The sequence below is a fragment of the Peromyscus californicus genome, unplaced genomic scaffold (genome assembly GCF_007827085.1).
Source record: "Peromyscus californicus insignis strain IS unplaced genomic scaffold, ASM782708v3 Scaffold_6__1_contigs__length_162567912, whole genome shotgun sequence".
NCBI classification, from domain to species: Eukaryota; Metazoa; Chordata; class Mammalia; order Rodentia; family Cricetidae; genus Peromyscus; species Peromyscus californicus.
Genome location: NW_026294584.1, coordinates 3,464,699 through 3,753,056, shown reverse-complemented (window position 1 = coordinate 3,753,056; position 288,358 = coordinate 3,464,699). Strand labels below are relative to the sequence as shown.

The 288,358-nt window shown below is 40.3% G+C and overlaps 4 protein-coding genes and 1 long non-coding RNA gene across 9 annotated transcripts; 2 read left to right on the top strand and 3 right to left on the bottom strand.

The window, feature by feature from the left end:
• Window positions 1–57,611: 57,611 nt before the first annotated feature.
• On the bottom strand, window positions 57,612–173,155 carry Phtf2 (putative homeodomain transcription factor 2). Of its 4 annotated transcripts, XM_052719457.1 has the most exons (18): window positions 173,035–173,155; window positions 140,645–140,724; window positions 107,732–107,788; window positions 101,295–101,364; window positions 99,966–100,124; window positions 97,155–97,320; window positions 95,663–95,827; window positions 87,290–87,476; window positions 82,083–82,238; window positions 80,177–80,395; window positions 72,420–72,548; window positions 69,151–69,423; window positions 68,819–68,950; window positions 66,960–67,046; window positions 64,366–64,521; window positions 62,766–62,861; window positions 60,536–60,661; window positions 57,612–59,953 (listed from the first exon to the last, which is right to left on the bottom strand). In XM_052719457.1, exons 2-18 carry the CDS (start codon window positions 140,687–140,689, stop codon window positions 59,933–59,935), a joined length of 2,244 nt encoding a protein of 747 aa, XP_052575417.1. In that variant the 5' UTR covers window positions 140,690–140,724; window positions 173,035–173,155; the 3' UTR covers window positions 57,612–59,932. The 4 variants fall into 4 exon arrangements, with proteins under 4 accessions (XP_052575417.1, XP_052575419.1, XP_052575420.1 ...); XM_052719459.1 differs by lacking the exon at window positions 66,960–67,046; XM_052719460.1 differs by lacking the exons at window positions 57,612–59,953; window positions 60,536–60,661; window positions 62,766–62,861; ... (3 more) ...; window positions 69,151–69,423; window positions 72,420–72,548 and adding an exon at window positions 79,119–79,243.
• Window positions 173,156–173,473: 318 nt separating this feature from the next.
• Window positions 173,474–177,680, top strand: Tmem60 (transmembrane protein 60). The gene is made up of 2 exons (XM_052722311.1): window positions 173,474–173,662; window positions 177,010–177,680. Exon 2 carries the CDS (start codon window positions 177,060–177,062, stop codon window positions 177,459–177,461), a length of 402 nt encoding a protein of 133 aa, XP_052578271.1. The 5' UTR covers window positions 173,474–173,662; window positions 177,010–177,059; the 3' UTR covers window positions 177,462–177,680.
• Window positions 177,681–183,880: 6,200 nt separating this feature from the next.
• Window positions 183,881–246,307, bottom strand: Rsbn1l (round spermatid basic protein 1 like). Of its 2 annotated transcripts, XM_052722308.1 has the most exons (8): window positions 245,749–246,307; window positions 220,183–220,293; window positions 209,227–209,867; window positions 196,507–196,644; window positions 194,671–194,813; window positions 188,567–188,734; window positions 187,667–187,775; window positions 183,881–187,576 (listed from the first exon to the last, which is right to left on the bottom strand). In XM_052722308.1, exons 1-8 carry the CDS (start codon window positions 246,305–246,307, stop codon window positions 186,935–186,937), a joined length of 2,511 nt encoding a protein of 836 aa, XP_052578268.1. In that variant the 3' UTR covers window positions 183,881–186,934. The 2 variants fall into 2 exon arrangements, with proteins under 2 accessions (XP_052578268.1, XP_052578269.1); XM_052722309.1 differs by lacking the exon at window positions 220,183–220,293.
• A 180-nt stretch (window positions 246,308–246,487) lies between these two features.
• LOC128100158 (uncharacterized) lies at window positions 246,488–249,152 on the top strand. Its single transcript, XR_008214684.1, has 3 exons — window positions 246,488–246,602; window positions 248,244–248,323; window positions 248,750–249,152. It is a non-coding gene; the product is annotated as an uncharacterized LOC128100158 (long non-coding RNA).
• A 5,963-nt stretch (window positions 249,153–255,115) lies between these two features.
• On the bottom strand, window positions 255,116–257,145 carry LOC128100156 (nucleoside diphosphate kinase A-like). The gene has a single exon (XM_052722310.1). It carries the CDS (start codon window positions 255,739–255,741, stop codon window positions 255,286–255,288), a length of 456 nt encoding a protein of 151 aa, XP_052578270.1. The 5' UTR covers window positions 255,742–257,145; the 3' UTR covers window positions 255,116–255,285.
• Between the last annotated feature and the right edge of the window lie 31,213 nt (window positions 257,146–288,358).

Sequence of the window (288,358 nt, the reverse complement as noted above, 5' to 3'; positions counted from 1 at the left end):
TTGGGGCGGGGAGGAGGAAGAATACTTCAGTTCTTGCTTCTGCAACTGGACTTCCAACTCCAAGATGCCCTTAAAGTACCTTGTAGCAACTGAGCAAATGAAGCTGCTGTAAGACAAGGGTGAGAGCATGCAAATGGACTCTCACACCTGTACACACAAAAGAGACTTGTATGAACAGACATGCAGGTCAGTATGCACATATCCAGGGACTCCACTTTTAATATTCATGACTAACTAGCAGATATACCAAAACACATCAAATACTCAGTTTACTCACTTTAAAAGCAGGTGCATGTACAGCCTCTTTCAGGCTGAGACCAGTTGAGGGTAATTTAGTTGAACCTGGTGGAGTAAATATCTCACAGGTATATTTACCAATACTAGTGTTACAAATGGAAAAGCATATAAAAACTGGCAGTAGCACCCAGGAATGCCCACAATGTTCCTAGGCATTACACATCTGTGGGGACTGAAACTCCAGCAGTGAACTACACCAGCAGGGAGCCAAGAGACAAAGACAAGACACATGGCGAGAGGAGGGGGTGGCGTGCACCAGGTGGGAAAAGGTGTCAGGGAAAGCTCCTCAGGAGAAATTTGGGCCCCTGTTAAAAGTGGGGATGCCAAGGAGTCCCACAGCACCCCCATAGTAGAAAGGCCTGCAGAGTCCAGGCTTGAAGCCAGGGTAGTCAAAGACTGTCTTAAAGATCTAGACCTGGCGCACGCCTTTAATCCCAGCACTCGGGAGGCAGAGCCAGGCGGATCTCTGTGAGTTCGAGGCCAGCCTGGACTACCAAGTGAGTTCCAGGAAAGGCGCAAAGCTACACAGAGAAACCCTGTCTCGAAAAACCAAAAAAAAAAAAAGATCTAGACCTGAGTATTCAGGTTTCAAACTGAATGCTATGGTCTGGCAAATGTTTCAACCCCAGGCAAAGCAGATGGGTTAGTCTCCTGGCCTAGAGGGAAGAGACAGAGCCAGGAAAGCACAGCTCAGGGCCACTGACAGAAGCCAGTCACCCAGGATGCAAAGGATCAGAGAAAGTGTGCTAGCAGGAAGCTGAGAGCCAAAGAGCATAGATCACACAGAGAATAACAGGCCTTGTCCAAGACTTGAGCTACATTCAGAAGGCAACAGAAGCTGCTGACATGTGTGGGCAATGCTAAAGGGGGAAAGAAGTCTGGGGTCAATTCAGAGGTTATTGATAGGCAGGATTAGTGTACTACACTTATATAGATATAGAAGGAAGCTGTGAGACGACGCTGATCCAGCTGCCACTGCCTCTTCATCCGCAAGCAAGATGAGAAACAAACTTCCAGCCAAGCTTCTCAGTGGCTCACGGCCAGCTCTGCCCAGACCAAGAGAGAGAGCACTCCCCCCAATCCTGTCATGTCTTTCCAGAGAAGACCACACACATTGGGCCAAGCCATCCTTTACTATAGACCTGCATCATAATGCCGGCAACATTTCTCCCCTTTTTGTCTAGTTAAGAAGGAAGGTTCTAATCCTAACATAATAAAAACAATATGCAATAAGAACTATTATCAAGTATTGTCTAGAAGAAGGAAAAGGTAATAATCAAAAAATGAAACTACATAAAAAAGAACAATTATCAAGTAAGAAACACATTCTAGATGTCCAGACCATAGGTAACTGGCAATTTTATAGAGATTACCTCAACAGCTGTCCTTTCCTGAATAATTTAGGCATGTACCTGATATGTCTTTAGATAAAATTTGGGAGGGTCATAACTGGTAGCTGTCTAGTCTTCAATCCCATCAATGACCTGAGAAGGGAAATAATAGTACCCGAGTAAGCAGGAAGCACAAGCAAATGACTTCCAAAAAATACAAGAAATAACAGAAACACCTGACTGCCTAGACAATCACTCAAGGTTTATCTGCAACGTTGAGGCATCCTACTTTGGCTTACAGGCCTAGAATATCTGACAGACTTTTTTCAGAAGCAGGAAAATTTGTCCTACCCTGTTTTGGCACAGTTCAGCAGTCACTTTTCTTGGTGTCCTGCTTGCCCAGACTGGACAGCATGCTTACTGTCAGCAGTTGAGGCAAGGGCAGCTTCTTGTCCAGTAGGCCAGTTTTGCCAAAAAGAAAGCAAACCCCATATGGAGTGTCTTCAGTGCCCATCATCCTCTCAGGAGTAGATCGGTGATGCCAAGAGCAGACATGTCTCATGTCAAAAGAATTCTAAGCTTTTAAAACATTTTAAATGCCATATTCTGTAGGTATTTGAAGTGTCTGAAGAACACCTATCTATTTGGAACACATCTCTGCAGGCCTAGAAAACCTAACTAACATGACTATCAGTTTGACAAACATGGGTGTAATTCTTATTAACCTATATAGCTTAAGACTAAAGCTTCACATTATATAAATAAACAAGCTGTAGAGATAGTACCTTGTGCAAAAATAGAAACAGATGTACAGTATAAGAACAATAAACTTGAAATTGTAACAATATAAAAAATATCTTAACCAGGGGTAGAAATGTATATATAACATGACAAAAATAACCTTAATTTGTATCAATATAAAAAAATATCCTAAACAGAGGTAGAAACATATATATAATAGAAGAAAAATAAATTTACACTTGTATCAATATACAAAAGTCTCTTAACAGAACTAGGAATGTATATATAACAAAAATAATTTTGAATTTGTATCAACATACAAAAACCCATACTGATATAAATTATTTAAAACTGATAACCTACCTTTTAATCCTATCATATCTATCCCCATTTTTTCTATTCCAAACAAGATCCCTGAGTCTAATCTCTATTGTTCCACCTCCAACACTATAATAACCTATTACCAACCTCCTACAGATGACAATTATCCATAACCCTGAGAAAAACTAAAAACCACCCACCCCTCCTATTGGGAAAATGGGCATCATGTTTCTACAATTATTTCTTGCTGTCTGGGGGGTGATCGTATCTCTATGGGACCCTGTAAAAATTAAAACAATGGTTAAGTCTTAGGTGGACTAGCTGCAACATTTGTAGCCAGTCTCTGAGTGAAGCTTATCTGAAGTTCTGGCTGGAGTGGTGCAAGAGGGTGGACCATGTCAGCCAGCCACCTTGGAATTGTCCTGAGAAATTTGTAGTCCAAAGCTGATCTTTGGGTGGTGTCTCTTGGCTAACGGCATTAATACAATCCAGGTAGAATTGCTGTTGTGGGGCCCATCATTGCTGTGGAATGTCGTTCTGTATGCTGTGAATATGTGTTGCTCTGACTGGTTGATAAATAAAATGCTGATTGGCCAGTAGTCAGGCAGGAAGTATAGGTGGAACAAGCAGTTGAGGAGAATTCTGGGAAGAGGAAGGGCTGAGTCGGGAGTCACCAGTCAGACATAGAGGAAGCAAGATATCAAGGCAGAACTGAGAAAAGGTGCCAAGTCATGTAGCTACCCATAGATGAGAGTTATGGGCTAATTTAAGTGTAAGAGTTAGTTAGTAATAAGTCTGAGCTAATGGTCGAGCAGTTATAATTAATGTAAGCCTCTGTGTGTTTACTTGGGCGACGTGAATGGGAGAGATTTGTCCCAACCATTGGCTGGCAGGGACACAGGAAAACTTCTAACTACACATCATCCTTTTGAAAACATCAGAGATCGCTGTTAGGAAAGTATTTGTTCACTGTGGAAAACCTAAACATTATTAATATCAAAACAGAAAGTTTACATTTTAAGATAGCATTATACATAAAGAAAAGTTCTGAAGAATCAAAATAAGTTTGAGGGGAAAGAGATTGGTAACAACAATAGTCCCTAGATTTTGGTTTTCTTCTGTCCCAACTAGGTGACCCTTCTGGTATGAGACACAGACTCTGAATTTTCTTTTAACAACACACATGGGTTTAAAGAAGGAGAAAGCCACACTCCAACTCCAAAACCAGCTTTAGTTTTTAACAGAGTTGGGACTACAAATATTTCAAGAGGTAAAGAGAGTTTACCCTGTAGAAACTAATTATACCATCATGACAGATTGTTTCTTTTCTTGGTAATTTTTTTCCAGACAGTTCTCCCTTCTTCTTTAGATGTCTATCTGTCCAAAGGTCCTTGATATCCTTAAGATGGATATTTTTATTCTCCTGTAAAGACAAAAACAGAACTCTGCCCTGACCCTAATTTGGTGAGGGCTTTTTTTTCTGACATGTTGAATCTTCACATTGGTTAATGAACAATCCTTTCTCCTAATTAAAAGGCCTCTCCTATTGAAATCAAATCTTCATTAATTTTGATTGTATTCATAGCTTTTCTGCTCCTGTAGAAACAAAAGCAAAACCCCTTCCCTATTGTAACACATATCCTGGCTTCCATTCTGAGGTTAGCACATCTTTAAAGTATGCAGGCTGATTTAATTCAGTAGTTTTTTCTACTGTCCAATGTCTCTCCACAGCTGTCATTCCTTTCTCATTAGCATTTAGAAAATTTAAAGTTAGTAAGGCATTATGCAATCTATCTCGGGGGGGGGGGTGTCTTTATTATCCCTTTCTGTTTATTTAGCATCTTTTAAAGTGTAATTAGATCTTTCTATAACCACTTGTCCTGTTTGATTGTGTGGTATGCCTGAAATATGCTTTATATTATAATATTAAAAAACTGTTTCATTTTACTAGAGACATATGCTAGAGCATTGTCAGTCTTAATTTGTACAGGTATACCCATGATGGTCATAACTTCTAGCAAGTGTGTAATTAAAGAATCAACCTTTTAGAACTCAAAGCAGTTGCCCATTGAAATCCTGAATAGGTATCAATGGTATGGTGTACCTATTTCAATTTTCTAAATTCCACAAAGTGAAACACATCCATTTGCCAAATTTCATTTCTTTGAGTACCCTTTGGGTTACTTCCTGCAGGTAGTGGAGTTTGATTAAAAAGGAACAAGTAGGACATTTCCTTGGTTTGTTGCACTGGGTCTTTTAATTGTTCTGGGGAGGAGTTCCCCCATGATGACAGGGAATGACTGAACCAAGTTTGACATGGGGCCTGCAAAAGTCACCCAATGTGTTTCCCAATGGTAAAGGGTTTCCTTGCCTGTCCCTTGTTGATCTGCATTCATTGGTTCAATGCTATCATTTGCCACATCTTCTGCATACTCCAGAAGGTTGAGCCTTAGGTTCAGGTTATCTCTAGAAGAGACATTGTTTCTAGGAACACCCTGCCTACAATTTCTTCTTAGATGACCTTGTTTACCACAATTAAAACATTTGACATCTTGATTTTTCCTTAAGCCTTTGCAAATCACCTCTCCTATCCAAATATCATCATAGTTAAGAGACTCAATATTGACTCTGTGTTGGATGCGTTCTTCCATGGATGATGATCTCATCTTTAAGTTATCTTTTTATATTATAAATTATCATTTTCAAAAGCCAAAGATTGAATTAGTACTCATCTAACTTCTGGATCTGAAACCATTCTATTTACAGCTGAAGTCAATCCTTGTAAAAATTCAGTGAAGAGTTCTTTTAGAGCTTGTATCACTGTAGTTGTGGAGACCCACAGAGGTTTTCTAGTGAGAACTTATTCAGGGTCAAAGAATCTGAGCTTGCTTTACCCAGGAGGGCTGTGAAAAGGAGATGATTTGACCAGGGGTGTGGTTACCAGGTGTTTGGAAGGATCTATACTTGCATGTACAGTGTGCTTTGATCTTGTAAGGGGGAAGGTCTTTTGTCTCACCCCTTGGCATTATTATAAAAAGCCCTTTTGAATAAATGAAGTGGCTGTTGGGTATTTACCCAAGCCCTCCCAAAGCTATCCTGTGTTTCTGTCTTTCTTCTCATTGGTTAGGTCTCTCTTTCTATGTGATATTTCCTCATTCCTCTCTCCTCCATCTAAGAACCCTTCAAAAGGTGGGATCAGGCTCCCACAGATGGCATCAGAATGTGGAACTTAGGTACAGAGGATAAAGAGAAGGAACATCATGGAGCAGAGGGTATGCCCAGTAATGAATTAAAGGAGGCAGTGATATTCTAATCTTTGGGAGTAAAAGTGTAAATATAAAGCAGAGTAGTCAAAGTTAGGCTGCAGCAAGTATCTCTTTTTGTTTTTATCTATTTACTATGTTAAGTTTAAAGTTATAAAAAAGTTTTGGTGAAGGTAGAGAATATAGGCTTTAGGTCTAGGAATATGGTGAAGGTTTAATATAAAGTAATTTACAGTAGAGTAGTTTTTCCCCAAGCATGGACGGGACTTGGAATGTAGAAAGCAGCACCTGGGACCTAGCAGGCACTGTGAACTTAGCCGTCCAAGCAGCTTCAGAGGCTCCAGAAGCCTCCAACAATGGTGGATGCAGACAGCCAGTGCAGGCAGAGGGATTCTACACACTTTCTGCCATGGCTGAGTCACAGTGAGGAGAATGTGATCAGTCAGCCAGAGAGACATGGTTTGAGGCTACGTACAACCTTGACATGCCACACAGAGGCACCGCACAGTGAGAAAGGTGAAGAAACTTCAAGCCCCAGCAGCGAGAGCAGATCTGTCACCTGGAGCCAGGGTCCCTGAGGTCAGAGCTCAGCAAGGGATGCCCCAGGAGAGTGTGGGTAGAGAACCACATAGGCAGCTGGAGAGTGAGAGTGCAGGGTGATGTGGCAGCTGTGTGAGAGACAAAACCTTCAGAGAAAGATTCCTGCAGGACATACATCAGGCAGGGCAGGGAACAGGTGCCTTTGAGTCTGCATGTGTGCATTTGGGGACACCAAGGTAGGCCTGACTACCTTGAGCAGCAGTGAGTGGGGGAAGCCCTGTGGAGGCCAGATGACATCCCTAAGGGCAGAACCACAGCTGAGTTGGTGTGGGACCTGGGGGAAAAACTGCTGGCTGATAGTAAGCCCGGGTGACATGAGCCACGGTATGGAGAGAGCAGTGGAGGTTTTGAAATCCTCCCTGCAATGAAATGTACAGGGTCTGAGTCCCTAGAAGCAGCATGCAGCAGCAGCGGTCAGGCTGAATGGCTAAGACACACTGAAACCCAGGCTAGCCTGAACTCCCAGCAACAGAGTAAGGTGGAGATGCCCTGAGGGTGGCAATCAGCTCTGCAAGCAGGGTAGCCCACAGAGGCTACTCAGACTCTGAATGCTGCTTGCAGGGCCACTGGTGGAGCAGGTAATTGGAGTCAATGAGGTCACAGCTCATAATGGCCAGGTTTCCTCCCTTGAGCTCCTGTGGCATGAAGCAGTTGACAGCCCTCGGGCCTCAGGTCTGGGGCTGTAAAAAACCCATGTAGCACCAGGCAGTGGTGGTGTACACCTTTAACCCCAGAACTTGAGAGGCAGAGCCAGGAGGATTTCTGTGAGTCAAGGCCAGCCTGGTCTACAGAGCGAAATCCAGGACAGGCACCAAAACAACACAAATAAACTCTGTCTTGAAAAAAAACAAACAAAAAGAAATGAAAGAAAAGAAAAGAAAAAGAAAGCCATGTATTTTCTGTTTGCTGGCTGCACAGAGATCTTTTTTGAAGAGTTCTGCAGCATCTCAGTTAATGTGATAGCCACCTTCATCCAAGGCAGAGTTCCTAGGGTAAGACCACCATAAAATGCTGTTATAACTGAAAGCAAAGTTTCAGAGACTGGTGTTTGAACTGAATTGTTGCATTCAGGGGAACTGCAAAAAAGTTTTTGTTATGGGCCTCCTCATATTTGTAGCTGTTTGCTTCAGGGTCATTACAGCTTGTACAGTTATGTAAGGACTTCAGGGCAGCTGATAAGTCAGGCCCTGATTTTGAGTGCTCAGATGGACTTTAAGACTGGTACCAGAACTGTCTTTTTGAACTTTTCAGACTTAGGAAATGGGATGGACATGAGTGATTCAATTGCAATGGGACCATTTTGAATTTACTTTCATATATAGACTCTATCAACTTGATGACTCATAAAATATATACATTATCAACTGTGATAACTTATGAATTGCTTTGTGTATGCATATTTGCTTTGTTAACTGTGGTGACTCATGAACTTTGTGTAGAAATAGAACTGTTTATGAAACTATTATATAGGAACTGTGGAACTGATTTTGTGTAGAGATGGAGAAATTTGTTTTTTCTAACCAGGCTCAAGATGCAGCTTAAAAAATTACAAAGAAAAGGGAGAGTTAATATTCCTCAGTCTCTTTAATTTAAAAATATTTTCTTGTTCTTTGACTGGATTAATGTTACTCTGTATTAATGTACCCTATATTATGTTAGTAGAAAATGTAAATAGTTCTATTAAGAAATTGCTTTTGGGTGTTTGCAAAGTGAAAGTAGTTCTATTGAGAGTTTGCTTTTGAATGTAAGTTTATAAGAATTGTAATTATGTAAAGTAATACTCATGTTAGAATTATGTTAACCTGTTAATGTTAATGTTAATGGTGATGCTAAGGAGTCTTTAGATTTGATGTAGTTGCATCAGGAGTTTACTGATTTATTTGATGCAGTTGCATCAAGAGTTTATTGATTTAAAAAAGGGCTTGGTGCAGCTAAGACTGCTATACACCCATTCAAAAAGGCCATTCTATCATTATCATCCTCTACTCCTTTACTGGGAGGTGTGGCAGCCATGGGGATCAGGAGTATTGCTGGGATTGTTTCAGTTACTTGCAAGCTCTTAGTGGGAACCTGATCCAGAGTTGTATAGAGTTAGGCTCTGTACTTTCCTCTACCAGAGTCTGGTAGTCAGAGACGAGTAAGTCCTTCTTGCTAGCTGCCAACCTAAGACAGAGTACACTTGGCGGAAAGTGTATTTCAATGACTGGAAAGGTTGTCTAGCAGTAGAAGGTCACCTAAGACAGGCACAGTCCATCTGAGGGGCCTGAGGGGCCCTTTAAAATATTAAGAAGGGGCAGCTGTGGATACCCACAGAGGTTTTCTAGTGAGAACTTATTCAGGGTCAGAGAATCTGAGCTTGCTTTACCCAGGAGGGCTGTGAAAAGGAGATGATTTTACCAGGGATGTGGTTACCAGGTGTTTAGAAGGGTCTTCACTTGGCTGTGTGGTATGCTTTGGATCTTGCAAGGAGGAGGTCTTTTGTCTCACCCCTTGGCATTTTTTATAAAAAGCCCTTTTGAATAAATGAAGTGGCTGGTGGGTATTGATCCAGGCCCTCTTGAAGCTATCCTGTGTTTCTGTCTTTCTTCCCATTGGCTAGGTCTCTCTATCTGATATTTCCTCATTCCTCTCTCCTCCATCTAAGAACCCTTCAAAAGGTGGGAGCAGGCTCCCATCTTTAGTACATGGTTCAGTTCTCTTTCCTGATTCTTGAATCTTATCCCAAGCATTTAAGGCTGCTGAATGGCATAAGGACAAAGTGTGTTCATCAAATGTAGCCTGACTATCCACATCAGCATAACATCCCTCACCAAGTATTTGATCTTGGGAAATCTCAAAATCTCTAGCCTTACCTTGCTGTTAAAGGGTCTTAGCTTCTTCTCTCAATCAGCTGCTCCATTCTAACTGAGGACCAAATTCTAATACTGTTGTGACTGTTTCCAGTTGTTTGGAGTAATTTTGTTCTGAGTGAACCATGTATTTAACATCTGCCTCACATAAGCTGAATGCATGCCATAGGAAACTGTTGCTTACTTAATATTCTTTAAGTCTAACACTTGTATAGGATCCCATTTATATTCTGTATATCCTTGGGGATACATGTCATTTGATGGCCTTTCATAAACAGTAACAGGGTAAATCATGGTTGGTGTTTTAACAGCCTTAGGCCACTCTTCTCTAATTCCATAAGGTAATTGTGAGTTTGGTTCTCCTCTGAATTCTTCTGTCTGTGTCTGAATGCTTTTATTATCAGTTCTAATAAATTTTTCTAAGGCTTAGAACTTACCGGTAGGGCTTTATCTCCTGAGAAGTAAGCTGTTCTAAACTCCATTTTATCAGTTACTTTTTTGTTTTCCTCAATCGTAAATACCTCCAAAGTTTTTATCTTATCAGTCAAAGCTGTCTTATCCTCCTTAGTGACTACTGTAAGGTTTGCATATTATCTTCCAAGGCCTATATCTTTACAGTCAATTTCTCATTACCTTGTTCCAGGCCTGTATCTTTACAGTCAATTTCTCATTACCATGTTCCAGGCCTGTATCTTTATAGTCAATTTCTCATTACCATGTTCCAGGCCTATATTTTTACAGTCAGTCTCACATTACCATGTTCCAGGCCTGTATCTTTACAGTCAATCTCATATTACCATGTTCCAGGCCTGTATCTTTACAGTCAATCTCTCATTACCATATTCTGAGGCCTGTATCTTTACAGTCAGCTTCTCATTTTTGGCACTGTTATCAAATAATTTTTAAGGATAAGATATGAATTGCCAGACAATTCATATAACAATTACGACCAAAATTGTTTGATCCCAGCTAGGTTGCTATCTCTTCAGTATTTTTCTAGCATCCCGTCCATAGCAGCAGTGGGCAGGGTCCTAATTCCCTGCATTGTGATATTTGCAGCCGTTGACCTGGGAAAGATTTTAAGATTGTCCTTTCCCATTATCCTTTTACACCCCCTTTTAATTGTTTATTTGTTTAGTAATTTAGTTGTTTACCTTTTAAAAGTTGTCAATTGACTTACTGCAGGTCAGATGGTTGGATAGATGTAATATTGATGTTTGACCAGCATGTCGAGCAGGTGTGGTGTCAAAGTAGGTCAGGCTCTTCACTCAGATAGGCCCATCGCTCCTACGCAATGAGCAGAACCAGTTCAGGAAGACACCGGACATCAGTATGCATCCAGACCACTGATCAAGCCAGGGAGCTCCTGCACTGGGTGGGGGGCATGCTCAGGTATTGGGTGTCTGGTACAGGATGACAAAAGCCGAGCACCAGGGTAGTGCAAACAGCATAAAAGGAAAGGCTAAGGGCCTGGAGGTTGCCAAGGGAAGCAGTGTCTGTGTGCACCAAGCAGAACCTATCTGGGATGACAGCAGCAGAGTCTCTCCTTGGGGAGGCAGAAACGCAAGGTGGGAGATTACACTAGACTGTAGGGTAGTTGTGCCTAATTGGGGCATTTCTGCGTGTACTGGCTACAATCGCCCAGATCGCGAAGCATACGGAGCTACAGAATCTGCTCTGCTCGGACAGCTCTGTGCCCCAGAGTGGGAATTTTAAAAGTTAGGAGTTGGGCAAGCAGTGTGCTTGCCCTGGGGTGGCAACCACATAGGTGGGCCCACATTGGCGTCAGGAAAAGAGAGAAAGAAGTCTGGGGTCAGGTCAGAGTTTATTGATAGACGAGATTAGTACACTACACTTACAATTCAGAGAGAAGCTGTGACTCCACCGCTGATCCAGCTGCCGTTACCTCTTTGTTCCCAAGGGAGATGGAGATTGAACTGCCAACCACGCTTCTCCATGGCTAGCTGCTGGCTCTACCCAGCCCAAGAGAGAGAGCGCCTCTCCCATACCAACTAGCGTCACAATTCCAGCAACAGTGTGCATGTGTGTGTGTGTGTGTGTGTGTGTGTGTGTTTGCAAGTGTGTGTGTATGTCCCTCCATGTGTGTATGTGAATATGTCCATGTGCGTATGCATGCATGTATGTATGAGTGCCTGTGTGTGCATGTGTGTGCATATGTGTCCATTCATGCATGTGTCCATCCGTGTGTGTGTGTGTGTGTGTGTGTGTGTGTGTGTGTGTGCGCGTGTGTGCATGCTCACACTCCATGAGATGAAAAGAGAATGTCAGACACTAGACTAAGATGGCTGGCCAGGGACCCCAGGAACTTGACTGTCTCTGCTTCCCAGACTCTGGGATTATAAGTGGATGCCACCACACCTAGTTTCACTGACAGATTTTAATTAGGCAGAAAGACCTACTGTGATACACATTTCTTGTAAATAACATTCCAGCCACCAAGTGGAGGCATCAGGGACTGACCATGTTATGCTGTCTCCTACTCCTGGCCCTTTGCCTTCAGTCTCAATCCCTCCTCTGTTCGTCTCCAGCCACCGGCCTCTGCTCCCTAGCAGAACTCAGCCCTCACTGACCCTGAGTGCAGCCATCTTGAATTGTTTCTCTGGAGAGGCTCAGATGGACTTTCCATGCCTCACATGGGAGCATAAACTCTCTTAGCCAAGTGTTGAGTTAGCACAGTGGCTTATTCTTACTTCTCCAAGGCAAGATGTGACGAGTCCTGTGTTTCTGGTACTGGCAATGCCTACCACAAAATAGACACTCAGTGAATATTTGCTGAAGACTGGATGTCTTTTTAACTGAACTCCCCTCTAATCCAATGAAGCTGCCCTTGGGTGTGGATGGATTCTTTATATTAGTGGCTCTCACTGGTGAGAGTGACAGATTGTCATTTTTTCTCCAGTTTGCAGCTGTGTCTACAAAACTCTGGCACAGGGACCTGGCATTCTCTGATCACCACTTGAGATGAAAGCTGGTTCCTGGGGCACATCCAGGGGCTTCTTCCAAAGCAAGCCCCACAGTTATCTCCACTGGATTTTTCTTGCTTGTGTGCAGGCTTGCTTTCATCCTTGGAGCCAAGAGGACAGACCCCAACAGACTTGATCCCAACTCTATTTCAAGAAGACAAAGTCAGGACCAGAGTCATGGTGACAGTCCTTATTCTAGCCTTCCTTGCTCGAGCTCCAGAGAGAGAGAGAGAGAGAGAGAGAGAGAGAGAGAGAGAGAGAGAGAGAGAGAGAACTTTCCGTTAATATCCTTGGCTAAATTCTAGCACATTAAGTCCAGCTGGTCAGGATCCTTAAATGAGCTTGGCCAACCCACTGTCAATGTTTGCTGGAAGTGTGCAATAGTATCCTGCCAGTTTAGAGCCTATATTAGAGCTGAGTTCCTCTTCTTCTCTGTTGCAACTGCCTTTCTTCCAGAATGCATACATTACACACACACACACACACACACACACACACACACACACACACACACACACACCTCATTTGATTTTCTGCCCGTGTTCCTACAACTTGTGTCAACAGCCTTTGACTGGAAACACTTTAGGGTGAGCCATTCTAGCCAGCTTCAGCCCTGCAGCCCATACCAAAACCTGATACTCAGCCCTTTGGCTGAGTGACTCAAGCTTCATGTATGATCCTCAAGACTCAAGACCTTTATGACCTGCTCTCTCCTGACTCTCCCATCAGAAAAAAAAACACATTACTCATGACACAGCCCTCAGACAAAAATTCACTCTTTTAAATGGTTTTGCTACTCTTGTTAAATACCCTTTTAAAGAGATTTGTACCTGGTATGGTGGCACATGCCTTTAATCCCAAGACTTAAGAAGTAGAGGCAGGTGGAGCTCTGTAAGTTCAAGGGCAGCCTGATCTACACAGTGAGTTTCAAGCCAGCCAGGATTACAGAGTGTGATTCTGTCTTTAAAATTGTTTTTTTTAAGTGTGTGCATCTGTATATGCATCATGTCTGTGTGTGAATGGGTGTAGATGCTCACTCCTGTGCACACACACAGAGACCAAGAGAGGATGCCAAAGGCTTTCTCTCCTCTATGACTTTTCACTCCCTGAATCTAGGCCTCATGTTTTCTCAGCAAGGCTGGAAACCAGCAAGTGCCTCTGCAATACTCAGATCTGCAGTGAGGAGGGCACAAGAAAGCCCTCCTTGCTGCCCAGGTGCTGGGGCTCCAAACCCTGGTTGTTGTGATGATGTGGCAGCCATCTCCCCAGCCTCTTGTTTTAATCTTGAGTCAACAAAAGACTGAGACTGTTTTCCCCTAAGCAATGCCATCATCAAGGCGCCTGGATAAAGGCTGGGTGAGGTTTAGGGTATAATTAGGTTCAGGTCTTTTGAAACATAAAGCAGTGACCCACAACTCAGGCACACACATTAAGGGGTGGAGGGACATTAGAGAATAATTCTGCCTTTAGTCACCTGGTCATGATGCTTAAGAAATAACAGTGAGGTATCTGAATAATTATCTTGTGACAAGAGTCCCACCCACCTCCCACCTCTCAAGCTTATTTCTCACCCAGGTTCCTCCATCTGGTGAGTTAGTCTCACATTCCCTTCTTTCTCCAGTGCCTCCCCTCCTTCTGGAAGAATAGCCTGAGCACCAGCATGTAGTTGTTTTTAATCTTTACTCTTTTGGCTTTTGGGGGGCCTCCACCCAGCTCCCGAATAAATACAGAGGCTTATTCTTACTTATGGATGCCTGGCCTTAGCTTAGCTTATTTCTTGCCAGCTTTTCTTAACTTAAGTTATCCCATCTACCTTTTGCCTCTGGGCTTTTCCTTTTCTAATTCCTGTATACCTTTTTTTACTTGTTACTCTGTGGCTTGCTGTGTAGCTGGATGGCTGGCCTCTGGAGTCCTCCTGCTCCTCTGGCTCCTAGATCTCTTCTCCCAGATTCTCCTTCACTTTTTCTCTCTGCCTGCCAGCCCTGCCTATCCTTTCTCCTGCCTTGCTATCGATGGCTCAGCTCTTTATTGACCAATCAGGTGTTTTAGACAGGCACAGTAGCACAGTTTCACAGAGTTAAACAAATGCAACATAAAAAAATGCAACACATCTTTGCATCATTAAACAAATGCTCTACAGCATAAACAAATGTAACACATCTTAACATAATATTCCACAACACCAGCAGCCCCGTTACCCACTAGGAGCTTGTTAAGAGTGAGGGTATCCAGGTCTCACCCACACCTGCTAGATCAGAGCTGCATCTTGAGAGAATCCCCAGGACAGTGACTCAAGTCCACAAAGCTTTGGAAGGCAGTGCGCCAGAGCCTGAGTTCATGGCCACCAGAGAGCCGATGGGTTTGGAGTCCCAACCTGCAAGTTACAGATCACTGCTATTCATATTCCATTGAAAACTAGTCACGTTGATCGAATGAGACCTTGGGAGAGCTTGGAAATGTAGTTAGGCAACCGTCTGGTAGCTACCACTCCATACTACAGAACTGGAGGACAGGCTTTGACAGACAAATGGGCGTATCTGACCCAACTGATGGACAAAAAGACATCTCTGACTCAAGAATACTCCCCATTTTTCCATTAGGAGAAAGAATACTTCCTCATTTTCTCTGGAAACTGCCTCAGAGGGAAGGCATTATGGGGATTTTCCCAGCTCCCCTTGTAAAGTTGCTGTTAAATATCCTGACATTCTGACCTGCCAATGTTATCCCACAATGCATCATCTCCATCCAGTACCTGCTTCTCACTTCTCCCTACTCCCCAATAACCTCAACTTCAGAACAAACCAAGACATTCAACCATGTATCAACAAACCTTCTCTGTAAAATATGAGGTCATAAATATGGCTCTTCAGGCCACGTTGCCTCTTTCATTAGTTCTACCATGTAGCATGAAAACAGCCATAGGTGAAATGTAGCTGAGCTCACGTTATACAAATGCAGTATGAAAAGACTCTTCCTTAAGCATTTATGAGCTCCTTAATGTCTGGCCCCAATGAAAACAGAAGCTCCACAAGGGCAGGAATCATTACTATCTCGTTCCTTGCGCTGGTCTTTGAACACACCACCACTAACTGGTGCACTTGTAAAATGAAAGAATGTTACATGAATGTCACGTAAGGGGAGATGCAGAGACTGGAAGAGGGCCATTCCAGCAGGGGACCCACAGGGTCAGTGGGGCTGTGACCAGCCTGAGGCAAGAGAATGTAATGCACAAGTCATTAACCTTCGTAATTTGGCCCAGGAAAAGTCCTCACTGACAAGAAACTGAAGGCCTGTCTCCAGTGAGCAGGCGACCTCATGGGAAACACTCCTTCAAAAGCAGATGGCAGTTCTATAGGGAGAGGAAAACTGTGTGTACAGAGGCCACACAAGCAGGAACCACTGAAGAGGATTCTCAAAGCCCCAACTCTAACATGGAGGCCCTGAGTCAGTGCAGAAGCCACACTGAAGGTTGAAAAAGGCAGAAAGCTTAGTCAACATCAAAAGCAGTAAGAAACACTGTAGACATTAGCATTTCATTGGCATGAGCTGAGTGCCCACCACATGTTCATATGCTGCCATGTTTCCTCCTCAAAGCCCTGTCATGACACTCTCCTCCATCTCTAAAACTGCTTTTGTGACCATCAGGCCTTGCTCCGAGATTTACTGTGAAGGGCTTTCTTAGCTTCAGTACTGCTGGGGTTTGGAATGAGGCAAATTGTTCTTAGGGGGACAGCCTGTCCTGTGCCTGAAAGGATGCTCAGCGACATCACTGACCTCCAGCCAAAATGTCTTCAGATGTGGTGGAGGAGGAACAGGCATAACTGCTGTAAGGACAGACAGAAGGACAGAGAAGTGACAGACATATAGACAATAGCACAGAACAGAGTCTAGAAATACAGTCAGACGTAGATGGTCAACAGCTTCTCAGCAAAGACGCAATAGCAGTTCATGGAGGAAGTGGAGACTGTCAACAGTTGAGAACTAGGTGTGAGAAAAAATTCACCTTCACTCACATCTCACACTGTACACAACATTTAACGTAAAATGGATCATACGGAGAGTTAGGTGGTCTGCAGGTAAAGGCAATTGTCACTAATCCTCACTACTGGAGTTCCAGCCCTGGGACACACAGGTGGAAGACAAGAAGTGATTCAGGTACACTACCCTCTGACCTCCACACTTGCACACTGTGGTGGTTTAAGTGGGAATGGCCCCCATAGGCTCATATATTCGAATGCTTGGTGCCGTGGCTTTGTTGGGTTAAGTGTATCACTGGAGGTGAGCTTGGGTATTTCAAAAGACTCATACCATTTCTAGTCTCTCTCTCCCCCTTTCTTCCCATCTCTCCATGTCTCTCTGTCTCTGTCTCTTCCTCCTCTCTTCCCTCTCTCCCCCCTCTTCTCCCTTCTCTCCCCTTTCTCCCCATCTCTCTCTCTGTCTCTCTGTCTCTCTGTGTGTCTCTCTATGTGTCTCTCTTCCTGCTCTCTCTCTCCCCATCTCTTCCAATCTCTCTCTTCCCCCTCCTCTCTCTCTTCCCATCTCTCTCTGTGTGTCTCTCTGTCTCTATTTCTTGGTCTCTGCCTCTCCGAGTGTCTCTCTCTGTGTCTCTGTCTCTCTCTCTTACATTTGTGTATCAGGCCAGCTCTCAGCCAGCTCAGTGCCACGCCTGCTTGCCCACTGCCATGCTCCCACAATGATGGTCATGGACTAACCCTCTGAAACTGAAAGCCCCCAATAGATCTTTCTTCTGTAAGTTCCCTTGATCATGGTAGCTTAGTACAGCAATGAAAAAGTGAACTGAGACACCCACACTCAAACACACAAAAACAGTAAATGTAATTTTAAAGATGTTTAAATGGATTATTGATCAAAATGTAAAACCTAAATATTTGATTGTTGAACTTAAAATTTTATGTCTCTGATCTTCAAAAGACAATAGAAAGAAAAAAAACAAATTGGGAAAAAATACAAACAACTGATAAAAGCCTTATATCCAAATGCAATTTTTAGTTTAAAAATTTAGTAACAAAAGCAACTCCATTTTTAAAAGAAATGGGGAAAGGTACTTAAGAAGGCAACTGAGTGTGTGAAGAGATATTAGTAATCAGAGAAAATCAAGGCCAAACAAAGAGAGCTATCATTTTTTGTCATCTAGAATGGTTCCACTTTTCAAGTTGACATGAGCTACTGATCAAAATGCAGCATGACACAACCAGCTAGGGAGACGGTTTGGCAGCTTCTTACAGAGCTGGAGCACATGGCAATCCTACGGGAGGTGGCAGCCTGAGAGAAACGGACACCTTACATCCATATGAAAACCTGCATATGGATATTTTTCTTGACTCTATTGCCATCTTCCAAGAACTGGAAATGATTCTAATATCCTTCAACTCGTGAATTCACATCCAACCCATGGAAAGTCTGTATATTCGATACAACTGACCAAGAAAAAGGAACACATTTATACTCAAGTGACATGGTTTCTTAGTTACTTTTCCATTTCTGTGAGAAGACACCATGGCCAAGGCAACTTATAATAGAAAGCATTTAGTTAACGACTTGCTTACAGTTTCAAAGAGTCCATGACTGTCATGGTGGGACATGTGGCAGCAGGCATGAAGGCATGGCGCTGGAGCAGTAGCTGAGGGCTTACATCTGCTCCATAAGCACAAGGCAGAAAGCTAACTGGGAATCATACGGCCTTTTTAAACCTCAAAGCCCACCCCCAGTGACACACCTTCTCCAAGAAGGTCACACATTCTAATCCTTCCCAAACAGTTCCACCAACTGGTAATCAAACATTCAAATATATGAGACTAAGGAGCCATTCTTATTCAAACCCCCACACATGGATTAATATCAACTCCATTTACACTAAGTTAAAGACTCCAGGATAAAGGCTACATGGTATAATTCCATTTATATGATACACTATAGATATAAAAGGGGGAAAAAACTAAAGAAAAAGTAAAAAAATAAAAAATGATGGCCTAAGACTGCAGCTAGGAAAATGGCTAGAGCTTCTTGGGCATCATAATTGGCTTCTATCTTGACTGTGGTGGTGGTTAAATGGCTTTCTGTTTGTCAGAATACATAGAACTATAAACTTATAAAGATGAATTATACTTCAAGCAACTATATAGAAAGAAGATTTCAGAAAGAAAGTGATCATTTATTATTACAATTCTACGATTATAACAAATTGACATTCCCATGTCATGCCCCCCCACTCATTCTCTGCATACACTACTTATCTCCTTACACACACACACACACACACACACACACACATATGCACATACACACACACACGGACACACACACAAACACGCACACACACACACACACACACACACACACACACACATACACACACACGCACAGTTTCACCCCACAGTTTCACCTTTCCCCTTGCCTCCACTACACCCCAGCTACATTCATCTTCTAGGGGTATTTTCCTTTTCTTTGTACATAATACCCTTTACCTGCCTAGCTCTCTCTTTTCCTCTTTTCCTCTGGCTTATTGCTGTAGGATTATTTCCAGCAATAGACTCATACTCATGCACACTCTAACATCTCTGGTTTTATTGCAGAAGGAAATAAGCAAGCTGATGCATTAATGTGACTTAATTTTACTTCTCCAGAAGAAAATTGGGGAGGGGTATGCATCTGTCATTGCAGATGGATCCACTGAAACATATGGACTCCTCTTTGGCTCCTCCAGCCCCAGCTCCTCAAGGACACCTGCTGAGGGCAAGGAGACAGTGAAAGTCACCAGAAAGATAGCAAACCTCCAGCTAAAGGGCAAAAGGAGATATCAACCACATCATCAGAAGTCAAGGCTGCCTACCTAGGCCAAGTTCAGGCCCTGTGCACCAAGACAGAAGTTACTTGACTGATGATTCTGTGTTTATGAATGGGCCTGAGACAGTAATAAACTCATTCATCCATGTGAAGAGGGATTGCATTTAATTTTTCCTTGGGATTTAAATAACTAACCATTTGCATAGGACATTATAACACTTGTATTTCTATTAAAGGAAATCCTATTATGTTATACAAGATACTAGAACTACCATTCATATGAGTCTCTTTTGCTGTGGAATATCTTTCTGCATGCTGTGAATATGTGTTGCTCTGATTGGTTAATAAAGCTTCATTGGCGTATAGCAGAGCAGGATAGAGCCAGAACAGCTTCAAGGCTACTGGCTCAGAGAATGCAGTGTCACAGACTATTCCGGTCAGGACTTGACCATAATTCTTAATTTTCTCAGGATCCCCATAAGATTGCCAGCACCCCCATCCAGCCAGAAGTAGTATGAGAAGCTATGCCCAAATTCCCAAAATTGTGTTTATAAATGTTTATTTTTATTTAAAGGGGTTGATTATAAATACAATCTCCTTCTAAAGAAGAAAAGGGGATAATATAGATATGATATGATACAAGGGTAGATTATTGAACCTACTTTTAAAGAGCAATAACTTGTTTAAAATGTTTTACATTGCTATGGATTTTAGTTTATTTATACAAATTTAAAGTTAATTTTGTTGTACTGTATATACATTTCTACTCTTGTTTAAGGTATTACGTTTGTGCGGCTCATTTGAAATTGTAATGGATAATTAAGAAATATAGATTAATAACTAGTCTTCTATGATAATCAAACTTATAATCATGTTAGTTAAGATTTTTAGGTATATAAAGGTGTATTTCAATTAGGTAGGTGATCTTCAAACTCTTCAGAGAGCTACAGACTATGGCATTTAAAATGTTTTAAGAACTTAGACTTTTCTGGACAATAAGACATGTCTGCTCCTGGCAGCACCAATTTACTCCAAAAAGGAAGATGGGCATTGAAGACACTCTGTATGGAGTTTATCTTCTTCTTGGCAAAAATAGCCGTTTTTGCAAGAAACTGTTCTTGCCTGGACTGCTTGACAAAATATTGTATAAACTGGACATGCAGGACCCATAGGAAGGGGATCACTGAACTTTGCAAGGCAAGATGGTCCTTCAGATTCCTGCTTCACGAAGAAACTGCCAGACATTCTACAGGACACAGAGAGATGTGATTGAGAGAATCTAGACCTATGGGCTGAAAATGGATGCCCCAACATTGCAGAGGAACTTTAGATGACTGTCCAGGCAGACAGCTGTCTCTGTCATTCTAGATTTTTGGAAGTTACTTACAATACTTTTCCTGTTTACTTAATTAGTATTGTATCCTTCTGAGGTCTTTGATGTAGTTGAAGACTAAATAGTTATAATTATGGTTTTCCTTGGTTATGATAAAAGATAAGGTAGAGATGAAACCTTGGACTCACAAATATAGGATAAAGAAAATATTTTCTTTGAATTTGCCAAATGTAAGTAGACTGGATATTGTAACTGTAATTCTTGCTTTATAACTGTTTTGTTTTATATATAATTTTACTATGTTGACATTAAAGCCTTCCTTTTTTATTAGATAGAAAAGGGGAAATGCTGTGGAATGTCTTTCTGTATACTGTGAACATGTGTTGCTCTGATTGGTTGATAAATAAAGCTTCATTGGCCTATGGCAGGGCAGGATGGAGCCAGGTGGGAAAATCCAAGAGAGACAGTGAAAGGAGAAAGGAGAGAGAAGCAGATGCTTTGAGACACCCCCAAGAGAAGCAAGATGTAAAGTACCAGTAAGCCACAAGCCACATGGCAAGGTATAGATTTATAAAAATAGGTTAATTTAAGATATAAGAGCTAGCTAGCAAGAAGCCTGCCATGGCCATAGTTTAAAAATAGTATAAGCCTCTGTGTGTTTATTTGGGTCTGAGCAGCTGTGGGACTGGGCAGGACATAGAAAAACTTTCAATTACACTCTTTTCAAGCTATTCTCTAGATTTTTCTGACCAATATAAGAATGCAACCATTAGTACTGGACATAGTTTGGATGTCTGTTCTTGGTGGCAGAGTATTGCACATAATAACTTCACTGTTTTAATATTATAATTTGCTTGCTCATAGGATATTTATGCAACACATGACAATTAGATTTATCTACAACATCTCAACTCAAAACCACTCTGGACATCCTGCTCTTAAAAATTAAAAGGGGGTGGGTAGGGAGATGTTAGAACACAGTCTAAGAATGAAGTCATGTGAGAATTCTGAGTGCTTGTGAGAAAACTCCAAGAAAAACAGATAAGAGTCTTGTGACCTCAGTTTCTTCAAAACACAGAATTGTTCTTGGAATGTGTTTCCATGCTCCTCCCAGGGGTAGTGGATAGGAATAAGTTTACTTCAGCTGTTGTTATTCATGTGCCTCTATGGAAAAGCATATTTGGTCACATGTGGCTCATCCTTGTGATTGTATACTTTACTCATTTGATCCTTCTTAACTTTTAAAGTATAAATTGCTGGTACTCTGAATAAAGTTGGCTATTGCATGAGACTTTAGTCTGCCTCATTTTTAGACTCCATTCTCCTGGGTTCATGCCACCAACTACAGCAGTGAATGTCTTATCACTCATCTCTTACAATAAAAATTGTAAAAAAAAAAAAAATTGTCAAAGATAACAACATGTTATTTTCTTGATGGGCTACATTTTATGGCCAGGCAATGACACTCTTGAAATGATGTTGCATGGTGTGAGACTGTCTTGGTAGACCAGAGCATGAGTTATCCTTGCTGGCTTGAGCAGTAGGTGGCCATGTCCTGAGAGGGTCAATGGAACTGCAAGACCAATAGGATCTGAGGGTAGTCTCCACAGGGCACAGCTTTCCAAAAAATCCTTAGTCACACAATCATAGGAACTAAACTCTGCCAGCAGTGGATGCTCTTGGAGAAGAGCCACTCCAAACAAGTCTCCAAGTGAGGATCTTGCTGGCAGACACTTTGCCTGCATCCTGTGAGAACCTGAACAGGGGGCACAGATGAACAAACAGTCCAAACTCCTGACCCCATAGGAACTGTGAGATAGTAAATGCACTTGTTACTTTAACTTACTAAGTGTGTAGTGATTTCTTCTAAGGAAATAGAACACAGATCGCCCCTTACTCTCAAAGGGTACACCATCATCCTCTTTCACCTGCTCTTTGAGACAGGATCTCACTATATGACCCAGGCTGGACTTAAACCACCAATCCTCCTGCCTCAACTTCCTGAATGCTAGAATTATAGGTCTATACCACCATGCCCAGTTCATTTTCTAATTATTTTCCTTAGCATTTACAACCATTACATTTTGTTTTAAATTTTTATTACATTTTATGTTTTTACTTATCTGTGTACGTATATGTGCACATGCCACAACATCTGTGTGGAGGTCAGAGGACAACTCACAGAAATCAATTTTCTCCTTCCACCATGTCCTGGAAACCAAATTTAGGTTGTCAAGTTTGGTGTCAAACATCTTTGCCCTCTAAGCCATCTCGCCAGCCCATTTAGCATATCTTCTGTTGTATTCGTCTACCGGGCTCGTTAGACTATGCTTCCCCTATGACTCCCAAATCAAATCTCCACTAAGAAGGGGATTTTGGTCTTTGTTGGAGTCCAGCTCCAACATGTTGAAGGGTTCTTAAAGGGAGAAGAGAGGAATGAGGAAGTATTAGATAGAAATATAGACAGAGACAATGAGAAAGACCTGTGCTTTGGGAGGGCCCTCAGTCAATACCCAGTTGCCTCGACTTTGTTTATAATAGGCTTTTTATACATCAGCAAGAGGAGGGGCCAAAGAACTCCCCCTTTGAAGGTCAAGGTATAAAGTATCAACAAGTGTAGACCCTTCAAAACACCTGGTAACTATGCCCTTGGCCTAATCATCCCATTATGCAGCCCTGCTGGGTAAAGCAAGCTCAGACTTTCTGACCTTGAGTAAGGCCTTACTAGGGAATCTCTTTGGGCCCCCACAGGTCTTTCTCCCCTACCATTATTCCCAGTGCCTTCAAATGTCTCAATAAATATCTGGTTTGTCAAGGAACGAAGGCATACTGCTAACTCCATTACTTCAGTAGAAGAATTTGCTCTGCTCACATCTCTTGGGGAAGTAAGATGTCACAAAGGAATGATTGACCTTTGCCAGCTTTATCGAGGGACTACTTCAGCACTGGTCGACAAGCTTGCCTGAGTCTCAGCATCTTAGACATCTGCAGTATTCGAGGGGCAAATGATAATCTCTCAGAGTGAAGTTCTTGTGGGCCTCTGACTTGACTCATGCTTTAAAGTTTCTTTTAATTATGTATACATATGTGTGTTCATGTGTATATACGCATGAGTTTACATGTACCATGTGTATGCAGAGGCCAGAAAATGGGGGCATATTTGTACCATATGGGTGCTGGGAACTGAACCCAGGTCTTCTTCATAATCAGTGAACACTCTTAACCATGGGGGCCACCTCTGTCCCCTTGACTAGCACTTTAAAAACACATTTCATGCCATGTCTGCATACACACCACTGCATACATGACTGAGAGCTCCCCAATATTGTACTTATTCCTTGATAAAACACCTGCTTCCTGCAGTTGTATTTAAGTTTTGAAATTTGTCTGGGACCATTGTTCAAATCAAGAAAACACCCCAGCTACTCCCCCATGAAGACCAAGCTTTTTGGTTGGCAAGCTTTTCCTAGGGTCAGGTGACTGTGGATTTGACATTCTTCCTGGTGAGTAAGATGTCCCGCCTTCTCTGAGCTATGCAGAAAGCAGAACCACCTGTCTTAGCAGCTACAAGCGAGGGCAGTGAGTCAGCCTGAAGAGACAGTGACCCACTCTGCTGGTGCAGGGCACCAAGGCATGAGGCCTTTCGTCATGGCTGTGTATATGTGCTCCTCCATTTCAAAGACTATTTACAACTAATCTTTAATCATGGGTATGTCTCAGGGGCCTAAACAGACTCTGAGTCATCAGCATTTGGCCCTTGAATCTCTGATCATAAAGAGTTAAAAAAAATAATTAAGACATTAGCCACCTTATGTGCCTCCAAATGACATAACTTGTGAAGCTAATGAAAAATTATGGTAAAGCAGATTCTCATAGAGTGCAAACTAATGAGGAAGCACAGACAAGCTGATGTTGATGAAGTGCCATTAACTTGCGGCATAAAATGCTGCCTGCGGGGAAATCTGGGTCTGATTGCTCTGCCAGTAGTTCTCTGTGTATTTGATGTGCAATGACTCCTAAGGTGGCAGAGAGGAAGATGCTGTGCCTTCATTGCAGGTGTGGTCCAAAGTGCTGCTGTCCTTCCTTTAAGCAGTAGTTCAAGAGCACTTGTCAGGTTCCCTCTAAAGTTTCATCTCCACGAAGCCAGAGGGAACACGGTCTGGAACCTTGCTCCATGTCTACCTCACCCGGAGTTAAGACGCCAGGGTGTCAGACGAAGAAGTCAGAAGCGTATGGAGGTCTGTAATGTTTCTTCCTGCTTCTTTGACTCTCAGCTTCATGTTTTTTGCACCCCATTTAATCTTCCATGTAGACTCTGCTCCTTTCTATTCTGACTCTTTTCCTTGGTCGTATAACTTCACCTCTTTCTTTTAGTGTCTGTTAAAGTCTCCCCACCCTGTGCCACTCTGGTAGAACATTCAGTGCATTTCTCTGCTAAGGTAGCAATGTCCAGTCACCGTGTGGGAGCAACAGAAAAATTCCCAGGTGGGAAACCTGCAGAGCAACTGGCCTCGGGGAGGGGGTACTGCTGTAAAATGAAAGAGGGAAGGCACACTTGAATTAGATTCCGTCTTACAGCAGACGCTAAAGTGTAGTGAATCCCCATTTTACATCATCCCACTTCAACCTTTCCAAATGTTTCCTTTTCTTTAACTATCCACACCACCAGATGTGTGTGCGTGTGCATGTGTGTGTGTGGTTTCAGAATACAGCTACAATCTGAATGTGTCCTCTGGAATTTATCGGTTAGAAACTTAATTCTGAATGCAACAAGGTGGATCTAGCGGGATAGGTTTGTCGTAAGGGCTGAGCCTCCAAGAACGGGTTGATACCATTGTCAGCATTTGCAGGGCTGGAGGGTGTAGCTCAGTGGTATAGAGCTTGCCTAACATGCGCAAAGATCCTGGGTTCAAACCCTAGCACAGATGGGAGGAGGGAGACAGGAAGAAAGTGGGTTTTCTTGTTTCCCCTTTTCACCCTTCTGCTTGGGAGGAAGCAGTGTATTCACCTCTTGCCTCTGCCTTCTGCCCTGTGAGGACACAGGAGGAACTCAAGCTGCACCTCCTAGCCTCCAGGCCTGCAAGATAGTGTTTCTGTAGTTTACACATTACCCAGCATGGCAGCTCCAAACGACTAAGGTACTGCAGTTTAAAGCAAATCCTACAGTTGAAATGATTTTTACCCATAAATACTTCAAATGTGTTCTCACATAAATAACTCTGTCAAGACATTTCCATCCTTGGAAAATAGGCTTCCCAGGGTACACTCGCAAGACTCTTCATGAGGACCTGCTCTGAAGACATTACTCAAGTGTATTACTGTTAAAGATTAAAAAGAAAGAGAATGAAGTTAAGAAAATGAGCTAACCCAAGATTACCCTTCAGAAAAGCGTTAGGAGATGGTGCCCTGCAGGGGGCAGGCCTTCAGACCCTGCATTAGGAAGGACAGCTGTCGTTAGGGCAGACAGCACCTGAAGAACAAGCCTTTGGATCCCCTGAACAAAGCCAATTTGTAAAGTTTCCAGAGGGGCTGGCTGGAAGGTTCACACCACGTGATTTAGCCTGGCCTAGGCTAGTCTGGGGACCTGGAGCCAGGCACTAGGTGAAGCCATAAGCTTGTCCTGTGGTCACAAGGAGGAGGGAGGGGCTGGGTTACGTCTTCTGCAGAGAATTGACTGCACCATCAGGCTGGGTTGGGGTGGCCTGGCCCTTCTTTGTTCTAAGGGGATGTGGCCTGATTTCTGGGAGAGAGAAAAAGGCAGCCAGAGGGTCTGTGACCTAGCAATTACAGTGCACTGTCCCTTTATACAGACTCACAATGAAATTCCTTTACAGTGTCACCACACATGAAAACTGAATTTTTTCTCAGCTTTTTCTTTGAATGGGATATGCAAGGGTCTTTAGGGGTGAGTCTGTGGCAACTCTTGTCCAAGTCAATGACATGAAGTTTTGTATTCATGCTATTTCTGATTCTAACACGCCACACTCTTTGTTCCTTCTTCTCATCTTTTCAAAATTTTTTAGTTGTCATATTGTATTTTTATATTTGTGAAGGCAGAAGTGTACTGGTGAATGTTTTACAACTAATTCTCTGAAAATTACATGTATAAATTTGGTAGCTATAAATATACAGTCCACAATAATAGTAAGAGATAACAGTAAAATATGCATTTTTAACCATAAAGTACCATAATATTATCACAAAGGTGATCCCTGATCATTGTGACAGGCTTATCAATAGGTTTTTTGATTGCAAGTTCATAGACACTAGGGCCTCCAAACAATTTGGATTTGTAGCAACTGCACAACTATAATCCCAGAGCACAGGAGAAGATGGCAGGAAAACCATAAGTCTGAGGCTAGCCTGGGCTAAATAATTAGACCCTGTCTTAAAACAAACAGAAAGCTTGGTAGACTCAAGCAGGCCTTTCTCACTTGAAAATGGCCAACACTTAAGTGAGAAAGTATTCAGTGTCAGAAATCAGAAAAATGCAAATCAAAGTCACATCACAACAGCTGAAATAATAAAAAGACTTAAGATTAGAGGCAGCACACACCTATAATTCCAGCTCAGGCCAGAGAACTGAGAGTGTTAGGTCACCGTTTCAGAAAGTCAAAATGATGACACCACTGTGGTCTGGCACCTCCCACATCAATCACTAATCACAAAAATGCCGCACAAACACGACCACAGGCCACACTGATGGAGGCAGTTCCTCGGCTGAGGGTCCCTCTTCCTAAGTGACTGCAGTTTGTGTGGTTGACAAAACTGACGAGCACAACTGACCCACTGTCAGCTTGACACACAAATGCATCACTATTAAAACAAAATCTTTTCTTTCTTGCTTATCCTCAAGATTTCATGTCACAATATAAAATATAGTAAAACTTTAAAACTCCCACAGTTTTTAAAAAATTCAAACACTTTGAAAGCTCAAAGTCTCACTATGTTTTTAAAAAAAAAAGTTCTTGTTTTTTTTTTTAAAGGAGAAATACATTCTTACTCCAAAAGGGAAAACCAGGGCATAAAAACAATCTCACTGAGGCAAAACCAAAGTCCAACAGTGTAAACAGCTCAGTGTCTGATGTCTGGGACTCATTTATCAGATTCTGGACTCCAAAGGATTTGTATAACCCCACCTCTGCACTCTGCCATCCACAGCACACACAGCTTGTCTAGTAGGCCCCACACCTGCCACTGTCCTTGGCATCTCTAATATGCTGTGGTGTCCATGGCATTTTAGCCAACAGTTTCTCCTGGCCCCTCATAGTCCCAAACTTCAGCTGCCCTCTATGATCCCTCAATCCTTCAAAACCATTGCCATGTGGGAGACTCTTACGTAAGTACCAAGGTTGACTTCCAGCTTGAGAGGAAGCTATGGCCCTCTCTGGACCACAGCTTCTGTGTGGTGACCCTGAGGAAATACCTCCCTGGAGACCTACATGATGCTGCTCTCTTATTAATCACAGCTGGATTTTCAGCCCAACTAGCCAGCATTTATTGTCCTGGTAAAGCGAAGGTTTCATTTCAGTGGCGCTGGTCTCAGACCCACCTGCCCCAAAACCATAGATTCTTCATCCAAAGTATCACTCCAATGGCCCTAACAGTCTTCACGGGACTCTCAAACTTCCCTCAGAAGTTTGACAAGCCAGGCCTCCACTGCCTGCCTGCAATGCTTTCAGCATTCTATTCCAAGCTCCCATAACAGTTCATTAGGCCTTGAGCACTTGGAGCTCCAAAGTTCTCCACATCCTCTCACAGAATGTTCCAAGGCAAAAAAGCCACATGATGAGGTCCATCACAATAAGATCTCATGTTCCTGGTAACAGTGTCTGTTCTAGTCTGTTTCTCTGTTGCTATGATTAAATACTGGCAGGGAAGGATTGGTTTTGATTACAGGTTAGAGCCCTTTGTCTAGGGAAGCCAGCACAGGAGCTCAATGCCAGAGCCTAGAGGCAGGAACTGGAGCAGGAACCATGGACAAATGATGATTACTCACCTGCTTTCCATGGCTTGCTCAGCCACCTTTCTTACATAACCAGGACCACTTGTTCAGGGGTTGTACCACCCAGAGTGAGCTGGGTCTTCCCATATCAACCACTAATCAAGAAAAAGCCCCCACAGATACACCCTCAGGCCAATCTGATGGAGGCAATTCATCAGCTGAGGTTCCTTCTTTCCAAGGTGACTCTAGTTTATGGCAAGTTGAGAAAAACTAACCAGCACACAGCCACATTAACTGATAAGATAAAGAAAATGTGGCACATTACAAAATAGGATATTATGTCATTATTAAAAGGTTGGAATCCCATCATATGCTGCAACAGGGGTACAAAGCACTGTGTTAAGTGAAATAAACCAAGAAGCAAAAGACAAGTACTTCATGATCTCACACGTGGACACACACACACACACACACACACACACATGATGGAGAGAGAGACAGAGACACACGGAGTAGCTTTCATAGAAGAGACAAGTAGAACGGAGGCAGGGAGAACAGCAGGGTGGGAGATTGATCAGCAGAGTTATATGGGGAAAAGGTTCTTGTCTGCTCTTGAACAGTCACCTGATTGTTCACAATTACATCATGTTGCAGAATATTGTTTTAACTAGGCAAAGATGTGGTATATTCATTTGTGCTGGAGAATATTACTTTAACTGTGTAAAGGTGTGTTTCTTTTGTTTATGCTGCATTTGTTTAATGATGTAAGTTTGTGTGTTTAATTATGTAAAGATGTGTTGCATCTGTTTCACTTCGCTATAAAGAGCTGAACAGCTTATAGCTGGGCAGAGAAAGAATAGGTGGGGCTGCAGAAACAATAAATAGGAAGAGAAATCTGGGCTCAAGAAGAGAGAAGAAAAGAGCAAGAGACTGAGGCAAGAAGCCTGGCAGACACCAGACAGACATAGAGAAGCAGTGAAAGTAAGATGTACAGATGTAAGAAAGTGAATAAGCCCCGAGGTGATAGGCAGATAAAGAGAAACAGGTTAATTGGAGTTAAAAGAGCTAAGCTAAGGCCGAGCATTCAAAACTAATAATAAGTCTCTGTGTCATGATATGGGAGCTGGTTGGTGGCCTAAAAGAAAAAGCCTACAACAATGTCGTGTATATTTGAAAAAGCTGGACGTATTTGGGATGTTCTCATGATAATGAAATAGTTTTGAGGAGACACATGTGCTTACCCTGATTAAACATGACACAATATATGAAAACTTTACATGATATCCTATAAACATGCTTAAGTTTTGTATCAGTAAGAATCATTTTCATAATCAAGAACAAATTTAACAATTTTATCTATCAGCAAAATAATTGTATCAGAGTATTTTTCACCTGTCAGTAAAAAGCACATTGAAAAGAACAAATAATATGACTTATTGTAAGATCAGAAAGATGGGAGGCTGGAGAGATGGTGACTCGGTCAGTAAAGTGCTTGCTGTGCTAAGTCTGGTTTCTAGCACCGACATAAAAAGCTGGATGGTGTAGCACGCAGCTGCAACCCTATCGATGCACAGGGAAGTGTGGAGACAGGCTGACCAGACACACTGCTGAGCTCCAGGTTCAGTGAGACACCCTATCTCCAAAAGTAACAAGGCGGAGAGTGAAAGACAGCCACTTCAAGCTGACTTCTGGCCTCCACATGTGTGTGCACAGATTGCACACTTACACACATGCACACATGAGGAGGGAGGAAAAGGAGGAAGAGGAGGTGACAAAGATGAGGGAAGAAGCTGTGTGTACAGACACTGAGAGTGACAATTAATAAATGGGACCTCCTGAAACTGAGAAGCTTTTGTAGGGCAAAGGACACGGTCAATGAGACAAAATGACAGCCTACAGAATGGGAAAGATCTTCACCAACCCCACATCTGACAGAGGGCTGATCTCCAGAATAGATAAAGAACTCAAGAAACTAGACATCAAAATATCAAACAATCCAATTAAAAAATGGGCTACAGAGCTAAACAGAGAATTCTCAACAGAAGAATCTCAAATTTCTGAAAGACATTTAAGGAATTGCTCAACATCCTTAGTCATCAGGGAACTGCAAATCAAAACAACACTGAGATATCATCTTACACCTGTCAGAATGGCTAAGATAAAAAAACACTGAAGACACCTTATGCTGGAGAGGATGTGGAGCAAGTGGAACACTCCTCCACTGTTGGTGGGAGTGCAAACTTGTATAGCCACTGTGGAAATCAGTATGGCGGTTTCTCAGAAAATTGAGAATCAATCTCCCTCAAGACCCACCTGTACCACTCTTGGGCATATACCCAAGGAATACTCAATCATACCACAAGGACACATGCTTAACTATGTTCATAGATGCATTATTTGTAATAGTCAGAATTTGGAAACAACCTAGATGCCCCTCAACCGAAGAATGGATTAAGAAAATGTGGTACATATACACAATGGAGTATTACTCAGCAGTGAAAACAGTGACATCATAAAATTTGCAGGTAAATGGATGGAACTAGAAAACATCATCCTGAGTGAGGCAACCCAGACTCAGAAGGACAAACATGGTGTGTAACCACTCATAAGTGGATATTAGATATAAAGCAAAGGATAACCAGACTACAACCCACAGCTCCAGAGAAACTAGCAAACAAGGAGGACCCAAATAGGGACTCATTGCTTGCCCTAGGAAGGGGAAATAGATGAGATCTCCATGAGTAGACTGGGGATGAGGGATGAGCAATGGAGGGTAGGGGGTTAGGGGATGAGAACATAAGGGAATGGGATGGCCGAACTGGAACAGGGATGGAATGGGAAAGCAATGAAAGAGATACCATGGAGACATCATGGGGATAGGGAGAAACTTGGTGCTAGGGAAGTTCCCAGGAATCCCCAAGGATGACCCCAACTTAGACTACTACCAATAGCGGAGAGGGTGCCTGAACTGAACTGGCTTACCCCAGTAATCAGATCGGTGAATACCCTAACTGTCATCATAGAGCCTTTCTCCAGTAACTGATGTAAGCAGATGTAGAGATCCACAGCCAGATACCAGACCTAGCTCCAGGAGTTCAGTCAAAGATAGAGAGGAGGGATTCTATGAGCAAGGGCATCAAGATCATGAAGGAGAAACCTACAGAGACAACCAAACCAAACTAGTGGAAACTCATGAAATTTAGATCAACAGCTGTGGAGCCTTCCTGGGACTGGACTAGGCCCTCTGCATAGTGAGACAGTTGTGTAGCTTGATCTGCTTAGGGGGCCTCCTGGCAGTAGGATCAGAATCCATCCCTGGTGCATGAGCAGCCCTTTTGGAGCCCACTACCTATGAAGGGACACCTCACACAGCCTTGAGGCAGGGGGAGGGTTTGGACCTGTCTCTACTAAATGTACCTCCCCATGAGAGGCCTTACCTTCTTCTAAAAGGGAATAGGGAGTGGGTTGGGAGGGGGAGGCTGGAGGGACAGGAGAAGAAAAGAGGGGGAATCTTTGATTGGTATGTAATATGAATAAAAAAATTTTCTTAATAATAAAAAGAAGCTGTGTATAAATAGTAGGGTAAGGCAAGCTTCCCAGAGGCTGGTGCTTTTGGGGTTGGCTTTCTGTTGCTGCAAATGAGTATCACAGAGTGAATGATTTATAAAGATAGGAAGTTAATTTGACCTGTGGTCCCAGAAGTCACAGAGCATGGTAGTGACATCTGCCTAGCACTGGATGCGAGATCTGCGGCTGGTCACAGTGTGACAGAGAACACCACATGGCAAGCAGCACAAAGGGGAACAGGTTGGCTTCTCAAACACTGTTGAGAGCTGCACCAGTTCTCAGAGCCCTGACAAAAGGACAACAGGACCCTAGTTCTGCGTCCTTGCTCAGGACCGGACTTGGCAAGGCCAGTCTGGGGCTGAGACTTGAAGGAGTTGAGGTGTTGGTTCCTGGGAACTTGGCTTTTCCTCCAGAAGAGACCGGAGCTCTCAGTCCCAAGGCTGCCATGGGCTTGGTCTGCAATGCTCTTGAGAAGCCTGGGTCCCTCTGCAACAACATTGCCTGATCAGCTTCCTGCTGACTGTGTCCCATTGTGTGATGCTGCTGCTTACTCTGTCCCACTCTCCCCGGAAGTACTTCGTAATAGGCTTGCTTGGTGTAAGACCTAGCTTGTGCAAGACCTCCCGATCCCAAACTTCATTTTCTCTGTCTGTCTTCTTACCTTCTGCTCTCCTGGTTCTCTCTCTGGAGAATGACAAACCACTCCTTGATATCCCATCAGTCTACACCAAATCCACCCACAGACCTCAATCTTTCCTCATCCGTCCTTATCACCTCTTAACTCACCTAGCCCCGTATCTTACTACCTACTTCACAGTGAGGGTAAGATGTAACACGACTTTTTTTTTTTTTTTGGTTTTTTCGAGACAGGGTTTCTCTGTGTAGCTTTGCGCCTTTCCTGGATCTCGCTCTGTAGACCAGGCTGGCCTCGAACTCACAGAGATCCGCCTGCCTCTGCCTCCCGAGTGCTGGGATTAAAGGCGTGCGCCACCACCGCCCGGCTGTAACACGACTTTTAAAAATTACATTTTTTATTTTTTGACATTGTAAAATATCATTTCCCTCATTCCCTTTCCTCCCCCTACTCCCTCCCATGTACCCACCCTTGCTCTCTCTCAGATTCATGACTCTCTTTTCTTTAATTGTTCTCCTATTTATTTATTTCTAAATAAATAAATACAACCTCCTCAGTCATCTAGTCTTACATGTATGATTTCAGGGCTGACCATTTTGTATCAGATAACCAGCTGGTGCCCTCGTCCCTGGGGAAGACTGCTTCTGCTCCCAGAGTTCCTTAGTTTCCTGTAGTTCCTTGTTTAGAGGTGAAGCCTCGTGAGCTTCCCCCTTCCATGTTAGTATGTCTATTGGTGCCATCTTTGTTCAGGTCATATTTAGACAGCCATGTTAGTGAGACTTCATGGGTGTAGCTTCTCTGACATTCCTAGGAGACAATCTCATAGCAAACTTCCTTTTTCTGTGGCTATACCTGGTACTGTAAATTTAGCCAACCCCTGGTGGCTAATATAGTCATGGATCCTGGAGAAGAACCTATAACCACTACTTAACTAAACCAGCATAAATCCTAACTACATTCTAAATATGTATCCTTATACCTCACCCCTCACCAAAGAAACTTCTCTTTGCAAGAAATGGATACCATTCCAGAAAATCACAGCTGATCAAAATGCAGAGCTGTGAAGTCCGTCCCCAACTGATACACCTACAACCCAACTTCTCTAAGGCTCACGGATCACTATGGAGCAGATGGAAAGACTAAGAACCAGAGGAATAGGAAGTCAATGTGACTTTTGGTGGAGATTTTTGGAGTATTCAAAGTAGGAGCATCTATCTCCCCCATGATTTATACCTACCCACCCCAAGTACCCTTAAGCTGTCCACAGCTCAGTAGATGGGCAGATGGATGGGCCAGACACTAGCCCAAGTTCAGGTCACCTCCGAGAGAAGAGAGAGACTGTTCTGCAGGTTCCTGACCCATGGCCTGTCGGGGTCTTCCGACAACGTGACTCAGTCCATTCCCTCCTTCACCCCAAGGGCTTTGATAAGTTTGATTAGTACCATGAAATTCACATGTGTGGCCAGGGAAGGTCCCTGCAGCAGGACAGCAGTGACGAGAATGGGCAGAGACCCAGATGACAAAGTGCTCCACCCATAGGCTGCAGGAACTCCAGACACATCTCTGTGTTTATTTTCCTCATCTGGGCAAATGAGCAGGTTGAGCCAGATAATTGTCAGGGCCTTTATAGCCCTAATATCCCTGGATTTGCGCTTCATGAAGTGTGCATCAGATGCATTCAGTGCTAAGTTGTATCTTCTGATAATACTCCACTCTGCTCTTGTGTGCACAGCCCTTACAACTTGCCGCACATACAATCTGTTCATTTACTTACAAAACACAGTAGCAATATCTGCTCTAATACACTTGGATTCCTTTAGTTCCCTCTTAAAACTTCTCACATGACCAGATCCTGAAGGAAAAAAAAGTAAGGCCTCCTGCCTTTTGCTTTGGGGTTTAGCCCTCTTGCCTTGTCCAGCATATTCAGGTGTTTTGGGTCTAGGAGCTGTCTCAGATCTTACGACCTCTGCTCTGGGAACCAAGTAGACCTTTATCTGTGTGGGTCTAGAAGCCAACCCCTACTGACAGTACACTAGTAAGAGCCCAAATGACCTTTTAAAAGCCAAATTAAATGGTCGCTGTCACCACAATTCTACCTGATTTAAGGGATATTTTGGGATGTGACTAATGACAGCACAGTACTTCCCTAACTGTCTATACTCAAGTTCCAAGGATCTGTGCACCAGTTCGTGGTGGTGTATTCCCATGCACGCTGTCCTCTTGACAGGTTTAGTGCCCATCATTTTCATGCAGAAGGCACCCGAGGCCTAATGCTCCCATTTATTCTCCTTATTGCCTCTCTGGCACAAACTCAGCCACCTATTTTGCTAGAATGGCAATTGAGAAACAGAGTCAGCCCCTCTGACTGGCTCCACATTCCTTTCCCAGCCCTCAGCCATGTAGGGCACAGTAGTCAAGCAGATGCCCAGGTGCTTGAACATCTGAAGTCGAAGGCCAGGATGCCTGCTACCTATCCCACTGTCCCAGATGTTTTCTCTAGACCTGCCTGGCACCTCACTTCTTGGTCACATTTACAGAGTTCTCAACTACTGGCCACTGACATCTTTTGTAATTATCTACAAAACACTGGACCTCTGCACCCCAAACATCAGTATAACCGGAGCCACTGCAGGTACAGGGCCAAGAACAGCTCATTTAACTCTCAAGAGGCCTGATGTTCAGCTGATTGACTAATAAGTCCCAGTGAGTGATTTTCAATGGCCTAGAGTGGAGACATCATTTACTATAAACAAGGAGACCAATGCTGTGGAATATTCCTTCTGTACATTGCGAAAATGTGTTGCTCTCATTGTTAATAAAAAGCTGATTGGCTGATAGCTAGGCAGGATTTTCAGGGCAGAGAGAATGCTGGGAAGAAGAAGGGCGGAGTCTGAGGAGTCTCCAGCCAGACACAGAGGAAGCAGGAGATGAGCATGCCATACTGAGAAAATGTACTGCCATGTGGCAGAGAGTAGATAAGAAATATGGGTTAGTTTAAGTTGTAAGAGCTAGTTAGTAACAAGCCTAAGCTTTTTACTAACTAAAAGCCAATCATTTATAATTAATATTAAGTTTCTGTATGGATATTTGGGAGTGGGCTGGTGGGACAGAAAAGTCTGTCTACCAAGGCTCTGAGTTTTGTGGGAAGAAGGTAGGGCATGAGACAACTATCTGCATGTGCATGTGACAGAGGCAGGCAGTTCTGGAACCCGAGAGATCCAAAGCTTCCAGTTATGGTAGAGTGAGCAGCTTTCCCCAGCAGCCTGGAAGATTATTCCTAGAAGCCTGGCTTAGAGACCATTTCTTCTAATTCTCCTAAGTTATTTAACCACTTCCCTTAAGTGTTTCTGTACATGAAGTAATTATTATGAATTCCTTTATCTGTAACTAAGAAACCTGGCCAGCACCTACTGCCACTTGTCAGAAGAAAGTGGGGCCAGCATTAGAGGGCGGCAAAGGAGGTGGTGAAAAGTCGGGGTGGCATGAATGTTATAGGATCCTCTTTCTGATTGGACTGAATGCCTGCTCCATAGGAGGAAACATGTATCTGGACTATAAAGCTAAAGCCATGACTAGGAAGCTCATGGGTGCCGGGGTGAACTTACTACTATCATTTTGCTAAATGAACATAGTATAGAACTGAATTAAATTAGTATCTCTGTACCCATAGACTAGTGTAAGTCTCAGATCTCATCAGAGAAGCTTCTTTGTGCAGTGGATGGTGATTAATGCAGGAAACTGGTTCAAGTGCAGAAAATAAGTGTATGTGGAGTGCTCAGCCATAACTGAGACAACTGTATCACACCCTTCCCCACAAGGTTCAGGGAGTATCGCAGAAAGATTCTAAGAGCCAGAGGTTTGGGAAGTCGGGGATAAGACAATGTCTTCTGGTCATGGCCGGCCTGCCACACTCATGAACACCAGCTATGACTACCTGCACAAGACCATGCAAGAGGAAGCCAGGCAGCATTCCAGAGTGGGGGGGATCACCAGCACCCAGTCCCATTTAAGGAACTATTGACAGCTGGTCACTTCTGGGGGAGGGGGAATCAGTTTTCTTTAAGAATGGGCCCCCTGGCAGACAACCGTGCTCCAGCTGACGGCTGCACACCCGAGTCTGGGCATCACAGACTGACCTCAGTGCGTTATAAAACAACAACGACAACAACAACCCAGGAACAAGAGGAGAGGGGACAGGGCAGAGGAGATGGAGGATGAGTTTGAGAAGAGTTGGAGCTGGAAGGGTGTATACGATCAAAACACATTGTAAGCATATATAAGATCATCTAAACATTTAAAAATGTAGTAGTTTAAAAAATGAAAGCAGGGGAGGTAGCATCATCAGGGGAAATTGGACTGAAGCCTAAGAAACCAGCTGATTTGGTTCTACCAATAACAGGAAACAAAACTAAAATAATGACAAAATATTCTGAGGCCATGGGGGAAAATACCATTTAAAGTAATGTTCTCTGACACATGGAGTATACTAGCTGTATGAATATGAAGGACCTGTCCTTCTCAGTGTGACAGTTCATCAACCTCATTCACATACTTCTCAGACTGTGTGATCTTCAGTTTGGTACCCAGAAACTGTTTTTTCCTTTTTGTATTTCCACATCTTCACCTGCAAGTGTTGTGTGATCGGCACTTAGTGTCTGTGACTAGTGAGTGACAGAATCTACCGCACTGTCCTTCATAGACCAGTTAGTCAATGTTGTTACAAATGGAGGACTCTTGCGGCTACCTCCTCTATGCACCTAAGAGCCCCTCTGTCCTAGTTAGGGTTACTGTTGCTGCGATGAAACACTATGGCCAAAGCAACTTGGGAAGGGGTTCACTTGGCTTACACTTCCACACTGTAGCCCATCACTGAAGGAAGTTAGGACAGAAACTCACACAGGACAGGAGCCTGGAGGCAGAAGCCGATGCAGAGGCCTTGGAGGGTGCTGTTTACTGCCTTGTGGTTTGCTCACCTGCTTTCTTATAGAACCCAGGACCACCAGCCCAGGGATGGCACCACCACCATGGGCTGGGCCCTCCCTGTCAATCACTAAATAAGAAAATGACTTACTTACAGCCTGATCTTATGGAGGCATAAGTCTGAGGTTCTTTCCTTTCCCATGCCTCTAAGCTTGTGTCAAGCTGACATAAAACTACCCAGCACACCATCTTAACTCAGGGTTCTGTGCTCTCCCACAGACACACTTGGCTCACATTCTGTTTCAGAGGCTCCAGTCACAATTCCTTGCTGTTCCCCCTCCCACCCCTGCTCTCCTGTGAGTGAATGGATAACAGACCTGTTCCTGTCTAAGTGTTATTCACATGTATTTGAATTTCAAGACGGCAACAGCCATGTCATGCCTGGAGGGCGCTGTGCTACACCTGCCTCGGGAGACTGTTTCAAAGAAAAGAAATTCTAAGAATTGTCTAAATTTCACAACATGAAACCCTGACAGGAAAAGATTAGTTTCTTCCCTCTGACCACACTCCCTCATCCACAACCCTGCCTGGGTACACCCTTTGCTGACAGGCAGCCAGTGAGCTAAACCTTCAGAAATAAAACCGTTTCAGCAGATTTGGTTCAGACAAATTTAACTCTTGGACATCAAGCAAGATCAGGGTTCTCCAGCATTTTCCTTGGGATATGACTATGTAAAGTTTCTGGTTCCTGGCAATTTCCTGATTGGCTCAGTCCCTTTTCTGTGGGCTAAATTTTTTCAGGGCCACTGGAAGGAAGAGAACTGGGGGCTATGGATGGTTGAGCATAAAGCACTGCTAAAAGTTGCCTGCCTCGAGTCATCTGTGTGGCATCACAGCGAGAAAGCTTTTCAAGGGCATCGAGAACTGATGGAGTGCGCACATGCGGCACAAAGTACCAGAATTTGGAGCTTTAGTAGTGTCTTGTGCCTGACCTTACCTGACCTACTCGAGCTAATAGAGCCCTTCAAATGTCACTCCATCAGCCCTCCCCTGATGCCTACTGCCTTTAATCATACAGGAGTACTAGGAGACTTGATGATCAAAGTCATGACCAAGGTGAGGGAGCTGAAGCAGCAGAGAATTATGGCCTCTAAAATGACTTGAGACTTTAAACCTGGCTATTTAAACAACTGCTCAAACTTTTAAAGATCAAGCAATTCAAAGAAAAAGAAAGGGATGTGATTTTCCCCATTAGCCAGGGGAGCCCAGGAAACGGTAGCCTCCTGACCCATAAGCATGTCAAATGAGCCAGGCCTGACATGTTTGGTGGGGGCTCCCCATCAGAATGACAGAGGTAGGCTTGTTTTAAGCATCACACAAAGGCATCTCAAACATGAGTAAGTCCACCTTCCTCCTTTTATGGCACAGTTGGAGATATCATCAACCCTTGGTTCATGCTTCTTTCTGCATCATCTCTTCCATAGATGACCTATATTAAAGGGCAACCAGGCATATGTCAGCAACCTGTGCTCAAGGAATCCCTAGAACCTCAGACTTGCCAGGGGGCAGGTTACCATGATGAGAGTCACTAGAGGGGACAGAGGGGCAGGGAGGGTGGGTGAACTTAACAGCAAACCCTCCCATTGTTCATAAGCCAGGTCTACCTTCAGGAGCAGAACACACTTATATTCAAGGACAGAAAAGAAACCAGGGTTCTCTGCCCAGAGCTTCACAACAACAACAACAACTCTAGGGTCTCCACTGTGTTGTGGCTCTAACTCATCTCATCCTACTCCATTAGTCAGTCAGTCTCTGTCTCTCTGTCTGTCTCTCTCTCTCCCTCTTTTATAGTTGCTGATATTTTTACTCTTTGACTCTTTGGGGGGCTGCCACCCAGCTCCCAAATAAATACACGGAGGCTTATTATTACTTATGAATGCCTGGCCTTAGCTTGGCTTATTTCTAGCCAGCTTTTCTTAACTTAAATTATCCCATATACCTTTTGCCTCTGGGTTTTTATCTTTATCCTATATCCCATTCTTTACTTCTTACTCTGTGGTTTGCTGTGTAGCTAGGTAGATGGCCCCTGGAGTCCTCCTCCTCTTGCTCCTAGATCTCTTCTCCCAGGTTTCTCCTCTTATTTATTCTTTCTACCTGCCAGCCCCACCTATCCTTTATCCTGCCTTGCTATTGGCCATTCAGGTCTATATTAGATGAATCAAATGTTTCAGACAGGCAAAGTAGCACATCTTCACAGAGTTAAACAAATGTGACATAAAAGACTGCTGTTGTAGAATAGTATTTTAAAGTGTGTTACTTTTGTTTATGTTGCACTTGTTTAACTCTGTGAACCTGTGTTACTTTGCCTGTCTAAAACACCTGACTGATCTAATAAAAAGCTGAATGGCCAATAGCAAGGCAGAAGAAAGGATAGGCAGGGCTGGCAGGCAGAGAGAATATATAGAGGGAGAAATCTGGGAGGAAAGAGAAAGAAGTAGCCAGAGAAGGGGGAGGACTCCAGGGGCCAGCCACCCAGCTACACAGCAAGCCACCGAGTAAGAGTAGGATTTACAGAAATAAGAGAATGGGAAAAGCCCAGAGGCAAAAGATAGAAGGAGCTGCTGAACTACCTTCAGGCACAAAAGACTACCACTACTAACAGCCCTCTCCGTTCCTCGCACAGAGAAATGAGAGTTCATAACAAATGAGCAAACATCGAAAAGCTGGACCTTCACATTCCATCTTCTTAGCCTGGATGACTATAAAGCTCCTTAGTGAGAGACAGCTCTTTGGAGGTAATGAGATGGCTTTGCAGGTAAAGGGACTTGCATACAAGCCTGATGACCCACACGGTGACAGAGCGAACCAGCTCCTTAGAGTTGTCCTCTGACCTCCATATGCTTGTCAGGGCACCCTCACACCTACACTGAGCACACAGGTAAAAGACTGTTAGAAAGAAATACCTCTTTGTTTCATTGAGACAAGGTCTTGCTATGCAGCCCAGAATGACCTCAAATTCTTCATCCTCCTGCCTAAGCCTCCAGAGTACTTGAATCCCTGGCTAGAGATACATCTTCATAATGACAACAGTAGCCTAGGTGCAGATTGGCCGTGATGCTGACAGACTAGAGGAGGGCATCAAAAATGTGAAGAACGTTGGTGCTCCACTCTGAACACAACTAACTTCATTACTTCTCTTCTTTCTCCCTTTCTTTTCAATGATGAAGTAAGCCCCAGTCCAGCAAGTGGCAAAGTTCTGTTTTTAAAATGCTCTTCGAGTTTATTAATTCACTTTCTTATACATAATTCAAAAGAGGATTTTATTTCAGTGCTTTATTGTGCCTCCTAGTTATTATTCCTTCCAGAAATAGCCCTTTGTATATATTAGGTCTCAAGCTCCATTAAAGGGTTGTGTGTGTGTGTGTGTGTGTGTGTGTGTGTGTGTGTGTGTGTGTGTAACCTCATTTTCTTCAGACTGCTATGTGAGAATTAGTCTGAGTGATTACCCTGTAGTATGTTCAATTTATAAGATAAGGTGGACTCTAGTGAGAAGTCAGGGGTGGAATGAGGGATGAAATATAAATCCCAGAAAGCAGGCTTGTCTTGGAAAAGATCTTGCTTCAGCCCCAGGTCCTGGTAGCAGAGGAAGTGGCTGATTCTGAACCTATGGACATGGACATCAGGATCTACAGTCCCAGTGCCCCCCAAAAATCTAATGTTTTGAAAAGAAAGAAACCCATTTTACCCCAGCCATGTGATGTGGGACATTGTTGGTGCTAGGGCCTGATGGGAATCTCACTTATTTTCAGATTAAGTTCCAACGCTCCTGATAGGCAGGCCACCAAGAGAGTTGGCCCCACTTTTCTCAGAACTTCCTGGTTACCTCCTACCAAGTTTGGATTAATAATTAATAGTTGTGTGGCCAGGAGTTTCCTGCGCTTCTGTGGATGTAACACAGAGATAAGATTTGTCTTGTAAGAAGCATCTAATTGCATCAGTAATGATTCACGGGCAGATGGGAAGCAGAGTGAGCAAGGAAGGTGGGTCTGACTAGGAGAACGTGGGCTGCCAATCAGAGAGCATGGCTCCTCTTGGAGTGCCTTCTGGACCATTAGACCCAACAAGGCCAGTCTGGGCCTCCTCCCATTCCACCTGACCCAACAGCACTGACAGCCCAAACAACTCCGGCCCCACTCTGCAAAGCCTAGGGCTTTAGGCTTACATCCTGTGCCAGTCTGAAGCCCGAAACCCTTGGCACCATGACACATTTACAGTCTACACTTCCTCCACAGGCTACCCTTGTAAGCTTAGCTGTGACCTCTGGCTAGGCCACTGCCACCGTCTCCTAGAATGAAGGCAGCAGACTTCCTAAGATCAAGCTACCCCATGATGCTGACAAAAGGAGTCAAGTCAGGCTCTTCTCAGAGGGAAGCTGCAGCCTCAGGCTCCTACTTGCATGGTCACTGGCTAGGAATCCATCTGACCATGACTATATTAAAACATAATGGCCTTCCTATCCTGAAAATAGAAACCCAGCTATTCCCCTGGCAGTTTCTGTCTACCATGCTCTTTACCACAGGTTTCCCTTGGCTTCTACTGGGAAAACTTTTTTGCTAAAACAACTCTGCCTGTTATACTCCTGAAGAATATTCCATAACTGCCTGGGGTGAGCACGTAAGTACTACTTTAAATGCAGAGCCCTTCTGTGATGAGCTCTAATAGAACATAAGATAAATCCTATGTCATCCCTCAGATTCATCAAGAACAAGAGCTCAAACGGGAAGGGGTAGAACAAAGTGGTACCTGATCTTCCCATGGCTGTAAGACCAGGAGGGTCCACTTGCTAAGGCTCTGCTTGACCTGCTGAATGGGTGAGACTAGCTTCACTTCATTACTGCTAAAAATGAAAATGCGGTAAGATGAGGGTGTTCAGCAATGAACGGCTGCATTTGTGTTGCCTAAAGTGGAGTCTATCTCAACTGTGAGCTCAACTAACAGCTCTAAATATGCATGGGAAGGCGGAGCATGAGGACATTAAAGTGGACTGATCCGATGGAGAACATGCCATCCTCCACCAGTTACCACACTCCATCTCAAACACGCCATCTCTCAGTCAACAGCAATGCTCTTTCTCAGGAGAACATTCAACAATAATAATAACATTCAACAACAATAATAATAATGAAATTATTCAACAGTAATTTATAATAACAGCATCTCAGATGCAATCAAAGACCAAGTTGTAAGCTACTTGTTCATATGAAGTTGGATGATTTCTGACTAGAGGGTGGAATAAGCTGCATCCATTTCCTCATTTTAATTTTGCATAAGACTGAGAGGCAGAACACGTGGCTGGCATGCTGGAGATCTTGAGTTCAATCTCTGCATGTGGAACATAGGAAGATTATCCATGTTTATGATAAAATTAAAAAATCATGAGGACTTCGTTTTCTTTTGGGTCGCTCGCTCCATGGCAGCCCACTGTACATTGAGTTTCTGATAACCTCGGGTGTACCTAGGCTTCTGTTTTCTCAAGCATGTGCTTTAGTACAGAAACAGGAAGTGACTATCTTCCTCAAATGTGGTTTTACTGATCAAAGAAAAATGTAGCAGCCAAGCCCATAAGAGAGAAACCATGCTATAGAATTGGTAGGTTCCATAGGGTTCCCCTTCCTCCTCCAGAAAAAGCACCCCAGAACATTTGAATGTCAAAACTCATGATGCTGATGCATCATGCATCATTTTGTTAGCACTTCCTGTGACTAAGTGCATTTAAGTTTCCCAAGGTGATGGAGTCATTAAGAGATGATGGTGCCAGCTGGCTTTAGCTGGCATGCTATACTTTCAAGACAATGTTCTGGGATGACCAATAGTTAACAGCCCAATGAGGACCTAACAAACAGGATTTGAGTCTGCTACAAATATCTATGAAGTATTAAACTTACTTTGTACAGGTCACTTAATGATGAGGACCTATTCTGACACCACATCATCAGACTATGTTGTCATTGTCAGACATCATAACTATGGGCTTACATGAATTACGGCAGCTGGGAGAGCTGGACATGGTGGCGTATGTCTGTAATCCTAGCACTTAGAAGGCTTGGGTGGTAGGCTGAGGGGTTTGAGACCAGCCTGAGCTACACAGTGAGATCCTATCTCAAAAGCAAAAAGTGAACTATGGTTTGAAATACAAAATAAAATCTTATGAAGCCACACTGGCCATATTCACAGGTGGCTCATCACAGATAAAATGCCATTATGTGACAGCTGATTACGTGACTTAGGCCATAACTATAATAACTGTCATTCATTAAGCAATCTCTACTGCTAAACTTCTATCTACCCACATTTACTATCTTGGTAAGTCTTCTAATAAGATCCCCCACTTTAATGCTATGAGAAAATGAAACCTTGGGGCAGAAAAGTGGCTTCTGTTAAGAGTTCAAGGGTCTGGGGCCAGCATGGGTGAGCAGAACTTTTAGCAAGTTTCTGCTCATGACTGTTCTAGAATAAGAAGGCTCTGAGTCACAAACAGCAGTTCCCAGGGCCTGAGGCAGAGAAGACAACTTCTGCTGACAGCCCTGTTCTCACAAGAACCCACCCACAGGGTCTTCCTCTTAGTGGACCCCAAGCCAAATCTGGCATCTGAGCCTGCAGCTGCCAGGGAGTGAGTTCTGTTGGCCTTGGTGAGCACAGCCTAGGCAGGGGCTTGGTGATAAAGAGTTGGCTTCCAAGTCAGGGGTATGAACAATGAGTTCATGGCTCTCTCTCTCTCCACTCTCACTCAGGATATGCCTCTCCCTCACTCCCAGAAGTTGGGTGAGAGACTTCATTTGGATTCATTCTAAACCCTTGGAAATCAAAGACCTAAACTTAAAGTTCTGTAATGGCCCTGGGCTCCTCTTCAGAGCCTCAGAGCATTCATGCACAAATCACCCTACAGGAACCTTTTCTGCCCAGTCAGGACAGAACCGATTCAAGCCAAGGCCTTCCCTGCAGGTCAGCCAGTCCTATTCAGTCGGTATAACTTTTCTGAGCACATTTGATACATGCCAAGAACTTTTACAAGTCAGTGTTGACGTAACATTTAAAAATTCTTATTCTGATTTATTAATTGACAGAGAGCTTCCCTGTGTAAACCAGGCTGGCCTCAGAATTGTGGTGGTCTTGCCTTTACCATCTGAGAGCTAAGGTTACAGCTGACATAATGTTCACATTAAAAATTATTTTCATGGTGAAAGGAGGGCGTGCTTAGTGCAGAGGACCGGAGCAGTGGAGTGGAGAACAAAGGCGGGTAAACACGCTCTGGGCTCGGGAGTCAACTGCCAACTTTCTGTTGTCTTTCTCCCCTGCAGCCTACCCACTCATTGGCACATGATGAATGAAAACTACAGTCTCTCCTTGCTGAACTATGACCTCCCTCTGGATCTCTAGGAGGTGCAGAGCCTCACAATTTAATTCTAAATGCAAATCCCTTGGCTTGAATATTCCAGAGCATAATAGCTACTTGGCATGTTGCTTTTCGCTCTGTTAATACTGATTTAAACCCAACATCCAGGTGACACGCTGCTTTCTGAAATGAGGACTGAAATGACAATGAAGATTACTTTTCTGCATCAACAGATTCAGACTCTGCATTTGTAGTCTGTACTTTCGGAAGAGACCCTCAAATGAATTAGTGGAGCGAGCTTTTTAGAAGGTTGCTACTTCTGAAAGAGCAGGACGTGCCTTGCATGCTCAATATTTCCAGCTCAGTGAATAAATCCTTCACCTATTCTTCACTTCACTCTGTACTCCCAAGGAGGCTGGATATGATTACTCAACTAAAGATTAAATCCAACGAAGATTTCACATCAAGAGATCCCCTTCGCTTTTCTAGCGATTTGTAGTTTTGTTTTGTTTTGTTTTGTTTTATATCAACTCTGATTCCACATCTCTGTTTTACCTCAGGGTTACAGAGAAGTCAGGCAGGAAAGATTTAGAATTGAAGAGAGGCATGGCTGGAAACGCTGGAGGGAGCGCCATCGGTTCAGCTGGCTCTGCTCTGTCTGTTCCTGCCATAACCAAAGCTGGTGAGAGACTGAGGGAAAATGAGACTCTGAACAGCGCTGTAGTAGCCTGGGGGTTGTGCCTTCAAAATCTCAAATGTGTCACAGGCAGAGTTTGCTTGTGTTATGACTTCTACAGGGTACAGGGCACAGTCCTCAGGGTGCCACCCTTTTGTCCTTCAGTGTGCCTTGTTCCTCTCCCTCCAGTTCTGATGGGACAGTACGTGCCAGTGCGAAGGGCCGGCACGTGATGTTCTCTGGCCACCCTTGGCATTTTCTGACCATGGAGAATAAACAGAGGAACTAAGTAAAACCAATAGGAGTCTTTTAAAAAAATTTTATTTTGAGTCAGAAACTTATATTGCTCAGCCTTAGACATTGGTTTAAGCCCAGACTGTCCTCAAACTTGTAGTAATTCCCCTGCTTCAGCCTCACTTACAGGCACAAGCTACCATGCCTGGCTCCAGTGAGAGTCTTGAAGGGATTGGAGCCGAGAGGGCCAGGAGAATTCCTATTCCACGTGGCTCTGAGCTTATGAGCTCAAATGGCCACATGAATTTGGGGTCTGTTTTATTTGTGGGGAAGGGGACATGTTTCCCATGTGAACGGAAAACACTTGGCTGAGAACAAAGCAGAGCTCCTGACTGGAGCAGACAGAAGGCGGAAATTAAAGAGAAGGAAAACAGAGGCCACACTCTGCATCCAATTACAGCAGAGCCAGTGCTAGCCTGGACTGGCTTTCCAGCAAGTGAGTCAACGAGCATGCTCCATGCTCAGGTAATGAGACACAGGTTCCTTTTACTTAGAAGCAAAGACCTGGAAAGCTTTGTGATGCCCATTTTATAAAGGTGGGGAAACTAAATCCCAGAGGGGTGCTGGCCCAGATTAAATATTGATGCAAGAGGAAGTCCAGGTTCTTCAAACACTGTGTCACTAAAACAACCAGGATAATGAAAATAACCACAGAAAACAAGGCTAGAGATCTCTTTGCTGAGCTGCCCAGACCTGTAGCCTTGTAGAGCAGCTTTCACGTCCTATACACGGCCAGCCTTGCACAGAGCTTCAGGTCTCCAGACTCCCGAATTATCTCCTGCTCAGTCTCACCGTGCCTAAATTTTTCATTTTGGTTACTTTTTTCTTAAATAAAACACTTTTAGTATTACCTCAAAGATCCCAAAAGTAAGGAGTTATAACTATACCTCATTAATATCTAATTAATATAATATTTATATGTTAAATGATATATAACATACATAATTATATAACATGTTCTATGTTGTGTGATGTATGTGATATGTTAAATATCATATATATGATATATAATGGTGTAATTATAATATTCTAATTAATATAATTATATGTAAAATTGTAAACTAATAACTATAACTATGTCTCATTAATATCATATCTCAAGAGGCAATGGCTGCTTAGCTTTTGCTGTATCTGTATGTCTTCCTCCTCTCTGGCTATGTGTCTTACTTTTGATATTTGTGGGTGTTTTCAACACCAAGGTTACCCAACCTTTCAGTTCAAGTAGCCAAACAGGAGATCAGTTGTTCTCAGAGTCTTGGTCTCCAGACACTTTTCCACTTAAAAAAATAATGTATGTAGGGGGCAGTACACATGAAGGCCAGACAGGGGGATGTTGGGTATCTTCCTTAATCACTTCTCTAGTTCTTGAGACACAGTCGCTCACTGATTGGCTAGTTGGTTGGCCAGAAAGCTCCATCAATCCATCTGTCTTTGCTACTTAGGCTGAAATTACAAGTGTGGGGTAGCTCATCTGTTTACGTGGGTGCCAGGGACCCGAACACGGGTGGGTCCTCATGCTTATGTGGCTAGTAATTTGAGAACTGAGCCATCCCCCCAGCTCACAAAAATTGACAAGGAACCCAAAGAGCTTGTAAAAGCTATTTTTAATCAATATTTACTATATTTAAAATTAATATGAGAAAATATTTAAAGATTTAGTTATACTGATAAGAGAAACCAGCAACATGTTTATATAAACATTTTAATGAAAACTAGTGTCTTAGTCAGGGTTTCTATTGCTGTGAAGAGACACCATGACCTCAGCAACTCTTATAAAGGAATACATTTAGCTGTGGTGGCTAATTTACAGTTCAGAGGTTTAGTCCATTATCATCATGTTGGGGAGCATGGTGATGTGCAGGCAGACATGGTGCTGGCTACATCTTGATCAGAAGGCAACAGGAAGTGGACTCATACAATGGGCAGTATCTTGAGCATTGGAAACCTCAAAGCTCACCCCCACAGGGACACACTTTCTCCAACAAGGCCACACCTACTCCAAAAAAGCAACACCTCCCTGTGAACTTATGGGAGCCAATTACATTCAAACTAACACAACTATGTTTTCCAGAACCGAAAAGAAAAGAAATGTAAAATGGCTTGAGTGGAATTTTAAACTTTTGCAACATTGTAAATATGTTGCTCAGTAGAAGCTGGTAGGGATTTCTGCTTCTGAGTAATGAACACTTCATATGTGTTGTTAACATAGGCACAGTTACATCAAGGGAGCCTACAGTCTTGGGCTGAGAGGGATGTCAAAGCCTTCCTCGGAACTGAGTGTGAGTGTTGACAGTGTGTGCATTCTCCCTCTGGATATTTACTGCCTGCAGACTGCTCCCTTACAGAGATGGCTCCTGCTGAAATTAACTACATCTGCCTCCTTGATCCAGCTGTATATCATCAACCCTGCTCCTTGTTTATCTGCATGTAATAACCCAGCCTCTCTGTTAACTCAGTATGATAAGCACTGTGAGCGTCTAGGCTGCTCTGGTTGTTCTCCAGCTGATTCCAGCTTTCCGTGTGCCTGTCTGTCATTTCTTCATTCCCTCACAACTCTAGTCAGGTCCAAGTCCCTGAAGCCATGCAAAGGACGCAGCAGGTGTCAGTGGGTGTTTTTAAAGTTTCTGGGTCATTCTTATAAACAGGCTTAGAGTCCATCCATCATGAACAGGTCAGAGTCTACAAAAACAGATCTTGGTTCCTGTTATCCACCCTCCAGTGAGCATCTCTGTTAAATACCCACACTGTATGTTTCAGTGCATACAGACCTGGGCTGACACAAACAGCAGTTTATGACCTAGTTCCATTAATGCTCGATACGATTAGAGAGAGCATGGACATGGGTTTAAATTACAAGCAGACCTAGAGTTTTGCGAGATGTTTAAAGATGATAAAGTAAGTTAGAAACAAAGGGTCAAATGAAACAATCTACAAATCGTCAAGTGCAAAAGTGTTGTCATTGTCTGGGATGGCGGCCTCCAGTTTTCTTCCTGCTAGGAACTGGAGCACCAAGGGAAGGTTGAGGGGTGAGCAGTCCAGGATCCCATCAGCCAGCCTGGGGGGTCACTGCTCAGAAGGAGGCAAGCTTGCAAGCAATCGAGAGACAGTCACATTCACAGCATACAGAGCAATATCCACAGCAAACTCTAGTGGTTGTAGTTGTGTGACTGTCTCTGGGTCCCCCATCGCATCCCTCCAGTCTCTGCCTACCTGTGCTGTTTTGCTACTCCAGCTCTATAGTAAAACTTGAAGTCAGGTATCAGGAAAGCCCAGCACTGTTCTTTTTGCTCATGATTGTTTTGGCTACTTGGACTCTTCTTTGCTTCCACTTGAGTTTTAGGATTTTTAAAAATTTCCATGAAAAATGTGGGATTCAGATGGAGATTGTACATAATCCACAAGTCATGTTTGTTACTGGAGCCATTTAGCAGGCTATTCTTTCCATGAGCCTGGAAGGGCTTTGGGGCTTCTGCTCTCTTCAGTTCTTTCTTCAGTGTTGTGAAGTTGTTACGCACATTCTTAGGCACTTGTGAAGCTGCTGTGAACAGGACAAAGCAGATCTCTAGCACTAATCCAATAGTAGAACATGAACTGCAGGTGCACTCACAGCTGGTGCTTGCTACAAAAAGCCAATGGAGTACACAACAAGGTTAGTATTGTGTATACTAAGATATTGGCTACTAGGGCTAGGAATGCCAAGAAATATGCAGTCTACCAGACTCCCAAATTGATGCTTGCCTGTGGTGATGTCTTCAGGGGTTTATATTTCTCTTTTCAGCCAAGCTCCCCCAAAGGCAATATGACACTCAGAGGGGAGATAGTGAGTCATAAAATAGAACCAAACAACCAGCTCTTTGAAACTATGGTTGGAAAGACCCATTCCGTTGAGTCTTTTCCAGTAGCAGAAATCCCAAATTCTTCCGCCATTCAATTCTGTGTACGGTTCTATCTTGGCCTCCAAGTTAAAGGAAAGAAGGGACTTCATTTTAACTTCTATTATCTCTAGCACCTAGCTCAGTGGCTAACATATTAGAAAAGTATCCACAGAATGTATGAAAAGCTGTAAAACCGTACATTCCAACTGGCTTGATCTCTCATCTGCCTGAGCTCTTCTCAGGTTAAATTCCTTCACTTAGTCTAGGCAACAAGGGTATGCAGACTGTAAGGATAAGTGGATACATCTGGTATAGGATACAGGTCAAGGCTACAGCAACCTAAGATGAGCTCTAAGGCAGCACAGCCTTCCGGCAACCTCCCATCCACCCTGGCTGCTCTGACAGACAACCTCCCGTCCACCCTGGCTGCTCTGACAACCTCCCGTCCACCCTGGCTGCTCTGACAACCTCCCATCCACCCTGGCTGCTCTGACAACCTCCCATCCACCCTGGCTGCTCTGACAACCTCCCATCCACCCTGGCTGCTCTGACAACCTCCCATCCACCCTGGCTGCTCTGACAACCTCCCATCCACCCTGGCTGCTCTGACAGACAACCTCCCATCCACCCTGGCTGCTCTGACAACCTCCCATCCACCCTGGCTGCTCTGACAACCTCCCGTCCACCCTGGCTGCTCTGACAGACAACCTCCCGTCCACCCTCACTGCTCCACAACCTTCCATCTGCCCTCACTGCTCCACAACATTTGTCCACCCTCACTGCTCCACAACCTTCCATCTGCCCTCACTGCTCCACAACATTTGTCCACCCTCACTGCTCCACAACCTTCTGTCCACTCTCACTGCTCTGCAACTTAGGGTAGTTTGTGGCTTTTCTCTCTTCTCTCACTACCTCCTCCCTTCTGCTTTATGGTTTGCCTTAACTCATGGCTTCCATGGCCTTTGCTTTCCTAGCCTCTATCCCAGTTGACACTGCTCTAACTCAGCGCTGTAGTAAGAGCAACTGCTTTGTCTGCAAATCACCATCAAGGACAAGAGGCCTCAACTGGGTGAAGTGTTCATGCTGGCAAGTCCCATAGCATATGCAACAGTCCACAGAAAGGTGGGCTGCTTGAGGGTAGGCACCAATCTCCCACTATCCAGCTAAGACAGAGGAAATCAGCAGAGGCAGGCAAAGCTTGGTAACTACAGAAAAAAAGTTCCTTCCCGACATGAGCAGAGGGTGGCAAGCTCAAGTCACCCAACCCTCACATCCAACTGCTCTATCACACTCCAGACTCACAAGAGGAGGAAGTTTGAGCTGCATTGTAGAGGCGAGCAGGGACAGAGTTGGTTTTGCAGAGCAATGTCTCAGGCAGCTGAAGCAGAAAGAGAATGACAGGACTACTTTTTGCGAGGTATCTCCATTTTCCAGGAAAGCTACAGGGGAAATGCCAGTAGTGAAGGGCTGACAGAGAAGCGTGAAGGTGGTGAGGAGGGTTGGAAGAGCCATTTTGGGGAGCCTGTACATGGGCATGAAACTGATGGGAAGAAACAGCATTGCCAAGTGTGAGACTCAGGTCCCAGCGACACCTTGATCAGCATGATGGGTACGCAGTCAAGCGCTGTGTGCAGAGTGAGCAATATGACGTGGAAGACTGGAAGCAGGCAGGAGGTAAGATAGCAGTTCTCAACCTGGGGGTCAACCGAGTCACAGGAGTCACCCAAGACCATCGGAAAACAGATAGTTACACCACAATTCATAACAGCAGCAAAATTATAGTTATGAAGTAGCAATAAAAATAACTTGATGGCTGGAGTCCCCACAACACGAAGTGTCGCAGCATTAGGAAGCTTGGGAACCACTGTGCCAGGGTGTTGGTACAGTTGGTGCAGGAGACAGAGCTAACAATGAGGGGATATGGACGGAGCACGCACCCCAGAATCCGGTAGAAGCATCTGCAAACTGGCAGTTATGCACAGACTCACTAGGATCCAAAGAGATGAAGCCTGTATCGTTTTTTTAATTACATTTATTTAGTGTCACACACACACACACACACACACCCCAGAGGACAACTTGTGGAAGACCCCCACCAGGACCCCAGGGATTGGTAGCAAGTGCCTTAACCTAATGAACCATCCATCTCACCAGCCCAGGGTAACTTTTTCCCTATTTTAAAAAATTAATTTTAGTTGGCAAAGAAATGGGTTTCATGTGATGTGTTCTTGCTCACCCTGCCCTCCTCACTGCCTCCACCTGCCCCCTCTTGCTGTTTCTCCTCCACAGTATTCTCTTCTGCTCTCCGGAGCTATAATCTCCCTACTTTAATTTCCTCATATGTTCTCACTGTGCCCTTTCTACTTCCATGTCCTATAATGTATACTAAATGTAAAAGCACATGTATTTAAACCCAAATTTCACAAGAGACAAAGTATGCAATATGTGAGTTATTTTGCTTAACATAATTTCAAGTCCCATCATTAGAAAGAAAAGTAATCAAATCATGGTTTCTTGTAAAAGACCTCATCTCCATCATTTAGATGAGGCACAACTTTTAATTGGCAGGGGGTATTTGACATTTTAACACAAATGGTTTATCTTGAAATTTTTGTCAGTTCACCCAGGCCACTACTTATTTGTCTTGTTGAGAAAGGTGAAGGGTGAGTCTCTCTATACCACCACTTTATCAGCTCTTCTGCAAAGTGTCCAGCCTGTGTCCTCAGACCTTCTCATAGCCCCAAAGAGAGGTATTACCACCCACAGCCTACAGCTGAGAAAAGCAGAGCTTGGGGAGTGCAGTGAAGGAGGAATGAACTAAAGTATGATATATGTATGTATGAAAATGCCACAATGGCGGATCTCTGTGAGTTCAAGGCCAGCCTGGTGTACAAGGTGACCAGGACAGCAAAGGCTACAAAAAGAAACCTTGTCTCCAAAATCCAAAAAAGAAAATGCCATAATGAAATCCATTACATGCTTAAAAATTAAAAAGAAAGCCCAAGATGAGACTGAAGACTGTGAAACAATGTTCTTTAAGGAGGGCACACAATCAAATCAACCTAGAGAGGCCATGGCAAGGTCAATTATGACTCTTTTCCTGCTGAGGTTGGTTAGTTTACACACAAGTTCACAAGGAATACAGGCAGGTAATTTTTCAGTTTGTTTGTCCCAGAGTATTTTTTTATGACTAAATATTAGCCTTAAGTTAAGAAGAGAGTGATGTTACAGACACCAGACAGATTAACAGCTGCAAGAGAACCTGGAACGTGTGAGTTCTGTCCTTACCTATGCAACCTTGGACAAGCTTCACCTATTTTTGTGGCCTGTTTATCTGTCCACTGGGGCCTTTGTATGTGGTAGCATGTAAGGGACTTGGACTCAAGTCATTCATCTACTCCTTAGAAAGACCAAGCCATATTATAAACAAGCTTAGAGCTTTCAACCCCATTTCATGTTCTGTGTTCATAGAGGTAAGGAGCCGGAAAGGAACTAACAGAGCACACCATGTAGTTCTGTGATAATGCTCCCATAGTTTCTAATTGCAGAATTCAGAGAATTTCCTGATGTCGGAAGAGGTGGAGGGTGCTTGAGGTGGCCCCAGAGAGGGCCACCGCTCTTTGCCCTTGGTCCCTCTTCCATCTTCACTCTTTCTAATGTCCTTTTTGGAAAACCTTCCCTGAAGTTTAGGAACTGCTTAGGCAAACTAAGTAAACCACAGGAACACGTTTCTGGACCCGTTTCTCAGAAGCAGACATCCCACTACTGAGCTCGGCTTGGCTCTCAATGACAGGAATCTTGTAGGGCTGTGCTCCAACCTGTGGAATCTCATGCTGTTTTGGGTGGAGTGTTGAACTGAATTAGTGACACTCTTGGTTGGTATCTGATAGAATGTGTGGGGTGCTATGGTGAGGGCTTTCTTACTCCCAGAAGCCTCCTAGATTCCCCAGAAAGTAAATACTTTGTGGGGGAATGCTGCACAGTGATACAGGATAAGCATTTGTGCTATTTTTGTAGGATGGCAGGAGAAAGTTGGGACCAGGTGAATGAAAGAAGTGCTAGCCATATTGCTATTCCTAAAGTCTCAGACTCCTTTCTTTTTTTTTTTTTTTAACATTTTTATTTTATAATTAAATTTTACATATCAGCCACGGATTCCCCTGTCCTCCCTCCTCCCACCCCCAAGGCTTCCCCCCCCAATCCACCCTCCCCCATTCCCATCTCCTCCAAGGCCAGGTCTCCCCCGGGGATTCAGCTCAGCCTGGTAGATTCAGTTGAGGCAGATCCAGTCCCCTCCTCCCTGCACCCAGGCTGAGCAAAGTGTCTCAGCATAGGCCCCAGGCTCCAAAAAGCCGGCTCATGCACTAAGGACAGGTCCGGTCCCACTTGTACAGCCACTGTGGAAATCAGTATGGCGTTTTCTTAGAAAATTGGGAATCAACCTCCCTCAAGACCCACCTGTACCACTCTTGGGAATATACCCAAGGAATGCTCAATCACACCACAAGGACACATGCCCAACTATGTTCATAGCTGCGTTATTTCTTTTTTTTCTCAATAACACTTTATTTACTGAAAAAGGATAAATGATACATCAGTTATGAAAAGAAGTTCACAGTAACGCAGGCATTAAGCACACATCTGGAAGCTCAGTACTCAGGAAGCAGCACCTGAGAACGAGCCTGGGCTACATAAGGAAACACTAACATTTATATAATTATTTCATATATAACAAAACTTGACCCAATTTAGTTGGAAAAAGAAAACTCCATGACCTGGGTGGTGGGAGCACACATCTTTAATCCCAGCACTCAGGAGGCAGATTCAGGGAGATCTTTGTGAGTTCAAAGCTAGCCTCATCTACAAATCAAATTCCAGAACATCTAGAGCTGTTCCACAGAGAAACCCTGTCAAGAAAAAGAAAAAGGAGAGAGAGAGAGAAGAAAACTTGATGAGGAATTTCTTTCTCATCTACTTATTCTCTCATACACATCGTGACTGCCATTTCCTCTCCCTTGTCTTTTCCCAGATCTTCTCCCCACCTCACCACTCTGCCTGGTTCACTCCTCTTGTTTACCTTCAGAAAAGAGCAGGCCTCCCAGGGATAGCAACCAAACTTGGCACACACCCTCATATCAAGGCTGGATGAGGCAACACAGTAGGAGGAAAGGGTCCCCACTAGTAGGCCAGAGAGTCAGAGACAGTCTCACTCTCACTGTCAGGAGTCCCACAAAAACACCACGTTGCACAACTGTAACACATATTCAGAGGACCTTTTCAGTTTTTTTTTTTTTTTTTTTTTTTTGACACAATTTCTCTGTGTAGTTTTGGAGCCTGTCCTGGAACTCACTCTGTAGCCCAAGCTGGCCTCGAAATCACAGAGACCAGCCTGCCTCTGCCTCCCGAGTGCTAGGATTAAAGCCATGCGCCTCCACCACCCGGCCTTTTTCAGTTCTACACAGGCTCCCTGATTGTCGGTTCAGTCTGTGTGAGCCTCGACGAGCCCTGGTTATTTTACTCTGTGGGCTTGTTCTTGAGGTGTCCTCAATCCCTCTGACTTCTACAATCCTTCCTCCCCCTCTGCCCCAGGATTTGCATGTGGAGTTTCTTTCTAATTGCTGTCCAAATTCTCAGTCACCAGCTGGAATCCCAACAATCAGGAGACAAATGCAAGTAGTTCAAGGCTAGCCTTGGCAACATAGATTTAGACTCAGTGTCAAAAAAGCAAATTTATCTGGGTGTGGTATTGGCACATACCTCTAGTCCCTACACTCTGGCAGGAGGACAGAGGAATGCTAGGAGATACAGGACAACCCATCCATCTAAGAGGTGAAATAAAACCTCAGGCACAGCACAGTTAAGTTGGCAGGTATATAAACTCTAAAGCTCAGCTGAGCTGCTAAACTCTACACACCAACACCAGGATATGACCTGTGGTCCTTAGAAGCATTCACTCATTCCTCCAATACCGCAGATTCAGCAATGTCCTGGCCATTGTCTGCACTTCCACCTCTTCCTTGCTACAATGATTTCTTGGCTTGATCCAAGGTTTTTTTTTTTTTTTAATTTTTTTATTTATTTAATGCAGAATGTCATTTATTGAAGGAGGGAGGAGGTCTTAAATACAGGCTTACAGCACAATGGGAGAACCCCAGAGGGCAGAAGTTCACTACCGATGTTTTACAATCTTGCATCTAAGCTGTTAATGCCCATTATGCAGGATACACAGACAAAGATCTTCCCTTAAGCATTCAGGAGGGTAGAACCCAGGAGGGAATTAGCATAGGGAGGATATCAAGGTCAAGGTCAGCAAGCAAGGCAACAGTCACCCAAAACGGGGGCTAGGGCCCTACAGGTCCCCCTTTTACTAAAAAATGAGCTTCTGACTTAGGTTGTGTGGGACGTCAGCAGGTCACCTTACCCGTCATGGAGACGCCTGCCCAGGCCACAAAGGCGCTCTGTCTTAGGTTGGTGAGCTGCAGAGTTAACTGCTGCCAAAGATCTCAAAGTGGCGCTGGGCTTGCAATCTGTGTGTTCAACACAGAAAAGACCAACAGAAGTCCTAACCCACCCATAGCCAGTAGGCTAAAGGCAACTGAGCCATTCCCTTCCTTAACGAGCCTTACTGCACATTGGAGTCCTTGTAAGGTGGTATCCCAAAGGCAAATGGAACTTGAGTTTATAAATTTATAATTTTCAAAGCCAATCGAAATGTATATAACTATTGAATTAAATTTATCATGCCCAATAGAATGAAAGATTAACTAACTGTGGTAGCTACTTTTGCTGCCAGGGTCTTCACTGTGCTAGCTGTAGTAAGCAATTATGAAATGGCAATCCCAGAAACAGTAGCATCGGTGGTCACCATTGCTATATCAGCAACAACGGCAGCAGCAATGTCAAATTCTCTTCTGGAGCATGTGGGCATCCACTGGCATGGATACAACTCCAGGACACATGCTCAACTATGTTCATAGCTGCATTATTTCTAATAGTCAGGACCTGGAAACAACCTAGATGCCCTTCAACTGAAGAATGGATAAATAAAATGTGGTACATATACACAATGGAGTACTACTCAGCAGAGAAAAACAATGACATCATGAGGTTTGCAGGCAAATGGATAGAACTAGAAAATATCATCCTGAGTGAGGTAACCCAGATTCAGAAAGACAAACATGGTATGCACTCACTCATAAGTGGATACTAGATGTAAAGCAAAGGATAACCAGACTGCAACTCACAACTCCAGGGAGGCTACCTAGTAAAGAGGACCCTGAGAAAGACAGAGGGATTGCCCAGCGACAGAGAAATGGATGAGATCGACATCAGACTCCTTTCTTAAAGAGCCAATTCTAAGCTTAAAGCAGGCTTGAAAGCACATGTGACTATTCCTGAATAAAGTGGGCACCAAGGACGTTTGTGTCAATTAGGTAATATATATTTGAACATTTAACCACCTTGTTGGCCATGATCTCTCAGTGTGATTTATGTGGCAAAACTGTGTTTAAAATATCACTGTCCTGCTACTGAACTTCAACATCTCAGGCAACAGTTTCCTACACTCCAGTACGAAGGGGCAAGTATCACCCATGTCAAAGTATCCTGGGTGTGTACACTGTTACCCTATCCTGTTACCAGGACTTAAACAAAATCCGGAGTGTCAAGAAATCACTAAAACTTTATTTTCACCACACCATGTCTAAAGGGTATAAACTGGGGTTTATGCTACAGCAAACACAAAATCATCCCACACATGTAACTTAAAACAGTACACACAAAACTGTCAGTCATAGAAGGTTTATTTTAAACTTGCTGTTCAAATTTTCAAAAACAACACGTGGCAAAGAAACAGCACACAACATCTGCCATAATTCTACCTCTGAACTTCTTTTTCTCTATGATGTGGTATGTTACAATCTCTACTTCTTACATTCATGGTATTCTTAAAGGCAGTGACGTCAACTTACTACTTTGAAATGGTTCTGTTAACATTATGAACTGCTTAAAACATTCTCCTTTTAGCATTCTACTGTTGCCCACATTAACGGCACAATCAATATATATGTTGTTGACAGTTAGACTGTACAATCAACTCCCAAGTCTATGTCAAACAGAACTGCAACCTAAAGCAAGCATTTTTCTAAGTCAGTATACTCAGCTACTTTTCTCAAAAATATTCTGAAATAAGTTTTTGTAAGATACAATAATTTCATCTTTTTATTCCTAACAGAACTCATGCTGTACTTTTTTTTTTTCTCAAAATATATTTGATACAGTCTGTGCAAAATGTTAAGTTCTGTATAGGTATGTACCTTATTCTGAAAAAGTTTATAAAATATAGTGCCTAAAAACAACATCAGACAATAGAGGACGAAACGTATCAGACAAAGCCTAGTTCTTCACATGAGAAACTAAGTATGTTCTTAAAGCTCTGGTAATACATTCCTTGAAAATACTCAGAATGCACTTTGGTCATTATTGGACATATTAGAACACAGGCGAACGGAACACAATGCTATCTGCTGTTTCCTATGCAAAGAGCACTCTACAATGAGGCTGAACTGAAGCTGGTCAAAGGAATGGGGAGAGCAACATTGTATCACATGGCTCTGTTCTCTGCACATTCCTGATATTAAGAGTGATTTGGGAATTAGAACTGCACCGATCAAATAAATTATTTACAATTAATTATTTAAATTCCTTAAAATATGCTAAAAATATGAATATATTCAATAGGACTTTGCACCAAGAAAATTCTAGATTGTTTCAACTAAATTCTTTGTTTTAGAAACCAAATGCTTGGCTTAAACAAAGCAATCACAAAAACATTTTGTTTCATGTAATTCTTAAAACACTACTGATTGTACAAATGTAACAACTTAGAATCAAGGCCAGATGCAGGGGACTATCATATTTGCCCTATTTACCTAACAGGAAACATGATAAGCTCCCTCTGGACACTTGACAGGTTACTGAAGGGAGAGAAGCTAGCTTTCCATGTTAAAAGCATCTAAAAATAGCCCTTATATAATGGAGCTGGAGGAGGGGTGCACCAGATTAAATTTAGAGGCTAGGAGTGGTAGAATGAAGCTGTCTTTTCAGAAAATTTGGAAACTTTATAACTAGCAATCACATATTTTGTTGGTTCTTAACTTTATTCATAAGCTTTACTTAAATGTGGTAGGAACAGCATACGCTATAGTGTACCATGGGAAATTCTTTTGAGTAAACACAACGTACTTGAGTAATAGCAGTAGGCACTTCACTTGTGAGATGAGAATAGACCTCACTCAAAAGGATACCATATTATGCCCTAGTACACTGTAACATATTCCACATAAAGATATACATCAAAAGTAACAATTTTAAAAAGTGCACATTTTGAGCATGCACAGTTGGAGCTGTGCAAACAGCTCAGTGTTTCAAATAAATACACTTATTACTAATTAATTTTTATCAAAGTATTTTACAGTATGGTAACCATTTACAATTATTGCTCCATTAAGAGTTTTATTATCAAAGAGCACTTGTTGACCTGTTACATAACACCATAAATTAATACTGACAGGTGCTTCAACTTCAGCTTCATTAGTTCAGGTCCCAGCATTATTCTCAAATAGTTCAAGAGCGATCCTGGTTTACCAAAGAAAATGCACTCTGTTTAGCTGAGTCCAATGCACTATTTCAGAGTTGAAGCTTTCCTCAAGTAAGGCAAGTCCACGGCATTGATGGATGGAGAAACAGTGCTGAGCAATGGCTTCTATTTTCACAATTTGTTTGTCAATTATTAATGAACAATTACCAGGACCTCAGGTATCTGGATCAGTTTTGTCACCCTTTCAACAACTAAGAACGTCTATGCTTCAAACAGACTAAAATCAATATATAAAAAAAAAAATAAGAAAGAAATACACACACACACACAACAACAATAACAAAAACAGTAAACAAGCAAAATAAATATAAGAATTGCACAATACAGTCTGATGTAAACACTTCATTGCCAGCAGCCTCCTGGAGCAGAGCCAGTGACTGCTTCCAGACAGCTTCATCAGCACTCATGCTCTGGAACACGGGCTACATCTTCATGTTCTCTCAACTGTCACGATTTAATCTTCCACAGCTATAGAGAAAAAATGACAAGTCATGACCATTATTAATACAGAAGCTTATGTCCTGCTACACACTGTCCTTAAACTCCACTCCCAGGTGCAGAATGTAGTAATTGAGCACCTTTAGCCTTCTGTAAGAACTCATCAGAAACATGGTGGTGAAAATCAGATTTCTCTTGTTTGCTTTCCTGAGAAATGTCAATATATATCTAATACTTGTTTAATATGCTCTTTCTAACCCTTACTAACATTTGTACATGTATGGAGGATATATCCATCACTATATAAATAATACGTTTTTGGCCAACAAAAGAATATGGCTCTTTTTGTTAAATCATTAGAACCTGTTTCAATTAATGAGGAAAAATAAATACTTCCTCTTACCCTAGAAGAGTCCTATATATAATGAATTCTGTTCCAAATTAGAAGTTCTATCAATATGAGAATCCATGGCTATATGTAAATCCCTGAAGTTAAATGTGTAGCCACTGTTATTAACTATACAAACTTGCCAAAACAACCCCAGTATGCATGTGAAATCTCAAAAGGGTAACAGGGTTAAAGAAAACAAAACAAAACATGCAGGCTTTTACCTTTAAATTAAATCCAAGCAGGTCACTGATGACCCCAGAGACAGCCGACAGGATGACAACCTGGGTGATGTTGTAGAGCAGCGGGTTCATGGTGAGTCCGTACAACCTAAAGGGACTGTCCAATTCCTAGCAGAGCAGACAAGATGTTAGTCTTAGGTCCTGTAACAATTTCCAGTAACTAAATCCCCAATGTATTAAAAAAAAAAATCACTATTCAAGAAGTAATAAATTATGGATACTTTTAGAAAATACAAACTTATCTAAATTTGAAATAAGTAAAATTTAATGGTGGTGTCAATTTGTTTTCAAGGAAAGTGACTTCCTTTAAAATAAGTTTTATAAATTTTTTGCTTCAGTTCTTGTTACAAATGAGTAAAGTCTTCACCTACTATAGCTTTAGGAGATTAGAGAATGCATTTAGGGGTAAGAGCTGGAAGAGAAGCTAAAAGAGTCAATTCATTTTCAAATATACAATTAACTAATTAACTGGAGATTCAAATATTAAAAGGCCTGTTATAAGACAGGTATCATGCTGGACTTTGGGAAGGTAAAATTCAGCCCTTGAAGGGCTTGATAGTTTAGTAAGCATGCAAATCATAAAGTGAGTCACAAGCAGACTAACATTACTCGAGCAGGACTTGAAGAAGGCATTGCTGAAGCCAGAGTTGGAGAAGGTGCCTCGGGATGCTGGGCACTGTTCGAGCCCCAACACAAGGGGTGCACTGGCTTAGAGGGCTGGCTTCTCCTTAGGCAGACCTGACCATCAACTGACACTAAAGGAACTTAAGCTGGGGGGTCAGGGGAGCCAACATGGTAGAATTGCAGGGGGAGGTGGGGGGGGGGTCTCTGGGCTCGCACAGTGGAAGATAAAGAACAGTAACAACAGAAGCAGGAATGTTTTAAGTTCTGTGTGCCGGATTCTCAAAGTAAGAGACAAAGGTCTCACCCAGGGTGGTACTGATAGGGAAAGGGAATGCGCTGGAGGGTATCTAGAATTAACCAAGGCCTTGTGAGTTTCTGGGCTGGTGAAAGTGAGAGAAGGTACAGTTCACACTCAGGCTCAAGTCTGGGCTGGACCAGAAGGTCCAGTGCTGTGCCCTGAACTTCACTCTTATGACTACCTCCACTTTACAGCTGTCAGCCACAGGGCACCCTGAGGATACCCGACACAAAAGCAAAAAGAAAACCATCAACCCATGGTATTTGTTTCGTGGGGGCGGGGGAGAGAAGATATGTATCTGTATTCTCACGCTTATTTAAAAACTATCATCTACCTCAAGATCCACTTAAAAGAAAAATTTAAAAGGCAGCAACTAATAATTACCTATTTTATTATCCCTCTACCTACCTCCTCTGAATCTTTTTGATGTCCAATTTCCTATGAGTCACACTCTACACTAACCCTATCACTGAGTCACAACTCATTTCATACCATTCTCTGAAAACTTAAAACTCTAAGTAGTATGCTCAATTAGTTACAGAAATTAACATTCTTAAATAGATTTTAGTTTCAACAAAGAAAAGCAAGACAATAATGCAATGGTCAAAATGTCCTACTGCATTATCCCTAGAGAGCCAGGCATGGTGGAACACCTGTAATTCCAGCACTCGGGGGACTGAGATAGGAAATTGCCACAAGTTTGAAGTCACCTTGGGCAACGCAGTTCATACCAAGCCAATCAGAGCTACATAGTAAGACCCTGATGTAAAATTAATAAAATATTTTTTTAATTCTCAAGGATATTATGACACCAAACACATTATTACAATCTTTGATTTATCAAAAATGATTTTCAAATTTAATATTTAATGACAATACATACATAAAACAATGGCTATATATGATTGCTTTTTAAGCTAACTTGGGTCAAGCAGAAGACTGCTCTATGAAATACAAAATGAACAACTTCTGAGTTAACTTCTAATCTTTTGTGAAATGTTTCCTAGTATTCTAGATGAAACTGATTAAACACACATAGCAAAAAAGAGTATCTATAATACTCTCAACATTCGTAAATGCCTTAACATACTTTTTAAAGAAATTATTTGGATTACTTGAGCAATTAAAAACAAAACAAAAAAAAAAACAAAAAAAAATGCACAAATGTGCTCAAATATAATTTGGAAGCAACTTAGGTAGTAATGACAACTAGACACAAGGCAGACTCTACAGAGACTAAGATACAGCATCAGAACAGCACACTCCTCTCAATTTCAATTCTTTTCTTACCTTCAATAGTTTAGTAGCCAGTTTTAAAACATTATTCACAAGTGTCAGTTCCTCCTTTTTGTTAGGTTTCTTCTCCATTTTCAAGTAGAGGTTTATCTTTTATATAAAAGAGCCCCATAGGCAAAATCATTTAAAATTGTAACATTTATGCTTTTCTTTTGCAGTATTGGGGACTGAACCCAGGCCTCATGCATGGTACAGTCATTTTACCAATGAGTTATACCCCCAGCCCACAAATACATTCTTAAACAGATCTGAAAGATAGTCACCACAATATTAATAGTGGTTCTCTGGATATTAATACTACAAATGGTTTTTAATATTTATACATTATACATTTCAAATCTTATAATAAACTTATTTTATAATAAGAAAACTCTTAAAAAGGTAAACATTGTATTCTCAGGGCCAGATCAACTTAGAGAATAAATAGCAACAGAATAAATTCAACAAATTGGCTCATGATTTTTTTAATTATGAAAGTTATTCAAATATTTGCATATCTTTATTATCCACTCTCTAGTAGATATTTCTGGGGTACTTTCTTTGAAAAGACTCTAGCTCCAAGCCTCTTATTACACTATGCTTACCCACTTGATCCATCTTCCCACTTTACTCAGGCAACCACAACCCCATCAAAACCAATGTCAACATGTGGACTGGTAGGACTAGTGATATCTCTGCCAGAAGTTCTAGGTGCTGGGAACTGGACAGCGGGTAACGTCAAGGGCAGAAGTCATAGTAAGGCAAACCCAAACCACATGTAAGCCAGCACAGGGTAGTGAGTCTACACGGGGAGCTGGACAGGAGGGGCAGGAGGTGAACAGAGAAGCCATCAGCCTCACAACAAATTTAGGAAGTGGTTGACCTAACTCCATGAGACCCAGTGACTAATTGTTAGAGACAATTATCTTTAGGGATAACTTTCCTGTTCCATCTAATTGAGCCTATTTAACTATTGGGTATTTAAAACACAAGCGCTTCCTAACTAAAATATTCGAACAAGCTCATTAGCAAACATTTCTTTTGTACAATTCTTATGAAATAACAAGAGGAATTATTTAGCAAATTCATACAAAATAAAATCAATTATCAAAATTATTATGCTTTGTTCTTTCTGTTGAACAAGAATTTAAATTTATTCTAATGTGGTTCTATTATAATGCGAAGCCATCAAACCCCACTAATGATGTAAAATCTATCATTTTTATAAATATTATCTTCCTGCCAAATGAAAATGGAACATAAAAACAGCAGAGTTGAAATTTGAATCAAGGCAGAAACACTGAAGAAAGGCTTGTGTACTATCAAAATGTAAGCTTAGTTTCATAGCATGAATGACTTTAATCAAATAAAAAATGTGCTCCTGAAAAATAAGAAATAAACAGAAATGCTTTAATTAGTATGTACACATGGGCTGGTCAGATGGCTAGGTGGGGAACGGTGTTTTCTGCCAGGACTGATGGCCTGAGTTGGATTCCCGGAATATACACGATAGAACAGAACTGATTTTGGCAACTTGTCCTCTCTCTCTTTGTCTCTGTCTCTGTCTCTGTCTCACACCCACACAACTGGACTGTAGACTACAGAATAAACTCACCTGTTCTGTAAGTAGTATTGAGGTATTGCTGTACTTTTTACTTGTTTCTGATCCAAGCGTCACAAACCTCAGGAGAAACAGTGTCAGGGAGATGCACCAGATCACCAGCTCCCAGTTGTAGTGACAGTCAAGGAAGACCTCATGCACATGGAGCAGCTGGAGGGCATGGGGAAAAGGTGTGAAGCAGCAGTGTGAGCACTTCACTTCAAAACATCACTTTATATGGATTGCTCGTAAATGCAGCAGTATGTTTTTAGAGCATACTTATCATGAAGTATTTATGCACATCAGAAGCATGGAGAATAACATAAACAGTAGCTATGCGCTCTACCAACTTATTTTACAGTATTTACTTCAGGTTAAAAAAATATTTCAAATCCAGTTAAAACCTTTATATTTTCTTTGTCCCTGATTTCTGTCTGAAACAACACCCGACTCTATCCCATGATAAATTTTGTGTTTATCTTTTCCATGCGGGCTTTTAATAATTTAGGAAAAATCTGTTCATTCTGTGGTTGTACTTCTCCTTTCCTAGTACTGGGGACACACCCAGGGCTTTGTGCAGGCTAGGCAAGTGTTCCACCACTCTATCATGGTGCCGCATCATTAACCTTCAACACTCATCTTTAAACAGTTATTTTAACTCTATCTTGACTTTTAGGTCAATATTATCACATTATCCAATATCCCCTCTAATTCACTTTCTTTCTCACATCTACTTATTTACTCATTCACGCTGCAGAGGAGGAAAGGAGACATATGCACATGCCATAGCACATGCGTGTGTGATGGTCAGGACAACCCTCAGGAATCAGTTCTCTCCACCAGCCATGCTGGTTCTGGGACCTGAACTCATATCATCAGGCTCAGAATCAAGCAGCTTTGCCCACTGGGCCATCTTGCCAGCCTGTCTGTTTTTTATTCCACTGAACCTTGTTTCTAAGATTTACCCATGTTCAAACATTCAGCTTTAAATTAGTTCATTTTAATTCCTGTAATGACAGTAAAAGAACCAACCATAATTATTTTGGTCTGCTCCAACAATTAACATTTATGTTGTTGATTTCTTTATCACCAACAATGCAGCAACAGTCTTGTGTTTCCTTGTCTAAGTATGCAAGGCTTTCATTAGGCATTAATATGTAGGGCTAAAACTACTCGTTCATGGGTAGTCACATCTTCAACTTTATGAGATGGTATGTATTTATTTATCTCTAAACAGTGTTACCACTGTATACTCAGCCATGTTTCAGATTCTGTCTGCCCTTATTTTTGTATATACTCACCCAACTTCTTAACATATGCCACCCTCGTGGGTGTAAAATGAACTCTCATGACTTTAATCTTAACTTTCCCTGATACTTGGGGAAGAGGAGAACGCTCCACACTCTTACTGGCTACTGGGTTTTCTCTCTGAGTTACCTTTTCATAGTTCGTAACTTTTCCCTTTAGGATGACTTTCCATTGACTTGCAAAGATAGACTTGTAACATTGCAGTCGCATTTCCCAGGTCCTATTTTGTCCCTTTGTAGCCCACACATTTTATTTGTGATTGAACTTAAAAGTCTTGTTGTTTATGTTTAAATCTCTATTCCACCCAGAATTTATTTTCCAGTATGAAGTACTTTTCATTTACTCCAGATTCCTTTCACTTCCCTATCATGTAAGCCTTCTTGGGTTGATTTATGTATCATGTAACTTGCATGAATTTGCAAAACTGTCTCATCCATTGGACATTCCACTTCTCTGTCCACAGCACAGTCTTCCTGTACCTCAGAAGTAACTCCTTATCTCTAGTCAGGCAACTTGTCCCTCAAAGCTCTGGACTGTTGCTTCCTGATGAATTTTAGGAAGCTTACCAAAATTGAAAAACAAAAACCCAGCATTCTGTTTAACTGCATGTGATTGTGACCCCAACCATTCTCTGAGGACTAAAGAGGGTCAGCATACATATATACATGTCTGAAGTGTCATGGTGAAACTCATTATTGTGTACAATTAATAAATAAAGAATTCTCTGCTGAAGATTATTATTTGTTTTCTTCATTTAATGAGATAACTGCATGCTTTCCTTTAGCAAACCATAGGTATGAAATTACATGAGTGGACTTTCTGCATTACAGGGATAAACCACCTTGGTCATGGCTTATAGATGTAATATTTCAGGCTCTTCTTCTGCAACATTTTGTTGAAGGACTGCGTATCTAAGAGAGTAAGTTAACTCCAAGTTTCCCCTTTTTGTGCTCTCATGTGTTTCAAAGCCTGCACTGTATACGTGCTTTGTGTGTGTGCATGTGTAAATTTGAAAAACAGAAAGGAGACCAAGAGAGAATAATGGCAAAAGGAAGAACGAGAAGGTGGTATACAAAGGACACATAAGACACGAAAGAGATTGGGCTGTGCAGGAGGAGTGACAAGGGGCGTTCACAGTTGCAGGCAGTCGGGGAGACACGGGGGAAGAAGCATCCATGAAAACACACTTTGTTCAAAAACAAGACAATGATATCTAATACCCTGTATGTTAACTGAAAAATATTAAAAATTGTGTTTAGAAACTGAGTCTTTTCTAGAGATGATTGTAATGAGTAACTCACCTGAGCACAACAGATAAATACAACTGAGATTGTCAGTAAGAAAGCAGATGAAACAATGACATCAACTGATCTCTGAGGACCTCGACGCTAGGGAGACAAAGGGAAAACACTTAAACATATTTACTGAGCAGCAGATCATTTCCATGCTTTCAGTTAAGGTGTTACAGGTTGGTCATAACTTACAATGCTGAAAGTATTAACTTGCTAGAGGAACTGCAAAGTGTTACAATACTGCAAATGTGGTATCTGCACAGCATAGATTCATTAGTGGAATTCTTTTTGTTCAACACTATAATCATTTATTCAACAACTAAGCACTGTGCTAGGTGCTCAGAACACAGCAGGAGCACAGCTCACAAAGCCTCCCCTTCACAGGACCAACAGTGGAGTGAGACACTGAACTCCTACTCAGACACATGTCATAAGCTGCACTGAGCTATGAAGGAAACGTAAACCCTGGGTGCTCTGAGGTCAATGTCAGGGAGATTAATTCAGATTTGTGGGTTAGGAGTGTGTGCCTGGGAAGAGTTCCAAGAAAGCGGCATTTATATCATCTACAGAACAAGATGGCATATAGCACTGTCCTAGGCAGAAAAGAAAAAAAAAAAGCACAAAGCAGGGAGGGTCGAGTACAGTTACAGAACTAACACAGTTGTTTCCAGTAAGGACAGCAAGGCCTACATCATGAACAGCAGCCAAAACATATCAAGGTTGTGTTCTTTATCCAAGGGTAATAGGGAACTTCCAGAAAGGTGTAAGATCGATATGATCAAATCTGCTTTTAAAAGATCTCGCGGCAGGCGGAAGACAGTAGTAGAGGAAGGAATGTTAACACTGGAGAAACAGATGTGAAACAGCTTTAATAGGACAACGTAGATGACTAATAGCAGCTTCAGCTGGGGCGGACATGGAAATAAAGAGATGTGAACAGATTTAAGATGCATTATGGGAGCGAAAAGGATGGGGATCAGTGATAGACTGAATGCCAGAAACCAGGAGAGAAGAAGTTGCAAAGATAATTCTAGTTCTAATTAAGAGTGAATGGAACATGGTTAACATTAAATCAATGTTTCCTGAATAAAATCAACAATGTATAAAAGAACATAATACCTACTTAGGGTTAGGAATACAGGGAGTTTTAAATGGGTTATCGCTAAACCAAGCAAGAAAATAATATTCACCTTCCATAAAACATGTTACATAACTGTAATAGTGAGGGGAAAAAAAGTCAATTTGAAGCATTTCCTATTAAGTAAGCATTGAGTTAAATTTTAAAAATCAAACTGATGAAACAATGAAATTTTAAAATGTAAAAGCAAATAATCATTTTTTTCATTGTTACTTCAAAATAAACAGCTTTAAAGATCTAGTTCAGTGAATTCTTAATCTTTGGAACAACTCTAATGTCATACACTGTTTGCATAAACACCCTTGAACATGCCTGAGTACTCCATATAAAAGCCACTGCTACTTACTGTAAGACCAAAACACCCAGGAAAAAGGTATCTTTAAAATTAACTCCGGTAATTTCCTTTCCTAGGGTCTAGAGTTTTCACACTTCACTCTCACAAACAGCAAGACTATTTAAAAGATCAAAGGAAGAAGCAGCATGTAAAGACAGCTGTGCACAGTGACTCTAAAAAGCAGTAGGTCTCAGGGTTAAGTCTTTAAGATTGGTTTTTAAGTAGTGGGCTCCCTCTGCTGGTTTGTGCAAACTATTCTAGGGAGAAACAAAATCCTTAATCCAGCCTTTGAATGAGAAATTGTTGACTATAATACTCTCCCATACATACAGACAAGAAACTGGAACTACTGGGGAAGACAGGATGCTAAGAGCGCATTTATCAACATCATTCTACCTTCAGATAGGAACGGAGAGATAGCCACATTTTTATATTCTGTACTTTCTTCAACCGGAAATGAGGAACCTCAGATTTCCGAGCTCTCCTTGCAGATGTCAAATGTCCAAAGAGTTTTGCAAAGAGTAATCGCTAAAAAAGATTAAGAGGAAGATTACTGTATAAAATATTGTAAATTTATACAATTACTGTGTGAAATATGAATTGTTATGACTTAATATAGAGGCAAAACAAAAATATTATATCAAAGTGTTTGGTGAAATACTAAAATACTTAAGGAATACTTTGAGTGCTAGGAAAGGGTAAACTAATAGTCTTCCTATCATACTCACTTGCTTATATGTTCTTTCTGCTACACACAGCAAAAAAAAGAAGATCCATACAAGAGATACTCGAACCACAAAACTTATCAGGACCATGGAAAGAACCAAGAAATCTTCATTAGAACCAAATGCAATCGCATAAAGTTCTGAAGCAGAATGGGCTGTGAGTTGCTCCAAGTCTGTTGCTTGGGCCAGTCGGAAAACAAATGGAGTCAAGCCCAGGATTAGGGAGATGGCATTTCCAAAGATCTGGTATCCTATACCTGGTACATGGTTGTTCACCTTAGGAAGTAGGGGCAGTGGGGAGAAGAAAATAAAGTGTACATGAATCAAATTTAAAGTAAAATGAATCCCAATGAAACTTCACTTTTTATAATAGAATTTAAAAGTTTTTAATTTAACACATTATGAAACGAACCTATTACACATTAATAAGATCTCTAACTCATAAGTAGATGTGAAAGGAAGATCAATCTCCACATCTTATCATTTTAAGTTAGAAATATTTACAGATATTAGAGTGTTGAGAACAATACTAAGTTAAACCCAATTCGTTCAAGAAAAACTTCAGGAGCTAGTGAGATGGCACAGCAGATAAAGATGCCTTTCATCAAGCCTAACAGCATGCGTATGATCCCTAGGACCCACATGATGAAGGAGAGAACTACTAATCAAAGTGTCCTCTGATTTCTACAAGCATACTGTGACACATGCATTCTAGCCCCCCAAACAATAAATGTAACCTAAATGTTTAAGTGTAATTTAAACAAAAATGTAATTAAAAAAAAAAAGTTGCCGGTGGTGGTGGCACACACCTTTAATCCTAGAGGCAGAGGCAGGCAGATCTCTCTGTAAGTTCGAGGCCAGCATGGACAGAGTGAGTTCCAGGACAGGCAGGGCTACACAAAGAAACCCTGTCTCAACCCATCCTCCAAAGAAAAGAAAAAAGTAACTATTCAATAAATTTTTAACTTGTATTTTTCTTCTGAATTCAGTATGTAAATAAATGCCTCCTTAATTCCATTTAATAAAATATAAAACGAGAGAAATTAAACAAGAGGAGAAAAGGTAAGAAGGATATAAAAAAGTGAAAAGTATTAAGTATGGGGGAAATGGCGCCCAATGTGGGGCAAGAGTTTCCACCTAAAACCTGAGAAAAAAGATTCTAAAACGGAGCTAAAAACAGTTCCTAGTTGTCTCTTTCAAGTTAGCAGCAGCCTGCCGGTTTGAGCTACTGGCGGGTTCCTAGCGTGCGTGCATGCTCGACCTGCAGGATGGTGGGAATGAGGCCTCTGCAAGTGGCACATTAAGCTGTGTGGTGGATTTAGCCTTTGCTAGTACAAAACAAAACAAAAAACAACAACAACAAAAAAAGAGGTTTCTGGGCTACACGCTGCTTTGATAGAAGCATAGACCCACTATTTCTGAGAGTTGATGGCTCCCAGAGCTGGCGGAAAACGTATCACCGCCATGTTGGGAAGCTGAAATGGGCGGAGCCAGCAGTGCCAGCGCCGTTTCAGGCTTAGAAGTCTGCAGTTCAAAGCAATAGGCTCAAGCTAATATAAAAAAATAAGCCACGTAAAGATGGCTACCACACAAAGAATCTGGATTATGTTCTTTTTGATATTCGTAACTAAAGAAAAACATTTGATTACAAAAGCTGTTGAGTTATGACAAAATGTATATTTTAAAGGTACCTTGACTTCAAAATTTGGATATAAGGATATGTTGCTTTGGAAAGGAGATTCTGCTTTTGTTCCCACAGAAAGCCAGAGGCTATGGATTTGTTCCAGATTAAGACACATCAGGTTTGACCAGCCAAGACCCCCTGAAAGGTCTCGGATGACACCATGGCCCAGATGATCCAACATCCAGAACCGTTTCAAGGCAACTGGCTCAGACGATACACCCTCATGGACTACTCCATAACCCTAAAATATTCTTTGTGTCCCCATAAGATACAGCGCCCCCCTCCAGCAGGAAGTAGTAAGAGAAGCTACGCCCAAATTCCCAAATATACCAAGCTGACTTTGGAGATGTGTAAAGGTTAAAACCTTCCTTTTTAAGAAAAGAAAAGGGGAAGTGCTGTGGGATGGTCTGTATGTCAAATGTGTTGCTGATTGGTCAATGAATAAATCACTGATTGGTCAGTGGCCAGGCAGGAAGTATAGGCGGGACAAGGAGGAGAAAAAAACTGGGAAGTGGAAGGCTGCGTCAGAGAGACACTGCCAGCCGCCATGAAGAGAAACAGCATGTGAAGATGCCGGTAAGCCACGAGCCATGTGGCAAGGTATAGATTAATGGAAATAGATTAATTTAAGCTGTAAGAACAGTTAGCAAGAAGTCTGCCACGGCCATACAGTTTGTAAGCAATATAAGTCTCTGTGTTTACTTGGTCGAGTCTGAGCTAGACTGGTAAAACTGAATTGTCATAGAGCTTTTAATCCCCACACTCAGTAAATCAGACTAAGTTACCTCACAGTTCACAGATATCTCAGCTACAGAGCACCTCTAGTTTAAAGTCCCCAGGTTCCCTGGGTGACTGGTTTTATTCACAGTAAGAACTGTGATATGGAAGCTGCCAATCTCTAGATGCAGTCAGTTACTTGAATTCCTGTCCTACACAAAGTAATGACAAGAATGCTATTAAAATGACATATGGCAGAAATCTAAAACTAACAAAAATTAGATTATGCCTAGTTATCCAGAGAAACCAGGAAAAAAATGAAAGCAGTTAATAAAAGAAAAAAATGGAAATGGAAACTGAAACAAATACCAATCCATAGTGTTTGTACCAAACTTCAACAACTGGAGAGTTTGACCACTGTCTGCATTATTCTTTGCGCCTAAGCAAGCAAGCACAATACAAATTTCTTCCTTGAGTTTTAGATGCTGATAAATACTCTCTCTCTCTCTGTGGAGGCCAATGAGATGACCCAGTGAGTAGAGACCCTTGCTACACAAGCTTGGTGATCTGAGTTTGATCCTCAGAATGTATGCAAAGGTGGAAGAACAGGACAGACTCCACAAAGCTGTCTTCTGTCCTCCACAACTAAGTGTGACACATGCAGCATGCTACACAGTTCATTCCCCTTCAAATGATGGAAGGGCTATTGGTAGATCACTGTTTAAGGTGAGGCCAAAAGAAACAAAAATAACTATTTTCCAGGGTGAAGAAAAGGGAAGTGAATAGGTTATTACCATTTAGATAATGAATTCATAGACTGACAGCCACTAAATTTCCCCTTTACCTAAAAGAATACAAATGAAGAACTCACTCTGTTCATTATCATTCCACTGATTTCAAGAACAGACATGTCTGCTTTTTTACAGTCATTGCCTTCCCATACTATAGCACTGATTTTTTCTAATCCTGGGTGGGAACTATGAAGCCAGGGCAAGTGAGTCTACAAAAAAAGAGAATTGAACACATTTATCACATTTCACAAATAGAAGTGTCTACAAAACTATATATAGCTGTATGTATGTGTATAATCATAATTACACTAAATAAAAATTGGTAAATATATATTTTATAAATGGAACACATTTATCTGTATATTAGCCATATCTATGCACATACAATTTTAGCTACATTAAAACCTCAATTAAAATTAGTTATACATTAAACAAATGATATAAGAAATTGCAGTTATAAAAATATAGAACTTTAACAAATATCCTATCATTTAAATATACAACAAAATATGTTAGCAAAAGTACTTACTTGTCAACCAATCTACCTAAGGCAATCAGATTATATGCTGATTGCTGTCCACCTTATGATTATTCAGTACAAAATATGACAATTGAGATCTTTGAAAAACCACATGATTCAATCTTATCCTGGAATAGGTTCTCCTTCATTTACCTGTATTAACTGATTTAGTTACTTTTGTAGTATTTTAAAACAGCATTTTGAGAGGATTAATTAAGTCTTTTTTTTCAGATACAGCAAACATTGTAAGAAGAAACATTAAGAATTACAAGTATTCTCTGAAATACAATACATTATCTCTCAATGTTTCAAGAAATAATAAAAGTTAAAAATTTGAAATTAGTATGAAGCATCAAATGTTTAAATTTGGTTGCTTGTTTTGGATATACAATAAAGGAGTGAAATTAGAAAACAGTACAGCTGGGCTGCAGGTAGCAACAAAAGCAATGAGTCATTTTCACAGCAACAGTAACTCAAGACAAGAGCTGGAACAGGACCAATTTGTCTCCATTACAGTATCGCTAACTCACATTCATCTCAAGGATTGATATATTTCCCACATTTTATATAAAGGGTATGTCTGGCATTCACAGTAACCTGAAGAATATGATTGATGACATTCTACATTCTAAATGTTTCCATAAATATAAGAAATATAATTTTTCATACAAGGGGGATAAAGGTGCACCAATAAACTTCAACTGAAGCTGTCTAAAAAGTTAATAATATATTAAAAAGAAGAGGGAAATTTTTATCTTTTCTAAATACTTTCATGGTTTTTATATATTTCACTACCTGAGGGGCTTATAAGCATTGAAATATTGTTAACTGCCAAGTTATTTCAAGTGATGTTTCATAACTTGTTGACAAAAAATATGTCAGTTTAGAATAGAAATAACTTTGCATCAAATTTTCTCTGAAAATTTAATAAATTCTGAAATATATTATTATCAAAAACCTCTAGAAAGGGCTAGAGATGCTGCTTATAGGTAGAGTGCTGCCTAGTATGCAATGCATGAGGCCTTGCGTTCAATCCCCAGCACTCTGAAGGCAGGAAGGCACTTTGGAGCATAAAATGTATAAGACCTGGAATGACAAGCTGAGCATAGGAGTGTACAGAGGCTTAGCCAACGTAAGTAATTTCTCAGGTATGCCTGGAGGCTTGTCTCCTAGGTGACTCCTGAGCCCGTCAGACTGACAATAACACTAACCAGCACAGAATGGTAAGGCTAGGAGGCAACAGATTTTAACCAAGTAATAACAGATTTTTTTTTTCCAAGTCTCACTGTGTAACAGAAATTACAGGTCTGCTCAATTATGCCAAGATTATGTTAGTACAATGGAGGCCAATCTAGAGACAAAAGAAGAAACCAACTTCTTTGCTGTCCTTAAAGTACTTCTTTCCAGTTACTTTTGCAAACATTTGGCTTCTTTTCTTATGGCCAAAAGACAAGAGAGAAAATGGCCATCAGAGCCGGTCAATTTAGAGTTAATCAAAAGAACTCTGTATCTCTCAATGTAGATGTGTTTTTGTCAAATATATACCGACGAACAGTCTTGTTTAAACATATACAGCACGTAGAGAGATCATCATATGAGAACCTATTCTAAAGGGCTCAGCAGGAGCATAAGAGCAAGTCATTACAGTTTATAACGCCCTCATCTGGCACTGCAACACGCACTGCCTCAAAAGATGTGTTGAGCAGCACTCGGAGCTATCATGGGTCACATGTGGCCTGTGTAGGTTGGAAACACTGAAGATCTTAGGTTTGCAAACTGAAATTTGAAGTTCTTTTTCATTACTATTTTTCATCTTCATCCCAGATCTCCAGTGCTTTGCTTTTCATATTCATTCAAATTGGGAACCTTAAATTGCAAAGATGTTATGTTTTATTCCAAATAAATTCACTAAGACAACTGCTTTACTTGGTGTTTCCAAGTATGGGAACATAGTCGTTAAAATCCAGTTTTACCTACTGGAAAATTGTATCACTTGAATATGGCTTTTTATTTCATTATATACACAGCCATAATTAGCAGAGAAAAATTTTCTTCTATGAAATGTTTGTTACTATTTACAAATATAACAAAACTATGTATTGGCAATATTCTGACAAAAACATGCCCATCCAAATGCTCAGTGTTTCTTCCCAAAGAGATTTTCCATCTTGATGGTAAACAGAAAATGGTCTTGCAAACCTAACACAGACCTTCAGCCAGACAAGAAAACAATCTCATAGTTTTTTTTCATTAAAGGAAGCTAATTTCTACTGCTTGACTGAAAAATGAGCCTTCTGGAAACCTAAAAATATGAAATTGTACAGAAAAAAGGTCTTTCATCCAAAACTAATACTAATAAATATAAATGTAGGATACTAATTAGATATGCAGAATAGAGTGTCAAGAGGTTTTCTTTTTAATCTCATAGAAAGATGGATGAATCAAACACATAGGGCCAAATTATTAAACAATTTCATAAATAACTCTGCAAAGTTCTACATGGTATGTTTTTTTTTAAATGTATTTTCTTTCAAGAATTCACCCAGCTAGTATTTACTAAATATCTACTCTGTACCAAGGAGCAAGTGATACAACATAACAGAAATCACATAGCCCATGTGTCTGAGCTGTTTATGGACTCACAGGGAAAACAGCTCAGACATTTCTTGCTATCTCTAATCCATTTATTAAACTCAGTGGCCTAGATGAATATGTACATGCCCCCTTACCCAACACTGTTTCCACTTCTTCAGACCCAGGGACCCTTAGCCACACCATGAATTGTGACCCATGGCCACACCATGAATTGCTTCCCTCTGAAATGAATCAGTAGTAGCAACCTCCCCTCTGACCAGGTCTCTGAAAGCTTCCCTTTTAAAGCATGTGTTCCCTTAAACATAATTATCCTTCAATTTGTCAGTCCTTTCTTGGCCGAGCTGCCGTCCCGACTCCCACAGAAACATTGTTTCAGGCGCTCTTGGTTCTTTTTCCTCCTTAGCAGACCCAAGCCTCCACCGGGTTTTCTCTGCCCTGCCCATTCTATGCAGCTTGCTGCTCCCCGGAGCTTGTGCTTCGCCCTGCCAGGAGCAGGGCATTACCTTCTTTTATGACTCTCTTGATTTCTCCCTACAGCTTCCTCGTGGACATAAACGTGCTCAGTATCTTACATCTTAAAAGACATGCTTTCCATTCTTAATGTCTCATCTAAACACTTCATCTCCTGCATGCTTCGATGCTCTGCTTCTTAGACATCACTCATTCAGACTCTAAACACCTCCCAGGGAAGCTTGCTTTCCCCTGTCATTTTGTATGGGGCCTGAAGCCAAAACCAATGGGTATATTTTTAAAGTGAAACATTTTCATTCAGCTACTCAGGAAGTTGACTATCTAATTTACTTTTCTTCTCAATTTGCTGAAGTGAAACATTTCAGGTAAACTTGGAAATTACTTTGTATACTTCTCTGGTTAATCACCAAAGTCCACAAGTCTAAATTTCATGTTTATTATTCTCTTGCATGTTTTTATATCCCAATGGCATATGCTTTAATTCATGATTACACTTTTTTGAATCCTTTAAAATTTTATATAAATGGTACTACAGTTCTTTAAATTGCTTTCACAAAAAAACCCACCAAATTTATATTCCAATTTATAACTGAAAATTGATATTCATAAAACTTACTCATGTTGACATGTGGTTGAGTTTAATTTCATTGCTATAAACCGCTTTATTACAAGGTTTGGCTGATTAATTTCACTACTGTTGTGCTGCCCATTATACAACAAAACACCTGGCAGAAAGCAGCTCCAGGGAGGAAGGGCTATCTCTGGCTCACAGTGTAGCTGTCTGTCTAGGAGTGGAGGAAGGGCTATCTCTGGCTCACAGTGTAGCTGTCTGTCCCAGTAGGAAAGACGGGATGCTAGGAGTGGAGAAAGGGCTATCTCTGGCTCACAGTGTAGCTGCAGTGTCTGTCCCAGCAGGAAAGACGGGATGCTAGGAGGGTCTTGGTCTGTGGCACCAATGAGGACGCAGAAAAGGAGAAAGGCTGATGGTAAGTTGGCTTTGTTTTTCTTTGTATTCGGTCTGGCATCTTAGCTCATGGGATGTCCTCATATGAATGTCCACCCAAACACAGCCAAGGTGTGTCTCCTAGGGGATTCTAAATGCAGCTAAGTTGACAATGAAGAATAATCATCACAGCTATGCTAGCTTATTCTCCCCTCAACCCCCAGAGTTTCTCTGTGTAGCCCAGACTGTCCTGAAACTCACTTTGTAGATGGGCTGACCTGGAACTCACAGAGATCTGCCTGCCTCTGCCTCCCAATTACCATGCCTGGCCTCTAAAATTTTTTGAAATCTGATCAGTATGAAATAGTGTCTCCTTGCTCTAAATGTCATTTTCCTGACAACTAACAAAACTGGCCGTATTAACATGCTACTCATCTCTACTCACACATTACCTCTTTAGATCCTTTATTTTTCTATTGAGTCCTCTCCCCCTCCTTCTTGTCCCTCCCTCTCCCATTCCCCCCTTCCCTCCTGGTCTGCCTCTCTCCTCTTCCCTCCCTCCCCTTCTCTCTCTCTTTCCCTCTCTGCCCTTTTTTGAGACAGTATCTCACCAGGTAACTGCCTGGCGTGGAACTGTCTTTGTAGACCAGGGTGGCACCAACCCACAGAGAGGCACTTGCCTATGGGAGCCCACAGAGGTTTTCTAGTGAGATCTGAGCTTGCTTTACCCAGCAGGGCTGCATAAGGGGATGACTTGACTATGCATGGTTACCAGGTGTGTGGAAGGGTCTGCACTTGGCTGTGCGGTGTGCTTTGATCTAGCAAGTGGGAGGTCTTTTGCCCCACCCCTTGGTATTGTTATAAAAAGCCCTTTTGAAGAGACAGAAGGGTCCTGTGGATTTTGATCCAGATCCTCCCAAAGCTGTCCTGTTTCTGTCTGTCTCATCTCTGCTATCTATTTAAAAGTTTCTTATTCTTCTCTCCTCCTCATAGGAACCCTGTAAAAGGTGGACGCTGGCCTCCCACACTTGCCTCTGCCACTGAGTAGGTGCTGGTGTTAGCTGTTTAACTGATCCTCTATAGTAGTTCTTTATCTCTGTACAGCAATACTTTGACAGCTAAGATGTTAGAAACATCTTCTGAGGACTGTCTCAAGTCCTCCATTTTGTTTTTGCATTTACTCTTAATATCTTGTTTTAGGAAACTCTGATAAACTGAAATAATGAAGATGACTGTTCTATATTCCTTCGAAATGTTTTAGACTTTTCCGCTTTATACTTAGTAACTATGTGAAAAAAAATTTTACTGTGTCAATGATCATCTAACCTACTATCTTATGGTCTTCTCGTTTTTTCACTGAGTATTGATGCTATTTACGTCATACACTAGGGACCCATAAGAGAAGGAATCTATTTCTGGATTTTTTCTTGACTGTTCCATTTGTCTGTTTATGCATCCACATAAAACTATCCTACTCTCAATTTAAACTAAAAGTTTGTATCTGTAGGGAAATCTATCTGGTGCTATTCAAAACTGTTTTGTTTGGTTGGTTTTGGTTTTTCAAGACAAGGTTTCTCTGTGTGACAGCCCTGGCTTTTGTTTTGTTTTAAAGACAGGATCTCACTATGTAGCCCTGGCTGGTCTGGAACTTGGATACCCAACTGCCTCCGACTCCCAAGTGCGGAGTTTAAAGACGCCCAACAATTTTTGCTATTTTTAACATTTCATTCTTTAATATGGACTTTAACCAGTGCTAGCCAACCAAAACCTGGCAGACAAATGAACAAAAAAAGCTGTCAAAATAAAAGTAAAAGCAGGATAATGGACACTTTCACATGGTACCTGCTTTTAATAAAAATGCATCCTAAAATCAGGCTCAGAGCTTACTACCTACAGTGCAAGGGTACAGGAAGGGGGCATTTTACCAATAAAGTGACCATGCTGACACCCTAACCTGGGCCCACCAGCTACCAGAACTGCACAAAAAGAGTACTAGGTAAGCCATTCAGACTGTAGTACTATGTCACACCTGAAGGTTCTTTGGTAACTACTCTCAATCAGAGTAAGGAAATTGTCTTCTATCTCTAGTTTTGAAGAATTAACTTGTTTTTGTTGACAACATTTGGTAAGAAGTTGGCTACCAGAAAGTAAGCATAAAAGGGTGAGGATTTGTATATGTGTATGGGGGGGGGGGGTTTGTACATAAGAGGGAGCACATATACACTTACCTATGCAGAGGTCAGAGGTCAACTTCAGGAGTCATTCCTTGGGTGCTATCTACCTTATTGTAAGATACTGGGTCTCTTACTTGCCTCGAGCTTGCCCAGCAGGACTCAAACTGTCTCCTCATCCCCAGCACACCATCATACCCTGCTCTTTTTTTTAAAAAAAAAAAATAGAGGTGCTGAGGATTGAACTCAGATCCTATGCTTGTACGGTAATCACTACACTAACTGAGCCATCTCCCTAGCCCAGGGTAAGGATTTTTACATGGCCATCAGGTTTCTGGGCTGGTGAGTGACAAATGGAGATGCCACTCACCAAGATTCTGAATCCAGTGAGAGCAGGTTTATAAAGGAAGATGAGGAATTTTATTAAAGCGAGGCACTGATGGGCATTAAATGCTTCAACACAGCACCCAACTCAACTGCACTTTTCAGCACCTTAGGTGATTAATCCAGAATGAGATGTACACTAAGGGTTCAGAATAAAGTTCGTAGGCTTAATATAAAAATGTCATCTATACCATTTCTACTTTCATATCAATTATATAGTAAAGGAATAATACATTGAATATATTTGGCTAAATAATGGATATTGAAATTTCACTTTTTTAAACTATTTTTATTGAGGCTAATGGAAAATGTAAACTTATATACATGATTATATGTCTATTGGATAATGTGACTATGGATGCTTAGTAATACAAATTTGATACTCATGAGATACAGATTTTGAGTCATAATATTAAAGGCAGAATTTAGGCCAAGGTATACATGAATCTGAACAGGACAAAAAGACTAGTGCATCTCAGACACAGACTGACCCACAAAACTCCATCAACTAACTCAGGAACATATGTGTGGACAGATGAGAGACACAACCACAACACGGACAGCAAGACTCACATTCTAATGAAGCCAGAGCACAGGCCACATAAACAACAACAACAACAACAACAAAAAACCCCACCAATGTTGAGTATTAACTTAACTGAATGTAAACCTTCTGTCCCCTCTGTAAGATTTGTACACACATTCAAAGGAGCTTGTCTGACAGCCCCACATCGTCCAACACTGGAAACTGACCTGGTGAAAGGGGTCGTCTCTATATTCTTTTTTCACACAGGGGTTAATCTGAGGATTCCCCACATCTGTCTCACTGGTACAAGATGAGCGGCATTCTGCACAATGTAACAAGTCTTCCCATAAGACATCTTCCGTTTCGGATTCTGGCCTTGTGCTCTCAGAATCCTGTCTGGAACTTGAACAGCGAGAGCTGCAACTAGTACCCGATTTAGGGGCATCCTGAAATCAAGATATTCTTTGACATTAATACAATTTGTGTATCCTTTCCAACTCAAAGGGTTTTCATCAGAACTGTAGACTGCTCCTTCCTAAAGCAGCAGACACACAGTCAAAGGGCAGGGGAAGGGACAGCAAACATGAGAGGCGCAGAGGCGCGGCCACAGGCTGAGAACCGCTGTTCAAGGTTGCTCTCTTAAAGTGGCTGTTTCCAAGGTCAAATCCGGGGGAACTGAATGCAAATGTTTAAATATCGTTCATTTTACAGCCTTCATAAGTGAATCTTATAAAGATTTCAGCTTTATATAATGCTTATTAACTATCAATGTGAAACAGGTTGAAATGTTTTTAAAGCAATATTTATTTAAAAATCTAAGTTTAGAAGAATAATGCTCTGCTCTTCAAGAATCCCAATAGTTAAAATACAGCTGCAAATAGTAAAGATCACAGGAATAAGAATCACTCTGAAGTCAAGTAACCAATCACGTAGGAGAAGCATCAAATGGTCGTCCTCTACCTTCCTTCCAGTACCAATGGACTTCTAACTACATAACCTAAGACTGATTTCCTAGGCTTGGTTATTTGGTTTAAAAGCAGGTTGTGCATGACAAGGCAGTAAGCTGACACAGTCTTAGTGTCTGTCTAATGCAGTCCTTGAGAGAAAAAGACAACCTAAGCAGACATTAAGAGGGGACTGTATGGAAGTAACTCTCCTAGCAGCCTGGAACTCATATTCTACCCAAGCATAACACGATTTCTTTTTCATAAGTTTACCTCAAAATCATCCAGAAAAAAAATTCTGTATTATTTGAAAAGACTACAAGGGTAGTGTTGACTAAAACGTTAACACAGGGGTAGATCTTTGGAGCCAGGCAATGAAAATTTCTTGTCCATAGAAAGAAAGTAAACATAAAATGGAACAAAGTTATTTTTCTACCTAAATAGTTTTAAGCTCTAGAGATGTTAGAAAGTTGGGGGAAGCTCTGAGAAAACCAATAAATAAGTAAATGAAATTTAAAAACAAGAAAACAATGGAGTCAAAGGGGAAAATTACTGAAAGTCGTAGTGTGGGTAAATTAATAACTGGCAGTAGCAACAGGACCGAAATTACTTGGAAAAATAACTTCACTATGATGAACTATGGGGAAGAATGGCACAGGAGTTAGACTGCCGTCTCAGGCTGTGGGCGCACAGCGCAGCAAAGCCCCACAGTATCTGGACACCTGAGTTAGATCCCTGGAACTTCTCTGGTGGGAAGATAATCAACTCCTACAAGCTGTGCTCTGAACGCTACATGTACAACAGTGAACCAGTAAACAGTAAATAAATAACCCTTAAGTGTGTGAAGTGTCATAAAAAAATGAGTGTGCATGGATAGCTATTGGTCAATGCTACACTATCCAACTAGATCGTAAACAAAGCCGGGTGTGGTGGCACGCCTTTAATCCCAGTACTTGGGAGGCAGAGGCAGGTGAATCTGAACTGGAGCTAAGTCTTGTCTATGTAACGAGCTCCAGGACAGTCAACAGAGTTACATAGTAAAACCCTGTCTGAAAAAAAAAGGAGGGGGGGGGAGATTGTAAAACAATACATATTGATAATGGTGGGAAATATTTCAATAACAACACTCCATTGTTGAAAGTAATATAACATAAGTATATGTGCATTTATGTAAGGTCAAATTGTATACCTCATTTGCATAATGCTTTTTATAATGGTGTGGTTTTCTATTTCGAAGACTGCCTTCCGAAGCTCTGTCCACATTACAGCGCAGTGAGTATCCTGTTTCAGGACCTTCCTCACTGGATACTTCATCAGAGACATTGGTTATCGTTCTCTGGGTATCCTGGATGGGAGTAGACAAAGAGAACTGTAAGTAACTTCTGAGTGATCTGTGAGCTTTAAGATGGCGATTTCTAAAAATTATACAAACGCACATATACATGTATACCTTCAAAATATCTTCAAATACCAATATTTGGACTACCTAATTTTCTGAAAAAAAAAATGTCTTAAATTAGCAATTATACTCTTAAATATACATTTTTCTTTTAAAAGTAATTCAAGTAATTTATCAAATATTATTCTATAACATTTTGTTCAGAAAAGGATCTGAAATACCTTACAGAAATAAGAAATATGAACAAGTCACAAATACAATAGAGGCCATTTGAAAGAAGCTGAAAGATCTGAGGAAAAAAATTATAGTATTTAATTAAGCTATATGGTCACCAATTAGAAGATCCATCACTGGCTTAATAAAAGTTATGGGGCAATAAGAAATGAGCAGTCGGATGTGTGTACATGGCTGATACATTATGTATGATCAACTGTACAGACATTCATACTTTAGATATTCTAAAACTGAAAGACTCAGGAAGCATAAATTCCCCTGACAGGCTCTTTCCAGATTACTTTGAAGGCTGTATGTACCTGAAAATGTATTTGGAAACTGTGTGAGTGATATGACACATGTTATGTTCATATTATCAGACAGCTAACACTGAGTAATCAAAAATTACAGCCAGACTAAACTACAGAACCATGATGATTCACAGCTGATACTACAAGATATAAGTCCATTCACTTAAAAAAAAAAAAACTCAGAAAATCTATTCATCTCCTTCAACACAAAAATGCCCACATTCATATTACTAAATGCACCATCTTTCAATTTGATGGCATTTCTAAAAATTAGTAAGCAGGTTTCCTTCTAAGACTTCATAAAACTTACTTTGCTGATGGCCCTCTCCATTCCTCCCTCAGCTCTCTGCCCTACTTCCTGCTCGTCCCTTTCCATGAGAATATTCCTGTCCACTCTAACACAGCACATTAAATCTGATCCCTCCCTTATTTTTTTCCTCCTCTCTCACAGCGTTTTCTACCCAGACTCACTCCTACAGAAAAATACACATTAGAAGCTAGGAGCCACAGGAGAGGGGGAATGCAGCATTTACCTTTTGGAGCCTGGGTTACCCCATTTAATACATTTGCAGTTCCACCCATCTTCCTGCAGATTTCATTTTCCTTCACAGCTGAATAAAATTCCATAGCATATATGTACCACATTTTCATTATTCACTCATCTGTTGATGGGTATCAAGACTAAATCCATTTCCTGGTTATTATGAACAGAGCAGCAATAAACAGGGATGAACAAGTATCTCTGTAGATAGAGTCCTTCCGGTGTGTGCTCAGGAGTAATTTAATAACTAGGTCACATAGTAATTCTGTTCTTAGTCTTTCTGAGAAACCGCCACACTGATTTTCATAATGGTTGCCTCAGTTTACACTCTCACCACAAATGAGTAAGGGCTCCTCTTTCCTCACATTCTCATTAGTACCTGTTGCCATTTCTTTTCTTGACACCCACTGCTGACTGGCAATAAATAAGTTTTTTAATTAATTAATTTATTTCACATCCCAACCGCAGTTTTCCCTCCCTCCTCTCCTCCCACTCCCAATCCACTCCTCCTCCATTTCTGTTCAGAAAGGGGCAGGCCTCCCATGGGCATCAAGCATGGAATATCAAGTTGCTGTAGGTCTAAGCACCTCCTCTTAGGCTGGGCAAGGCAATTTAGTATGAGGAATAGGTTCCCAAAAGCCAGACAAAGCATTAGGGACAACCTCTGCTTCCACTGTTAGCAGTCCCACAAGACCAACCTATACAACTGTCACATGTATGCAGAGGGCCTAGGTCAGTCCCATGCAGACTCCCTGGTTGTTAGTTCAGTCTCTCTGAGCTCCTATGAGCCCAGGTTAGTTGATTCTCTGGGTTTTCTTGTGATGTCCTTGACCCCTCTGCTCCTACAACCCTCCCTCCCTCTCTTCAGTAGGATTCCCTGAGCTCGGCCTGTGTTTGGCTGTTTTTCAAGTATCCACAGTAGCTAGGGATGTTGTACACTTTTGGAACTATTTACTGCTATTTGTATGTCTTCTACTCATTTCCTTGGCCCATTGACTGGTAATTTGGGTTTGGTGTTGGGGGGGGGGGGAGCATATTTATGTACTCCAGGTAGTAACCTATCATCTGAAGGGGGGGGGCGCAGAATAATGTACCCCAGGTGGTAACTGATCATCTGAAATATGGAGTGGGGCTGCAGATTTATATACTCCAGATAGTAACCCATCATCTGCAGTATCGGGGGGCAGATTTATGTACTCCAGATAGTAACCTATCATCTGCAGTATGGGGGGAGGCAGATTTATGTACTCCAGGTAGTAACCTATCATCTGCAGTATGGGGGGGGGGGCAGATTTATGTACTCCGGATAGTAACCTATCATCTGCAGTATAAGGGGGGCCAGATTTATGCACTCTAGGTATAACCTATCATCTGAAGTACAGCTGGCCAAGATTTCTCCAGTTCTAGAGGCTCTCTGTTCACTCTGCTTTTATTGTGCACAAGCTTTTTAATTATATGTGTTCTCATCTGTCAACTCTTCAGAGCTATTTCCTGAGCTTCTTAGGTTGTAATAAAAAAGTTCTTGCCTATACCTATATCCTGAAGTATTTTCCCCTGATACTTTCAGTTTTTCATGTTTTAAATTAAGATCTTTGATCCATTTTGAACTGACTTTTTTTGGGGGAGGGAGCATTTTGAGACAGGATTTCTCTATGAAGCCCTGGCTATCTGAACACACTCTGTAGACCAGGCTGGCCTTGAACTTGGAGATCCGCTTGGCTCTGCCTCCCGAGTGCTAGGATTAAAGGCGTGCACCACCACTGTCAGGCTGAACTGACTTCTGAGCAGGGTGAAAGATACAGATCAAATTTCATTCTTCTGAAGGTGGGTATTATCCAGTTTTTCCAGAAGTATTTGTTGAAAGGCTGTTTTCCAATGCATGTTTCCAGCTTTGTTAAGAATGAGGCGTTCAGGGCTGGTGTGATGGCTCTGCAGTTAAGAGCACTTGTTGCTCTTGCAGAAGACCCAGGTTCATCTTCCAACACCCTCATGGTGGCTCACAACATCTGTAACTAGTTAATTTCAGAGGTTCTGATGCCTTCTCCTCATCTCTGAGAGCACAAGGTACACAAATGGTGCACATATATACATACATACATACATACAGGTAAATAAATTATACACGTAAAATAAAATAATATAAATTATACAGATAAGATAAATTGTACACATAAGGTAAAATAAATAAATCTTATCTTTTTAAAGTTTAATGAGGTGTCTACAGTTGTATGGGTTTATTTCTATGTCTACTATGTTCCACTGGTCTACATGTTTGTTTTTGTGGAAGCTGCATGCTGCTTTTTCACTATGGCTGTGTGGTATAGTTTGAGGCCAGATAACATGATGTCTCTGGCAGTATTTTTTTGCTTAGGATTGCTTTGGCATAGTCTTTTGCATTTCCCTATGAATTTTAGGATTTCCCACCCCCAGCCCCCGGTTCAATGGATAATTTCCCTGGACTTTTAATGAGGACTGCATTAAATACAGATTATTTAAGTAGTCTAGCCATTTTCACAATGCTGTCAATTCAGGAGCACAGGAGGTCTGTCCATTGCCAAGTGTCTTCTTCAGTTTGTTTTTATGGTATCTTAGGTTTTCACTGCAAAAACGATCATATATGGGATATTCTTCTAATTTCTTTCTCAGCAAGTTTGTTACTACTATATATAAAAGTTACTGAGTTCTGTATGTTAATTTTGTCTCCTGCAACTTCCTGCAAGTGTTCATCAGATCTAAAGGTTTTCTGGTTGGAGTCCATGGTGTCTTTTAAACACAGACTAATGCTATCTGCAAATAAGGATAAATTTAACTTTTCCTTTCCAGTTTTAATCCTTTTTATAACTTTTCTTGTCTTATTACTGCAGCTAAGACCTGAAACATTATAATAAATAATGGTGGAGTGGGCACCCTTGTCTCATTCAGACAACATGTTTCAAAAAACTAGAACACTTAAAATCTAAACGGAACCATGAAAGATCCTGAATAGCAATCTTGAACAAAAATAACAAAGACTTTTCACAAAAGCACCAATAACATACACTAGGACTGCTGTAACCTCAACTAATTACTGACAGATGAGTGGATTATTATTCAGTCCATAAATACAACAAAATTTTATCATTTGAAGGAAAAGAAACAGAACTGGAGATAAGTCAGACACGGAAAGACTCAAACTGAACATTACTACACAGGATGATACACAGCAGACAAACGAGGTGGAAACAGCCGCTACTACACCAGGGTGAACAGACAGTGGCTGAGGAGCAGAGGTACATGGATAGGAGGAATAACTTCTGGTTTCTGTAACTACGGTTGACAAACTATTGCACATTTCAAAACAGAAAATGACAAGGATTTTTCAGTGTTACCAACATACGATAACCATTTGTAGTCCATAGGCCAATTATCTTGATCCAATCGTTATAAGTTAATTGTATGCACATTGTACCCTATAAATAACTACTCAATCACCAAAAAATTTTAGTTTAAGGAATTGTTTTCAGATCATATGTAAACTAAAACAGATGTATAAAACCAAAAGTAATTATCATAGAGAAAGTAAGGTATTTTCTTACAGAATAAGAGTCAGTGTCTAGTTCAGCTTTTAGAACAATTGCAGTCTTCAGCTCAGTGCACATCCTTACACACATATGAAACGGGGAAGAGAAGGGAAGGGTTAATAAACATTGACCATAAATTCTAACTTGCCTCAACATTCTGGAAAAAATCAAGCCACTCAATTCAGAACGTACCAGGTTACAATTCCAATCATGTTTAGCCACATCTACCTGATTTTTAGTGCCATCACTATTATTTATGAAAGTTCACAGAATCAATCCCAGAGAAAACATTTGACATGAGAGCAACTATTCTATCGTATCTACTTCATGTCAGCAGATATAAAATCAAACCAACTCTAAAATGACACTGACTTTGGCAGGAAGATTCCGTGGAGTTCGGGTGACCCAGGCTGTATCTTCCGGTCGGATAGTTTCACATGGAGGTTCCTGGTCTTGCGCTCCATCCTCACTGTTTTTTACAGTCCTTTTCCCATCGAGAGACACATAGCCATTGTCAGTCTCAGTTGACTTGTCAATGGAATTCTTTGCTTTCTTTGACCTAAAAATATATTGAAATGTTATGTGTACTTACCTTATTCTGGATGAGTTGATAGAAATTAAAATCTGGTGCTAATTATATAAAGTGATATTTTTCAAAATTTTAATGGCTATCCCCTCCTTTTTTTTAAGTAAATGAGAAATAATATCAGATAAAAGAACCATTCAACCTAAAATCCAAGTTCAGTTTATGGTAGGTTATGAGGTCTTACAAATAGCAATCCACAATGAAAAGTCCTAATTTAACAAGTAATTCTTAGTCTGGTCTTTGAACAATATCTAGAATGAAAATTTTTCCCAATTTGTTAGTGTTAATATATTTTAAGTTTTTATTTTAAAAAGATTCTTTGTAAATTCAGAGAAGTTATTAGTGACTTAATAATAATCCCAAATATTTTACCTTTGGTATACGCAAGTTCTTTGATAAGTTCCTTTTAATGTACAACAGAAACGTAAGGCCTTTGTAGCAGAAAAATTTATGAAAAGGAACACTTAATCAATAAGGTTATATAAATCTGGCAAAAGCAAAATGGAGAACATAAAATTATGTTTTCGCCTACCAAAAGAATCCTTAGGAAAAAATAATCAATGACCATGTTATTTATGGAACCTACAAGGCCAGAATTAAGGATATTAATTTGTAGGAATAAAATATTTATAAACTACAATGTAGGAAATAATAATTTTTAACAGGCAAATGTTTTAGGAGTCTTAAGACTACAATAGGTCAAAGTAGCTACCAACAGAAACCTTTAGTAGAAATGTAAGTCCCACAGAAAAGAAAGTATGCTCCATGTAGATTAAGTCTATCATAAAAGACAATTTAAAAGCAATTTTACGGGGCTGGAGAGATGGCTCAGAGGTTAAGAGCACTGGCTGCTCTTCCAGAGGTCCTGAGTTCAATTCCCAGCAACCACATGGTGGCTCACAACCATCTGTAATGAGATCTGGTGCCCTCTTCTGGCGTGCAGGGACATGCAAGCAAGCAGAACACTGTGTATAGATAATAAATAAATCTTTAAAAAAAAAAAAAAAAGCAATTTTACTTAAAAAAAAATCTCCCCTTGAATTTTTCTAGAGCATACTTCATAGGAAAAGAAAAATAAATTAGTATAGTGCTTTCATGTAGACAGCGTTTTCAATGCACTCTACACTCCAGTGACACAGTTTCATGGGAATCTGCTCACGAACTGAGCAGAAAGTGGGCAAGAGGACACACAGGTCGTGAGAGGGAAAAGAGACTCGGTGGGAGATGATACAAAAGGGTGGAGGTAACAGGTGAGTGGCAGAGCAAGCGGGATAAAGAATCCACTCAAACACTGTTCAAAAAGCCACCAGACATTGTATGCTAATAAACTTTGTTTGTTTGTTTTTTGAGACAGGATTTCTCTGTGTAGCTTTGCGCTTTTCCTGAAACTCACTCTATAGACCAGGCTGGCCTCGAACTACAGAGATCCGCCTGCCTCTGCCTCCCGAGTGCTGGGATTAAAGACGTGCACCACCACCACCTGGCAAACCTTTTAAAATTAATTTTAATTAATTAAAAAGTCTTGAGAAATAGGTGGATCCTTAAAACTCACCTATTGTAAATGCTGATTTTGGATCAAGGAATAACACAAAGAAGTTAACAGGTGAAATAACGTAGTCAGTTTGAAGCCAAATAGAATACAAAAATAGTCCCTAAATATGAGATGATTTATGTTCTTCACAGTACTTCCAGTGTCCCCTTTTCGGAAACTACCTATTAGGATTTCATCTAACAATTCTGCCAAAACAGAAAGCTTTTGTCTTACACAAAGATGCCCCTCCTTCCTGCTCTTCTCCTGTAGAACTCCTAACAGAAACAGGCAGACTGTATTTCCATACGCCCTATATGGCTCCAATACTTCATATTCAGAATACATATCCAGAGAGTTGCAAGACTTAAAAGCTCAACCTAACGCTCTCTATGTGATCCCCAGCGACATGGAAATCCAAGAGAAAATGAGCCTTAGATTGAAGATGATCAGGACAATAGGTTATGGTGGAAGGCGGGGGGGGGGGGGGGGGGGGGGGGGGGGGGGGGGGGGGGGGGGGGGGGGCATAGGAATCAAGGAAGGGCACAAAGGTACCTTGTACCTTCTCAACCTAGGGAAGAATATTATGTTATCAATGAATCCCTTTACTTCTCTTTAACACTATACAATATGCAGATGCTGATTAAAAAAAGGGAAGTGACTTGAAATTCAAATAAAGTCATAGTATGTTGGAGACATATTCCTGAAGGCTGGTGGAAACTAAACTGGATCGAGAAGGGAAAGGAAAGACAACTAGGAAGTAGATACATGAATCAGACAGAAATCAAGGTAAGTGTACCTAAGGAGACAGAATCCTAAGAGCATCAAGTTACTAAAGACACAGGTCTGGGAGCCAGTAGGCAAGGAAGCAACAGCAGCTGAGAACATCAGAGTGAAGCGGAGCTCCACTGGAGCCCGGTGATCTCCTAGTCAGAACCGTTTTCCTAAGATGCACAGGATAAAGTAGGGAAATGAGTGCCAGCAGAACACACTCCACATAATACCTCCTAGTCACATATTATGTTATCAATATGTGACCCCTCCTTTACACTCCTTCCCAATCTCTGAGTGGCTTTTTCTCAGAATATTGTGACACTGAGGAGATGCCTAAGATTAGTAAGTTACTAAGCGTTGGTAGCTCTTTGATGTTTCTTATTAACCAAATGCAGATAATTCACTAAACTAGCTGTAATGGTAAGAAGAAAATAATAAATGTAAGCACCACCTTTGCAGCTGAAAATACAAACAGGCAGTCTGGTGCTTGAAAGGCTAGAATAGAACAGCAGAGGAAGCCGGCAACAACCAGTGACGGCTAATTTGGGGAAGAGCGTGAAGGCAGAATGCATCCTGGGAGACCAGAAGACAGGATGCACACAGAAGATTCACTGTGTGCAAATATACTGAGAATAATGCCGATCAGGGTGATGCTGATGAAGGAGATACAGAAACAGAAAAAAAGAACGGGACTGGAGAGATGGCTCAGTGGTTAAGAGCAATTTTTGCTCTTCTAGGAGCTGGGATTTGATGCCAGCACTCACAGGGCAGCTAACTGCCTGTAACTCCAGTTCCAGAGGATGGAGTACCCTCTTCCAGTGCCTCTGTGAGCACTGCATGTGAGCTGTGCAGACATTCATGCAAACAAAACACCTGCACACATTTTAAAAAAAAAAAAAAGGAAAGAAAAAGAATGCACTGAGTGGTATTGGTGCTTGGAGTATCACTGAAAATTCATAGCCAGCACATACACACACACACACACACACACACACACACACACACACACACACACACACACGCATAAGCAGGTACAGAACTATACCTATTTCATATATTACAACAGGCATGCTTTATCTAAATAGGTACAGAGTTGAATAGCACACCCTGTAGTAGTTTTATCCTCTCTGATCACCCCACTAGCGTCGTGCACCCAGATTTTGGTTTCTGGACATCATTCTCCCTGAAGAAATGGCTGATTTCAGGGCTGGAGCTGAGGATGCACAAGCTGAATCAGGATATTCTAATGTTAGTTCAAAAGACAGTACGGACTTGTTAAAAAGCCAAGAAAACTGCTCAGAGGTCCTCCACTGATCAAATTTAGGTCAATTAAGTAACTGAAATAAATGAAGTAGTAACAAAACAGAAATTCCTGAGTAAATAAGTAAGGAAAGATGTCACCTTGAAGCAAACTGCCAGCTAAAAGCTGAAGGAGTGGTGACGGAGTGGGGAAATAACCGTATAAAAACACTGTAATTCGGACAAAAATGAAAGGTTACTCAGCCAAGAAAGTGAAAGCTGTACAATAACAGATTACTGTCATGTCATGGGTGACCTTTTATCCTTCTCCCACCACTTCTCAATGCTCACCTCATTTGACAGTCTATATCCACTTTACAATCCCTTACTTATACTCACATACATTTCAAAAGTTAGAACCCACATATGAGACAGAACATGCAGTTTTTATCTTCTGGGACTGGGTCACCTCACTTAATATAATTCTTTGAACTTCCATCCATTTTTCTCCATATGTCAATATGAAAGAATGGCACATTTTCGTTATCCACTCTTCTGTTAAAGGACATGTGGATGACTCCATTTCTGCTACTGTGAATAATGCAGCTATATACATGGATGTTCAAGTACCTATATGAGATGAGGTTATGTTCTTTGAAAATATGCCCAGGAGTGGTACAGCTGGATCACTATTCTATTTTTAATTTTGCAAGGAACCTCCACACTGATGTCCATAGTGGCTGCACTAGCTAACACTCCCATCAACCGTAAAGAAGGGTTCTTCATCCCCCCAGACTTGGAAGCATTTGTTGTTGTCTGTTTTCTTGATGATGGCCATTCTGACTGGAGTGAGAGGGAACTCAGCGCTGTCTTAGTTTACCTTTCCCTAGTGCAAAGGATGCTGAATTTAAGAATAAAAGTAATTGGTTATTTGTTTCTTCTTATGAGAACTGACTGGTCATTTCATGGAATTTACTGACTGGCAGTTTTATGTTTTGGTGTTTTATTTTTGTAGAACTTCATATACTCTAGACATCAACCCCTGTGGGAGGATTAACTGGAAAAGGTTTCCAGGTCTGTGGGCTGTTTGCTCTGACAGTTTCTCTTGCTAACCAGAAACTTTTTCATTTCATATGGTTCCATAAATTAATTATTGGAACAACTTAAAGAAATTACCCATTTTCCAAGAACTAATTGTATCCATCACTTGTTAAACCTTACTTTGAAGTCCACCTGAAATATAAATGAGGTCACTCCTTCACAGGGCACTTCTAGCATCCACCTCTGTCCTCTTTATATTTATTTTATATTTATAGTACTCTGTTTTGGTGGATTATATGTAACTCACCTCTACTAGGCCATCAGGTTCAGTGTTTTATTCCCAGCAAGTAGCACGATACCTAGTCTGACTAGTACTTAATAAATATGGTTTTTATTAAGAAATAAAATCAGCTATTTTATGAATTGGATTTTTAAATAGAAAAAAATCTATGCATAAAAAATGCATAATCTCATTGCCATGGCCAAGGTTCACAGTCCTACCTCTTTATAATTTGTGGATGGTGAGACATCTAGAATTTTCTACAATGCATTATGTTTGGTACTTAAGATGAAGAAGTCCTGTGTCAAAGCTCCTCAGGGGAGGGGGAAAGAACCTTAAAAAACACACTAGTTTAATAACGTTACTTCCTTTGGGAAATAAGTGATTATACTATAATAAATCATAAAACGAATACATTTTTCATATTGAAAACTTTAACCCACAAGTTGGTACAACTTTTAAAAAACTTGCTCACAAGATCAGCCCTGTCTACAATCTAGTGTGTTCACAAAGCTGAATGAGTTATCTAGCTATGCCCATCAACAGCCTTACCAATCTAGGACAGACTGACAAGCAAACCTCTTCTCTTCTTGTCTGTAGAAGACAGCCGAGTGCCTGCTTTACAGTGTAAAGGACTCAACCACAACTATATTCAGAGAAGGCCAAACTTTAATACTCGTACTGAAATTTTCTGGTGGGACTAAACTTACATTATGCAGTATGCTTAATTCTGTAAGTAAAATCAACGTATGAAGTATTTAACTTTCATTTTAGTGTTATAAAGAATAAATAGAGGTGTACATCTCCACATACACACTCACCCCTGCGGTGCTAGATATCCAACCAGGTTCCTGCCCACATTCTAAGCAAGTGCTCTACCACAGAACAACATTAACAACCCTAGACAAAAGTCCGAAAGGTAGATCAATCCAGCATGTTAACTAACGTGATCTACGTCTCATTCTAGGAACCGTTTTTAATTCACCAAATCTATTATATAAGTTATTTTCAAAAACGAGCATAGTTCCTATTTGTTGGCCTGCTTTTTAGTAGTAGCATGATAGTTAGATCTTAAAGGCTATGAAAGAAAATTGAGGATTTACTGGAATTCTGAAATAGTTATTGAGTTAAAGAAATACAAACTCAAAATCTAACATTTCCTATTTAATCCTTTCAATTGGAGCTATTCCTAATGGAAACAATTCAATGAATTAAAGTACTAAAACTTAGGAATTTAGGTTAATTTCTGTATTTTTAAATTGACAGTTGAGTTTAAGCTGTTTTATTTTAAGAACAAAATGTATTTAGACATAATAATGTAAGACTTAAAAAACACCTTTTCATTCTAACCTCTAGAAAACCCTATCAGTCCCAGAAGTAATGCACTGAGTTGCTTTTATTCCTTCTTCTATGGGTCACATCGACTCAGATACTACAGAGAAAGAGCCAGCTTTTCCACCTGTCACCAGAAAGGACTCTAAGTCTCAGATGCGATATCAGCACTACTCCTGCAGTCAATTACCAAGCTTCAAAGAACAGGGCACTAGGATTTCAGAATTTAGCACAGGACTTCTAAAATTAACATTTCTCCTAGGCCTGTTTGTCATATGTTGGCAAACCAAACCCTAAGGGAGACAGTGGAAGGTGCTTCACGTTTTAAAGTACTTAGATGTACAGTTGTAATAACTAAACAGAGTCAGTCCCAAGGGATTTGGACACTACAGTATCAATGACTAGCTCTCCTAGCCATTTTCATGCTATGGACCAACAGAAGGAAAACTGAAGTCTAGGTCTCATTTGAGTGGAAAAACAAGGTAAACTTCTAAAGAAACTAATCTAAATGCTGTCCAGAATATAACATTATCAATTATAGAAATTAAAACAACTAACGGATTCCCTGATAACTAAATATATCTACTTTGCTATTTATAACTGCTCATCTGAAAGTCTTGAGAAATACTTAAGAAACGAACTTTGCAGTAATTAAACTTTTGCATATCATGAATGAAAATCTGTTAAAATAAAGAAACAAAACAAGAGAGTAGAAAAGAATAGAGCCCAAGTTAAAAACAAATAAAAACAAACCCCTTTTTAAGGGAACAGGCAACTGGAATAAGTGTCATGTAACTGCTGACTATTAAAATAATTTAGGAAATCATTCCTAAAAAGTTATTAACAGTAAAAATAAACACAGGATACATTTGCTTAATTTAATGCATGATAAAATTTATCATAAAAGCACAAATACAACCTAATGAAAATTTGTGAAGTGGTTAGCAAAAGCCAGTGAAGTTATTAGCAAAGTTATTGTCTTAAAAAAGGAAATAGTTGTTTTCAGTATCTCTTTTCTGAATTTATTAATTTAATACCTTCAAGTACATCCACAGCTGTTTAACTAGTTTTCTGATTTATGCTATACCATGTGTATATCATAACTGTCAACTGTTTGAATTAAGTATTCAAAGTATTAATAATATAATATTGAGCAAGGTTTAATTGACTTTTGAAGTCTGCTATAAATATTTTTTTCCTATTTGGTCAATACTCATTGATGGTACAAAGGATACAAAAACCCAGTGAACAAATGAAAAACTTTAGACTGTAGTAAAAAGTTTATTCACTTAATTCATAGTGCTTATATCAAATAATTTTAGAAAATTGAGGTAGATGTAAAACAAAAAGTAATATAAGTCACATGGTTTATTAAAGCAAATTCTGACCTATAATACTGATACAACAATGAACTAATTAACAGAGTGAAATATTACTTAAGGAAAAAAATTAAAAAGTCAAGAAATCTTAAAAAAAAAAAAAAGGAAAAAGAAAGAAACAAATGTATTTAATTGGGCAGTGGTTGAGTACACCTTTGATCCCATCACTCAGGAGGACGAGGCAGGCAGATTTCTGTGAGTTCAAGGACAACTTAGTCTACAGAGCGAGTTCAGGATGACAAAGAGAGACCCTGTCTCTCGGAAAAACAAAAAAGGAAGAAAGAACGGAAGACACACACACACACACACACACAGAGAGAGAGAGAGAGAGAGAGAGAGAGAGAGAGAGAGAGAGAGAGAGAGAGATCTTCACTACACTTTGCTAGTATATGTATATATTCATTCCCATGGAGATAAATGTATTTACACATAACCCAAATAAACTTTATCTCATTTCTCCTTAAACTATAGCACTTTGGTTATCAAAATAAAATGTGTAATGAGGCTGAACTATTGAAAAGCATTAACATTGACTATCTACATTAGAGCATTTTTATGTCATATACAGCCTTGAACAAATACAAACCCTGATAAAAAGAAAGCAGCATGCCAGAGATCTCTGAGGACAGCGCCAACACTGTAGGAAGCGCCTGCACCATGGCTCTGGACCACGCCCTCCTGGGTGTTATCTGTCGTACTAGACCCATCTCCTTCCCTATGGACTTCCAAATGGGCTGCTTTTCTTAATTTCCTTCATCAGAAAAGATCAAGAGTGGAAGGCAGGTTAAAATTTCCACAACCATTTTCTCAGTAGCACATTCCAAAATGCACAGAACAAACACAGAAGCTTATTAATATACAATGAAGTTCAAATGTCCTGGACAGAATTTAAACCATCGATCAAGTGCATATTTCAAGTTCAATTTCTATAAATACAAGGATACTGTTACTTGGTCATACTCACACTGACAGTCAATGTACACACTATTATGTGGATTGTACTGGAAAGATACTTACAAAAGCATTCCTTCCCTATGTGAATGTTACTTCTCTGTAAATGAAGAAAACTTCAGATTGGAGAGAATTATATGCTAATTAATAAGCAAAGTTATTTACCTAATGTAGATATTACCTTTCAAAAAGGAGATGGACTTAAATCTCCAAACCTAAACTCCAAATATTACAATGTTTTAGCAATAATATTCAAAAGAAGTATTGTCCCAAAGCATTTTTATTGTTTTTTTTTTTTTTTTTTTGGTTTTTCGAGACAGGGTTTCTCTGTGTAGCTTTGCGCCTTTTCCTGGAACTCACTTGGTAGCCCAGGCTGGCCTCGAACTCACAGAGATCCGCCTGGCTCTGCCTCCCGAGTGCTGGGATTAAAGGCGTGCGCCACCACCGCCCGGCTCCCAAAGCATTTTTAAAACAGAACTGCACTGTGCTCAGGAGCCAGTGGGAAGACTTACTCTATTGACTCATCAGTAGGCACTATCAAACAGCTTCAAATAACATGCAATAAACAGCCGTTTTTTTCTTGGCTTTATTTTTGCCAAAGAATGTTAGAAACAGAAGATCTTAAGCAGTAGAATTTAATTCATTCCACCTAACGTTTGTCTCCTATATTGGTAATGCTAACTAGAAATGAACCTCAAGAAAAACAAACAAACAAAAATGACTACACAAGAACAGACCCCACAGACATGTGACACTATTTTTCACATACAGAAAACTGGTCATCTGGCAACTGGTTATACAGCTTAGGTTTTATCTGAAAGAGCAACTCTGTACAGTACATTATATTCTATGAAGCTAAGAGCAGTTAAGAACAATCCCAAGGGCTGTAGAGGCTTCAGCGGTTAAGAGCACTTGCTGCTCCTGAAAAGGACCTAGGTTCAGTTCCCAGCACCCACATCCAGAGGTTCCCAGCCACCTGCAACTCCACCTCCAGGGGATCTGTTGCCTCTTCTACTCTATGGGCACCTGCATACATGGGTGGGCACACACACACAGACATGCACACATGCGCACAGATAAAACCCCAACAACAGATCTCTAGAGAGACGGCTTTGGACACGCAGTACCTTCTTCTTCTACCGCCTGCGCTTAGAGGAGGCTTGGGTGTTCTTGTCGAAACGATCTGGCAGTGCACAGTCCCCAAGAGCAGCATCAGCCATACCGGCCCAACGACTTCAGTGAGAGGAATGCCATGTGGGCTGGGGGCAGACCAGTACAGCACTACTGCAGCAACTGCAGAAGGAGAGGGGGACAGTGAGTTACAGATCTGCAGTCGCTTCTTCAAAACTTTAAAAACTGTTCTTTAATACTTCGGACTAAATTCTTTTCCTAAATTTAAAATGGTACTCCATGTTGCCAGGAGTGGTGGTGCACACTTTTAAATCCAGCACTCAAGACCAGAGGCAGGTTGATCTCTGTAAGTTAAAGGACAGGCTGGTCCACAAAGTGAGTTTCAGGTCAGCAGGAAAATACCATGAGATACTGTCTCCCACACACACACTACCACCACCACCACTACTCCATACAAGCTCTTTAGACATTTGCACTGCCCACCCATGGCATTGAGTAGTAAATACAATCTTGGAACAAGGTAACACTTAACACTAAAATACACACACTCAACTTTATAATGACTGTATGAATTCAAATCTAAGGTCGTTTTTGGTTAGGTTACAATAAAAAAAAATCACACTAATTTCAAGTACATTTATTCTGTTACACATAATAAGAAGTCTTTTAGTAAGTATCTAATAAAGCTACAAAAGGTTTGGTTTCTAGCCCCTGAGAGAGGGCCTTGTGTATCTCAGGTCAGCCAGAAACTAAGCAGACAAGGATGACCCCGACCTTCCAAGTCTCCTGCCTCTGTTCTCTGAGTGGTGGGATCACCGGAGTACACATTATTCCCAGTTTATGTAGTGCTGCGGATCTAACCCAGGGCCTTGTATTTGCTGGCTTCTACCACCCAAGCTACATGTTCTGCCCCATTAAGATTTTGAACACAAATAAACTTGTACATATTTCCCAGGAAAACCACTAACCCCTCATCAATGTTAATCATTCCAACAAACAGAAGAAAGCCTGTTTTTCCCTTCCTACATTCCTTAGACTTCCTGGACATAAACCTTTACAGGCTTATGTTGTGAAACATGCTTATTTCTTTTACTTCACACACAGATGCAATTGTAGGTTGCCACAATATTAATAACTCTGGGCAAAGGAGCTTTATTGTTTCTTTTAAGATATTATTTATTACATTCATGGGCAAATGTCATGATGTGTATAATTTTAAAAAAATAAAGTGAATATTTATTTTAATAGATAGTTTCCTTAACCTTAAAATATATTTCCTTAAAATCCTAAGACAGAGAGCTAGAGAGATAGTTCAGCAGTTAATAGCACTTATTATTCCATGAAGAAGACCACGTTCAATTCCCAGCACCCACATGGACACTTACAACCATCTGTATGTAACTCCAGCTGAAGGGATCCAACACCCATTCCTGGCCTCTGTAGCACCAGGCATGCATGTGGTGCACAGATATGCCAGCCAAACATTCATATACATAAAGCTACAAATCATTTTAAAAAAATCAAAAGACCTAGATAATACTCGATGAAATTTTAGAAATGTCATACTGTTGTGGGATGGTCTATATGTCAAATTGCTCTGATTGGTCAATAAATAAAACACTGATTGGCCAGTGGCCAGGCAGGAAGTATAGGCGGGACTAACAGAGAGGAGAACTGAGAGAACAGGAAGGCGGAGGGAGACACTGCCAACCGCCGCCATGACAAGCAGCATGTGAAGATGCCGGTAAGCCACGAGCCACAGTATAGATTTATAGAAATGGATTAATTTAAGATGTAAGAACTAGATAGCTAGAAGCCTGAGCCATTAGGCCAAACAGTTTAAACAATATAAGTCTCTGTGTTTACTTGGTTGGGTCTGAGCGGCTGTGGGACTGGCGGGTGAGAGAGATTTGTCCTGACTGTGGGCCAGGCAGGAAAACTCTAGCTACAGTCATACAATATATTTTCACAGGAAGACTCTGTAATAGAACGCTGAGAGGCAACACAACAGATTTGTGGCCATGGAGTCATCATGCTTAGATTTGAACTCTTGGTGACTACATGTTCTGTGACACTATTCATGGGAGAAGTGAGGTCTGAGTTTCATTTTTCAAGTGCCAAATCTATATAGCTAAACACAGTAACAGTCTTTCTATTCTGCTGGGCTACTGTAGACATTAAATAAGGATCTGAGAAAGACTTTTAAGAGTTTTTGGTATAAATGAAAGTTTTGATATAAGGATAGATCAGATCACAGTGGTAAAAGGCACAGAAAAAAACATACTTTATACAAGAAAAATTAATTTGCAGAAGTGGTATTAAAAATAAATAAACAAACAAACAAATAAATAAATAAAAGGATGTGCCAGGCATGATGCCCTCCAGCAACAATCTTAACTCAGGAAGCTAAAGCCACAGTTTACCGTCAGCATCAGCTACACAAAGACAAGTGTGTATCTACGTGTGGGTGCAGAAGTTCTCATCTAATTAAAATCCTCTCTTTCTCTCTCTCCTCCCCCACTCCTCATACAGTGTACACGTGGGGTCAGAAGACAACCTTGGAGGTTGGTTCCCTCTGACATGACACCATACAGGAACCAGGCTGTCAAGAGTTGGCTACAAGCCCCTTGTCTGCCGGGCCATTTCACCAGTACTCAAACATTTTAATATCTAAGTAGTTTATAGGTAACAGCAACCGTCACTTCACTGCATAGGAACAGTTAGTACATGTTTACATCAAAGCTTTAATAATCACACAAACACAACAGCCTGAGAGTTAAAAGCACATACATTTCTGTTAATTATACCTTGAAGAAGATAGAGGACGAGAAGCCAGGAAAAGATGACCTTTGATGTTACTTGTAACCACCACCGGAAGAAAAAGGGAAAAAACACAACTCGAACAATCCCTTTTCTAGTCAGAGAAGTCCAGGGACTTTCAGGCTTTGCCTTAGCAAATGCAGACCCTGAGAAAAAAAGTAAAATACAATGGCACACTCTACCTACTATTCTTTAATTTCACTAAAGAAATAAATTCAATGTTTGAAAAACAACAAATGGTATATAATTTTATTCTATGACTAAGAAATATCTACTATGAGACAGCAGTCATTTGCAATCTTACTCATTATGCAATCTTACTCATTATCATACTCAAAAGACACCTTGAAGATGATCAGCTGAGATAACAGGATTTCCTCCACATTTCATAAACACAGGACTTACTTTAATTCATTAGGAATTGTAAATAATAAGGAGGTGGAGACGGCTCCCCAAGTGAAGTTGAGGTCTGGAGCTCAGGTGTCTGGTCCCAACATAAAGACCTGGCAGTGAGTGGCCAACTTACCCCAGCACTCTGAAGCTGGGCACAGGGGATGCCTGGCCAAATGGACCAAGTCAGCAAGTTCTATCCCATCCATTCTTAACCTGGGGTTTGATCTTTTGGGGGGGGTTGGAACGACCCTTTCACAGGGGTTGCATATCAGATATCCTGCATATCAGTTATTTACATTATAATTCATATGAAGTAGCAACGAAAATAATCTTAGGGTTGGGGATCAGCACAACATGAACTGTATGTATTAAAGGGTCACAGCATTAGGAAGGTTGAGGACCACTGCGCTAGGCTAAGGGAGAGACACTGGCTCAGTAAATGAAGTGGAGCCAGTCCAGGAGGTCACCCTCCAGCTTCCAGATGCACATATGTGCCTTACTCCAGTACCCAAGACACAGAGGTGGGTGACTCTTGGTGACTCTAAGGACAGCATGCTCTACACAGTTCAGTTCTACCAAATCTAACCCTGTTTTATTTTCATTCATTCATTCGTTTATTTGTTTTGAGTGCTGGGATTACAGCCATCTGCCACAATACTCAGCTATAATTTAAATTTAATATTATATCCTTGCAGTTTTCTGTGCAAACGGGAACTGCTATTCTTTTATACTACTCCTTGAAATTATATTTCAAGGTATGAAAGATACACTCGTGTTTCTACTCTCTCTTATTTATGTTATTCCTGTCCTCGTGAAGGCTAGAATTGCCTTACTTCTACAAAGGTACCTGTCTACACTACTCTGAATTGTCTCTTCAGGACCAGTGCTTCCTTGCATTACACATTTACTTGTCCAGGACTTACCCCTCACGAGATCAACATCTATGAGGTCTGGTTTCACATATGCTGTTTTCTTTGGTTTATTCCTTAACCCCTGTAATATATTAAAAGCAGTATTTGAATTCTACATGTGTTTTGTTTAAATCCAAAATAGCAAAAAGAGAACCAACTTATAAGAGTTTCAATTTAAAACAAAATCTTGAAGTAACATATTAAGTAAAAGATATATTATGTTACAAACAGAACACAATTATAGCATTCTAATAATCTTTGTTTTCTTCCAAAAGGAATGTTTGGGGATATGTGTAACATGCAAAGCCTGTTTACTATGGACAGTAAACTTCCAAATCAAAGACTGCCATATACCAAGCAAGTGTGAGCGTACAGCCCAGGCCCTATATGACCCACCCTGGGGACTGTCGGCTTTAGACTGCCATTAAGAAAGTAGTGAGGCCAGGTGGTGGTGGCGCATGCCTTTAATCCCAGCACTCGTGAAGCAGAGCACGGCAGATCTCTATGACTTCCAGGCCAGCCTGGTCTACAGAGCGAGATCCTGGACAGGCACCAAAACTACACAGAGAAACCCTGTCTTGAAAAACCAAGAAAAGAAGTAAGTAGTGAGGCTGTGTGAGGAGTAGTGGCCCCAAAGGCACTCAAGATGCAATGCTGGGGGTGTTGCTGAGGACAAGACTGGGATGTACATTTATCAGCAGATGCTAGCATGTAGGGTGACACCAGCAGAGACCCCAAGTGGATGATGTACATCTCAAGACTGCCAGTCATACCTCAGACCATAATGTCACCTCATTACCTCAGAACTAAATACTATGATCACGAACAGGGGGCAGGAAAACAGCTGTCATAAATTGAATTAATTTAAAATTGAAATTGCCGGATTTTAATTAACACCAAATTTCTGCTATCACTGCAGAGTGGGGTTGGAGGTAAAAATTAGTGGGGAAAACGAAAGTATGGGAAAATAAATTACACTAAGTTAAGAACTGGATAAGCTTAAACTAAAGTCCTCAGGAACCAAGAGCTGAGAGATGACACAAGGGTTCAATTAAGAAAGCAACTGTGCAGTAGTCCTTTGATCCCAGCAGGTGACAATGGCCCTGAAGGTTAGAACTGTTTGCATACACAACAAGCAAGAAAACAGTGTAAGTCAGTTAGCTGACATGTCTAAACCCAACATACACCCTGAGTCAAGATGCAATTAGCCTTTGACCCCTTCCCATGGTCTGTCCATTTCAGGTTGTAAGCTATTCAGAGATACAGAACAAAACAGAGAAAGATAGGTTCTGCGTTAACAACAGAATAACAGTATTTTTATACAGTTGATCCTCATGTTTTCAAGTTCTGTAATTGCAAATGCATTCACTACTATTTATACTCTAAAATACATATTCTCTGTGTTTTTGCCCTCATTTGACATGTGCAAAGTGGCAATAACAACAAGCAAAAACAAAAACTCCACAAGTTTTTTAAGTTACCGAACACATATTCCCAACACAAAGCAGCATCCTGCCTTCTTGTCTCAGTACTCATTGCTATAAACAACTGTCCTCCTGGCAGACTGATCAATATTGTTCATTTTTGTGTTTGTTGTCAATTCTGTTGTGCAAAATGAACCAAGCACAAGGTTTCAGTGTTGTGTAATGTTGCCAAGTGTAAGCAGGCTGTGCTGTGTCTTCAGAGAAAATGAGTCAGGTATTCTCCTAAGGAAACTGGTGACATCCATTACTAGAGTATCTGTCTGTGAGTTCATCTGTCGACAGGTTCCCATGTACCCAGGCTGCCCCTGATTTGCTACAAAACCAAAGCTGACCTTAAGTTCTTGATCCTCCTGTCCTCAGTAATCCCAGTGCTGTGATTACAGGAGCCCCATGATCAGCTAAATAAGTGGTGTCTTTAAGAGAAGCGTACATAACAGTGTGCGCTGGCCAGCTAACTAACAGTGTTGTGACCAGGGGCCCCTAAGACCCGCCAGCAGCAATCATTCAGTATTCAAACATTCAGTCTTCATGACTCTCTAGAAAGTGCCAAAATAATAACAAACATCCATTCTTCATTTCATTTTAATGCTACCATTTTAATGTTACCAATGTTAACAGATTATACACATTCTCAACATTTTCCAAACCGGAACAGTGATTCTAAAACTGCACATTAATATAATTTCAATAATAAAGCACTAACTTAATTTGTACAAAATTTATATAGACACCTTTATTAGTACAAAAATCTGATTCTTATTAGAGAGACAGTAAGTTGTCTTTTTCCCATAGGGTCGTTCCTATTCTTATAGATGTGTGAGTCATCTCCTGGCTTATATCTTATGATTTGATCTCAAACTATATTGTACAGCCACCCCACAACTGCCAGTTTCAATAAATAATCCACCTAGAGCTAATGTGGTGGCACACTTTTAATCCCAACACTTGGAAAATGAGGCAGGGGGATTTCTGTGAGTTTGATGCCAGCCTGGTCTAATAGTGAGTTATAAAGGCAGCCAGGCATAAACAGTGAGACCACGTCTCAAAAATAAAAATAAATAAAATCCACTTTAAGGTAGCCTATAAGAAGATGTAAAGGGTTTTTTTTTTTAATCAAAAACGTTCACCAAAGGATTAATAATTTTAGTCACAAAAATGAAAGATACTATCAGCAAGGTATGAGTATTCATAAAACATGAGTTTAATTAAGCAGACATTATAAAATGGAAAGTTTAAAACTAATTTGGATTAAACCACCTTTATATAAACTAACATGGCTTTGCGTACTAACTATAACTGGGTGTTCAGTATTAAGGGTGCCTGCCTGGCATGGGAGAGCCTGAGTAAGGAGAACAGGCAGGAAACTAGCTTTCTGAAAAAAGCAGGATGAAGTCCTTATGAACAATGAAAAAGTACAAAGAAGTACACACGTAACTTAATCCTCAAGAATCAAAGGCATTCTTTATTATGAAACTGACAATATATTCCCACAATGCAACGACTTTGGTAGCAGAAATTTTTGTACTTTCTTTAAGCTCCAAGTATATAGACAATGAGATTAAAAACCGAATAACATTTTAGATTATAACATGCTTCTGTTCGGCAATCTAGACTTCTTGTGTATAGAAATACTATCACATTTATATTCTATCAAAGACACTAATACCAGTTTCATTTCCAGACCTTTAGATTCCTCTATAAATGACTTCATAAACTTTTTGTTGAGATTTCAAAAGCCTATTAGATACTGAGAGAAAAAAAATCCTATATTAACTTTGGTTGTATGGGTTTTTTGTTTGTGATACGTACAAACTGTACATAATCTGATGCCTACAATGCATAATGTTTAAATCATGGTAAATATATCTGTCTCCTCACAAGCTGATCATTTATTAATGATGAGACTATTCAAATCCTTTCACCTAGAAGGGATTTTGAGACACCATACATTGCTGTTATTTACAGTCAAGACAGTGTGCAGTAACATTCCTGAACTTCCATGTATTTTCCTTGTCTTTCCCTGTCCAGCCTCTAATATCCACCATTGTACTTTCAACCTCCGTAATCAACGCTTTAGGCTCATGTGTGATGAACCTGTGCAGTTCGTGTCTTTCTGTAGCTAGCCTATTTCACTTAACATAGTGAGGTCTCTAGTGAGTGTGCTCTAGGACAATGATCCCATCGGCTCACATGTTAGTGAAACTGTTTGGGAAGGATTAGGAGATGTGATTTGCTGAAGTAGATTCAGCCTTGATGGAGAAGGGGTGCCACTAGGCTGAGCTTTGAGGTCTGAAAGGCCCAAACTACACCCAGTCTCCTCTCTTCCTCTCTCTCTGAAGCAGAATCTTGCAATATATTTCATTCTCATTTTTTTCTTTATCTCTCTCTCTCCCCCTCCCTCCCTCCTGCCTCCTGCCTCCTGCCATCAGATCAGGATATAAGCTCTCAGTTACTGCTCCAGCACCATGCCTGCCTACCTGTAGCCACGCTCCCTGCCATGAAGATCATGGACTAACCCTGTGAAACTTAAAAAAAAAAAAAAAAAAAAAAAAAGCCCCCAATTAAATGATTCCTTTTCTAAGTTTCCTTGGTCATGATTTTTCATCACAGCAAGAGGACAGTAACTAAAGCTAGCTCTAATTCAATTAATATGGTTATAAGTTGTAAGATGTAATTCTGTCTTATGGCTGAATAAATATTCCACTGTAGAGGTGAGCCATCACTGACTGTTGGAGACTTAGCTTTCCACTTCCTAGCTATTGTGAAGAGTGCAGTACTAAGAATGTAGACTTGGACATTTCCTTGGTATACTGACTTTATTTCCTCTGGATTTATAACCAAGCTCAGAATAGCTGGATTATTTTCTGTACTGACCATACTAATTGACACTGTCACAGCAGTGTGCAGCAGAGTTCTATTTTCCTTCCGCCTTCTCGGCACTTTTTTTTTTAAACATCCCTATTCCCAGACTGAGGAATGACACAGCTCTGTAACTCCTTATTCATTTGCCTATTCCACCTCTTCTTCTCCCTTTTCCTCTGCCTCCTCTTTCTCTTCTTCTTTGTTTAACATTGATTTTAATTTTGTATATATGGGTGTTTCTCCTGCATGTAAGTCTGTGTATTTTGTACATGCAATGCCCATGGAAGCCAGAAGACCGTGTCAAATGCCCTGGAACTGGAGTATGCTGGGAGTCAAACTAGAGCCCTCTGGAAGAGCAGCTTACCACCGCTAATCACCATCTCTATGGCCCCTTCACTTTGAGCTCTTGACACCTCACCAGACTGCCTGCTAATGGAACTCCCATTTTTCCTTTCTTCTTCACATACTCATTAAATACTGGCATTTCTCAATGTTCTGTTCTTGGTCATTTTCTTTCATCATTCAATGAAAATCTATTTATTTATAGACTCTATATGATATACACAATACTCAATTTATGTACACATAATACTTATTATATACAACATACACATATGCCTATACATACACAAATGTTATATACCAAGGACTCCCAAGAACTACCTGGCTATTTCTAAAACAATTTTAAACCTCTCTTCCAATATTTTCTGTCATATTATCACTGCCTTAAGGAATTTATAAAAATATGATTTTAATTTTCTGCTTCAAATCCTTCAATGACCTCCCAACTGTTATAAAGTCATGGCTAAATCCCTGGGTTAGTTTTCAAACCCCTTCATACACTGACATTTGTCTTTCTAGCTTTACTGTTAACCACCTCCACCACTTCCTCAATCCAATTGCCAAAGCAAATTCTCAAGGGTTCCTTACTCGGTTTCCTCTCCCTCACTCCCTTCCTGAATATTTTCATATGCCCTTCATCTGTCTGGGATGTCTTCCCTTTGACTTCCAGAACATGTCAAACTCCTCTCAGAAGATGTTTTGCCTATGAAATCTTTCCTAACCTCCTCACACATCTTCCTTCTACATTACCCTATAGAGACTGAACACATGTGCCTATCTCTTCATTGATTTTATCCCATTGACAATAAAATACCTGGCCAAAAACACTAGAGCTTATTTATCTTTCTGTCCTTGTGACCTTTAATCCAATTTTTAAAATATGCCAGATCTTTGCTAAATGAATGTAATAATTCTTCATAAAAAAACTTCAAAGGTTAAATCATTAAGTATGGAAGAATGATCTCCTCTTTCATAGATGATATGGTCTGAACAGCAACAAATCTTTTGAGCAGATTTTTAAGTAACTATGGACTGTTTTTAACCTAATATAAATATTTCCATATTAAACAGAAAATGGCAAGTAATTATAGTAACATTCTCTAGTCTCAAATTAAATTTAGCTCGTGCAAAAACATACTGATTAGTATCTTAGCAAATGAAAAATATATAAATTTTATTATCAAACAAAGAATGCTGAGAAACAACAAATTTAGTTTTAAAACCGTTTTTTTTTCATGCTAGCAAGATAGTCTATGAGAATATTCAAACAGAATAACACAAGTAGTCACATGTCCAAGAGGAAAACGCCTGCTATAAAAGCATTTGAATTAATATTCTATTTCCTAAAGCCTTTTAAAATCCAGCAACTCTTTCTGCACCCAAGCCCCTCTGTTAGTAGCACCGAACAGCAGATCTCTATCAGGTAGAGCAGCGTTTGCACAGTCTCACTCAGGCGGTAAACACCCTGGAACACTTACCAGTTCAATAAACTGTACAGAACAGTGACAGCATCAAAGAGAGGAAAAGCAAACTACAAGTACAAGGTGACAAGTGAAAGGGGGAAAGCTGGCAACAAGATAATCATTAGAAATTAAACTAAAAAAGGTGGAACATGCTAAAAAGGAAAACAAAAAATTAAAAGAAGACTGAAATCATAGGTTTCTCTCTTAAAAGTGCAGATAAAATAAGTATTAACTAATATGGTAAAAATAAATGAAATGGCAAGTGACTGACAATTTATAATGAAACAAAAGTTGTTACCTTGATTTCTCTTTGTTCAACAGATTTTTCCCATATTTGTTGATCATAGGCTCCAATCTATGAAGACAGACAGACAGCACTGTGTTAAATGGGCATTGAGACGCCAGCTCTTCAAAGTCCCAGGGTGCTCACTGAACACACACTGGCTCTGTCACAGATGTCAGAGATCAATACTGTGTTGCAGTGGTTCTCAACGAGCTGCTTGGAGAATGACCAGTATTAGCATCATCTTTGCAATTTGTTAAGAGAATGGAAACTTCCAGGTTCACAGCAGAATTACTAGATCAGAAATATGGGTGTAAGGTTCAAAAATCCATCTAAGATAATACTGAAATTTAAAAACCATGCCCTAAAGGGAGTCCTTCAGTTTAAATAAATGAACTACCACAGTGCTAGTATAGTCAAGAAAAAAAAAATCTTCCAAATGACAAATTCATAAACATGCAGATCACAAAGTTGCTTCTTTTTGAGACTGGGTCTCACTCTGTAGCCTAACTGGCCTCAAATTCACAGCAACCCTCCTACCTTGGCATCCTCAGTCATGAGACTATAGATGTGAACCACCACACATGGTTTAATCAGTAAATAAATTGGTGAAATGGGTGAACAAAACACAGCTGCTTGTCTGTTACTATTAGACTGGAAAGTTCTTCGAACCCCACTTTGACCAGGGCATAATGACCAGCCATTCTTTAGTGTTCTTACTCAAGTTACTTGCTTAAATCTTGTCTTTAGTTTCCACTTAATTCCCTGTATCTAAAATAACAAAAAGACAAAGACCTTAAATTGGTCACTGTGGTGCTTTAAAAGAAAATGGTCCCCAAGGGAGTGGTACTACTGAGAGCTGCGGCCTTATTGGAGGAAGTGTGTCTCTGCGGAGTAGGGCTTTGAGGTCTCATAGATGCTCAAGCCATGCCAAGTGAGACAATTCACTTCCTGTTACCTTTGGATCAAGATGTAGGATTCTCCAGCACCACGTCTGCCTGCACACCGTCACACTCCCAGCTGCCATGCTCCCCACTATCATAATGGACTGAACCTCTGAACTGTAAGCTGCGACCTCAATTAAATGTTTTCCTTTATAAGAGTGCCCTGGTCATGGTGTCTCTTCACATAATAGCAACCCTAACAAAGACAGTCATACATGCAGGCAAAACACCCTTTCACATAAAATAAAATAGCATAATCATTCCAATACATCAAACATTTTGTTGAAACAGTAACCCAAACTATTAGAGAGTTACATAGTAATATTTTTAAATGACTGTTTTCTAAATGTTGTTTTCATATGCAAAAGAATGCCTAAGTTCTTTTTTAGAGAACACTGTTTTGCTTCAAGGTGATTCAAGTGCACAGACATGGAAATAACTTTTCCACAACCCTAAAATGAGAGAAAATAAAAGCCAATGCCTATGCAAATGTATTCACTACTCAGCATAACTTAAGACACCACCACCAAATAGCCACAGGTTCTGCAGAACAGGAAGAAGAAACCCTGTATAAAGCAGTATATAAAAGTGGGTGGCTTCTTGAGATACTTCATAAAAACAACAGAAACCCTAAGAAAAGGATGGGTGGGGGATTTCCTATTACAAATTCCTAGGATAAAATGGGTTATTTACAGGAGAAACTTTTATTCACATTGATGGGGAGAGAAATAGCAGTTTCCACTATAATACAATGCTGTATAGTCTTAGAACCACGAATCAGGAACAACTTGCAGAGCTGAACAGTCCAAAAAAAAAAGACAAAACAGGCTTCTTGGTTTCTGTTTTACTAGTGACACAGAAACATCTAGAAGTCAACAAACTTGATAGCTGTTTCTTTTTGTATTTCTGCTGTATAAAATTAAATGATAAGGTCGAGTTCAGCTACAGTTGTCCATCAAAAATCAGGGAGATATTAGCTATGCCACTGTTTTGATGTCATACAAAACCTAAAAATAATTCAATGCAACCTTTATGAGGATAGAACAGGAATCTTATTCAGGAAGCACTTCTTCAACTAAGAAAAAACTTAAGTGGTTTTGATTTTATAATCTCATCTCCTTCTTCACTGTTTCCCTTTGCTTCCCCCTCAATGCCTCCAGTGCTGGGATTTGGATCAGACAAATATAAATCGAAATAAGGCTTTGTTTCTCAAACATCAGTAAGGAACTATTGGATGGTTCTAAAGATGCCCAACCACATATCACAAGTAATGTTTCATGAAGGAATACATTACTTCCACATTATAAAAGCTATTGTGGAATAATCTTTCTGTACACTGTGAAGATGTGTTACTTGGATTGGTTTAATAAAAAGCTGAACAGTCAATAGCTAGGCAGGATTTTCAGGGCAGAGAGAATGCTGGGAAGAAGGCAGAGATGCCATGATATGCAGAGTGAGCAGGATGGGCACCTCTGAGATGAGGTAATAATGTCATAAGGCAGAATGTAAATTAATAGAAATGGGTTAATTTAAGTTATAAGACCTAGTTAGAAATATGTTTCAGTAACATAAGGCTTTTTCATGACAATGAGACACATCTGCTCCTGGCAGCACCAATCTACTTTAGAGAAGATGATGGGCATCAAAGAAACTCCATATGGAGTTTGCTTCCTTTGTGGCAAAAGTAAGCTACCGGGCAAGAAACTGCCATTGCCTCAACTGCTGACAGTAGTACGCTGTCCAAACTGGACAAGCGGGACACAAAGGAAAGCATCTGCCAAACTTTGCCAAGACAGGGTAGGACAGTCCTTCAAAACTCCAGCTTCACAGAAAAGTCTGTCAGATATTCTAAGCCTATAGGCTAAAGATGGATGCCCTAACATTACAGAGGACCCTGGGGTGACTGCCCAGACAAGCCAGATGTCTCTGTCATTTCTTAGTTTTGGAAGTAGCTTACCCTGCACTTCCTGTTTACTCAAGTAATATTTTATCCTGCTTGGGTCTTTGATGGAGCTGAAGACTAGGTAGTTATAGTTACAGTTTTCCTTAGTTATGATAGAAGAAAAATTAGGTACAAAACTTTGGACTCATCAAGAGAGGGTAGATAATGGAGTATTTTCTCTAAATTTGCCTAATACAAATGGACTGGACATTGTAAATGTAATTCTTACTTGATAATTGTTCTGTATATCGTTTCATTTGTTAAAGTTAAAACCTTTCCTTTCTATTCAGACAATACCTGATAATTGTTCTTACTGTATATAGTTTTACTATGTGAGAGTTAAAACCTTTCATTTCTATTTAGACAAAAGGGGAAATGTTGTGGAATAATCTTTTTGTACACAGTGAAGATGTGTCACTTCGTTTGGTTTAATAAAAAGTTGAATGGCCAATAGCTAGGCAGGATTTTCAGGGCAGAAGGAACACTCGGAAGGAGATGGCCATGAGGCATAGAGCAAGCAGGATGAGCACTCTGGAGATGAGGTAATAAAGCCATGAGGTAGAACACAAATAATTTAAGTTATAAGAGCTAGTTAGAAACAAGCCTAGGCTATTGGTCAAGCTTTCATAATTAATAGTAAGTCTCCATGTCATTATCGGAGAACCGGCAGTTCCAATAAAAAGGTATGACTACAAAAAGCTCCTGGAATCTTAATTCACTCTTGTAACCAATAATTTTGTCTTATGTCTAATACAGTAAGCAACTTTATCAACACTCCTGCACTTCCAGAGATATCTAAATGAAGTATGCTGGGCTGTGCTTTTTTTTGTTTTGGGGTTTTTTTGTTGTTGTTGTTTGTTTGTTTTTAACCAGAGCTGATCTACTGTCAGCCTTTTGCTCCCAGGGCCCACACAAGCATTTTGCCCTCTACAACTTGATCCTTCATCTACAATTTCATGCCTTCAACAACAGGTCTAGTAATCCTCTCTCTTGCAATACTTCCCATAGTGGCAGCAAAAATAATTATATATTCTCATCCTACAAGTCTCAAATCCTAACCCTATGAACATCACCATTCCTGGAAGTGTACATAGCCATTGACTTTGAGAAGACTCAACCCATAAGATACAAAATTCCTCTTTGGTGTTTTCAATCTCCAGTATGGTCTCATCTAATTTATTTTCCCTTTCCTCTTATTTTTATGAACAAATGTTGAGCTATTCAGTGGTGAAAATCAACAAAAACAAAACAAGAAAAACAAGGGTACAGCCACATCCTTAAATCAATACAGAAACAAAAAGAAACTGAGATAAAGAATTTATACTAACAAAAAGATTAAGACTGAAATGAATATTACTGAGACTCCCTGACCTACTGATCTGCAGCTAACATACTGTGATATACACACACTGTGAGTATATACCACAGATACAAACTACTGACCATTCCCAACACCTATGGAAAGAACAGCACTTTTCCTTGCTGCTTTATACTGACACTGTATTTTTGCCCACACTCCATATACTACTGCATAAATCAGTTCTCAAACCCAGGTCTGCTGAACTTCAAAGTAATATGAATGAATCATCTAAGAAAGGAAACATGTTTCCCAAATCGATTCCCTTCTACTGTGATTCTCAAGTTTTGTATCTTTCTACACACAATAGAAACAAAACACAAAAAGAAGTATGAAGAAGACAGAGAGGGAGAGGAGGGAAGACTGAGAATGCAAGAGATAAAAAGAGAAAACCAACAGGTAGAAAGACTGCCTCTACTTAGGGATCTGCAAGATCAGCTCTGTCTCCTACAGACAGTTTGAAATAAAGGATGGGATCAGACATACAAATGTTAACGTAATTAGGTGACGAAATGGGAAACAGGCACCATTTATGAATTCTAGAAAAGGGTCTCTGAAACACAAACTGAAAAGCTTCTTTTAGGAGTTGAATTACTGCTTAGGTCACCACATTCAGAAGATAGGCAGCTGGGGAGTATCCAAAGGAATAGACAGCGTTCAGCTTGCAAAAGGTCTACTATGTAAAGACTGGGTGCCTAGATAAAAGACTAAAAGTTCATAAATGAACTTAAGAAAAGTAGAAGGAAGCCCAGATTTACAACTTTTAATTGCCTAATTTCTTTAATAAACAGACATACTAAACTACCATACTCTAAAACCCTTTTCTCCTAATACTACTATGCTCTTATTTTTCTGAATCTCATTTAAGAAACTGAAAAGCTAGTTTCTAATTCTCATAAATATCAACTGTTACACAAAAAGATAATATAGACAGCTCAAATCCCTCCCTAGCTTAACCCTCTTGATAAATATTAGATAATTATGTTTATATTTGTTTGCAAAAATGTATCAGTTAAATCCATGTCAAGAATATCCCAAAGACAAGTGAAAAATTCAAGAATGTCATGAGGGGGCTGTTGAGATGGCTTACTGCCAAGTTTTCACAACCTGAGTTCAATTCTTGGGTCCCTAAAATGCAGCTTGTTGTGCCTTAATGATCTATAAGTTTAATGAAAAAGAAAATCAAGGAGTTAAGAATAAAACATAAAGTTACAACATAAAATAATGGATATCTGAACAAAATATTAAAACACCAACTAAAGAAAGCTATCACCCCAAATTATGTTTGTCCTAGTGGACATTTTAAATTTTTTACAAGTACTTTCATTCATACTTGTAAAGTATTGTAGCTTAAATTAATCCATTTCCATTAATCTATACCTTGCCACATGGCTCATGGCTTACCGGCATCTTCACATGCTATTTCTCATCGTGGCAGCTGGCAGTGTCTCTCTGACTCAGCCTTCCACTTCCCAGCTTTATTCTCCTCCTTGTCCCGCCTATACTTCCTGCCTAGCCAATGGCCAATCAGTGTTTTATTTATTGACTAATCAGCAACACATTTGCCATACAGAACATCCCACAGCACTTCCCCTTTTTTTTCTTCAAAAAGGAAGGTTTTAACCTTAACAAAGTAAAATTACACATAATTTGGGAATTTGGGCGTAGCTTCTCTTACTACTTTCTGCTGGAGGGGGGCGCTGTATCTTATGGGGACACAAAGAAAATTTTAGGATCATGGAGTAGTCCATGGGGCTGTATCGTCTGAGCCAGTTGCCTTCAAACCATTTTGGATGTTGGATCATCTGGGCCATGGTGTCATTGGAGACCTTTCAGGGGGTCTTGGCTGGTCAAACCTGATGTATCTTAATCTGGAACAAATCCATAGCCTCTGGCTTTCTGTGGAAAAAAAAGCAGAGTCTCCTTTCCAAAGCAACATATCCTTATATCCAAATTTTGAAGTCAAGGTACCTTTAAAATATACATTTTGGCATAACTCAACAGCTTTTACAATCAAATGTTTTTCTGCAGTTAAAAGTCCCAAAGACAACACAATCCAGATTCTCTGTGTAATATTCATCTTTACGTGGCTTATTTTTTATATTAATTTTACTGTCTCTTTAAAGACTTTATTTTTTAAAACTATGTATGTTTCTATAACTGTATATATCACCTTTTTTGTCTCTTTCAAGCCTACGTATATTTTACACACATTGTAAACTATTACATCTGAATCTGTCTTATTGTGAATCTATTGCTTTAAACTGCAGCAGCTGTGGCTACTGGCTCTGCCCACCTCAGCTTCCCAACATGGCGGTGGTTCATTTTCCACCAGCTCTGGGAGCTATCATGGGTCTATGCTTTTATCCAAGCAGCATGTAGCCCAGAAACTTTTTTTGTTTTGTACTAGCAAAGGCTAAATCCACCACGCAGCTTAATGTGCCACTTGCAGAGGCCTCATTCCTGCCAAACTGCAGGTCGAGCGCGCACACCAGAAACCCACAAGTAGCTCAAACCAGCAGCTGCCGCTCATTTGAGAGAGACAATTAGGAAGCTGTTTTTAGCTCCGTTTTAGAATCTTTTTTCTCAGTTTTTAGGTGGAAACTCTTGCCACCACGTTGGACACCATTTGTAGCTAGAGATTTGTCCTGACTGTGGGCCAGGCAGGAAAACTCTAGCTACAAAGTACAAAGAGGGAACAGTTAATAGATACACAGAGTCACTAAAATTGAGTACATTCAGATAACTCTCCATCCAGAGTTAACAGGATCTAGTTATTCTAGCTTTTAAAAAATGTTTAGCTCTAAAATAGAAGCTCCCAAGCTCTAAAAAAAATCTAAGTTCTTCACAATGCTTGTAACTATTGCCTCTCAGACAAATCTAGGAATATCTGAGCTATGCCTTCCTTTCTCAAAGGAGTCAGTGTGTACGCCAGACACTTGGGTGAAGAAGTTGAATCATGTGGCATGATTCACTGTGAAACATGACGATGATGTCAGACCAAAAGGTGTGGTCCGGGGAAACCACACTCTTGCAGCTTCTAACTTGTGAATGAGTAGTTATTTCCATGTTTGTTTTTAAGCAAATCTCTGACTCTTTTGATTCAATCTTTCTTTAAAATTAAAAAAAAAAAAACAGATAAAAGGCAGAATCATAAGTTTTCAACATGATTATTAGGAATATTCCCCTGGGCTAAGTTGTAAAGGAGCTTGCTGCCAAGCTTGAGGACCTGAGCTCCATCCCTGAAACCCACATGCTGGAAAGAGAACTGACTCCCACAAACTGTTCTCTAACCTACACAAACATGTGGCAGTGAATATATGTTTCCCCCAATAAATAAACAACTCAATTACAATTTTTTAAAAATCCCCCTATAATTCTAGTACTATATGGAAGGTAATGAAAGCAGGTAATTACTCAAATACACTCTAATTGTGGAAATAATTCTAAATTATGAAATAAACATTAATTCTACATCCTGTAAACTTCTATGATTTAATTATTGTTTATTTTTACAACCAGTCATCACCAGGGTTGTATCATAACAAAAGGTATTACTACAGAAAAATAGAGTTGGTTGACTAGAATGCAAATAAAACTTTTTAAAAAGATCCTGAAATCTTTTGGGTGGAGAATGACTTTTTTCTTCAGCCAGCAAAATGGTTCAACAGGTAAAGGCACTTGTCAAACAAGTCCAACATGAGTTTAATTCCCAGAACGCAGGTGAAAGGAGAAGACCAACTCCTGAAAGTTGTCCTCTGACCGACACACACCACTACATGCATGTCCACTCACACAAAATAAAAGTGTGTGTAGAGGGGCGGAAACAAATTCTAATCAACAGATAAGAAAACTTCATTAACTACTAAAAATTCCATTCGTTCTAAATTAATTAAAACCAATAAAAATCTTCCCACCATCATCCAAACCCACACCCTTCCCTGCACTAACCCTAAGACTAGTATATGCTATTATATATATAGTATATGGTACAGGCCACAAAAACAATCTATTTACAAATCATGACCATATTCCTACAACTTAGGAAGAACCAGTCAATGATATGGTGAAACACTGACTCAAGTTTTGAAAAAAAACTTTGAAGAATAGTTTTTAATATAATGAAGAAAAATGATTATTGGAGAATTTGGCTCTATGGAGTCACCACTAAAGAAAAAATATTCAGTCATAATTAAAACAAAACCAAATAAACACTATCAGCAAGGGATAACATCAATACAACATTTATGAGTAAAACAGAACTTAACAGACATAAGAACAATGAAGGGAATTTGTGGCTTAAATACTAAGACTACACCAGTATCCTTAATCATGACATACAATAAAAAAAAGGTTTAAAAAGAACAACTAGAAATTATAACCAGAATTCAAGAAAGTGGATAATATAAAAAGTCTGTAATTCGGTAGCAAAAGCTATGTGTTCATATGTTATACTGCCTATTTGATCATCTAGAGAAACTAAATAACTGGAAGAAACCAGGAGTCTTAGAAACCAGATAGGTAGGTATCTGATGGCAGGGTGTGTGTATGCATGTATGTAAATTCCACTGCTGATCCTGGGGCATTAAGTAAGCACCCCGCCATCAAATACCTTACAATACACCTGTTTCTATACACGTAAGATAGATACAGTGTTTAATCTTGATTGATTCCTCTCCCCTGGCCCCCGAACTTCTCCTGGACAATTCACTGCTATAGCAAATTGGATGAAACAGGGTTATGGGAACTAAACCCAGGGTGCCAGATCCAGTGGAAACCCAGATACGTGGGAGGAGTCAGGCATAGCCTCTCCACGGGATGTGAAAGGAGACTCCGAGGGAGGGCTGTCAGCTTGTCTGGAAGGAAGGTGATAGTGAGCTAGCACAGATGCCAAGGTTCAAGAGCGCACGGAGGGCACACAGGGGTGAGAAAGGTGAAGGACTGCAGCCACCAGCCCGACGAGGACGAAGTAGTATCTTCACAGAGCGGAAAAGGGCTGAAGCAGGGACTGACTGAACACAGGGCACTGATGTCCCAAGGTCCTGAAAATGTTCCTATCTGCACAGAAATCTACCTTGAGAACTAGTAAAGAAATAACTGTAGTTTTAGAGGTATTGGAGACACAGCTCAGTAGTAGAGTACTTGCTCGGTATGCACAAGGCCTTGGGTTCAATCCCCAGTAAAACACACACACACACACACACACACACACACACACACATTTTTAAAGGTCATTTAGTAAAGTGAGAGTATTTTGGTGTATTACATTACAATAGAATTTTTTAAAATAAAACATTCTAAATTTGTCTGGAAAAGGTCATGGTGTTAACAGTAGGGCAACTGTATAATTTTGGTTTTTTGTTTGCTTGCTTTTGTTTTGTTTTGTTTTTTGAGACAGACTCTCCTTGGATAGCCTGGAACTCACTATGTAGACCAGGCTAGTCTTGAACTCATAGAGATTCCCCTGCCTCTGCTTCCCCAGTTCTAGGATCAAAGAAATTCACTACCATGCTCATCAGAAATTGATTTCAAGTTCTATTCTACTTCCTGCATTTTCCATTGTCTTATAACAGATATGTATTACTTTTATGATTGTGATAAAACATTTAGGAAAAATCAAGAGAAAAACATGGTTAATATTCTCAATCACGGGTCACGCTGGGTCTAAGCAGAGTGGTTTTAGACACATTTTCATATAAAGTACTGAGAGTAGAAGGAGCCGAGCAGTAGAGAAACAACTACAGATGCTCAGCTGAATAAAGCCTCTGTTTGTTTTTGTAGGATAGATACACAGGAGAAACCTTTAGCTAAAAAATTTCTCAAACCGGCAAAAAATTAAATACCACAAAAAGACACACAGATACACACACACACAACATTAAAAAAAGATGAAGAACCAAAACACCACGCCATGTCGTTTGCACAAGAAACTAGCGGGGTTTCGGGTAAGACTCCTGGGGCAGAATGCAACGAAGGCAAGAACTTCACTGGCCCTACAGCAACAGGAGGGCAGAGAGGAGAGTCTACCAACAGAAGGGCAGTGGGACTGAGAGAGCACCTCGCGCTGAGGAAGCCCAGAGAGCCTTCTTGCCTCTGCACAATGGTTGCCTCCTGAGGGAAAAGTAGCCACTGATGTCCTTTCCTTCAGTCCACTCTCTAGGCAGTGACAGAGTTACAATGTGTCATTTCAAATCCCACATTAACTCTAATATGTAATATGTAACTAATATGTAACTCTAATCTGTAAGGACGTGATGAATTCAATCTTAAATTTAAAGCCATGCACCTAGACCAATCACTACGCATGGGCTGAAGTCCTGCATATTCTGAAAGTGACTCCCACACACCAGGTCCATGTTACTTGATCCTGCACACTTGTCTCCCCCAGAGACCCAAGGGCAGACATCTAACTCCAGCTGAGCCAAGCAGGTTGTCTCTTCCTTACAAAGGTCAAAGAAAAGTATGACAGACAGACAGAAACAAAATTCACATTACAAGCTCAAAAGGAACGTTTGTATAACTGCTGTGAAGAGCGCACCGAGGCTAACCAGAGCTACCCTTTCCTTCTATGTCTAGGCTGTCAGCAGTTGGCAGTTCACAAGTGTTGTGAAAAGGAGAAGCAGTACAGCAGTGTTTTTTCCTGGCCCCACTTTAAAGAGAACATTGCTGTTAATGGAAACCCACACCATCCTGCATAATTTACAAGGACTGTTTACTTTCCAGCCTGCTGGTACATGGAGTATGTTCTCAGTGGGTTTATTAATTAAGATACTGCCAGATTAATAACCTTTTCTAAGGAGTCATCTGAGCAAAGATAATTTAACTTCTACTCTTCTACTTAAACTAACCTTGGATCATGACTTGTGAAGACCCTACAAGTGGGAACAGGAAAGATTCAGTATTCGATTAATAGTAAGAAAGTAGTTCAAATATATTTTCATCAGAGGATCAAAACACAACAATCAGTTCTAACAAACCTGCCATATTAATTCTTCTAATAAAGGTTTTAAAGCCAAATTAACACTACTCAATTGCTGATCATTTAGATTTTTGACAAATGTTATTTCAATTATCAGAGTAGAAATTATTAAAAATTGTTCAAATTATTAAATTATTTAAAATAGCTTTCAAAAGCTATACTTTACTTAAAAAATAAAGTTTGGTCTTAAAAACTAAAGATGACATCCTTTCGCTCTAAATAAGTGAATTACAGTAAAAGACCAAATGCAAACTTTATCTTTATTTTTAATCACCAAATATTGTTGCTCCTTTTTTATAACAAATGTATGGGGGAAAATCTCTAAAACCCATGAATTTTATTACCCCACACTATAAGAAAGAGCATTCATAAACATTAGTGAAAATTCTCTGAGCTGTGTACATAGTTAAACATTAATCCACATAACCTACCTATAAGTAAAAACACTTCCCATGCACTGCTGACATCTGGTAAACAAAGCACTGTTATGACCACAAGTCATATATGACCCATAAGATTACAAGGAGACTGAACAATCCCTAACCACCCGGAGACCTTAGAGCCATCCTAGAGCAACACACGCATCACTGCTATTTGTGCAATACTGACCCACACAAACGTACTGTGCTACCAGCTGTGTCCAAGAACAGCACATGCAACTATGAACAGACAGCACTTAATCCCCGGTAAGTCCCAAGTGTGTTACTATGTTTACTAATATTTGTGTAAAGTCTACTGTAGTTGTACAGATTACCTGGGAGAAGCCTCGTACAACTCATATTCACCATCCCAGCTATACTGAGAGGCCACACTGAATGACTGATCTATAGCATCTATTTCATCTAGGTATACTATACATTAACAAAAGGATGCGTACTGAGAAAGTATCCCTGCTACTAAGCAAAAATGGCAGTATGTTTAATTTAAAATCATTGTTGGGCTGCTGAGATGGCCTTGCAAGACCACCAATCTGAGTTCCATCCCTGGAGCTGACTGTGGAAGGTAAGCACCCACTCACAAAAGTTGTCCTCCATGGCATGCACACACCTGCACTTATATACACTAATAAGAAATGAGAATTGAATTTGTAAAAACTTAAATAGAACCACAATTGCATTAATAAACAAGAACTGCTGCTACTATTTATTAAGCATTTGCTACTTCTTGGTAGCAGTCCAAGTATCGAATGAGCCACAAAGGACAAATTTACTGCCACTTTCCATAACCATAGCCAGGTAAGGGAAAAGTGGGAATGTGGCATCTGTGGTTGTAGTCACTCCAGAAGCTGGTTCCAGATGCTGCAGCTCAGAGAACCAGGTTTGAAGTCTCCCTTACCTGTTTTCACCACAGGACTGGGCACGCTAGCTTTCTGGGAACCTTGTTTTCTGAACTATAAAATCAGCGTATGCTCTTTCACAGAGCTGTTGTGATGATTAAGTGTGTGGAGAACTTGAGGCAGTGTATACACAGCCAAGCACTCAGGACACGCTGCCTGCTAGAGTCAAGCACAGTCACAGGAAGCATGAGGCTGGGATAATGGAATCTAACACATAATTTTATTTCAACACTGATCCAACAATTCAAGAAGTGCTATTTTAATGGAGGCCAGTTACACAGAATCTCTGCAGTTGGACATGCTGCTGTTTTACACATGACTAGACAGAACTGAGGTGAAAGACTACACTGTGACAACTACTTACTCACACAGTGACACTTAATCCTAGCAACAATCCTTGAAGCAGATGGTGAATCTATTCTAAAGAAAAGAGAAGACATGGTCAATCATTTACTTAGACTTTCAAGACAGCAAATAACAGAAGCAGACTCAAATACGAAACATCCAGCTCCAAAGAGACCTTGGTTATTGTTTCTTTTGCTTTCTTTCCTGTTCAACTTTTAAGTTATTATGATTTCGAGTACAAACAGGACCTATCTCTCTATGAGACAAAAATTCCAATTGTTCATACAAAAATAAAAAGTTTTATATTATAGTTTCTGACAGTATGATAACTGATACAGTAATCATGCAATTATTTTTTTCTCTTTGGCATGTCCTAGTAAAAAACTACACATGTATATTAAAGCTCTCAGTGTGCTAGAATTTTCTCCACCCCCTCACCACAAAACAAAACAAAACAAAACAAAAAACCCAACTCATCATGCTCTCACTTTAAAAATTAGGACACTGACTGACAGGGAGTTTGAGGGTGTACTGCCCAAGGTCCATGTACTTTTAAGCCAGAATCTGGATTCTGTTAATAAGCATAACTGCATAACTGTCCCTCACTTGCCATTATCTCTATCATATTTGTAATGGAATCAAAACACATAATTTTATTTCAACACTGATCCAACAACTCAAGAAGTGTTATTTTGATGGAGGCCAGTTACATAGAATCTCTGCAGTTGGACATGCGGCTGTTTTACACAAGGCTAGACAGAACTGAGGTGAAAGACTAAACTCAAGTGTCTCCTCTATGCAAAGCTTTTCAAGTTTAATTTGTAACAACTTTCATATACGTAGTTTAACTAAATACTAATAACAAATATTTATATAGCACAGTCAATTTCTCTATGGTAACATTTATTTTCTCAACTGCAGTAAACTATCATTTGTATTATATAATGTCTAATTATTTCAAGTCCTTTGAAAAGTATAGCCTATAAATATCTAAGTTACTAGTCCAGTATAAAAATTACTAATAATGTCCTTCATGTACAGCAAAAGGGAGGGGGTTGGGAGTGCCAGAAGCAGTTTTGTGGATATAGAAGGGAAAGCCTACTGAGAGTCAAAACATCTTGGGAAACCATTTTACTCTATTTCCCCATAATACCCAGAATATGTAGCCTTTTGTATTTAGAGATTTAAGTACTTGTCATGTTATTTTATTTAAAGAAATTTACTTGAACTGTGACTATTTTTATGAAACTGTTTAAATGAAACACAACGTATGCTGTACTTGAATGTGGACCTCAAATCTCCATGTGCTGGAAGCTTTAGTCCCTAGTGTGGCAACCAAGTATTGGAACCTTCGGAAAGTAGGGCCTGGGAGAAGGTGATCAGATCAGTGGGGACGATGCCTTCCGAAGGGACTAAGCTAGTTCTCATTAGACTGTGTCTGTCCCCAGGAGAGCACACTATTACAAAGAGCAAGACTGGCTTCTTGTCTTGCTACATCTCCCCTCCTCCTCCATGGTCTTCCCATCAGTCAGGCTGTGATGTAGGTAGCCAGACATCCTTACCACACATGAGTGGATGCTGGTGCTGTGCTTTCTAGAACTGTGAACTGAATAACCTTCTTTGCCTTATTCAATGCCTGGTTATAGGTATTTTGTAGAAATCAAAAAAATGGGCTAAGATAGATGCCATATTTATAATTTAATTTATAGTTATTATTTATAATTTAAAGTATACAATTCAACAGTTCTTGATAAGTTGTACAGTTGCACAACCATCTCCACATTCTAACACAGAACATTTTCATTATCATAAAAAGAATCTCATAACTCACTTGTAATCACTACTTACTTCTACCTCCAGTACAGACCACTAATTACTTCTTGTCTATAGACTTACATATTTGCCTCTCATTTGCAATTCCTATTAGACATAAAATTACAGCACTGGGTCTTAGTGTGGTGTTCTGAGATTCACCATGTTGCAACATGTAGACTACTTCATTCTTTTGTGTTGCCATTACAAAATGCTACTTTCCTAGGGGCTGCTGCCTCTGAAACTAATAACAATAGTAATTTATAGCAGAAAATATTTCAAACTACTTGTTTACATAGAAAAAATTAGGTAACTACATCATCTAATTGAAATATATTCACTTTAAATGTTAAGATTCATTTTTAATCAGATTCTAATAACTGCTATTATTTTGTATTCAAAATTACAAGTTCATGCCAATTTTATTACTTTTGTATATAAAAGACTGTCTGTTATCCTGGAAGTTATTTCATGTAGGGTAGAGAAAAAGGAGCGTCTCCTAATATGATGGTGTGCATTCATAGTAACTTATTTCACAGGAAGTGCAGGGCAGGACTTATTGCCCAAGTTAGAGTTCTACCAATCCGGTAAATTCCTTGAACAGGAATTTATCAATTTAGTAAAACAAAAAGATCACATGCACACAAGAACTGAACAGATGTTTTGCTGATTCAAGCTGTAAATTAAATATTCACTTCATTATACAGTACTTCTACTATCCAATCATAGATAGCATTAGGATTTAAGAAAATATGGAAATCTTATATTTTTTGCCAGTCAATATCTATCAGATAATTTTTTTTTACTGTGACATACCAAAAAGAAAAGTTATAAGATCTCTACCACCCCAAACACATCCCCAGTGCTTCCCTTTTTTATTTTACATGAAAAGAATCACAGTTCAGATTTTAGCTCACAGGACAGTTGGCATCTCCAGGAAGCTACTCTAAGTCATACCAATTTAAAAGTCTCATCCAGCACTTCTAAAGTTATAGGCATTTCAAACTAATGTTCATTTTTTTTTTTTTTTTGGTTTTTTCGAGACAGGGTTTCTCTGTGTAGCTTTGCGCCTTTCCTGGAACTCACTTGGTAGCCCAGGCTGGCCTCGAACTCACAGAGATCCGCCTGGCTCTGCCTCCCGAGTGCTGGGATTAAAGGAAACTAATGTTCAAAGTAATTGATCAAAAGAAATACTTACATAAATTAAAGTGACAAAGATACCATTTCTCTGACATTAAGAATAGCTATGATAAAAAAAAAAAAAGACATAGACAACAACAAATGTAGTTAAGGATGGAGAGAAGCTGATCACAGTGGTTCACACATTTATCCCTGAACTTGGGAATCAGAGACAGGTAGATTTCTGAGTTCAAGGCCAGCCTGGTCTACAAAGCAAATGCCATGCTAGCCAGGGCTTACCCAGTAAGACCCTGTCTCAAAAAAAAGAAAAAAAGATAAAAAAAAAAAAAAGAAAGAAAAGCTATGGAGAAATGGAAAATCTATGCACACTTACTACTTGTGAAAATGTAAAATGAAGCAATAACTCTGAAAAAGTTTACAATTATGAACCAGTAATTTCACTCCTAGTAATCTACCCAAGAGAAATGAAAACATAAGCCTATACAAAGGTTTATGCACAAATTATTCTATCAACCTGGTTTATAACTGTCAGAGACAATCTAAATGCTAACTGTAAATGCTTAAGTAAAATGTACATCTACACATCTATTCTGATGCAGTATGATTTAAAAATTTAACAATAGATATACTACAACACAGCATTGGTTTTATTCTGTCTCCAGTATACTTTAAGGAAAAGAATTCTCTGTACTTAGAAATGAAAGCAATTTTACAAAACGGAATCTAGTGTTATGTGTTCAGTTTAAGATAATAGCTTACTTACAGAAACAAACCAAATCAGAAAGCCCATATTCATTTTTAAGTAATTTGTTTTATATATTTTATGTATTTGAAAGCAAGGGAACTAAGCATCAATCAAGTCAGAGAACTTCAGATCCCTGGTTTGGGACCCATCCCCACCACTAAAAATCTCTGACTCCAATCTATGACTTTGAACTCCAGGTTTTCTCATTATTACTATAATAGAGCTTTGTGAAGAAGTTTTCCTTTTTAGAGTTCTCACCACTAATCTTTCTACTCAGAAATCATGTGATAACATTGCCTGTATCAGGAGTTTTGTTTGAGAAATACTTTGTACAAAAACTGGGTTAAAGGGCTGACATTAAGTAAAAGTTATTTAAACAAAACATGATTTCTGAGGCACCCAAAGTCAGACTACAACAAGATGTCTAACTCTCCACTAACCATCTGACCACTGCAACCTGGACCAGCTGAGACCTGGATGAAAGATCCAAACCTGGCTATTGGATACCAGGAACTCTGGTTTCTAATTCTTCGCTAGCTAAAATAGTTAATGTTGGTAAAAATGGTAACAACAGCAGTAACAATAAAGAGCTAGCAACAGATGCCAGGCACACATTGAACATACTAACCCAATCTTCACAACACTATGAAGTAGATAATAAATTGTTCTCTTTATAGGTACAAAAACAGATTCATACAAGAGTAAATAGCAAATGATAAAACATAGAAATTCAAATCCAGATAGGTTAACATTACAGTTGAACCCTTATCAGTAATTTGGACATTTTTTTTTTTTTTTTTTTTTTTTTTTTTTTGGTTTTTCGAGACAGGGTTTCTCTGTGTAGCTTTGCGCCTCTCCTGGAACTCACGTGGTAGCCCAGGCTGGCCTCGAACTCACAGAGATCCGCCTGGCTCTGCCTCCCGAGTGCTGGGATTAAAGGCGTGCGCCACCACCGCCCGGCTGGACATTCTTAAATACATACAAAACCCACTAATTGTCCTTTTTGTTTTGACTCGGAACAGGTGGATGGGAAGGGTGCCATTAAATGCCTACTTATTTTTTGATACTTCTGCCTCTACTGATCTTCTATGGACTTGCTTCCCAACAGGGAAATTGTCAGAGCTTGGTAAAGCCAATAATATACAAAACCCTTCAGAAAATTGAACTTGGCTCTAAAAATGTGAAATAGTATAATAAGAGGGTAATTATAAGGATGAAATGTGCTAATGCACAGTTAACAATAATAACAAACACCTAAAGGTTCAATAGATGTTAGATATTATGTCATCCCAATGACTTACCCAATGTTTCCTTTTCCTTGATACTGTAGGATAAGCAAGCATAAATACCTATTTGCATGCTTTTACTATTAATCACAGGATATATTGACTTCTTATTCCAAAACAAGACCTTGACTCAATCATGTAATTATGAAAACTAAAGCACCTTCCTTGTATATATATTTTTAAGTTTACTAGAAGTAGCAAGAAAAGCTATTTCATATTTTAAATGTCAAAGCTATTAACATGTCTTGGTTATTTAAATAGCCTTATATTTAAAAAAATCTAACATATTATTGCTACTCATTAATCAGCAATTTAAAAAAGAAAGAGATGGGGCCATGAAACACATCTGAATTAACCAAAACTTGTTTGGCTTCCTTCTAATTACTTATATTGGGTAAAACTAAAATAGCAGAAAGGCTCATATAAACTGCTGCAGGAGCTTCCATTCAGACCATCCAAACAGGAGTCTAAGTAGCCCAGACCAAATCTGCTGTGGCTCTACAGTTTTTACTAAGGATTACTACAGGTAGATAGGCAGGTCTACAGAATTAAGACCCACTGCTGCTGTAGGATTAGAGAAACGGGGCAGAGGAAGTGAAATATTCATTTTCAGTACGTGTTCCATTTATAATGAACCACTTACCAGATAAAACTGTGCCTAAAGAACTAATCTTTGTTAAGTATAATTAAGTGGAAAAAATTTAAGTCAAAATAAATTGAGCAGGAGCTGGAGAGATGGCTCAGAGGTTAAGAGCACTGGCTATTCTTCCAGAGGTCCTGAGTTCGATTCCCAGCAACCACGTGGTGGCTCACAACGATCTATAATGAGATCTGGCACCCACGTCTGGCGCGTAGGCATACATGCAGACAGAATACTGTATACAAAATAAATAAATCTTTAAAAAATATAAAATAAAAAAATAAATTGAGCAACATCTTCCTTATCTGCCTCTTGGACAATCAGCCACACTGCACATTATTTGCATTGTTAAATCCTATACTCACAGAACTCACTACCCTCAAATCACTCTATAGTTCCCAAACTAATTGGTTTCAAATTCTTTTAATATAATGCTTCCTAAGATCAGACAGAACACACTTTGGGAAATGTTACAACAGGTTGAAGTAGTATGTTTAATACTTAATGTATTAGCAGGAGAGATTAATTATACTGCTGTGATAAGTGCTATGATAAACCAGATGTCACCGTAACACAGAAGTAGAAGAGTAATTGATACTGCAAAAAGTATTCTCATGTAACCGTGAGATGGAGCAAGATGCATTCAGCTCCATTCATACTGTGAACATCAAGATTTTATACCTAGAATGGAAAAAGTAACCAAAATAAAGATCTCTCTGAAGCTATATTCCAAAAGTTTCATCATGGAATATAGTCTAATACTATGAGGGTCAAACAAAAGACACTCAAAAGACAACTCAAACAAGATCCTTATGGTAGGATACAACAACCATTAAGGACAGTGATGCCGACAGGATGAAACAGCACATTATCTTAAAGGTCAAGAGTTCACAAGCATTGAGACAAATCAATATCGTGTTTGTAGGCATGCTAGGTAACTGTTATGGTTAAAGAAGCACTATTTTATGCTGGGAATCCATCTTGGTACCCAGCAGCTGTTTGTCTCTGATTCTAGTCCTTGAAAGATAAGTTCCCAATGATCCTGACTCAGTCACCCCCATCCAAAAATGTACAGCTGTGACTATCTTGTTATAAGACTAACTGCTTTTTAACTTGCCTACACAGATCCTCAGAGATTGTTTTGAGTTGCCTCAACCACTTAACTTGGCAGAAGAGAACAGTTGTTGCTTTCTGGCACAGATACTGAAGGTCTTCAGTGGTTTTCCCCTTTAGAAGTCCTTCCCCACACCCTCCTTCACAGCAATCTCAAATTTGGCTCGGAGAATGTTTATCTAGCTAGCAGCTAATCAATAAATCTTTAATTGGACTTAGACTACGGTCTTTCCCAGGGGTCCCAAACTCCATAACAGTAACAAGTACACTACTCTGTAAAATCCTTCTTATAAAAGAAAAACAACCATGAACTAAAAGCACTCTACTGCCATGAAAAGAGCACACACTCACACCTATCTCTACAGGCACATGAGGAGTAGACACCCAATCCCTCGGGATGATGAAGGATGTCCTCCAGAAGAACATAGCTTTGCATTTTAAAGACCAAGATGAATTAGCCATTTTAAAAAATAAAAAGCAGAGTGCCAGTTCAAATACCAAAGACAAACCACATGGCCAGACTTCACGATTCAGCCACGGTATGTAATGAGACAATAGCTCCAGCTGAAGCTGTCTTACCCACCAGTTAGGTGGCAGGCAAAGAGTTTCACAGAAACGCCTTTGGGAAGGGCAATCACACTGGAAGTAGAACCCTGGGATACTAAGAAGATGTAGAGGCTGAGGTCCAGGATAAAGAAAGAATTGCTCCTGATCAGCTGACACTCATCTTTGCTGGTAAGCAACCTGAAGGTAATGTACTTTGTCTAAGAGTCAACTCTTCACACTGCTTTGAGACTTCTTGGTGGTGCTAAGGAGATTTATACCATTCCCAAGATAAATTTAAGAGAAAGGAGCTTAGTGCTCCCTCAATTATTGTAAAATGGTGAAAATGGCAAAATGATTCCCTTTTTCCAGAGCACCCAAATGATAAAAATGATGCTGGAGTATTTACAGGCTCACCTTGACAAGTTCTATTGTGGTAAATGTTGTCTTACTACTCCAACAAACCAAGAAACAAGTAATTGTGTATGAGTTAATAAAAGACATACATATAAATATATGTAAATCTATGTAGAATTACATCAGAAAAAGTCCTGAAAGCTGTGTGAAGAAACTTGGACTTGACACTGTTTTTACAATAAGCCATCTGGGAGCAGGGGTGAAGAGAAACAACTATTGCAAGTATAAAGGAGTACTAAAGTGGCCATGGCAGACTTGAGATACATTAGGAGATTAAAGGGATGATAAAACAGTGACCAGCAGGACATTTGAGTATCGGTATGACTTGTAGTGTAGTGCTTACCACAAGGAACAACACATTTACATCTGATTCCTCCATGCTTCAGAGCTTTCTGGAAATAAAAAGACTGTGTCTGACACATATATGCCTGCTATGAATGACATTTCAATATACATTAACATAAAGCTTGCAGGGGTATTATTACCATGAAACGGTGTCTTGGCAATAAAATACTAAAATTAAAGCCTACTGATAAAACTAAATATTGAATTTTAGCTACATTAAAGTAATGAGGCTCCCTGGTAATTTCTCCCCAAGTTTTCTACTAGTAAATAAAAATAAGCCATATAAAAAGGTCAAAGCAGACAGAAAAAAAAAACAGTAATTAAAATTACAGCCTGCTATATATTAGTTTGAAAACTAGAAAAATAAGACAAAATCTCGCATTTTAGAATTCTAGAATAATTTCTAAAAGACCACCTTACTGTTTCTCTTCATATACCATCAAAATATGTCTCATTTCATCTTTTGATTTTGGGGGCTAGAATAAAAATAACTGATTTCATCATGGTGTGTTCAAGCATATGTGCCATTATACTCTTTTCTTTTTGTTCCTATATTCTACCTTCCTCTCACTGGTTCCTTTTCTTCTCCAGTTAGTCTCAACCCATGTTTTCTTATTACATACACTCCATTACTCTCTCGATTTCCCAACTCTCCTGAGATCTCTTCCTCTACTCTCAAGATCCCCTTTCTATTAATTGCTTCATAACCTATATACAAATATATAAATACATATTTATATATAAATACATACTCACATATAAAGATGCATACATACATAGACATAGATATCAAGGTTCTGATTTTAAGAGAAAATGTGGTATTTATCTGAATCTGATTGATTACATTTAACATAATAATTTCCAATCACATTAATTTTCCTGGAAATATCATGACTTCAGTTTTCTTTCTGGCTGCACAACATTCCATTTCGTATACACGACACATTTTCTTTATTCATTTATCTGTTCTTGTTCCTCTCTCTCTCTCTCTCTCTCTCTCTCTCTGAGACAGGGTTTCTCTGTGCAGCCCTGGCTCTCCTGGAATGCAGCTCTGTAGACCAGGCTGGCCTAGAACTCACAGAGATCCACCTGCCTCTGCCTGAGTGATGGGACTAAAGGTGTGCGCCACTGTGCCTAACATATATCTGATGTCTTTATAATTCTACTTCATCACAGGAGTAAAGATAACAAAAGCAAGAAAGAAAACTAAAGCAAAACTGTTCACGGGCAAGATAAACCCTGCATTCTGTGTAAAGGTTAAAACAGGAAACTTTCAGTGTCTACTGTGAGTGTTTTATTCTCTGTGACTCGATGCTCAGTAGTCAATCAACAGCTTTTCTTTCAATAAATACCATGGGCGATTCCAGAAAGCAATTTAGCATCTAAGTTATCCTGTAAATAGCATTTATAAATGTCACTTTTTTCTAGGACTATAACAGTTTAACAACAGTGGTTTGGTCTCTTTCCAGCCCTTTTCAAAGCTGGCACACTGGCCTAATTTTAGGCTGTCAATTGGTAGTTTACCAAATTACTTCACCATTATGTCTGTTACCATGGTTAAAGATAAATTGACTGCAAGATATTTGGAATTTAGTTGGCAAATTCTCTAACCTTGACTACAGTCTCTGTTTTAAATTTATTCAGAGAATTTTAAAAGTTCAAGACTAGTTTTCTAGTATGTCACAGAATTTTTTTTTTTCAAAAACTGTAAGTTTTGCCCATTGAATAAACTCAACTCTATTCAAGTCAAACCATTTCTTAGTTCTCTTTCTGGAGTTGTGTATTCATTAAATACATTCAATTCTCTTTTCTTTACTCCAGTTATATCATTTCTTGGGTATTCTCACTCCTGTGAAAACAACTACTTTGCTAGGCAACTGCTGTGGTCAAATGAATACTTGTTTGTTTTTTGGAGGGTCCCCCTCCCCAAGACAGGGTTTCTCTGTGTAGCCCTGGCTGTCCTGAAACTCACTCCATGGCCTCGAACTCAGAGATCCACCTGCCTCTGCCTCCCAGTGCTGAGATTAAAGGCATGCGCCACCACCGCCTGGCTAAGTACTTCTTAATAAAATAATTATCACCCAAAAAAATCATCAGCAAATGTCTATAGCATGTCAAAAAGTTACATACTACAGACGAAGGAATTCCTACTTCTTAGACACTAAGATGTTTACTAAATACTCAATTCCTTAAGAGTATAAGATAAATTTAAGGCACATACTTGTATCTGACATCCTAGCACTTAGGAGACAGATGCATAAAGACACTGCAAGTTTGAGGCCATTCTAGACTGTAGTGAGGTTACAGGCTAGATTGGGCTCACCTTGTCTCAAAAACAAGACAAAACAAAAATAGTACCTTAAATCTTTAATACTTCACATATAGGTAGATCTGAACACGATGCCTCAAAGACCTTAAAAATAAATTTTTACATCTTCCATTAATATTTTCTCCTTAACCTGGGACCTTCAGACTCAGGGGTAATGCATATGCCTGTCTGACTCTGGAAATGCTGCTGGGTAATAGCCCAGAAGGCTATTGCTGGGGAATAGGCTCAGGGTTTATTTTTCCACTTTCTTTACCCACAAGAGTTGCTTTGCTATGTGCACCAAGTACAAGACCTACTAGTTCAAAAAGAAAAATTCTGCAATTCATGATGTAGTTGACAAAAATCTCTAGACTGGGCCTTTTAAAAGGCAAGAAAATTAACTCCCTAATCTTTTAATCTCTCTGTTTTTTGTCTGTAAACATAACCCGAATAACTTTTTGTTGTTTGGATTGGGGGGTTACTTGTTTGTGTAGTTTTGCTGTTGGTGATGACAATATTATTTTTTAAAGGCAAGGTCTCATTAGGCAGCCCAGGAACTCGGAGGGGTCCTCTTGTCTCAGACTATAGGCATGAGCTACCACAATGAGCCAGAAAGGGTAGCTTCCAGTGCACACTGCCTCTCCAAGTTTGATTCTTCAGTAAAAAGACTCTAGCCAAAGGTACCCTCAACTAGGAGTGTGATACCCTCAGGCAAGACAGCAGGAGGAAAGAAAGGAGGAGTATGGTAGGACCTGTCAACAAAAACAGTCCACAGAACACAGCCCCTTCAACGGTGGGGCTGGTCACAAAACACTAGCAACAATGAAAGGCTTCTGAGTATACAACAACCAAGACCTGATTCAAACACATATGGATCCAAGGTGTTCCTGGCAGCACTCCCAGGTGCTGCACACACAACTTCACTGCAGCCTTGGTTCTGAACACACACGTGCAATGTGCAGTGTGTATGCTGTCCTGCCACTCACTGCTATTTGTGTTATGAACTACACAAACAGTTTTCTACTCTTTATGAAAACACGATGTTATAATTTCTAAAAACAAAAACTTTTGACATTTTCCTACCATCATCTATCTCGCTCTCTCGCTCTCTCTCATTCTCTCTCTCTCTCTCTCTCTCTCTCTCTCTCTCTCTCTCTCTCCCTCCCCCCTCCTCTCTCTCTCAGCATGTATTAAATCAGTATATCTCTGGATTGTACTGAGTTAGAAGGTTTGATTTTAAAAATGATTGTTTGAGTTGCTGACTTGAGGTCCACTTAAAAAAGAAAAGCTAAGTGGTGGCCAGGACGATAGCTCAGTCATTAAAGTACTTGATTTGAAAGCAATGAAAACCTGCTCTGCATCCTCGGAACCCTAGCACATCCTTTAAGATGGCTAAGTCTGGCTAATCAGCCAGTCTAGGCTACTTAGCCAAGTTCCAAGGCAGTAGACTGTCTCCAAAAAACAAACAAACAAACAAACAAACAAACCCAAACCAAGGATATACACTGCACAAACACAAATAAAAAATGGTACAACAGCAGTAAAGGTCCAATAAGGGAAAACTTCTGGTCAATATGAAGAAATCTTTAAACTGGGCAGAGACCTAACATTCCAGTTGAGCAGGTCAATGACCTGGAGAAGGACCACCCCTCAGGAAGGTGGGTCCACACAGCTACACTAAAGAAGGAGGTATAGGCAGTACTTTACTGAGATGACGTACTCTGCCTTCTCAGAATTCCCACCCGCTAGTGCAGCCTCTACAACAGCCATGAGGTTTATTATAGGAATTATTTTATACACATTTCTTAAGACAGTAAGTACATAGAGAGAAGCTCTCTGAGAGAAAATGCTATACGAAAGTATAGTTGGTAACTTCATTATCACCACTACCAACATCACCATCAAAATTGTTATTAAAGTAAATGTGCTAAAAAAAAAAAAAAAAGAAGTTAAAAACTCAAATTAAACGTGAATTACATAAAGCATTTTCAGAGACCAGCAAGGTGGTCCTAAAGGTACTTGCTGCTAAGGTCAATGACCTGAATTCCATCTCCATGGAAGGAGACCACTGACTCCCAAAAACTATCCTCTTTCCTCCACACCCACACCATGGCATACACCTCACTCCACAAAAATACAATAAATTAAAAAAATGCTCTCCAGAATAAGACAGCAGAGCTGACCTTGGGTTGATTACAGTTGTGTGATTGGGCTTTCAGCCCACATTTACAAGATACTAGGAACTAGACATTTCAAAGTCAACTGACTAGAGCTCATGTTTTCCTCATAAACAAATAAAGCTAAAACCCAAATTATTTAGGCTAGAGATACCCAAACTGGTGCATGTGGATAAAAATTAAGAACTTTGACAAAAACATAGGGAAAAAAAATCCTAAGTGAAAAGGCAAATATTATAGGAACTAGATTAAACTATTTCTGCTAAGATAAGTCATATTTTTGGACTGTCATGACTGTAACTGAAACAGACACAGTTGAGGTTTTAAAATAACACTTAACCGTGACTTGGCTGCATAACGGTTACAGAGCAAACATCAACTCAATGCCACTGTCCTAGTACTGGGTACAGAAGCCTGATATTTTAGAGTTCTCATTAACAAGTAAAGATCATTTTCAGCTTCTTAAGCCATCTAACAGGATCCCAGCCACTTTGGGAGAGCAATTCCCCTGACAATACTGGCCAATATGAAGAAGGAATCGTGATCATGAGAGAGCGAACCTTTCCAGAAGATGCAACATGTTTGGCACTGTGCTGCCATCAGTTCATCTATAAATACAAAAGATGATATCGCCATTCCTTTAGATGCATAAAGAGCAAAATTCAGATAAGGTAAGCAAGTTAACCAGAACCATGCAGACATTCCCCAGGCTGTTCGACAACTCAGCCGTCTACTTCTTCGACAAAAGAAGCACAAGAGTCTTTGTATACCAGCCTGGGCTGCTGAGCATCTGGACTCATCACTGCTGCCAGAGTCAAACACCACTTCTGACCTTGCCTTAGCCACATACTCAACTTTCTGCCAATGGAAGGATTATGTGTAACACAGACAAGATCATTAGAGAAACTGTTGAGTACTGGAAGATATTTTAATTTCTTTTTACATCTCACTAGAAGGTAACTAATAGTTTTAAGACTGATAGCTCAGGTGGTAGTGCCACTTATGCCTTTAGTCCAAGCACTCAGGAGGCAAAGGCAGGCAGATCTGTGAGTTAGCCTGATCTACACAGCAAGTTCCAGGCCAGTCAGGGCTACATAGTAAGAAGGTATCTTAATAAATAATAATATAAAATAAAAAACTAACTTATTATCTTACACAAAAAGAAGATCAGAAGTAGGACACTTCTAGAGTTAATGCTGTAGCTTACAAAGTCTTGAGAAACTCCATTTCTCTTCATCATTCAAATTAGCTATTTTTAATTTGTTGGCAAATTCTATGGGAACAAGATCATTATAAAAGTCTTATGACAGCAGAATTTTATCCAAAAAAATGTAGCTGGGGTTATCTCCTGGTCCTGCCTGGCCCATGGTCTGGACAAATCTCTCTCACCCACCAGTCCCGCAAACACACAGAGACACTTATATTATTTAAACCGTTTGGCCTAATGGCTCAGGCTTCTTGCTATCTAGTTCTTACATCTTAAATTAACCCATTTCTATAAATCTATAAGTTGCCACGTGGCTCGTGGCTTACCAGTATCTTAACATCTGCTTCTCATCTTGGCGGCTGGCAGCGTCTCTCTGACTTAGCCTTCCTGTTCCCAGAATTCTCCTCTCTCTTTGTCCCGCCTATACTTCCTGCCTGGCTACTGGCCAATCAGCACTTTATTTATTAACCAAACAGAGCAACACATTCACAGCATAGAGAACATCCCACAGCAAAAAAGTCCAAAGATGAGACATCCTCCATTTCATTTACTTAGCTAACATAAGTAAATCACCTTGGTATATAGCAAACATTGTATGTGTTTTACTATTATTATTGCTGTTGGTTTTCTTTTTAAGAAATCAAAGCCTTTTCTTAGAAGGCTTCCTTCGTGTTTTATTAGTCAAAATCAGTACACGTGCTGTTTTAACTGCGGCACAGTGGCTGCACCTTAACCTACTGCTATTTCAGCCAGCAATTGTGACTCCATAGTTCCTGGCCTGCTCCTCTGGCAGTGGTCCAGCCACTCAGGCTGCAGCTGTGGGAATTCTGTTCTGGTAGACTGGCTCTGCTGCTGCCACTAAAGGTAACGTTAACTAAATCTCTATGGTTCTATTTACAAATAAGACTCAAGAATCAAAGGCTGGGGTGAAGACTTGCTAGTTCAGAGAGGCTGAGGAGCACCTAGCTAACCTTCTCTCCTTGCTAGCATCTCCCAAAGACAGCGTCCTTCCACTCTGCCAAATAAAAAATGTTGTGCCATTCCAAATCCCTCCCTACTACTTCGGGAGTCTCTATCTCCTCCAGATGCCCTCTGATGCTCTACAATTACTTTCTGTCAACTAGTTGCTAACTCAGCCTCCTAACCCAAGGTTAATTTTATTTAATTAACACAAATGCAAACTCGGGGTTCACAGCATGATGGAATATCCCCCAACACACATGCCCTGAGATAAACCAATCATTAGCAGAGAGACAGAATACCATCATCAGTTTAAAGTAACTGAGGGTTCTCTCCTCTCAGACTTTAGATATCCATCCTCTTGTTTAGGGACTATGGACAACAAAATTTTCTAGCCAAGTTGAAGCTCTTCCAACAGTGAGAAAAGTCTTGAGTTGAAAACCCAATGTATCCCAGGCCTCCATATATCCTTTCTTCCCAGAGAAACAGAAGAGCCCAGAGGTGCCTCTAGGTTGGCCCCCAAAACACACATATGTTCTGTGTGGTGAAGAAACACTAACTCTAGAGAAGCTGAGTAGGAAAAAGAAGCAGGCACACACATCTCGTAGTGCTCTGGAGTTGGGATTCAGTCAACATTGAGGTAAGCCTAACCATTCTACATGTTTTAGCTTTTAAACCAATAGTTTGTGTTGTGTTCATTTTAAAAAAAAACTTAACAAGAAAGATCATGTAGAAGATAATAGCAATAGTTTGGGGACTTGACAACAGAGACAATATTCTTAATCATCTGTATGATACTGTGCAAGTTACCACTCTGAAATACACTATAATTGCACTTACATACACACATGAAAACACTCACAGATGCCTGTGCACTTGTACACATACAAGGTACATTTACACATTCTGACTTAACAACGTAGAGGATTTAAAGTCCCCAACCATTTATAATTAATGCCAGTTACCAGTCAAGTTCATGTTACTTAGGATAATTTAAGTTAATAAATGAATCCTACTCTTGACAAACATTAAAAGCCACAGAGCTGTGGGACTTGAGAGATGACTTAGCAGTTAAAAGTGTATACTGAGCTTGCAGAAGAACCCAAGCTGGGTTCCCAGCACCCACATCAAGTAACTCAAAACCACATACATGGAGTCCAGTCTTCAGGTCTTCATGGGTACCACATGTGGAATACATACATAGCATTCACATATAAAACAACAGAGAGGCACATACAAACACATAAAAATAAGTCTCTAAAAAAAAAATTCAAGCATGTTTTATTGTCAGCCACTGTTCTTCAAGTCTTTAGTTCCCATATATTACCTGTTTATAATGTTAGTTAGTAAGGGGTATTTGTATATCAACCGTCTTTTATATATTTATCTCCTGAAAACAACTTCATTTTCTCTAACTTGACCTATACATTCATAGAACCTTATTGTCTTAGTCAGTGTTCTATTGCTGTGAAGAGGCACAATGACCATGACAACTCTTACAAAGAAAAACATTTACTTGGAGCTGACTTACGGTTCAGAGGTTTTGTCCATTATCATCATGGTGGGAAGCATGGTGGCATGAAGGCAGACATGTACTGGAGAAGGAGCTGAGAGTTCTATATCTCTATCCACAAGCAGCAGGAAGAAACAGCGAGCCACTACACAGGCATGAACTTCTGAGACATCAAAGCTTGTCCCCAGTAACACACTTCCTCCAACATGGCCACACCTACTCCAACAAGGCTATACCACCTAATGGTGCCACTCCTTATGAGCCTATGGGGGCCATTTTCTTTCAAACCACCACTTACTATCATTGGATCTTTTAAAAGTAATAGTGTGTCAATTACCTTTGGCTTGATATTTAGGATTCCTTCTCAAAGATAAAAGTCTCTCACCTCAGAAATAAGAAATACAAATATGAAAGAATAGTTTTACAACATTCAACTGTCCATTATTAACCTGAAACTGTCTGCTTCTCTCCTGTTGTCCTTTGTGTTGGTAAGTTGTTCCTGCAAGGTAACTAAACACTATTTTAACAACAGGAACTTTCACACTGTTCAGGACTGTGATGACTATATAGCATTAAATGAAGGTGAAAACCAGACTATAAAGAAACCTTGCACAAAGACCCCTCACATGTAATTTTGTTTTCTATAAACATTTATAATAGTTTAAAGTGTCTTCTTTAATTTCCTCCTGGAAATTTCACATCTGACATTAGAGTTCAAGTTCAAAACAGCTCATGAGCTGAGTAATGGCCTTTGCAGCTAATTAATATGTAGCACTCAAACAAAAACATGAAGATGGTACCATTTTCCATGAGGGAAGAGAGTCTCTAAAGTGAGTGCAACAACCAACCATCCAAGGAAGTGAGGTGAATGTGTTGAATTTTATTTAGAGTAGGGATGCCAGTGTAAGTGAATCTACTTAATGATAGTTAGAAAAGCAAACTGTTAAAATACTAAATGTTTAAGCTATATATTCCAGGACATATTAAACAGCATTCCATATCAAATGTGACATTTCATATGTGTAAATACAGTCTTCCAAAAATTATATTCTTAGTCACTATTTCAGAGGGACTTATGCCTGAAAATATGTTAAGAATCATTATCTGATCCATCTGAAAAAAGTGCTAATTGGAATTCAAAGAAATAATTGTCTATGCTCAAATAATCAGCATGTATCAAGTTCTCAAGGTTTCTGAAGTACTACAGCACTTTTAAAAGGCTTCCGTTTCAAAAACAAACCTGTCTGAATGAGGAACTGTGAGGGGAATTCTCAAGCTATACTTCAACACGCACAATACTGGAAAGCATCCTACAGGAGTACATACAGTTCTAGGAAAAAATCATTCCCAAGGAAGCAAAAGAAAGCACAAATGTGAATGACTGCAATGAAAGGAAATGTTACAGTTTCATCAGAGGCTTCAAAGATGAATTTGAAAAACCAAGCCAAAAAATAAATCATACACACTGGAAATATTGTTACAGTGTATTATAGGGCACTGTTATAAGTCTCTCTCTCTCTCTCTCTCTCTCTCTCACACACACACACACACACACACACACACAATATCATGTAAATAATGAACACATTTAACCAGAACTTTTAGTCATTGGTCAACAGTAGAATACTCAGGGAGAGCTTATTAAAACAAACAAATAAAAAAAACCCAAAAAACAAAAAATTTATCATATAGTCATAAATCAATAAGTAACATTACAATAAAATGACCAAGAAAAGACAAGATAGACAGGTAGTGCACTGCTGCATTGTGTGATATGAGATGTCATCAAGCACAATTTAGCAACTGAGGTCTACAGGTCAACTCTAGAAGTTTTTGCAAGTTATGTCTTATGAGAAAGCAAGCAAAACCACACTAACTCATGACACTGTCTTACGGCTGCTTTTATACAACAATGGCTGAGCTGAGTAACTATGATAAAAAAACTTTACAACTTCAAAAGCTAAAATATTTGTTACCTAGCTCTTTATATAAAGGTCTGCCAATCCTAATTTGGAGCATTATGTGACATTGCTTATCTACATCCCATCCACGAAGGGCAATATCCTCCAAAAGTAATTATGAAAACTAAACTCTCACACCCAGCATTTGCAATCCCTCTACTGAAACCCCTATGATGATTATGGAATGGCAGACTTTGGCTTGAGAGCCAGTGAGCTATAAAAAATTAAAAATTACTGCCTCTAGGGAACAGAACTAAGTACCTAGGTAAAGAAGGGGAAAAGGTACTGAGTATTAGGGCTTCATTTTATTTATTTATTTTTTATAATAAGCCTTAAAGCAATAATCTCTGAAAGTGTTCATGTGTTTTTCTTTAAGAAAACTAAATTTAAAAGTCAATTTGTTTTGCTACTCCCACATAGAAAGCATGTAATTCAATGTGCTGGTGTAACTCATGACACTGTGACAACTGTGTTAGACTGTTTAAGTTGCACATGTCCAAACATCTAAACGAGTTACCCTCAGACAAGAGCAGTGTCACTCTGCTAAATATATGGGAGGGTTTAGCCAAGTATGTTCCATAAATAATCTTCAGTGGAACTCGAAAGGTTCCACACAACAAGCCAGGTAGAGAAAATGTTTATAAAACATTTCTAAGTAGAACTTAGAAAACCTTGAAAAACTCATCTATTTGTGTTTGCTGAAACAGGGTTTCATTCTGTCACCATGGCAGACCTGGATCTCACTCTATAAACCAGGCTGGCAGTGAACTCACAGAGATCTGCCTGCCTCTGATTCCCAAATGCCAGGATCAAAGGTATGCGCTACCACGCCTGACTCAAAATATTTTTTTGAAAACAAGTTTATTTAGTACATCTTGAAGTATCCGTGTCCTGTGTGTGTATGTGTGTGAATATGTATATATGGATTTATTTAATTTTTCATTTCTAGTTTTTGAGAATTTATGTTTAAACTGATTAGAACTTTAAAAGTAAAGCTGAAACTAATACAGAACCAGAAGAGTAAACCAATTTACATGTCAACATCAATACTTCCAATTAAGAACTTTGTATGGAAAACATGATATTATATATCTGTATATCTGTGGTATATTTTACCAAGAATCAAATAACACAGCACCGAAACAGACTATATTCTCAGATTTGTCTCATATTTAAAATGTTTTAATTATCATAACACCAATTCAAAAATTTTAAAACTTGTCTAGTTTCCTTCACATAGAAAAAGCTTAAATATATAATTATATTTTTAATAAAAAATTGAGGACTAAAGCATCACTGTTTTTAAGGACTGCAAACGTGACTAAATGGTTGAATATTCGCCTTATAAGTACAAAGCCATGGGGTTCAATACTGGGTATTCCCAAGAATCAAAAGAAATGTTTTAATGTGTGACAATAAATATAATTCACCACAAACACTGAAAAAAATAAAATAAAAGCTAAGGCTGTTAGACTTTTTACAAGAGCTAAATTCTGACAATCTTCCTTTTAGTGAAAAAAAAAGCAACAAAACTTGGACCATTTTTATATAATTCTACTTACAGGTATAACTCTGAAGAGCTGAAATAGATTATAACCGGCAGGGATTAATCTAGTTACTTTGACACCTTATGGTAAAAATTAGAGGACGATGTTTTAGGCACTATTTTTCTAATTTACTTAATGATAATATAAGGTAAATGAAAATCACAATAACATAATCTTCCTCTTCCACTTAAAACCCTCAAAATCTATTTAGTCGTTAGGCAGTATCCGGCTTAAACTGATAGCATAAAACACACATCAATGTGTGGGATTCAAATGCTTAAAAAAATGAAAAGCTTTAACTATCAACTCACCTTCTTTTGATACCAGACTATAGCATCTGTGACTCTGGACGCCATTTATTCCACCGAGATCACACCTCCGTCATTTTAAGCTGTACAGAGAGAAAAACATGCGAATGACTTTCTTTCCACCGTCCAGGAGTCTAACAGCATGCATACACAGCATCTGTTTATCACAAAGTCAAGCTGTGTGACTGCACTTAGATTACACCCTCCTCACTCCTGTTTCCACAGCAGTCTCTCGAGGAAACAAAAACCAGCTGTCACAATACAGAAGTTGCTTCTGGCTGGATATAGTAGTTAAATATTATTAGAAAATCAACTACTACCTAAGAAAAATAAATCTTTTAAATAAATTTCAGAATATTGCAGGCTATCCTGGAAATTTTATCCTTATAACTAGTATATAATGGAAACTAACTCACTCACAAAGTAACAAGTCAGTTTTTCTCTAGTTTCTATCAAGGCCCTCCTGTCAATACTGCTGCTAACACATGGCTTGAGAGAAATGACAGAATTTTGAATCATATATTTTTATAATAAACAAAATCAAACTCACATCAACAAGACAAGCACACTGGGCAGTGGTGGCACACACCTTTAATCCCAGCACTTGGGAGGCAGAGGCAGGTGGATCTCTGTAAGTTCGAGGCCAGCTTGGTCTACAGAGTGAGTTCCAGGACAGTCAGGATTGCTTAACAGACAAACCCTGTCTCGAAAAACCAAAACAAACAAACGAACAAGACAAGACAAGACAAGCACATTAAATGGAAATAATACATATTAAGAACATGCCAGATATCACAGTTTGTGGATACTGAGAAATTTACCATCTTTCTTATATTCTGTTTCATAGTCCTACAATGACTTTCAGACTGACAGCAGTTAACACCAAGATCCTTTCCCAGTCATAAGACAGGAGAGACACCACCTCTGGTTTTGTATTAAGGAAAGTGGACTCTGCGCAGAGCACTCATTACAAACCAGCATCCTCAAAGGCCTTCAGGGAAATCGAGGGAGAAAAGTACCCTCTATAGCCCCTCCTCCCCCATGCCACAGATCTGCAGCTGCAGGAAATGCTAGCTTGCCAAGGCAAACTAAACATTACAAATGTTACATCCATTCTTGGGAGCATGCAGGCTTCTCGAACATGTCAGGATTTAAATATAATAAAATTATTAGTTCTAAAATTTAAAGCAGGATTTACTTAATGCTTGTATTCTTGGTAGCTACAGAAAAAAATATTTTATTACCTTTCCTAATGAATCAATGACTACCTTTTAACTGGCCAAATCGAGGCAAAGTGTATTTTGAAATTATTGTCAAATCACTAAACATATGGAAAGGAGAAGGCTCACAAAACCAAGAGATCAGGATTCAAATATTGGCTTCAATATCCACTATTTAATACCAGAGAAGTCATTTAAGCTCTTTAGACTTTGGTTTCCTTCCTTATAAAAGAGGGAGAAATACATGTACCTACTTACCCACCAGAAATAATACACATACCTTTCACAGAACACAACAAATAGTACATGTCAATTTTAATTAACTTTTCTATTTTAAAATTCTTCAATCCAATAAAAAGAAAATACTTACAGCTTCTTTTAATGTGGAAAACAACTGAATAAAGGAAAACAGTGAGGCTTTGTTGACAGCAAAAATAAAAATAGCTACCTGATAATTCATAAGATCACAGTGTCAATTCTCAACTACATACACAATATTCAGAGATGTCAAAGTTCACCTCTGAGATTGCCTTCACTTCTCTCACCATATACACTCACATATAAATAATAATACAAGGGTCAGCAAGAGGGCTCAGCCCCCAGGCGTGACCATTTGAGTCCACATGACAGATCCACATGACGGAAGGAAAGGATGGACTCTAGCAAGTTGTCCTCTAAGGTTGACATGTACACCATGGCACACACATACACACACAATAAATAAATAAACATAAATAATAAAAATAGTATTTAAACAAAACAAAGAGAAAACCCTCAATATAAATAAGAACATCTGCCTCAAAATAAGATGAAGAGTCCATTCTTGTTTTTAATAAAGAACTTAAGTTTTTATTTACTCTTACTGTGGGTCCACAGGCCACATGTTCATGGGCAGGCTTCTACCTTTTCACGGGTTGTGGACTAGAACTCAGGTTGTCACGCTTGTGTGGCAAGTGCCTTGACCCACTCCACCACCTCAGCAGCCGCAACATGGAAACGGACTTAGAAATAAATGTCAAATGTCCAACAACTGTTAGTTATAAAAAGATTCCCTAAAGTTTAGTTATATAGCTCTACAAAATAAAACTTTAATTTTCTGGGTTTTTTTTTGTTTTTAAATCCCCTTTGGTAAGGTGCAAACTCATTTCATCGTTTTCCGGTATCCACACTTTTCAGTGACATTGAGGAGCTCAGGCTGATCCTTAACACAGGTTTACAACACACTGAGACAGACTTCTGACAAAGCACACTCACAATAAATGAGTTTCAGACAAGTAAAAAAGCTCAGCAAAAGCAAAAAGACAACAACTTTAAATTAGTAAACAAAAGTAATTAATATACAACAAATGATTTTCTGGAAAACTAAGGCCTTTCCAACTTTGATTCTGGAACAGTCCAAGCTTATCATCTCTATTGTAACTGTTCATGTTAAATAACTTTTTTAATGATAAACTATATTGAAGTGAATGTACATGGGGGTAAAGGGAGACAGACAGACAGACAGACTTACCAGGTACCCTGAATACAGAATCTGAAACTTTTGTGTGGACGTGCTGAATGTACATGTTTGTAGCCATGTGTGTTCACATGCATCTCAGAGGTCAACATCACATATCTTCCTTGATCTTTTCTCCACTTATTCTTTTAAATACTTATTTATCTTTATTTTATGTGTATGCGTGCTTTGCTTGCATGTATGTATGTGCACTGTGTGAATGCCTGCTGCCCACTGAGACCAGAAGAGGGTGTCAGATCCTAGGGAATTGCATTTTTTTTCCTTCAGTTTTCTGGGGTTTTTTTGTATATTTTATTTTGTTTTTCAGAGACAACAGCTCTTTATATAGCCCCAGCTGTCCTGGAACTCAATACGTAGAGCAGACTGACAACAAACTCACAGAAATCCACCTGCCTCTGCCTCCTGAGTGCTGGAATTAAAGGCGTGTGCCACGATACCTATGGAATTAGGAGTTGAAAACAGTTGTGAGCCACCATGTGGGTGCTGAGAGCCAAACCCGAGACAAGTGCTTTTAATCATTGAGCCATCTCTTCAACCTCCCCACTTTGTTTTTGAGACAGTGTCTCTCATTGAACCTGGAGCTCACCAACTGCAAGGCTGCCTGGCCAACCAGCTCCAGGGATCCTCGTGTCTCTGCTCCCCAAGCACTGGGGTTACCTGGATGCTCCTCCACAGCCAGCTTAACAAGGGTGTTAGGGATGTGTTCTCAGCGCCTCATGCGGGTGTGGCAAGTACATTACCAAATGTGCCACTTCTCTAGTCCACTAATTTTAATCACCACTACATAGATGGGTATTACAATAAGAATAAAACCTGATTTTAAAGCTATAGGGTTAACTGTAGGTATGACATTTCAACCTCACTACAGACACTCTGAGTTCATTGTCTCTGTGGCATAGGCTTAATCATCACATCTATTAAAATATTTGAAATTTTTCTTTATTGAGTAAATCCACATCTATGATGCCAAAGGCTAGCTTGCAGAGAGAAGGTGGCTACAGAAGGGATTGTGGGTGGGTGAAGGGTGCTTTTACTATCAATGTAATAATGACTAGGAGGAAGTCTTTGTACAGATCCGTTTTTAAAAGCCAGAGTTTAACTACTCTCTATGCTTCAAATCTCTATGAAGTATCATATATTACAATGTACTTCCCTCATTATTCTTGACCCGAGTCATGTTCCAGCATGCCTCACGTTAGGCTCAGAAAACAAATTACTCCCACCTGATACTTTGCTTGTGCCGTTTATTCCCTCCCTTAGATAAATGATGTTTTAAAGACACCTTTTGTGTCAATCTGCTCAGGACCTATGAACCTCACTGTTCCTGCCTTTTCTCATAACCTTTTCTCACTCCTGTCTGGTTACAGAATAAAATTCTTAGCTACTTTAGAACTGTATTTCAGCATGCATTGCCTGACTCTGACCTATTAACCAACAATGTCACACACAGTCCTCTCATCTCCTATCAACCATAATGCTTTCTATACTTTTCTGCCTCAGTACCAAAATTATTATTTCCTCTTCCCAAAACAGAACTTTACAAGGGGAATTTCCCCCTCATCCCTCCACTCAAGATTTTTAAATCATCTCTGTTCTGTATTTCTATTACATTTATACTTTTTTGGATGTACTTATCTACATATGACCCCCATCCCCAGGCCTAAATTTAAGAAAAGTCCAATGCCTTTAAGTAACCATCCTATCGCTCAGTGGTTTTTACCTTCCTAATGCTGTGACCCTTTAATACAATTCTTCACGTTGTAGTGACCTCAACCATAGGTTATTTTGATGCTACTTCATAACTATAATTTTGTTACTGTTATAAATCATAATGTAAATATCTGAAACATGCAGGATATCTGATATGTGACCTCTGTGAAAGGGTCATTTGACCCAGAGGGGTTATGACCCACAGGTTTAGGACCACTACTATATCAGCTTTTATGACTACATTAAACACTAAGGTTTATAAAGAAATTTAGAAGTTACCCACCAAAGCACCATCACAAATGAACTTAAAAGGTAAGAATCGAAACTGACTAACTCTTATAACTATCCCCAATGTGCACACAAACACATAAGCATATCTCTTTTTTTATTTGTTTTTATTTTTATTTTTTTTATTTTTTTTTTTGAGACAGGGTTTCTCTGTGTAGTTTTGGTGCTTGTCTTGGATCTCGCTCTGTAGACCAGGCTGGTCTCGAGCTCACAGAGATCCGCCTGGCTCTGCCTCCCGAGTGCTGGGATTAAAGGCATGTGCCACCACCACCCGGCAAACACATCTCTTCTTATCATTAAGAGATACAAAAAATAATAAATATGGCTGATTTACTGACATATAACTCAACCAACCAATACAGAATAATTTGCAGACCTAAAAGGTTCAATAAAAATGACTTGAACTTAAGCCTTCCCAGTTGAATCTAACTCCACTCCTACATGCTAAATGCAACAGTTACCTCTAAGAGGCTAATAACTGCTAGGGGTCAAATACCTTTCTTCATACTGATACTGAGGCTAGGGAAAAATAAATGAAATATACTCTGACAGAAGGAATATGGTGGGGCAGAATGAAATCTACAAGTGTGGTCTATAAGTTGTTACAATCTCAAGTTTTTGTTTTCATCTAGAATGAAGATATTACATAGAAATGTTGTAGAAAATAAATACTATATTGTATGCTAAAAATTGCTTCAATTTTAGAATAGAAAATGAAATGAAAAAATATCATCTAAAAACAGCTACCTATTCTCTATTGACAATTCATAAAAGGAATGTGTAATTTTTAATTTCCTGAATGGAACCAACGCATAGCCAGTGTGTTTCAAAGTAGAAGATAATACCAATGCTAAGAGAAAATCACAGGCAAGTATGAACTTGTTTAACATAAACACAGCACCATGGCACACTCCTTTAATCCCAGCACTTGGGAGACAGGTGGATCTCTGTGAGTTGAGGCCAGCCTGGTCTACAAACAAATTCTAAGACAGCCAAAACCCTGTCTTGATAAAAAAACAACAACAACAACAACAAAAAAACTAACAAAAAATCCAAACCTTTTATGATTTTTATTTACTTATTTATTCATTCCAATGTAAACGAGCATTTTGTCTACATGCTCATTGTGGTAGTTTAAATGTAATTGGCCCCCATAATCTTATAGGGAGTGGCACTATTAGGTGTGGCTTTGCTGGAGTGGATATGGCCTTGTTGGAGAAAGTGTCACTGTGGGGGCATGCGTTGAGGTTTCCTATGCCCAGAATACCATCCAGTGTCTCAGTTGACTTCCTGTTTCCTGCAAGATGTAGGATTCTCAGCTATTTCTCAAGTACCACGTATGTCTGTCTGCCGCCATGCTCCATGCCATGATAATGGACTCAACCTCTGAAACTGTAAGGGAGCCCTCTCAATGAAATGTTTTCCTTATAAGAGTTACTACGGTCATGGTGTCTTCACATCATAGAAACCCTAGCTATGACCATGTGTATGCAGTGCCAGAAGAGGGTGTTGGAACCCCTGGACCTGGAGTGACAGACAACTGTGAGCTGCCGTGTAGTGCTGGGAACTGCACTCAAGTTCTCTGAAAAAGTTGTAACTGCTCTTAACTGCTGAGCCTTCTCTCCAATACAACAGTTGCAATCTTACTATTACTATCTAGAACTTCCAGATGGACACAATAAATCACTTTGTATGTCCTTCAAAGTTAACTTTTTCTATTTTAGGGTTTCTTAATTTCAGCATGTTCTCAAAAAACCCCTACCAGTCTTAGTATTCTTTGTTGCATTTTGTTTTAAAGGCCTAGAAAAGTCCTTCAAATACTCAATTACAGTATATGTGATTAAGTATTTTGTGTTTTGGTTGATGTGGTACTTGGAAAACTCAATTATGAAATAGGATCCATTTAAATGGTTTAACTACCTTATTTACCCACAAAAAAGTTTTATCATCAACCAACCAAGCTTGACCTAAATATACATGTCTTACTGTCACCAGTAGAAATGTTAACCAGGCTGGGCAGTGGTGGTGCATGCCTTTTAATCCCAGAATTTGGGAGAAAAAGGCAGGGAGATCTCTGTTGAGTTGAGGCTAGCCTGGTCTACAGAGTGAGTTCCAGGACAGTCAAGGATACAGAGAAACCCTGTCTCAAAAAAAAAAAAAAAAAAAAAAAAAAAAAGATGAAAAATTACCTAAATAAGCATTCCATGTTATTTATCCATAGAATCAATCCAACTTTTTTAAAATTTGATTTTATTTAAAGATTAAAAATTACTAATTATACATTGTCATCAAAATGCCTGGATAAATAAACTATAGTACATAGTATACTCAGATTTAGGATAATAAGTTTAGATTAAACGTGGGAGGGATGTAAGGTGGGTAAAGCTAAGGAGATAAAGATAACTTTGAAAAGAAGAACTCTAGGTATATAAAGCAGTTAGGAAGGGAAAGGTCTGATACTGTTAGGGTACCCAGATTTGAGAGACTGCTAAAGTTAAGTAAGGTTAAAATTAAGAAGTGAAACAAGAAGAAGATAAGAATGTGAGAAAGATGTGGAGTAAGAAGAGAAGTGCATGAGAAGTGGCTGAAGGGTACTTTAAAGAATGTAAACAGCAATCCTAAAAACCTGAGAATGTACCAACAAAAAGCCATACATACCCACCAATAAAAGGAAGGAAGGAAGGAAGGAAGGAAGGAAGGAAGGAAGGAAGGAAGGAAGGAAGGAAGGAAGGAAAATACTTAGGGAGTGAATTCTTGCACAACTGTGCTGAACTGAAAGGTGAAGTCCTCAGATTCCTGTGGCTCTAGTCAGCTCTATGTGGTGCTGTGAGGACAGAGGCTTGTGAGAGCCATCAACTTCTACGACCTCACTGTTCTTAGACTTTTGAGTTGTTTCTTGTACATACCTTGAACTGCTCTAAAATTTAATTTTAGAATGCAGTCTCCTGAAACTGGACTCCTGGACTTGTGACCCTTCACCATCAGCCTCCTAAGTAGCTGGCACTACAGGCATATCTCATATACTTAATCCTTACCCTGGCCCGTATTATGTCTCTCCTACTTCTAATTTTATCCACTAAGGTGTGAGGATGCTCCATGTTTACCTTCTAGCAGTTATTGAGTCAAAGGGACTCTGTTATCTGGCCCATGCCAAGATCAAGCAGCAGTAGTGTCCTTTACAGTTAATACCCTCCTCAGGGAAGCATTCAGAGATTATACAATGTTTGTGCAGCTACTAAACTGGAGAACTATTTTCTGAACTACATATTCAACTTCAACACATCTCAGTCACACGAAAACATTGAGAATATAGCTGATGTAAGGGGGAGAAAGCCAAGCAAAGAAAACATTAAATATGTAATTCTAACACTGCGAAACATGAAAAACCAGACAACATAATTCCTTCAAAAAGTAATTCTATTGGAATGACATTTGGTGAGGGTGAGTTAAGTACAATCCTAAACAAGAAACTCAAAATAATTAGTTAAAGTAGTACATTCAAAGTAGTCCAAGAAGAAAATAAGCCTTGACTGAGTTTCTTTCACATCTTGTAAACAACTGAATAAAATAAAGGTGTTACAAGACATAAAAGAAGAATAAACAGACATAAATACTGAAAAAAATCTGACATTCTGACATGAAAACTATAGTAAGGAAAAAGGCTTGCAAGTCTCACCAAAAGAAGAGGTCAAGAAAGGACAGAATATCTAAGCTTAAAGACAAGGCAGAGGAACCAGACACAGACAAAATCAGACAGTTAAGTACCAGTCCGAGACATATGTGACACTCTGAAAAGACTGAATCTATGGATAGGCAGAGGAGAATCCATTTCTAAAGGCAAAGAAAGCATTTTTAAAAAAGAATTATAACAGAAAACTTCCCCGAGTTAGGAAAAGAGAGATCGATCCACATACAGGAAGCACTTAGTACACCGACAGGGAAGGCCAGAAACGAGTCTTCCTCACCATATTATCACTAACACACTAGATACACAAAGCCAAAGTACACTGCAGGCACCATGAGAGAGGCACCATGTAACAACAACAAACGCCAGCTCAGAGCGACCCCAGCAAAGCTATCTGTCATAACTAAAGGAAAAATAAAAGCTTTCCATGACAAAAATAGACTAAAGGAATTTATGACCACTAAGCCAGCTTTACAGAACATACTTGAAGGAATCCTTCAAACTGAGAAGGAGAACAAATCCACCCATGAAGCCGAAGGAAAGAATAAGCCACAGTAGATTAATAGTTAAGCAAGACAAGAAGAAAAAAACCCAAATACTACAAAATCAACAAAATGGCAGGAACCAATAAATACACACCTTTCAACAATAACTATAAATCTAGTGGTCTCAATTTTCCAATCAAAAGACATAGAGGACTGTCTCAAAAAGCAGGAACACTCTATTTGTTGCCTCCAAGAAACACACCTCACCACAAAAAAAACAAACACTACCTTAGGGTAAGGGATGAAAAGTTATTCCAAGCAAATAACCTAGGAAACAAGTAGCTGTTGGTGTTTCAGCATCAGGAAGAAAACAAGGGTGTAGCTGGAAATTTTTCTGTGTCCCGCCAGGTCCGCAGTTGCTTAGACCCAACTAAACACACAGAGCTCTTACACTTAAACTCAGCCCATTTCTGTTAATCTATATGTCACCACATGTTCTGTTGCTTTACCTATGTGCCATTACATGCTGCTCTCTGGATGGTGGGCTGGCATCTCCTGACTCAGCCTTCCTCTCCCCAGAATTCTCCTTGTCTGCTTATCCTGCCCATACTTCTTGCCTGGCTACTGGCTAATCAATGTTTTATTAAACCAGGGTACAAAAGCATTATTCCATGGCATTTCCCCTTTTCTGTTTAATTAAAAAAGAGAGTTTTAACTTTAACATAGTAAAATTATATAACAAAATAGTTATCCCCTGGCTGCGGCATACGGGCTGGAGCTGCAGCATAGTGGATTCTCTCTGAGTTACACAGAGGTTTCTGCAAGCACACAACACGGTGTGTGGTAGATATAGCTTTTGCTACTATTGAGGGGGGGGGGGGTTCTGGGCTACATGCTGCTGGATAGAAGCATAGACCCACTGCTTCCCAGAGTCGGTGGTAAGCATGGTTCCCAGAGCTGGCTGTAAATGTGGCTCTGCCATCTTGGGAAGCTGAGGTGGGCAGAGCCAGCAGCTAAACTGCCGTATCAGTCCTAGTCATTCTACAGTTTACAGCAATAGATTCACAATAAGTCAGATTCAGACTAAATAAACCTCTAAATGGTTTACAATGTGTGTAAAATGTATGTAGGTTTGGAAGAAAGAAGAAAATAAATATAGAAAGTTATATAAAGAAATAGTTTAAAAAAATAAAGTCTTTAAAGAGATAGTAAAGGTAATATAAAAAATATATTTTTCTTATATTTATATAAAAATATTTATATTATATTTATATAAAAATCTGGATTGTGTTGTCGTTAGGATTTTTAGCTGCAGAAAGACATTTGATTGCAAAAGCTGCTGAGTTAAATCAATATGTATATTTTAAAGATATTTTGATTTCAAAAATTATGTCTAAGGATATGGTGCTTTAGAAAAGAAGTTCTGCTTTTGTTTCCACAGAAGGTGAGAACCTGTGGATTGCTTCCAGGCTAATAAATACAGTTTGACCAGCCAAGACTCCCTGAAAGGTCTCAAATGACACCATGGCCCAGATCATCCAATATCCAAAATAACTTCAAGGCAACTGGCTCAGAGAAGACAGCCTCACAGACTACTCCAGTCAAGACTTAACCATAATCCTAAAATTTTCTTTGTTTCCCCGTAAGATAACCAGCACCCCTAATCAAGAGGAAGTAGCCTAGAAAACTATGCCCACATTCCCAAAAAATAGATTATGGATATTTGCCTTTGTTTAGGTTATTGGTTACAAATTGTTATTGGTCATAGTCAATCTCTTTCTAAAACAAGAAAGGGGGATATGATATAGAAATATAAGATGAATATTTTACATTGCTATAGATTTTAGTTTATTGATACAAATTTAAAGTTAATTTTGTTATACTGTATGTATATTTCTACTCTTGTTTAAGGTATTATGTTTATACAACTCATTTAAAATTATAGTTGAGAAATACAGATTAATAATTAGTCATCTATGATAATCAAACTTATAGTCATGTTGGTTAAGTTTTCTAGGTATACATAGATATATTTTAATTAGGTAATTAATCTTCAAACACTTCAAAGACTTACAGAATATGGCATTTAAAATGTTTTAAAAACTTAGACTTTCTGGACCATGAGACATGTCTGCGCCTGGCAGCATCCATTTATTTCAAAGAGAAAGATGGGTACTGAAGACACTCCATATGGAGTTTATCTTCTTCTTGGCAAAAACAGCCATTTGGTCAAGAAACTGTTCTTGCCTGGACTGCTTGATAAACTGGACATGCAAGACCCACAGGAAGGTGACCACTGAACTTTGCAAGGCGAGATGGTCCTTCAGGTTTCTGCTTCGCAGAGGAGACTGCCAGATATTTTACAGGATACATGGAGAAGCGACTAAAAAACTCTAGGCCTATATGCTGAAGATGGATGCCCCAACGTTACAGAGGAACTTTGGGTAACTATCCAGGCAGGAAGCTGTCTCTGTCATTTCTAGAATTTTGGAAGTTGCTTACAATACATTTCCTGTTTACTTAGGTAATATTATATCCTTCTGGGGTTTTTGATGTAGTTGAAGACCAGATAGTTATAATTATAATTTTCCTTGATTATGATAAAAGATAAATTAGATATGAAATCTTAAGACTCACAAATATAGGATAGATAGAAAATTTTTTCTTTAATTTTACAAAATACAAATAGACTAGATATTATAACTCTGTTTTTGTTATATGTAATTATAATAGGTCAAAATTAAAACCTTCCTTTGTTTAGATAGAAAAAGGGAAGTGATGGGGAAATATCATTCTGTATGCTGCGAATATGTGTTACTCTGATTGGTTGATAAATAAAGCCATTTGGCCTATGGCAAGGCACTTAGAGGCAGGCAGGAAATTCAAAGAGAGAGACAGGAAGAAGGTGGGGTGGGGAAATGCCAGCAAGATGTCCAAGGAGCACCATGTAATGGGACGCAGGTAAAACCACAAAACATGTGGCAATACATAGATTAATAGTTATGGGTTAATTTAAAATATAAGAGCTAGCTAGCAAAAGGCATGAGCCATGGCCAAGCAGTTATAATTAATATAAGCCTCTGTGTGTTTACTTGGGGGAAGCAAGTGGGAGAGATTTGTCCTGACTGTCAGCAGGCTGGGACACAAGAAAACTTCCAGCTACACAAGGGGTCCAATTTCTCCACCCTTATTCAGTGTAGCACTGAAGTCTTAGCTAGAACAAAAATATCAATTATGCAAGTGAAGAGATTCCAAGAAGAAAAGAAGTAATAGCATTTCTATTTGTAGATGACATGATTCTACATCAGAAAACTGATAGACAATTTCTGCAACATGGCAAGATACAAATTTAACACAGAAATATCATCAGTCTTCCTACATGCCAATGACAACTTAAAAAATAAGGATGTATGAAAACCCATTATTTTGTAAGCTAATTTAAAAATAATTTTTTTAAAAGGAGTTTGAACACAAGTACCCTGCATAGGTAGACAACATTTCCCCCCAGAAGACACAAGTTATTAAATTAAAATTTCAGTGCCAGGCATGGGATATCTGACTATGAATATTAGAAAGGGAAGCCCCATAGCCCTTCCACCCCTCACCACCCCTAAACAACAAACACTGCTGTTTTTATTTACACTTGGTTGCCCACAATAACTAGATTCTAAGATCCTACCTATTGTTGAAGATAGAGGAAAACTAACAGCAGCGTATCTGTAAAGTTGCCTCACCATCTTTAAAACATTTACGATGGAGGGTGCGATCCTGAGATCTATTTACTCTGACAGTCAAAAGGTTCTCTCGAACAGTACTTGACAGCCCCACTTAGCTTAGACTGTGTTTTTTTCTGTTCATGGATATGCACACCACAAACACAAACTTCATTTTGAGAACTGCTTACTGATTTTAGTCTACTTTTCTATAGTCCAAAGACATATAAAAGAGAGAGCTACAGTATAAGTACAGCGATTCCTGAGGGTTACTGAATGTCCTGTACCAAAATCCAGTCAGGAGGCTAGCCTGCCATCACCAGCTCTGGCTCCTATCCTTTATTTAGAATGCTGTTCAAAATAGCACTGCTCTGACTATGCTGAGGTGCAATATTTCTACGGAGGGTCATCTCAAGGTCTTTCCTTGACTATTCTGCTGCCTCCTTGCCTCTGAGAAGCCTTAATGTTTCCTTTTGACTTCACATTTCCTTAGGCTCATTTCTAGTGGACTGGACTAGAATTAGAGCCTTTCCATATACTTCACTTTTCTTGCTCACTATTTTGAAATGTTTATATAGAGTTGTAGTCTTTATCTGATATGTCACTCTGCCTCTCTCCACCCAACCCCAATCTTTCTCAGCCCCTCACCATCTTCCCACATCCATTTCCCCCCTTTTTCATTTGATCTTACTGAAAGAAAATACTGTGATCTTAAGATTTACCTAGAAATTCGTACATTTACTGTTGGGTTTTTTCATTTTTGTTTTTGAGACAGGATCTCATGTTCTAGGCTGCTCTCAAATTTACTATGCAGATGACGATGGCCTTGAACTTCTGCTGGGTCTCCCGCTCCAGATGCTGGGACTATAGGTATGCACCACCACAGTGTGAGGCTGAGGCTCTCCCAGGGCTGAGAGGTACCTCTCCAGCCCATTGCTATTTATTTTTTGACTTTATTTTTCAATAAATAAACTCAGTATTTTATGCTACTGACACAATTAAAAAGTAAAGTGTAAACATTCTAATACAGAATTACAAATTAGCAGCAGCTGTGCTTTTAACTTCCCTTTTTCTAACAGAAGGAAGTAAAAGACACAGGGTTTCCATTCTAGTTATAAATTCAAAATATTAGCAAAGCTACACAGAGAAACCCTGTCTCGAAAAAAAAAATTCAAAATATTAAACAGCAACTTCCCAGCTGTAAATTAAACTCTTATGTGAAAATATTATAACATTTCAAAAACCCTAGGGTGTCTTTTACCGCTCTTCATTTACTGTGTGCTCAGTCTTCCAAGCAGGAAGCCGCAGGGTACTTCTTACGTACTCACCACAGTTCTCCCTTCCTCCCCCTGTAACCGACACACAGGAACCAATCAGGAAATAAGAAGGCATGCAGTCCTGTCGCCTGACACATCCATCATTCCTATACCTTCCTGGCCGCACTACCACAGAGCTGGTGCATGCCCACATTTTCTAATTCCAGACATTCATTTCTTATTATTTCTTCATTTTCAATATTTAAAAAAGAAAACATTCCATTCCTTTAAAACATCTAATGATTTCCCAGTGGCTAACAAGGAAGAAAAACATTTATTTGGCTACAAACCTAAAGTCTTTTTTTCACAAACTGGCCATAGATTTACTACAAAATCAGCACATCCTCTTACCTCCTCAGCTTGCAACTTACATGCACATTCAACACACATATAACATATACTTTCATGCTTGCCTTCTAACCCTAATAGTCCATCTATCTTAGATAGCTTTTTCCTTCTTCCCATCATCTATTTGACAAATTACTTTAGATTCATCTCGGCCCAGATCATCCACTACAGGAAATTAACCTGTGAAAACACATAATCAATAAAGTTCAAATAACTGTAATAACAAGAATAATTTGTGTGAAAATACATGTGTATGTAAGTGTGTTAGTGTGATATGTATATGTTATACGAGAGCACAGGTATGTGCTATGCATGTCTGTGCATACACTCGAAGAGGCCAGAGGAGGACACAGGTTGCCCTGTTTTCTGCCTCATTCCTAGAAAAGGGTCTCTCAATGAACCTGGAGCTAGGCAGAGGCCAGTAAACAACCAGAGATCTCCCCATGTCGGCCTCACCCCGGGCTGGGGTTACCGGAACAGTGACTGTCACACCCAGTTTTTTAGGTAGAAACTGGTGTCTGGACTCAGGTCCTCACTCTCACAAAGCAAGCACTTATCCAAAGAGCCACCCTTCCCCTATTCTAAGTGTAATTTTAAGATTAAATATTTCAAACTTTCAGGAGGAAAAAATGGCAAACTAAATATGAGCATTTAACTTTACTCCCTTGTAAAATGTAGCTGAAATCAAAGCAAAGTCATAAAATACAAGGACAGAGAAGACCACTAAAATGAACTCTGAAAAAAGACACATGACTGGTAACTGAACACGTGACCAAGAAAGCAGGAGGAGGCAATGCAGAACGAAGAGGACCAGCCCACAAAGGCTGCCTGAATTCGGGGTGACTCAACAGGACCAAGGGGATAGTAAATGTGGTCTGGAAACTGAAAACTGTTCAAGTCCTCTGCTTTCACATCCCATGTTAATGAGTATCTCTGATTACAGATAACTGAAGTCGGCACACATCTCTCTCCAAAGGGGAGGACAGCCAGAGCCTTTCCCATCCGGTACCTTCCTTTGCAAATAAAATCTATGCCATTCCTAGAATTGAGCTGATCAATAAAACAAACATTCTTTTTGTGTCAAAAACAGTGGAGTTGGCTCTTTCATTTTTCAGAACTGAGAAATGAACCCAGGGCTCAGTACACTGAACTCCATTTCTCCTTATTTTTCTGTAACAAGATCCCATAAACTGCATACTCACAATATACCAGAGGAGGTCTCCCAAATGGCTGTATTGTAAATATATATAACTACACCAAGCTTTACAATTTCTTTTAAGAACAACATAATGATGAGATTATATAGCCAAGATTATATTTTCTTTAATAGCCATGACACCAGTTAATTCAATATTCCTTTCTGAAAAACAAATGCACACGCGTCCCACATATATATTAACATACTCATTTAACTGTGTCCACTGGGCGGACCCAGAAGTAATGATTCCTTAGTAGCATGCAGATCTCTAAACCCTTTTCCCATTCCTTAGGCAAAAGTTGACTCCAGGTCCATGACCACCAGCACAAAATGATCTTAAGAATATCTTCTGACTTAGAAAAGAAGATGTGCCGAGACTCACAGGAACTCTGGCACATAAATTATCCCTCAATGAGTCCACACTAATACGGAGTAAATGAATGGTTGAGTACCACAGAGAAATTTTCCTTTATTACAAGAAATCAGGTGTAGGCAAGGTGGATCTGTGGTTAAAGATGCTGCCACCAAGCCTGATGACTTCAGTTTGATCCCTGGTTCCCACAAAGTGAAAGGAAACAATCAACTCACATGGGTTGTCCTCTGACCTCCACATGCACACCATTCTCCTAACATACAAGATATGCAAACAAATGCAATTTAAATCTTTAAGCCATTATTAAATTTTAATAAACATAAATCAGAACTAGAAAATATTTGATAACTACTTTAAATAGTGTACTCACACAAGAATAACCATTACTATAATCAATAAGTATGTTAAGAGCAATAACTATATAATCTCAAAATGAGACACTTACTAGTTGTAAAGAATAAAATAAAAAGGAAAGGATGTGAAGATAGAAGAGATTGATATGCTGGGTGTCCAGGGAGAAGACAAGAGGAATATTGGAGGCAGGTCTGATCAAGATACACTATGTGAAACTGTCAAAGAATAAATAAAAGACATTCTAAGAAAAAAAAAAACAACAAAACCTAGTATTGAATGCTCTACAAAACAACTGGCCTCAAAGCTTCAAAAGTATCCTTATGAGATACAAAGACAGGCCCAAGAACCAAAGCTTTAAAAGTATCGTCATGAGATACAAACACAGGCCCAAGAACCAAAGCTTTAAAAGTGTCTGTCATGAGATACAAACACAGGCCCAAGAACCAAAGCTTTAAAAGTATCTGTCATGAGATACAAACACAGGCCATAAGAACCATTCTCTCACTTAAAGGAACCCAGAGAGACACAGTAATCAAATGTAACATGACCCTGGACCTGCTTTTGCTCTAAAGCACAGACTACCATAACTAATGAAATACGAACATTTGTACTTTAGAAAATAGTAGTATAAGAATGCAGATTCTGATCATTTTACTGTGGCTAAGTAAGATAAGATCTTGGATGGTAACACTTACTGGCAAGACAAACTTAGAATGCTCCAATATAGTATGCATAGTATAGTATCAAGAAAATAACTATATTAACATGCTAAAGGTAATATAGAAAGATGCAAAATAGGTTATCAAAAATTCAAAATGAGAGAAGAAAAGAAATAAAAATGTGATTTTCATATTAGTATATTTTCTTGTTCTTTAGTTCATTTCTATTCTTTATGACCATGCTAAAGTGCTATTATTTCAAAATAGATAGTTATAATCAAAAGATTGTGTTTATAAGCCTCAGCAACAACAAAAGAAAAATCTACAGTGAAAAAAACAAAAATAATAAGCAAGGAGTCAAAACACTGTAGTAGATGAATCCTGTAGCCATAAAAGAAAACAGTAAGAGAAGCAAAAGAAGGCACTCCAATAAAACCAGAAAACGTCACACAGTGGTCTCCAAATAACAGGTAAGGCCTTACCTGTTAATCATCTGAGTGAACGCAGATTAAATTCTCCCTGCAGACATACAGAGAGTAACTAAATGATTTAAAAAAAAAAAAAAAAAAAAAGAACCAACTATACGCTGCTTCAAGGACCTCACTTCACCTCCAAAGGGAAAGAGGAAAAAGTGAAAGGATGGAATAAGATGGCCTAAATCTGGAGGGTGGCGGCCAGGCTTCTGCCAGCCTGCTGACATAGATGACTAGTCAAGAAGCGCTAGATCCCTGTGTGACAGAAGGTCAATTCAGCAAGAAGCCACAGTGGTTCTGAGACTATAAAGCAACTTCTAAAACCAGGAGGACTTGAACACGTGTTCACCAGTGGGCAGATCATCCAGACAGAAGGTCAATGAAGAAACAGCAGAGTTAAGCTGAAAACCAGACCTATGGCTCTAAGAAACACCTGCCAGCCAACAGCAGCCCAATACATATTCTCTTCATTATCTAACGAATGTTCTCTGTAACAAATCAAATGACAGACCATAAAAACCATCTCAACATTTTTCAAAAACTGAAATCAGAGCCAGCAAGATGGCTGAGATTTAAGGGACTTGTGGCCAAGCCTGAGGATTTAAGTTGAAATCCAGCAACCAATACACAAAGAACTGACTCCTGCAAGTTGTCTCTGACTGCACGTGCTCACCACACACACATAAAATAACAATAATAGTAATAACAACCCAGAGTCATACTGAGTATTCTTTATGGCCACAGTACAATATAACTAGAAAACAATCATGAAGGGGAAGGCCACTTCATGCATACATGGGTAGAAACGGAGTCTTATGGGCATGGAGTACTATGAGGCCACGAAATGCCTCAGCAGACAGAGGTGTTTGTCCAAAGGCCTGACAATCTGAATTCTATCTCTGGAACTAACTCCTAAAGGTTGTCCTCTGACTTCCACACACAAGCCGGAGAGAGTGCGCAGAAGTGCACGCCCCCGCCCCCCAATTAAAAAAAAAAAAGAAGATACTATGAATAAAGAGGGAGTGATTTAGGAAAAAGGAATATATATATGTAGCTGTGTGTGTGTGTGTGTGTGTGTGTGTGTGTGTGTGTGTGTGTGTGTGTGTAGCCCTTAGAAAGAAAGGAAAAATAGGATAAAAGAAATGCAGTAAGCTGAGGATACGGCTCAGTAATTAGCTAGCAGACACCCTACCCTGGCTTGACACACAGCACCTCAGGAAGTAAACTGCACTGTAGGGTGGAGAGTGCCTTAGCAGTTTAGGGCATGTACTGTGTTTGCTGAGGTCCACACGATCACCTGTAACTCCAGCTCCAAAAGGATCTGTCCTTCCAAGGTCCCACACTCACATGCACTTATCCACACAGAGACATGCATAATTAAAATAAAATCTTTTAAAAACTGTATTTGATTAACCTGGGTAATATGTATTCAGGAATTCTTTGTATTAATTTGAATCATTTCAGTCTAAAATTATAGAGAAAACTGGTAAGCTGTAATACACTTTTAAACTACTTCCTTTTGGGGGACCAGAGAGATGACTCAGTGGTTAAGAACACTGCTCTTCCAGAGGACCTGGGTTTGATTCTCAGAGCCCACATGGCAGCTCACAACCATCTGGAACTCTAGTTCCAGGGGAGATCTGATACTCTCTTCTGGCATCCACAGGCACTAGCCACAGATGCAGTCCACATACATACATGTAGCCAAAACACTCATACATACATGTAAAATAAAAATAAATAAATCTTTAAAGAAGAAAAACAGAAAGGAAGGAAAAGAATAATGCTCAATAATATTTAAAAGAATACAAAGAAAATACAGATAGAAGCAATATAAAGTACTCAACTGTCTAGCATTCAGACAAAATTTACCAGGCAAACAAACTAACAAACAAAATGCAACCTGTGACGATGCGGGGAAAACAAAACAGAAACAAAAGTCAGGAAGATGACAGGATCTGTAAACAAGACATTAAGACATCTAGTTTTAATACAAATTAGTGTAATACAAAATAGTTATACAAAACACTGCTGGAAGAAATCAAGGCATTTGAAAAGAAAAACACTGCGTGTTCAATGACTGAACTACTTGATACCATTACGATACACACATTATCCAAAATAATCTACAAGTGCAATGCAGCACCTACCAAAATTCCAGTGGCATGTTTTACAGATACAAAAATTTCCATAATAATAAAACTCACATTGAATTTTACAGGGTCTGAAAATAAAAGTCAGAACAGTTTTGAGAACAGGATTCAATCTTTCTGATTATAAAATATATTTCAAAGCTCTAACATAAGAAAAACAGTTTGGTACTAACAAAAAGACAAGGAGACAAATGAAACAGACTTGAGACTTCATGGGTGTGGTCTAATTATCTCCAACAAATAGTGAGACCACTCCTCACAAATGCTATTCTGAAATACGGGCATCTGCGTACAAGACAGTAAACACAGGCCTTTGTTTTACATTTTATATAGAAAAGAGAACTGAGGCCGGGAGGTGGTGGCGCACGCCTTCAATGCCAGCACTCGGAAGGCAGAGACAGGCGGATCTCTGTGAGTTCAAGGCCAGCCTGGGCTACAGAGTGAGTTCCAGGAAAGGCGCAAAGCTACATAGAGAAACCCTGTCTTGAAAAACCAAAAAAAAAAAGAGAACTGAAAATGAATTGAAGACTTAAACACAGGTCCTTAGTTTAGGAGACAAGTTTTTAAAAAGCACAAAAGGAAAACTTCATGGCACTGGAGAAGGATGCAGTTTAGCTGGTAGTTGCCTCCTAGATCAGTAACAGAAAGGCCAAGGCGGAGCTTCATTCCCACCACCTAAGTCTTTCAGCCTTAAAAAGGATGACTCAATTCAGCAGCAGAAACTTATCACTAAAGCAACTACTAATGGTAGTCCTTCAGGCAAGGAAAAGAATATCAAATGCAAAACTGTGTCTATTCAAAGGAATTAAGAGCTCTGAAAATAGTGATTAAATTTAAGAGCCCTTTTTCCTAAAAAAATTTCGATATAGTCCTTTAACAGAATTGTTGGGGGAAAGCTACAAAAACACTTTAACCACATATTCTGAGGTTTAAACACACATACGGGACTAAAATGTATGAGCATATCAAGTTTTTCTTGTTTCGTTTTTGAGGCAGGGTTTCACCATGAAGCCCTGGAACTCACTCTATAGACTGGGTTGGCCTCAAACTCAAGAGATCTACCTGCCTCTGCCTCCCCAGTGCTGGGATTAAAGGTGTGCGCCACCACTGCCAGGCAAGCATATCAAGTTTAAAAGAGAACTAGTGTGTCTTTACACAGTATAAGACAGTTTTACTTAAACATTCTAAGTTATATACTAGCCAATACAAACAAGCAATGACAATAAAAACAGCAACGAAAATGCCCACTCCATAAGGCAAAAGGAAGAGATAGAACAGACAGCAAGGGGTCGGATTTAGGCCAGGCATTGTGGTGTACGCCTTTAGTTCCAGAGCTATGGAAGAAAAGGCAAGGGAGCCAGCCAGGGCTACACACTGAGACCCTATCTCAAAAAAACCAAGAACAAGAAAGATGGCAGATTTAAAACCAACAATGTCACAACCATTAAATGAAAATGACCCAACTTAAACAAAAGAAATAATAAGGTGAATTTTAAAATGCATGTCAGAGTTAAGATGTTATCATCAGGAACTCACTTAGACTAACACATAAATCCCTGGGCCTGCCGAGTGCCTGAAGTCAATTTAACCAGCTGGTGGCGCAGAAGAGCCACTGTCTTAAACACTAGGGAAAAAGTTATGAGAAAACCACCTGACAATGGCCTCTGGCTTCCACATGCCCGTACACATACACAAAACACATACACACGCATCTATACATATATACACAAATTAATAAGTACATTCTAAAAATTGAAACAGTAAGATGGGCGTGGTGGTGCACACCTTTAATCCCAGCACTAGGGAGGCAGAGGCAGGATGATCTCCGATTTAAAGCCAACCTGGTCTATAGAGCAAGTTCCAGGACAGCCAGGGCTACACAGAGAAACCCTGTCTTAAGGAGAAAAAATAAAAATAAAAAAATATATTTATCATGCTAACAGTAATCAAAAGAAGCTCAAAGGCCACATAGAATAGATTTCAGACCAAAGTACAGCTTCAGAAATAAGGAGGGAACAATTTTATTATATTGGATAAAGGAATCCAATTCATTGAGAATCATAAAATCCAAAATATGAATGCATGTAGTAGCAGAACTTCAAAATGTATTAAGCAAAAACTGAAAAAGCTGCTAGGAAAACCAAGCAGTCCACAAGGAAAGATTCCAACTCCCCGTAAGATTAAGAGAACAAGTATAAAGAAAAAAACCAAAGGATATTAAAGAGTTAATGCTATCAACCAACTTAACTTCACTGGCATTTACAACACAACACTCCAGCCAGGCTTCTTTTCAAGAGCATGGGAATCATCTAAGCCAGAGCCATGTCAAAGTGTGATGCACACATAGGAAATCTCAACACTTGGGAAGAGAGTCGGGAGGATTACCACAAGTTCCAGACCAGTCAGAGCTACAAAATGAGATCCACAAGAAATCGACAGGCAGACAGATCATACCGAGGGTTAATAAAATGCCTTACTAAACTTCAAATGCGGCCAGCAAGATGACTCAGCAGGTAACAGTGCCTGTCACCAAGCCTGAGAACCCGAGTTGACCCCAGGAACACACGGTAGGAGACAACCAAATCCTGGGAGTTGTCCTGACCTCCACACATAAGGGGTCATGTGGATAGCACACACACAGACAACACACACAAAATAAATGATTAAAATTTTTAATTAAAAAAAGGAAACAAAGATATAATATACCAAAATCTGTGGAATCAAAAAATCAAAACAGTATTTAGAGAAGCTGATGAAATGAACAGTTCTTTAAAAATGAAATAAACAAGCCAGGCGACAGTGGCACACGCCTTTAATCCCAAAACTTGGGAGACAGAGCCAGGAGGATCTCTGTGAGTTCGAGGCCAGCCTTTTCTACAGATTGAGATCCAGGACAGGCACCAAAACTACATAGAGAAACCCTGTCTCAAAACAAAAAAAACAACAAAAAAAAGAGAAATAGACAATAACCGGGAAATTTGTTCTACTTCACTAGCCATCAAATCAAAAGCACACTTAGATCCCACCTTGTTCCTGTCAGATGCCAGTTATGAAGAAAACAAGTAACGACAAATGCTGGTAAGGCTGCAGACAGAAGGGAACCCTTATACACCAACAGTGAGGAGGTAAATAGTCTAGTCACGGTGGGAGTCAACACTGCATCTTCTAGAGAGTCAGCTACACCACTCCAGAGTATACACCTACAGGACTCACAGCCAATACATCACTCAGATCCTTGCACACCAGTGTTTACTGGAGTACTACTCACAATAGTAAATTATGGAGCTACCTCAGTCGTCCAGTAGAACAGTGGATAAGAAAACATGACAAAGGTACATAAAGGAACTTTTTTCAGTCATAAAGAACAAAGTTCTATCATTCACAGGATGCAACTAGACATAATCACACTAATGGATTATGCCAATCCCAGACAAAACAAGTATGTTTTCTATTATTTGTGGGTCCTAGATTTTATATAGATATGTGCTCGGCACAAGCATGCACTCTCAAACACACACACACACACACACACACACACACACCCTCACCATGAGAGCAGAAGAAAAAACTGCCTAGGGAGTCAATGGGTACTAGCAGGAGGGAGGGTAGAGAACAGAGAGAGTAGCAGGGCATGAGGTAAAAATCATACCATTTAAAAAAGAATTTTATAGAATTAAACTTTTTTTTTTAAATGCCCAATGCTGTTTATTGAAGGAGGGAGGAGGTCTTAAATACAGGCTTACAGAACAATGGGAGAATCCCAGAGGGCAGAAGTTCGCTACTGATGTTTTACAATCTTGCATCTAAGCTGTTAACGCCCATTATGCAGGATACACAGACAAGGAACTTCCCTTAAGCATCCAGGAGGGTGGAACCCGGGAGGGAATTAGCATAGGGAGGATATCAAGGTCAAGGTCAGCAAGCAAGGCAACAGTTACCCAAAACGGGGGGCCAGGGCCCTACAGGTCCCCCCTTTAACTAAAAAATGAGCTTCTGACTTAGGTTGCATGGGAAGTCAGCAGGTCACCTTACCCGTCACGGAGAGGCCTGCCCAGGCCACACAGGCACTCTGTCTTAGGTTGGTGAGCGCCCCCCAGGTAGTACCCGTCTCTGAATACTCATTATCATACAGGCTCTATTGTGTGTGAGCTGCAGAGTTAACTGCTGCCAAAGATCTCAAAGTGGCACTGGGCTTGCAATCTGTGTGTTCAACACAGAAAAGACCAACAGAGGTCCTATCCCACCCATAGCCAGTAGGCTAAAGGCAACTGAGCCATTCCCTTCCTCAATGAGCCTTACTGCAAACTGGAGTCCTTGTAAGATGGTATCCCCAAAGCAAATGGAACTTGAGTTTATAAGTTTATAATTTTCAAAGCCAATCGAAATGTATATAACTACTGAATTAAATTTATCATGCCCACTAGAATGAAAGATTAACTAACTGTGGTAGCTACTTTTGCTGCCAGGGTCTCCACTGTGCTAGCTGTAGCAAGCAATTATGAAATGGCAATCCCAGAAACAGTAGCAGCGGTGACCGCCACTGCTATAACAGCAACAGCAGCAGCAGCAGCAATGTCAATAGAATTAAACTTTTATTTTGCAGGAGAATAAAGATTTCAAATGAGCTAAGTTTCCAGCTCAGGATATCATGTCAAGAGCAAAATAAATAAATAAATAAATAAATATTAAAAAATAAAAAAAAATCAAGGTAAATAAATAGCGGACAGGAAATAATAAAGAATATAAATCAGTGATGATGAGTATTAAAAAAAAAAAAGAGGAAAACCAAAGGCTTGTTCATTGATATATTCAACAAAACAGCTAAACCCTTAGCCAGATCCCATTGGGGGTCAGGTAGTGAGACAAGTTCCCAGAGTCAAGAATAAGAGTACGAACACAGCTTCAGTTCCCCTCCCCTCCTTTTAGACAGTCTTTCACTATGTAGCCCTGGCTGTCCTCGAACTCACAGAGATCTGACAGTCTCTGCCTCCCAAGTGCATGTGCCACCAATGCCCAGCTGACCGCAGATCACACAGGCATTAAAAAGATTATGAGCACTAATTACACTAATGAATTTAACAATTTAAATGAACAAATCCCTTCAGAGAAACAAGACATCAATGCTCAGTGAAGAAGAAATAAGTATGATCAGCCCTTTGCCTACTAAAAAGATTAACATGTAGCTAAAATTCTTCCTTGAAAGAAACCTCTAGACCCAGACAGATAATCAAGCAACACTGTTGAAACTAAAAGTACATGAAGAGCTTTGGTATTTATGTAACTGGCACACGCACATTTTATGTTATGTAATTATGATTATGTTAATAATTTAGAAACAACATTGGGGAAGGCAATATATGAAAAATTGATTATTACGAGGCTAAATGAAAAGTAAAGAAATTAACAAGATTAACTTGAAAGATGATGGGGACCTAAAACCAAGTCAGGCAAAGGGGCTTGATTTGGTCTCGTTTCTTTCAACTGTGGGAACTAAGACAGGGAGGGCATAGTTGAAAGATAGTTGTTAGAGAGAATGACCAAATGAAGCTATTAATTTGACACAGAAGACATGGGATGGAAGAGTAAAGATATGCCACAATTTTCGGCTGGCACAATAAAAGAGCCATCCAGCAGGAAAGAGAACACAAAAGGAAAACAGATTTAGAAAACAAGGTAAATTTACTTTTCAATAAATTTTACATCTGTATATTCAGCATCCAAAAGTAGGCAAAAGGATGTATGATACAAACTTAAGAAATACATACAGGTTAACTAGTCCCTCTATCACCCCAGGATTACTTGCAATTAAAGCCTCTACAACTGTATTATTAACGGCTTGGCACCAAGGATTTGGAAGGAATGAACATAAGGCCTATTCCACAAGAAGAAATCAGTATCTGCTATTGTAAACATGATCAAAAGGCCATGGCTAGGTAGGTAATAGGCCCTAGGGACTTCTGCTAAATATTTATGTTGTCAAACTGCCATCTAAATATTTTTGTTTATACAGATTAGTATTGTCCTCAATTTTGGCCCACAAAGCTTCTCTAGGAGGCGATAAGCATTTAAAGTATTGGTCAAAGTTTAGAGGGTAAGTGACTGTTGGGTGCCTACCCTAAATGGGACATCTATCAAACTCTGCACCTAAGGCTCAGGAAACAGAAGAGGGAGCACAAAATCTAAGAGTTAGGGACCGAGAAGAATGTTGTCCTGTGGACATGGATGGCTATTACACTCATAAACTCACTAGCTATGGTTACCTACACAAGATCAAGCCAACAATATCAGTCAGGCAGTGCTAACTAGACTGGTTAGGTTAAAAAAAAAAAGGAGCAGACACAAATATGATGGGGCACAGGGGTGCATGGAAGGAGGCAGTTGAAGTTGTATGAAGTTGTTAAAGAATAAAGTACTCTTAAAAGATAAGGGCTGTGGTGTTTTGAATAAGAACTGCCCCCACAGTCTCATAGGTTTGAATGTTTGGTACCCAGCTGATGGAACTGTTTTGGAAAGATTAGGAAGTACGGCCTTGTCAAGGAGATATGCCACTGGGGATGGGTTTTGAGCTCTCAAAAGCCCACACTCTTGCCAGTTAATTCTGTCTCTGCCTTGGACTTGAGGATGAGATGTAAGCTCTCAGATCCAGCTTCAGCATCATGCCTGCTTGCTGCCATGCTTCCCACCATGATGATCATGGACTAACCCTCTTGAAACAGTAAGCCCCAATAAACTTCTAAAAGTTACTTTGACTTTTGAAGAGGAATTAAATGCATTGTGCTTTATGATATGGCTACAAGTATATGGGAACCAGGAAGTGGAATGTGGTAGTTTGAATAGGAATGGTCCCCATAGGCTCACATATTAAAATGCTTGGTCCCCAATTTGACATTTCAAAAACCCACACAATTCCCAGTGATTCTTCCCTCTCCACGCTCCCTCAACCCTGCCTCATGCTTGAGATGTAAGCACTCAGATACTGTTCCAGCACCATGCCTGCCTGCCACCCACACACCCTGCCAAGATGGTCATGGACTCACTCTCTGAAATTGCAAGCCCTCAACAAACTCTTCCATAAGTTGCCTTGGTCATGGTCCTTTGTCACAACAGTAGAAAAGTAACTAAGACAAGGCTCAACTAGATAGCTTGGTGGGTAAAGCACTTGCCACACTAGCCTGGCTTTCTACATTTGATCACTGGAACCCAAATAGGTAGAAGGAGAACCAACTCCATAAAGGTGCCCTCTGACCTGCACACATATGTTGTGACACACCCACGCTTATGTATTACAAACACAATAATGAAGTTTTCTCTAAAAAAAAATTTTTTTAAATGAAATAATTAATGGCTTGTATCTATAAGATTTTAGGAACAAGGGGCTGGGAAATGTGTTGTAGAATATTATTTTATGATGTATTACATTTGTTCATGCTGTGGAACATTTATTTAATGATGCAGAGATGGTTTAACTCTGTGAAGCTGTGTTACTGTGCCTGTCTAAAACACCTGATGGTCTGATAAAGAGCTGAACAGCCAATAGCAAGGCAGGAGAAGGGATAGGCAGGCAGAGAGAATAAATGGGAGGAGAAATCTGGGATCAAGGAGGAGCAAGAACAAGGAGATGAGGACACCCAGGGCCAGCACCCAGTCACACAGCCAGACATGGAATAAGAACAAAGAAAATATATACAGAAATAGAGAAAGGTAAAAGCCCAGGGGCAAAAGGTAGATGGTATAATTTAAGTTAAGAAAAGAAGGGAAGAAACAAGCCAAGCTAAGGCCAGGCATTCTTAAGAACTACTAGGCCTCCATGTGTGGTTTATCTGGGAGATTGGTGGCAGGTCCTCCAAAAAGCCAAGAGTTAAAAACAACCAACTACAGAGATGGCTCAATTATTCTTTCCCTGCAAGCATGAGGATCTCAGATCCATCCCCAGACCCAAGTAACAAAGCTCAGTGCAGTACACCTGCAGTCCCATCGCATCGCTTGGGTGGTAGACAGGAGGACCCTGGGGCGTGCTGGCCAGCCAAATGAGCCAAGTCAGTGGGCTCTAAGTTTAGTGACACCCTGTCTCAAAAAGTACGATGAAGAGTGACAGAGGGAGACACCCAATGCCAACTTCTGGCCTACCCTCACACACAAACGTGCATACATCACAGATGCATGCATACATACCACACACAAACACAGGAAAAAGTATTTTAGAAATAAAATGAATAAGAGACTTGAGGAAAAACAAGTCCCTTTATCTATACTTTATTCACATTGCTGAGACCTGATTTCAGTAACTTTATGTTTTTGACAATAAGAATTAAGAAATCCTATCTACTCTCTACTCAAAAGTCTGAACTACTTTCTTTGGGGAAAAACTTGAAAATATGAAACTCACTCCATATATATACAGCATGTTGCTGTAGTAATTCCTTACTGAACTCTGCCTATGAATGACTCAGCAGAGTACTGCTTCTTGAGTTATTTTCCTGTTTGCCATTTTTGGTTTTGTTACCTTTTTATGGAGTTTTCTGTTTGTTTGTTTGGTTTTGGTTTTTTTTGTTTTTTTTTTTGTTTTTTTTTTTTGAGTCAGGCTTACCTCACTATGTAGCCCTGGCTGGCCTGGAACTCACTACATAAACCAGGCTGAGCCTGAACTCAAAGAGATCTGCCAGCCAATGCCTCCCGAGTGCTGGGATTAAAAGTGTATGCTACCACACCCAGCTGTCTGTTTTTTAGAGTTCAATACAGTCAAATAATTACAACAACCAGCTTTTGAGTAAGTCTTAGAAGCCAAGCACTGTGTCAAGGCATCTAATATCTCACTGACATTTTTTAAAGGTAAAGTTTAACAAGACAGACAGCTCTATTTTATGAATAAAACCAAACCACAAAAAGGTTAAATAATGAGCCCAGAGTTTCGGAACTGGTGAATGTCAGAATTCAGTCCTAAACCCATTCTACAGAACACGGAAACTTGTGTATATAACTTGCAAATATCTTTCATAAATCTTTGCTATCTCTATTTTTTCAGATCCCATATTCAATGTTTTACAAGCTATCAGTGCCTACTACCTCTCTTCAAAATTCCTGCAGATAAACTAACAGTCTTACTGTTTCTACAGCAGAAAGCTGCACGATTTACTTCCTCTCATTACATGTCACATTTAATCATGTTATGATTATTATCAGGTAGTTCTTCAGCCACAGCCATTTCCTGCCCTAGTTCATGTTCGCTATTCACAACTAAATCCAGCATATTTTCTTTCTTGACCAGTGCTCATAAAAACTACCTGCTCTAGGAAACAGTCAGCATTTTCATTTGCAAACTGACCTCTGGATTTCTTTGCACATTTTATCCATTTGCATGACACTAACAACCTGAACTAAAAATGCAGCTGTCCTAAATGTCCTATGTATTTTCATCTTAGTCATATGCTTCTGGTGAATGAGTGACGGTTCACGTTCATAAACCCAATGGATGGATCGTTCCATGCTAACCAGAGAAATAGAAGCTCGGAATCTTTCTCAGTTTCAAGTGCAGTCCCAAGTGATGTCCCACTATCGTATCTCAAGCTAGCTTTAAGATAGTAGGCTGGAGGTGCTGGCACACACCTTTAATTCTAGGCAGAGGAAGCAGAACCTGAGTTCAAGATCAGTCTGGTCTACATAGGAAATCCCAAACCAACCAAGGTTACACAAGAAGACTCTGTCTCAGAGAGAGAGAGAGAGAGAGAGAGAGAGAGAGAGAGAGAGAGAGAGAGAGAGAGAGAGAGAGAGAGAGAACCAACAAAGGAGTTTCTAGACTACATAAAGAGGTTGGGGGAAACAAAAGCCACTTTAAGATTCCTATACAAAGAATGCCAAAATACAGTCCACAGTAGGTGTAAACACCTCTCGGAGTGTTTTGAATGGAAAATCTCAATGAAATTATGACATGCCTGACTAACCAGACACTTGGAAAATAAATGTTGAAGGGTAAGTATTAGGTAAGGATATAACACACAAATTGTTTCTAGTGTATATGGTGGTTTAAGTGAGAATGGTCCTCATAGGCTCCTGTATTTGAATGTGTGGCCCCCAGTCAGGAACTGTTTGAGAAGAATAGGAGGTGTGACCTTGGTGGAAGAGGTGTGTCACTGCAGGGGTAGTTTTGAGGGTCAAAAGCCCAGTCATTTCCAGTTTCTCTCTGTACATCCCTGTCTCTTTCTGCTCCATCCTTGTGGATCAAGATTTAAGTTCTCAACCTGCGGTGATGGTGCATACTTTTAATCCCAGAACTCAGGAAACAGAGGCAGGAGGATTCCAGAGGCAGATTGAGTTCTATAACAGCTGGGGCCACAGGGAGAAACCTTGTCTCAAAAAAAAAAAAAAAAAACCAGGGCCCTGCCTGCCTGCCACACTCTTACCCTATAAAACCACAAACCCAAATTAAATACTTTTATAAGCTGCCTTGGTAACGGTGTTTTGTCACAGCAACAAAGACAGTTTAGTACTTAAGTCTGCAATTTCCAACCATCAAAAGTGGATATACTATACTCACACTGCTCAGACACATTCTATGCAAACCAGCATTTACCACTGGCATTCACAAGTACTTTTATATAAAACTATAATTCTCATTCTCTCAATCTATACTCATGGAATAGCTTTCTTCCCTATTTATGAAAACTTCTTTTAAGTTGCCAAGGCTCTTAGACAGCTCCTCCCTAGACCTCCCACCCATCCTCCTAACATCCACTTGGAAATACTATGCTCTCTGCTAAAAAAATAAGGAAACTGACGTATCACATTCACAGTAAAAGATCAATAGGTATTCAACCTCTGGTAACTTTGTTTTGTTTTGTTGTATTTTCTCATTATTGTTGTTTGAGAAAAAGTCTCACTATGTAGACTTGGCTGTCCTAGAATTCAGACACCTCCCAGCCTCCCAAATGATAGATAGGATTACAGGCATTTGCTACCACACCTGGCCCTGGTGTCTATCTTTTAAACTCCCCATAAAGTCAGTGAGATTCCACACATTCTCTCACAATATAACGAGGTATTATCATTTGTTTAAATATCTCTCCTCTCAAAAGGCTGTTAAAAAGTGAGGTGACTGACTCCATCCCTACGTCTTCAGCAACACTCAACACCGCCTATTACACTCTGCAAGTGTTACAACAAGAGAACTTGGATGCACTTTATCCTTTTGCAACACTGTTGTCTATTAGTCTCTTTATACCAAGTTTAAGCTAGTTTTACTGTAGTGGTAAAGCATAATGACTTGAAATGCAGTCCTTGTAATCAAACTTGTTATAAGTGAACCCATCAACTAATTACGATTGAAATCTTGAACTAATTTTAGTTGTAAAATAGAGAATAGTAGTCATTAGATTAAATGAGATAATACATAGTCCAACTACTTTCTGATTTTCATTTTTTCAACATATTAACATAAATTCTCTTAGTGAAGCCATTTGCATTACAAATTCCTTACAATTATGCATAAAATGGACTAGCCAAAAAGGTTTCCACATAAAAACTGTTCAAGTCATCTTTATTTTTAGGATCAACTGTCCAGTGCCAATTTGGCCTTTAAAATATTTACTCTTGCAGGTTTGACTATACAAGAGTGCCCAGCTGCTAGCTGCACTTGAAATGCTTACATTTTCACCCTCTACTACAATATGGTAAAAATCAGAACCTTCCCACCGAACACCTAGGTTGGCCCTATCTAATGCATTCAACAGCTTCCCTGTGCAGGAGGCAGGCTACTTCCAAAGGGGGACAAAACGTGTACTGGAAGCACCTTGTTTTCTGGTCAGACATGGCTCAGCCTTCTTAGACCTCCCGATTCCTTTCCTCTGGAGTCCGAGACATAAAACTCACAGAAACACACGTTTCTTTCTCTTTTATCTACAGCCTGTATGCCAAACCGAAGTTAGGACTTGAACTCAAGTGCTGTGGAAGTCCAGTTTTGGAAAAAAGAATTTACAAAAGTACCTAGCAAAGTCAAAGCTAAGTTTATAATCAAACACTCAGAAGAAGGGGTAAAAAGGCAAAAAACCTTGGAAATGTTTGATGAAAGCAGTAAAAAAATTACACAAGTGTTACACGTAAAGTAACATTAAAGTAAGCAACATCTACTACTGACAAAACAATTGTAAACTGCATACCTAATCTCAGCAGTATCTAAGTATGAAAAATCCACAGGGAAATTAATTAATTGATCCAGATTCTACTTGCCTGATAGCACATGTTAATGCAGTTCCTCGGTTTTGTCAGGATAAAAATAAAATGCTTAGCAAAATGATCCCCGAAGTCGACAAGGCGGTGATAAGTTAGAAAGCACAATACCAGAACAATACCAGAAGGATGGCTGTCAACACGAGGCAGAAACCAAGGTAAGCATGCCTGAGGACCACGGCATTGTTTGCAAACCTGAAGCAGCCTGCAAGGCCCGCGCACAGGACTCGGGCAGCCGCCCCTCCGCAGTCACCGTCGGATCTGCAACTCCAGAGTGCCGGGGCTGCGGGAGCAGCAGCTGCCCTTCCGCGCGGGCTGCGCCTGCACTCAGGGCGACCGCCCCGCGAGCCCCGCGCCTCCGGCCGCTAGCGGACCTCGCGCGGGCCCGGGCCAGGCCACCCGCCGCCCCCACGCGCCCTCTGGGGACCCCGCGACCCCACGCCGGCAGAGCGCACAGGCGCGGGCGCCCACACCGCGCCGAGCTTCGGCCCGCAGCCTCCGCGCCCCAGCGATGGGAGGCGGCCGCGGCCGAGCGTGGCCCGCAGGTGCCCGTGCCGGGGGGCACCGTGCCGACCCCGGAGCTGCCCCCACCCCGCCCGCCGCCCGGTCCGCACGGCCCTGGGACCCTGTCGGAGCGCGGCGCCCTCCACACGGCCCTCCGAGCGTGGAGCCGTGGCGCTTACCGGAGCCGCCCGCGCCGCTAGGACGCGGCTAGGAGACACGCAGAGACTCCGAGGCTAGCGCCGCCGCCGGAGCCCGAAGAGCTACAGCCCCGCCGCCGGCGGCGCGCTGCCTCCACCCTCGCGCCGCCCGCCCCGCGCTCCGCCCCCCGGACCGCCCCGCCCCTCGGCTCGCCACGGAGTCTGCGCCGCAGCCCCGCGGGGGCAGGGCGAGCGGGGCGGGGCTCGAGGCGATGCGAGGGCGGGGCCGACGCGGGGCTAGAGCCTAGACTGACTTTCCTCCCAACCTATAGGACTAAGAGGCGGGCTCAGTGGAAGGCGGTCAGTTACTGGCGGCCAAAAGGACCAATGACCGCGGGGAAGGGGCTCACAAAAGCGGGCCAGCGTCCTCTCCGTTCTACGAGATAGGCTGAGGACCGCAGGAACAGCCCCGGATGTGGGCGGAGCCCTGATTTGTTGAGGGCCTGCGCTGCGGCGGTTTGGAGAGGCGGAACTGTATCTTCTCCTTAATTATCATGTGAAGGACTAAGAATTTAATGGGGGGAAAAGTGTGGAAGAGGACTAGGATCCAAACTGGCGGATTTCCCGACCTTCGCTGCCCTCTAGGCTCTCCCGCCAGCCGCGCTACCAGGTGAGTCGGGAGCTCTGCCCTTGCCCACTGGGCACCGCGGCGCTGCCTCCGGGTGTTTAGGTGACCCTCACCCCTTCACGCTGTGGCCACACTAGCGCGCGGGCGCGTGGCAGGACGACTACGGAGTACATTTTGCAAAATCTGCATTAAATTCCAATATAGGTTTGGGAGAGTAAGGACAGCCCGGCGAAACCTCCGTGGGCATTTGCATACCAAAGAACGGGATAGTTTAGCAGCATCCTCGCATTCCAGGACAGATGAGCTCTAAAGTCAGCCAAGTTGTAAGCAGAGAGGCCACTGATTTTGTAGCGGAAATTGTGAGTTTATTAAACAAAGCTGTCTTTGGGTACGGAGAGTTCACGGGAGAAGGGAAATGGAATGGTGTGGGAAAGACCTTGGACGACTCTACTACACACTGCTCACTTGATGCAAGTGATAGGATAAGAGGCCTGTAGATTTCCATATGGAAAAAACTCTGAAGGTTTTGACAATGGATCCAGAATCATGAGCAAAAAAAACAAACAAACAAACAAAAAAACTACCTTCCATGTACCAGAAATAACTACCTTACGTGGGAAATACCTGTTGAGCAAATCTTAGCCTTGGAGTGCGCCTTTGACGTCCCTTAGAGAGAAAATGGTGGTTAAAAAAACAAAAAACAAAAAAACAAATTCTATTAACCCGATTAAGATGTTTTTGTAAAATTGGAATCTGTATCACCGTCGTAGTTCAGCCTATGCAATCCTTTAAATGTCAGTTAAATATCAGTAAGTTTGCTTCCCTTGTTGAGAATATTTCCCTGCAGTCGAATTTTGTTTCGGCTCACAGTTAGAAACTTAGAACCACAGTAAGCTTATGCCCTTTCGCCTCTTGTCCTAAAATGCCTGTGGTCATTGCAGACAACTTGGTATTTGTTCTGAAGGAGAAACAAAATGAATTTGTATCCTGTGGCATACAAGAAAGTTATATTTAAGGGACTTATGATCACAAACATTCGTAAAGGTTCTTAAAATTGACCAAATCAGAGGTTGGAACTGAGCAAACATCCACAGGATTAAAAACATATATAGTTAATTAAGCAGACACATCTCCACTTCTGCTTCCAAAATAATCTCATTCTACTATATAAGGCTTCCAACAAGGAAAGACCAGTAAAGAAAATTGCTTTCCAGGACTGAGCCCAGTGTGAGCAGTTCTTTTTCACCCCCATGCCTTTAATCCTAGTAGAGTCAAAGTCAGGTAGCTCTTTTAGTTCAAAGCCAGCCTGGTCTGTATTAGCAAAGTTCTAGGCAAGCTAGAGCTACATAATGAAAGTCTGTCCCAAAAAAGGAAGCCTACCTTAAAGCCAAAATACTGCAGTCCAAAGCATTTGCAAACTAAACAAATGCAAATCGGTCTGAGAAGGTGCAAAGACAGTTACATCTAAGTACAGAACTCTAACAGATGTGTACCTCTCCCAAGATTGCCCTCCTGGAGATGTGCAGAGTACATCAGTACAATTGAGCGAACTGGTCTAGGGCATTTGCTCTATCTATGCAGTTCTTCAGCTCGTCCTGTTTTTTTGTTTTTGTTTTTTTTTCTGCATCTTCTCTAGCACCCATTCCTTTTGTTTACCTCTACAGTTTCTGATCTGTCTCTTCCCCTCTGTATTTATCTTCAATGTGTCATTTGCCAGTGGCTTATTTTCTTTTAGGCTTTATCATGGAGTCTACTTTCCTACATAGTTCTTCTTGGGCTGGCAAGATGGTCCAGCAGGTAAATGCATTTGCTACCAAGGCTGATGACCTGAGTTCAATCTCCAGGATCTATAGTGGAAGGAGAGAACTAATTATTTCTACTTACTCCTTCCACAATCCCATGTCCTATATTTCATTTTCTTCTCCACATAGCTAAAGGAATAGTGTTTCTCAGCTATTTCCATCTTCTTCCGTTAACTCCTTACTCAGCTGCATGTAGTTTGGCTTCTGATTTCCCATTGTATCTACCCTATGTTTTAATGGTCTGCAAATCCATACATGAAAATTAAATATAATACATTATTTATACCTTAAGCTAAGATATAAGTTAATGCAGTCCCAGTTAAAATGCAAGTTTTTTTAAGAATTAGTTTAGTGACGTTAGCATTGAAAAAAATAAGAGAAATTGAAAATATTCTGGCAGTGAGCAGGTACTAGGCCTTCCAGACTTAAGGATATATCCTAGGGTAACAGTAACTCTTAAATTGTGAACAAAAGTAAGGGTCGTGGATTGATGGATCAGAGCTTTAAAAAGCTTCCTGCTCTTCCAAAGGACCTGAGTTCATTTCCCAGTACCCACATTAGGTTGTTCAGGACTACCTGTAACTAGCACCTGGGGACTGCAGCCAGGGATGCCAGCGCATGTTCACATTCAGAAAGAATCTTAGCATTTGCCATTTTCTTCTCTGTGGGCACTTGCACAAGTGGCACACACATGCAGACATACATACATATGAAAAAAATTTTAAATGAGTATTTCAGAATAGACTTAGAGAGAATAGTGACATAAAAGCCCCTTGTCATAGAATAATTAAACATTAAGTAATGACAAAATATCTAGTTTTCTAAGTGGTCTGCTTTAGCAAGAAAATATTTAAAAATGTAAGAAACAGGGATTCTATGAAAGTGTAGTTATCAATTCCTTTTGTTACTTAGCCAGTGGCAACCTTGCAGTCTTGATGTACTCACAGTATATTAGCCATTCTATCTTTGTAAACCGGGTCATTTCATTTTTCACTGCTTTGACCTTGATGCTTGATTTTAGCACCTCTTGAAATTAAACAAAAAACTATAGGTTTGCAAGTTTGCAGAGAGGTTAAGAACATCGCCGAGGTGCAGATCAAGTCACGCCTTGGGCTTGAGTGATAGCACTGAGGAGGAACCAACTCCTCTTGAGTAAAGTTCATACTCAGTGTCTCTTCTAAAATCTTAGTGCTGTAATGATGGACTATAATGGTGGCAGTGGCTGGACAGATGGCTCGGCAGTGAAGAACAGACTGCTCTTACAGAGGACTCGCTGGTGGGAGGCTCACAGCTGCTTGGATTACAGCTCCAGTAGAATCTGCTACATCCAGCCTCTAAGGGCACCTGCACTTGCATGCATATACCCACATACATACACATAATTCAAAATAGAATACTTTTATATATATATGCATATATATATATGCATACATATATGCATACAAAATGGTTGTTGGGATTGTCACAAGAGGTTTTGAACTGTAGAATATTTTCCAAAGTAGAAAGTCTGAGAAGTGGGAAGCAGCCAACTTTATTAGGAATAGAAGTGATTTCTGCTGTCAAATCCTGACCTTTTTTCTTTTCTAGGGTGTACCTCCCTTATCTCAGCCCAGAAACAGCCTCTTGAAACGGTTTAAATGAGAATGTCCTTGGCTCAGAGAGTACTCCTCACCTGGCTTTTCACATTACTCTTCCTGATCATGTTGGTGTTGAAACTGGATGAGAAGGCACCTTGGAACTGGTTCCTCATATTTATTCCAGTCTGGATATTTGACACTATCCTTCTCGTCATGCTGATTGTGAAGATGGCTGGACGGTGTAAGTCTGGCTTTGACCCCCGACATGGGTCACACACCATTAAAAAGAAAGCCTGGTACCTCGTTGCAATGTTACTTAAGTTAGCCTTCTGCCTCGCACTGTGTGCTAAACTGGAACAGTTCACTACCATGAACCTGTCCTATGTCTTCATTCCCTTATGGGCCTTACTGACAGGCGCTTTAACAGAACTGGGGTATAATGTCTTTTTCGTGAGAGACTGACTACCGAGTACATCGTCTCTTCTGTTGCTATTCAACAAGCTACAGACAGTGTACTGAGTCTTTGCAAGTTTCAAGACTACCACAGATCTGGTGGAAAGTACCAACTGTAGTCTTGAACTGCCATAAAACAGGATTGGTGAGGCAAAGCGGAATTATTCAATATTTGAGTTACTGATATCTTTGTTATCCCTGTGTAAATAAAGTTTGTTTCTGACCTTATTTTTCCATGTGCCTCTTATCTTGTGTGTGGTCGGTACCTGAAGTAAATGCAAATCCTTTAGTTATATAACTGTATACATTTACTAGACAGTGGCTATGTATAAACAAAGTAAATATGTATGCTTCTAAATTAGGAAGAAAACACTTGGTTATGAAAGTATTTTAGGGATGCAACCCCAAAGAATCTTGGTTTGGCCTTTTTAAAAAAGGGTAGGCTCACTCTGAGCTCTTCCTACAGCTTAGGATGAAAGAACTGCCTATGACTTTAAGTTAGGGGAACCTACTTTCCTGCTCTATCAGGAACCAGTTGTACCTACTTGTCCTGATAGTCTCAGACATAGTGCCTTATTCACTCTGAAAGTGTTCAGGCTTGAGAAACTCCGTGGTTACTGTAATAGCATAATTAACCAATGCCTGTAAAATCCAGGTAGCAATACTTCTGAAAAATTTAGAAGCGAAGCATTTCAAAACCTGAAAATAAAATTGTTTTACTTGTGTGGATATGCCGAGCGTACTTGCATGAGTTCATATGTACTTTGTGTATGCAGCAGCCCATGGAGACCAGGGAGAGCACAAGATCCCCGTCAGTGGAGTTGCAGATGGTTGTAAAACCATCTGGGTGCTCGGGATCAAACCCTGACCCTCTCTGTAAGTGCTCATAACTGCTGAGCTTACAAGTAAGTTGTTTTTCTTTTTAAAAGAATTAAATTTTAATGGTGTGTGCGTGCGTGCGTGCGTGCGTGCGTGCGTGCGTGTGTGTGTGTGTGTGTGTGTGTGTGTTATGTGTACAGGTTAAGTGCAGATGCTCCGAGGCCAGAGGTGTCAAGACTGCCTGGAGATGCAGTTAGATGCTTGACTTGGGTGCTGGGATCCAATTCAGTCCTCTACAAGAGCAGCATGAGCTCCTAACCACTGAGCCCTCTTTCTAGCCAAGAGATTTTTGTCTGTCCTATGTAGCTTTGACTTTTAGCTCTGTCAGAAATCTAAAGTGGCCATTTTGATGTTTTTAAAGAATCCCATAGGCCAACAGTGTGGTGATGCATCCTGTACTCTGGTGGAGGAGCAGAATTTTGAATTTGAGGAAAGCCTGGCTACAGAGGTCCTGTCTCAAGTGTTAAAGCACAAATCATTATTTTCTCACTGCTATTACAGCTTTTTTGTGTAGTTAGATACTGGTGTGTACAGGCATCCAGGTATGTGTACGGAAGCCAGAGGTCAACATCTGCTGTCCTGAATTGCTGTCCACCATATTTTTTAAGGAAGGTCTTTCACCAAACATGGAGTTTGCCAATTGACTAGACTGGCTAGCCAGTAAGTCCCCTGCATCCAAAACCTACTTGCTACTTGTCTCCACTGCTCAAATGTCTAGCTTTTATGTGGGTGCTAGGTATCCAAACTTGGGTCCTCACACTTCAGCAGCAAGCATTTAATTCACTGAACCATCCTCCAAGGCCCCCAAAGATTATCTTCATACATTTCTGCCTTGTAAATAAAGACAACAAAAGCAGCCACACACCACAAAGACAGCTTAAATTACAGTAGGCTTTTGAAACTAACCAAGTTTAAAAACAAAAAAATCTAGTTGCAAATATCTTCCTGTCATTTAACTGGCAATGTAGTGTTACTTTTGAGTATCTAAAAGTAGGAGTCATAAAAACAGTATTTGGAAATGAAGATTCCAGACTTGATCAGATAGAGATCCAAATTGGTCTCTGGAATATATCATTAATTCAAATAAAGTTCTCATTGTAATAAACAAGCTGGATAAAATTCAGATAAAATTGTTCAAGCAGTTGCTTTTTTTTTTTTTTCCTATACAGGGTTTCTCTATTTAGCCCTGACTGTCCTGGAACTTGATATGTAGGCCAGGCTGGCCTCAAACTCAGAGATCCGCCTGCCTCTGCCTCCAGAGTGCCAGGATTAAAGGCATGTGCCACCACTGCCCAGCTTCAAGCAAGGAGTTCTTCTAGGGAAAATGTGTAATAGGTCTTTCTTCCTAGAACAGCTGTAACAAGGAAGGAAAAAAAAATGCTTAAGAATTATATGCAGAAGGAAACACAATAACCAACCTGCTTACACGTGGGAATAAAACAACTTGAATAGCTTCTGACAGGTCTCAATGTAGAACCTTCTCTTGTGTGACATACCTAAGGCCAGCACAATAACTGGTTAATGTATACCTTAAGAACAAGCAGTGCATCTCAACATTAATCATGAGGAGCATTCGAAAGAAATAATGGTGGCACATGCCTTTAATCTCAGCACCCAGGAGACAGAGGCAGGTGGGTCTCTGTGAGTTCGAGACCAGACTGGTCTACAGAGTAAGGGCTACACAGAGAAACCCTGCCCTGGGATCAGGAGCAGATCTAACCCCAGTACCCAGGAAGAAGAGGCAGAAGGACCTCTCTTTTTCAAGACAGCCTGGTCACATAGCAAAGCAAGTCAGTTCCAGGATGGCCAGGGCTCCATAATGAGACCCTCTCTGGGGGATGGGGGCTTCAATTTGTAATAACTTTCAGTATCTTCAGAAAAACTAGGGGAGAAATGACTGTTTCACAAGTTTGCCTAACACATTAACTCCTCTCTTCTAACTGTGGTCCTCTATAGCTACCTTAAATTTTATCCAAGACTACAGTACAAAACACAAACTTGGTTTCTCCACAGCACTTGCTTATCTATGTTTCTCCACTTTTCTGCGGAAGTCCTGGAATTATATACAGGAACTAAGTTCTAAATTACAGAAGCCTACATCATTTGTTCTTCTGTTTCCTTAAACACTTATTGAGGTGGCAGGTGTGAGAAGAGCCCAACACATACATTACTAAGTGTGTCAGACCTGTGCTCTCAAAGGAGCACAAGTAAGTTCTACACAAGCTACTGAAGCGACAGTTGATACAACATCAGTAAAGGCAGTACAGAGATGGGATTCTAAAGATATACAAAATTTCACTCTGTTACTGTTATGTTCCAGGTATTTCCCCAGCAAACTACATAAAGGCATGCTAAGTATAGTCAGCTCTCCACAGCCACAGGAGTTACTTGCCCACAGATCCAACCAACGCTTGACTGAAAATAAATGGGAAAAATATTGCAGCTGCCTGACCATGTATATAGACTTATTATCCCTGAAAAAAAATTACATGGAATTTAATTATAATAGGTATTATAAAAAACCTAGAAGTGCTTTAAAGTATATACAGAAGTTATAGACAAATATTTATATAGAATAACATAACATCTGAAGATCTGGGTATACAAAACGCACCTCAGAACCAATCCCCAAGGGAAACCTTGAGATGACTGAACACTGTCATTTGGTAAGGCTGAAAACGGACCACATCAGATGGAAAATAATTGTGATATATGATGCTGGGTAGAAAGGACTGTATCATAAAGGCTCTAACTAAATGTATGCCTTTACCTTTAGAAAAGGAGTCACCATGAAATGTTTCTCAACAGAAGAATAAAAATCCTATCTATCTCAGAAAGGTTAATGTAGGGCAAATCAGACAGAATGGACTGGGATTATGAAATGAAGAGGACTAGGAGCACCCTAGAACATTTTAGACTATGTGAAGATTGCAGGTAGAGTGTGCATCTACTATGACTACCACACTCTATGAACTAAAAACATTTCTGCAGTCATCTCATTAGGTACAGGGAAAAAGAAAAACTAGTTTCCCAAGAGATGGCAATGTAGACAGAGATGCCAATAACCAAACAAGAGAGAAAGGAGCAGCTAATGCTTGAGAGGGTCCGAGGTGGGCACACACTAGATCTAACCATATGGTAATTAAAACGTTAAGTGGGAAACCAGGCTAACTGAAAGTCCTGCAGTCAGAAAGATAACTTGAGGAACTGAGCTTAGAGAATAAAGGAAAGACCATGGTGACTACCTTATTTAGCGAGTCAGGGAAGCAAATGAACTGCTCCAAACACCGAAAACCCACCACCATTCCCACAAAGAATAGATACCATAGAGCTTTAAAAAAAAAAAAAAAAGGGAGGGAGGGAAGGAGGAAGGGAGGGAGGGAGCAGGGGAGGGGACAAAGAAACAATGCTTCAAGATTAAACGAAAGTACCAAGAAGTCTCAGGGATGGCTCTGGCCATAAATGGTTACCTCTGGAAACACCATTTCTGCTGGGGGATTAAGAGAGACTAAATGTGCAGTGAGTAAAATGAGGAAAGATGAAGAAATGAAGATTTCCAAGAATTTCACTGAAGAGAGTGAGAACAAAAGCCCAGCTCAAAAAAAAAGGGGGGGGGATGTTTCTGAAGACAGCAAACGAGATGTTTCACGTAATAATGTGGCTCAGTTAAACAGAATTTCAACAAGAAAATTCTGTGAGGATGGACAAAACTGTCCAAATTAATTTTGGAATTACAGTTCTTGTATTGACACAGTAATGGCCGGCAAGTCACAGCGAAGAAACATACAAGTGGGCTGGAGAGATGGCGCAGAGGTTAAGAGCACTGGCTACTCTTCCAGAGGACCTGGGTTCAGTTCCCAGCACCCACATGGCAGTGCACAACTGGCTGAAACTCTAGTCCTAGGTCAGTGGTTCTCAACCTGTGGGTCACAACCCCTTTGGGGGATCAAACGACCCTTTCACAGGGGTCGCCTAAAACCACCAGAAAACACAGATATTTACATTATGACTCATAACAGTAGCAATATTATAGTTGTGAAGTAGCAACAAAAAATGGTTGGCGTCACAACATGAGGAGCTGTAATAGAGCATTAGGAAGGTCGAGAACCACTACTCTATGGCATCCAAAGCCCTCTTCTGGCCTCTTCTGGCACTGCACACGAGTGGCACAGACACACATACAGGCAAAAGACCATACACATAAAATATACAGTATTTTAAAAAGAAACTAAAATAGTTTGCTTTCAATTTCTACTTAACGTAAGTTATACTTGCCCATATATTTCCCTCAGCTCATTCATATTCTTTAACTGGGTATGACATCCAGGACAAGCTAGAAAGATAGATACCTGAAATGCAAGACTACTTCCTCCCACATTCTGGCTCTTTCAAAATCAGTATATCCATCTCTTAACTTAATCTCTTACTGCTCATAAAAGAAAAAGTATCTCTTTCAGGCTCTGTGTTTAATATTCTCTATCTCCATCTGCAGTACACAATCTACAGGAACTAAACAATAAGGCTAGGAAAAGTTGGGTTTGGGGGCACAGGCCTGTTCCTTAGGAACCAAGGCAGAAAGGGCACAAGTTCAAGGCCTGCCTGGGTTGCAAAGTCAGCCTAGACTACTGTCTGAATGAGTATTAGAGAGCTGGAACTCTAAGTCTGTGGTACACTTATCCACCAGTTCAATCTCCAAGAAACTTAACAAAGCCAAAAAGGGCTTCAAAGCTCTCCCCACTGCCATCCTAGTCACTATCTGAAGTAAGCTGTCAGAGCCAGATTAAACATCGTTTTTTTCATTAAAGAAGCAATGCGTTTTAAAACCAGCTAAATTTTGTTTATATATCAAAGAAGCTGGAGAAAGAATAAGAGCTTTCTCATCACTCAGACAAGTATAAAAATACACCATGTCGCTGGGCGGTGGTGGCACATGCCTTTAATCCCAGCACTCAAGAGTCAGAGCCAGGTAGATCTCTGTGAGTTCGAGGCCAGTCTGATCTAAAGAACAAGATCCAGGACAGGCACCAAAACTACATAGAGAAACCCTGTCACCACGTCATTTTTTTTTTTTTTTTTTTTTTTTTTGAGACAGGGTTTCTCTGTGTAGCCTTTCCTGGAACTCACTCTATAGCCCAGGCTGGCCTCAAACTCACAGAGATTTGCCTGCTTTTGCCTCCCAAGTGCTGGGACTAAAGACGTGCGCCATCACTGCCCGGCTCACCTTGTCACTTCTTAAGAGCCTAAAAATATTTTCAAAAGGATGGCACTTCCATCCTCTTCCTGCAACAGAGGTATTCAGGTCAAGGAAAGACTTAGTGTGCACTCCAGAACCCATACCTAACTGGAGATCTGAAATGACCTCAATGTCTCCTCTATTGTGCAACGTGATGTGTTATTGTTGGCCTTTAGGTGGATTAAACAGACTTTCAGGTTAGAATCACTTTCAGGATTTTACGATCTAAAGATAGAAATTGGAACTTTCAAAGAGTATGAGACTAAAATATAATGTCAAATTTAAGAAAATAATTACAAAACAAAGGTAAGAAGACTGTGGTTATCAATCTTAGTATTTATTGAAAGGTGGAAGACAAGGAAAATAGCCTCTCAAATGCCAAAAACAAATCTGTACCTTGGCTAAAGTGAATAATTGCTTTACATATCAAGAAAATGTCCCTCTACCCCCAAAAAACTGAAAGTTTACCAAACAATGCTAATTTATTATTTACAAAAAAAAAACACCAAAAACAAAACAAAAAAAAAAAACTTTACCTGCCACAAAACTGAATTTAGAAAGCAAAACCTATTTTGAGTACATTAATTAAATTTCTTAAACATTTAACCTAAGAAAATCTTTCCTCAACTGCCTACTACTCCCATTTTGGAAACAAATATTTCAAACAAGTTTATACAGAAATGCATACATACATATAATACACAGTGTTGTGCTAAACCAACCTGATCATTAAGGTCAATAGTCCTGTCATAAGGAAGATAATCAATATATGGCTTTATGTAAATTTGCAACTAAATATCAAAAATGTTTAATTCCTTTGATAGCTAACCTGAGTATTGGATATATACTACTTAGCTAAGAGGATATAAATAAAATGAGAAAAAAAAAAAGAGAAAAAAGTATATATCTCAAACACCACTGAGATACCTAAGTTTTTATGTGAAGGTCTGTATATTACTTAACAACATTTAACAATCACTCTGTATAGCATATGACCTTATTAAAACTGTATCTTAAGTGCTTTATTGTTCTGGTCCAAGATACTGGAAATAAAAAAAATCTTTTATTCACATGGAGAATGGAAATATACTAACTAAAAAACCATTAATATGCAGTATTAAAATAGGTATTTGTGTGTAACAAAGGTAGTTAACAAGTTATCAGATGGGCATCTGAAGAGGATTTTTAAAAAATAACCCGTAAGACCAGGGGCATAAGCATGATTCAAGTCTATAAGGCTTTACTGAAACCTTGAGCCTGTTGGTTACTCATACCTCACCTTCACAGAGATGTATGCATTTGACAAATGAATTTAATCTTTCAACTATGGATAACTGACTATGGTTTGCATAAAAACAACAACTATACTGTCTCAGACATGCCTTCTTTTAAGCTAAAAATGTAAGGCTCACATATTATGGAGACAACCTAACAGCATTTTCTTACAGTATGACATCAGTGTGTCTAGATATATGTGACTAGAAATAAAACATACTGTGTTAAATATATCACCCTCAATTTAAAAACAAAATTTTAACAGTATCCCTTCCTATGTCTTAATACTCATTTATTAAGAATTTGTTTCCCAGAAAGATGGTTAAAGAACCCTAAATTTAGCTTAAAGTGGCTTAAACAAGTACAGTGAAAGACAGCTAGTTACATATAAAATAAAACCCCTATTTACACTGTCATGATTTTTAACTTCTCTATTCCATGAAACATCCCCCACTACAAACATATTGAGTTCCTACAAGCCACCAAGATTTCCTATTTTATTTGCCTATCTTCTTTTTAAGTCAGGAGATGAGATTCCCCATTGTTGCTAACGTTGATTTTCATCAGTTCTGGTAAAAACATTTTTCTAAGTGGTCTAACCAACTAGAAGCATGAGCTTTGATGGCTTACCCGAAATGAGAAGAAAATGGAACCCACTGAAGGGAAATAGCAGTCTCCCAAAAGGCATGCAGCACAAGGAAAGCCACCTGAGAGTCACCAATCAAGATAGGGGCCAGAGTACGACAAAGAACAAAACGTTCATAATGCTTAAGACTCCTTCCATCCACACACATCCAGTACTCAACTTTTAATTATGTAAGTGGAAGCAGACTATGCTACTCACCTTGTAGGCATTGGCCACCCTGTTTCCTACACAGTGAACTTTCTAGAGCATCTCTAGAATGCTACACCTGACATCTGCCTTGTGGCTGGGGACGGGTCCTGAGAAGGATGGGCTTACAGTGTGTGTCAGCTACATCTGTAGATGGGGCTGAGTCACTGTCACTGCTCCTGTTTTAAATTTCATTTGTGTAACGTGGAAAAATGTAAAAGAAGACCTTTAATTGCTCATAATTAAACTTTGTGCATGTCAATTTTTTACTCTGCTATTATTAAACATATAAGTGCTTATTAGTAAGAAAATTTTCTAAACTTATTACTTACACAATAAAGAAAATTACACTCGGGCTGAAGAATCTGGCCACATAACTTCAGTAATTAGAAGGATTAAAACCATCAACATACTTAGTTTCTCCCAACTTCTAAAACTATCAATTATTTTCTTATTGTTGAACATAAATATTTTAGGATGTATTCCGGGAAGTAGCACTAAGAATTTTCATATATTCATCAATTTAAGAAATTGTGCAAAACAATATACATATATACATCCCCAAATACACGCACACGTGTGTGTGTATACATACACACAAACACACTATATATACATAACTGAATCCTCGTTTTTTGAAGGCTTGTACAGTATGGAAAATTTAAATATTTACTAGATTTGAAGACATACATTTTTCCTCCATTACCTCCCCCACATGTATATAATAACAGAAACATAATTATATCAAACAATTAAACTGAATTGTCAGTTTGTTTTTGCAAACTCAACAGAAAGCATTTATTATTATGAACCTTTATTAAGTGGCTCACATTTCAATATAAATCACACTAAAAAGATTTTTTAAAGCTATTTACACTACAGTGCTGACACATTTAAAATGAAAAAAAAAAGTCAGTATAAATAAGCTCTATGAAAAAACCTTAAATTGTGAAAAAAGAACTCTGGCTCATATTACAAAAAATATATTTATAATGATTTTGTCAGTTCCATTCTAAAACCTAAAACTCCAACTGCCATGACTTTTCTACAGTCTCCTTTTGACTTAACCTGCAAGGATTACAGTGCTCCAGGCCTAAGTGCGTGCTACTTCACAGCTGTGGACAGGCACTGAGGAATGTTACACGGCTACATAAACTAGATTTTGTAATAGACTTGAGAGCAATTCCTAGGCTTGCTTTCAGATTTCATGAATCATTATTACAAATTATTTTTTAAAAAGAATTTTAAATGCAATGTACAAATTTAGCACAAATTGTCATCATCGTTTTTATCTTGATCTGAACGTATAGAACTATGTTGCCTTGTATCTACTATATTAATGAGACTTCCAGGACACAATTCTTCCTTTAAGTCTTTGTTACTATTTTCAAATTTAGAATCCATGACAATCTGAAAATCTGAAAATTGAACACGCTCCAACTTTGTCTTAACATTCTTGCCCTCTGTATTATTCGGTAGTCTAGTCTTTTCAGGTATATTAACTTTCACAGGTTCTTCCTTGATTCTTGTAGACGCAATAGGTTCGTGTTTAATCTGTTGTACTTCATATTTAGGATGAAGTTTGTCTGAAAACACAGACTCTGATGAGGTTTGGTTCACAGCACAAATTATGTTGTCAGTGTGAGGTCCGAGGACTGATGATGTGGAAGCTGATGATACACATGATTCATGAGTAACTGCACTGTGACAGGTGTCCTCCTCTGTGTGGTATAACTTAAGTCGAACATGCCATGCCAAACTGCACACAGCAGAAACTGTCTTGAACTGATGAACAACGTTCCTCGGAATAAAATAAATGTCATTATCATACAGCTGAATCCTGGCATAGCGAATGCCTTCTCTCCTCAGCTGATTAAGTTTTGCATCATCAACCCACTGGACACACTAAAAAACAACACAAAACAAAACAAGAACACAGGTAAGTCTTTTGCACAACAAAATCTAAATGAAAAATGATAATTATTTAAGTTTTACCTGGGACAGTGGAGGTTCATGTAAATCTAACTGCATTCGTTGAACTACTTCTAAGAAATCTTCTGCATGAAAACAAATTACATCTTTGGTTATTCGGGGTTGATCAGGCCTATAAAGAAGGAGGGTGATAATAAAGGAATTTTCCATTAATGTTTCATTCTGCTAAGTCCTTAATAAACTCAAATAAAACTAGTTTATCATCAACACCAAAATCTTCTTACAAATAAAGAGAACTACTTTATATATTTAAATCCAGAGTTTACACCATGAGTTCCAACCTAAACAGACTAACAACTTTCTTTACTTTAGTATCGCTGTCATAATTATCAGTAAATTACACAAACCATAAAAATTAAATATCTCATTTTAAAATGCAGTTCAATTTTTCTTGAAGGTTTGCAACACCACTGTGTGGCCCAATAAAGGTTTTAAATGACATATACCTTTAATTCCAGCATTTGGAAGGCAGAGGCAGGTGGATCTCTGTGAGTTTGAGGCTAGCTTGATCTACAAAGTAAGTTTCAGGACAGTCATACATAGTAAGGCCAGCTACATAGTAATATACTGTCTCAAAAACCACAAAAGAAAAAAATTAATAAAATAACAGTAGTTAGTATGAGCAAGAACCTGGGTTCAAGCCCTAGCACAGCCATTGCCAACAAAAACTCAACAGTGGGGGCAGGAGCAGCAGTTCAGTAGTGAAGAGCACTCACTGGCTGTTCTTCCAGAGGACTCAGGTCCATCTCCAACACCCATGTGACAACTCACAATTGTTACTCCAGTTCCAGGGCATCGGATGCCCTCTTCTGGCCTCAGCAGGCACTGCACATGTGGTATTCAGGTAAAATGCTCAGGCACATAAAATAAATCTTAAAAAACAACAACAGTAGTTCTATGTACCGCTGTCCACAGTGCACAGCCTTCAGCACTCCAACAGCAGCTGTAGTCTGTCGCTCAAAGCCTTGTCCTATGTGATCCGCATGGGCTCTCGTCCTGTCTTCAAACAGCATCTCCCGAGGCTCACTGGTCCGAGGTAGATACTGCAGGTTTTTTATTTCATTGGTAGTTCTGTTTTTTAAAAGAGATTTGCATTTAAAAACTGAGGCTTGTTTCCTTCTCAGACATTCCATAATCAAACAATAAAAGACAAAAGGAAATGCTTAATTCTTAAAATGAATAAAGGCAAACAAAAACTAGACATGTCAATTCCCTAGTCTGGCAAATGCCTGGAGTTTGGGGCTACTTTGTATGAGACTGTGCACTTACCTGATCCAACACATACTTCTAGAATTAACACCCTTTTTTCTTGTTTCTTTTTTTCTTTTGTTAGGGGGTTGGGGGATTCTTCACCACAGGGTTTCTCTATGTAACAGCTCTGAATGTCCTGGAACTTACTCTGTATAACAGGCTGGCCTCTAACTCACAGAAATCCGACTGCCTCTGCCTCTCAAGTGCAGGGATTAAGTGCGTCACCACTGTCCTGCTAACTTCTAAGTTTTTAAATGCATTAATTCAATATTCATGACATATGCTTTATGCCTGGTACTATCTAAGTATTGAGACTAGTAAGGGAGACTATAGTGACAGATGAGGTACTACTCTTAGGAGAATTTAAAAGAAAGATAAAAAGTAAATTAGCAAAAAAGGTTCTCTCCCTCCCCCAAATTAACTGGGCAGTGGCTCCACAAAACAGTTTACTAGAGGCAGAAAGAAAGCCTTCAGCTCTGTTTTGCAAGATAGCCACCTTCCACTGGCCGTCTTGTCCTCTCGTCTTCTAGAATTCCTAGGCACACAAAACCTGCTACCCACTTATCCTCACACACTGCAGAGGTTATCTCCAAAGTCAGTCTACAGAATGGGGAAATGGGTGAAACTAACACTAACCAGAAGCTATCATTTCCCTCTCTGCAGTATGTTTTTGCTATTCCAGCTTACCCCCATAATTTGTCCCTTTCCTCATTTCTCCTCCCGTGTGTGAGTCATTCACTAGTTGTAACTCTCCACTCTACTGCTTGCTGTTCTTTGTGCATCCCTGCGTTCATCTTATCAGACTGTAATATACTGTTTTGCTCTTTATGATTAATATTCTACCTGTGTCAGAAAGTTCAATCATGCTGTTGCTTTCTACAGAAAGCTAACAGATTTCAAGCTGACATCACATTCAAATCCCTCAACACACAAGCAGGATGAGGTACTGTTATTATTTGGACTGCAACATGCCATGAAAGCATCACATATATATCATGGGCTCTAAGCCTTATAGTACACAGAAATTCCTCCAGGGACTGGTGAACCCTTTTAAATTACATCTAGAAGTTTGTGTCTATATTATTCTGGCACCAGAATTTCTGATTAACGTTAAGTTCCTGAAACAGGTGAGGTGTAATGGTGTACACCTTTAATCTCAGCACTTGGGAAGCTGAGGCAGGCAATCTCTGAGTTCAAGGCCACCCTGATCTGCACAGTGAGTTCCAGGACAGCCAGGGCCATGTAAAGAGACCCTGTCTCATAATAATAATCCTGAAGCAAGCATTGAGAGGGCTGGAAAGATGGCTTAGCAGTTAAAAGCCAGGATTGCTCCTGCAGAGGACCAGAGTTCAGTTTCCAGAGTCCAAGTTGGGTGGCTCAAAACCACCTGTAACTCCAGCTCCAGGGGGTGTAACACCTCTGCACTCCACAGGTACTTGCACATACCCACACACAGACACAGCACTTGCATATACATGAACATACCCACAAATGCACATACCCACACAGACACATACCCAAACAAAAACACATAATTTAAAAAAATTTAAAGTAATCTTTCAAAAAAGAGAAAAGAATAAGCTCCGAAAAACACAATTTTAGGACTGTTACCGACTTAGAAAAGAACTCTTTGATTCCATTACTTATTAAGCAGTAGACACCACCTAACAAGTCAACAAGTCCCTGCATCAAGAGAACTACCAGCTACTCAATGTCATCTTGTCCTGTCTTGTTTCTTGTCTCAGATTTATTCATTTTCTGTATATGAATGTTTTGCTTGAATAGATGTAATACATCATGTGTGTGTCTGATGCCTTCAGAAGTCAGAAAGAGCACTGGATCCCTGGCAATGGATGGCTGTGAGCCACCATGTGGGTGCTGGGAATGGAACCTGGGTCTTCTACAAGAGTAGTAAGTGTTCTTAACTCCTGAGCCATCTCTCCAGATCCTGTTTTGTTGTTTTTAATAATCCATGTAACCATTAAAATCATTTTAGGTATCTACAGAAAAAAAGCCACACTCTCCCCTAGCACCCCAAACTCTATGACCACAAAGTTAACTTAGTGTGCATTTTTCCAACTTTTGATCCATGTACACATACAGTTTTTAAAATAAATTTTAAGTTCTTTGAGAACATCACACATGCATAAAATATATTTTCATCATAATCACCTCCTACTCTTCCCTATAACTCCTTCCAGATCTCCCACCTCCCTGCCTCTTTAATAACCCAACAAGCTCTTTTTGTGCTGTTCATGGGTGACAGAAAACATACACTGGGACAGAGCTGACCTTTCCGACCAGGGACAACAATCTTAAAAAAAAAAAAAAAAAACTGGACTGTCCCTCCTTCAGAAACCATCAGCTGTCAACAGGCTGGAGTCAAGGCTCATGATTCCCTACCCCTCCATGCTAGACTGCTAACTGGCTTGATCTTCTGCTGGTCTCATGCAGGCGACCACAGTTGTGAGTTCACAAATGCAGCAGTCCTTTATTTCCAGAAGATACTACTTCATCAGGGTCCTCTCTGACCTCTGGCTCTTACAATCTTTCCTCCCTCTCCTGTATTAACCGTCTGGGTAACGGGGTGTTATCAATATCCCATTTAGGGATGAGCACAACACTGACACTTATTCAGTACACTCTGACCAGTTGTGAGTTTCTGTGTTAACCACTGTCTACTATACAAAGATCAAAGTGCTTTTTTGAGCCAGAGTTCCTTTTGTAACTTTGAACTTGCTATATAGCACAGACTGGCCCATTGTACTTGTAATCTACCTGCCTAAACTTCCTGAATACTGGGACCACAGGCATGAGCCACCATACTGTCAACACAAATACATATTCACAGACAGTTTTTTTCCTTTTCATAAAAACAGAATAATAAAAGAGGCATGGTAATGCATGGCCTGTAATCCCAACAGTTAGGAGATTCAGGCAGGAGAACCTCAAACTCAAGACCAGTTCAGAATATATAACAAGACCCTGTCTCAAATAATCATGTTAGATTCATTCCTCGTTACAGTGTGAAATAGTCATCTGGAAGGCCAGAGACACAAACTTAAGAGAATTCTGAAGGACATGAAATCACAAAGAGAATTTACTGAAATACACTGCAGCAAGCCCAGCAAAGGGACGAGAGATAAAAGGCAGTAGATGTTCTTTTATAGCAGCTAGAGGAGGAGTTATGTGGTCTTATCCTGGGCCATTTGGTCCTTGTTTGGATAGGTAAGTGAGCATCTTCATTACTTTGTTTAGTAAGCGTGGCAGCATTATTTCTCACAATACTGGATATCTGTGCAGGTCCTCCTGCCATTAGGAGTTGGGCTCCAGATGGCTGTGGAAGAAACCATGTCAATGGAGTCAGCCTCCAAGTAGCCCCTGCCTGATAAAGTATGATCAGTTTTGCTCTCATTTTTGACCTTTTGCCTCTACATTGATTTTTTCTACAGTTTGCTCTTTTTAAGTGTCATGAATATTATAACATTTAATCTTGTCAGCTTGGCTGGATGTGTAATCACCTAGAATACATACCTCTAGGTTTGTCTTTGAGGGAACTTCCAGAGAGATTTAACTGAGGAAGGAAGACCTATCCTGAATACAAGGGGTGCCATTCCACCAGCTAGAGTTCCAAACTAAAGAAGAGTTCTCCAAGGAAAAGCCCAAAAATGACTGGCACTCCTCTGTTGCTGATGTGGACAGAATAGGAGCAGATGCCTCGTGCTCTGCTGCCATGGCGGCTACTCCTCTAAAACACTTCGTTCACTACATACAACACACACGGCCTCTTCCTTGAAACTGCTGTCAGATAGTTGTCATGGTGACCTACAAAGTAACCAACACAAATACCCTTCCAGATCTTAAGAATATTTTACCATTACTTTTTCCAAGAATATATGAAATATACTCACTCAACCATTCCCTAAAGGTGGACATTCAGATCCATTTAAATTTCTTTCTTACTACAAACAATGACACAATTAATATTCCTACATACTAGCTTTCAGTATTTTTATTTCTCAGAATAGATCTTCCAAAGGGTAAGAGATCACAATTAGATGTTACTTTCACAAAACTGTAACTGCTTACTCTTCTATAAACAATATATAAAAGGCTTACTTCATATGCCTGTAAGTCTGTAATCTTGTTGACAAAATAATGAACAGAAATCAACCTCCACCCCCACTATCAAATAAAACTCACCTGCCAAGTGATTGTTTTTCTACTGGATTTTTACATGTTCTCATCAGCTGGGAAATCTCCTTGGTGAATTAGCTTTAGTCTGTCACATTTTAATCTAGTCAATAATTGTTTTGGACTTTCCTGTTGAGACCTATTCTCCCTCAAACAGTACTGCCACTAGGTAGCTGGGTTTGTCTGCTTGGGCCTTGCTAGGAAGATGTCTTTCAGGCTTCTAAGTTTTATGGTGGCATGTTACTGTTTATCAGTTAAGCACTAACATTTTTGATGAGACAGGAACTCTGCCTCTGTTTTCTTTAAGACAGACTACCAACAATTAATTCCAATTTTATTTCTCCACCTTAATAGATACATTAAGTGTAAATATATTCAGATATGTTTATTAGTTTTATCCTCTTCCAATAATCTACTTGAGGATTTGGTTGGTTGTTTTGTTTTTTGGTTTTGGTTTTTCTCTATGTAGCCCTGGCTGTCCTGGAACTCACAAGAGATGTGCTTGCCTCTGCCTCCTGAGTGCTGGGATTAAAAGCGACTACTTGAGTCTCGTGGTAATTTTCAGTAACTCTTAGTGCCCTTTACTTCCTTCTTTCAGTTTCTTCTTTTTAAAGTGTAAATTCATTCTCTCCAATTTTAGGAGTAAAAGTGCAAGTGAAATGAAAAACCAGTTGAAGTGTCCATCATTCCTCTCCAATCTGGAAGACTTTCCTTTTCCCTTTGCATTTTCATGTCTTCCCATAAGGTGGGTTAGCTCTTAATACAAGTTTTGAATATTTGTTAAATTTATTCTAAAGTTTATTTCTCTGTATGAGTGACATCTTTTCTACTCCTGTTGTAGAATATTATTTTAAGATGTGCTACATTTGTTTATGCTGTGGAACATTTGTTTAATGACACAAAGATGTGTTGCATTCTTTTATGTTGCATTTGTTTAACTCTGTGAAGCTGTGTTACTCTGCCTATCTAAAATACCTGACTGATCTAATAAAAAGCTGGATGGCCAATAGCAATGGAAGAGAAAGGATAGCTGGGGCTGGCAGGCAGAGAGAATAAATAGAAGGAGAAAAGATCAAGTAACAAGAAAAGGAGAGAAGGAATCCAGGGGCCAGCCACACAGCCAGACATGAAGTAAGAAGGAAGGAAAGATATACAGAAACAGAAAGGAAAAAGTCCAGAGCAAAAGGTAGATGGGATAATTTAAGAAAAGCTGGCAAGAAACAAGCCAAGCTAAGGCCAGGCAGGCATTTACAGAGAATAAGCTTCCATGTGATTTATCTGGGAGCTGGGTATTGGGCCCCCCAAAAGAGTAAAGAGTCCAACGAGTAAAAAACAACCAACTACACACTCCTGGTTGTAATTTATTCTCATTTGCTTACTTCTCATGTCTCATTATTGTGGGTGTTTTATAACCAAGTATATTAACATATTGCCTATTTTGGGAATTTTCTTCCACTTATGCTATAAATTTCTCCTTCTTCTACAATACACACACACACACACACACACACACACACACACACACACACACCCCAAACCATCCTCACTTGTGCATAACAAACCTTTTCCTTTTGAAGGGTGACTTTGGCATATCAGCCACAGGGATCATTTGTTCTCCTGGACGCACCCACATGATGGGACCGTCATCACTATCTTTGCGACTCTCTAATTTTAGACTAGATAGTGTTCCCCACGGCAATGTACACTAGAAACAAATAATTACACAAATTAATTATTTTCAAAATATATCTTCAAATACACACTAAAACTATTGCAAGGAGGGATATGTGGTTGGGGGTGGGAAAGAGAAGAGGGAAATGGTGTAATCATATTATAATCCCAAAAGAAAAAATAAAAAGTTGACCTGAAAGTCATCAGATGAAACAGATTGATAATCAAAAAAAACTTACTCTTTAATTCTCCTTATAATAATCTTTACAATGTACTAACAAAGGCTAAAATTAGACTGGAGAAAAAAATTTATTCATATGTTTTAGCTTCAAAAGGTTCTGCTTCAAACACACCAGAAAAACAACTGCACTCCGATGATTCAGTGAACCACACTGCTAAGAAGTAGGAGTCAATGTATTCATCATTGATCATTTTTCTTTTGAGCAAACACAGGGTTATATATTTTTAATAAGTCGTGAAAATTAGCAAGTGGTCTCTACACACAACAACCTTGAAAACAAACTTGAGTTTTAAAGAATAAAATGCTTCCTTAATTGGTGATAATCAAATACTAACAACATCAAAAACAGAACCAAACAAACTACTTGTTTAGTAGTTTCTTGAAAAGGGTGATTGTCTTCAAGCAGAAGCTAAATTTTTAAAGAAGTGAGGGAGGACGGAAGGAAGAGGACAAGATCACTAGGACGGAATGACGGGGTTTTCAATCACCTCATAGTCCCATTGGGAAAAGAACTAAGTTTTCTAGAAACAATGCTTAAAATAAAATTTGAAGCAACTATTTCAGTAATATTCTACAAAATACTGCTTAATAATGATTATTTGTACTTGACTCGCTGGAAAAGGAGAAAGAAACAAAAAGTTTAAAAGTTATAAAGAAAGAAAAGTAAAATAAAGGGAAAGTAGAGCCAGCATATATAAACGCATAGGCAGGCAATCAGTCACACCGGAGTGAATGACAAGAGGTAACAGCTTATGTGTGCTGTGTGCCACGGCCCTACATTTCAGGAGAGGGTCACACTCATCTTTGAATTAGTGATTACTAAATAATTAACTACCTAGTTCAGAGATTTCTCCCTCAATGGGATACCCCAGGTAACCCATAGTAAGTGCAGCCAGCAGCTGCTTCAAAACTAAAAGGGAGGGCTGGCAAGACAGCTCAGCACTGAGCTCACACAAAAAGGTGACCTGAGTTTGAGCCCCATAATTCATGCAAATGTGAAAAAAAGAGGTGACACTTAACATGAAAAGGCCGGGGGGGGGGGGGGGGGGGGGGGCGGGCACAAAGCTGTCTGCTGATGGTCGCATGCACCTATGGCACATATGTGCCCCAACCCCACATATACTAATAAGAATGAGCTGCATGTTTTATACAGCTGTGCAATCCCCCAGGCCAGTTTCCCACATGTCAAGCCTCCACACCTTGGTTCCTAAAATGTGTGCTAGGTATCCTTTCTAGGAGTCTTAAATCCTTTTGTGCTTCATCTACAGGAACAGGCAATGTCAGTTGCTGGCTCACCCTTTAACTCGGCCAGCACAATTAAGACTGAGAAACTACACACATACATAGCACAAAATTACAGTTTCCTTCCTTTTCCTTCTTCAGATTTAAATAAAATTTTTAAAAAATTAATTCTAAACAGCCATTCTTCTGTATCAATAACCTGAAAGCAACGCCCACAATTTAGAATGCTAAGACTTTCTCTTACTTTTAAAAATGGTGATTCCTCCAACATGTCAAGGAACTCAGGGAAGAAATCTCCCACTTCTTCATCAACAGCTCCCACCAAGCTTATCTGTCGCATGGGGCCAGCTCTGTAAGTACCATGAGAATATGTTCTTTTTACCTGAGGGACATGAATTTAATTAAAAGTTAGACATGTAGACATCAAGTGTTTGCTATTGTTGCATAACAATGAATTACATCATTTCAGACTAATAGAACATGGTAAGAAATAAAGAAAATACAAGGCAAGAAAAAACAAAAGAAGTCTGTAATAACAATAGAGGCATTTTATAGAAAAAATATGAATTAAGCCAGCTAATTTCCATTTCTTTCTCTGCAAACCACTCATCAGAAGAGTTCAAATAAACAACACTGTATAGACAACTGACTGCACCATCTCCTAATAGCATAAGAATTCCTTGTTTGATACATGATGCTACTAAGAATATTCAAAATGACACATCATTTTTCTAAATCAACAGCTCCTATCTTTTATTACAACTGTCAAATTACCCCCATTACCAGTGGTTTAAATGTCAAAAGCCTCTAAAGATTATCTTTCATTCAGGATCAAGATCTTAACTAGTGGCCAGTTCACATTTCTATCATGAATGAACTCTGATGAAATGGTTGAAATTCAGAGTTGGAAATCCTAAGCCACAAACTCACTTCTGCTATCAACCAGCTAACTTCAGATATCACATCAACTCCTTCTGCTCTCATTATGACCCCAGATTATAGAAGAAAACGTAATGGTCATTATATAAAGCCCCTGTTAAAATGCTAGCCACTGTGTGACATCCAAATGTTCAAAACAAAGCAGCCTACATCTTTGGGTTTGCTGACACTTGGATTTCCACAGGCACATTTACTCCTCACAGAATGATGGTTTGTTAGCATACAGAGAATAGAAAAGAGTAGGTATTACTTTAAGCTTCTTTTCCTAAACAAGCTTTAATCAAATTCCCAATGATCATTTTTTTCCAAAATAAGACTTTGTGGCCACTGTATTTAGAAGATCGGCTGATCAGTTTGCCTAGGACTGACCTTCCTAGTTTAAAACACAGTCCTGTAATACAGGCAAACCTAGATGACCAAGCTTTTGTCCCCTTATAAAATCTATACAACTGCAGTGACATAGTATTAAGTTATGCAAAGTACCTTAGTTCCAATCCACATACTTTAGGAAACATTACAGTAAATATTCTATTATACTATATATAGAATAACTGTAAGACATGAGAATTTTACTTTTATCAAAATCAACAAGCATTGATTCCTTAAGTTTTTATCATAATGAGCATTGTTTATAAGAATTTCAAAGTTCAACTTTTCATTATCCATTAAAAAATTCACTGCTTGGATTCACAAACCAAGCCCCAAGTCACAAAACGTATAGATTATACCCCATCTTACAGTAAGGGTCTTACCTTTTTCTGTCTCTTAAAAGGTCCTATCATCAGCGGTTCTCAACCTTTGAGGTGCACCAGATATTTACATGATGATTCATAACAGTAGCAAAATTACAGTTATGAAGTAGCAATGAAATAATTTTATGGTTGAGGGACATGAGGTACTGTACAAAAGGGTCACAGCATCAGGAAGGTTGAGGACCACTGTCCTATAGAAACTAAACTGAAAGTCTAAACTTGACTTTCCACCACTCTCAGGCTCTAGTAGCTTATGTGCATAAACAGCACCATAGTAGGAAACTTGGTCTTGAGTGTGGTTCAGTAAGGTAGTCTTTAACAAAGCTAAGGTTACCAATCTGAACTCTAGTGAATATATCAGAATACAACACGAAACTCTGTTAAATGATTCTGCATTCGTGTCCTTGGTTTGAGATCTGCCTGTGACCATATGAGTTATAAGACATCGAAAGGCTATTTAATAGAGAAATGAGGGCTGAGGATACAGATGTGTGGAATCTCTAGCCTAGCATTTATAAAGTCTTGGGATTGATCCCCAACACAGGTGAAGAGGGGGAAGGGAAGGGAAGAAGTAAAACCAACTTACGCTGTAAGAGTCAAATTTGTAAGGGTTTTGAAATGTAACAAAGGACAATTTAGGGAGGGAATATTTCTATATCACAGAGGCAGTTACGTTTCCTGTGCGTACATTTATTTAAATCAGATACTTAAATATCACCTATGTCTCTAACTAGTTCTAAACACCAATAAATCCTTGTTTTTGTTTGTACCCATGTACAAAGAGAAAAACAAAAATACCAAAGCAATGGTGGTGGAGGCACACACCTTTGATCTCAGCAGAGGTGGGTGAGTCTGAGTTCGAGGCCAGCCTGGTCTACAAAGCAAGTTCCAGGACAGTCAGGGCTCCACAGAGAAACTCTGTGTGTGTGTGTTTGGGGGTGGGGGGGGGGGGAGGGAGAAGGCTGCTAGAGACACGGCTCAGTGGTTAAGAGCACTGGCTACTCTTCCGGAGGACCCAGGTTCAATTCCCAGCACCACATGGAAGCTCACAACTGTCTGTAACTCCAGTTCCAGAGGATCTGACACTCTCACACAGATATACACGCAAGAAAAACACCAATAAAATAAATAATTTAAAAAATACCAAAACATTAAGTTATGAAAAATGAGATAAACATATTTCCACTTTACTACATCAAATAATGAACAATGCCCCATTAGTATACGGTTCATCATGAGAGAAAGTGGCCTGTGAAAGGCCTTTTCAATGAGTGAGCTCTTCTAAAGCAGTAAGCACAACTTCAGCATGAGCTCTCCACAGACATGGGTGTGCTTAATACACTTTCAAAGCAAAAGAAAGAAAAGAACTTTTTGTCCTATATGCAATAATTAAATACCTGCATACAAAAGACACACCAGGAAAGAACACTGTCTAAAATGAATTTAAAGGCGATTTAGGAAATGGGGAAATGTAAATCTTAAAGTATAAGTCAATTTAGCTAGTATGTAAATAAAGGCATACTATGTTCGAAATAATTTATTTCTCTAAAAAGTAAAAAGTTGGCTTCTGCCCCACTACCATGTAACTTTTTCTTAAAATTCAGATAACTATTTCCACTCCACAAAAAAAGAGGGAGAAGGCTAGTGTGTGGTGCACACCTTTAATCCCAGCACTCAGGAGACAGAAGCAGGCAGATCTCTATGGTTGAGTCCATTCTGGTCTATATAGCGAGTTCCAGGACAGCCAAGGCTACAGAGTAAGACCTTTCAAAAACAAAGGGGGTAGATAGGTGAGCCAGACCTATTGGGGAAGTGGCACAGGGTATTGTGAATTTGAGGCCAGCTGAACAAGGGAGGTGGAGATACTAAAACCATGATTAAGCTTTAAAAAACAATAGCTAATAAATTAATTTATCATTAACAGGAAAAAATGGGTCAAACCTGTTAGAGGCAATAGTGCAAAAGGTATATTGTAATATTATTCAACTGTATTAACTGATTCTGGCTGCTTTAGATGACAACAATCATTTCATTAATTAAAATTCTTTATTAATCCAACCAAAAATATGTTGAAATGCAACATTTAACCAACTGAGACAAACCCATATGAAATCAGTTAGAATAATTCACTTGAAGTTTTAACCACAGTAAAGTAATAATAAGGTATTCAAGTTGAAAAAGTATATGCCTCTTGGTAAAATATACGGATGACAAATAAACAAAACACATATGCTTTTCATAAAAATACAAATGGTTGATTTTTGACCCCCATTTTATTGCAACAGTGTCATACTCAAAATGTACTTATTGGATAAAGTTCAATAATGCCACATGAAAATAAACCTCCATTCTCTAAAAACCACCTATGACAATTTCTAGTAGGAATGACACAAAAGGCAGTTGGGAGAGAGAAGGGAGAAAGCAAGTATTGGGAGACTCTCTAAGTAACTGAAACAAATGTGACCAGACTGTGGTTCATAAAGTCCCCCACTATAGATATGTAGTCCTGTTTTAGGCACAGTTACAATAATCTTTCAGATCAGATAAAAGGGATTAAAAACCCACAAATCTGGAATGGAGGAGGAGGAACAGTGATAGGCACAGCTGCAGCAGCTCATTATAATGTATTAAGTCATTATAATGACACACTGGGACAGAAATGAGAGTTAAGTCATGGTGCACATGTTCCTTGAACATTTAGTAAAGATATAGTCATATCTTTATGGTCATATGACTTTATCTTTACTAAAATCTTGGCAACTAAAGACTGTATCTTTATTAAAATCTTGGCAACATTAATTAAGAAAAAAAATCACTTACCTGGAAAACCTCAAATCCTGATAAACAGATGTAACACATTTACTTCTATTTACTTCATTAAACCATCAACCCATTACTTTGATATACTTTTAAAAATTAACCTTAAAAAAAAACCAAAAGATGTAACTATTTGCTTCTAAAAAGTAAATGCAATGAATTATAAACATTATACAGTTCCTCTAGATTTGAGCAGGGGATGCATAGACAGATCTCAAAAAAGTCTAGGAAATGACAAGCATGACATATGTAACCATGTATTATTTGCAAAAAACTGTATATACATGGTGCCATTTAGAAGACATATAACATGAGCACCTAAAAAATGTTCAACATCATTTACTCATTCAAAAATACAAATGAAATACAGGACGTAGCTCAGCTGGTAGAGTGCCTAGCATGCAAATATGCAAACCTTCCTGGATTCAAACCACCACCCCCAGGCCGCATGAATCCAAGTATACTGCTTAATCTAAATCTTCCCTGTAGTCTCTTTTCTCCCCCCCCCCAAAAAAAACTATATTATCATGGCTGCACATCTCTGAGTTCAAGGCCAGCCTGGTCTACAGAGCAGGTTCCAGGACAGCCAGAACTACCCAGAGAAACCCTGTCTGGAACTCCAGCTTGCCCCTGCATGATCAGGAAAGCCCCATTCCTGTGTGTGTGGGTGTCTCTCTCTCTCCAAACTCCCCAACTCAGAGAATCTCCAAATCCAAACAAAGGAAAGGCACCAAAAAACTCAGTACCACATTCTTGGCAGCTACTGTGGCTTCCTCCCCTGAAGTTGCCTCTGCACAACTAAGCTCCCAGCTAAAGCTCAGTTTTTGACCAAACTTGGGCACAAACCCAGCTTGTGGCGGACGCGTCATCACCCTCATCTACAACCTATAAAGTCTCCTGCTGTGGGCGCTGCTTCTCTGGCCTGCATCTCTGGGATGACAGAACCTGCCTGGGAGTTGCTTTGCTCAAACAAACCTGTTATTATATTTTTTCAATTTGGCTTGATCTATCTGGCTTACTGCATCAGTGGAGAAACCTATTATGGAGAAGGGCGGCTAGAAAACCTATTACTTATAACACCTGCATGATTAAAAATAAAATGAAAAAAGAAACGCTGCATCTATTCTAAAAAAAAAATCATGAGCAGAAATAAACTCCTAAGACTGAATGCTATTTTTGTTACATAGAGACTGCTCCATGTGGGGAGAATAGATAATGAGGGTTTTTAGAAGATGAAAAGTGACTTACAGGAAACAATTGTTATTTCTCAAAGTACATTCCTTGAAACTAGGTTTCTATAGTCAAGTAAGTTTGGAAAATCCTTTTGCATTAGATGCTCATATGTATACTAAATTTTTGAGAAGGCTCATAGCAAATAAACCTAATTTCTTTGACCTAGGAATGCATGAAGTATTTATTTCATGAAGTACTCTGTTTTAGTACATAGCAATCCATAAACTACTTAAGACACACCCATTTAAACTGTATTAGTGTCAATAAGAGTAAACAGAAAAACAGGTTCAATGTTGGCAGAAGGTACTTCTGTCCCATTGCTCATTTCAGGGAACAGAGCAGTCTCTTATCTTAGTAAGTGGGTTGTCCATCACATTACTGTCTAGTATTTGTTTGTTATTTGTTTATTCAGTGGGTGTATGTTCATGGTAAATGGAGGAGGTAATTTGGGGTAGGGGTTAGAATGTGCGTGAATGTACCAAGGCACGTGTAAGAGTGCAGTGTGGCAGTCACGGGACAACCCATGGGAGTTGGTTCTCTCCTTCCACCATGCAGGTTCCGGGGATCAAACTCAGGTTAGGCTTGATGGCAAATGCCTTTACCTGTTCAGCTATCTCCCTGGCCCCTGCTCTGCACATTCTTACTGATACAATCTAACCACCATCTCATATAAAGGAATGTGCCACAAGGGGGAGCCACTTCTATGCTATTTCTAGCACGCACTTTCAAACAGAACTGTGATGGATGGTATTTAAAGTGTGTGTTGGGGGGTGGGATCACAGGTAGAATCAGCTGTCTACCTCAATCATTCTCCAACTTAATTTCTGAAATATGGTCTCTCACAGAACCTGAAATCTGAAAAGTTGGTCAGACTAGTTTGCTGCCAGACCTCAGGACCTCTCCTGTCTCTGCCTCCCTGGAATCACAGGAGTGCTCAGCTGCCATGGGTTTTTCTGAGGATGCTAGGGACAGAATTCAAGTCTTCATGCAAGTACTTTATGGACAGAGACATCTCCTCGGTCCCTTTATCATTTTATTTTAAAAATATCTGTAACTTCATAAAAATGTTATTACTATTAATTTTTAAATAAATAAGGCAGACAAACTTTCCCAATTGCAGCCTTTGGTACCCACCTCATGAGACACCTATCTGTAGACACCTTTATTGTATAATAGCATGTAAGCACTTCTTAGTCCTAGCCTACTTGTAATGTAGCTTTCTCACTGATCCACCCTTAATCATCCTTAGTCCCCGGTATAACCATACATTGTAGGCTCAGCTTCTAACAGATCCACTTTTTCAGGTCCCATGCACGAGGCCTTGTGGGATTGATCTGCCTGGTTTATTTCACTTAATGTAATGCTTTAGTAAATGGCAGACTTTATTTCTAATTACAGAACAGGAATCCATATGCACATATATACATATATCATACATAATTTTTTTATCCTTCCACTGGATAAGACTGTTTCCATTTCTTGGCTATTAAAAATACTGCTATGATACAAATATCAGTACAGATATCACCTTGACTTACTAATTTCATTTCCAGATATATAACCAGCAGTGAGGCTGCTGGACCACATGGTAGTTTTATCTTGACATATTTGTGGAATTTCCACACTCCATTCTGTAATGGCTCCGCTAATAACATTTTCACTAACAGTCCATTAGGATTTTCTTTACTCTGCCTTCACTAATACTTGCTGCTCTTTGTCTTTTTTATAATACCTATACTATATACTACATATTTATAAAAACAATAATAAAAATCACTCTATTTTTAAGTTTTAAAAAAATCTTTTAAATTAGATTTGTTTATTTGAAGGTGGGGGAGGAATGTATCCCACAGCACACATGTGGAGGGATTGCTTCTCTCCTTCACTGCAGCACTCAGGGCTCAAGCTCATGTTGCCAGGCTTTGTGGCAAGGGTCTTCGCGCACTAAGCCAACTCTCAGGCCCTGAACCATTCGACATGGAGTGAGGTGGCTCCACTGTGGTTTGATGTGTGTTTCCAGAAGAGCAGAGCCCAGAAAGAGGCCCACAGGTGTGATCAGCTGACTCACAAACAAGAGAAACTGCGCACACTGGGACGTGGGCATCTTTTCAACTCACGTTAAAGCTTCTGGATGCCTGCTATATTTAAAACTACCAACCCCGTTTGAGTTTTGATTTTTAAAGACAGTTTCACTATCTAGCCCATGCTAATCCTGATACCCGTGATCTTCCTGCCTCAGCCTCCTGAGGACTCAGATCATAGGCATGCCCCGCCACACCTGGATGAACCCTGATCTTTTATCTCCTGCTGTTCAATCATCTGAGATGAACTGTAGATTTAAACGTGAAAGAAAAACAATAAAAGTTTCCAGAAGAAAATGCCAAAGAATGTCATTATCTTTGGAGTAGACAAAGATTTTTAAATTGGACCAAAAATACATTAATCATAATTGAGAAAAATTATACATTAGATTGAACTTGACTTCTAGGTGTCAGAAAACACTAAGAATGATAAGTCAAGACACCGAGTAAGAAGTATTATTTGGCTAATCAAAAGGTCTGACCTATAATACATTTTTTCAAAAGTTACTAGTTAGGAAAAAAGTAAGAAAAAAAAAAGGGCAAAAGAGTGGAACAGAAACTCTACCAAAGACAGTACTTAAGTATACAATAATCATATGTAAAAGGCGTTTCACATCTTTAGTCATCAGAAAAATTAAACTACAGGGAAATACTACTGCTGAGTTCCCACAATGGTTAGATGAAAAAGAACTGTGACCAAAAGTACAGTTCACTATTGATGTGAATACACACTGGTACAAGAATTTTGAAAAACCAGTAATTAACCTATCAAAATCAAGTATCTGTGCACCTTTTTATCCTGATATTCAAATGATAGGTAGACTTCAACACAAACACATATGCACATCAAGCACATTAACAAAAATATTCAGAGCCCCTACTGTAACACCACCAAAGTAAAAACAACTAAAATGTCCACTTATAGTAATTAGGACAGTTATGATACATATGTACAATGGAATACTACCCAACAGTAAGAAAAATGAACACTGCTATTACAAGATGGATGCCACAAACATAATACTGAAAGGAAAGACATAACAAAACATGTACCATTAAATGTGAGTTCAAAAAATGTAAACCTTTTGTCTGAATTCAGTATAATAGTTGCCTGGGTGTTGATGTGTTAGGGCTGGAGAAATGGCATGATGAGTAAGAGCATTCACTGCTCTTCACGGACTTGGCTTCAATCCCAGAACCCACATGCGGCTCACAGTTGTGTGCAACTGCAGTTCCAGGGATCCGACGCACTCTTCTGACATCCCCGGGTTCTTTCACACACATGATACACATACACACACTCTGGCACACACACATACACTTAAGATAATATATAACTGTATTCATTTACATGTTAGAGTCCAGGGAGATTGGCAGAGTAGTGATAAAGAATGGTTTGAGAAAGACCTCTAGCTCCTTTCAGCTCTGAACTCAATGAGTCTGTTCACTTCCTGAGTATTCACCTCTAATGATACACTTGTCTGTGTACACATTATCCTTCAATAAGATTTATGGGAAGAGGGATCAGTTCCTGGAGGGAAACAGGTTAAGAGACACAGCTTTTAAAACTACATGTGCTGTACACCTGCAATTCCAGCAATTAGGAGGTAGAGGCTGGAGGATCAGGAACTCAACTCCAACCTCAGCTATGTAAGAGACTAGACCACCCTGGGCTTCACCAACTCCTATTTCTAAAACAAACAAATCAACACCAGAACAGCTCTCACTGGGAGAACAAGAGATTAGAAAGAACTGATCTAAGTAAGTCTGCTCACTTTTTTCTAACATGTTAGTCTTCAGACTCCAGTTTCATTAAACCAGTGCTTAAGGGTAAGTCCAAAGCTAGTCCCACTCTGAAGACAGCCTCAGTCACCTAGGCTTTTTTGTCTGATTTGATCTCTTTGATTTTTCCTAAGCTTTCAATAAAAGAAAATGAAGTAAAATAAAGAAAGAAGAATACAGCCAGGTGTGGTGGCACACACCTTTAATCCCAGCACTCTCGAGGCAGAGGCAAGCAGATCTCTGTGAGTTCGAGGCTAGCCTGATCTACAAAGCAAGTTAAAGGACAGCCAAGGGTATGCAGAGAAAGAAAAAAAATAAAGGAATTCAATGTGAGGAAATTATAAATGAGAAGTTCATTATGTATTTTTGCTCCACACTAAACAAGTAAGAGGATTTGATAAAGGAATGTGGATTTTGCAGAGATTCTAAGAATCAAAAGCAGTCCTTGTAGATGACAAGGTTGAGTCAACAGAGTAAAAGACCTGGGGTCAGAGTCACAGCTAGCAACAGAAAAGCAGCATTTGCCTAGAACTGCCTATATGGTTTACCTGAAGAAGACTAAAAGACAATGGCAACCAAGCTCAGTGGCTCCTGAGATTCACACACTGGACCTGTTAACAAATCCAGCTCCTCATTTTATTTAATAACTAAAGCAAAGTTTTCATTTTATAAATATTACATAAAATGAAAACGTTTTTTCATTACATTTTATTTACTTACTGGGGGAGGCACATGTGGAGATCAGAGAAAAATCTACAGAAGTTGGTTCTCTCCTTCTGCCCAGTGCGTCCCAGGGAGCAAGCTCAGGCAGTCAGACTTGGCAGTAAGTACCTTTACTCACTGGGCCATCCTTCCAGCCACCGTGAGATGAAAGTCTTATCATTTACTGTAATTCCTACATTCATTTTTAAAGTTAACTTAAAAACATCACCATTAATACATGAATGTGTTTATCGCATTAAGAATTATTGAAAGACACTTGCAAAGTATGACAGCAAGAACATTTATGATACTGTGCCAACAACTTGAAGTCTAAGAAATATAGTATAAAACTTGCCATCTAGCACAGTAAGTGACAGTAGGTCACTTACACACATTAATGACAAGAAAAATGACCTAGGCAGCAGGACTTCCTCCTCTTGCTTCTGCCACTCTCACTCCCCAATATTTACCCACTGTTCAAAGTCCCTCGGCGTTGGAGTATTCATTGGGAATTATTGTATGTCTCTTCATTGCTAAAAATACACTAAAGTCTATCAATATTTAACTATTTTAAAGTGTAAATAAAAGCATGCTACAGTATAACTTACTACTCAATGATAGACTACATGCCAGTCCTGACTCAGCCCTGAACCCAGTAGCTCTCAGACAAGTTACTATCTGGAATTCTACAAAACGAGATGGCTAGTAATGAATGCTCTACTGCTTCCTTTCCATTCTAAAAATATGTAAATTCTAGTTCTCAAATATGCTGTTGAGGGAATAGCCCTCATACATACATTAAAACGTAAATACTGCCCTATTTTCCAGGCTACTGAATGCTGCAGAATACACACCAAGCACACTATTGGGAACATCAACTGAAAGAAAACACTCCAGCAAAGGGAAGGCCCAGGATAAGGAGGAGATTTTGTTCTATGCCTAGTAGTGCTAACAACTTCAGAATAGTCTATTAGCTAATCTTGCAGTAGAGAAACATCTCCCGGAGACTTCCTCCATCCTCCCCATAAACTAGAATGTTACATCAGTTACTACCACCCCCCGGGGGAAAAAAACAAACAAACCAACAACTATAGTCAGATGGCTCAGCAGTTAAGAGCATGGATTGCTCTTCCAGAGGAATTTCCAACACCCATATGGCAGCTCAAAACTGTTTGTAACTCTAGTTCCTGAGGATCCCTCACACAGACATACATGTAGGCAAAACACCAATGCACATAAAATAAAAATAAATACATTTTTAAAAATTAAAAAAACCAACTATAGTCAACCGGCTCTAGTCTGAACTTCCCTTCACCTTTGGTTCAGTGACAAAAGGCACTGGCTTTTAGACAGGCCACACTTAGAATTCTGCCCTCACTCCAGCTACATGACTGCACATGCGCAGTTCAGGAGTTAAGCAAAGGGTGTCTTGCATCTTACGTCATTAGTGCGCGTGGTATGGTCACGCAATCAGCATATGCATGGTGTAGCTCCATAAGCCCACTTCACCAGGAGCCCTTAAACAGACCCCATCCTCTCTCTGCTCTGCTCTCTCCCCCCACCTCACTATCATTCCCTCTGCTCTCCGCACATGCTCCCCACCCCCTTCCTCCTAATAAAGCTCTCCACTACTAAGCAACCAGGTTCTGTCATGACCATGACCTTTCCGCCGGTAACCAGCGCCGCCACCAGCACCATTTTTCATTCATTTCACACACATCAACTTAAAAAGCCTCAAACTCCTGAGGCTTTGTCTCCCAGTCGGTAGACTGTTTATGAAGGATTAGGAAGTATGACCTTGTTGGAGAAGGTGTGTCACTGGGGGACGGGCTTTGAGGTTTTAATAGCTCAAGCCAGGCCCTGTGTCTGTCTCCTGCCTGCCACCATAGTCCTCACCATGTGTTTTATATGTTGCCTTGGTGATGGTGTCTCTTCACAACAACAGGAAGTAAGGCAAATACGCACTAATGTTCTCACGTAATTACACACTAAGTAGTGATTGCTTCGTATCACAATAGATTTTATACCAGGCAGCATGTATTTTAGCACCTACTAACTTGATGGACCCAGTGCTAAGCACTTATAGAGCATTATTACAAAGACGATAGTTGTAGGTAATTTACAGGTTTAAAAGAAACTATTTTTTTTTTTTTTTTTTTTTGGTTTTTCGAGGCAGGGTTTCTCTGTGTAGCTTTGCGCCTTTCCTGGAACTCGCTTTGGAGACCAGGCTGGCCTCGAACTCACAGAGATCCGCCTGCCTCTGCCTCCCGAGTGCTGGGATTAAAGGCGTGCGCCACCACCGCCCGGCTTAAAAGAAACTATTTTAAGAACTGGAAAATACCTAGTTAAATTAATTTTACTTGGTCCAAGTGAAATCCTTGTCCAAAGAAAAAGGGGGATATGAGGGGGGGAGGGTAGACCCAGAATCTTAAGTATTTCATTAAGTGATTTTTAAGTAGAATAAAAAAGCAGAAATTGAAATTTAAAGTTAAAAATTCACATCAAGAAGTTACTCCCAAACAGTTTCACTGTAGTCTTACCTTTTTACCTAAAACCTACAGTAAAATTAAGAGGAAAAACACAAGTCTACCTAAAATGTACAATTAAAAGCTATTAAAAAAAAAATCCCAAAAAAAACAAAAACTAAAAACCTCTTACCTGAGCATGAAAATTGGACATAGTCGTTGTCTCTATATCTTTCTTTCCCAATATCTCCATTTTCACTGGTGAATTGGGAAAATTATATGAAAAGTAGTCTAAAAAGTCAGGTAAATAAGTAGCTGCCCCATGAACAATACCCATTACATAGAAAGCTGCAGAACTTTCATTTTCACTGAACACTAAACCCACAAATTCTTCTGCAAATCTCTGCATCTCCACAGGAGACAGGCGGGAGAGTTCATCACTGTAGGCATGGATGACGGCCGCACCTCCATTAGGCTGGTGTTCAATATGAAGGAGCTGCTTGAACTCCAAAGTGTCCAACCTTTTAAGGTTCTTCTGAACTCGTGGTTCCTTTAAGGAGACAAATGGAAATTCACTGTTATCAGGAATTTTGGAGTCACGGTTCTCGGTATCCAAATGTTTTCCGATGTGGTCCTTTATGTTATCATTTAAGATGCCTCTGGCTTCTTGATCTTCAGCATCAGACAGCAGTCCTGAACACATGGTCTGAATAGATCTGCTATACATTTTTGGACGCTTTCGTTTTTCATTCTCTTTGTGTTTCTTTTTCTTTTTCTTCTTTACTTTTTTAATTTGTAAGTCTTCTACACTTGTTTTTGGTTTCTCCTTCCCACCTGTTGGGAAAAATTTTTTTTGAAACTCCATATTTTTAATTACTTAAAAAAAAAACATGCTTTTAGGAATTGTTTTGTAATAAATAACTTTACTTCTGACAATTCTGAAAAATCACTGAGAATTTGCTTTCTATTCAAATTTTCTTTTGTCTTTCCTTCTCTCTCATCCACTCTCTGCCTCTACATACACACAGAGACACCAGGCTCGAGACTGTCAGTGACACACAGCAGGTGCTGAGTGCTCACCAAGTCATGAGGGAGTCCCAGTTTCAGAAATGTAAAAAGCATAAGCTCAGAAATAAATGTGAGCAATACCCTTCAGATAGTTCTCATGGATATATTATAAAGTTTATTTTATCTGAAGTTTTAAAAAATCAAATCCAGCCAACCAGCAGTGGTACATGCCTTTAATTTCAATACTCAGGAGGCAGAGGCAAGCAGATCTCTGTGAGTTCAAGGCTCCCCTGTCTACAAAGAGAGTTCCAGGATAGCCAGAGCTGTTACACAGAGAAACTTTGTCTCAAAAAAAAAAAAAAAAGAAGAACAAAAAGAAAGAAAAAAGAAAAAATCATATCCAGAGGCCAAGGAGACTCCTAAATCACAAAGTCAGAAGCATTCGCATAGTATGACACCAGTGTCAGAGCAAAGCACAGCACAGCAGTCCCTCAGCTTCTCCTTTCCTCCTCGGTGAGCTACAAAGTTCTAGTCAAGACCCAGCAGGTACCCTACAGGAGATGACAAATCAGAATCCTCTCTCATACACTGTGTTCCAGTGATGCCCAGGTGCTAGGTAAAGGAAAAACAAAAGAGAAGGACATGAGAGGAGAAGGACAATGTAACTTAGACACTCAAGAATTTCTGTCAAGGAAGGTAGCAGATTCTGGGTCATAATCCCCGAAATTCCAGGAATAAAAGACTAACCTAACGCACACAGGCTGCTTAATTAGAAAACTTATTATGTACACAAAAGCACACATATCATTTACATACACACAATAAATATTTTTCTATTTTTCTTATATAGAAATAAGCAGACTATGAAAATGCATATGTGTTACAAAAGTTTCCCAAGATAATATAAAAAGGACAACAAAGTAACAATTCAGAAAAGAAGACAGTGTTCCCGCTCCTTTCTTTCTGTTTTTGTTTGGAAGAGGGATTGTTTTGTTGAGTAAATCTGTGTACCACACCCATGCCTGGTGCCTTTGGAGACCAGAAAGGGAGGTGAGATCCCCTAGAAACAGAGAGAGGTGTGAGCCTCCACATGCAGTGCTGGGCATAAACCCAGGTCCTCTGGAAGAGCTGCCAGTACTCTTGACCATGATTCATCTTTCTAGACCCCTTTTTGAGGAGTTCTGTTGTTCTGACTGTTAAGGCAAGATGGCATTGAACTCATGATGACCCTCTGACTCGGCCTGCAGGGACTACAGTGCTGAGGCTACAGGCCTGAGTCATCACACTCCGCTTCGATGCTCTGCTCTTATGACAGGCCATAAAGAAAATTATCCCAACCTGCCTATGTGGGGGGGAGTACGTATGCATTTTTTGAGATGAGTCTCAAACATGGTACACAGCTGAGGATAACCCTGAACTTGATCCTTCTTCCGCCTTTCCCACATCCTGAGATTATAGGCATGCCCTCCACACCCAGTATTATGCAGTGCTGAGGACAATATCCAGGGCTTCAGCATCGTAGGGTGTACTTCATCAACTGAGCCACATCCCCAACTCTTGAAATGCTTCTTTTACATGAAATTTTCCATGTTCACATGTCTCTCATTTCTTTAGTTTTTATGACTGAGATGTTCTACCTATTTTCAAAACTAAATCTCTCAGGCTAGTTCCCAAAGATTTGAATCTCCAAAAGAACCACCTCCACCTAGTGTTTTTCCTTCATTCAACATTCTTTTACTTTTTAGTGTGTGTGTGTACACAAGTCGCTACGTGCATAGCACAACATGTGTGCTGCAATCAGGACAACCTTCAGGAGTCGGTTCTTTCCATGTAGGTTCCAGAGATCAAGGGGTCAAATTTCAGTCATCTAAGTCAGTGATTCTCAACCTGTGGGTCGACCCATAAGATATCCTGCATATTAGATATTTTCTATTCATAGCAGTAGCAAAACTACAATTATGAAGTAGCAGTGAAATAATTTTATGGTCGGGGGTCACCACAACATAAGGAACTGTATCAAATGATCGAAGCATTAGGAAGCCTGAGAAAACAAATTCTGTCTAGGTATGTACTTCCAAAACATCTGATCAGGTGAACATCTTAAAAACAAAAACTAGGGACTAAGCATGTTACTCAGGTGGTACAATACTTGTCTAGAACGTAAGAAGCGTAAGAATCACCTGAGTCCATTTCCAGCACTACATAAACTAGGTATGGCAGCATACAACTGCAGACCTGACCTCAGAGGTATGGCTACATATTAAGTTCTAGATTAACTTGGGATACATGAGACACTGTCTCAAAAATTAATAAATTACTCAAAAAAAGACAAAAAATAAAGAGTAAAACAGTAGAGTAACCAAATGAAAGAGCAAAGGAGTCTTAAGCAAAATCCAATAAAATAAGAAAAAAGTCTATCAATAAGATTAAAAATATAATTTAAAGGGTATATAGGTTGCTTGTTTGTGTTTTGGTTTTTTGAGACGGGTTTCTCTGTATAGCCTTGGTGTGGGAGCCGGTTCTCAGGTTCCTCGTGGCTTTACCCAGCAGGTCCACATAGAGGATGATTAGGACCACGGGCCTGAGTGCAGGTGTCTGAGATGGTCTGCACTTGGCTGTGCTGGGAAAGGAGGTCTTTTGCTCCACCCCTTGGCGTCTCTATAAAAACCCTGGGGCAGAGACAGTCGGGGCCCGTTGGAATAGGTTCCAGGCCCTCTCGAGGCTATCCTTTATTTTCTATCTGTTTATCTCCGCGATATTCTCCGCAATAAATCCTTCTATCTAATATTTCCTGCTGCTCGCACTCAAGAAAACTCTGGGGAACTGTGGGGGTGGTTGGGTAAACGCCCCACACCTTGGCTGTCCTGGAACTCAGGGATCCACCTACCTCTGCCTCCTGAGTGTGTGAATTAAAGGCTGTGTCATCACCGCTCAGTTTGGGCATAGGTGTCAATAGCAATCTCAAAGCCCTTAGTGGAAAATGCATGTAAATTACACAAATTAAACCACTTTGAAATAAACAAAACCTCACTGCAATGAAAATGTTTAAAATCTAATTAAATTCACACTTAACATATTTTTGTATTAAAATAAACAGCTGGGCCATGGTGGCGCACGCCTTTAATCCCAGCACTCGGGAGGCAGAGCCAGGCCTCTGTGAGTTCGAGACCAGCCTGGTCTATAGAGCGAGATCCAGGACAGGCACCAAAACTACACAGAGAAACTCTGTCTTGAAAAACAAACAAACGAATAAATAAATAAATAACCTGTAACCAACTACATTACTTTGAAATAAAATAGACAACATTTAGTCTATTCCCTAGTGTTCAGGAAGAACCAAAAAAAAATATTACAAAGGTCAGCAACTTAAAATGCAAACTAACAAGTCAATAGGAGACTCTCATGATGGACATCAAGGAGCTAAATTATCCTGGCAAATTGCTTTGTAATTAACTATTACAGTGTGCAGAGGAGCTGATATGCCTAAGACTGCTTGTTAGGCTGGCCCTTGCCTGGGGTTTGGAAACTTGAATTCTGAAGAGTTCCGACAGAAAACAGATAATATGATGTATGCTGAGGACTTGTTTTCTATATGCTGAGTGTTGGTTTTCCTTCTGGAAGTCTAAAATTTTGGTCCACAGTAGGCAGATGGTGTCAATGTACCTACTCCCAATAAACCCTGAGTCACTAATGAGCTTTCCTGGTCCAGGACACTCTAGGCATGCTGTCACAACTTACTGAATTAAGCATGATCCGACATAACTCCACTTAGAGAAGAGTCTGAGAAACTTATGCTTCATTTCCCACAGATATTACCCCATGCACATTTCCTTCTATGCCTGTTTTCCTTTTATACCTTCATAATAATAAATCATATCACAGGACCAACGATTATGCTGGGCCCTGTGAATCTTCCCACTTCTTTCTTCACAGAACCTGAATGTAGGCTTGGAAATCCCCCAAGAACAGAGATAAAATGTATTCTTTACATTAAACCAAACTAAGGAACTAGCTTGTATTGGAAAGGTTTTAAGAACATTATATAATCTCTCTGTTTCTACATATACAATTCTTTGGTGCCTATATAGAAAATTTTTAAGTACCTTAAGGAGTTATCATTTTGATTATCAATACTCTTGTCTTACAGTAAAAATACTGAAAGTTCACATTACTCTAAACCTGTAACTCTAACAAAACCCAATGATTCTGATATAATAAAAGCCCCTGAGATAAACTTAGAACAGAAAACAGAACTGCTGTCTAAGGAACGTGGACAACTCTCAAATTATGTATGACTCAAAGTAAAAGGATGCTGGCGTACAGAAGAGACAAGGACACACAGACTGGGGTGGGAGCGGACTCTGCACATGGGGGTGGGAGGTGGGGGTGAGAGAGGACTCCGCATACACAGACAAGGACACACATGGGGGGAGGGAACCACACGACACTCCGAATACACAGACAAGGACAAGGACATGGGGACAGACACACACACACACACACACACACACACACACACACACACACACACACACGGCAGTGATGGGAAGGACTCCACATACACAGACAAGAACACACCCACGGGGTGGGGGGACTCCATATATGAAGACCTGGGGGTTGAAGCGGAGGTGCCAAACCGAAAGCAAAGGAAACAGGAACAGAAAAACGCAGATACATATTCAACAAGGGATAACAGACACCCACAGACAAGAGAAGAACTCATAGAAACAAGCACAGCGATAGCAGTACAGCAGAGAGGTAGTGTCCACGTGACCCTAGTGACTCGGCCTTAACAGGCAAAGGGCCAAGAGCTTGGGCCAGCAAGGGCTATACAGCAACCTCCAGGATAGCCTGAGAAGGCCTGCCTAAAAGAAAAGGAAAGGAGGTGGGAGGGAGAGGAGGAGAGTCGGGAGAAGGAGAGGGGGAGGGAGGGGAACAGAAGCATATGTTTTGGGAGGCGATTATAAAAACTTGCTTTAAAAATAAATAGATCGCTGGGCGGTGGTGGCGCACGCCTTTGAGCCCAGCCTACGGACAGAGGCAAGCCAATCTCTGTGAATTCAAGGCCAGCCTGGTCTACAGAGCTCTAGGACAGCCAGGACCACACAGAGAAGCCCTGTTTCGAAAAACCAAAAAATAAATAAATAAGTGTTCACTGATAATAATTTCTACCTGTAACCTCCGTATATCTTTTAAGCTAACAAAGTAAAAAATAAATTTTACCCAGGAAAACTGGATGGTTTTTCATATCTGATATAGTAGTAATACATTCAACTCTATTACCATGCACAGAATACAGAAGCAATAACAGCTTACTGATTTCAAATCTGTGGTCCCTGAGAAGCAATTTCGATTTTTAGGTCTGCATGGGTTTACAGGGTGGTGAAAGCACGGGTGGGGGCCAGAGGTGTCACCCTTAGGAACACCATCGGCCTCCTTTAAAGAAAGGTCTCTTATGAACAAGGAGTTCACAAACTAGGCTCAACTAGCCAGAAAGTGCCAGGATTCCTCCTGTCTTCATTTTCCCAGCAACGGAACAAGAGGGCATCACGATGCCGATTAACTTTCACATGGGGTCTGGAAATCAAACTCAGATCCTCATGCTAAAGGAAAAAACACTTCACAACAGATCTATATCCTGGCTCAACAACTGTTGGGGAATATTTGTTTACACTGTAAAGATGTGTCTTTACCAAGGTGCCTTCTGATTGGTTTAATAAAAAGCTGAATGGCCAATAACTATGCAGGAGAGGATAGATAGGAGAGACTTTTAGGGAAAGAGAGGAAGAGGAATGAATCTAGGTGCACGATTTTACCAGTAGACTTGGAACAAGTCTGATGTACAGTACTAAGAGGTAACCGAGCCACGTAGATTTAAAAAATATGGGCTAATTAAGTTATAAGAGCTAGTTGAGAAAAAAAACCTAAGCTAAGGCCAAGCTTTCTAACTAATAAGTCTCTGTCATTATTTGCAGGCTAGCAGTCCAAAGACAGCCGAGAAGAAAGCCTGCTACAAACAACTTTGATTTTTAACACCACAATGCTTTCATTCTTCCTGCCATGATGTACCCTACTGTGAGCTCTGGTGTGCTGTCAGTGACCTAGGACACTGCTCTTAACTTATTAGACCTGCTCATGAGTAAAACATCTCACATAATGTAATGATAAAATTTTAAAATACTAAAATCAAAACATGTATTTTTTTCTTATTACTTAATTTTAATGAAGTATGTAAGATGGCTAGAACATATGCACATGTTCAAAAATAGTTGGTGGACTTTGGTAAAGAAGGATGAGACCCACTAAATAAGTTTATATAATGTATTTGTTCCTATGAACTAAGAGCAAGTAATTCCACTTTGTAAAACAATGACTTTCCTATTAAAATTTTTTCACATATATATAATTATGTATAATATACATGTACATATGTGTAGTCATAAAAACTTTATAGGGTTTTGTTTTGTTTTAGTAACTTACATTTTTTTCCTTTCTTTTTTTAATTAGAGTCTTGCTATGTAACCCAGGTTAACCTAGAACTCACTATCCTGTCCAAGCTGGCCTGGAACTTTTGATCCTCATGCTTCAGTCTCCTGAGCAGTAGGAGAGGATACAGTTATGATACACCATGCTCAGGTTCAACACACACACACACACACACACACACACACACACACACACACACACACACAATCTTACTTGTTCATTTGTTTGTTTATATGTGAGTGTTTTGCCTGCATGTATCTATGTGCACACATAGATACCTGGTGCCCAAGGAGGTCAGAAGAAGGCACTAGATGCCTTGAAACTAGAGTTACAGATGGCTGTAAGCCACCATGCTGGGACCTGACCTTGGGTCCTCTCAAAGGGCACAGTGCTGTTAACTACTCATCTCTCTAACCTCAGTTCAGTGAAAGTTTTAGGGAAAACACAAAGAAAATGAGATTCAGGGAGGACAGAGTTAGTAACTTCTACATTTTCAAATGTCTGTATGTTACAGCTTGTAACATTATAAAAGAAACCTATGAGGAGAGAATAAAAGATAGATGCGGAAAAGAACAACGTGGCACACTAAATACTAAGAGTATATTGCCTCTTACAAGCTGACCCCTTGTTCCACACCATCAACAACAGATGATTCTATTCCCTGACCACATCCACACAATGCTCAACAGATTAGTTTTGTTGGATAGTAAAAGCCAACACAAGGCACTTAAAAAGACAGGGTCACTTTTCCAAATGAACCGTGCTTTTACTAGTGTGATTACCTATATACTATATACTGAGGAGAAAGGACAATGTTGGTTTTGTTGCTTTTTTTTTTTTTTTTTTGGTTTTTCGAGACAGGGTTTCTCTGTGTAGTTTTGCGCCTTTCCTGGAACTCGATTTGGAGACCGGGCTGGCCTCGAACTCACAGAGATCCGCCTGCCTCTGCCTCCCGAGTGCTGGGATTAAAGGCGTGAGCCACCACCGCCCGGCTTTTTTTTTTTTTTTTGGTTTTGTTGCTTTTTAATCCCAAAATTATCCTTTCAAAGACGTTTCCAAGATTACTATCCACTTGTTGAATGACTGACACTCCAAACTTCTACTCACATAACCTTCACAGCAATATAAATTATTACCTACCTCCACTGTACAGTAATCATTTCCTTAAGATTTCCTAGTCATCCTAAAGGTTACAAATTAATTTCTAAACCTACTTCATTCTTTTTGTTTGTTTTCATCACTAGCTTCACCTTTACTCAGTTCAAAATGTCTCCTAAATTTTCCATCTACTTCAAAGTCAAGGTAAATATTGCATATTCCTAGAAAATTCTCAGTTCATTAAGATATTTTCATATATAAGGTTCTCTAGGGATTTAGTCACCAATGAAGAATATATGAGCTTAAAGTATTCTGAGGCCACAGATTGTTACTCTAATAGCATAAATGTGTATCACTGCACATTCAAATAAAGAACAGAACTGGCTAAACCAATAGGGTGCAGTTAAGTAAATATTTGGAGTATTAATCACTAGCTGCTTCACAGCATAACTGCAGTTATTCACGTCCTGCCTCTAAGGCTCACAGTCTAATTCCACAGCACAGTGGGAACCCGAGAGCAGGGATGGGCTTTGTTCCCTGGTACTGCATCTGTCATCCTAGCACCTGGGACATGGAGGCAAGCACATCACAAGTGCAAGTTCATTCCCGTATATCCAGTTTGAGGCCAACCTTGGACCCATGAGACCCTGTCTCAAAAATAGAACAACAGGGGGCTAAAGAAATGGCTCAGTGATTAAGAGCACTAGTTGCTCTTGCAGAGGACCTGAGTTCAGTTCCCAGCACCCACATGGTGGTTCACAGCCTCCTGTAACTCCAGTTTCAGGGGACCTGACACTTTGTTCTGGTCTCCATCAGCACCAGGCACAGACATAGAACAAATACACAAGTGCAGGCAAAACATTCATACATGTGATTCCTAAAAAAAATTTGAAAAAATAAATAGATAAAACTACAGCTAGGCACGGAGGTACACGCCTTTAACCCCAGTACTCCAAACACAGAGGAAGGAGGATCTATATGACTTTTAGGCCAGACTAGTCTATATAACGAGCTCCAGGCCAACCAAAGTTACATAATGAGACTCTGTCTCAAAAATAACATAAAATAAAACAACAAGAGTAACAAAACTACGGGGCAAAAGAAACAGAACAAAAGGATTGAGAACATTAACCAGGAAGTCATCACCTAATTGGGGATGTATTTCTTTTAAGGTGTAAAGAATATTACAGGAAGGAAAATTCTGGGGTTGGAGAGCTGGCTCAGTGGTTAAGAATATTTGTTAGTCTTCAAGAGGACCTAGGTTCAGTTCCCAGCACCCACACTGAGTGTTTCACCACCACCTGTAACTCCAGCTCCAGATCTGACACCCTCTTCTCTGATCCCTGAAGATACTGCATACACGTTACCACGTACCATAGTACACTCAGGCACACATACATTAAATAAACAAATCTCTGAATAAAACTTTCTGACCTGTTATTATATAAAGAAACAATATTTGCAAATATGAGAAAGAATAAAATGAAAATGAAGAGTCCACATTTATTCTAAGTAATATAAATTAGTTATTGTGTTTCATATCCGATATTACGGTGTTTTTTCTCCCTTGTTTATTGACACCCAAATTCAATCTGAAATTAATGGAAGTCAACGGGTTCTGATCAACAACTGTCAATCTAATGGAATAGCCAATGCCATCCCAACTGCCTCACAAGAGAACATCACTGATTCATACCTTACAATCTAGGTGAATTGGAGATTGTTCTTATCTCTAATGGAACATAAGTTCTCATTTTTTTATAGGATTTATTATGTTGCTGCCCAACACATTACCCCAAAATTCTTCTCCCCACCTTTTCTCATGTACAAACATTAACTGAACACAGTTTAACAGAGAAACAAGAAACAAAGAGGACATGTTGGGTTTGTTTGTTTGATTGGTTGGTTAAGACCAAAAAGAATAGTCTTGGCCCCAGGAGGTGGTGGCGCACGCCTTTAAACCCAGCACTTGGGAGGCAGAGGCAGGCAGATCTCTGTGAGTTTGAGTCCAGCCTGGTTTACAGAGTGAGTTCCAGGACAGTCAGGACTACACAGAGAAACCCTGTCTTAGAAAGAAAACAAAACAACTCTTAAGCAAGCACGAATCAGAATAAAACGGTACCCTCTGGTTTAGCTCAGGTGAAGAGTTCCTCTCAGCCCTGCTCTATGATGTAGTGATTATGTTCTAATATCTGTAAGAAGGGCGTTTGTCATCACCACTATCGTGCCAAAATTACTTTAGCCTTTTATTTCAAACTACACAAATATGGTTAAAAACTATTAATGCATACACCAAATTGTACAACTTATTTTTAAAACAGTAATCTCTTTAGTGAAGCTTAACCATGAAAGCTTTTATGACTCATTAAATATATACACCAAAGCATGTCACCATGCAGACGACAATCCCTAACACTAGATTTACTCTTCACTTTTACAGCATTCTTATTCTTAGCAAAAAATCTGCATCAAAAAACATTTCTTATTTTAATAGCTTGGCTAATAAGTATACTGAACATCATAAAATGTAGGAAAAGTTCAGTGAATATAAACTTACTTTTCAGCAAAATCTTTACATCTCCATTTTCTTTCTTGATCTCACTCATTACTTTATACTTCTTTTTTTCTTTTTCTTTGTCTTTCTCTTTAATTTTGTCTTTGATTTTATCTGAAAAGACAAAAAATACTTAAAACTGTTAAATTTTTTTTCTCTATGAACTTTAGTTCAATTTAGTATAATACATAAGAAAGCTGAGTGATTACACACACACCTTTGATTCCAGCACAGAGGAAGGCAGAGGTAGGAGGATCTCAGTGAGCTAGAGGCCAGCCTGGGCTACATATTAAGTCCAGGGTAGCCAAGGGCAACATAGTGACACCTGATCCCCCACAAAAGACAAAACAACAAAAGAACAAAAACAAAAAAACACAATACACATAAAAATCATGATGAATGGAAAAAAAATAAGCCTTTTTTTTTCCTTTCTCAATTTTAGGACAAATTTCTACATTTCTTTCACTGAGCATACAATACCGATCAAAATTTATCACTGTACATTTAATTTCAATGATTATTTCAATGATTATTCAATGATTTTTACTCATTTCATGTCAACCAAAATACGGGATTGATTCAAATTACATAAAACAACAGGCTATCTTTACTGGAGCAGGTAAATAGACTGGGAAGTATTGCTCTGAAACAGAGCACATTCGTGTCGTTAACAAACTGCCAAACCTGAGGGAATGTCGGTGGAGACCATCCTCACAGGATTATCACATGAATTAAATGAAGAAAATGACCACACAGAGCTACAATAAGACCAGATACTAGCTCCCTTACCCTTCCACAGTTTAGGAAGAACATGGCTAGCTAGTAAAACTGTGATACTAAATTATGGGGCATAAAAACTTACTGATCTATATCCTAAAATCTGAACAACTTTATGAAATGCATACTATCCTGCTGTGGAACAATCCTTTTCCACATTATGAATATGTATTATTCTTATTGGTTAATAAAAAGCTGACAGGTCAGTAGCTGGGCTGGAAGTTACATGGGAAAGCCAAACTGGGAATGCTGGGAAGGAGAAGGGCCGAGTCAGGAGTCGCCAGGCAGACACAGAGGAAGCAAGATGAGATTGCCGCACTGAGAAAAGGTACCAAGCCATGTGAGTAAGCATAGATAGGAATTATGGGTTAATTCAAATGTAAGAGCTAGTAATAAGCTTGAGCTACCGGCCAAGCATTTATAATTAATATAAGCCTCTATGTAGTAATTTGGGAAACAGCTGCCAGGTATGTGGGAGTTGCTGGAAGGACAGAAACTTCTGCCTTCATTATCTTATTAACTGTTTTTCAGTCAATTTCTTATGAATCTAGTCAAGGATAAATATATGCAGAATGAAAACAAAGCAATACAGCCCTTGCCTTCAAGAGCTTATTATTATTACAAAGCTATATTGAAAGCACATAATCTTGTAAAACAACACAGATTTTACAATGTTTGTGAATACTGCATAATCCCTTAAAAACTTCTCCTTACTTTCTTTTCCTAAGTGTTACCCTAATCCAAGCCATAATCACATAAATAGAATGCCAGTCTCAATCAGATATTACCAGCAGAAATATAATGCCATTTGCAAATCTGCATTTTCCAGCAGCCACATTAAAGCATAATAAGCAACAGGTGAAATTACTTTTAATAACCCAATATTTTACATGCACACCTCTCCCTGTGTGTGTGTGTGTGTGTGTGTGTGTGTGTGTGAGAGAGAGAGAGAGAGAGAGAGAGAGAGAGAGAGAGAGAGAGAGAGAGAGAGAGATTGGGTTGGGAGGTGAGGGGTGGGAGCAGGTGTATACCACAGCATGCATGTGGAGTTCTTCTGTCCTTTAACTTTTACATGAGTTCTGGATATTGAGCTCAGGACACCAAGCTTATGCAGCAAGTGCCTTTACCTGCTGAGCTAGCTCACTAGCACTGGGAAACTGATCTTAACTGCCTCCTTTAAATTTCATCTAATTCTCTAACTTGGTAGATAAAGTGAGGGTGCACACTCAGAAGACAGCAGGTCAAGATCTCATGCCCTTGGTCTTGGTTGTACAGTTTATATGCTATCATTTCTCCATCTCGTCACAGGGAAGGCATTATGAGGGAAAAGAGGACCTTGGCACTGTTGTTTCCTTTAACACACTGTTCCTCAAAAGACTGGTTCTTCACCAGTTTTCATGAGCAAGAATTCAGCCAGGTGGAGTGACTCACACCTTTAATCCCAGCATTAGAAAAGCAGAGGCAGGCAGATCTCTGAGTTCAAGGCCGCCTGGTCTACACAGTGAGTTCCAGGACAGCCAGAGCTAAATAGTGAGACCCTGTCTCAAAAGAAAAAAAACAAAAACAAAAAAACCAGTATAGTTTTATCCTCCATAGTCTAACCTAAAGTTTAGACTAACCTTTCTAACTTGTCTTCTCATTGTAATCCTTAGAATGACAGCAAGAATTCTTCTACTGTAAGAACAACACGCTGTTTGAAAAGTCAAACACAGCGTAAGGACAATTTGATTCAGAACGTGTTTCAAAGGTATCAAGGTATCGAGACAGTTACTGGCTGTAACTGTCTTGAAAAGATCAGAACAAAACTGGCATTCAGAAACAAACCACTGTACAGTAGCTGATGTTTGACAATGTAGTGAAAGTAATGGGAAAGGACATTTTCAACAGACAGCACCACAGCTGGCTAGTCAAGCTCAGAACAAAAGAGAATCTATTCAAACTCCCAGAAGACATCAAAGATCTCCATGCAGTGGCAGCTGGTGATACTGCAAAAGTAATGTGTCAAAGGAAAAACTGGCAAGCTGGTTTCATTAATGTTCTTCAAAAGACACTATCGAGAATAGAAAGGCAAACCACACAAGGGAAAACATAACTGTCAATTACTATTAGCCAATGTAGACTCATCCAAAGATCAGGGACAAAGCCACTGAAATGGGTCAAACACCTCACATTAAAAAATATATAGAAGGCTGTGCAGTGGTGGCGCATGCCTTTAATCCCAGAACTTGGGAGGCAGAGGCAGGAGGATCTCTAGCTCAAAGCCAGCCTGGTCTACAGAGAGAGTTCCAGGACAGCCAAGGCTACACAGAGAAACCCCTGTCTCCAAAAACAAAAGAAATAAAAAATATATATATATACATGTAAAGATATAGGTGTTCGAACTACAAAATGTCATTATGTAACTATTAAATTGGCCAAAATTCAGAACACTGACAGCATTGTTAAATGCTAGTAAGAAGTGGAACAACAGGAGTTCTCACTCGTAGCTAGTGGGAATGCAAGAAGACATGTGAGTGCTCTCTTATAATACCACACACACTTTCCTCAGCATCAATAAATTTCACTGCTTAGTTTTTATCCAAAAGACCTAAAAACTTAGGTCTACACAAAAACACATACATAAATAGTTATATCAGGTTCATAATTATCCAAAACAAAAGGAAACGATTAAGATGTCCTTCAGTGGATGAACGTAAACTCTGACATATCCAAGTGACAGGATATTCTTCAATGCTAAAGGAGAAAGGAGCTATGAAACCAATGAAGACAGAAAACCTAATAGAGTATTAAAATCTACATGAAAGGAAAGTTTAAAACACCACATACTACATGACTCCAACAACACAAGATTCTAGAAAAGCCTAGAGCTTGATAGCCACCTAGCAGAACTGGCATCTAGCAGAATTGGCAAGCCTTAGGATCCAATGAGAGAATCTATCTTAAAAAGGGGAGGGGGGGGCAACCAAGATGGCTGAGCTGTAAAGCAGCTGACCACCTGGAACCCACATAAAGGTGGAAAGTGAGAACCAATCCCAAAGTTGTCCCCTTACCTCCACACGGGCACTACAGCACACATGCACACACATTAACAAAAATAATAAGGTAGTGGCTCCTGAGGAATGAAACCTAGATTGAATTCTCACCTCCACATGTACCCACACAACACACACAAAACAAACAACAAATATGTCTAGAACAGAGCGGAAGCATAAATAAAATCTTCCTGATATAGTACATGAAAACAGAAAGCATATTATACATATATGTATACATATATGTGTATATGTATACTTATATGAACACACATGTCTGTATATATAAACATGTATGCATCTACAAGTAAAACTGTTTAAAATATTACACATATTAGACAGAGGGGGGTGGTGATTTCTAAGTTGTCCTTTGTTAAATAGTGGCATGATCATTTCAGTCACTCAATGTAAACAATGAGCTGTGCTCAAGTAAATTAAGGAGTAAAAAGAAAAAAAAGTAAAGTAAATAAAAGTATAGGACATGTACACCTGGCTTAGAAGATAGCAGTCACTGTTAAGTGAAAACAGGATCATGCAAACCAAGGCCTCCACAAAAGGAACACAGGAACAGAGTAGAAATGAAGCAACGTGTATCTGTGTCAATGAAATAAAGACAATTTTAAAGACATCAAGATTAATAAAGGCTTACAGAAAAGGATCTTTGATCTGGGTTAAATTATTTGCAAAGTCTTATAAGCATTAGTTATTTTACTAAGACATGGGAAATGACTACGCTGAGTTAGGAGTTGATGATGTAGCTCAACTGGTAAAGCACTGGCCTAGAATGCATGAAGCCCTCTACTCAGTCCCCAGCACTGGATAAGACACATGGGGCTCATGGCTGTAATCCCTGCACTGAGGAGGTGGAGACAAGAGGATCACAGCTCCAAGATCACATTACTCACCTTTCAGTAAAAAGGAAGTTCTTCAAAAAGGTTCACTGGTGGCTGGAGAGCTGGTTCAACAAGAGCACTTACTGCTCTGGCAGAGGACCAAAGTTCAGATTCCCAGCACACACACGGTAGTTCATAACAATCTATAACCCCAGCTCCAGAGGGTCACACAGGCATGCACATGGTATACATATATGCATGCAGGGAAAATATTCATACACATAAATAAATAGATCTAAAAGAAAAAAGACTGAAAGACTAAAAAAAAAAGACTAAAAAATTCATTTGAATTTATTTAAGTAAAAACATCATAAAAATTCAAACTGAAGTTCTTATGAAATATCAAAAGAAATCCCATGCTAAAGCTTTCAGTTACTATACATTTTTGCAGCAAAAGCTCAAACAGGCTTCATATTATCAGCTTTAGCTATCCTGGGTATAAGCCGTAAATCAAGACCATTAATGCAATTCATGAAATCAACTGATCTGAGCAACCACACTGCTAGCTCTTTGAACCTCCTACATCCAGCCAAGAATAACCCACTGCTGGAAAAAGATCAGAGAGCAAGCAGGAAAAAGAGGAAAATGAAACTGGAGATGCAGAAGGGACAGTAGATGTACAAAATGACAGGAAAATTAAGAAAACATAGAAGATAAAGGAGATGAAGGATACTGTAAAAAGAACTCTATGAGCAGTGACTGGGGCAAGAAGGACTTCTCACAGCCTCTTTCCAGCAGATAGCTAAGCAAAGCTACCTACCCCAGCAAGTCACCCTTCTTCCAAGGACCTCTGTGGAACAGCACTGGCCTCCATCAAAATGTCTCACTGTATTTCAGTGATGCTAGAATATACCAGCCTAATTCTCACAATCCTATCTTTAGAATTTAGCTTCATCATCTCTCTTCTCCATACTTCTATAATTACATGATTATCATTAAGTAAATGAATATCCAAATCTACCTAGACAATTCCTGCCAAACTCCACACCTTCATTTCCTTAACATACTTATAACCAAACTGTCATCTTTCATTCTCTTTCCCGAGGAAAAAAAGGTCTCACGGAAGGTGGGAAGAAAGAAGCAAAGGTACAAAGTACATGAAGGGGGAAGAAGGTCAGTGTGGGAGGAGGAGACATCCCAGGTGAGGGTCAACAAAAACACGTGTATGAAAACGTCCTACCGAAACCCATTCGTTTGCTTGTTAATTTTTAAAAAGCTAAAACTATGAGTGTCTCAAAGGGACAACACACTAATTAAATCTCTTCAAAATAGTTAATTGTATCACTCTTGCTTAAAACAAATTAAACAAACCGACTTGCTTCTGCCTAACTAAAAAAAGAAAATGCCATTGGTGTTAGCTGGGCCTAGAAGTCCCACTACCTGGACTGAAGTAGATAGTTTAATAAGTCCAGGCTTGAGAAAATGGGGCATAGTTATGCCTCACAGAATAGCAGGGGATGCCAAGATTGGTATGAGACTTTCAGAAGTTTCTTTGTTCTTCCATATGCTCTCTGAAAGATTATAGAGTAGAGAATGGTTGTCATTTTCTTTGGCATATTCCTAAATATCTGACTATGTGAACACACGAAATTTGCAGAGGAATGTATCTCAGACAACTCAGAGCAGCCTGAAAAGGACAGCTTGGAACAGCTGGACAAAAGGGAGGATAGGATGGTAGGTTTGGCAGAGCTTTGTTTACAATGCATATCAAGGGCAAGCAAAGGAAAGGCTATTCTCTCCAGTGAGGCCCAGAAACTCAGTTTTCTCTGCAGTTTTGAGTTCTGTTCCACTGGTACATTCTGTAGACAGTACTTAATTTTCCTGTCTTTTCTTCCACCTCTCACCGATGTCATTCCAGACTGATTCCTTACCCAAATGTAATATCTCAACATTTTTGCTAATTACACTTAAGCATGCCTTTGCCAGCCAGGTGGCGGTGGTGGCACACGTCTTTAATCCCAGCACTCGGGAGGCAGAGGCAGGCAGATCTCTGAGTTCGAGCCCAGTCTGATCTACAAAGCAAGTTCTAGGACAGCCAGGACTGTTAACACAGAGAACCCCTGTCTTGAAAAACCAAAGGAAAGAGACGGGGAGGGGAGGAGAGGAAAGGGAGGGAGGGAGGGAAGGAGGAAGGGAAGGAGGAAGGGTGGATATGACACTCCTAGCTGTGGTGGAGGAGAAAGCTTATTGTAGATAGGAGGGAGAATAGAGCTAGAGGCAGAGACATCTGGGACAGTACGCAGTGGATTTGACCAGCAAGCTGAACTGCACCATGTGAAAGCAGGGAGGGGAGAGGGGAGAGCCAGGGGGCCAAAAGGTAAAATAGGCTGGCATGGACAAAATGGCTCGGTTACAGAAGAATCAGAGTAGGTTGGGTAGGTGGCGGGCTATGCTAGTCAGGAGGACCCTGTAACAGGTAGGGACTGAGGGATGATGGGAGAACCTGACCGGTGTCTGCTCTGCTATGTTAACAGGCACCTCTATTAGCATTTGGCCAGGGTTTGAGACCTAATCGTGTCTATCTCTACTAGTTTATGTTATTCAGTGTCCAATTAACTACAAATACAGTTTACTTTGCATTCCCCCGCTCACAGCAGGCAATAATCTGCACTTATTTAATTCCTCCAAGATGTAAGCAGAAGGACAAATTAAGGGAGTCATAATATAAAGTAAAAATCCTTTTAAGATTCAGAATTGGCCAGGCATGTGGTGCACACCTTTAATCTCAGCACTAAGGAGGCAGAGGAGGGGTGGGTCTCTGTGAGTTTGAAGTCAACCTGGTAATGTAGTGAGTTCCAGGACTATCAGGGCTACATAGTGAGACCCTGGCTAAAATTAAGAAAAAAGGGATGTGTGGGGGGTGGGGGGGTGGGGGAGGGGTATTACTAGGAATGTAAAAGGAAATCTTTCCCATGAAAAGACAGATATGATTTGACAGGCATGAGGCAGATAGTATTTAAAATACCTGACTCTTACCCCTCCTCTAGATGTGTTTGTTCATCCAAGTAGACAGAATTTGGTGAAAGGGTAAATGGTCTTTAAATCAGTAAAAACTCATATATACTAAGAACTCTGAGCCGAGCTGTGATGGCACACACCTTTGATCCCGAAACTTGGGAGGCAGAGGAAGGCGGATCTCCAGTTCAAGGCCAGCCTGGTTTATAGGGTAAGTTCCAGAACAGCCAGGGCTACACAGAAAATCCAAAACAAACAACAACAACAACAAAAGACTGCGAGATGGAAACATCTAGCTACATTCAATTCAGCTCACAGGACATGGAAAGTGCTGAACTGAGAGAATCTTGGAGCTTCTGTTACTCGTACACATAATATCCCAGGCTACGCAGACCTCTGAAGACTCTTTCATTTCTGTTATTCCATGATTCCTTTTCTTGATAAATGAGAAAAATGTAGCACAACTACTCATGCAGTAACAACAACCTATATTTTATACAGTACTACAAGGTCTATCACTTAATATTCAAGAACAGGAAAGCTGCTGTCAGAGGATGGCTCTCAGAGGTTAAGACCACTTGCTGCTCTGGCAGGGGACCAAGGTTCAATTCCAAGGATCCACATGACAACCCACGGACCAGATCATTTCTAGCTGCAGTTCCAGGGGGTCCAATACCCCCTCTGGCCCCTACAAGCACCAAGCATACATGTTATACACACACATATCTGTAAACAAACACTGCTGTGCCTCATTATTCTCATCCATAAGAGATAATGGCATTTGTCTTTTTAATTTTATAAGGATTAAAGCCAGCATACACTTAAATTTCCCACATTGTACTTGTTAACGAATGAAGTTAACAGCAGAATTTTACTAAGAAGGCATCCCATAACACAGCATAGCAAGAACAGTCATAGCAACAGAGAACTGTAATAAGAAACTTTATTTATTTATGTTTATTTTAGGTTTTGAGGCCAGAAGAGGGCATCAGATCCCCTAGAACTGGGGTTACCAAGGGTTGAGAGCTGCCGTGTGGTGCTGGGGACTGAACCCGGGCCCACTGCAAGAGCAGTCAGTGCTTTTCACTGTTGAGCTCTCTCCAGCCCCAAAAGTTTGTCTCTAAAAGTGAGGCAAAAATCCTTTTTCTATTTTCAATAGTCTACAAAACTAAGACATGAAATCGTAAGATGTTGTATGCAATATCAGTTACAGAATCATTCTGATCACTGAATCTTAAATAGACTAAAAAGCTGTTCTAGTAAATGTGACCTCCAAGTAATTACTGTACTTGTTATATTAACGATGACAACATAAATGAAAAAAAATTCTTTTTTTTTTTCCTGAGACAGGGTTTCTCTGTGTAGCTTTGGAGCCTGTCCTGGATCTCACTCTGTAGACCAGGCTGGTCTCAGAGATCCGCCTGCCTCTGCCTCCTGAGTGCTGGGATTAAAGGTGTGCACCACCACCGCCCAGCTTCAAAGAACTCTTATTCTACACTTCTTTTAGACAAAAGGTTCTGGGCCAGTGAAGATGTCGCAGCAGGTTAATGCACCTGTCCCCAAGCCTGATGACCTAAATTCAATCTCTGAGTCCTGCAGGGACAACAAAATAAATACATTGTAATCATAATTGTTTTTAAAGTCTAAGCTGGACAGTGGTGACACACACCTTTAATCCTAGCACTTGGGAGATAGAGGCAGGCAGATCTATGTGTGTTCAAGTCCAGCCTGGTCTACAAATCGAGTTTCATAGTAGCCATAATTGTTATATAGAGAAACCCTGTCTTGGGGAAAAAAAAAAAAAAACACAAACAACAACAACAACAAAAAAATTTATCATGGCAATGCATGCTTTTAATCAGGAGACAGACAGATCTCTGTGAGTTCAAGGCCAGCCTGGCCTACATAGCAAGTTCCAGAGGGCTACACAGAAAGACTGTCTCAAAGAAAAAAAGTTTACTTAAAAACAACAGCAAAAACTAAACATTCCACTTCCTTAACAGGCAGCCCCATCACTGCACCCTTGGAGGAACACCGTGTGAGAGCGGCCTGAAGGCTAGGGCAGCTCTGCTCTCAGCCCTGTGAGCAATGCTGGTCCACTCTTCTCGTGCCTCACTGAGTGCAGAATACAGGACTTGCGGCTTTTTCTCTTCCAACGACCACACAAAGGTTAATGGGAATACACACACACACACACACACACACACACACACACACACACACACACAGCCCTCAACCCGAGAGAGGACCCAGAAGGTAAACTATTCATTTCATAGGCTGGTAAAATGGCTCAGCTTGTAAAATGCTTGCTGCACAAGCCTAGCAACCTGATTCATTCCCCTGAACCCACAGTAGAAGGAAAGAACAAACTTCCGAAAATTATCCTCAACCTCCAACATTTGCCATAACGCTTGCTTCCATGCATGCATGCTCGCGCACTCTCTCTCTCTCAAACATACAGTAAATTGTTTTTGTTTTTAATTGCACACCTGCCTTCTCTTTCTTCCTTTCCTTTTGACAAGATCTCATGTAACCCATGCTGACCTTGAACTCCTGATCTCCTTGCCTCAGCTTACCAAGTGCTTGCAGGTTATGCTACTGTAACGAGCTCAGAACTGCTTTTAAATTGCACAAGTCAGCAATGCCCCTCTACATTGTCCAAAGAGCCTAGACTCATTTGGTAAGCAGGCAAGAGGCCCCAGGGACACCAGCAAGTAGAGGAATACCTGGAAATGAGTCTCTTTTCTGCTCCTAGGAGGCAGCCTAGGGACTCAGTCTGAAGTAAGCTGTACATGTTCCTATGGCAAGAACTGTCAGTGGTAATGGGAAGCTGGAGACAGATGCTTCCCCTCCCTCAAGCATCTCCAAGTGTAGTTCCAGAAAGGCTAGTTGCTGTCAGGCTATAGAAAATTAATCTCAGTAGTTTCCTGGAATAGGAGGACCTACAACTTGTACCCATCGATGGTCGTGAATTTCTTGTAAGGGTGGCCCATATGATGGTCTGAAAGCTAAGACCATCTAATGAAATACTGATTTTTATTTTTAAAGAAAGGGTCTCAGTTGGATGTAGTGGTGCACATCTTTAATCGCAGCACTCGGAGAGAGTGGCAAGTGGATCTCTTTAAGTTCCAGGCCAGCCAAAACTATATAGTGAGACCCTGTCTCAAACAATAATAAAAACAGGTAGACAAGGTCTCCATATAGTCTTGGCTGGCCTGGAATTAATAGGGATCCACCTTCCTCTGCTTCTCGAATGCTAGGATTAAAGACACATGCCACCAAGTCCACCCAATGCTGAAATTTTGAAGAGACCCTCTGCTTGAAGAAATTTTGGCCCTTGATGATCACTTTGATAGTGCTCAAAAGTAGCACCTTAATATAGACTGTGCTCCAGCAGGACTGACAGGAACCAGACAACTGCTGACCTCCATGAGAGCAACGGTAATAGAGCCAGTCTGCAGGGCTGTACCCTCTGGTTCAGTGTCCTTGAGTGGCACTCTGACAAATGTTGATAAGTTTGAGCTCGCTGCAGTTAACATCAATTATGTTCTCCTCCTTGAAGAGCGCTTGCAAAGGGCCTAGCTTCAGTTTCCAGTACCCCATCATGGCTCACAATCATCTATACCTCCAGTTCCAGGGGTTGCAACATGCTCTTCTGATCTCCATTGGCACCAGGCACACCGGTGGTTCACATATGAAAGCAAACACTCATATACATAAATCTAAAAGACCATTTTTTAAAATGTTCTCCATCTTGATGTGGTAACAGAGCTACCTGCAGCTATGGCAATGCCCCCCACGGTTTCCAATACCTGCCACTGTGGGTCCACTTTTCTTACAGGGCTCCCTTTCCATGATAAATTCAAAGAAGTTTTAGCCATAGCTCAAACCTCTCCAGGATCAACATGAGCTGGGCCTCCTGAACCAGTCCAGGTACCTAATGACACCAGGGACACCCAAGCTTACCTTTTTCAACAGGACTACTTCCACAGGCAATTGGACGCCACTGAGCAGCTCTTCCCGGTTGGAAATCAGTCTTTCTCCACGTGTTTGATAGCCATTGGTAAACTGCCTGAGTAGACAAGAGCCGAAGCCACAGCTTCCCAACAGCGGGCCAGCCTGGTACTGTGACTTCAATAACCCTTCCTCTTTGTTGCAGCACAGCTAGGGCTGTGCAGGTCAACAAAGGGCAGGTTGATTGTGAACAGAACATCCAGGTTCTCGGGCATAAGGATAGTGCAACAAGCAGCACTAGGGACAGGGTTGTGCCAGTAGTTGTGGCTGTGGCTAAGTGGCTATCAGGCCAGCAGAACCAGACTGTGCTTAAAGCAGTTGGTGAGATCCCATGGAGCCATGGGTAGCACTACAGCACCAAGCTCTAGTGGCTGTGGCGGTGGCACATCTGTCACCAACAACTCTTCTCCTGCCACCTCCAACACTGCCACACTTCTAAATATACTTTTTCATAGAAACAATTACAGGTCTAAATTGTAAAAGGTCATGTACTTCACCAATGTCATTAGAGAACTTTCTTATAGGAATTCTATTTAGTTCAATTTAAAATGCACCTAAATAAAAATTTTCAAGCACTTATACATACACATGCACAAAAGAAAAAAGTGTGTGTGTGTGTGTGTGTGTGTGTGTGTGTGTGTGTGTGTAAACTGGCTCAAGCATCCAATGCCCCAGTGGGTAAAATGTCTGCTCTGCAGGCATGAGGAGTCAGGTTTAACTGAGAACCCACACAAAGTCAGTCAATACCTGAGACTTTCGTCTGGCCTCAATATGTGTGCCATGATACACACACGCTCACACTTACACGAACATGCACATACATCATGCTCACACATACAAATTTAAAATATGGGTGGGGAGCTGTTTAGTATCTTGACATCTCTCACAAAGGAACAAGAAACACACTAAGCCGTCTTGGCTTTCCCAGTTGTAATTCCTTACTCCAGACACTGAAGCTGGGGAGTTCAAGGCCAACACGGGTTCCAAAGTCAGTTCCAGGCCACCCTAGGCTACAACATGAATCTCTGCCTCCCCCCAAAACAAACCATTCTGGCCCTATGACAAAACCCTGACCAAATGCACCTTTGGGAAGGGTTTATTTGGCTTACAGGCTACAGTCCATCATCAAAGGAAGTCTGGGCAGAAGCTCAAGGCAGGATTACTGTTTTGCTGTCTTCTACACCTCAGGACCACTTGCCCAAGGGGTGGGACCAGCCACAGTGGGCTGGGTCTTTCCATGTCAATCATTAATCAAGAAAATATTCCCAAAAGCTTACCCACAGAGCAATTTGATCCAGGCAATTCATCAACTGAGGTTCCTTCTTCCCAGATGACTCTAGTTTGTGTCAAGTTAACAAAAACCAACGGTATACAAGTCTAGCCTTCAAAATCCTAAAATGTCCAAGTTTACAAGAACTTTGAGCATCTAGCCCAAATATTTCCTTTTAGAGATGGAGACAATGAAATTAATATGTTTTACCCCTCTTACTGAGATAAGGATTCAGATGTGGGAGATAGTTGAGTCAGCAAAATATGTGCTACACAGGTATGAGGACCTGAGTTGTATCCTAGCATCCACATAAGAAAAACCCAAGCATGGTAGTGGAAGCTTGTGATCCCAGTGCTGAAAGCGGAGGAACAGGCTCCCCTGGAGCTCTCTGTCCAGTCAGCCTAGCCGAGTGTGCAAGCCCCACCCCAGTTTTCTGAGAGGCTGTCTCAAAAGGAGCGAGGCAGTGGAGCACACGGGAGAAGGCTGTCCTGAGAAATAACACTACAGGTGCTTTTCAAGCCACTGTAACGCCCTCCACCCTCCACCCCGCACACACACGCAATCAGGAATTCAGGGCCAGCCATGGGAGGTCGCACCTATAATCTCAGCACTTGGAAGGTAAAAACAGACTAGTTCAAGGCCAGGTTAATCCACATAGTAAATACTAAGCCAGATGGGCCTAAAGAAAAAGCACTGTCTTAAAAAAAAAAAAAAATCACAAATTTACTCACTAAGGCCTCCTGATTTTTGTACATTTCTTCTACTACATATTTGTACAGCATGAATATTTTCACTCACAAATCTATTCTATCTAAGGGGCTAGAGATAGCTCAGCAGTTAAGAGCATAGAATGTTCTTCCAGAGGACCTGGGTTTGATCCCCAACATTAGTGTGGTTGCCTCCGAAAGCAATGCACATGTAGAACAAATACACATATGCAGACAATATCCATACACATACAAATAAATCTCAAATATCTTTAAAAAACAGCAACATTACATAAAACAAACCACCTATTGGTAACATATCAGATTTCACGAAAAATGATCATTATACTATACTTGAATATAAAGAACCCTTCTCCTTTCCCCATTATCCCTCCATTCCCAAATTACTGCTGGTTAACCCAGTTTTGTAAACAAACATTTAAAACACAAAATAATGTTTTACAATGTAATGTAAAGCTTTTTTGAGGGTAACCAATTTTGACAACTCATTATTAACCAAGCATAATTCCATTACCTACACAGTTCATTTCCTTTTTAATTCTCAAGCCACTGATAACTCTCTTGTGCTTACTTTAGTCTGTCCGTTATCTGTACGCTCCTAGTCAACTTCTGATCCTATTGTTGTGCTTACTTTAGTCTGTCCGTTATCTGTACGCTCCTAGTCAACTTCTGATCCTATTGTCACCCTTTTGTGTTCTCAGTTTCAAAGCTGAGAAAGCTGAGCTGCCAAAAATTTTCAGAATGACAAGGATCTCTTCCGGTCTGAAACATATGTAATTCATTAATTTCTTCCAACATTTATCAAGTACCCAGAAGATGAAAGCTTGATTAAAACTCAGATAATGGTAAATATAAATTTTAGAGTTTAGGGCAGTGGTTCTCAACCTCTGGGTCAAAACCCCTCGGGAGTCAATGACCCTTTCTTTCACAAGGATCACATATCAAATAGTCTGCATATCAGATATTTACGTGACAACTCATAACAGCAAAATTACAGTTATGAAGTAGCAATGAAACTAATTTTGTGGGTGGGGATCACCACAACATGAGAAACTATTAAAGGGCCGCAGCATTAGGAAGGGTGAGAACCACTGGCTTAGAGTCTAATAATGACATGGTCTGAGAAGGTAGGACTTGCCTACATGAGGTAAGCCCTTGGTTTGATCACCAGAAAATAAAGAAGACAGAATTAAAGAAAGGTAAGTGGCATGTCAAGTAAAGGCAAGAACACCTCACCCCTAACCCAGCTCAGAGTAGAAAGACCTCGCTTTCAAGCAAAGACCTGAAAGACAGGTAGAATTAGGTGGGACAGCAGCATGGAGCTGGGGATGGAAAGATAATGAGTATAGAAAATTCTACCCAATGAGAAGCACCTAAAAGGACCTCAGAGCTCAGCAACGATATGAGCATCCAGAGCACTGGAGTTCATTTTAAGGAAATTGAGTTGCATCTCACAACAGGAAAGTGATAGAACCAGACATATATTTAGATCTCGTTATCACTCACTACAACATGAATTTGAAAGATCACAGATCTGGGGGCTGGAGAGAAGGCTCAGGGGTTAAGAGCACAGATGACCCAGGTTCAATTCCCAGCACCCATATGGCAGCTCACAACTCAGATGGACATGCAGGCAAAATACCAATGTATATAAGATAAGAATAAATAAATTATTAAAAAAAAAAGAAAGAAAGATCACAGATCTGAAGTGGGGGACATGAAGGAGGCAACTATAAACAATTCAGGCATGATATGGTAATTCAAAAGTAAATAAAGACACAAAATAATAGCTAGAAATAACAAGATGTGGCAGCAGGCTAGATGAGAATAGAGGGTAGAATACATAATTCTAGCTTGAATCACTGCATATACGACACAGACAGGAACAGTCACAACAAGGCAAAGGTAGGTGAAGAACACTAAGTTTTGAACACACTGGATAGGGTTATGTGTTGTGTAACAGTTTCCTCCGGGATTAAAACATTCCATCCTTCAGGGAAGTCTCTTCATAAGAAAGAGCTCAAAATAGCTTCAAAGTCCCTGAAACTGACCAGATTCACTAGGTCCCTCCCTGACAGAGCAAATAAACAAGAGCTCAGGGGAAGACAAGCTGAGCTGGTCAAGACTCAGAGAGGCAGAGCTGCACAGACTGTCAAAGCAGAAAGGCTACAAACAGGACTCTCAGACCACCACAGCTGCCTGGAAGAAGCAGAAACCAGCCAAGCTGCCTGGAAAGGTTTAGAGCAACTGAGGCACCTGGAAAGGACACTCTCCAACCTGTTGAGCTACCTGTGTGTAGGCTGTGCAGTGTGCTCCATGTTCCCATATTTGTGAGCTGTCACCTGTGCCAACCTGAGCTTTGGCAAAAATAAGTCTTTGAGTCATTCTGCTCTCTAAGTAACCCCACTAAAACTCACTGGTTCACCAAGCTCAAATTTGGTGGTATCCGTTCTTTGGCCTGCTGTGGGCTCCCTATCTAGCATCAGTAGACTTGTGTGTTGTACCTCCCTAGGAAAAACTTTGTCACACAACGTTATGTCAGGAGAGAGTTGAATATACAGATCTAAAATACTGGACCAAACTCAGACAGACTTTAGACTAGAAATAGATACTAGGGAATAAACAAGGTAATTAGCAAAGCCAGTGTGCAAAGTGCCCAAAACCCAAAGGGCACTGAAGTTAGTAGCAGAAAAACTAAGAAAATACCATGAAGGGAGGAAGACTGAAGGATAAATTATTAAACTGTAGACTAAAGGTTAAGAAACTATGTCTAATCTTGGCTAACGGCTAACTGGTTGTCTAAAAATGAAGAATCTGAAATGGCTTGCTCCTTACAGGAACAGTAGCCATTGTTCTCCTGATGCTGGAAGAACTTTCAAGATGGTCCTCTCCACACATGCTTACACAGGCACACACACTAACAGAATGTAATTCCCCTCTATGTAGAATAGTTATTTTAAAGTACACATGAACTCAGCACTAATTTTGAGTTATATCTAATAACAGAATTCTACAGTAAGGTATTTGATTATGGCTCAACTTCAATTCTACAGACCTACACACAATTTTTAAATCATATACTTATCCTTTCCATCTGAAGTCATAAATTTATGTATGAATAAATCCAATTTTCTTTTTTAATGATTTCTCTATATTTATGTACACTGGTGTGTTTGCCCACATGTATGTTTGGGTGAGGATGTCAGATCCCCTAGAACTGGAGTTACCAACAGGTGTGAGCTACCATGTGGGTGCTGGGAACTGAACCTAGACCCTTTAGAAGAACAGCCAGTACTATTAACAACTGAGCCATTTCTCTAGCCTGAATAAATCCAATTTTCTTGCTACAGATTCAACAATCAATATACCTTACTACATATTCCCTCTAAAAGTAGTTAACTTTCTGTGTTCAGAGTAATAGCCATTTTATCAATTACAAGAAAAAGATTACTTCATTTTACTAATATACTTCAATACTATCAATATCTCTCTCCTGTACTTTCAGCCACTCCATCATACATTCTACCAAGCTATTTTTCCTATATTATCAATCTGAATATATTATCACCCTACAAAAAACAAACAACAAAAACCTGCCTTGTTCATGCCCACCAAATGAAGTGTAAACTCTTTATTCTGGCAAAAATAAGGGAATGTGAGACTTTCAACTACCGTGCTATCTAATCTTCAAACTGTGCACCAAAGCCTCAACTCTCAGGGCTGCTGAGATGGTTCACACAGAAGGCCTGACTGAGAAACAGCCCCCACTAGTCCGCTGGACCCATCTGAACCCTTGGTCCCCAGTGGACAGCACTGTCTGGAGGAAGTGCATCACTGGGCACCTGGATCCACTCCCAGCCGCCCTCTCGGGTCTGTGCTTGTGGCTGGAGGTGTGATCTCAGTTTCCTACTGTTGCTGCCAGGCCTGCTGCTTCTACCATGCGTCCCTGCCATGAGGGGTTCCTAGCCCTCTAGGACCACATATGAAAATGAACTCTTTCTTACGTGAAGCTGCTTCAGATCACGATGTCAAAAGTAACTAACACAGGGATTAAGGCACTTGATACCAAGCTTGACCACTGTAGGTCCCCAGAAGAGAACTGACTACATGAAGTTGTTCCCTGACCCCCACAAGCACACCATGCACATGCCTCCAATAAAATAAATAAATAATGTAACAAATAACTGAATAATAAAATAGATGAATGAATAAAAACTTGTAAAACATCAATCTCATACAAATGGCTCTGCTTACATACCAATGCATATTCCATACACATTAACGTTTTTAAAAGTATTTTTTGCATGAGTGCGTGTGTGTGTGTGTGGGTGTGTGGGCAGGGGGAGGGCCCACAGGGGTGCCAGAAAGAGGCACTGGATCCCCTGGAACTGGAGTTACAAGCTGTTGTGAACCACACAGTATGAGTGTTGGGAACTGAACCACTGAGCCATCTCTCAGTCTCCCCATCCTCCTTTCTACCATTTCCCCATCCCCCAAATGCCTGTCTCCATCATCCCCGTTTATCTAAACCCAACTGGTCTTCCAAAGCCCAATTTTCTGACTGGCAAATAATCTCACAGCACCATCTATGGGTCCGGTGAAAGACCTAAAACAAAATTAATACAATTTACTTAGTAGTTTAGAGCTAGAATTCTGAATATCTGCAAGTCTGAAACCTAGACTTATATATTCATTTTAAATTTACATTTTACAGACTTCTACACAGTATCTATAAAAGATTTAAAATTACAGGCAAAATGCTGACTACAGTTCTATAAATGTTGGTTACTGGATGACGGTCATTCTGTTCTCAAATTCATAATCTAGCTCAAGTTGTACCTAACAAAATACTGTATCAATTCATGACCTATCACAAAAATGTTTGACAGAACTTACTAGTTCTCATAGTTTCATTATCTTCAAACAGGAAAACTGAGTAGGAGTCAATATTCACTACCTTTTTTTTTTTTTCTAGACAGGGTTTCTCTGTGTAGCCCTGGCTGTCCTGGAACTCACTCTGTTCAGTTTCAGGCTGAGTTTCAGGCTGGCCTCAAACTCAGAGATCTGCCCACCTCTGCCTCCCATGTGCTGAGATGAACAGCATATGCCACGAAGCGTGGCCATATTTGCTATCTTTTTAATTTATTTTTGTTTTACTTTTTACTTATTTATTTATGTATGTGAGCGGCGCTGTAGGTCTGCACTACAGAAGAGAGCATCATATTCCATTATAGGTGGTTCTCAGTCACCATGTGACCTCTGTAAGAGCAGTCAGTGCTCTTACCCTTAACCACTGAGCCACCTCTCCAGCCCTGTATCTGTTATCTTTAAGATATAGTATTCACCAGTAATTCAGCAAGAAAACAATAGGAGAGCAACTGCTTTCCAGAATATTGCTCCACATAACAAACCAATTAAAGTGGCTCTGAATTGAATACCTATTAAAGAAGTAAAATTGAAGCAATATAATGGTTATACCCAAAATTATTATATTGTTTTATTTTCTCCCATATTATATTTTTCACTATAAATATTTAAATATTTTTTCAATCTATAGTTCAAGAACATAAAATGTACAACATAAGGATCAAGATATGTTCAAAAATAAAAGTGGTTGCAGTTACAAATTAGTTTCGTGGATAAGACACATTTTTGTTTTCTCTACTATACACAAGATTTTGTAAGATATTTCATAACTATTACTTTTATTCTACCAAGAAATAAGAAATTTTATTTTTCCATACCCTATTTTAAACAGTTCATCTATAATTTGAAAGATTTAATTCACTAAGGAAGGCAGGAAGTTGAGATTTATTATAATCAACTTAAAGCCTCTGAAAGATTCATTTCTTTCAAAAAGCTAGTACAGGGTTGTCAAGGTGGCTCACCAGGTAAAGGCCTTCCCACCGAGCTCAGCAACAATCCCGGGACCTACACGGCAGAGGGAATAATGGGCTCCTTCCTGAAAGCTGTCCTCTGACCTCTACACACGGTGTGGCATATGCATACACATCTCCATACATACACAAAATGAATAAATATTGTTCCACTTTTTAAACAAAAGCTAGAACATAGCAACATTTTCTACGAATATACATATGGTATTTCTAGAAACCAGAAAGTCAGATGCATATCAGATTCCAGCTATCAATGCATTCAGTGAAGCTAAAAGGCTTCAATGTATTAGAAAAAGAAGGTTGGGAATTCCCATCCCTTAGCAATCTCTACAATGAAAACAAACAGAAAAGAATGGCGCTGGAGAGGGCTCAGCGGTTAAGAGCACTGGCTGCTTTTTCAGGGGACTCAGATTCAGTTTCCACACGGCGGCTCCTGGCTGTCTGTAACTCCAGTTCCAGAGATCTACACCCTCTTCTGGCCTTGGGAATCAGGCACACACATGGTGCACAGACATACGTGCAGACAAAACAGCCATAAATATTGAATAAATAAAAGAATAAATTTTAAGAGTACATTAAGCCCCTAGATTTTGATAAACAATGTCTACAAAATGCCGGCTCACATCATTCCAGCAACCACTCTGTGAAAGGTAACATCATCACCTATCGAGTATGTATGGCCTCTCAGCCATAGAGACTTAAATCATTTGCAAGAAAATGAAAACTGGAGACAGTAAATGAAGCCAGTCGCAAGAAGACAAATAAAACAGCGCATACGTGTGGCTCCTGGGTTTTACACATAAAGCTATGAATGCATAGATGGCATGAGAGTAGAAATAAAACTGTCTGAGGGAAAGGGACTAACGGAAGGGAGAGAGAGGTTTAAGAAAAGGGAGGAGAGAGCGAGCTTAAGAGTGGTCTGCTCAACACACAGCACACTTGGACAAAAACATCACACCACTGTTTAAACACATGTATGTATAAAGACTCAAAAAGAATTAAATACTTGACCAATGGTATACAAAAAGGAACAAATCAAAATAATGCTAAAATTCAGTATCTCCTCTAAAAACATACTTAGTTGTCACCACAATGTGTCTCTGTAAGGCATGACCGTCAACGTGACTGAATCTAGAGACTGGTTTTCTAGAGGGAAGAATAAGGTCACAAATGGGAGACTCGAAACCAAGTAAAACTGGTGGCCTTCTAGGAAGAAAAGAAACCAGTCTCTCCCTCCCTGCCCCACACAAAGCAAGCACCTGAGAGAGACCATGTGAAAACACACAGTTGAGAAGACAGGCATCTGCAGACAAGAAAGTGGCCCTTCCAGAACTGAACGTGTCAGAACACTAATCTCAGGCTTCCAGCTTACACAACCGTGAAGAAATTAACTTCCGCACGCTAGGCCACCTTGTCCAGGTGAGGAAGCCATTCTGTCCAGCATCTGGCCCAAAAGAGACAAAAATAAAGTTTAGTCTGAAGAAGCAGAGAGTGATTAACCCAGAAAAAAACAAAACATATAAAAACGTAAGCTCAGTCAGTAAATCCTGTCCATACATGCTCAGGAGCTTTCGATGAATCTTGGTAACTCTCTCTTAAATATGAAAGAACTATTAAAAATAATACAGATTTGAGGGCAGCCTCCAAATAAATGGGACCAAAACAAACAGGAAAAAAAGATTAGTAGAACCAAAAGCAAGGCAGGAAACAGAATATTTCAAAGAAACTATAATTAGCATCCATGAAAAAACAACAGAGATGCTGAGCCCATTTTAAAAAAAAGAAAAGAAAAGAAAAGATAGCAATATAGGAACAAAAACACAAGGGCTTACACTTTTCTTCAAAGCTGAAATTTTCAAAATCAATGAAAGGGCTGCCATACCTCAAAATAGAACAGACAACGTTTTAGAGATCAGTTTCTCTGAACACCAACATCAGAAGGCAGACAATAACAGAATGCCATCTTCAAACTTCCCAGGGCAAGTGGCTTGAGAAAAAAACCTCTCAACAGATAAGCAGCCAAGTGTGGGGGTAAAAATAAAACCCAAAAAGTACAGTTTCAATATTCCTTACAGTGCTGCCAGCAGACAAAAATGAAAACAGGAGGGTAAACTAAAAGGCAGGGATCCAGAAAAAAGGAACGCAGCAGCAATGAAAGGACCTGCAGGAAGTCGTGAGTTCAAGTCCCAGGGTGGACAGCTTTATACAGCTGCCTTCAAGAGGAAGCAAGCAGGACTAAATCAGGAAGAAGGTACAGAAGGGATTATCATTTATCTGGCAGATTTAGCCACATGGAAAACTATACTAAGAAGCATGTTAGAGAGCTGCTGGGGGGTACAGAAAGACTTTACTAGAAGCGCGCGCACAGGGTGGGGGGGGAATACAATAGGTTACCCCAAAACACAATCTTAGTAAACTATTACCTCTCAGCAGTGCCAATCACAATGACAACTCTAACTATGGGGCTAAAAGGATGCCTCAATGGGTAAGACAGCTTGCTGCTCACCCATGAGGACTTGAGTTCAAATTCCCAGCACCTATGTAAGAGGCCAGGGTGACTGTGACTGTCACCCCAGCACTGGGGGACAGAGACAGGTAGACCTCTAGAGCACTCTGGCCAGTCGTCAGCTTAGCCACAGACAAGCGTTCCAGTGCAGTGAGAGATCCTAATCCAAGGCAGCAAGGCAGAGAGCAACAGAAAATACCCAGATAATTGCTCTGGCCCCTGCATGGGCAGGCACCACACATACAACACACACTACACATAACCAAACTACACATACACAGAAGGAAATGCTCCACTACTGGAATGTGTGAAAGTACATGACACCTTCAGTACACCATTTTCACTTTTCACTTTTTTTTCACAGACAGAGTCTCACTAGATGGTGGCACACTCCTTTAATTCCCCCAGGGAGGCAGATTTCTGGGGAGTTCCAGGCCAGCCTGGTCTACAGAGTGAGGTCCAAAAACCCTGTCTCAAAAACAACCAAACTCTCAGGAGGAAGGTCACAGCTGGTTCCAGGCCAGTCTGAACTGCACTCTTTCATTTCAACCCTAAAAAGTTCTGCCTAACAGCCCCCACCAGCAGCCTTGGAGATGGCGGGTACACACCACTTGAGCTCTGTACTCAAGGTGCCCAGACTAGGAACTACTTATTCGAATCTGCTCATTTATCCCTCTGAGCTTTAAAGGTGGGTTAGGACTAATCCACCTTTAATTTGTTGTATGGGTAAGAAAAATAATAGCCATGCTTCAGACTCAACAGTTACTAAATATTGTCTCAGGTTGTTTTGAATACACGTTTATTTTATCTGAATGTTTTCTGCTAGGTAAATCATCTAGCCAGGTGTGATAGATGGCCCACACACAACATAAAAGGGCTCTAACCAGATGTAGTGGCTCACACCTGTAATCCCAGCAGTCAAGAGGCTGAGGCCAGCCTGTTTGTTCTACATGGTAGTTGGCCAGGCAGAGCTACAAAGGGACACTGTCTCAAAACACAACAAACAAAAACAGATAAATAACAAAAAAGCAATTCTAAGGATTTTTAAAACCCCTATGTAAATATAGGAGCAGTGTTTAATACAGATACAGAACTGACATCTATTTTTCTTTTGAGACAGGGTTTCTCTGTGTAGCTTTGGGTGTCCTAGAACTCTCTGTAGACCAGCCTGGCCTCTATCTCAGAGATCCGCTTGCCTCTGCCTCCCGAGACCTGGAATTAAAGGTGTGCATCACCACTGCCCAGCAAGATCTATTTTTCTTAAATGTCTTTATAACTAATTTCTGGTACTAACTCTGTTAAATCAAGGAGCTATGGATAATCAAGGGGTTAATGAACTAGTACTGCCAACTTAGAGAGTCATTTAAAAAGTATACTTCAAGCAACAATCACTTCGTCACCCATTCACTAAGATTTATATAAAGGGCACAGAAAAATAAACACTGCACTATAAACAAGTACTTGTACACTTGCAACAGCACCTATGAAACAAATATATCTAAAATCGTGTTTCTTTGTTATCACTTTTTTGTTAAAGCGGAACCCAGATTCAGTTAAATTCAAACTCTACAGTCCACCAAAACACTGAAAAGCTATCTTTTGCTTTAATTTTTCTCAATAAAATTCTATTCAAAAAATTAATTATTTAAAGTTAATAGTTAAGATCTAGCTACATGTGATGGCCCACACCTTTAATCCCAGCAGGCGGATCTCTGTGATTTCAAGGTTAGCCTGGTCTACAGAGTGAGTTCCATGACAGCCAAGACTACGCAGAGAAACCCTATCTCAAAAAATCATAAAAGAGAGAGAGAGAGAGAGAGAAGAAAGAAAGAAAGAAAGAAAGAAAGAAAGAAAGAAAGAAAGAAAGAAAGAAAGAAAGAAAGAAAACAGTTAATATCTAATCATTATCCCACATAGGTCATGGGAAAATATCTTTCCCACATCTTAATGTAAAAACTATCACTGCTTATACTTTAATAGGTACCTCACAAAAGAAGGGGCTTAGGTTTGGGGGTTACTACACTTCTTTGTAGGGGCAGGCACACTTTTGTCACAGAGGGTAGAGGTCAGAGGACACCTTGTGCGAAGCTGGTTCTCTCCATCCTGTGAGTCCCGAGGACTGAACCCAGATGGTCATGCTACACAGCAAGTGCCTGAACCATCTCAACAGTCCCCCAATGAAGGATTTTAGACGTTATCTTTAACAGCCACTTCACCATAATGGTCATATATTAATACTACACACACACACACACACACACACACACACACACACACACACACACACCCCACATTTTAAGCCAACACTGTTTCTTAAAGTATTTCTTTTCACCATTCAAATACTCCAACAATGGAGTTCAGGTCGGCAGAGAACTCGTGAAAAGCAAATGGGAAGCGTGCACAAGTAAGAATGATTCCAAACTGCATATGGATGGACTTTGAAGCATTTTGTAACTTAAGTTTTATATTTAACCACTACAACATAGAGATTTAAAATACTAACCACCTAAAACCCCTGGGAAGAAGGAAAGTAAATTTCATCCTCAAAACATTGCTGAGGCAGCACTCTAAAAATCTGGAGCAGCGTTACGCTGTTGCACCGGTAACAAGAGTACAGGTCCATTAGCTTGGCTTAGATACAGAAATTCACATAGTCGTGTGCAGCATTCCTTTACATTGTGAATAGTGAACACTTCTATTCAGACAATTTTTTAGATCAACAAGGCTAAACTGCTTGGCATTTCACTCGCATTCCAAAACAAAACAGAACACTTCACAACACCGTGTGACAATGTATATTTATATAACCTCGTGATCACATAAAGATCTCCTTTCCAACCCGTCCACTTTATATGACAGTCAGATCTCTACATAATCACACGTAACTAAGGACCCCTTATTTTAAAGAAATACTGAAAACTATACTAGCTCGTATTACAAAATAATACTGAAAAAGGACATGTAAGAAAATTTCCCATTTCTTATGCAGAAACACTTTGCAGACTTGATTTGGCCAAAAAAAAAAAAAAAGTCAAAGCATCTGATTTTATCATTTGCTGCAGGGGGAAGAAGAATATGGCTGAATGCTTCTGAAGAGTAGTGTTTAAAACAGGACCACTCAAAACATTTGAAGAATATGGAGCGGCTCGAAAGGTGAAAGACCGCACACTTGGCGCCCTGCACACTACCTCATTTCCCTAATAGGCCCGAAACGTGCTGGTCCTGCCAGCTTCCAGCGTGTGCCAACACACCCACCACCCACTTTTTTTTTCTTTTTAGGGCCAGGATCTTCTGGTGTCGGAGACTGCGTCGCAAATATGAATCCCTGCGCTCACGTCCGATCCCCTTGGCAATCTTTAAAGACCTGTTCTACCTCCCTACCAAACACACCCCGAGGAGTCCTCCAGCCCCACTCCGACACGTCCCGCAGCGCCGGAACTGGGAGATCCGACAAGGAAGCCCCGAGTTTCGGCCATCCCCTCCCCCGCGGCACCCACCTCGCGGCGGCGGCGGCGGCGGCGGCGGCCTGGCCTCCCCGTTCTCATCGCGGGCGGCGCCGCCGAGGCCGTGCCTGCGCTTCTCCTTGTCGCGCTTCTCCTTGGGTCTGCGCGGCTTGGCGGCGGGCGGCGGGGCGGCGGGCGGGAGCAGGACGTGGTGAGGCTGAGCGTGCAGCAGCGAGGGGGCGACCAGCAGTCTGCGCGCCACCGGCGGAGCGGAGGAAGCGGGGGCTGACGAGGCGCTCGGGCTGGCGGACAGAGAGAAGCAGCTCCGGGCCGAGGCCGGGGAGGCGGCGGCGGGCAGAGCCGCCAAGCTCCACGCCGCCGGGCTGCCGTAGCTCTGAGGCGGCGGGGCGGCGGGCGGCTGCAGCTGCCTGCCGTTCCCGCCGCTGCCGCCTTCTCCGTTCACTCTCCGCGGCGCCTTCTTCTCCTCAGTCCGAACCTTCTTGGCGGACCCAGAGCCCGGCGGCTCCCGCGAGGCGGGCTGGAGCTTGCCGAATGCTTCCTTCTCGGAGAGGACAGCCACGGCGCCGTAAGCTGGGTTCGGCGGTTCCGCCATTTTGCGCTCCTGTTGTATTTACTCTCGTCCGCTCCCCGGCGCGGGGCACGGGGCGGGGTCCCTAGGCCCCGGCCGAGCTCCCATTGGGCGCGCTAAACTGAGGGATCCTTGAACTCACCAATCAGAAGCGCGGACATGAGCCGTCGGGGCGGGATTACCGAGCGGGCCTTCTTCGGAGGTCAGAGGTCCTTTCGGCACGGCTGGTGGCGGAGTTACTGAGAAAGGAGAGTGCTCGCCAGTCGCTCGACGGAACTCCGGTGCCGCGGGAAGACCCCCGAAATCTGCCCGGACCGAGGTAGCGCTGGTGTTCGCCTCAAAGACTTTGCCTTGCTTGTACCGCTTTCTCTTTCTACCATGAGGTGGCTTGGGTCCCTTCTTGCATGTTCTGAAAACCGGGTTCCGGCGTTGTTCATCTCGCAGAAAATTAGTCGAGAATTCGATTGACTGGAAAGGCTAAAATAGTGCAAAGATGCCTTATTTTAACTAACGTCGTAAATGTTAGTGCTTTAAAAGAGAGTTTCCTGCAGAACTGGAACTTACATCGCTTTGGAGCGTGAAGATAAAATTCACCCACTGTTTGGAGACTCTAAATTGAACTTGAGTGCTAAAGGTTTTAATGTTAATTGTACCTTTAACTCGTCAACAAAAATCCGTTAGCGATGTTTATAAATGTTTGAAAAATCAAGTTAGGTTTCTTTATTTCAGAGCTATCACTATGAGATTTTGCCAAGCATGTGCTTTGACTTTTATCTCAAAAGATTTGGAATTTGAGGGGTATGGGTTACAACACAGTTGAAGCCATCTAAGAGCATGCCTTTAACTCTTAGATACTGTTATAAGATCAGAATCTCAAGAGGCTGGATGGAAAGATGACAAGTAGTCAAATTAGACCACCAGGGAAAAGAAATTTTATGGTTCCTAAGAAGAACAGTTTTTACTGTTAGTTACCTTTCAAAAATAGTCTACTGACCTCAGGAAATTGGAATACTTCGTTATTTTGTTACCTTTCTTTTACGCTCATCCCCACTTAGGAATTTTTAATGTTGTTTATAAATACATTTTTTAGCTTGTCTGGTTTGGTGTTTTTGAGTCATAGTCTCTCTATGTAGTCCTAGCTCCCCTGAAACTCACAGACAACTGCCTGTCTCAGCTGTCCCGATCCGTCCCCTGCACCTCATCCCCCAGTGCTGGGATTAAAGGTGTCAACCACTATGCCCAGCCTCATTTTTTAGTTTTTAGAACAAGATTGTTAACATAAAGAGTATTTCCTGAAGCTAGACCCAGAAAGACAAATTTCGCATATTCTCCCTAATGTGTGAAATCTAGATTTGAATCTATAGATAGGTAGATAGATACATTTACATACACACACACACACATATATATATTTGACATAAAAAGAGAAGAGGAGATGGAAATAAGGCAATGAGGGAAAGAAAGTAAGTTACCTCATGTTCTCTCTCATGGGGAATGAATATGTATGTATATGGTATGAAAGCAGAGAGGGACTACTTGGAGAAAGGAGAGGGGGCCATCAACAAAGGAGATGAGAGGATAGTGTTATGAATATGAGCAAACAAGGATATTACATGTATGAAAATGCCATGATGAAACTGTGAATGCCAAATAAAATGAAGACTGTTCACTTCTGTACATTATCTGATTTAGGCATTCATAACAAACTTAAGTTCTATGAACAGTATCAGTTGGTCTAATGATCTTTTTAAAATTCATTTTTCCATTTTCTCTCTTTTAGAAAGCATTTGCTTGTGCAGTGGGGGTGAATGTCCAGAAAGGGAATAACTGTTTAATGATCTACTAACTAAATATACAACTATATATTTATGCATCTCAAATATTAAGTATCAAAATGTGTAGTTCCTAGCAGTGAGAGCAGGTGCTGAAATGTGCTGACAGCATATGTCTTCATTAACAGAAGGACATAGTGAGAGAGAAGATAGGACTGGCAATCACCTACTCACCAGCCTGCTGACACTAGCCAGGCCACTCTGCCTGGTAAGATCTCTATTGTCTTATTCATTAAATGAGTGGATTTGACTACATGGTTACTATATCCCATATCTGTCATTTTCAAGATTTGCAAAATCACACTGAAACCATTACAATTAATTTCTCCTAAGACATTGTGATACAGTCCTGTGATCCTAGCATTTGAGAAGTAGAAGCAGGAGGACCAGAAGTTCAAGGTCATCTTCAACTAACTACATAGTGAGTTCAAGGCCAACCTGGGCTACATGAATACCCGTCTAAAGTAACATAAATTTTTAAATATTTTCTCTATTTTTATTGTATGTATTCCAGTGTTTGCCTGCAGGTATATATGTGACCACCTATATGCCTGGTGCCTATGGAAGCCAGAAAAGAGCATAGAATTTCCTGGAATTCTTTTAAGATGTATTTATTTATTTATTATATATACAGTGTTCTGCCTACATGCCAGAAGAGGACACCAGATCTCATTACGGATGGTTGTGAGCCACCATGTGGTTTCTCAGAACTGAACTCAGGACCCCTGGAAGAGCCAGTCCTCTTAACCTCTAAGCCATCTCTCCAGCCCCAAGGATTCCCTAGAATTTGAGTTATAGACAGTTGTGAACTGCCTTACTTGGAAACAAATCCATGTCCTCTGCAAGAGCAACAAGTGCTCTTAACGCGTTGGCCATCTCTCTAACCCCTAAAATAACTTTTATAGCTACCAACCCTAAAAAGAAGAGTGCCTTTTTATCAGTTGATGTCATGCCAGGAAATTTGTACCACCCATTTCCTACACTGTATTTCAGAAAAATCTAACCTTAAGATTAAAGTGCACTGTGTGTGAAGTTATTATTTCTTGCCCCATAATATACTGCTAACAGGCCTGCTTTTTTTTTTTTTTTTTTTTTTTTTTTTTTTTTTTTTTTTTTTTATTATGAAATGTCTTCTTTTCTCTGTCTACTGTGATTGAAAGTTTTCCTCAGTATAGTAGTCTGAGGAAAAAACCAGTCTCTTAGAGTTTGTAGAACATCCATGTCCTTCTACCTTTTAGAATCTCCATGGGTAACTTGGTGTTCTTTCTAATAAATCTTATGTATTGCTTGGTGTTTTTTTTTTTTTTTTTTTTTTTTTAAATTTATTTTAATTTATTTTGCAATACAATTCAGTTCTACATATCGGTCACGGATTCCCTTGTTCTCCCCCCTCCCGTCCCCCTCACCTTCCCCCCAACGCCCCCCCCCCATTCCCATCTCCTCCAGGGCAAAGCCTTCCCCGCAGACTGAGGTCAACCTGGTAGACTCAGTCCAGGTAGGTCTAGTCCCCTCCTCCCAGGCCAAGCCAAACAATCCTGCATAGGCCCCAGGTTTCAAACAGCCAACTCATGCAATGAGCACAAGATCTGGTCCCACTGCCTGGATGCCTCCCAAACAGATCAAGCCAATCAACTGTCTCACCCATTCGGAGGGCCTGATCCAGTGTGGACCCCTCAGCCATTGGTTCATAGTTCATGTGTTTCCATTCATTTGGCTATTTGTCCCTGTGCTTTATCCAACCTTGGTCTCAACAATTCTCGCTCATATAAACCCTCCTCATTCTCGTTGATTGGACTCCCAGATATCCACCCAGGGCCTAGCCATGGATCTCTGCATCCAGATCCCTCAGTAGTTGGATGAGGTTTCTAGCACAACAACTAGGGTGTTTGGCCATCCCATCACCAGAGTAGGTCAGTTCGGGCTGTCTCTCGACCATTGCCGGCAGTCTGTTGTGTGGGTATCTTTGTGGATTTCTGTGGGCCTCTCTAGCACTTTGCTTCTTCCTGTTCTCATGTGGTCTTCATTTACCATGGTCTCCTATTCCTTGTTCTCCCTCTCTGTTGTTGATCCGGCTGGGATCTCCCGCTCCCCCAAGCTCTCTTTCCCTCGACCCTCGCCTTTCATTACCCCCACTCATGTCCAGGCTGTTCATGTAGATCTCATTCCATTTCTCTGTCATTGGGCGATCCCTGTGTCTTTCTTGGGGTCCTGTTTTCCGGGTAGCCTCCCTGGTGGTGTGAGTAGCAGACAATTCATCCTTGTTTCATGTCTAGTATCCTGCTATGAGTGAGTACATACCATGTTTGTCTTTCTGAGTCTGGGTTACCTCACTCAGGATGATTTTTTCTAGATCCGTCCATTTGTCTGCAAACCTCATGATGCCATTGTTTTTTTCTGCTGAGTAGTATTCCATTGTGTATATGTACCACATTTTGTTTATCCATTCTTCAGTTGAAGGGCATCTGGGTTGTTTCCATGTTCTGGCTATTACAAACAATGCTGATATGAACATAGCTGAACAAGTGCTCTTATGGTGTGGTTGAGCATTTCTTGGGTATATGCCCAAGAGTGGTATAGCTGGATCTTGGGGGAGATTGATTCCCAATTTTCTAAGAAAGCGCCATATTGATTTCCAAAGTGGAACAGGCCTGCTTTTAAACTTAATGAATCTGAGCAAGAATATGGTTGTGGAGGCTCATGCACCTTATAAATCAAAATAACAAATTCAAGTAAAATATTGTGGTAGTTTGAATGAGAATGTCCCCCACAGGCTTGTTTGAGTGTTTGGTTCCAGTTAGTGAAATTGTTTGGGAAGGATTAGGAGGTGTGGCTTTGTTAGAATAGGTGTATCATTGGGGTGGGCTTTGAGGTTTCAAAAGCTCATGCCAGGCTCTGTTTCTCTGCCTGCTGCCTCTGGATCAGGATGTAAAGCTCTCAACTGCTGCTCCAGCATCATGCCTGTCTGTTTCCTGTCCTGATAATAGTGGACTAATGCTCTGAAACTGTAAGCAAGTCCCCAATTAAATGCTTTCCTTTAAAACATTGCCTTGTCCTGATATCTCTTCACAGCAATAGAATAGTAACTAAAACAAATCTGTTCTGCTGCTTTGGACAAAGTGACGTCTACGGTATTCTGGAAAGTCAAGTTTAAATTTAGAATTTTCAAAGTTCCCAACTGATTCCATTCTCCTGACCTGACTCTCCACCCCCTATACAAAAAAAAAAAAAAAAAAAAAAAAAATCCATGCATATACATGATGTGTTTAAGAGAAAATAGTGACATAATCAACAGCTTAGTGTGCCCCAGGATCTGGGAAGTGTGGAAGATATTAGGCTCCCAGGTTCTTGACCTCATGGTCTCCTTGCCCTTTACAATAGGAAAGCAGCTGAGTAGACAGAAACCTAAGGACAGTACTGTGCTATAAAACATACTTATTATAACTAAGTCCAAGGATAATAGGCAGTAAAACACGGCCTCTGTATAACCAGCCATTTCCTTTCAACTGTATCATACCTAATAATGCTTGACTGGGAAAGAATGTCTACTGCTGTCATCAGCTCCTCTTTGTGTGATTGTGTGTGTGTGTGTGTGTGTGTGTGTCTACATGTACATAATATGCAAGCCAGAGAACAGCCTCAGTGTTGGTCCTTAGATGTTGTCCATCTTTTCTTTTTTGACAGGATCTCTCACTGGCCTGGAACTTACCAAATAGGCTTTTTTAAAAAGCAAACAATGGGCTCTTCTGCTACCCACTGAACCACATCACCAGGCCTGTGAGTTTTGTTTTGATTTAAAGATTTTTGTTTGTTTCTCTCTGTGTATGTGCATGTGGGTGCCCATGGAGGCCAGAAAAGGACAACAGATTCCCCTGAAACTGGATTTACATGAGGTTGTGAGCTACCCAGTGTGGAGCTGGGATCTGAACTCAGGTCCTCGGCAAGAGCAGCAAGTGCTCTTGCCCACTCAGCTGTCTTCCCCCCGGGTGACTATTTAAAACATAAATACTGAGAGGTCAGAGTCAAGTGTAGAAAGGAGCCACTAGCCTTTGTTTCAACGTAGAGTATCCAAAAGTAATGTTTTCAGTAAATGAAGAGTGAGTGACATTGGGGGAGAATTACTGCTTTGGACGGTTGCTTGTCACTTTAGTATCTCAAAAGGAGCCCTTTTTACAGTATTATACACTTCTCAAACAGTCTATCTGAAGGCCTTTCTTCACCTCACAGTATTCTCCCTGGCCAATCCTGAAAATGCCCATAATGTCACCTAACTGCTAACAGCTCCCCAGCTCATCTCTCAAACCCTGACTGCCCCAGTACGTAGCCTGCTGCCCAGCATCTTGCAGAGATAGAGTGCTGATTTCCTGCCAAGGACCTGCACTCTTCTTTTTAACTTCTGAATTTCTTTGAGGTTGCTTGTGCCTCACTTTCTCCTGGACCTGGTGATGAACTGTCAAGGAAGTCTTCCTAGGAGGCTTTCAGGAGAGTTCTGGGGAGTGAGGGGACTACCTTTGAGTTCTTTTCACTCCTTGAAACTTAGAGAAACTGTCAAGATTGTAAACTTATGGGCCATATTTTTCTTTTTCTTTTGCTTCTTTTTTTCGTTTTTCGAGACAGGGTTTCTCTGTGTAACAATCCTAGCTCTCTGAAATCACTTAGTAGACCAGGTTGACCTTGAAATTACAGAAATCTACCTGCCTCTGCCTCCCAAGTGCTGTGATTAAAGGTGTAAGCCACCACCTCCAGGCAGGCCACATTTTCACCACTAATATTATTTTACAATAAATACAAGCATAACCAATTTTTTTTGGTTTTGGGGGTTTTTTTTTGATATTTTTGAGACAGGTTTCTCTGTGTATCCCTGACTGTCCTGGAACTCACTTTATACACCAGGCTAGCCTCAAACACGTCTTGTCTCTGCCTCCTGAGTGCTGAGATTAAAGGTATTTACCTCTACCACCTGGCCAACATAACAAGTTGTGGGGTTTTTTGTTTGTTTGTTGTTTTTAATGTACATTGATATTTTGCCTATATGTATATCTGTGTGAGGGTGTTGGATCCTGGAGTTGCAGACAGTTGTGAGCTGCCATGTGGGTGCTGGGAATTGAACCCAGCCAGTGCTCTTAACCACTGAGGCATCTCTTCAGCCTGCAGAACCAGTTTCTTAACCACAATCTTTCTTGCAGTTTGAGTATGTTCTTGAGCTTGGGAAGGAGAAAATAAGAGGAAAATAAAAGTGAGAACTGTAGGTGAAGGCACAGCCACTGTATAAAGCTTCCTTGGTGAGCCAGTAGCAACCACAAAGCAGGAAGCAGGTATAGGGCGGAGTCAGGAGAGCCCAGCAGAGGAAGTAGGAACCATTCTTAAATGCCTCTTTGAGGATTAATTTTGAACCCAGGGTTTTTATATGAAACAACGTCATATTGTTTTGATGGCTATTTCTAGAAAGGGGGTGAGGAAAAGAAAGCTTAATGTTTTTCTAGTCAGTGCTCTGGGAAGAGGGATCTAGTTTAGCCAAGATATGGTGAGCAAAGCACAATATATCATGACCTCAAAACTACATGTGGCAAAGTGTGAAGAAAACATCTAGATTTTAAGACCCAGCCCTGTACCCAGTTTGTGAACTTGCATCCCACATATCCTTTACTTTGTTTCTGAGCAGGGGAATTCTGGCTCCAGAATCATCATTAGCTCTGTAGTGTCAGTCACACTGTCAGAACCTCACTGTGTTAGTAAGCTGCTTACTGGGTACCTCAACCTATGGCAGGTGGGTGTTCTGCCTCATCTGAGCTTAAAAGGGGTTTCCAAGGCTTAAAAAAAAATAGGATCTCACTAGTAGACCAGGTTAACCTCAAATTCACAGAGATCCTCCTGCCTCTGCCTTCCAGTGCTGGCTTTAAAGGTATATACCACCACACCCAGCCTTTTCAAAAGACTATATAAAACAACTGAAATTGTGTCTGTGTTCTGACTATAAATCGGTTTTCTTTCAATGATTCCTTTCTTGCAGCAAAAAGCTGTCAGGTCCCAAAGGTTTCTTTAGGACCAGTCTCACTCAGCACCTGCGGCTCCTCCCAGCACTTCTCATCCCGCCCCTACCCTAAACCTCTCCAGCCCGGGGGCGGGGCTTCCTTTCCTCTATTTTTAGATTCCTATACAAGTCAGCCATTTTGGCTACAGGCTCTCTCGGCTCCTGGTCCCTCTCTCACTCTTCCCCATCCCTCCTCCCATGGCCTGGTTTGGTCTGGACCCTTCCAGACGCCTCTGGCTGTTCTCTCCCTCATCTACAATAAAGCCCTTCTCGACCATACCTAGGAGTAGTCATGTCCTCATTTTTCAAGCATACTCTGGCCACCATAAGCACACATGAAAGTGAACGCACATTCACACACAAATGGTATAGGGAGGCTTAAAAGACCAGCTGGGCATGATGGTGTGATGCTCAACTTTAATACCAGCACTCAAGAGTCAGCTGGATCTGTGTGAGTTCAAGGCCACCCTCATCTCCAGGACAGGACAGCCAGGACTACATAGAGAAACCCTGTCTCAAAAAGAAAAAAAGTAAGACCAATGCAGGGTCACGGCTCAGTGAGTAGAGTGCTCATCATCGGAGAGTGAGGACATGAGATCGGATCCCAGAACCCAGTAAACCTGGGTGCAGTAGAATGAATCTCTAATCCAGCACTCCTACATCAAGACAAGAGGCAGAAACGGAAATACCTTGCTCATTTGGGCCAGGCAGAGTCTGATTCACAGCAGTGAACAAGTGACCCTATGTCAAGGTGGAAAGTAAGGGCCAACACTCAAGGTTGTCCTGTGATTTCTGTGTGTGCCTGTGGCATATGGGTGCACTGTGCACATACACACCAAAAACTAAGTAATTGAATTAAATAAATAATAAAAGAATCTTCCAACAAGGCCACATGTCCTAATCCTTTTAAGTAGTGTCACTCCCTATGAACCTTTGGGGGCCATTTTCTTTTCTTTTTTGTGTGTGTGTGTGTGGAGATAAAACACTTTAATCCACCAGTGGCACGCACTTAACACTGTACAGGGAGTCACAGCTCCCAGAGGCTCCTTCCAGGACAAAGGAAGTTCCAGAAATGTCTAGAGTTGCTGGTCCCTTGCCTATGAGAACAGGGGTAGGTAGAGAGGAAGAGCAGGTGCCTCCTGTCACTCATAGATACAGTTTTGTGCACAGCTCTTGTAATCCACCAACTCCTCAGGCTGAAACCACAAGCTGATCTCCTCTGCACTCTCCACAGAATCGCTGCCATGAATGATGTTCCTGCCAACTTGGATGCAAAAGTCTCCTCGAATGGTCCCAGGTTTAGAGTCTGCGGGGTTGGTCTCTCCGAGCATCACCCGGCCTGTCTTCACCACATTCAGCCCCTCCCAGACCATAGCAACCACTGGTCCTGAGTGCATGTATTTCACGAGGCCAGCAAAGAAGGGACGGTCCTTCAGGTCGATGTAGTGCTCCTTGAGAAGGTCCTCTGAAGCCTGCATAAATTTCAGACCAACAAGGCAGAATCCCTTCTGTTCAAAACGCTTGATGATCTCTCCCACGAGCCCCCGCTGGACCCCATCAGGCTTGATAGCAATGAAGGTGCGCTCACTGTTGGCCATGGTCCCCTTCAGAAGCCTGGTCTCTCACTCTGGCTTTGGGAGCCATTTTCATTCAAACCTCCACAAAAAGCAAGCCCAAGATAACTACAGAACAAACTCATGGATTTTAATTTTCTATGAACTTGTAAAACTTACTTCCCCTTCCTAACCTGGGGCATACTCACTCAGGAGAAAGACAAGTCAGCTACACAGTATAATGTTTTGTTTTTCATTTCTTGATCTGTTGAGGGGTTAGAAGCACAGTGCTTATTTGGAGGCAGAGGACAACTTGAAGGTTTTCTTCTACCATGTGGCTCTCCCCAGGCTTTGCATCTCACAGGGCCTCAATTATAACTTTTGTTTATGTTTTATGTGCATTTGGTGTTTTGCCTGAATGTATGTCTGTATGAAGGTTTTGGGTCCCCTAGAACTGGAGTTACAGACAGTTGTAACCTGCCATGTGAATGATAGGAATTAAACCTGGGTCCTCTGGAAGAGCAGTCAGTGCTCTTAACCACTGAGACATTGTCCAGACCCTACTATAACCTTTTAAAAAGAGTTTTCAGCCACACTGTAGTGTTGGTAGAAGTTTCTGTCCCACAAGCTGCTCCCAAGCAACGACACAAAGGCTTAGTATTAATTTTAAATGCTCAGCCAGTAGCTCAGGCTTGTTACTAGCTAACTCTTACATTTAAATTAGCCCATATTTCTTATCTTGCTTTGTCATGTGGCTCGGTACCTTTTCTCAGTAGGGCATCTTGCTACTCCCTGCATCTGCTCTTGACTCCCCAGCTCCGCCCTTCTTTCTCTCAGCATTTTCAGTTTGGCTCTCCTACCTAACCTTCTCCTGTTCAGCTGTTGGCCAGTCAGCTTCTTCATTAAACCAATCTAAGTGACAAATCTTCACAATGTACAGATTATTCCACAGCACTGAAATATCAACATACAACTTTATTTTCCATTAAATGTTAATGAGAATATATTTTAAGGCAACACACCAAGAATTAAAGTACAGCCTTAAAGTCTAATTTCACACTTTGGATATCAAAAAAGCAGTAACTCCTAAAATCACAGAAATACTTAACTACACTGGGGGGTGGGTGGATGATATATTTAAACCATCCTCAGTTTCATATAGTGAAAACAGATGTTCTTGAAACATCAACCTATAGTAGCATATTTCAGAAGGTCACTACTCACTAAAAAACACTACAGATGTTTACAAAGGACATCTGAGGGGTTGGAGAACCCCCTCCCCAGTCTATTACAGTTGTAGTGGCATGTTTCAGTTTTGGCTGTGCTAATTGATGTTACTCTCTACTGTGTTGAGTTACTTGTTTTTGTTTGTGGGAAGTTGGATGTGTAAGTCAGAGATGTGGGTTTTATCCTTGTATAGGAATTATAATTTATACAATTATTATTTCAATAAAGTGGTTTGTACATAAATATATTGGGTGTCATGGATTGAATTGTATACTCCCAAAATTCATGTTTAGATGGTAACCTTCATTATCTGTAGGTTAATCCTAGCACTCAGAAGGTAGAGGCAGACATCTGGGTGGGTATATTTGAGTTTAAAACCAGCCATGTCTGCATAGTGAGTTCCAGGTCAGCCAGGGCTACACAGTGAAATCTTGTCTATACAAAAAAAAAGAGGGGCTGGAGAGATAGCTCAGCAGTTCAGATGCTCTTCCAGAGGACCGTGATTCAATTCCCAGCACCAACTTGGCAGCTCACACCTGTCTGCAACTCCAGTTCCAGGGCTTCTGACACTCTCACACAGACATACATGCAGGCAAAACACCAATGAACATAAAATAAAAATAAATTATATATTTAGAAATGTATTTAAAGAAAGAAAAATGGAGTTGGCCCTTAATGATGGGTAAATGGCGCTGGTTACCTGCAGAAAGGTCACGGGCCATGGCCATAAAGAGCTTTATTAGAAGAGGGGATAGGAGGGAGGAGCCAGGCCTGGCGGGGGAGGGAGCAGATCAGAGCAGGGAACAGAGAGAGAACACAGAGCAGAGAGCACAGAGAGAGAGGTGGGGGTCCGAACCTGGCTTTTTAAGGCGGGGATTGTGTGACCGCGTGGCGGATGTGGCAGGTACATAGTTGCCCGTGCCCCCTGATGATGTAAGACGCCAGACACTCCGCGCATGTGCCAGAGTGCAGCTGGAGTGCAGCAGGATCCTAACATTCCAGACTTTTTGCTTATTATAAAAAAGCGAGTGAATGGGAATAGGGGCGTCATTTCTCCAGGAAAAACTGTTTCCAGCTGACTTGGGTACCACTTGGCTCTTAGGGGGAATAGGGAAGGGGGTCTTAGAGGTAGACAGGCATCCTGGGATGGTGGGTAAGGCTGTCCTGCAGCTCTGGAGCTGTCCATCCCTCTTGGCTTGGCACCCCGGTTGCTTTTGTGTCTGACAGGATGCTGGTGAGACAGGAAAAGCCTGAAGTAGATCTGACCTGTCCAGATGGATTTAAGCTGGTTTCTGGAGCTTGGGAGAAATTTAAGAAATTTTGAACATTTTAAGAAGCAGCCATAAGAAAATTACTGACCATGGTAGCATTTAGTACTCTGCTTGTATTGGTTAGTGTTAATGAGAGAGACAGATCAGAACGTGTTTTTAAGCTTTATCAGAGACAGATTATTTAAGGCACCTGTTTTCCTTACTAGTTTAGCATCCAGGAAACACAGGTGATAGAACCCAGACACTTTGGGGTCTGGGGGTGTAAATACCTTTTAGCTGTTACAGTTTCTTACTTGATGATCTCTGGACTCCAGTTCTGTGGTGGTCCTGTACCATTAGCTGACCAGTGAGTTAGGAGAGGAACTGGGAAGAGAAAAGTTTGTGGTGCATGAGAACTTATTTATTTTTGGAATTAGGGACAAGGCAGAGATCAGGGCCCTGTCTATGTGTATGAGGAAGAGAAGCAGTCCTGACAGGTCTGAAGTGAGGCACATGGAGGGAGCAATGAAATGAAAGCTCCTATCTTAGCTGGAATATCCTTTCCCATGAAGTAAACCTGAAAATACAACTAAATCTGGTGAGGTGGGTGAGTAAGGCTGTCCTCCCTACCCCAACAATAGGGAAATGAGGAGAGGTGAGACCCCAAAACTCCCAGGACCAGGTCAATGGCTCTGGTGTCCAGAAGGAAAGAAATGAATTGATTCCATGCTGCGTTCTGGGTTCCCTGCGAACCTGTGGCCAAGCCTGGGTCTGCTGGAGGTCTTTGTCCCCCTGCTTCTTGGTGCCTGGGGGCAGTCAGCTGACCAGTTGTCTTTCTAGGCGGCACTTTGAACAAGACTCAACTGATGGACTGGTCAGGGACTTACTAGCCCGTGTGGCCTTTTTTTCCACACTTAGAACAGGGATCCAATGGCTTTCGGGAGGCAGGGTGTGCCAGCACTTGGTAATTTTGTTCTCAGGCTTTTTTAACTCTCTCCGGTACACCTTGAATGCCACAGATGAAGCTTTCGCCTGTGGGGTCAGGATCCTTGCTCTCCAGATGCCTATATCAGGGAGGTAGACCTGCCAGGAGGCAGGCTATAAACTGATCTCTGGCTTAAGAGCCATCCTGCTTACTGTAAACTTATTTGCATGGATCCTAGCCTGCTTCCAGACCTGTCTGTGCCTCTCACAGCAGCTTGAGAATGAGTGAGAGGAGTTAAGGTGAGTTAGGGTGAGAATCAGCAAGAGTGGCCCACCCAATACCAGAAAGCGGAAGTCAGATAGACAGAAGTTGTTGCACTTGGGGGGGGGGGGCCTGTAGCGGGAGGGAGAAGGGTTCAGAGCTTCAGTAGAAAGCTTGAGGATAACGTAACTCTTTTCCTTTGCCCATTCGCTGGCAGAAGTTCCCATGAAGCCATTATGCAGCCAGATTTACTGGTATCCGCGCTATGAATTAACAGCAAATATCCCAAAAGCGATAGAATTGATCTTATAAAGAGAGCTGATTGGATCTTGCCTCAAATTGTACGGGAAAAACCCACATCTGGAGTTTGTACATTTTATACAGATGCCAACAAACAAGGAAAGGCAGGTTACAAATCAGAAAATTTAAGTAAAGTGGTTCAAAGTCCTTATAATTCAGTTCAAAAATCAGAACTCTATGCTATTCTGTTGGTATTAATGGATTTTTCAGAACCTCTCAATATAGTAACTGACTCTCAGTATGCTGAAAGAGCAGTATTACATATTGAGACTGCAGAATTTATCCCTGATGCTTCAGAATTAACTTCACTATTTATTCAATTACAAGATACAATCAGGAAAAGGAGTCATCCTTTATATATAACTCACATTTGATCCCATACTGGTCTGCCAGGCCCTCTAGCACAAGGCAATGATGAGATTGATAAATTATTGATAGGAAATGTGCTGGAGGCCTCAGAATTTCATAAAAAACATCATGTCAATAGTAAAGGTTTAAAAAAGGATTTTTCCATAACCTGGCAATAAGCCAAAGAAATAGTAAAGAAATGTCCTACTTGTTCCTTCTACAATCAAACACCATTACCAGGAGGATGTAACCCAAAGGGTACTCAAAGGAATGAAATATGGTAGATGGATGTGTTTCACTTTGCAGAATTTGGAAAATTGAAATATGTACACCACACAATAGATACTTATTCAGGATTTCAATGGGCAACTGCTTTGAGTTCTGAAAAAGCTGATTCTGTAATCACTCATTTGCTAGAAGTTATGGCCATCATGGGTATACCTGCACAAATCAAAACTGACAATGCTCCATCATATGTCTCTGTTAAAATGAAACAGTTTTTTGCTTATTACAATATAAAGCATATTACAGGCATACCACATAATCCTACAGGTCAAGCAGTTATAAAAAGATCAAACAGAACTCTAAAGGATATGCTAAAACCCCCAGAAACAGACTTCATAATGTTCTATTAACTTTGAATTTTCTTAATGCCAGTGAGAAAGGAACAACAGCTGCAGAGAGACATTGGATAATAGAAAAAACTACAGAATTAAATCAGCCTATATACTTTAAGGATATGCTGACCTCAGAATGGAAACCAGGGCATGTGTTACGTTGGGGACGGGTTTTGCTTTTGTTTCTACAGGAGAAGATAAGCTGTGGGTACCATCAAAATTGATAAAGGTTCGATTTGAACAAGAGAAACCTCCTAATTAGAGGAGGTGACAGTTCATCAACCAGCATGAACATCCAATTTAAACTAACTTATACCAGTAACACATGCCTTTTCATTTAATCAGATAATAACTTGCCAAAAAGGAACATCCCCAAAATTAGTCTTGGGGAAAGGTTTTTGTTTTTGTCTTTTAGGAGAATGAAGGTTAAGGAATCTGAAGAACACTGGACAAATGAGACAACTGAAGAAAAGGGACAAATCATCTATCCCAGGAAACAGAGTGAAACGGCGTATGGGTATATATTATCTAAAAAATTTTATGTCTTCCTAAATGTTTGTTTCTGCTTTTCTCTAAAGATTTAACACTATTGGTCTTCTAATACTCCCAGTTCAATTAAAATTTAAAGCTGACTATGGAGCTGGAGAATGGCTCTCTCCTTCTTTAAACTCAAGCATGTTGTTAAAAGGAAAATGCAAACCCCCTGTATCATGCCAGAATAAAAGAGCCATCTTCTGCTATGGGACAGGAGAAAAGCCAAATTAATTAAGGGACTATTCTATTACTAATCTCAACTGATTCTATTCTGATTTTTTAAACTTTTCTTAAAGTATAAATTTTATATCAATATTTACAAGATTAATATATATAGATATATAGATATATATACATTTTAAACTTTGTTACGATATGAATGGTCATATAGAGTACTAATTAATTCTAGAAAAAAAATGGCTTCAATTAGCTGCATATATATGTCTTTGTGTTCGAGTCTCTTATCAGTTTTCTGCAGGAAATCACAGCCAGGCCTAACATCAACTGAAGTCTCCAGGAAGAAGATGGGGCCCCACAACAACAACAATTCCACATGGACAATAATAACATCACTAAGCTGACAAACATCATCTACAGATCAGCTTTGAACTACAAGGTGCTCAGAGCAATTTTGAGATGACTAGCTGAGATGATCCAGTCTCAAAGACTACTTGAATAAGGACTTGAGATAAACCCTGAACTTCGGCATTATACACAGAATGGATAATGAAGGATATAGTTACCTTTCCTAGAATTTGACAATTAACCTAAAATTTTTCTTTCAGGATAAAGATAACTTCGCCCATACCCAGCAGGAAGCAATTTTAAGAATACGACGCCCACATTCCCAAAGAGGTGGTGTGGGGCGGGTGGTTTTTTGGTCTTTTTAATTAGTTTTGGGTCTGGGATAATTTTCATTGTTTAGGGGGGTTGGTTACAAGTTGTTGTCAAGGGTTAGGAAAAAGGCTAAGCAAAGGAGATTAGATTTAAGGTTCTTGTTTAAAAAAAAAGAGAAAGAAAAGAAAAGAAAAGAAGAAAAAGACAATTACTAGTTTTAAATACTTTACATTGGATTGGATTGTTTTATATTGTATACAAATTATATATATTGAAATTGAGATTGTTAGAAAATGTTATATGTATATTTCTAATTATACTTATACCGTTCATTTAACAATGCAATTTTCTGATCCTTGAATGTTATTATTACCAACTATTAGGATATAAAGAAACGAAAGTTGGTAGTTAGACATTACAATAGAACTTGTAGTCATATTAGATATGTTTTTAAAATTGAGCAGATATATTTTAGACAGGTCATCTTCAAACCCTTCAGAGATCTACAGAATATGGCATTTAAAATGTTTTAATAACTTAGAAAATTTTTCTTTTTTGTTATGACTATGAGACATGTCGGCTCCTGGCAGTACCAATCTACTTCAGAGAAAATATGGGCATTGAAGAAACTGCATATAGAGTTAACTTTCATTGTGGCAAAAGTTAGCCACTGGACAACAAAGTATCCTCGAATCTACTGCTGACAAACAGGACAGACAGGACAAGAAACAAAGGACTACCGATTCTTGCAAAAACAAATGTGGTTGTGGCTTTATCAAAAGGCATCTTCTGAGGCCAGGACAATATGGCACCATCCCTGAAATGGCCTTTGCAAGCTGGAAAACATACCATGCCCTTTTCTTCGATGACAGCTGAACAGGCAGTGGGCCGATGGCTTCTGATGTGCAATGGAACAGCAGCTGAAACAGTTATTCTTGAAGAGTAACTAAGCTCACGCCTCTCAATAGTAGACTGGCATTTAATAGAGGGATGTGAAGAAGAACGGGATGCTGAGATGAAGCCATATATACACAGCCAAGAAGAATGGACAGCTGAATTAAAAAACCATCAACAATTTCCAGAATTTAAAATCCTGAATCATGACATGACACTAGTGGAATTCAGGTGTTTCTGGTATATGGACTGCTCTCACCCAGTGTGAGGTTGAACTGTTGACCTTGTGTACATCCTACTTCACAAATGAGTCTGTCAGATACGCTAAGCCTATAGACTGAAGATGATGCCCCAGCACTGCGGAGAAACCTCAGGTGACTGTCCAGGCAGCTGACTGTTTCTGTCAACTCACAAATTTTTTGGAAGTTGCTTGCATGCACTTTCTGTTTTTATTTTTGTTAGCTAATATTATTTCCTTCTTGGGTCTCTGAGGGAGTTGAAGATTAGTTAGTTATAGTTGAAGGTTAGTTAGTTATAGTTGAAGATTAATTAGGATAGAAAGTAAATTAGATACATTTTGGACTTACCAAAATAGGATAGATTGTAGCTGGAGAATTTTTCTCCAGCTCCCACCACCAAGTCCCGCCAGTCCCAGAGCCCACTTATAAAACAAACACACAGACTCTTACATTATTTAAACTGCTTGGCCATTAGCTCAGGCCTATCATTGTCTAGCTCTCACTCTTATATTCAGCCCATTTCTATTAATCTTTACTTTGCCACGTGGCTCGTGGCTTACCGGTACTTTACATTTTCCTTGTCCTGGCGGTGGCTCCAGCTGGTCTCCCTTTCCTTCCTCCTTCCTCAATTCTCCTCTCTCCTTGTCCCGCCTATACTTCCTGCCTGGTCACTGGCCAATCAGTGCTTTATTTATATCGAGTGATATCCACAGCATAGATAATGAAATTATTTTCTCTGAATTTGTGCCATGACTGCAGCGCCAAGAGAGAAAAATAAAAAATTAAAATAAAAAAAAACGGGATCCTAGGCTCCTATCTCTAGCATCCCTGAGGCAAGAAGGATCTATGAATCAGCACAGGTTACCCAAACTGTCGTCACGGTATGAGTAAGGGCTCAGAGCATACACAGCACGTGGACTACCCGGGAGTCCAACAAGCATTGACCCCTTCGTCAAGGGAGAGAATATGTCATTGCCAGCGCAGTCTGAGGACCCCCCCACAGGAGGTCCAGTTGTAAGTAATATACCTCAGGTTGCAGAGCCGTGGGAAAGGGGATTCACCAATCGTATGTGTGGTGGAGACTCTGCTAGGTTTCTGACATTCAGCTCCAGATGCTGAGTGCGTAGAATTTCCTATCGGAGTCACGGCACCAAATGATGGGTAAAATGGTGCTGTTTGCTGGCACTGGTTGCTGGCAGAAAAGTCACGGGCCATGGCCACGACTACCAGAGTTATAAAGAGCTTTATTAGAAGAGGGGATAGGAGGGAGGAGCCAGGCCTGGCGGGGGAGGGAGCAGATCAGAGCAGGGAACAGAGAGAGAACACAGAGCAGAGAGCACAGAGAGGTGGGGGTCCGAATCTGGCTTTTTAAGGCGGGGATTGTGTGACCACATGGCGAGTGTGGCAGGTACGTAGTCACCCGTGCCCTCTGGTGATGTAAGACGCCAGACTCCGAGCTGCACATGTGCTGGAGTGCAGCTGGAGTGAGAGCAGGATCCTAACACTTGATCTAGCCTAATATGATATCATTTGTATCCTTACAAAGGGGAAACTTTGAACACACGTAAGGAAAATGCTACTTGAAGAGGAGAGAAGGATCTATAAGCCCAGGAACTCCAAAGTTGCCAGCAAAGCATCAGGAACTGCAGAGGATGCAAAAAATACATTCTAGCTGTGGCCATAGTGTACAGAATGAGCCTTATTTGGAACTAAGCAGGGTCAGGCCTGGGTAGGACTTGGAAGGGAGAATACTCCTTCCTCACAGCACTCAGATGGAGCCAACCGTACAGATTTCCCATTGCACGCCTACAAAACTGAGATGATAGATGACTATTTATACCATCCACTTTGTGGCTTTATTGTGGCAACCCTAAACAAAATGATCCGTGGTTGAGAAATTTAGAGACCTTCATTCCATAATGGGTAACATCAGAGCTGGCATATTTCAGAGTCCAAATTATCCATGTTTTATCTTCATTCAGTCTCTATAGTCAGTAATTTAATTACAAGTGATTTCTGGGATTTACAACACATTCTACATTTAAAAGCCATTGTAGTGTTGGTAGAGAGTACGCATATCAGAGAAAGCACTACATTCAATCCTCAACATCATAGCACCACACAGAAAAACCAATGATTGTTCATATTTGTGTTATGTTAAAGGAAAGGAGGAGCTCTGGCAGAGGACTAGAGTCAGGTCCCAGGACCCACATCATATGACATAAGTGCCTGGAACTCCAGCTCCAGTGGAATCTAACATCTAGCCTCTGGGCACTACACACACATTAAAAAAACAGAATCATTTGTTGTGGCTGGGTGGTGGCCCGGTGCACACCTTTAATCCCATCACTCAGGAGGCAGAGGCAAGTGGAAATCTGTGAGTTCAAGGCCAATCTGATCTACAGAGTGAGTTCCAGAACTGCTAGGGCTACACAGAGAAACCCTGTCTCAAAAAAATAAAAGTTTGTTATGAATGTTTGTGTCTCCAGAGAAAATTTGTATGTCTAATTCTAATCCTCAGTATAGTAGTATTTGTGTGTGTGTGTGTGTGTGTGTGTGTGTGTGTGTGTGTGTGTGTGTGTATGTGTAATACTTAAGTCAGGATAAACATGTCCATCTTTTTTGTTTCCTTTCCCTACTCTCCTCTCATTCCCATCCCCCCACCTCTGCCCCACCAATCCACTCCTCCTTTGTTTCTGTTCAGGAAAGAGCAGGCCTCCCATGGGTATCAACAAAACATGGCATATCAAGTTGCAGTAAGACTAAGCACCTCCCCTTGTATTAAGGCTGGGCAAGGTGACCCAGTATGAGGAATAGGGTCCCAAAAGCCAGCAAAAGAGTTAGCCCCCTACTTCCACTTTTAGGAGTCCCACAATAAGATCAAGCTACACAGCTGTCCCATATATGCAGAGGGTCTAGGTCAGTCCCATGCAGGCTCCCTGGTTGATGATTCACACTCTGAGCTCCTATGAGCCCAGGTTCATTAATATTGTGGGTTTTCTTGCAATGTCCTTGACCCCCTGACTCCTATAATCCTCCCTGCCTCTCTTCAGCAGGATTCCCTAAAGCTTGGCCTAATGTTTGACTGTGGGTCTCTGCATCTGTTTCCATCAGTTGCTTGACAAAGCCTCTCTTTTTGACTACTGGGCTATGCACCAATCTATGAGTATAGCAGAAGATCATTAGGCATCATCACATCGACATTTTTTTCTCCAGTCATATTTGGTTCTATTGTAGGTCTCTGGACCATCCAGCCTTTGGGTCCTAGCACTCCAGGCAGTGTCAGAGATTGGCTCCCTCTCATGGCATGGGTCTCAGGCTGGACCAGTCATAGGTTGGCCACTCCCTCAATCTCTGCACCACCCTTACCCCAGCACATCTCATAGGCAGAACAAACCATAGGTCAAAGGTTATGTGACAGGGTTGATGTCCCAATCCCTCCACTAGAAGTCTTGCCTGAATACAGGAAATGGTCAGTTCAGGCTACTTATACCATATTGCTAGGAGTCTTAGCTGGGATCATCCTTGTAGATTCCTGGGAGTTTCCCTTGTACCCAGTTTCTACTTAACCCCAAAATGTCCCCCCTTTCCAGTAGTCTCTTTTGGGACTCTTCCTCCACCTTCCCCAACCTGATTCCTCATGTTCCCAACCCCATTTGCCTCCAGTCCACCAAAGAAATCTCTTCTATTTCCCCTTCCGAGCAAGATCCAAATAAACCTCCTGAGCCCTTGTTATCTAGCCTCTCTTGGTCTGTGGATTGTAGTATGATCATCCTTCACTTTACAGATAATATCCACTTACAAGTGAGTACATACCATGTTTGTTTTTGTGGGTCTAGGTTACCTCACCCAGGATGATTTTATTCTAGTTCCATATATTTGCCTGCAAATTTTATGATTTCATTGTTTTTAACAGCTGATTAAGACTCTATTGTGTAAATGTACCACATTTTCTTTATCCATTCCTCAGTTTAGAGATGTGTAGGTTGTTTCCAGATTCTGGCTATTATGAAAAGGCTTCTATGAACATAGTTGTGCAAGTGTCCTTATGGTATGATTAAGCATCCTTTGGGTATATGCCCAAGAGTGGTATAGCTGGTTCTTGAGGTAATCAATTGCCAATTTTCTGAGAAACTGCCATATTGATTTCCAAAGTGGCTGCACTCCCACCAGCAATGGAGGAGTGTTCCCCTTGCTCCACATCCTCTCCAACATAAGCTATCAGAGTTTTTGATCTTGGTCATTCTAACAGGTATAAGATGGAATCTCAGAATCATTTTGATTTGCATTTCCCTGATGGCTAAGGATGTTAAACATTTCTTTAAGTATATGTCAGCCATTTTAGATTCTTCTGTTGAAAATTCTCTGTTTAGATAAGTACCCCCTTTTTTGATTGGATTTTTTGTATATCTAGTTTCTAGAGTTCTTTATATATTTGGAAATCAGACCTCTGTCAGATGTGGGTTTGGTGAAGATCTTTTCCCATTTTGTAGGCTACCACTTTGTCCTATTGACAGTGTCCTTTGCCTTGTAGAAGCTTTTCTGTTTCATGAAATCCCATTTATCAATTGTCTTAGTGTCTGTACTACTGGTGTTCTATTCAGGAAGTTGTCTCCTGTGCCAGTGAGTTTAAGGCTATTTCTCATTTTCTTTTCTATCAGGTTCAGTGTAATTGGATTTATGTTGAGGTGTTTGATCCACTTGGACTTGAACTTTGTGCACAGCGATAATAGATATGGATCTATTTGCATTCTTCTACATGTTATATAGAAGAATGCAAATTATATCCTCCAGTTATGCCAGCACCATTTGTTAAAGATGCTTTCTTTTAACATTGTATAATTTGGGCTCCTTTGTCAAAAATCAAGTGTCCATAGGTGTATGGATTTACATCTGTGTCTTTGATCCATTTCCATTGGTCTGTCTTGTTTTAAATGACAATATCATGCTGTTTTTATTTCTATAGCTCTGTAATAAACCTTGAAATCAGGGATAATGACACCTCCAGAAATTCTCTTAATGTACAGGATTGTTTTGGCTATCCTGCTATGGCTCCTTTTCTTCCTCCAGATCTTTGGTGCATTGGTCCACAAGGGTGGAGGGAACAGGGTTCGGATGGCTGTGGATACAATGGAGACAGCCCTTCAGGATATGACTTTGGTGAATTGGCTTGACTTTATTCCAGAGTATAAGGAATATATATATATATATGATTGGGAAGCCTGGGGATAAACCCTAATTTGCATTAAGTGACATGTTCCTATCATAAGGCTTCATATGTGGCAGCAGGGTCCTATAGCAAAGCTCCTAGTACAAGTCTTAGTTACCATATGTGTAGCAGGGGGAAGGCTTCTAGAAGAAAACTGTTCCAAGAGTCACTCTAGAGATAAATCATGCATCCAGGCTTAAAGACAGCTTTCACATAAGGTCAGTCCTTCTGGCCCAGGGATATTCTCCAGATAAGGGCAAGTAGAGAGCAGGAAGTCTTGCTGGGGGTGGAAGTGGGAAGAAGGGAGACCTCATGTTCTTGATCTTTGGAGAAAGCTGCCAGGCCATGATAGACTGCAACCTCTGACCAGCAAGTCCTCCCAACATCCTGGATTTTTTGTTTTTCCATATGAAGTTGAGTATCATTTCATGTTGCTTGAATCCTAATTGCTTTAATAAAAACCTGGATCCAGATATCAGGGTAAATAATGAAAGATCAGAGGAATCAAGCCACAGCCACTTCTCACCTCGCCAACTCCTCAGCCAAAAGGGGAAGATCCTGTCTCCACAAATCCTCAGACTACATGCCCCTGAGTCCTCAGCCAAAAAAGACTGAGTTCCTGTCTCCTCCCACCTTATATGCCTTTCTCTGCCCAGCCATAATTTTTTCGTGTCTCAGCCTTCCTAGTGCTGGGATTAATGGTGTGTTCTTCCCAAATACAGGGAGCAAAGGCATGAGATCCCAAGTGCTAGGACTAAAGGTGTGTGCCACCACTGCCTGGCCTCTATGTTTAATCTAGTGGTTGGCTCTGTCCTCTCATCTTCAGGCAAATTTTATTTGTTAGAGTACAAACAAAATATCACCACATTTCCTCTTTTTTGTCTAAAATAATAAAAGAAGGGTATAACCAATATAAGAAAAACTATATACAATAACTATATACAATATATACAGTCAAGAATTACATTAACAATGTTCATTCCATTAACATTTGACAAGTTCAGAGAAAATATTCCATTATTTGTCCTATTTTGGTGAGTCCAAAGTGTTGTCCCTAATTCAGTTTCTATCTAACTTGTATTACCAACAGAAAACTATCTTTTGATGTCTTTCAAACTTATACACTTTATACCTCTTCAGTGAGTTTCTTTTCTGAATTTGTTAACAAAGAAAACTATAACTATCTAGTCTTCAACTTCATCAGAGACCCAAGAAGGAAATAATATTAACTGAGTAAGAAGAAAGTACAAACAAGCTAATTTCAAAACATGTGAGCAATGATAGAAACAACTGGCTGCCTGGACAGTTACCCAAGGTTCCTCTGCAACATTGGAGCATCCGTCTTCAGCCTACAGGCCTAGCATATCTGACAGACTTTTCTGTGAAGCAGGATATTCTAAAGGGCCTTCCTACCTTGTCTTAGCAAGGTTCAGCAGTCCTTTCTTTTGTGTCCTGCTTGTCCATTTGGACAGCATACTGTCAGCAGTCAAAGCAAGAGCATTTTCTTGAATCTATGTTTAAAAAGCAAATACTAGTTTTAAATATTTTACATTGGATTGGATTTTTTATATTGTATACAAATTTTGTATATTGATACAAATTTGAGATTAATTTTGTTAGAACATATTCTACATACATTTCTATCCTTGTTCAAGATATTGTACCTATACAGTTCATTTAACAATATAATGCAAATTGCTAGTCCTTGAAAGTTACTATTATGAATTAGGCTAACTTTAGTGGCTAACTTTAGCCACAAAGAAAGGAAACTTGATATGAAGTTTTCTTCAGTGTCCATCATCTTCTCTGAAGTAGATTTGTGCTTCCAGGAGCAGATGTGTCTGACTGTCAGAAAAAAAAAAAAAAGAACCTATGTTATTACAACATCTTAAATGCCATATTCTGTAGATCTCTGAAATGTTTGAAGATGAACTGTCTGTCTAAAATATATCTCTGTTTGACCTTGAAAACATACCTAATATGACTATAAGTTTGATTGTAATGGCTAACTACTAACTTGCATTTCTTTATATCCTAATTCATAATAGTAACTTTCAAGGACTAGCAACTTGCATTATATTGTTAAATGAACTGTATAGGTACAATATCTTGAACAAGGATAGAAATGTATGTAGAATATGTTCTAACAAAATTAATCTCAAATTTGTATCAATATACAAAATTTGTATACAATATAAAAAATCCAATCCAATGTAAAATATTTAAAACTAGTATTTGCTTTTAAACATAGATTCAATAATCTATCTTATCATATCCATATTCTCCCTTTTTTCTTTCCAGAGTAGATTCAATAATCTACCCTTTTATCCTATCACTTCTTTATCTTTTTTTTCAGAGTAGATTCAATGATCTACCTTTTATCTTATCGTATCTATATCCTCTTTTTTCTTTTCAAAATAAGAGCCTGAATCCAATCTCTTTTGTTCAGCTTTTTTCCTGATCATTACCAATAACAACTTGTAATCAACCACCAAACAATGACAAATATCCATAACTCATTGAACAACCAAAAACCACCCACCCCACCTCTTCGAAATGTGGGTGTCGAGTTCTTAAATTTACTTCCTGCTGTCTAGGGGCAACGCCATCTTTAATGGATCCTGAAAAGAAAATTTTTGGATTAATCATCAAGTCCTGGGAGAGGTCGCACTATCATTTGTTGTCTAGTCTCTGCATAATGGGAAAGTGCTGGGCTTGTCTAAAGTCCTGGCTATAGTAGTCTGTGAGGCTGGACCATCTCAGCTAGCTATCTCGAAATTGTCCTGAGCAATTTGTAGTCCAAAGCCAATCTTTAGGTGGTGTTTGTCAGCTTAATGGTGTTATCTTAGGCCATGTGAAATCATCATTTTTGTATCCCATCATCTTTTTGGAGACTTCCAAGATCACATTAGGTCAGATTATTCGTTTTCTTGGTAATTTTTTTCCAGGTAGTTCTCCCTTCTTTTTTGGATGCTTTTTTGTCCAAAGATCTCTAAATTCTTCAAGATGGTTGTTTTTTACTTTCCTTAAAATATAAAAACAAAACCCTTCTCCAACCCTAACTTTGGGGAGTTTCCAAATCTAACCTTTATCAATTTTGATTTATGGTTTCTCAAATTTTTGTTTTCTCTTCCATAACTTTTCTATCACCCTCTCCCCAGTATGGTTTTTTACAATGGGCATTAGGTTCTTTAATTGCTCTGAGAAGGAGTTTCTTCCATGATGACAGGAATAAACTGAAAGGAATTTGACATGGGGGCCTGTGTAAGGCCCCTCAGGGTGTTTCCCAATGGCAAAGGCAAAGGATTACCTTGTCAGTCCCTTGTTGACCTACATTCGTTAGGTCTGCCTTTGCCACACCTGCATAATCCAGAAGGGAGGGGTGTTCTGTTGAGATTATTCTTAGCAAAAACATTGTTTCTAGGAACTCCATGTTTATATTCCTTTTAAGGTGACATTATTTCGTGCAATTGAAACATTTGACATTTTGATTTTTCTTCAAACCTCTGGAAAACACCTCTCCTATCCAAGCATCTTCATGATCATGTGATTCAATATTGATTGTATCTTGGGTCCATTCCTCCAAGGGTGCTGCTCTTGCCTTTAATGGCCTAATTACCCTTTAGCATTGTGCATTAGCATGTTCAAAAACCAGAAATTCAATAATTATTTGTCTAGCTTCTGAATTTGGTAACATTCTATTTACTGCTGAAATCAGTCTTTGTACAAAATCAGTGAGGGTTTCTTTGAGGCCCTGTATAACTGGTAAATGACTCAGTTTTATTTCCTATGCCTTCAATTTTGTCCCAAGCATTGAAGGCTGCTGCATGGCATAAAGCCAGGGTGTGGTCATCATATAAAGATTGCCTTTCTACATTAGCATAGTTTCCCTCCCCCAAGAAGTTGATCTTGGGAGATTTCAATACCTCTAGCTCTACTCCACTGTTCAGTGGTCTTAGCATCATCTTTCTACCAAGTCTTCCATTGTAATTGGGGCCCAGCCTCCAAGACTGCTATGACCAAATCTCTCTAGTCTTGAGGGATAATTCTATTACAAGCTGACCACGAGTTTAATATCTGCTTCACAAAAGGTGAGTGTATGCCATATGAGACTATCACTTCCTTGAACCTGTAGATTGCTTTTGGTACAATGGCCATTTTACTATGTTGATCCTACTGATCCATGAACATGGGAGATCTTTCCATCTTCTAATATTTTCTCCAATTTCTTTCTTCAAAAACTTGAAGTTCTTGTCATACAGGTCTTTCACTTGCTTGGTTAGAGTTACCCCAAGATATTTTATATTATTTGTGGCTATTGTGAAGGGTGTTGTTTCGCTGATTTCTTTTTCAGCCTGTTTATCATTGTATAGAGGAGGGCTACTGAATTGTTTTTTGGCTTTATCTTATATCCAGCCACTTCACTAAAGGTGTTTACCAGCTGTAGGAGTTCCCTGGTAGAATTTTTGGGGTCACTTATGTATGCTATCACATCATCTGCAAGTAATGATTCTTTGACTTCTTCCTTTCTGATTTATAGCCCCTTGATCTTTTTTAGTTGTGTTATTGCTCTAGCTAGAACTTCAAATACTATATTGAATAGATATGGAAGAGAGTGGACAGCCTTGTCTTATTTCTGATTTTAGTGGAATTGCTTTGAGTTTCTCTCCATTTAATCTGATGTTGGCTATCAACTTGCTATATATTGCTTTTATTATGTTTAGGTGTGTCCCTTGTATCCCTGATCTCTCCAAGAGTTTTTACCATGGAAGGGTGTTGGATTTTGTCAAAGGCTTTTTGAGTATATAATGAGATGATCATGTGGTTTGTTTCTTTCAGTTTGTTTATATAGTGGATTACATTGCAGATTTTCATATGTTGAACCATTCCTGCATCTTTGGGATGAAGCCTACTTGATCATGTTGGATCATCTTTTTGATGTGTTCTTGATTCAGTTTGCAAATATTTTTTTGAGTGTTTTTGCATCCATGTTCATGAAGGAAATTGGTCTGTAGTTTCCTTTCTTGAGTCTTTGTGTGGCTTGGGTGTCAGGGTGACTGTGACCTCATAAAATGATCTTGGCGATGTTCCTTCTCTTTCTATTTTGTGGAATAATTTTAGGAGTATGGGTATAAGGTCATCTTTGAAAGTGTGGTAGAATTCTGCACTAAAACCATCTGGCCCTGGGCTTTTTTGGTTGGAAGACTTTTAATGACTGCTTCTATTCCTTCGGAGTTATTGGTATATTTAAATTATTTATCTGATCTTGATTTGATTTTGGTAAGCGGTATCTATCAATAAATTTGTTCATTTATTTTAGATTTTCTGATTTTGTGGAATACAGGTTTTTGAAGTATGACCTAAGTCTTAGTTAGGGTTTCTATTGCTGTGAAGAGACATCATGACCACTGAAACTCTTATAAAGGAAAAACATTTACCTGGGATGGCTTACATTTTCAGTGTTTTAGTCCATTATCATCATGGTGCAACATGGAACATGCAGGCAGACGTGGTGCAGGAGAAGGAGCCAAGATAAGAGTCCTACATCTTAATTTACAGGCAGCAGGAAGTGAACTGAGACACTGGGTGTGACTTGAGCATATGAGACCTCAAAACCTGCCTCTATAGTAACACACTTCTCCCAACAAGACCACATGGCCATACCTCCCATTATTGTCACTCCCTTTGGGGGCCATTTTCTTTCAAACAATCATACCTAATGGTTCTCTGGATTTTATCAGTGTCTGTTTTTGTGTCCCCCTTTTCATTTTTAATTTTGTTAATTTGTATTTTCTCTCTGTGTCTTTTAGTTAGTTTGGGTAAGGGTTTGTCTATCTTGTTGATTTTCTCAAAGAACCAACTCTGTTTCATTGATTCTTTGTATTGTTCTCTTGGTTTCTATTTTATTGATTTCAGCCCTCAGTTTGATTATCTCTTGCCATCTCCTAATCTTGGGTGTGTTTGCTTGTTTTTGTTCCAGAGCTTTCAAGTGTGCTATTAAGTTGCTTGTATGAGATCTCTCCAAATCCTTTATGCAGGCACTTAGTGCTATGAACTTTCCTCTTAACACTGCTTTCATTGTGTCCCATAAGTTTGAGTATGTCATATATTTATTTTCATTGAAGTCTAGGAAGTCTTTAACTTCTTTCTTCATTTATTCCTTGACCCAATGGTAATTCAGTAGAGAGTTATTCAGTTTTCATGAATTTGTAGACTTCATGTTTCTGTTGTTGCTGAAATCCAGCTTTAATTCGTAGTGGTCTGATAAGATACAGGGTGTTATTTCAATTTTTTGCATCTGTTGAGACTTGCTTTGTGACTGAGCATATGATCAATTTTGGAGAATGTTACATGAGGTGCTGAGTAGGTATATTCTTTTGTGTTTGGGTGAAATGTTCTGTAGATATCTTTTAGGTCCATTTAAGTCATAATATCTGATAATTCTGTTTTTTCTCTGTTTAATTTTCTGTCTGGATGACCTGTCTATTGGTGAGAGTGTGGTGTTGAAGTCTCTCACTATTATTGTGTGGAGTTTGATGTGTGATTTAAGCTTTAGCATGTTTTTTTTTAAACAAATGTGGGTGCCCTTGCATTTGGGGCAGAGTTGTTCAGAATTGAGACTTCATCTTGGTGGATTTTTCCTTTGATGGGTATGAAATGTCCTTCCCCATCTCTTTTGATTAATTTTGGTTTGAAGTCTATTTTGTTAGATATTAGGATAGTTACACCACCTGTCTTCTTAGGTCTGTTTGATTGGCAAATCTTTTTCTTACTCTTTACTCTGAGGTAATGTCTGCCTTTGATGTTGAGATGTGTTTCTTGTATGCCATAGAAAGATGGTTTCTGCTATGGAATAATCTTTCTGCACACTGTGAAAATGTTAATTTTAATAAACATTGTTAATAAAAAGCCAATTGACCAATAGCTAGGCAGGATTTTTAAGGCAGAGAGCTTGCTGGGAAGAAGAAGAGTGGAGTCCGAGCAGTGGCAATTAAAAGCAGAGGTAAGCAAGATGAATGTCCTTTGTTAAAAGAAGGTACTGCCATGTGGCAGAGAGTAGATAAGAAATATGGGTTAATTTAAAATGTAAGACTTATCTAATAACACGCCTGAGCTATTGGCCAAGCATTTATAATTAATATTAAGTCTCTGTGTTGGTTATTTGGGAACTGGCAGGCAGAAAAGCAAAACCCACCTGCAGGATCCTGTTTTAGTATCCATTATGCTAATATGTGTCTATTTATTGGGAAATTGAGTCCATTTATACTGAGAGATATTATGACCAATGATTGTTAATTCCTGTTATTTTGTTGGTGGTGGTGGTGGTAGGGTGTGTGTGTGTGTGTGTGTGTGTGTGTGTGTGTGTGTGTGTGTGTGTATTTCCCTTCTTTGGGTTTTTCTGGTTTGAGGTTATCTATTGCCTGTGTTTTGTGGGTATAGTTAACTTTCTTGAGTTGGAGTTTTCTTTGTATTATCTTCTGTAGGGCTTGATTTGTGTATAGATATTGTTTAAATTTGACTTTGTCAAGAAATATCTTGCCGGGCGGTGGTGGCGCACGCCTTTAATCCCAGCACTCGGGAGGCAGAGCCAGGCGGATCTCTGTGAGTTCGAGGCCAGCCTGGGCTACCAAGTGAGTCCCAGGAAAGGCGCAAAGCTACTCAGAGAAACCCTGTCTCGAAAAACCAAAAAAAAAAAAAAAAAAAAAAAAAAAAGAAATATCTTGTTTTTTCCATCTATGATGATTGACAGTTTTGCTGGGTATAGTAGTCTGGGCTGGCTTCCTTGTTCTCCTAGAGTCTGTAAGACATTAATCCAGGCCTTTCTGGATTTTAGTGTCTCCATTGAGAAGTCAGATGTGATTCTAATAGGTCGGCCTTTATATGTTACTTGGCCTTTTTCCCTTGCCATTTTTGATATTTGTTCTTTTTCTGTATATGCAGTGTTTTGATTATTATGTGGTGAAGGAATTTTCTTTTATGATCCAATCTATTTGATGTTTTGTAGGCTTCTTGTACCTCTATAGGCATGTCCTTCTTTAGATTGGGAAAAATTTCTTCTATGATTTTGTTAAATTCTCTGGACTTTTAAGCTAGGATTCTTATTCTTCTATTCATATTAGTCTTATATTTTGTCTTCTCATAGTGTATTAGATTTCTTGGATGTCTTGTGTTAGAAGTTTTTTAGTTTAACATTTTTTTTGACCCATGAATCTATTTCTTCTATTGTATCTTCAACACCTGAGATTCTCTCTTTCATCTCTTGTATTCTGTTGGTGATGCTTGAGTCTGTAGTGCCTGTTGCTTACCCAGATTTCCTATTTCCAGAATTCCCCCAGTTTGTATTTTTTCATTGCTTCTATTTTGATTTTCAGGTCTTAAATAGTTTCCTTCATCTCTTTTTTTTATTTTCTTGGCACTCTTTAAGGGATTTATTGATTTCTTCCAGTTTGTTGTTGTCTTTTTCTCAATTTCTTTGAGAATTTTTCATTTCCTCTTTTTTTCTTTAAGAAATTTTTTAATTCATTTTACATACCAATACGGATTCTCCTCTCAACCTTCCTCCCTATTTCCCCCCCATCCCCCCCTCCAAAAGGGTAAGGCTTCCTCCCATGGGGAGTCAACAAAGCCTGGTACATTCAGTTGAGACAGAACCAAGCCCCTCTCTCCTAAATCAACGCTGTGCAAGGCATCCCACCATAGGGAATGGGCTCCACAACATCAGCTCATACACCAGGAATAGATCCTGATCCCACTGTCAGGGGCCCCTCAAACAGACCCAGCTACACATGTCTCCTATATGCAGAGGGCCTAGTTTTGTCCCATACAAGCTCCAGAGCTGTCGGTCTAAAGTTCATGAGTTTCCACAAGCTTAGTTCAGTTGTCTCTATAGATTTCCCCATCATGATCTTGACCCCTCCCTGCTCATACAATCCCTCTTCCCTCTCTTTGACTAGGTTCCCACAGCTCGGCCTGGTGCATGGTTGTGGATCTCCACATCTGCTTCCATCAGTTACTGGATGAAGGCTCTATGACAAGGTATTCATCAATCTGATTACTGGGGTAGACCAGTTTAGGCACCCTCTCCATTATTGCTAGTAGTCTAAACTGAGGTCATTGTTGTGGATTCCCAGGAATTTCTCTAGCCCTGGATTTCTCCCTAACCCTATAATGTTGCCCTCTATCAAGATATCACTTTCATTGCTCTCCCATTCCTTCCCTCCCCAAGCTCTACCATCCTGTTCCCTCATGTTCTCATCCTTCATCCCCTCCCCCTCTATTGCTCCCCATCGCCCCCAGTTTACTTCAGTGATCTCATCTATTTCCCCTTCCCAGGGTGATCCATGCGTCCCTCTTAGAGTCCTCCTTGTTATCTGGCTTCTCTGGAGCTGTGGGTTGTAGTCTGGTTATCCTTTGCTTTACATCTAGTATCCACTTATGAGTGAGTACACACCTTGTTTGTCTTTATGAGTCTAAGTTACCTCATTCAGGATGATATTTTCTAGTTTTATCCATTTGCCTGCAAATTTCATGATGCCATTTTTTTTTTACAGCTGAGCAATACTCCATTGTGTATATGTATCATATTTTCTTTATCCATTCTTCAGTTGTGGGGCATTTAGGTTGTTTCCACATTCTGGCTATAATGAATAGTGCTGCTATGAACATAGTTGAGCAAGTGTTCTTGTGGTATGATTGAGCATGCCTTGGGTATATGCCTAAGAATGGTATCATTGGGTCTTGAGGTAGATTGATTCCCAATTTATTGAGGAGTCACCTTCCATTTCCTCTTTAAGGACCTCTATCACCTTCATAAAGTTATTTTTAAGGTCATTACCTTGTGCTTCAGCTGCCTTGGAATATTCAGGGCTTGCTGTTGTAGGGTAGCTGGGATTTGGTGGTGCCATATTGCCCTATTGTTTATTGTGTTCTTACACTGGCATTTAGGTATCTGGTTTTGGAATAGTTATAGGTCTATGTCCTGATTTCTGCATTTGTCTTTGTTGGATGGGTGTTTTGTTCCTTGGTTTCTGTTTCCTCTTTGATCTTCTATTCTTTGTGGCCTAGATTTCTAGTGGCCATTGTGACCTCTGCTCTTGTAGGGCATTTCTGTTTAAGTTGGGAGTTGGCCTTCTGGTGCTTAGCTTGGCCTTTGGTGAAGCAGGGGGTCTCTGTTCTGGTAACTGGTGTGGGGTGTATTTCTGGCTTCTGTGGTCTGTACCTGTTGTTCCAATTGGTACAGTCTGTATCTGAGCCTCTGACATCCCTCCTGAGACTGGTATGGTCTGCATTGAGCAGTGGAAGGAATTCCACTGGAGTTGGGGGCAGGACCTAGCAGCAGTGCTAGTGATGAAGTGGGAAGGCTTGGGCATCGAATGAGTCTTAGGGGAACAGGATCCAGGGAGTGGGGCAGTCCAGCTGCCAGGCAGGTCACTCTGAAAGTGGAATCTTAGAGAGGTATTTGGCCCGTAACGGTGGAGCCCTTGTGAATGGAATTAATACCACTACAGGAAGAGACCAGGAGCTGGCTTGCTCTTTTTCCTGTGTGAGTATATAAGAAGGCAGCAATTTACTGAAGAGAAACTTCACCAGAATCCTGCCATACTAGTACTCTGATCTTAGACTTCAGCCTCCAGAAAGCTGGCAGTTGAATTGTCAACAAGTCATTCATTCTATGATGCTTCTGTTTTCTTTCTTGCTCTCCCTTGACTCTTGCCTTTATTCAGCCATGCTATAAACAAGGTCCTCCCAGTAGATTCATTACTACTATGAACTATTCATCATCAGTGTGGTGATAACTGTAGGTAAGACATGCTCTGTTCTACCTACATGATCTTCAAGATTAAAGAAAACTATTCCGGCCAGGTGGTGGTGGCACACTCCTTTAATCTCAGCACTTGAGAGGCAGATGCAGGCATACCCACCTGGCCTGGGCAGTTGTCTCAGTGTAAATTTTTACCTTATCTAGGGAACTAACAGATAGTCTGGATGCTTATCTATCTGCAGTCTGTCCTAGGAAGTCTGGGAAGCATCTCAGATAAAATACTTTTGTCCAGAGATGGTCCTGGCTGGATATTTGCTAATGATGATAATTACAGAAAGGCCTGAAATTACAGTTGGGGGATGTTATCCAAATATTCTAATTGTATAGGGGAAATTGTGCCCAAAGAATGATCAACCACACTGTTAGAAGTTCTTAGGAAAAGAATTAAATGGGAAAGCTACAAAGCACACAAGAAATGTATTGCAGGAAATGGCTAATATATTCAAAAGCCAATATTACCAAGACTCCTTGAGTCTTGGCTTTATCTTCTGGAAGAGTTCTTAACTCTTCTAGGTAATAGCTTTTGCCATAGTCAGCTGAATTCTTAACTTTGTATTTCTGAGGCTCGTTTTGGAGTCTGTCCTGGAACTCACTCTGTAGCCCAGACTGGTCTCAAACTCACAGAGATCCGCCTACCTCTGCCTCCCAAGTGCTGGGATCAAAGGCGTGCGCTACCACCGCCCAGCTGCTTCACAAAAGTCTTAAAGTCAAGTAGTGCCAGTCTTGTATATCTGTTCTTTTTTGTTTGTTGAAACAGAGTATCACTTTGTAGTCTTGGTTGACCTGGAACTCCCTGTGTAAACCAAGCTGGATTCTAACTCACAGAGATCCTCCTGCCTCTGCCTTCCAAGTGCTGGGATTAGTATCCACAGAATAATTTTTGGGATTTTAATTGGGGTTGTACTGAATATACAGATCAAGTTATGAAGAACAGCTAACAATATTAAACCTTCTTATGCATGAACCCTGGCTATCTGTTCATTTAATTCTTCTGATTATCTCATTAGAAAATTGTAATTCTTCAGGCTGGGTGGTGGTGGTGCATACCTTTAATCCTAGCACTTGGGAGGTAGAGGCAGGCGGATCTCTGTGAGTTCAGGGCCAGCCTGGTCTACAAAGTGAGTTGCAGGACAGCTAGGACTGTTACACAGAGAAATTTTGTCTCAAAAAAAAATCAATAAAAAAGGAAAGAAAATTGTAATTTTTCTTGGAAGAGTATATACAAATTTGTTAGATTTATACCTATACATTTCATAATTAGGGTAATAATAATTGTGTGTTATCATGCTTCTCATTTCAAATTCTGTGTTTTTTTTAACTTGGCTTGTGTTTTGTTTTATATTTTGATATTTGTATATATTTGGGGTCTCATGTACCCCAGACTGGCCTTGAACTTGCTGTGTAGCTGATGACCTTTGATTCCTAATCCTCCTGTCTTCTCCTCCCAGAGGCTAGGATTGTAAGCACACAACATTATAACAACCTTCCACCCCTATCCTGTATTCTCTTAATAGTCTTTTTTTATTTGTTTGGCCTAGAATTTGAGATCTTTTCCTTCTCCTTCCTGAGAGCTGGGCTATGGGAATGTGCCACTACACCCAGTTTTCCTTCAAGTGCTAAAATAAAACTATTCACCTTGATTTTTGTCTCTGTGTTGTAAAAGCTCTTCAATAGAGATACTCCAAAATCCCCAGTTCTTAAGAGCTTAAAGCAGAGGGAGTAGGAGCCAGGGCAGGAGGAATAAAATCAAAATAAAATCTTAATGTAGGCTACATAGTGAGACCCTGTTTCAATAAATCAAAAGGAAAGGGTAAGAGAGATACTTAGTGGGGATAGTTTGTTACAAACAGTAGATATCCATACTGCTTCTCTGCCCCTTTCCTCCATGTTATTGTCCTTTAAACAGTAAGCCCAAGTCAGTTATCATGTTGATTCTTCTCATGACTTAATTTAAGATGGTAATCCCTTTGATTATTTAAGGTTCAGGAGAAACTTTGAAATAACTTTTTCCCACAGACTTGACTATAGTCCTAGGCAAAGGATAGGGATTTTCTTTTCAGGCTTAGTTTAGGGTTAGGGTTTCTTGGGGCCCTGGGGGTAAGAAGGCAAATTGGATATTGCTGCTTTGCTTACATGCTGAAGTGGAGAAGCAGCTGAGAAAGTGAGGCACTGGCCTTTACCTGAGCACTCGTCATTTAGTGATTCACTTCCCTTCCCTTCCTCAGTTTTCTCTTCACCAGACAGTTCTTCAGCAATTGTGAATAATCTTTTTTTAATAAAGATTTATTTATTATGTACAGTGTTCTGTCTGCACAACAGAAGAGGGCACCAGATTTCATTATGGATGGTTGTGAGACACCATGTGGTTGCTGGGAATTGAACTCAGGACCTCTGGAAGAACAGCCAGTGCTCTTAACCTCTGAGCCATCTCTCCAGCCCAATTGTGAATAATCTTTATGAAATTTAAATTAGATCCTATTACCTGTTCCCTCTTTTGAAAAATGGCACTGGAGAGGCCTTGACAGGTTTGAGCCAAGGTGACCATGGAGGGTGAGGGAGACATGCCATGCAGACTCAGGGTGGACAGTGGTGTGGCATTACTCACACCATGCAAACATAGAATCCATGTGGAAAGTTCTGTTATTAAAGGGGGAAAGGAGAGGGAAGAGAGGGAAAGAGAGGAAGAGAGAGAAAAAGTGGAGGTGGGTGCAGCCTCATGGTGGGAGAGAAAAAAAGGGAGAGGAAGGAAGAAGGAGGAGGGCGAGAGGTTTTCTCTTAGAGAGGACTTTACATAAGATAACACCAGGATGCTGGGTGGGTCCCCAAGAGGGGAGTCTGAATGCTAACACCCTCATTATACCTGTCATTGGTTTCCTAGTTCACTTAGACTCTATCCCATTTTTAACATGGCTTAGAGAGAGGAGTATTTCTCCAAATTAGCTGTTCTTCATGCACAAATAACTCTGGGCCATCTATTATGTAGCATACATTTTTCACACAAAAGAGAATCCCTGGCTGACTCTAATCCCAGCACTCAGAAGGCAGAGGCAGGTAGAACTCTGTTAGTTTAAGGCCAGCCTGCTCTACAGAGTGAGTTTCAGGACAGCTAGGGTGGTTACACAGAGAAACCCTGTCTCAAAAAGCAAATACAAAAAAAAAAGAGGGAGAGAGAATTTTTCCTCATGAAACTTGTCTTTAGACATTTCCAGCTCTTTCCTATCTTAGAGCCTGTGTACAGACGTCTTGAAATGTGTAGGTTTGTTTTTTAAATTGGATTTAAAAAATTTTATGTGTGGGGGTGTTTTGTCTGCATGTATGTCTGTACAACTCATTCATGTAGTGTCCACAGAGGACATCAGATCCCCTGAAACTGAAGTTACAGGCAGTGGTGAGCTGTATTTTAGGCACTAGGAACCAAACCTGGGTGTGTGTATGTGCCACTGCACCTGGCCTCTCTTCTCATTTTGTTAAGTTATAGTAGTGTGTGTGTGTGTGTGTGTGTGTGTGTGTGTGTGTGTGTGTGTGTGTGTTGTCATGCAGGTGTGTTGGTATGTGTGAAGGTCAAAGAATAACTCTTGGGAGCTACCATTCTCTTTCCACTAGGGATTGAGCTTAGCCTGTCAAGCTCACACACCAACTGCCTTTTCCCACTGTACTATCTCACTGTTCCTTTCCTGTTCTTTCCTTTTAGTTGTTTACACTTTAGAAAAAGTAACCTGAATCTGTTACACACCTCTAAATGTTTAATGCAAAACTAGATGGCCTAAGGTTTGGCATGGACCTGAGAGCCAACACAAAAACACAGTCCATGGAAGAAAAATTTTAAGCTGTACTTTATTAAAATAGAGATTTTCTGTTCTGCAAAAGAAATTGTCAAGAGACAAAATAGAAGAGCTCAGTGTGGTACAGACCTGAAATCCTGGCACAGGGGAGGTAAAGGCAACAGGACCAGGGGTGAAGGTCATCCTCGATTATATAGTCAGTTCCAGGCCATTCCCTTCTTGCCACTTGAGAACCTATTGAGAGGAGGGCATTAAGCTTGTGATGGTTAGCTTTCCTGCAATCTAAAATCACTGAGTTGTAACTATAACTGCTAGTCTTCAATCCCATCAAAGACCTGAGAAGGAATATAATGGTACCTGAGAAATGGTAGATGGATGCAAGCAACTTTTGGGAATCTTGCAAGAGTAGACAGAGACAGCTGGCAGCCTGGACAGTCACCTAATGTTTCTCAGAATTGTTGGTGCATTTAAATTGGCTACAGGCCTAGAGTATCTGACAGACCATTTTCAGAAGCAGGAATTCTGAAAGACCATCTTACCCTGTCTTGGCAGAGTACAGTGGTCGCTTTCCTGTGTCCCGCTTGTCCAGAAAGGACAGCATTGCATTCGTACTGTCAGCAGTCGAGGCAAGGGCGGTTCTTTGCCCAGTAGGCCATTTTGTGCCAAGAAGACAAACTTCCAAATGGAAATGTCTTAGAAGCCCAACATTCTCTCGGGGTCAAATTGGTGCTGCCAGGAGCAATTTTGTCTCACGTCAACAGAATTTTAAGTTATTTAAATGCCATATTCTCTAGGTCTATGAAGTGTTTAAAGATTACCTGTCCATCTGATCTATGCATCTGTAAATCTGGATAACCTAACTAATGTAACTATAGAGATGACAAGCATAGGTGACTATAAATCTATAAGTCTTATCTACCGAAATAACCTAAGGACTAAGGCTTCATGTAAACAAGGTAAACAGTCTATAAGCAAATGTATGGTAAAGAACGATGACTTCAAAATTGTGACAATACACAAGATATTTATAACAGAGGTAGGAATGCATAGTGTGATATGCAATATGACAATAATCTCAAATATATATCAATATACTGAATATCCTAAACAGAAGTAGAACATACATGAAGTATGACACATATAAATAGCACACCACACAGCCAAGTGTAGACTCTTCCAAACACCTGGTAACCATACCCATGGCCCAATCATCCCCTTACTCAGCCCCACTGGGTAAAGCAAGCTTAGATTCTCGGACCCTGAGTAAGTTCTCACTAGGAAACCTCTGTGGGTCTCCACAGTGGTGGAGGTGATTAGAGGAATGAGATGTTTTAGGGCCATTGAAATACTCTGATGTTATTGCCATGGGTACACGTCATTGTGCCTTTGTCCAAACACTAGATTCTGCTCTGTAATATAAGTAATAGGCTTTGGATGTATCAATGTAGGCTTATCAATTGTAGCAAATGTACCACTCCTGTGGGGAATAGTGTTGATAAAAAAGGCTATGGATGTTTTGGGACAGAGCACAAATGGGAGGTCTTTAGGTCTTCATTCTGTTCAATTTATTTTTTATGAACCTGAAAGTGTTCTAAAAAAATATTGGGGATGGAGAAATGGCTCAAGAGTTACAAGCACTAGCTGGAGGATCTAATGCCTTCTGCTGGTTCCCAAGGGCACCTGAATTCACATACACATACCCAAACCCCCAGACACATTAAAGAAAAAAAAGCCAGCCATAGTGGCACACAGCTTTAATCCCAGTTCTTGGGAAGTAGAGACAGATGGAACTGTGTGAGTTCAAGGCCAGCCAGGGCTACACAGTGAGACCCTGTCAAGAAGGGGAGAAGGAAGGACAGTTACCTGGCTCTGCTGGCATGACAACAACCAAAATAATTTCAGAGCCAGAAGTTGTCCTGTGTCTCCACCCTCTGCATGCTAAAAGTGTTCTCATAACTGATAGGGCACTGTCAAGACCTATCTCGGGGTTTGAGAGGTGCCTTAGTGGTTAGATTCAATTCCCAACACCCACATGACAGCTAACAACATTCTATAACTCCAGTTCCAAGGGATCCAACACTCTCTTCTCGTCTCTGTGGGCACTGCATACACATGGTGCACAGACATAAGCACAGACAAAACACACACACACACACACACACACACACACACACACACACACACACAAGTTAAACAAATGTAAAAACCAACAAGATACTGTCTTGAAGTTCCCTGGTACTGGGGCTGTCAGCACTCCAATCTTGGTAGACCTGATACTCCATTGCCCCCAAAATACTCCAGAAGGACCAGCTGTCCACTGGCCACACTCTGCCTCTGCAAAATCTGGATCATGTTGACCCTTGGCTTTTTTTTTTTTTTTCAGAATATCATTTTCTACCTATGTTCCTTCTCCAGAAATGTAATCTCAGCTGTAAGCAGCCTCTGGGTTGTTCTCTTCGGGTATTTTATTTTGTTGTTGTTTGAGATAAGAATTTGGGCTAGATTTTCTTGCCAACACCTCCCAAATTCTAGGTGGGACTGCAAGTATATACCCATTCAGTTTTTATTCCCTCTTTTCCAATTTTGAGACAGGATTTCATGAAGCCCAAGCTGGCTTCAAATTCACTGTGTAGCCTGGATACCCTTAACCTTAGCCTCTTGTTCTTTTGGTCTTTCCACCTCATCCTTCCAGGATGTACCAATATACCAGTTTGTTAAATGTGATGCTGGAAATGGACCAAGAACTTCACACATACTATGGGAATTCTGACTGAGCTTCTGCCTGTGTTAGTGGCATTAACCAAGTCCCTTCTGTGTTAAATCATGTTAATGGCATTCCATTACAGTCAGTCTTGAACCAAAGACATAAACATATCAACACATTGGAAAATTAGAGGAAAGAAGCATTTTTGTTAAAAATCTTCAATTATCCCACATGAATACAACTCCGTTTGACTGTTTGTACTTCGATGCATTCATTTGATATATGAGGTATGTATTATATGTGTTGATGCAAACCCACAGCTCTCATCTTAAACAGAATAAGAGAGAGTTTACTCTGGACTCATTTTTGAGTGACCACAGCCTGGGAACACAGGTTTATGTTACCTCAATTCCATATCCCAATGTGAAAGCAGTTTCATGAAGTTCTATAGTTTCACAGGACAGAGAAAGTCATAAATCAAGGTGAGTCTAAAATACATTGGTGTAGATGAACGGTCTTATTAAATAAGAAACACAGTGCCAAATGCAGAGTTAATAGCCCAAGAGGTCAGAGCAATAGCTAAGAGCTAAAAACCTTACCCTTCACTGCCGCTGCTGTTCTACCTCTCCGCAAGAGACCTACTTCCTGTGTGTTTGTCCTTTTTATTGACTTTCTGTTCTGCTTCTCATTGGTTGTAAACCCAACCATATGACCTCCTCGTCACTGCCTGTCTGTACAGACCTCCAGGTCTTCTATGGTTGGTATTGAGACTAAAGGCATGTGTCTCCATGCTGGTGGTATCCTTGAACACACAGAGATCTACCTAGCTCTTCCTACCAAGTGCTGGGATTAAAGGCGTGCACCACCATTGCCCAGCTTCTGCTATGGCTTGCTATTAGCTCTGACCCCCAGGCAACTTTATTTATTAACATACAAATAAAATCACATTTCAGTACAAATAAAATATCACCATACATTGGTGAGTGCTGTTCAGTTGTAACTTCCAGCTCATCCCTGCATGGACCACCCCATTCCTCCCCTCCCCACTCTACCCACTCAGAGAGTCTTGAACAAAGGAAAGGTGCCAAAAGCCCAGTTCCACATTCTTGGAGACTCCTGTGTCTTCCTCCCCTGATGCTGCCAGCCACCCAAGTCCCCATCTAGCACTCAGCTTTTAACTATACTTGGGTGCAAACCCAGCTTGTGGTGGACACATCATCACCCCTCACCTACAATCTATAAAACCTCCCTCCATTAGCTTGGGTGTGTGATTTCTCTGACTTTGATCTCTGTGAGACCAGTGAACCAGAACAGGAGCTGTTTTGCCCTTAAGAAACCTGTTGGCACACTCTTTCAATTCAGCTTTCTCTGGCTTACTGTGTCAGCAGATAAACTTATTATTTAGGGAAAAAAACCTATTAGGTACACCAGATGTGGGAAGCTTTTCTATAGGCTCAAAATGCTATTTAATGACATAGTTAGCTTTTGGATTGGTAAAAGCCAGAAGTCTGCTAAGTTAATAGAATATATATATATGTCACAAAGTATTAGTTCTAACACAGAGGTGGGTAAGGAATGGCTGTTCCAGTGGACTAGAATTAGCCCAAGGTAAGGCAGTTAGCCTCTGGACCTGCAACATTCCAATCTCTGTAGCACTGAAATTCTCTTCGTCCTGCAACATTCCAATCTCTGTAGCACTGAAATTCTCTTCGTCCAGTCAGTCTCTGCAGACACAGCTTCTTCTCAGGAGTTTCCATTGAGAAATGTCTGTGATGGTCTTAGCACCATGCTTTTTAGAAAGTGAAATCTACTGGGAAAGTTATAGTCAAGTAAAAATCATTTTCATTGAGTTCTGTTATATTGGAGTTTATACACACATATGTATATATGTATGTATGCAGAATGGGAGTGACAAGAGAGAATCAATGTAGTTTGCTTATCCTGTACTCCTGCCCATTAGGAGCAAGGTTGTTTGCGGGGGGGGGGGGGGATGTCTTTCTGTATGCTGTGAATATGTGTTGCTCTGATTGGTTGATAAATAAAGCTGCATTGGCCTATGGCAAGGCAGCTTGGAGGCAGGTGGAAATCCAAGCAGGAAGACATGAGGAGAAAGGAAAGGCAGAGAGATGCCAGCCTGCCACCCAAGGAACAACATGCCAGCAGACTGGTAAGCCATGGAACATCTGGCAAAACATAGATTAATAGAAATGAGTTAATTTAAGATATAGGAACTAGCTAGTGAGAAACCTGAGCCATTAGGCCATACAGATTGTAAATAATCTAAGCAGTGTGCATTTACTTGGGGTAAGCAGCTTCAGGATGCAAGTGGGAGAGATTTGTCCCAACCATGGGCCGGGCAGGACACAGGAAAACTTCTGACTGCAGTTGTTCCTTTGAACCAGGTCTGGAGCAGTCCCGTTCTTCAGTTCTTGTTGGTGGTCCCATTCTTTTCTTATTCACAGAATCTGCTTTGCTATACTGTTTCCCTCTTGTACTTAGGGCACCAATGAGGCAGAGATATCAGTGTCCCCCAGAGATCAAGGTACTGGTAGCTTATTCTTAGCAAACTAGGGCACCATGGGTTCCAGTCTGGAATAGAATCAATGGTCCAGCTACATAGCAGATGGCAGAAATCAGACTCAGGGCCTCAGACAAAGGAGAAACATGGCATGTTTTCTCCTCACATAAGTCAGCTCTTCTTCCCTGGCCTTCT

Coding starts and splice junctions, on each gene's coding strand:
- Rsbn1l (XM_052722308.1), bottom strand. CDS start 246,307: ATGGCGGAACCGCCGAACCCAGCTTACGGCGCCGTGGCTGTCCTCTCC. Junction 220,294..245,748: donor GCCGCCGCCGCCGCCGCGAG/GTGGGTGCCGCG, acceptor TTGTCTTTTCAG/ATAAAATCAAAGACAAAATT. Junction 196,645..209,226: donor TGTCCAATTTTCATGCTCAG/GTAAGAGGTTTT, acceptor CATGTCCCTCAG/GTAAAAAGAACATATTCTCA.
- Tmem60 (XM_052722311.1), top strand. CDS start 177,060: ATGAGAATGTCCTTGGCTCAGAGAGTACTCCTCACCTGGCTTTTCACA.
- Phtf2 (XM_052719457.1), bottom strand. CDS start 140,689: ATGGCGTCCAGAGTCACAGATGCTATAGTCTGGTATCAAAAGAAG. Junction 67,047..68,818: donor CTCTCCGTTCCTATCTGAAG/GTAGAATGATGT, acceptor TTGTCTCCCTAG/CGTCGAGGTCCTCAGAGATC. Junction 64,522..66,959: donor TATTTATCTGTTGTGCTCAG/GTGAGTTACTCA, acceptor CATGCCCTCCAG/CTGCTCCATGTGCATGAGGT.
- LOC128100156 (XM_052722310.1), bottom strand. CDS start 255,741: ATGGCCAACAGTGAGCGCACCTTCATTGCTATCAAGCCTGATGGGGTC.